The 276,933-nt window shown below is 43.9% G+C and overlaps 1 protein-coding gene across 4 annotated transcripts; it reads right to left on the bottom strand.

Annotated features, from left to right (window-relative positions):
- Positions 1-35,192: 35,192 nt before the first annotated feature.
- Positions 35,193-176,153, bottom strand: LOC140204348 (mastermind-like protein 2). Of its 4 annotated transcripts, none has more exons than XM_072270999.1 (5): positions 175,917-176,153; positions 101,972-103,369; positions 46,890-46,997; positions 40,449-40,557; positions 35,193-37,086 (listed from the first exon to the last, which is right to left on the bottom strand). In XM_072270999.1, exons 1-5 carry the CDS (start codon positions 175,968-175,970, stop codon positions 36,053-36,055), a joined length of 2,703 nt encoding a protein of 900 aa, XP_072127100.1. In that variant the 5' UTR covers positions 175,971-176,153; the 3' UTR covers positions 35,193-36,052. The 4 variants fall into 4 exon arrangements, with proteins under 4 accessions (XP_072127100.1, XP_072127101.1, XP_072127102.1 ...); XM_072271000.1 differs by lacking the exon at positions 175,917-176,153 and adding an exon at positions 167,134-167,160; XM_072271001.1 differs by lacking the exon at positions 175,917-176,153 and adding an exon at positions 147,537-147,863.
- Positions 176,154-276,933: the final 100,780 nt, after the last annotated feature.

Genomic DNA, 276,933 nt, shown 5'->3' with positions numbered 1-276,933 from the left:
CTTCTACAACAGGATAATGATCCTAAACACACCTCAAAATCCACAGTGGACTACCTCAAGAGGTGCAAGATGAAGGATTTGCCATGGCCCTCACAGTCCCCCGACCTAATCATCATCGAGAATCTGTGGATAGACCTCAAAAGAGCAGTGCATGCAAGACGGCCCAAGAATCTCATAGAACTAGAAGCCTTTTGCAAGGAAGAATGGGCAAAAATCCCCCAAACAAGAATTGAAAGACTCTTAGCTGGCTACAAAAAGCGTTTACAAGCCGTGATACTTGCCAAAGGGGGTATTACTAAGTACTGCCATGCAGGGTGCCCAAAACCTTTGCTTTGGGCCCTTTTACTTTTTTGTTATTTTGAAACTGTAAAAGATGGAAATAGAAAAATTTTTCTTACTTAAAAGATTAAAGAAATGTGTCATGTTTATCCTTATGCCTTTTGGAAATCAGTTCATCTTTTACTCGCTTAGCTATTCACAGTAACAGAAATTTTGACCAGGGGTGCCCAAACTTTTGCATGCCACTGTATGTCATGAAATTTTGTTGTTCTGCAGAAGTACAGTGCAATTCATAAAAATGCTATCAGTTATAATAAGAAATATAAAAAATAGATAAGTAGTGTAAAAAGAGAGTAAAATAATGGGGTGGTGTTAATGGGTGCATGGACCGTTCAGAAATCTGATGGCAGAGGGGAAAAGCTGTTTCTAAGGCGTTGAGTGTGTGCCCTCAGACACATGTACTGGTTTAAGATGACGCTGATGAAGCACTGCAATGACTTGTTGGAAGCAACTATTAATTTCTTTATTAATCACACTTTTTCTCAAAAATGATCACTGCAATCAATAGCCTGCAACTTGCCTTTCAGGGTGGAACTTTTGAACCTCCTGCGTGACTGAAGGTCAGGGTGTCGGGACCGGCCAGAGTTCAGATCGCAGCTCCACCTGGTTTACTCGTCCCAGCACTGAGCTGAGGCTTTGACTGAGGTAACTTACAGACTCCTGAATCGGCTGCAGTGATGACTAGCTCCATCATTCTGCGAATTTTAGTTCTGAACGTTATTTGCTTACTTTTACGTTTGCACAATTTGTTCTTTTCCCCCTGCACGTTGGGTGTTTGATGGTCTTCTTTTTAAATGAGTTCTATTGGGTTTCTTTGTTTTGTGACTGCCTGGAAGGAGACGAATCTTGAGGTTGTACATAGTATACTTACTTCGATAATAGATCTACAGTCACTTTGACATTGACTCCTCCCTGAAAATAGTAATGAGAAGAGGCCATATTCTAGATGGTGGGGGTCCTTAATGATGGACACCACCTTTTTGCAATGTCACCTTTTGTAGGTGTCCTTGACAGTGAGGAGCCCAGTTAAAATGTGTGGCCACCGGGAGATCCTGCTTTCTCTGGCGGACAGAGCGTAGGTGCTTTCTCTGGCGAAAGCAGGATCTCCCAGTGGCCACACATTTTAATTCCACATCCCATTCCCATTCTGACATGTCCATCCACGGCCTCCTTTACTGTAAAGATGAAGCCACACTCAGGTTGGAGGAACAACACCTTATATTCCGTCTGGGTAGCCTCCAATCTGATGGCATGAACATTGACTTCTCAAGCTTCCGCTAATGCTCCACCTCCCCCTCATACCCCATCCGTTATTTATTTTTATACACACGTTCTTTCTCTCACTCTCCTTTTTCTCCCTCTGTCCCTCTGACTATACCCCTTGCCCATCCTCTCGGCTCCCCCCCCCCCCCCGCCTTGTCTTTCTCCCTGGGCCTCCTGAACCATGATCCTCTCGTATCCCTTTTGCCAATCACCTGTCCAGCTCTTGGCTCCATCCCTCCCCCTCCTGTCTTCTCCTATCATTTTGGATCTCCCCCTCCCACTTTCAAATCTCTTACTAGCTCTTCCTTCAGTTAGTCCTGATGAAGGGTCTTGGCCTGAAACGTCGACTGTACCTTTTCCTAAAGATGCTGCCTGGCCTGCTGCGTTCACCAGCAACTTTGATGTATGTTGCTTGAATTTCCAGCATCTGCAGAATTCCTGTTGTTTGGATTTTAGGAACAGCTTCTTTGACATCAGAGGTCTGAACTATACACTGAATAGTCACTTTATTAGGTACACCTGTACACTTAATTGTTAATGTACACCTAATTGCTAATCAGCCAACCATGTGTTAGTAACTCAAATGCATGCAGAAAAATGCTTAAAAGCATGCAGACATGGTCAGGAGGTTCAGTTGTTGTTCAGACCAAACTGGAATGGGGAAGAAATGTGATCTAAGTGACTTTGACTGTGGAATGATTGTTGGTGCCAGACGGGGTGGTTTGAGTATCTCAGAAACTGGGGATATCCTGGGATTTTCATGCATAACAGTCTCTAGAGTTTACAGAGAATGGTTCACAAACAAAAAACATGCAGTAGGTGACAGTTCTGTGGGCAAAAATGCCGTATTAATGAGAGAGATCAGAGGAGAATGGCCAGACTGGTTCAAGCTGACAGAAAGGCAACACTAACTGAAACAACCACTACTTACAACAGTGGTGTTCAGAAGAACATCACTGAATGCATAACACATTGGACCTTGAAGTGGATGGGCTACAGCAGAAGACTAGAAACATACATTTAATGGACACTGAGTGTAGTGCCTATGAACCCATGAATGCTACCTTGCTATTCCTCTTTTGCACTATTTAATTATTAATTTTTCATTCTGAACTATAGTAGTTTGTAATACCTGCACTTTACTGCTGACACAAAACTTCACGATTAATATCAGTGACAATAAACCTGATTCTGAATCTGGCTTTTAATCAGATTTTGATTCTGTTTCTGATTCTGATTAAACCTCTGGGTAGAGAATCCCGAAGATTTACTAACCTCTGGGTGAGAAAATAACTTCTTATTTTTGGCTTGAATAAAAACCTCTTTGTTTTGGAACTGAGTCCTAATTCTAGACAGCTACTGCAAGTCACAAGGAAAGCATCAGCCTGTAATATTTTTCTTTAATGTTTTAAATAAGAATCTCTCAATGTCAGGAACACAAGAGTAAAGGCCCAGTCTGTTTAAACACTCCACGTGGGACAGTCCTCCTATCCCAGGAATCAATCTGGTCAAGTTTTAGAGTTTTCCTTTCACACAGCTACGAGGCAAGACCACGCAGGGCTAGTGTTTGATTTATGGTGGATGAATTATTAAAAAATGGTTTTGCACCAGGACACCAGTCAAAGCTGACCAAACTGAATGTGAATTTGGTATAGCTTTTACACCCTCAGCTGGCAAGATTACACAGAAGCGTGATTAACAGTAAAACTAGGTTTTGATGGTGGTTACAGAGCAACTTCATTAAGTAACAAACAAGGTCTTGATTACAGAATAAAATGATTATCCACAAGTCTAATGTAGTTAACAGTAAATCCAATTTTCTATTACAACAATGGATGCACACTGTAAAGTGGAGTTCCTGAAACTTTGGCGTCATCTCTGCTGCATTCCATGACTCTACTTTTAGGCCTTTTCTGCATTTTAATGATATAGTCATAGTCATACTTTATTGATCCTGGGGGAAATTGGTTTTCGTTACAGTTGCACCATAAATAATTAAATAGTAATAAAACCATAAATTGTTAAATAGTAATATGTAAATTATGCCAGTAAATTATGAAATAAGTCCAGGACCAGCCTATTGGCTCAGGGTGTCTGACCCTCCAAGGGAGGAGTTGTAAAGTTTGATGGCCACAGGCAGGAATGACTTCCTATGACGCTCTGTGTTGCATCTCGGTGGAATGAGTCTCTGGCTGAATGTACTCCTGTGCCCAACCAGTACATTATGTAGTGGATGGGAGACATTGTCCAAGATGGCATGCAACTTGGACAGCATCCTCTTTTCAGACACCACCGTCAGAGAGTCCAGTTCCATCCCCACAACATCACTAGCCTTACGAATGAGTTTGTTGATTCTGTTGGTGTCTGCTACCCTCAGCCTGCTGCCCCAGTACACAACAGCAAACATGATCGCACTGGCCACCACAGACTCGTAGAACATCCTCAGCATCGTCCGGCAGATGTTAAAGGACCTCAGTCTCCTCAGGAAATAGAGACGGCTCTGACCCTTCTTGTAGACAGCCTCAGTGTTCTTTGACCAGTCCAGTTTATTGTCAATTTGTATCCCCAGGTATTTGTAATCCTCCATCATGTCCATACTGACCCCTGGATGGAAACAGGGGTCACCGGTACCTTAGCTCTCCTCAGGTCTACCACCAGCTCCTTAGTCTTTTTCACATTAAGCTGCAGATAATTCTGCTCACACCACGTGACAAAGTTTCCTACCATAGCCCTGTACTCAGCCTCATCTCCCTTGCTGATGCATCCAACTATGGCAGAGTCATCCGAAAACTTCTGAAGATGACAAGACTCTGTGCAGTAGTTGAAGTCCGAGGTGTAAATGGTGAAGAGAAAGGGAGACAAGACAGTCCCCTGTGGAGCCCCAATGCTGCTGGTCACTCTGTCGGACACACAGTGTTGCAAGCACACGTACTGTGGTCTGCCAGTCAGGTAATCAAGAATCCATGACACCAGGGAAGCATCCACCTGCATCGCTGTCAGCTTCTCCCCCAGCAGAGCAGGGCGGATGGTGTTGAACGCACTGGAGAAGTCAAAAAACATGACCCTCCCAGTGCTCGCTGGCTTGTCCAGGTGGGCGTAGACACAGTTCAGCAGGTAGACGATATCACATCCCTGTTTACTAGTTATTAGCCCTCACTCTTCTTTCCCCTACAATATAAAGTATATTTGCTTTCAAAGAGACAATGGCTGATTAAGGATAGTAAGGCAACACACATCAAAGTTGCTGGTGAACGCAGCAGGCCAGGCAGCATCTGTAGGAAGAGGTGCAGTCGACGTTTCGGGCCGAGACCCTTCGTCAGGACTAACTAAAGGAAGAGATAGAAAGAGATTTGAAAGTGGGAGGGGGAGGGGGAGATCCAAAATGATAGGAGAAGACAGGAGGGGGAGGGATGGAGCCAAGAGCTGGACAGGTGATTGGCAAAAGGGATATGAGAGGATCATGGGACAGGAGGCCTAGGGAGAAAGATAGGGGGAGGGGGAGAAGCCCAGAGGATGAGCAAGGAGTATAGTGAGAGGGAGAACAAGGAGAGAGAAAGAAATAATAATAAATCAATAAATAACGGATGGGGTACGAGGGGGAGGTGGGGCATTAACGGAAGTTAGAGAAGTCAATATTCACGCCATCAGGTTGGAGGCTACCCAGATGGAATATAAGGTGTTGTTCCTCCAAACTGAGTGTGGCTTCATCTTGACAGTAGAGGAGGCCATGGATAGACGTATCAGAATGGGAATGGGACGTGGAATTAAAATGTGTGGCCACTGGGAGATCCTGCTTTCTCTGGCGGACAGAGCGAGCAAGGACAAGGATAGTCAGCTTGGCTTTGCATTTAGGAAATCATAGTTCATGAAATTAAAGAGGTTCCAAAGAGGATTGACAAGGGCAGGGTAATAGATGTCATCTACATGGATTTTAGCAAGGCCTTTGACAGGATTCTAAATGGTAGGCTGATCTAGATTAGAGCACATGGGGTACAGGGTGAGCTAACAATTGGATACAAAATTAAATTGGTGGTAGGAGGCAGAGGGTAGCAGTAGAGGGTTGTGTTTCAAATTAGGAGCCTGTGACCAGTGCTGTGCTGCATGGATTAGTCTCGAGTCCTCTGCTATTGGTGATATATTGTATATTAATGATTTGAATGAGAATGTAGATTGCATGGTTAGTAAGTAATGGAAGAGAACACTTAAGGAGGAAATCAGGAGGGCTAAAGGAAGGCATGAAGTTGTTCTAGTGGACAAGGTAAAAGAGAACCCCGATGGCTTCTACAGATATAATAAGCGCAGAGGGATAGCAAGGTACAAAATTAGACCTCTAGGAGATCAGATTGGTAATCTTTTCATGGAGATGAAGAAGATGGGGGAGATCTCAAATGGATTTTTTTTGTATCTGTATATACTGTATATACAGTGTCTATCTTTTTGTGTTCATCCATCGTCGTCGAGGAGGACCTCGACACCATTATGATGGTGTCAAGACTAGCGCGTGATTTGCATTTAAGTGAGGGAGAGTTACGCAGCATCTGCCTCACTCTCTCTTCCCAATTCCCACCTGGATCCAGTAGCAAGACAGAGTTGAGATGGCTGGAGATGGGACTAGGCGCAGCGGATGACCAGGATGTCTTCTGTGTCTTGTCCCGCTCTACAGGTTCCACGACGCTTGCAGAGACCGCCTTCTTGACCGTTGGACCTTCCATTAGTCTCATCCGCTCAATCCGCCAGAGTCTGTCCTCACATGCAGGGATAGGCAACTCCCTATCTCACCAAGGGTTTGAGACCCGTCAGCTACCCTCACCTGGTTTAGCCGGTTTGTCCAAGCCGTTGCCCGGGGTGTGGCTGCTGTATTATGCAAACAGCTACGGGGAGCAAAGGGTGAGAGCTGAGTGCCAGGTGGGGACCAAAGGTGGACTGACTGCCTTGAAAAGGACGTGACATGTTCCCCCACCAGAGGTGCTACCCCTCCCTGACACCCCATACACCCCACAGTGTATGGGATGTCCTATACAGTGTCTATAGGAGTGAGGCAAAGCAGCAGTGAGGATATGGACAGTACAGGTTACAGAGGAGGAGGTGTTATCTGTCAAGCCAAATTAGGGTGGATAAATCCCCAGCATCTGTTGAGGGTTTGCCTCGGACCCTGTGGGAGACTAATGCAAAAATTGCAGGAGCTCCAGCAGGGATATTTAAAATATCTTTAGCAATGGTGAGGTGCCAGAGGATTGGAGGATAACTAATGTTGTTCTGTTGTTTAAGAAAGGCTGTAAGAATAAGACAGAAAATGATAGGCCAGTGAGCCTGACATCAGTAGTAGTTGGCTTTTTTCATGGTAGGTCATGTCTAATCAATTTTATAGAGCTTTTCAAAAAAGTTACCGGAAAAGTTGACAAAAGCCAGAAAGCACATAACAACAGGATCACAACTGATGTAATGTGGCAAGTTAAACCAGGGTAAGACATACACATTGAATGTTAGGGCTTTAGGGCATGTTGTATGGAGAGACCCAGAGGTACAAATACATAGTTCCCAAGAAGTGGTTAAAAAAAAGGATGTAGTGTGCTTGCATTTATCAGCTGAGGTACTGAGTACAAGAGTTGAGAATTGAGATGTCATTTTATTGTTTACAAATTATTGGTCAAACTGGAGTACTGTGCACAGCTCTGGTTGCCATAATGCAGGACATATGTGATTAAACTAGAGCGGGTGCAGAAAACATTCACAAGGATATTGGCCAGACTGAAGGTCTTGAGACTCAAGAAGTGGAAAAGTTAAAGGGATGAAGAAGGAGGAACCTGATAGTGGAATATGGGAGAAAGAGATGGAGGAGGGGACCAGAGGGAGGTGAGGAGAAGAGAGGGGTAAGAGGGGAGTCAGAATGGGAAATGGAAAAGGAGAGAAGGGGGAGGGTGTATATAGAATCAGGTCCAGAAAGGTGGGGGGGGGTGGTATGTAGAATTAGCAGCCAGAGGTAGTGGTGTTGAATGAGCAGTGCATAGAGGAACATGGAACTAAAGCAGGCAAGTGGGATTAGTAATGAGGGATTAGAAAAATCCACAGAAATTGGTGCATTCAGCCCAATCCGTCACAGGAAAATCTCTCCCACCATTGAGGACATTTATAAGATGCACCATCCATCATTAGGGACCCCCACCATCCAGGTCATGCTTTCCTCTTGTTGCTGCCATCGGGAAGGAGGTACATTTTCTATATTTATTTTCTATAGATATGGCCCTTGTGGCTAAAGGGATCGGGGGTATGGAGAGAAAGCAGGTACAGGGTTCTGAGTTGGATGATCAGCCGTGATCATACTGAATGGCGGTGCAGGCTCGAAGGGCCGAATGGCCTACTCCTGCACCTATTTTCTATGTTTCTATGTTTCTACAGGAACGAGTCCCACATCACCAGGTTCAGGAACGGTTTTTACCCTTCAGCCATCAGGCTCCTGAACCAGCATGGATAACTTCACTCAACTCAACGCTGAACTGATTCCACAACCTATGGACTCACTTTCAAGCACTCATGTTCTCAGCTTTGTTTCTTTAGCTATCTATCAATCTATCTGTTTATCTGTTTGTTTATTTATTTATTATTGTATTTGAAAAGATTATCTTCTTTTGCACATTGGTTGCTTGTCAGTCCATGTGTAGTTCTTCAATGATTGTACAGCATTTCTTTCTTCTACTGGGAATGCCTGCAAGAAAGGGAATCTCAAGGTAGTATATGGTGACATATATGTATATATGATAATAAATTCACATCAGACTTTGAACTTGATGTTCAGCACAGACACAGTGAGCTCAACAGCTGAGCAACTATGGGCATAGGTAGAGTAAATGCAAGCAGAGCTTTTCCACTGAGGCTGAGTGGGACTACAATCAGAGGTCATGGGTTAAGGATGAAAGGTGAAAGGTTTAAGGGGATCATGAGGAGAAACCTCTTCACTCAGAGGATCATGAGAGTGTGGAATGAGCTGCCAGCACACGTGGTGCATGCAAGCTCGATTTCAACATTTGAGCGAAGTTTGGATAGGTGAATGGATGGTAGGGGTATGGAGGGCTATGATCCATGGGAGTAGGCAATTTAACTAGTTTTAACATGGACTAGATGGACCAAAGGGCCTGTTTCTGTGCTGTACTTTTCTATGACTCTATTCCTCTATAACACTACAACTCTGCCTCAGAGGTTCTATTATCTGTGACTATAGTAAAGTCTCCAGTAGTGTTATAGGTAAGGAATATTCCCTTAAGAAATGTTCTAAGAGGTTTTCTTCCTAGCATTATTTTACTGGCAGAGGCTGCACATAATTCCCAATTCCATAGTCATGTTCCATCGCTGTCGTAGCATTCATACATTGTGTGTTGATTGACTTCATTGTCTCTTGATCTCTGCGTGAGAGCATGTCATACACGTGGAAGAAAGTGTTTGTGCATTGCAGTTAGTTATTGAGATTATATTAACTTGCAAGAAGACAGCGGATCAAAAAAATGGTGTGTTTGATTTGGAAATGAGTTTCTAAGCCAATATTCACAGAATTTTCCCCACAGGATTGAAAAATGAAGTCAAAAATACCAAAATAAAGTCAATGCAAAGGCAAAACCTCAGGGAGAACATACATTTCTCACTGAAATGTGTTCAGTGATTAGAGAAGAGCAGGTTTATTCACAAATTGATGTTGGACACCTGTAGTGAAATGTGATTGGTTGGTTCCATACGAATCACGCTGGGCATGGGTTTGCAGACCAAAGCTGATCGCAATGTAAACTGTACAGTTATATGAAACCATTTACAACATGGAAATGATTACAACATGGAAATTACATTACCTAGCCTGTTCACACCATTGAATTGGAACAGCAGGGATGGAGACCATTCAGCCCTGAGAGTCCATGTTGACTCCTAGAGCAGTCTCATTAGTCTTTTTCCATCCCACTGCAAACTCTTCTTACTTACCTCCTATTCACCTCTCTTTGCAAGGCACTGATTTAGTCTGCTTACATGACTCTTGCCTTTTTCCTACTGGGACCATTCTGTCTTTGTACTCTGTTCCAATCGAGTTTATTGAGGCTATTCCGAAGATTTATAAGGCATTGGTCAGCCTGTACTTGGAGTACTGTGAGCAATTTTGGAGCAATTTTAAGAAGGATGTGCTGGCATTGGAGAGCGCCCAGAAGAGGTTCACAAGAATTATCCCAGGAATGAAAGGGTTAATATACGAGTGCCTGATGCCTTTGGAGTTCAGATGAATGAGGGGGTATCTCAGTGAAACATATCGAATATTGAAAGGCCTAAATAGAGTGGACATAGAGAGGATACTTCCTATAATGGGGGAGTTTAGGACAGAGGACACAGCCTTAGTATAGAAGGATGTCCCTTTAGAACAGAGGTGAGAAGAAGTTTCTTTAGGGGTGATGAATCTGTGGAAGTCACTGGGTGTAACTAAAGTGCAGGTTGCTAGGTTCTTGATTAGAAAGAGCATCAAAAATTGAGGGGAAAAGGCAGGAGAATGGGGTTGAGAGGGATAATAAATTAGCCATGATGGAACGGCAGAGCAGATCTTGATGGGCTGAGTGGCCGAAGTTGCTCCTATGTCATATGGCCTAATACTTCATTCTTTTAATTACAACTCTTACGTCATCTGCTTATCTGTCCCGTTGAAAGAATTGCTTAAGATTGTTATGTTAATGTTGTGGCTTTCTCTTCAAAGTAAAGTTCAAAATAAAATTTACCCTGAGATTCTTCTTCCTGCGGGCATACTTAGCAAATCTAGAGAACGACAATTGTAAACAGGATCTATGGATAACAAACAGTGCAAGTGCAAATATGAATAAATGGAAATAAATAACAAGAACATAAAATAACAGGAGTCTTTAAAGAGAGGCCGTCAGTCTGTAAGGAGGTTGTACATTTTTCCTGTGGCTGTGAAGATTTCCTCTGGGTGCTCCGGTTTCCTCCCACATTCCAAAGATGTGCTGGTTGGGAGGTTAATTGGTCATTGTAAATTGTCCCATGATTAGGATAGGATTAAATTGGGGGATTGCTGGAGGCACGGCAGCAAGGGTCTGTTCCATACTGTATCTCAATAAATAAATAATCGGGTTAAAATGGGAGCATGTCATTATTCAGTAGCTTCCAGAAAATGCTGCTTCTCATTGGACATAAAATTGTTGTTTTCAGAATTATAAAATGTTATGGAGTGTTTGCTTTTCTCTCTCATCTTTGTCTCAGAGATAGACCATGAGCAAATGCCGACCATAAAACGGGAAAGGGTGAAGAAAAGAGAATGTTACTAAGACTAGTGGGCTCGAGTGTAGGAGGACAAGAGCTGTCCTTTTAAAGCAGGAGTTTCCAAACTAGGGTCCATGGAGCCCTTGATTTACTGTTATGGTCCATAACATAAAAAAGATTGGGAACCGCTGTTACAGGGGATGTTAAGTTAATGAGAAGCATAGATGAGGTTTATGGATGGGGCTTGCTGTGGGCAGAGTTTCTGGGTGGAGATTTGGCTGGGTTTGGTGTGGGTAGAGATTCTGAGAGGAATGCTGACAAGGTTTGGTGTGGACGGTGTAACTGGGTGGAGTGTTGGGTCAGGTTTGGTGTGGACAGTGTTTCTGGGTGGAGTGTTGGGTCAGGTTTGGTGTGGACAGTGTTTCTGGGTGGAGTGTTGGGTCAAGGTTTGGTGTGGACAGTGTTTCTGGGTGGAGTATTGGGTCAGGGTTTGGTGTGGACAGTGTTTCTGGGTGGAGTGTTGTGTCAGGGTTTGGTGTGGACAGTGTTTCTGGGTGGAGTGTTGGGTCAGGATTAGGTGTGGACAGTGTTTCTGGGTGGTGTGTTGGGTCAGGGTTTGGTGTGGACAATGTTTCTGGGTGGAGTGATGAGTCAGGGTTTGGTGTGGACAGTATTTCTGGGTGGAGTGTTGGGTCAGGGTTTGGTGTGGACAGTATTTCTGGGTGGAGTGTTGGGTCATGGTTTGGTGTGGACAGTGTTTCTGGGTGGAGTGTTGGGACATGGTTTGGTGTGGACAGTATTTCTGGGTGGAGTGTTGGGTCATGGTTTGGTGTGGACAGTGTTTATGGGTGGAGTGTTGGGTCATGGTTTGGTGTGGACAGTGTTTCTGGGTGCAGTGTTGGGTTAGGGTTTGGTGTGGACAGTGTTTCTGGGTGGAGTGTTGGGTCATGGTTTGGTGTGGACAGTGTTTCTGGGTGGAGTGTTGGGTTAGGGTTTGGTGTGGACAGTGTGTCTGCGTGGAGTGTTGGGACATGGTTTGGTGTGGACACAGTTTCTGGGTGGAGTGTTGGGTCAGGGTTTGGTGTGGACAGTGTTTCTGGGTGGAGTGTTGGGTCATGATTTGGTGTGGACAGTGTTTCTGGGTGGAGTGTTGCGTTAGAGTTTCGTGTGGACAGTGTTTCTGGGTGGAGTGTTGAATCAGAGTTTGGTATGGACGGTGTTTCTGGGTGGAGTGTTGCGTCAGGGTTTGGTGTGGACAATGTTTCTGGGTAGAGTGATGGGTCAGGGGTCGGTGTGGAGAGTGTTTCTGGGTGGAATGTTGGGTCAGGGTTTGGTGTGGACAGTGTTTCTGGGTTGAGTGTTGGATCAGGGTTCGGTTTGGAGAGTGTTTCTGGGTGCAATGTTGGGTCAGGGTTTGGTGTGGCCAGTGTTTCTGGGTGGAATGTTGGGTCAGGGTTTGGTGTTGACAGGGATTCTGGGTGGAGTGTTGGGTCAGGGTTTCTGGGTGGAATGTTGGGCCAGGGTTTGGTGTGGACAGTGTTTCTGGGTGGAGTGATGGGTCAAGGTTCGGTGTGGAGAGTGTTTCTGGGTGGAATGTTGGGTCATGGTTTGGTGTGGACAGTGTTTCTGGGTGGAGTGTTGGGACATGGTTTGGTGTGGACAGCGTTTCTGGGTGGAGTGTTGGGTCAGGGTTCGGTGTGGAGAGTGTTTCTGGGTGGAGTGTTGGATTAGGGTTTGGTGTGGACAGTGTTTCTGAGTGGAGTGTTGGATCAGGGTTTGGTGTGGACAGGGTTTCTGGGTGGAGTGTTGAATCAGGGTTTGGTGTGGACGGTGTTTCTGGGTGGAGTGTTGAATTAGGGTTTGGTGTGGATGGTGTTTCTGGGTGGAGTGTTGCATCAGGGTTTGGTGTGGCCAGTGTTTCTGGGTGGAGTGTTGGATTAGGGTTTGGTGTGGACAGTGTTTCTGAGTGGAGTGTTGGATCAGGGTTTGGTGTGGACAGGGTTTCTGGGTGGAGTGTTGGGTCAGGGTTCGGTGTGGAGAGTGTTTCTGGGTGGAGTGTTGGATTAGGGTTTGGTGTGGACAGTGTTTCTGAGTGGAGTGTTGGATCAGGGTTTGGTGTGGACAGGGTTTCTGGGTGGAGTGTTGAATCAGGGTTTGGTGTGGACGGTGTTTCTGGGTGGAGTGTTGAATTAGGGTTTGGTGTGGATGGTGTTTCTGGGTGGAGTGTTGCATCAGGGTTTGGTGTGGCCAGTGTTTCTGGGTGGAGTGATGGGTCAGGGTTCGGTGTGGAGAGTGTTTCTGGGTGGAATGTTGGGTCAGAGTTTGGTGTGGACAGGGATTCTGGGTGGAGTGTTGAGTCAGGGATTCTGGGTGGAGTGTTGGGTCAGGGTTTCTGGGTGGAATGTTGGGCCAGGGTTTGGTGTGGACAGTGTTTCTGGGTGGAGTGATGGGTCAAGGTTCGGTGTGGAGAGTGTTTCTGGGTGGAATGTTGGGTCATGGTTTGGTGTGGACAGTGTTTCTGGGTGGAGTGTTGGGACATGGTTTGGTGTGGACAGCGTTTCTGGGTGGAGTGTTGGGTCAGGGTTCGGTGTGGAGAGTGTTTCTGGGTGGAGTGTTGAATCAGGGTTTGGTGTGGACGGTGTTTCTGGGTGGAGTGTTGAATTAGGGTTTGGTGTGGATGGTGTTTCTGGGTGGAGTGTTGCATCAGGGTTTGGTGTGGCCAGTGTTTCTGGGTGGAGTGTTGGATTAGGGTTTGGTGTGGACAGTGTTTCTGAGTGGAGTGTTGGATCAGGGTTTGGTGTGGACAGGGTTTCTGGGTGGAGTGTTGGGTCAGGGTTCGGTGTGGAGAGTGTTTCTGGGTGGAGTGTTGGATTAGGGTTTGGTGTGGACAGTGTTTCTGAGTGGAGTGTTGGATCAGGGTTTGGTGTGGACAGGGTTTCTGGGTGGAGTGTTGAATCAGGGTTTGGTGTGGACGGTGTTTCTGGGTGGAGTGTTGAATTAGGGTTTGGTGTGGATGGTGTTTCTGGGTGGAGTGTTGCATCAGGGTTTGGTGTGGCCAGTGTTTCTGGGTGGAGTGATGGGTCAGGGTTCGGTGTGGAGAGTGTTTCTGGGTGGAATGTTGGGTCAGGGTTTGGTGTGGACAGGGATTCTGGGTGGAGTGTTGAGTCAGGGTTTCTGGGTGGAGTGTTGGGTCAGGGTTTGGAGTGGACAGTGTTTCTGGGTGGAGTGTTGGGTCAGGGTTTGGTGTGGACAGTGTTTATGGGTGGAGTGTTGGGTCATGGTTTGGTGTGGACAGTGTTTCTGGGTGCAGTGTTGGGGCATGGTTTGGTGTGGACAGTGTTTCTGGGTGGAGTGTTGGATCAGGGTTTGGTGTGGACAGTGTTTCTGGGTGGAGTGTTGGGTCATGGTTTGGCGTGGACAGTGTTTCTGGGTGAAGTGTTGGATCAGGGTTTGGTGTGGACAGGGTTTCTGGGTGGAGTGTTGGGTCAGGGTTTGGTGTGGACAGTGTGTCTGGGTGGAGTGTTGGGACATGGTTTGGTGTGGACACAGTTTCTGGGTGGAGTGTTGCGTCATGGTTTGGTGTGGACAGTGTTTCTGGGTGGAGTGTTGTGTCATGGTTTGGTGTGGACAGTGTTTCTGGGTGGAGTGTTGGTTAGAGTTTCGTGTGGACAGTGTTTCTGGGTGGAGTGTTAAATCAGGGTTTGGTGTGGACGGTGTTTCTGGGTGGAGTGTTGTGTCAGGGTTTGGTGTGGACAGTGTTTCTGGGTGGAGTGATGGGTCAGGGTTCGGTATGGAGAGTGTTTCTGGGTGGAATGTTGGGTCAGGGTTTGGTGTGGACAGGGATTCTGGGTGAAGTGTTGAGTCAGGGTTTCTGGGTGGAGTGTTGGGTCAGGGTTTGGAGTGGACAGTGTTTCTGGGTGGAGTGTTGGGTCAGAGTTTGGTGTGGACAGTGTTTCTGGGTGGAGTGTTGGGTCAGGGTTTGGTGTTGACAGGGATTCTGGGTGGAGTGTTGGGTCAGGGTTTCTGGGTGGAATGTTGGGCCAGGGTTTGATGTGGACAGTGTTTCTGGGTGGTGTGTTGGGTCCGGGTTTGGTGTGGACATGGTTTCTGGGTGGAATTTTGGGTCAGGGTTTGGTGTGGACAGTGTTTCTGGGTGGAGTGATGAGTCGGGGTTTGGTGTGGACAGTGTTTCTGGGTGGAGTGTTGGGACATGGTTTGGTGTGGACAGCGTTTCTGGGTGGAGTGTTGGGTCAGGGTTCGGTGTGGAGAGTGTTTCTGGGTGGAGTGTTGAATCAGGGTTTGGTGTGGACGGTGTTTCTGGGTGGAGTGTTGAATTAGGGTTTGGTGTGGATGGTGTTTCTGGGTGGAGTGTTGCATCAGGGTTTGGTGTGGCCAGTGTTTCTGGGTGGAGTGTTGGATTAGGGTTTGGTGTGGACAGTGTTTCTGAGTGGAGTGTTGGATCAGGGTTTGGTGTGGACAGGGTTTCTGGGTGGAGTGTTGGGTCAGGGTTCGGTGTGGAGAGTGTTTCTGGGTGGAGTGTTGGATTAGGGTTTGGTGTGGACAGTGTTTCTGAGTGGAGTGTTGGATCAGGGTTTGGTGTGGACAGGGTTTCTGGGTGGAGTGTTGAATCAGGGTTTGGTGTGGACGGTGTTTCTGGGTGGAGTGTTGAATTAGGGTTTGGTGTGGATGGTGTTTCTGGGTGGAGTGTTGCATCAGGGTTTGGTGTGGCCAGTGTTTCTGGGTGGAGTGATGGGTCAGGGTTCGGTGTGGAGAGTGTTTCTGGGTGGAATGTTGGGTCAGGGTTTGGTGTGGACAGGGATTCTGGGTGGAGTGTTGAGTCAGGGTTTCTGGGTGGAGTGTTGGGTCAGGGTTTGGAGTGGACAGTGTTTCTGGGTGGAGTGTTGGGTCAGGGTTTGGTGTGGACAGTGTTTATGGGTGGAGTGTTGGGTCATGGTTTGGTGTGGACAGTGTTTCTGGGTGCAGTGTTGGGGCATGGTTTGGTGTGGACAGTGTTTCTGGGTGGAGTGTTGGATCAGGGTTTGGTGTGGACAGTGTTTCTGGGTGGAGTGTTGGGTCATGGTTTGGCGTGGACAGTGTTTCTGGGTGAAGTGTTGGATCAGGGTTTGGTGTGGACAGGGTTTCTGGGTGGAGTGTTGGGTCAGGGTTTGGTGTGGACAGTGTGTCTGGGTGGAGTGTTGGGACATGGTTTGGTGTGGACACAGTTTCTGGGTGGAGTGTTGCGTCATGGTTTGGTGTGGACAGTGTTTCTGGGTGGAGTGTTGTGTCATGGTTTGGTGTGGACAGTGTTTCTGGGTGGAGTGTTGGTTAGAGTTTCGTGTGGACAGTGTTTCTGGGTGGAGTGTTAAATCAGGGTTTGGTGTGGACGGTGTTTCTGGGTGGAGTGTTGTGTCAGGGTTTGGTGTGGACAGTGTTTCTGGGTGGAGTGATGGGTCAGGGTTCGGTATGGAGAGTGTTTCTGGGTGGAATGTTGGGTCAGGGTTTGGTGTGGACAGGGATTCTGGGTGAAGTGTTGAGTCAGGGTTTCTGGGTGGAGTGTTGGGTCAGGGTTTGGAGTGGACAGTGTTTCTGGGTGGAGTGTTGGGTCAGAGTTTGGTGTGGACAGTGTTTCTGGGTGGAGTGTTGGGTCAGGGTTTGGTGTTGACAGGGATTCTGGGTGGAGTGTTGGGTCAGGGTTTCTGGGTGGAATGTTGGGCCAGGGTTTGATGTGGACAGTGTTTCTGGGTGGTGTGTTGGGTCCGGGTTTGGTGTGGACATGGTTTCTGGGTGGAATTTTGGGTCAGGGTTTGGTGTGGACAGTGTTTCTGGGTGGAGTGATGAGTCGGGGTTTGGTGTGGACAGTGTTTCTGGGTGGAGTGTTGGGTTAGGGTTTGGTGTGGACAGTGTTTCTGAGTGGAGTGTTGGGTCAGGGTTTGGTGTGGACAGTGTGTCTGGGTGGAGTGTTGGGACATGGTTTAGTGTGGACAGTGTTTCTGGGTGGAGTGTTGGGTCATGGTTTGGTGTGGACAGTGTTTCTGGGTGGAGTGTTGGTTAGAGTTTCGTGTGGACAGTGTTTCTGGCTGGAGTGTTGAATCAGGGTTTGGTGTGGACGGCGTTTCTGGGTGGAGTGTTGCGTCAGGGTTTGGTGTGGACAGTGTTTCTGGGTGGAGTGATGGGTCAGGGTTCGGTGTGGAGAGTGTTTCTGGGTGGAATGTTGGGTCAGGGTTTGGTGTGGACAGGGATCCTGGGTGGAGTGTTGGGTCAGGGTTTCTGGGTGGAGTGTTGGGTCAGGGTTTGGAGTGGACAGTGTTTCTGGGTGGAGTGTTGGGTCAGAGTTTGGTGTGGACAGTGTTTCTGGGTGGAGTGTTGGGTCAGGGTTTGGTGTTGACAGGGATTCTGGGTGGAGTGTTGAGTCAGGGTTTCTGGGTGGAATGTTGGGCCAGGATTTGGTGTGGACAGTGTGTCTGGGTGGAGTGTTGGGACATGGTTTGGTGTGGACACAGTTTCTGGGTGGAGTGTTGCGTCATGGTTTGGTGTGGACAGTGTTTCTGGGTGGAGTGTTGTGTCATGGTTTGGTGTAGACAGTGTTTCTGGGTGGAGTGATGGGTCAGGGTTCGGTATGGAGAGTGTTTCTGGGTGGAATGTTGGGTCAGGGTTTGGTGTGGACAGGGATTCTGGGTGGAGTGTCGAGTCAGGGTTTCTGGGTGGAGTGTTGGGTCAGGGTTTGGAGTGGACAGTGTTTCTGGGTGGAGTGTTGGGTCAGAGTTTGGTGTGGACAGTGTTTCTGGGTGGAGTGATGGGTCAGGGTTCGGTATGGAGAGTGTTTCTGGGTGGAATGTTGGGTCAGGGTTTGGTGTGGACAGGGATTCTGGGTGGAGTGTTGAGTCAGGGTTTCTGGGTGGAGTGTTGGGTCAGGGTTTGGAGTGGACAGTGTTTCTGGGTGGAGTGTTGGGTCAGAGTTTGGTGTGGACAGTGTTTCTGGGTGGAGTGTTGGGTCAGGGTTTGGTGTTGACAGGGATTCTGGGTGGAGTGTTGGGTCAGGGTTTCTGGGTGGAATGTTGGGCCAGGGTTTGGTGTGGACAGTGTTTCTGGGTGGGGTGTTGGGTCCGGGTTTGGTGTGGACATGGTTTCTCGGTGGAGTTTTGGGTCAGGGTTTGGTGTGGACAGTGTTTCTGGGTGGAGTGATGAGTCAAGGTTTGGTGTGGACAGTGTTTCTGGGTGGAGTGTTGGGTTAGGGTTTGGTGTGGACAGTGTTTCTGAGTGGAGTGTTGGGTCAGGGTTTGGTGTGGACAGTGTTTCTGGGTGGAGTGTTGGATCAGGGTTTGGTGTGGACAGTGTTTCTGGGTGGAGTGTTGGTTAGAGTTTCGTGTGGACAGTGTTTCTGGCTGGAGTGTTGAATCAGGGTTTGGTGTGGAAGGCGTTTCTGGGTGGAGTGTTGCGTCAGGGTTTGGTGTGGACAGTGTTTCTGGGTGGAGTGATGGGTCAGGGTTCGGTGTGGAGAGTGTTTCTGGGTGGAATGTTGGGTCAGGGTTTGGTGTGGACAGGGATCCTGGGTGGAGTGTTGAGTCAGGGTTTCTGGGTGGAATGTTGGGCCAGGGTTTGGTGTGGACAGTGTTTCTGGGTGGAGTGTTGGGTCATGGTTTGGTGTGGACAGTGTTTCTGTGTGGAGTGTTGGGTTAGGGTTTGGTGTGGACAGTGTTTCTGAGTGGAGTGTTGGATCAGGGTTTGGTGTTGACAGGGTTTCTGGGTGGAGTGTTGGGTCAGGGTTTGGTGTGGACAGTGTGTCTGGGTGGAGTGTTGGGACATGGTTTGGTGTGGACACAGTTTCTGGGTGGAGTGTTGGGTCATGGTTTGGTGTGGACAGTGTTTCTGGGTGGAGTGTTGTGTCATGGTTTGGTGTGGACAGGGTTTCTGGGTGGAGTGTTGGGTCATGGTTTGGTGTGGACGGTGTTTCTGGGTGGAGTGTTGGGTCAGGGTTTGGGGTTGACAGGGATTCTGGGTGGAGTGTTGGGTCAGGGTTTCTGGGTGGAATGTTGGGCCAGGGTTTGGTGTGGACAGTGTTTCTGGGTGGAGTGTTGGGTCAGAGTTTGGTGTGGACAGTGTTTCTGGGTGGAGTGTTGGGTCAGAGTTTGGTGTGGACAGTGTTTCTGGGTGGAGTGTTGGATTAGGGTTTGGTGTGGACAGTGTTTCTGAGTGGAGTGTTGGATCAGGGTTTGGTATGGACAGGGTTTCTGGGTGGAGTGTTGAATCAGGGTTTGGTGTGGACGGTGTTTCTGGGTGGAGTGTTGAATTAGGGTTTGGTGTGGACGGTGTTTCTGGGTGGAGTGTTGCGTCAGGGTTTGGTGTGGCCAGTGTTTCTGGGTGGAGTGATGGGTCAGGGTTCGGTGTGGAGAGTGTTTCTGGGTGGAATGTTGGGTCAGAGTTTGGTGTGGACAGGGATTCTGGGTGGAGTGTTGGGTCAGGGTTTCTGGGTGGAGTGTTGGGTCAGGGTTTCTGGGTGGAGTGTTGGGTCAGAGTTTGGTGTGGACAGTGTTTCAGGGTGGAGTGTTGGGTCAGGGTTTGGTGTTGACAGGGATTCTGGGTGGAGTGTTGGGTCAGGGTTTCTGGGTGGAGTGTTGGGTCAGGGTTTGGAGTGGACAGTGTTTCTGGGTGGAGTGTTGGGTCAGAGTTTGGTGTGGACAGTGTTTCTGGGTGGAGTGTTGGGTCAGGGTTTGGTGTGGACAGTGTTTCTGGGTGGAGTGTTGGGTCAGGGTTTGGTGTTGACAGGGATTCTGGGTGGAGTGTTGAGTCAGGGTTTCTGGGTGGAATGTTGGGCCAGGGTTTGGTGTGGACAGTGTGTCTGGGTGGAGTGTTGGGACATGGTTTGGTGTGGACACAGTTTCTGGGTGGAGTGTTGGGTCAGGGTTTGGTGTTGACAGGGATTCTGGGTGGAGTGTTGGGTCAGGGTTTCTGGGTGGAAAGTGTTTCTGGGTGGAGTGTTGGGTCAGGATTTGGTGTGGACAGTGTTTCTGGGTGGAGTGTTGGGTCAGGGCTTGGTGTTGACAGGGATTCTGGGTGGAGTGTTGGGTCAGGGTTTCTGGGTGGAATATTGTGCCAGGGTTTGGTGTGGACAGTGTTTCTGGGTGCAGTGTTGGGTTAGGGTTTGGTGTGGACAGTGTTTCTGGGTGGAGTGTTGGATTAGGGTTTGGTGTGGACAGTGTTTCTGAGTGGAGTGTTGGATCAGGGTTTGGTGTGGACAGGGTTTCTGGGTGGAGTGTTGAATCAGGGTTTGGTGTGGACGGTGTTTCTGGGTGGAGTGTTGAATTAGGGTTTGGTGTGGACGGTGTTTCTGGGTGGAGTGTTGCGTCAGGGTTTGGTGTGGCCAGTGTTTCTGGGTGGAGTGATGGGTCAGGGTTCGGTGTGGAGAGTGTTTCTGGGTGGAATATTGGGTCAGGGTTTGGTGTGGACAGGGATTCTGGGTGGAGTGTTGGGTCAGGGTTTCTGGGTGGAGTGTTGGGTCAGGGTTTGGAGTGGACAGTGTTTCTGGGTGGAGTGTTGGGTCAGAGTTTGGTGTGGACAGTGTTTCTGGGTGGAGTGTTGGGTCAGGGTTTGGTGTTGACAGGGTTTCTGGGTGGAGTGTTGGGTCAGGGTTTGGAGTGGACAGTGTTTCTGGATGGAGTGTTGGGTCAGAGTTTGGTGTGGACAGTGTTTCTGGGTGGAGTGTTGGGTCAGGGTTTGGTGTTGACAGGGATTCTGGGTGGAGTGTTGGGTCAGGGTTTCTGGGTGGAATGTTGGACGAGGGTTTGGTGTGGACAGTGTTTCTGGGTGGAGTGTTGGGTCAGGATTTGGTGTGGACAGTGTTTCTGGGTGGTGTGTTTGGTCAGGGTTTGGTGTGGACAGTGTTTCTGGGTGGAGTTTTGGGTTAGGGTTTGGTGTGGACAGTGTTTCTGAGTGGAGTGTTGGATCAGGGTTTGGTGTTGACAGGGTTTCTGGGTGGAGTGTTGGCAGGGTTTGGTGTGGGCAGTGTTGTAGACTGTAGGAGAAATGGAGACAGGCTAACCCCTGTTGACATCAATGGATCTGGTTTTTGAGTGGGTGAACAGCTTTAAGTTTCTTGGCATAAACATCACCGAGGATCTCACGTGGTCTGTACATACCGGCTGTGTGGTGAAACAGGAACAACAGTGCCTCTTTCACCTCAGACGGTTGAAGTTTGGTATGGCCCTCAAGTTCTAAGAACTTTCTGCAGGGGCACAATTGAGAGCATCCTGACTGGCTGCGTCACTGCCCGGTATCGGAACAATATTTCCTTCAATCGCAGGACGCTACAGAGAGTGGTGCAGACAGCCCAGCACATCTGTAGTTGTGAACTTCCCATTATTCAGGACATTTACAAAGACAGGTGTGTGAAAAGGGCCCAAAGGATCATTGGGGACCCGAGTCACCCCAACCACAAACTTTTCCAGCTGCCACCTTCCGGGAAACGGTACCGCAGCATAAAAGCCAGGACCAACAGGCTCCAGGACAGGCCATCATACTGATTAATTCATGCTGACAGAACTGTATTTCTATATTATATTGATTGTCCTACTGCACATACTGCTTATTATAAATTACTATAAATTGTACATTGCACATTTAGACGGAAACGTAACATAAAGATTTTTACTCCTCATGTATATGAAGGATGTAAGTAATAAAGTCAATTCAATTCAATTCTATGTTCTGAACAATTAAATACTGTAGACTAGAACTGTGGCATTCAAATCAGGTGAGTCTGACCTTTACAAGAAATCGACATATGACCCTCGCAAAGCTATCAGAGTACAATCCAAAAATCAAGTCCCAGATCAGCTGTCAATTGTGTCAGGGTTTACATACTATAATGAGCCACAAAGTGTTACATATGCGCAGAGCAAGAACGAACACAGAGCAGTAGGACTAAACGTTTTTATTGAGTTGTGTTAGTTATTGAACGTGCTGGACAACTTACATGTACGAGTGACGAACTGGTCCCAACAAGACAAAAACACGCACTCGAGCACCAACACAAAAATAGAGAGCCTCTTGCGCTTAGGAGGCCAAATTGATCACTGCAGAATCAACCAGTTGCACGGGCACTTGACCATTCACGCAATGAATCCAATGTGGTTCACAAAACGAAGCCAGGCAACATCATTGTGACAGAGCACCCCTTCCCAATTAGCTTAGCGCATTCTATACACGTCTTGAATAGAGGGAGATTGGTATGTCACCACCCACCCCGACAACCACCGATGAACCTGAACCCACAGTTGTGGTTGCGTACGTATGATCAGTCTTCCAGAGAGTGAACCCGCAGAAGGCATCTGGTCTGCACGCTATCCCTGGCCACGTCCTTAGATCCTGTGTGGATCAGCTGGTGGGGGTATTTGCAGACATCTTTAGCCTCTCCCTGCTTCAATCTAAGGTTCCTACCTGCTTTAAGAAGATCACTATCATCCTGATACCAAAGAGAAACAGGGTGACGTGCATTAAAGACTTCACCCTGCCACATCTGCTCAGTGACTCTGGCATCCGCCATCATGAAGTGCTTCAAGAGGCTGGTCATGGAAGAAATTAATTCTATCCTCCTAGACCATGACAGCCCACTGCAAATACCTACTATCAAAACAGGTCTACAACTGATGCCATCGTCCCGACCCTATATTCATCTCCCGAGCATCTGGACAGCAAAGATATCTACATTGGACTATTGTTTATTGACTACACTGCCACCTACAGTACAATGATTCTAATTAAACTCATCTCTAAACCCCTAGACCTGGGACTCGACACCTCCCTCTGCAACTGGATCCTTGGCTTCCTGACCAACAGATTGTAATCAGAAAGAACAGGCACCAACAGTACCACCATGATTATTCTCAACACTGGTGCCCCTCCTTAACCCTCTGCTCTGCGCCCTGTACACTCATGACTGAGTGGTTGGATTCTGCTCTAATCCATCCGTAAACCTGCAGGTGATACCACCGTGCTGAGCTGTACCTCAAATAACAATGCGTCAGAATACAGGAGGGAGTCGGAAGCCCAGTGACATGACAAGAACCTTCCCCTCGACGTCAGCAATGCTAAGGAGATGGATGCTAACACCAGGAAGTGTGATGATACTCGTGCTCCTGTTTACATCAGCGGTGCTGAGGTCAGGAGGAGCTGAGAGCTTCAAGTTCCTGGGGGTGAAAATCTCCAATACCCTGTTCTGGCCCAACCACGTAGATGGCACGGCTAAGAAAGCTCTCCAGCATCTCTATTTCCTCGGGAGGTTAAAGAAATTTGGCGTGCTTCCTTTGATCCTCACTAATTTTTATCAATACATCACAGAAAGCACCCTATCTGGATGTACCATGGCTTGGTACAGCACTGCGCGATACAAGATTGCAAGAAACGGCAGGGGTTCAAGTTCAAGTTGATTGTCGTCTGTTACGTATACAACCAAACGAAACAACATTCCTCTAGACCACGGTGCACCACAAAACATGTATCAAACACAGCACGTAAAACAAAATATTATCACAAATAAGGTAATAAAATATAATTCAAAATGCATGTAGCGCACAGCACAGGCAAACAGTAAACAGCTTGCTATCCTGGGGATGAGATATTGGTGGTGGCAGAGTATTCATTAGCCTCACAGCCTGAGTGAAGAAGTTGATGCCCAGTCTGGTAATCCTAGTCTTGATGCTTCTGTACCTCCATCCTGATGGCAGTGGGTCAAAGAGATTGTGAATTTGGGTGGTAGGAATCCTCAACAATACTTTGGACCTTTTGCTCCCGGTAAATGTCACAAATAGGGGTGGGAGGGGAGGAAGATCCTGGTGATCCTCTCAATAATTTTTACTATCCTCCAGGGCCAGGATTCCCAAACTGAGGTCCATGGACCACTCAATAAATGGGAAGGGTCCATGGCATAAGAATGCTGGGGATCCCTGCTTTAAGGTCTTGTTGTCCAATGTCTTGCAATTGTGGACACAGCTCATCACATCGTAGACACCAGTGTCCCCTCCATGGACCCTGTCTATAGTTCTCACTGCCTCAGCAGAATCAGGGACTCCACCCACCCCAGAAATTCTCTCTTCTCCACTCTCTCATCGGGTAGAAGATACAAAGGCCTGAAAGCAAGTATCATCAGGCTCGAGGACAGCTTCTCTCCTGCTGTCATAAGACGACTGAATGGTCCCTTGCAATCGTCCCCCACCCCAAAAACACATTTTGATCCTGTACTGCACAGGGCTGTGAGCCACCATCTTTTCCACATGCAAGGCTGCCCATCCCTTCTCTGGGGATAGGGGAGGGAGACGGTCTGATTGACAAACTGCATTAATCCATCTCCAATTAAAGCTTTTTACAGTCTTTTACTTCGAGTTCCTAATATGCATGAGACAACTTTTGCTGTTTCTATAAATCTGCTTTTTATAGTCCAGTGAAAGACGTTGAGCCCAGGGCAAAGTTGTTATCAGGCAACTGAAAACAAAGTCAATCCCATAAATATCAGCCAAGTGCTCGTGGATGAAATCCAAATCAAACAAAAAATATCGTGGCAGTTTTTTCCTGGTTCTTCACCCAGCTCTACTGGACTCGCAGACACAGCAAATACAGGAAAACTGCATTGGGTGGGGCTCACATTAGTAAAGGAGCCCACCCATGTTTCTGACCCACAGGGGCTTCCGTAGAGCTGTGCACTCTTCCACCCATCACTTTTCCTGTATTTACAATGCTCGGGTCATACAACACACCCAGGCATGGGCACGATCAATTAGCCTATGTAAAAATAGCTCAAAAAAACAGCATCACATTCAGAATAGCTGGAGACCAGTCATTCACTCTCCAGTCAATACAAGCACAAGTTATATCACATATAAAACAAAAACTCACATTTGTAACTCCGGAAAGAAGGCAAATTTAAAGTATCTCGAACTTCCAGTAATTTCTCCACCCTCCCTCTTCTCCCTTTATTAATTCTCCATTCCAGCTCCCCCTCACCCTTTCTTTTCTCTTTATCCACCCATCACCTGCCTCTGATTGACCCTCCTCCTCCCCTTTCTCCCATGGTCCACCCTCCTCACCTATCAAATTCCTTCTTCTTCAGCCCTTCACCTCTTCCACCTATCACCTCCCAGCTTCTTCATTCCTCCCTCCCCCACTGGCTTACCTTTCCCTTCACCTGGTCTCTCCTATCACCTGCCAGCTTGTGCACGTTCCCCTCCCCCACCTCCTTAGTCTGGCTTCTTCACCCTTCCTTTCCAGCCCTGATCAATTTACTCAGCATATCCCTGGAGAGGATAGGGTTGGGAATAAGAGAGAATCCTAAAACTTACAAGGTGAGCCTCTTCTCTGGATTTTCGGTGCTGAATTTTTATTCACTGCTTCAACACTGTTCCTCAGGGGTCAGTATTGGGACCGCTACTTTATACATTGTTTGTCAATGATTTAGATAATGGAATTGATGACTTCGTGGCAAATTTTGCAGATGATATGAAGATAGGTGGAGAGGTAGGTAATGTGATTTCAGCAGGACTTAGACAAGTTGGAAGAATGGGCAAAGTGGCAGATGGAATACGTTGCTGGGAAATGTATGATAATGCATTTTGGTAAAAGGAAAAATAGTGCGGACCGTTATCTAAATGGGGGGAAGGTTCAAACATCGGAGGTGCAGAGGAGTCCTCGTACAAGATTCCCAGAAGGTTAATTTACGGGTTGACTCTGTGGTAAAGACGGGAAATGCAATGTTGACATTTATTTCAAGGAGAACAGAATATAAAAACAAGGAGATAATGCTAAGGCTTTCTTAGACACTAGTCAGGCTGCACTTGGAGTATTGTCAACAGTCTTGGGCCCCAAATCTCAGAAAGGACATGTAGTTCATTGGAGAGGGTCCAGAGGAGGTTCTCGAGGATGATTCTAGGAATGAAGGGGTTAACGTATAAGGAGCATTTGGCAGCTTTGGGCCTGTACTCACTGGAATTTAAAAGAATGCAGGGAGATTTCATTGAAAACTACCGAATGTTGAAAAGACTAGATAAGGTGGATATGGAGAAGATATTTCCTATGGTGGGGGTATCCAGAACTAGAGGGCACAGCCTCAAAATTGAGGGGTAACTCTTTAGAACAGAGGTAAGGAGTAATTATTTTAGCCAGAGAGTAGTGAATCTGTGGAATGCTCTGCCACAGAGAGCTGTGGAAGTCAAGGCCATGGGTATATTTAAAGCGAAAATTGATAGCTTCCTGATTGGTTGGGGCATCAAAGGTTATGGTGAGAATGCAGGGGTATGGGGTTGCATGGGATCCATGATCAGCCATGATGGAATGGCAGAGCAGACTCAATGGGCTGAATGGCCTAATTCTGCTCCTAAGTCTTACGATTTTATGGTCTTAAGTGAAGTCTTCTTGACATTTTATATTGATTAAACCAGGACTAATTTTGAGAGAGATGCAATGCAACACTCTTCAGGGCTGGTGAAGGGTCTTGGTCTGGAACGTCGACTGTTTACTCTTTTCCACAGATGCTGTCTGGTCTGCTGAGTTCCTCCAGCACTTTGTGTGTGTGTATCTCAGACTGCATTGGTCATTAATGCAAAGAGATGCATTTCACTGCATGCTTCAATGTATCAATGTACATGTGACAAATAAATCTAATCTCTTTATTCAGTAAAAGGACATTTACAATCATATTTACAAGCAAAGTAAACTTAGCTGTGATGTTAAATTTTTTACCCTTAATGTTATGCAAAATAAATAATAAAAAACCTCACCCATGCGTGTTGTTTAATTTTTTTTTTGTCTGAATTTGCTCAGCATATCCCTGGGTGAGATGGGGCTGGTAAAGGGTATTAGCAATAAATCACAATCCTAATATTTACAAGGCAAGCCTCTTCCTTGGATTATTGGCACTGAGTTTTTAATTTACTGCTTCATATTTTAACTAGTAATTCCTATCTCCTCATGTGCCTGTTTGGAAAGGCTAACTATCATTCCATCGGTGCAGCTTGGCTTTTTGAGTATTTCTCCATCTTCTACACTGAATGATAATTGAATTGTTTTCAAATTGATGGCCCTTCAATTGCATTCATATCTATTAAAATCCCACCATTTTTATTCATCTGTTCACCTATTTGTTTGAAAGATTTAAGACCATAAGACATCATCATCATTATTATGTGCTGCGTTGTGTGACATGGGCAATCGTGGTCTTTCCATGACCATGATTATTCTTCACAAGTTTCTCCACAGGAGTGATTTGCCATTGCCTTCTTCTAGGCAATGTCTTAACAGGACAGGTGACCCCAGCCATTATCAATACTCTTGAGAAATTGTCTGCCTGGCGTCAGTGGTCGCATAACCAGGACTTGTGATGCACACCAGCTGTTCCTACAACCATCCACCACCTGTTCCCATGGCTTCACGTGACCCTGATCAGGGGGCTAAGCTGGTGCTGCACCTTGTTCAGCAGGGACCTGCAGGCTAGCGGAGGGAAGGAGCACCTCCTTCCATACACCTCCTTTGGTAGAGACGTATCTCCGCCCCAATGTTCCATAAAACAGAATTAAGCCATTTGGCCCATTGAGTCCTCTCCGCCATTCAATATAGACTGATTTATTGTCCCTCTCAATCCCATTCTCCTGCCTTCTCCCCATAGCCTTTGATGCCCTGTCTAACCGAGAACCTAATGGCACATTCATGACACACTGTCCATCACATTTTGCACATTTTGTGAAGGATGCAAAAGGCACAAAAGATATTATTCTGTATTTGAGGAAAATTAGAGAGAGATGTTTAAACCAGCAAAAAAAGAAGACAAATCAAGTGATTTCATCCGGAGAATGTTATTTCAATAATTAGCTTCTGACTGACCTCTGGGCATTGTTAGTCACTCATGGAATATTAAATGGTGAACCAAGTAAACATTAGAAAAATGCAGTTGTGCTCCCGGTCATATCGCCATCACAAAGGGTAATTAAGTTTGTTTGTAGGGTTGTTCGCCAAGCCTAGAGGTTAGTTCGCAAATGTTCCATCATCAGTCGAGGTGACATCATCAGTACATAACTGAGTGTTGTTTCTGCCAAGCGCTCGCGTTCATATTGGTCTGACTCATTGTCCTGATTGGTTGGCTGTCACACTGGCCTCTAGCCTCTGCTGGGTACTGGCCAATCGGATAGCTGAGTGATCTCCCCTGGCCCGTATCCCTGGGTAACAGTTATTGTGAGCGCTGGTTTATCAGGTGTTCGCGGCTGACCCCTTGGTCCTGATCCCAGAGATGCATGGTTTGTAAATTATGTCCAGTTTAATATGCTTGTCAATAGTGTCTTCTGTTGAGAACCAAGCTTTGTAGAATTATCTTGATTTCTTGTTTTGTGGTTCTGCCGTGATTTTTGCAGTTTCCGAGATGAGCTTGTGTCCTTGGTCATCATGTACTGAGATGAGTGACAGGGGAGCATGTCTTCCTACAGCTAGTTGATATCCATGTAGTCCTGTGGATCTTTTTCTCCCCGTCCGTCCTACATAGTGTTTGGGGCAATTTCCGCACTGGAGGGTGAAAAGAATTTTGTTTAATATTACTAGAACAAAAACAATACAAATAACGTGTAACAATATGGCTGAACAAACGAACGACTGGAGGAACTCAGCAGGTCGAGCAGCATCTGTGGGGGAAAGGAATTGTTGATGCTTTGGGTTGAAACACTGCATGAGGACTGAGAGTGGAGAGGGAAGATAGGCAATATAAAAAATGGAGGGGAAATGTTCAGATGGGGAACAGAAGGGGGACCGAGGAGGGGTGAAGGATGATGGGCAGGTGAGGAAGGGAGGGGGGTGGAACTGGCAGATAGAAACAGGTGGGTGGTGGATGGAAGCAGGTGAGGAAGAAAAAGGAAGATGGAGCAAGGTAGGAAGGGGAGGGCAAAGGCAGGAGGGTGATAAGCAGGGAGACATTTGATACCAATGTTGGAATATGGTAAGTAAGGAAGGTGATAAAGGAGGGATGAAGAGCAGATAGAAGAGTTTGAAGAAACCTAGAAGTTTATGAGGATTGGGCACAACATCTAAAACTTTGACTAACTTCTGTGTGGTGGAAAAGATATTGACTGTTGTAGAAACACCAATGCTTTTGAATGGAAAACCCTACGAAAAGTAGTGGGTATGCCCCAGTCCATCACAGGTAAAGCCCTCCCCATCACTGAGCACATCTACGTGGAGCAGTGTTGTAGGAAAGCAGCATCCATCATCAGGGACCCCCACCATCCAGGCCGTACTCTCTTCCCGATGCCATCAGGAAGGAGGTGCAGAAGCCTCAGGTCCCACACCACCAGATTCAGGAACTGTCATTAACCCTCAACCATCAGGCTCTTGAACCAGTGGAGATAACTTCACTTGCCTCATCACAGAACTGTTCCCAGAATTTATGGACTCACTTTCAAGGGCTCTTCATCTCATGTTAGACCATAAGATATAGGAGCAGAAGTAGGCCACTCGGCCCATTGAGTCTGCTCCACCATTCAATCATGGGCTGATCCATGATCCATTCAATCACGTTCTTGATATTATTGATTATTTATTTATTATTATTTATTTTTTTCTTTCTTTTGTTCTTGGACAAGTTTGTTATCTTTTGCACACTGGTTGTCTGCCCTGTTGGGAGAAGTCTTTCATTGATTCTTCTATGGTTATTGGATTTATTGAGGGTGGTCACAAGAAAATGAATCTTGGGGTTGTATATGGTAACATACAGGATACAAACTTTGAAAGTAACTTTACTTTGAACCTTGGAGTGGTGATTATGATGGGTGAAGGATGTAAGTAGACTGTTGAAAGAAACAGCTGGGAAAGGAAGACAAAATGGGTGGGAGGGGGTCAGGGGAACAACAGTGGAAAGACAAGGGAGGGATGAGAGGGGAGAGAGAGGGGGTAAAGGAGACGGGAGGGAAAGGTTACCTGAAAATGGGGCATTCTATGTTGTAGAATACCCATGCAGAATATCAGGGGCTGTTCTTCTAGTTTGCAGTGGGCCTCACACTGGCACCCCCATAACATCTACAATTTCCTCTCACCCCCCCCCCACCCCCCCACGAATGCTGCTGCACCCTCGGAGTTCCTCCAGCAGCCGGTTTGTTGCTCTATTTTTGTCTCTATTGATACAGAATTGGAGCTGGAATTGGTTTATTATTGAGGTACAGTGTAAAGCTTGTCTTGCATGTTGTTCGCACAAATTGATTCATTACACGGTGCATTGAGGCAGAACAAGGTGAAACAATAACAGAACGCAGAGCAAAGTGTAACAGCTTCAGGAAAAGTGCAGCACAGGTAGATTCTGAGGTCAAGAGCCCAACTTATCATACTCGGGAACCATTTAATATTCTTGTGACAGACGCTCAGTTAGTTCACTTTAACCTATCTCTCTCAAATGCTCACCTGATTCTCTTGCCATCCAGACTTGGGAGAATCTTACGGAAGCCAGTTAACGGAACCAAACCAAGCGGGTATTTGAGATGCGTGAGGAAACCAGAGCACCCGCGGGAAGTCATGTCATCACAGGGAGAGAATGTGTAAACTCCACGCAGACTGCACCTGAGGGCACGATCGAACCTGGCTCACTGGAGCATTGTGGCACCCAGTAGAAAGACCAAATGAAACATGCCGGAAGATTAAAACTGCCTATGTTTCTTTTCTTGTTCAACAAAGCCATCTCTAGCCATGAAAAGGTGAAAACACTGTGTGAGTGGTTGTGAGGGAACATAAGCAGGGTACCTACACTCAGTGGCCTTTTTATTAGGTACACCTGTACACCTGTATAATGTAAATATTTAACCAGCCAATCATGTGGCAGCAACTCAATGCATAAAAACAGGCAGACATGGTCAAGAGGTTGGCAGTTGTTCAGATCAAACACCAGAATGGGAAAAAATGTGCTCCAGGTGACTTTGACCGTGGAATAATTGCTGGTGCCAGACAGGGTGATTTGAGTATCTCAGATACGGCAGATCTGGGATGTTCACGCACAACAGTCTCGAGAGTTTACAGAGAATGAGGCGAAACATAAAAAATACCCAGTGAGCGGCAGATCTGTGGGCGAAAACAGCTTGTTAATGAGAGAGGTCAGATAAAAATGGCCAGACTGGTTCAAACTGACAGGAAGGAGACAATGACTCAAATAACCACACATTGCAGCAGTGGTGGGCAGAAGAGCATCTCTGAATGCACAACACATCGAACCGTGAAGTGGATGGGCTACAGCAGCAGAAGACCAGATGAATAAGGCTAAAGAAGGGCCTCAGCCCGAAACATCAGCTGTTTATTCATTTCCATAGATGCTGTCTGACCTGCCGAGTTCCTTTATTTTTTTTTTCGCGTACGTGTTGCTTTGGATTTCCAGCTTCTGCAGACCTCCTCGTGAATAAATCTGGAGATATTTTACTTGTTCGGCGGAATCACCTCTGGGCATGGAAGGTGTTTGGATGAGTATGGTGAAAGAATGGTGGATGAGTGGTAATAAGTAATATATCCAGACATGCAAATCACATTGTTAGGTGAAAGGTTAAATGTCGAAGCCTTTAGCACTTTCACACCAAGCGTTTTGATCTACATAGAACATAGAACAGTACAGCGCAGGAACAGGCCCTTCAGCCCACAATGTTGTGCTGTACCAATTAAATTAGCAACTAAACTGATCCCTTCAGCCTACTCAATGTCCATATAACCCTTCATTTTCCTCACGTTCATGTGCATGTCTAAATGTCTCTTAAAGTCCCTAATGTGCCTGCCTCAGCCACCACCCGAGGCAGCAAAGATCTGCTGCAGATCTTTCAGGCGTTGATATGGGCGTCGTGGTTTTGTAGTGGTTAGCGCTACTCCATTACAGCCCGAGGTGTTCCGGAGTTCAATTCCAGCACCGTTCTGTAAGGAAACTCTGTACGTCCTCCCTGTGGAATGCTTGGGTTTTCCATTGGTGCTCCCGTTTCCTCCCACAGTCCGAATTCATCCAGGGTAGGTTAGTTGGTCATTGTAAATTGTTCTGTGATTGGGTTAGGGTAAAGCAGGTTTGTTGGGGGTCGCTGGGGTGGCGTGCCTACTCTCAAATGCATAAATTCATCGTCAATGTTTTCCATATAAAAGGGATATATTTGAATCTGTTCAAGCCTGGCATAAACTGAGCTAGAAAACTTTAGGTTCATTATTCTTCTCCTGATTGAGTCTTTCATGGGAGCAAATACATTTGTGTACAATTAATGTAATCTATTAACTTTAAGTAGTTGTTGGCACATTATAAATTCAAGGGCATTTATGTTGATTGTGTAAACTACAAAAAAAGGCTGGTTCGAATTAAGCGAGTAATTTTTTTTTCCTCCATGCCTCAGTTCCCTTATCCACACATGTACGCGATTCCTCTCCATCTACCTCATAGCCCAGCGATGGAGAGGAAGGCGTGTTCAGACCTGAATCCAGCACTTTGCCTGTCTGGATTTGATCCTGAGCCTTTGTTAATTCCTCTCCAGAGCCGCAGGAGCCTCAGGTCCTCACGCCAGCAGTTCAGGAACAGTTATTACCCCTCAACCATCAGGCCCCTGAACCAGCGTTCACTCACCTCAACACTAAACTAACTCTACAACCTATAGGTTCACTCTATAACTCATGTTCTCAGCATTATTCAGTTGCATTTTTATTATTTGCATGATTTGTCTTCTTTTGCGCATTTTTTGTCAGTTTTTGTTATTTATAGTTTTTCCTAAATTCTATTGTATTTCTTCATGTTCTTGTAAATGCCTGCAAGAAATTTAATCTCAAGGTAGTACGTGTAGTTATCTAGTTAAAAGCCCATTGCCCCTACTGGGGCATATGCTACATGACATATACAGTACGTTCTTTGATAATAAATTTACTCTAACTGTGAATACTACCACATTAGAGATAAACTTAATCATGGACAGCATTTCTCCTTCTGAATTAATCCCCACATTCCAGGGCAGCTCTCAGTACAGGGGCATCAGAGAAACCGAGAATATAATTCTATGCTCCACTTGCTAGACTTCATTTTGCAATCAGGGTTACAACAGAAAGGAACAGCCCTTCAAAGAAAACATAAAAGCAGACTAATGAAATTATAGTATTGTCTGCCTGCACTGCACTTTCTCTGTCTGTCACAGTTTATTCTGCATTCTGTTATTGTTTTCTCTTGTTCTCCTCAATGCACTGTTGTAATGACCTGTATAAATGGCATGCACAACGAAGCTTTTTCACTGTACTTCAATACAAGCAACAATGTATTGCAAAACTAGGCAAGGTGGAATATCAGCCATTAATGTGATACAGTATTCGGGTGTGTTAGTATGTTAACTCTAACTCCACTATGAATGGCTCCAAGCCCAGCTGTGAAAGGAGGGGGGTTGACATGGGGCTAGCAACCACATCCCTTAAACACCCTGAGCTACAGAAGATCCTAAGACCTCAATCGTGGGAAAGAAAGGATCTTTGAAGATGGGCTATGCCTGGGGGCAACTTGAAATAGTGGCCTTGGACAGAGGACTCTGGCAGGCTGCTGTCGGCAGCTTATGCCCCAGGAGGGGTGATGGGCTTAAGTAAGTTAGTTGGAATGTTTTAATAACAGTGAAACCATCTTCTTCACTAATGCTCTTCAGGGAAAGAAATCTGCCAGTTTTACTTGGTCTGGATGCAAATCAAGGTGCTCCATTGTGTTTGATTATTATCTGCCTTCTGAGCTCTAGGGTAATTACCATGTCTGTGAGTGATGTCCACTTCCTGTGAATAAGTATCTATCAAAAAAAAAGCATACTCAAGGGACTGAAGGCCCTGCTTTTGAGCATTCTTAAAACCGTTTGTACCATTTCCAAAATCACTCTGCCCTTCTCTTTTATAGTACGTTCTACATGCCCTTCAGCCCATCACATCCATGCTGGCCATCAAACACTCATCTTCCTGGGCAACGTGGTTAGCGCATCACTGTACAGTGCCAACGACCGGGGTTCAAATCCCACCACTGTCCGTAAGGAGTCTGTACGTTTTTTCCCATGCCCATGTAGCTGCTCCAATTTCCTACCAAGTTCCAGAGATGAACAGGTTAGAACTTTGGTCATATGAGTATAACTGGGTAGTGTAGTGTGGGCTCATTGGGCCGGAGATGGTGCTCTATCTCTAAATTAAAAAATTAGATTAGACTAATCCAATTTAACAGCAACTGGTTCGTTGCCTTCTATACCTGGGTCTTTGCTTGTACCTCAGTAATGTCCACAACGCCATTGTCTATGTACTCTCAGTGGCCACTTTATTCGGTGCAGGAACGGAGCCTGGTGTGGACTTCTGCTGCTGCAGCCCACCACCACTGACAGTGGTGGCAAATGAACCCAAGTCAGTGGCACTGAAATAGTGTCATGCTAGCCGCTTTGCTACCGTGCTTCCCTGGTGGCACTCACAATAATTTTGCAAAGCAGAACTGAACGCGGTCTCTAGTGACATCAGTAGCAGTCTCCAACTCCTTACACTCTCTGAAATACACACTCAGCGGCCACTTTATTAGATACCCGCTGTACCTAATGAGGTGGCCACTGCGTGCATGTTTGCGATCTTCTGCTCCTGTAGTCCACCCACTTCAACATTCAATGTGTTGTGCATTCAGAGATATTCTTCTGCACACTGTGTTGTAATGTGAGGCTATTCGAATAACTGTCGCCTTCCTGTCAGCTTGAACCAGGTTGGCCATTCTCCTCTGACCTCTCTCTCTTTAACAAGGTGTTTTCACCCACTGAACTGCCACTCACTGGATGTAATACATACAAACTGCTGGAAGAACTCAGCAGACCAGGCAGCATCGATGGAAAAGAGACATATTTTGTTTTTTGCACCATTCTCTGTAAACTCTAGACTGTTGTGCATGAAAAATCCCAGTCTCAAACCACTCTATTTGGCACCTACAATCATTCCACAGTCAAAGTCACTTAGATCACATTCTTCCCCATTCTGATATTTGACCTGAACAACAACTGAACCTCTTGACCATGTCTGCATGCTTTTATGCATTGAGTTGCTGCCATGTGACTGGCTGATTAGATATTTGCATTAACGAGCAGGTTACAAGTGCACATCATAAAGTGGCCACTTAGTCTAATAACTCAGATGCATAATAGTATGTACTGAATGAAGTTTACCCAAAAGAAATATAAATTAATTATGCAAAAATGTAGCGTCCAACTGTTCCAACAAACGAGAAACTTCAAATCTCACAGGCCACGTGGTGAAAGGTTTTGTAACTATGCGGTCAACGCTGCCTCTAGTTCATGCTTGAAGTATGGCAGTCACCAATAATGCAGTCTTGGCACAAGGCAAGTTTATTATGATAATGAAAGAGAAACTTGTCATACTATTTGTGCTCCAAGATGGTATTAAATTAAAAATAAAAGAAACACATTCAAGGCAGGAAAGGAAATGCATATAACAAATAAAACATGAGATCACAAAAAATTTTTTCAGCAAAAAAATACATTATGAAGTTCATAATATCTTGGTAGAATGCACATACAAAATGTACAGATTGTCAACATGAGCTGACAGATTACAAAGAAAGCAATTTCATATTGACAACCATTCCATCAGTTGTTTGCTCACTGTGCTAACGATGAATCTCAAGGTTGTATATGGTATACATACTTTGATAATAAATTTACTTTGAACTTTGAACTTTAAATCAAAATGGGACTGGCGGTGAATGAAAATCCAGGAATAAGTCACCTGTATAACACAAGACTGCACTGCCTAAGTCATGTTAAAAACACAACCTGCATCTTGACATTGTAATACATAGTATTACTGATTGAACAATGTAGTCTGCATATTTTATACCAAATAAAAATAAACAAATTTGCTAATATAAAAACAATGATTTTGCCTATACTGTATTTTATTGACAAATGATCCAACCAAGTATAATTACTCCTTCCTGACATACAATATTTATTAGGAAAACATAATTTACAGAATATTTTGAACAAATACATTAATTTATGTATTGCCACTTTAAAATTCAGTGTTGCAGGCAGTACACTGGGTATATCCAGTGACCTGCACCTGCTCGTAAATGGAAAGTTATAGTGTCCACACCTACACACGTGCTCGATAGTCTCAGTCCAATACTGCAATGTGTAGATGGGCGCTCTCTATGTACAGCAGCCTGGCGGGCAGATAAATCGTACCCAGTGACCAGGCTTTAGGAATGCTGCCCCAAAAAGTCATCGAGCGTTAAGTCATTTATCCAGTCATCGTTACTGCTGCTTCCCTTCATAATGGACTCTATGAAGTCCGGCTCATTCCGAGCTGCCCCCAAGGCATTGCTGTTGTTATGCTGCAGAAAGTCATAGGTGGATACCTCGGTGGTGGGGTTCATTCGGTTATAGGATGCCGACGACTGCCCACTGGATGCGTAGCTGGCGGCAGTGAGACCTGGCACTGGGTGAGTCTGGCTCATACTGGTAATGCCCTGTGGCACAGGTTTCATGCTGCCCATGGCTACGGAGGGTAACCTTGGCTGATTATGCCTCGAGTTCGGGCCGCTTATGGAGACCATGTTTTGTCCAGTCTGGCCCGGGTTCAGTTGCTGCAGTGGCTTCATCTGTCCTCCCGGGGCTATCTGGTTTGGTGGCGCAATGGTCTGGTGGGGAAACGGATGCACGGGCAGATTCGGCCTCATGGTCTGTTTGGGGAACAATGGGTTATTTGGGAAATGTGGCATGCCACCGTCCATTTTGGTCTGATTCTGCATTCCTTGAATCCTTTGCTGCGCCCACATTTGAGGAGCCATGCCAGAGGTGGCTAACGCGGTTGAAATTCCTTGGACGGGCATACTAGCCCCTGCCTGGTTTATGGATTGCCTCACGTGCTGGGGAGGCGCAGCCGGGTTCGGCACAGAACCACTGAACGCCGAGATTGGTGTCCTTTGCTGGATTATAGCCTGGCTCGGCACTGGCTGGCTGGTTGATCTCATTCCCAAAGCGTTCTGGCTTGGCCGGAGAGGCATGTTGAGGCCAGATGGCGGCATGTAAACACTCTGCTGGTTGCCAGTGTTATTTGGGTACATCCCCACGGTCCGGTCGGCCTGACTGGCAGTCACTGCAGGTACCCCGGGCCCAAGATTGTTCTGAGACGTCGCCTGCAGAAGGCCGGGGTTCCGCCGCATACCGCAATGGGCTGACTGTGGTGTCGGCAGAGGCTGCCCAGAGTTTGTAGGCAAAGGTTGTGCCACAGCTGTAAAAAAAAACACAAGCAATTAGTGTTATAGAGTCATAGAGCACTACTGCACAGGTACATGCCATTCAGCCCATCTAATCTGTGCTGAACTACTTTTCTGCCTAGTCCTGGTTTCAATGACCTAGAAGGGTTGAGATGGAGAGAAAGTAACTAGGAAATTAGGGAAACTTTATGAAAGTGATTATTTGGTAAATAATTCATTTTTGTCAGAGAAACTTCTGGTAAAAACAGAATGAGCTTGTGCTTTTGTTTTCCTGTCATTCATCACCTCACAAGATCCAAAACTGCTTCAAAAGGAAGTACTTTTTGAAGAATTGTCATGGTTGTAACCTAAGGAGAATGACAGTCTATGTTTGAACATGGTAGTAACCAGCTAATCTGCTCTGATATGTCATAGGGTCATGGAACACTACAGCCAGGGTCGCCAACTGTCCCGTATTAGCCGGGACATCCTGTATATTGGGCTAAACTGGTTTGTCCCATATGGGACCGCCCTTATCCCGTATTTCCCCCGCCAAGGTAGAGCGTTCCTACGAAACTGTTCGTAATCCGAAATGCCGTAAAGCAAAGAAGCAATTACCATTAATTTATATGGGAAAAATTTTTGAGCATTCCCAGACCCAAAGAATAACCTACCAAATCATTCCAAATAACACATAAAACCTAAAATAACACTAACATATAGTAAAAGCAGGAATGATATGATAAATACACAGACTATATAAAGCAGAAGTAATGTATGTACAGTGAAGTTTCACTCAGACAGAATCAGGAAGATTAAGCCAAAACCGATTTGTGGAAAAAAAAAATCGGCACGTACACGCATGCGCACACAGGTGCCCGCGCAAGGCTTCATGGTCATGGTAGTCTTTCTCGGGGTAAACACAAGTGTCCCGGGATTTGACTGCTACTTTTGTCCCTTATTTGGGAGTGAGAAAGTTGGCAACCCTAACTACAGCAGAAACACAGGCCCTTCAGCCCATCTAGTCTGTGCCAAACTATTAATCTACCTAGTCCCATCGACTCATACTTGGACCATACCCCTCCATACCTCTCCTATCCGTGTATGTAATCAAATTTCTCTTAAATGTAGCAATTGAACACACATCCACCACTTCCACTGGCAGCTCATTCCACATTTTCACCACCCTCTGAGTGAAGAAGCTCTCCCTCAGATCCCCCTTAAATACTTCACCTCACCTTTAACCTACGACCTCTAGTTCTACTCTCACCCAATTTCAGTGGAAAAAGCCTGATTGCATTTACTCTGTCTATACTCTTAATTTTGTATGCCTCTATCAAATCTCTCCTCAATCCTAACGCTCTTGGCATAAAGTCTCAACCATTCCAACCTTTCCCTGGAACTCAGGACCTCGGGGCCCGGCAACATCCTTGTAAACTTTCTCTGCACTCTTTCAATTGTATTGATATCTGTCCTATGTGCTGAGAACACAAGGACAAAAGCAGAAGGAAATTATTTTAAACAGTTGACGTTTTGGGCTGAGACCCTTCGTCAGGAGTCCTAACGAAGGGTTTTAGCCTGAAACGTCGACTGTTTATTTCTCTCCATATATTCTGCCTAACCTGCTGAGTTCCTCCAGCATTGTGTGTGTGTGGGTTGCTCTGGGTTTTCAGCAACTGTAGAATCTTCTGCCCATGTGAAGGATACCATTTGACCCTGGAAACTTACTCCAATGTTCAAAAAGACCATGATTCGACATGAGGAGCTCTCCCTCCAGTGCCTGTTCCTGGCAAAGCACCAGAGCTCCCCCCATTCATGATCAGAACGTGCAACTGCACAGTACGCTGGCCAATTAACTGGAGCACAAAGGTTTTCACAGCTGAGTAAGTGGGCAAGAGGGTAGCTAGTCCTACTTAAAGCAGGGCATGTAAGGTTGTCCAGATTGGTTGTGGGGGGAGGGGACCTTGTCACAGAGCATTGAACAGTACAGCAAAGTACTTCGTTAACATGAGACGCTGGAAATCCAGAGTAACACATACTAAATGCTGGAAGATCCCAGCCAGCACGGTATTATCCATAGAAAGGTTCAAAGATTCATTTATTATCAAAGCGTATATCCGTATACAACTCTGAAATTTGTACTCAGAAAGGAGTACACAGTCAACAAATAAACAGCACAGTATAGGCCCTTTAGCTCAGGAACAACCTGACCCTTCCCTCCCAAATAGCCCTTAACTTTTCTTTCATCTCGATGCTATCTAAGAGTCTCTGAAATGTGCTTCATGTATCTGGCAGCACGCTTGGGCCAAGGCTCTTCTTCAGAACTCATTAGGAGTTGACTCTTCATTCCCTTCCATAGATGCTGCTGAGTTCCTCCAGCATTTTGTGCGTGTTGCTATGTTCTATGTGCACCATCAGCATTAGGGTGAATCATGCCAGGATTTGGCCAGTCTAACACTCAGAGATATGCAAATGGCCATGATTACTTTGCACACTGGAAAAGAACATTTACAGTTGACAGAAGTGAGATGCAATTGAATTTCTGCAAATTGGGGCTTGCAGCTACAGTAGGTTGAGCCGGAATGATAGAATTTATAATATTGCTCTAGTTAAATTCAGTCAAACGACAAGTTTGGACCAGACTCGTAATCTTACGCTGGCTCAATTACCCTCAGATCTTTTGCAATTAAGTAAAATCCTCTGACAGAATCCTGTCACAATCCATCACCTGCAGTCCTCTGTTGCCTCCACCTCTCATCTCGCACCCTCTGTCGCTATTTCCACTCTTCTCTCCTTCATCCCCTCCTTCCACACCTGGATCTACTTGCCACTTGCCCCACTGGCATTCTTCTCTCTACTCTTTCGGTGCCAGTGAAGGTGCATGTCATACGGAAGCTGCCCTGCTTCCTCCAGCAGTTCGTTACTTGCTCCACCTTCCGGCATCTGCGGCTCCACGCGTCTCCAGAATCCCGTGTCACCGGTTCCACTCTGCTCGGCCTCCCCACCACCCCTCCCAGATTCCAATTTATATCTCTGACATGGTTGCAAGTTGTGGGCAGATGATTATGCCGAACTTCCGGCTGTGTAGACTTCCCGGAGCCGGCATAGGAAAAACCCACAAGTTTGTATCAGTGAGATGTTCTGAGATGGGAGGGGTATGCTTTACAAGGAATTAATCAGGAACGTCAGAGACACAAGTGACTACTGTGATGAGACTGGTACGGGTCTTGCTCCCCTCCCTTTTCCTGATGGTGATCACACATGACATCCAGGTGCCATAGGGTCATTGCTTCCCACAATTAAGGGATGCTCTCTGCAGCACCTTCTAGACAAAGTACTTAACTCCTTATTAAAGGCACCTCTTAAATAACTTCGCTTCAGCCCACTGTCATCTTACCTTGAAACTGATTTAATTGCTGAACTCCAAACACGCTCCTCTGCTCCTTATATTCAGGGGATACGCGGATCATGTGACCATTTCTTTGCTCATGTTGTCTTTGTTTTTCCTGTGTGGGGGGGGGCAGGGAGTGAAGTGCATTGTTACTTTAATCAGAATCAGAACCAGGTTTAATATCACCAGCATATTTTGTAAAACTTGTTAACTTTACAGCAGTAGCACAATGAAATACACGATAAATAAATACAGACAAAAAAACTGAGTCAGATTGAGTATATATGTCTATTAAATAGTTAAGGTAAGTAGTGTAAGTAACAGAAATAAAAAAGTAGTGAGGTAGTGTTCATGGGTTCAGTGTCCATTTAGAAATCAGATGGCAGAGGGGAAGAAGCTGTTCCTGAATCACTGAGCATGTGTCTTCAGGCTTCTGTACCTCCTTCCTGACAGTGACAATGAGAGGAGGGCATGTCCTGGGTGATGGGGTCCTTCATAATGGATGCTACCTTTCTGACGCACCATTTCTTGAAGATGTCTTGAATACAATGGTTTAATCAGTTAATGCTTTAACTAAAGCATTATTGACTGATAAGACAATGCAAAGTTGTTAACTTGTCAGATTTTGCAATTTGGATAATTTATTCTTCACAATGTGGATAAGTCTTTCAAACTCAATTTCTGGACCCTGCCTTGACCATTTCCTTCCACACAGCCACATATGCCCACAAGGAAGACGAGGACCTAAAAAAGAAGCAACATTCAGGAGAAAACGCTCTCACAATGATAGGAAGAGCCAACGTCGGAGGATCAAAAAGTGACGTCACAATGAACGCTTGGCCAGCGATCCCTGTGGTAACTATTCTCACACCTCCTGCTTAAAACCCAAAAGGTCAGAAGGATCGTGAGGCCCCGCCTTCGCGGTCTGTATTTGAACTGAAAATCAAGATCAAGTGAGCTTTTGCCCTTTGCTCTACAGGAGGTTTCTGCCCTCTCTGAGCTCACCTTCGGACACCTGCACTATGATGCGACAGGTGACTGCCCCTGTCAAGCTTCCAAACTGCATGACTCTCCTGTGTGGCACCATAGTATTAGTTATCACCTCGTTACTTGTAAGTTAGTTGCAATCAGGTACATATGATTATTCAGAACTCCCAGTGGCTTAACACTAGTTTCCTGTGCTCTGGGACCTCATTTCCAGCAATCCCTTTAAACTCACTAGGCTCTGATTTCCATGCTTTCTTTAAACTCATCTATGTCCCATTACCCACACTCTTTAACCTGATCAGAGCCCTATTTCCTGCACTCCCTTTAAACTCTCTAGGTTCACCAGAAAGTTCTTGCACTCCTAAGAACCCAATGAAAAAGTGAATTAAAGTGCCATGGAAAAATACGGCCTCCAGGAGGACCACAACCTTTGGAAGCTTGTCTGCCTCAGAGACCCGGGGAGCTATGTTGGCTGGAGTTGCAGGGCTTTATGCTTTGGCTCTTGGTAGGGTCACCCATGCCAAACAGGTCAAAGGGTAGAGGCCAGAGCAAAAGTGGCCCACCGGTCCTCCAAGTTCGGTGGGGTTGGGGGAGGGGTTCAGCTCAGGGCTAACAACCCTGACTGGTAAAACAAAGCTGTTATGGAAACAGCAATGAAGAATTCTTCTACATCTATGTTATACAATATAGTTATATTCTGATAATCTGGATGATCTGAGTCTCCACCCAGAGCTTGCATGTTTGATAGTAGTGAAAACTGAGTTGCTGACATGATGAAAGAAACCCTTGAACACTGCCAGAGAGGGAGGACCTTCACTGCCGCCCTAAGCGCCAACAGCGTAATGGGCAGTAGGGGTAATAGGGGGTATCTAGTAGATTTGCTAGACCAGCAATGCCAAAGTCCTGATTATCCAGATTATCAGAATATAACTATATTGTATAACAATGTTGTTAGATTAATCAACTTGGTGTAAGAATTATTTTGTTCAGTGTAAGACCATAAGACACAGAAACAGAATTAGGCTATTCGGTCCAGAAGAATGAGGGGTGACCTCATTGAAACCTATCAAATGGTGAAAGGCCTTGATAGGGTGGATGTGGAGAGGATGATTCCTATAGTGGGAGAGTCTAAGACCAGAGGACAGAGATCAGAATGGAGGATCATCCTTTTGGAGCACAGGTGAGGAGGAATTTCTTTAGCCAGAGAATGGTGAATCTGTGGAATTCTTTGCCACAGGTGGCTGTGGAGGCCAAGTCTTTCTGTATATTTAAGGAAGAGGTTGATAGATTCTTGATAGGTCACAGCATGAAGGGATATGAACATAGAACATAGAACAGTACAGCACAGTACAGGCCCTTCGGCCCACAATGTTGTGCCGACCCTTAAACTCTGCCTCCCTTATAACCCCCCCCCCACCTTAAATTCCTCCATATGGAAGTAAGGCAGGAGATTGGGGCTGAAAGGAAGATTGGATCAGCCATGATGAAATGGTGGAGCAGACCCGATGGGCCAAATGGCCTAATTCTGCTCTTATATCTTATGGTCTTAAGTCTGCTCTGCCATTCCATCCTGTAGATGCCTGCAAGCAAATGAATCTCAAGGCAGTAGACCGTAAGACACTGAAACAGAATTAGGCTATCTGGCCCACCGAGCTTGCTCCACTCTTCCATCATGGCTGTTTTGTTACCCCTCTTCTCCTGCCTTCTCCCCATAACCATTGACGCCTTTACTTATCAAGAACCTATCAACCTCTGCTTTAAATATACCCAATGACTTGGCATCCACAGCGGTCTGCGGCAATGAATTCCTCCTCATCTTGGTTCTAAAGGGGCATCCTTCTATTCTGAGGCTGTGCCCTCTGGTCCTAGACTATTGGGAGCATCCTCTACACGTCCAATCTATCTAGGCCTTTCAACATTCGGTAGGTTTCAATGAAACCCCTCCCCACCCCTCATTTCTCTAAACTCCAGCAAGTACAGCCCCAGAGACATCAAAAATTCCTTGTGCATTAACCCTTTCATTCCTGGGATCATTTTCATAAACCCCTCTTTTCTCCAATGCACACACATCCGTTCTTAGATATAGGGCCCAACATCCTGGGTCATGAACAGGGAGAAGGTGGGTTCAAACACCAGTGCAGGATCTGATACATAGCCAGAGTGATCTCCCACGGCCTCAGTGGTCTGTTGCATTGCCGAAGGTGCCATCCTTTAACTGACACAGGGGCGTGACCTGCAATGCTAACCTACAACCTGGACAAACAACAGTTATTTCCCTGTGAGGGGGAATGCCACTGGGGATGGCAGATAGGTACATTTCATTCTGTATCTGTACTTGTAACTTTATTTTTACCACTGGTAAGTGAGACTTGAACTTGGGAATTTAGCCTCAGGATTTGGGAAAATGCATTTAGGATGGAGATGAGGAGAAACTGCTTCTCCTTGAGAGTAGTGAATCCATGGAATTCTCTGCCAAGGAGGCAGCAGAGGTGAACTCATTAAATATATTATTTTATTTACGTAGAGATGCAGTACCGTAAATGGCCCAACAAGCCCATGCTGTCCAGTTACATCTATGTGACCAATTAAACTATTAACCCATATACCTTTGGAATGTGGAAGGAAACCCACATGTAGACTCCTTATAGACAGCGGTAGGATTGCTGGTGCTGTAATCGCATCACACTCACAGAGATGGTCAGATAGATTTTTGCATAGCAGGGGAATTAACATTTCTGGGGAAAATACAGATAGGTGGAGCCGAGTCCACGTTAGATCAACCATGATCTTATTGAAAGATGGAGCAAGCTCAACAGACCAGATGGCTGACTCCTGCTTCAATTCTATATGTTCTCATCTCCTAAGAGGGACAATAAAAACCCCAAGGGAATCTCTGATTCCCCTACCAGCCTTGGACTTCCTTCCCTGTCACCCTTTGGGCCGGAACCACGTTTCAGAGCCGAACACCTGTACCCTACGGAGCTCAGCACCAGCTTTCAGTTACCAGTCAACCACTCCCCTCTGGCCATTTTGTTGAGGAATTCGGGAAGTGAAATGCTAATGAGAGTTGAATGTTAAAATTCACAGCTGTACATTTTGCAAATGTTTGAAAGCTTGGAATAAAAGACCCTTCTGTTCTAAGGGTTTTTCAAAAATGCCAAAATTGGCTTGTTTCTATTCCAGTGTCTATAGATGGCAAGGCAGAATTTCCTGAATTCATTCCCAGAAATAACCCCTTTAAGAAAGCCCTTGTTGGTTCACCTGCATTCTGCCTGGAAAACACACAGCTCCTGCTCCTTAGCAAACATAACTCAACCAACAAAACGACTCCGGTCAAAGCAAGACATGGAGCTGAGGATAGACACTCAGTCCAAACCTCTCTGGGCAAAAGCTTTTGAATGATTTAATTTTCCCTCCTACATGCTGCAGAACTGTCTGCTATCCTATTGCATCAATTAAAGAAATGCACTAAATAACTGAAAACACATGACAAAATTGTTCGCATTCTACAAGTCCTTTTTTGTTAAAGGAGTTTTTCAAAGACCAGCTATTGAAAGGCCTCCATAGAGTGGACATAGAGAGCATGTTTTCTATAGTGAGGGTGTGGGGTGTCTAGGACCGGAGGGCACAGCTCAGAATATAAGGACGTCCCTTTAGAACAGAGGTGGTGAGGAATTTCTTTAGTCAGTGGGTGGTGAATCTGTCGAATTTGTTGCCACAGACGGTTGCGGAGGTAACTCGTTGGGTATATTTAAAGCAGAGGTTGATAGGTTCCTGATTAGTCAGGGTCTCAAAGGTTATGGGGAGAAGGCAGGAGAATAAGGGTTGAGAGGTAAATTAAATCAGCCATGACAGGCTGAATGGCCTAATTCTGCTCCTATGTCTTACAAAGTTTGCAGATGCTGGAAATCCAAAGCAACACACACAAATGCTGGAGGAACACAGCAGGTCAGGCAGCATCCATGGAAATGAATAGATTGTCAATGTTTCGGGCCGAGACTCTTCTCAGGGCTTATGACTCATGATCGTATGTCTTATGGACTCCTTTCAAGTACCCACTAAAGAGAAGCAGCAGCCAATCCATCCATTCATATTTACTGAGACATTGTCTCAAAGCCAGCACAAGGAGGCCTGCCTGAAGACCCAATTGACCTATTTACTGTTTGTGCAGAGCTTGAAAAAGCCTGCTCTGGAAAATCTATTGTGCACAGGACGGGAAAAAGCTACACAGGGTTGTAAACTCAGTCATCTCCATCATGGCCTCTAGCCTCGTCACCATCATGGGCTCTAGTCTCGCCATCATCATGGGCTCTAGCCTCGTCACCATCGAGAACAATGCCTCAGAAAGGCCGTATCCATCATTTCGGACCGCCATCTCCCAGAGAAGAATCGGACTCAGCGACAGAATTAGGCCATTCAACCCAATGAGTCTGCTCTCCTCTCATTACAGCCTTTACAGAGGAGCTATGGGAGCCTGAAGACACACACTCAACATTTTAGTAACAGTTTCTTCCCATATGTCATCAGATTTCTAAACAAACCCGCGAACATTACCTCACTATTTTTTCTCTCTTTTTGCACGACTTATTGAATTTTACACACTGTATATTTATTTCTTATTGTAATTTGTAGTATATTTGATGTATTGCAATGTACTGCTGCCGTAAAACAGATTTCATGCTGTATATCAGTGATAATAAATCTCTGATTATGAAGAGGTGTACAGAATCAGTCTGTATTGTTCTCCCTATCTCCCTATGAGATGATGCTCCTATCGCTCAGTAACAAGTAGGGATTACACCCTTTGCGTATAACTGCTTCTGTCAGCTATTCAGCTTTCTTTTCTTCTTTTCACTGATACTACCAAACCAGTGGTGTGGTTCTAATACCTGTCTATTTTCACCTTGGATCTCCTACAACCACCCCTGCATGTAGTGCTTTTCCAAAGGGTTTGCACCACGATACAATGTGTTAATTAATTCACAGATGGTGCAGTTCGAATGTTAATTATGTGCTGTATCGTATGATGTAGGCCAGGGGTTCCCAAACTATTTTATGCCACCGACCAATACCGTTAAGCAGGCAGTCAAGTTCTTGGCAAAGTTTTCTACAGAAGTGGTTTGCCACTGCCTTCTTCTGGGCAGTGTCTTTACAAGATGGGTGACCCCAGCCATTATCAATACTCTTCAGAGATTGTCTGCCTGGCGTCAGTGGTCGCATAACCAGGACCTGTGATATGCACCAGCTGCTCATACGACCACCTGCTCCCATGACTTCATGTGACCCTGATCGGGGGGTTAAGCAGGTGCTACACCTTGTCCATGGGTGACCTGCAAGTTCGCAGAGAGAAAGAACGCCTTACACCTCCTTTGGTAGAGACGTAGCTGCACCCCACCACCCAACAGTGATGCGGTGGGGAATTATAATCTCAGGAATGAATTCACGAGCCGAGTCTCTCACCTGGTCAGCCATGAGCTGCTGCTGGAGAAGATTATGTTTCTTCAGAAGCTGGTGCTTGAGGAAGGCGTGCGATGTGGCTTTTATGTAATTATTACCGGGATTGGGATCCTGTATTGAAGAAAGAGAGAAAAAGAAATTACAGAAATGCTTTTATATACATCAGAACACAAAAGATTTAGCAGATTCTGGAAATCTTGAGCAACACACATAAAAAGCTGGAGGAACTCAGCAGGTCAGGCAGCATCTATGGAGAGGAATAAACAGACGTTTAGGACAGCTGAGTGATGTTTGTAGTTTGGTAAGTACCCACATATGATTTCTTGGCCACGGTTCTAAAATAGACTAAAATAACCTCTTTTCTATGTAGTTCTGTTTAGGGATGGTACGGTAGTGTAGCGGTCAGTGTAACGCTTCACAGTGCCATTTGTAAGATTCGGGTTTGATTCGTGCGTCTATCTATAGGGAGTATTTACAGTACTCTGCAGAAGTCGTAGGCACATGTACAGAGCTAGGGTGCCTAAGACTTTTGTACAGTACTGTACATACATACATGTATGTATGTGTATGTATATATGTACGTATCTACACACTCTGTATATACATACAGTAGTGAGCAAAAGTCCTAGGCACACATACAGAGCTGGGGTGCCTATGACTTTGGCACACCACCGTACATAGTCCCTTACAGATAGCCGCATGAATCGAACACTGATCTTACATATTTTATAACGTATGTGTTTAATACCTTACTGTAACTTATAGTTTTATTACATATTGCAAAGTACTGCTGCCTCAAAACGACAATTTTCACGACACATGCCAGTGATATTAAACCTGATTCTGATTGCTCACTGGATTTTTTAGCACAGCCAAGGAAAGAATGACATCAATGCTGGACCCTGCCACATTTTGAAAATATTTTGCACCTGTAATTTTTAAAGTACAAGATGTTAGCTGTTTAGTCTTGGGAACAAAGGAGGCATTCAATGTTACGTTGAAAGGATGTCATGATGAACTGCTTACAGGACTGGTTGCAAAACATAATGCAACAGGGACGTGTACACAAAATACAGAAGAATATAGCATTCCACAATGCCTGCGTGAATTAAACTTCAGCTTGTGTATGATCCACATCCCTTCGCTCCCTGCATTTAATACGGGCTCCCAAACTATTTTATGCTATGGACCAATACCATAAAAGCAAGGGTGCATGAACCCCAAGTTGGGAACCCCTGATCTAATAGACTCTTATACACCATCATCGTATCTGCTGCCTCCACTACCCCTGGCAGCTCATTCCAGGAACCTTTCACTCACTTTCTAATAAACTTCTCCCCCCTCACAAATCTCCTTTAAACTTTCCCTCTCTCACCTTAAATGCATATCTTCTAGTATCTGGCATTTCTACCCCGGGAAAAAGATATTAACTGTCTCCTCTATCCATGCTGTTCATAATTTTTAAAACTTTTATTAGGTGCTGATACTCCAGAGAAAAGAACCCAAGCTTGTCCAACCTCCACAAACAAGAGAAAATCTGCAGATGCTGTAAATCCAAGCAACACACACAAAATTCTGGAGGAATTCAGCAGGCCAGGCAGCATCTATGGAAACGAGTAAACAGTTGAAGTTTTGAGCCAAAACCCTTGAAGTCCTGATGAAGGCTCTCGGCTAGAAACGTCGACTGTTTAGTCTTTCTCATAGATGCTGCCTGGCACGCTGAGTTCCTCCAACTTCTTGCGTGTGTTGCTTGTCCAACCTCCAACTGGAGGTCATGGGTTAAGGGTGAAAGGTGAAATGTTTGAAATGAACATGAGGGAGATTTCCTTCATGCAGAGGGTGGTCAGAACATGGAACGAGCTGCCAGTGGAAGTGGTGGATGTGGGTTCAATTTCAACATTTAGTGGTGGTTCAGGAGCCTGACAGTTTAAGGGCAATAACTGTTCTAAACCTGGTGGTGTGGGTCCTGCCTGATGGTAGCAAAGAGGAGGAAGCATGGTGTGTCCATTTATATTAGGCTTTGCTTGTGTGTCATTTTGAACATCAAAAAAGGGCCCTTTTATTTAATATTTGTCAGCAGCAATCAATTTTCCACGTTAGCTCAAACAAGGAAATTAAACGATCTGGGGAAATACTACTCCTTGCAGTGAAGGAATATCAAAGCAGATGGTTTGTTAAGTTCTTGTTTCCAGGATTGACCAACATCTGCTGGCAATTACCCTCCCCAAGAGGCAGGAGAGAACTTTGAATCCCCCCTCAATCACCTGTACCCACCCAGGGTATGGCGTTTATTGAATGAGCAATCCAATCCAGAGATGTTTAAAAATCCAAGAGAAGTTAATTACAAAAAATGGGAAAAAACAATTAGCAATTAAAGATCTCTCATTAATAATGGTGACTGTAAAAGCACCACATTGGCAAACACTGACACCCCCACCACCCACCAAGCCTTCAAACACCGTTCACACTTAATGTTCTTCAGCAAAGGAAATTTGATGCGCTGAACTGCTCTGACCTTTTTGTGACTTCAGACTGTGGAACAATTTGTATATTTTGTTGGTATTGTAAATAAAGTAATTTCAAAAACAAAAAATAGCACTCAGAAAAAGGGAGAGAAAATGATTCTTAAGGTAGAGTGTGGTAAAATTCGCATACTTGATAATAGATTTACTTTGAACTTATGGTTAACTAAACTGATGATACACATGGGCATCTGGCTAGCATCAAACACTCAGTGGCTGCTTTATTGAGTAGCTTCTGTACCTAATATAGTGGCCACTGAGTGTATATTTATGGTCTTCTGCTGCTGTAGACCAAACATTTCAAGGTTCAATGTATTGCCATTCAGCAATGCTCTTCTGCACACCACTATTGTAACATGTAGTTATTTGAGTTACAGTCGCCATGAACCAGTCTGGCCATTCTCCTCGGACCTCTCTCATTAACAAGGTGTTTTCAGCCACAGAACTGCTACTCACTGGACAATTTTTGTTTTTCACACCATTCTCTGTAAACTCTAGAAACTGTTGTGCATGAAAATTCCAGGAGATCAGTGGTTTTTGAGATACTCAAACCATCCTTTCTGGCACCAATAATCATTCCAATGTCAGTCACTTAGATCACATTTCTTCCCCTTTCTAATGTTTTGCCTGAACAACAACTGAACCTCTTGACCAGGTTTACATCGTTTTATCCATTGAGTTGCTGCCACGTGATTGGCTGATTAGATATTTGCGTTAACGAGCAACGAGTAACTAATAAAGTGGCCACTGAGTGTAGATGTGACCTATTGCCATCCGCAGTCAACTGAAATATTAAAAGAGAACAAAAAGTGAGAGGAAGCAAGAGCAGACAATTATTTTTTAAAAATCTTTTGAGCTCAACTATGTAAAAACTGAAGTATTTTCAAAACATTTATTGTCTCACGCCCTGCATTTGGAAACATGTCTTATCTTGCAGCTATTTTAACAGCCATGAAATAAATTCCAAAATACTGACAAAGGGAATAAGCTAAAGACTACAAATGCTCTCTTTCATTCTTATTTAAGCTCTCGCATCATTGGCTCTCTCTTTGTTCTTTCTTCACCTCCCTTTTCTCTGCCTCTGTAGTGCCATCACTTCTACTGTTGAAAGAGCATCGTCCTGGAATATTAAACCTGCTTCCGTCCCCACAGGTGCTGTCTGGTCTGTTGTGTATTTTCAGCACTTCATTTATACACCAGACAACATATTTGCATAATTAATCAGAGAAATTTTATTTTAAACATGCCTTTAGTTTCTGGAACAGCACCTATCAGCCTCTAATTACGGCTGACGCAAGTGAAATGTGGTCACTCTCCTCACAAAATTAAACTGCAAACGAATGTCTTTGTGAGATTTCATACAGATCCTCCATGAGGAGCTTGACCTTGTCATGGTTTGGAGGCTTGTCTGCCTCAAAGATCCGGAGAGCTATGCTGGCTAGAGTCAGGGCCTTATGCTTTGGCTCTTGGTAGGGTCTCCCAAGCTGAACAGGTCAAAGGGTAGAGGCCAGACTAAGAGTGGTCCACCGGTCCTCCTGGTTCGGGAGTTCAGACCAGGGCCTAACAATGCCACCTGGTCAAACAAAACTGTTACAGAAACAGCAAAGAAGAATCCTTCTACATCTGTGCGCAATTGCATTCCTGAGTCTCCACTCGTGATTCGTGTGGCCGGGTAAAAACCGAGAGGAAGCTACTGGCACAGTGAAGGAAGCCCTGAACACCACCAAGACCAAAATTAGCTTTGGCCAAGCACAGACAGAGATGGAGGACTTTCATTGCTGCCCTAAACACCAGTGGCGTAACGGGCAGTAAGTACGTACGTAAAAGAGAAAGCTGCATCTTTACTAGGCTTGGGAAGCTCCAAGTTATAGATATAGAATCACACAGGATGGTGTTGCAGTTAGACCAACTACAGATGTGTGGAGCAAGGATGACAACGGATTAGTAGGGTTAAACGTTTTATCTGAGTCGTATTAGCCACAGTACAGAGTGGGCAATTTACAGTGCAGGAGCAACAATTATGCACACTCAAAAAACCCTGCACAAAGAGAGAGGACGTCCAATCGATTCACCACACGATTAACTGGCTGCATGTACCCTTGCCACAGTCTTGCAATCTGGTTCAAGAGCTGCTATCTCACTCTACAATGACCCCAGTTCTCTCCTGATCTCCGGTACTGTCTGTGTGGAGTGTTCGTGTTCTCCCTTTGACTATGTGGAATTCCGGCAGTTTCCTCCAGCAACTCGGTGGCTGGTGGTATTATGGATAGTGTGGAGTTTATCGTAGGTTACAACAGGACATTAATAGGATGGTAGTGCTGGGCTGAGAAGGGGCAGTTGGAACTCAACCAGGAAAAATGTGCAGAGATAAACTTTGGGACGATCGAACTTGAAGTCAGAATACAGGGTTAATGGGCAGGATTGTTAACAGTGTGGAGGAACAGAGGTCCAGGTCCACTGATCCCTCAAAAGTTAAGAAGACATATGATGAGTTGGCCTTCATAAGTCATGGGCTCAGTTCAAAAACTATGAGGTGATGTTGCAGAAATGTGATCTAAATGACTTTGATAGTGGAATAACTGTTGGTGCCAGACCGGGTGGTTTGAGTATCTCAGAAACTGCTGATCTGGGATTTTCATGCACACTATTCTTCAGCGTTTACAGAGAATGGTAAGAAAAAACAAAAAAAAAAGTGAGTGGCAGTTCCATGGACAAAAACACTTCATTGATGAAAGCACATAGAAAATCTAGAGCACACAAGCCCTTCAGCCCATGTTGTGCCAACCATGTCATCTACTCTGGAAGCTGCCAAGGATTTCCCTGCTGCATAGCCCCCTATTTTTCTAAGCCCCATGTACCTATCTAGGAGTCTCTTAAAAGACCCAGTTGTATCCGAATAGTCAACGGAGAAGGGCCAGTAAGTCAAATTACATTACATTACAGCAGTGGTGTGCAGAAGAGCACCTCTGAACGTACAACATGTTGACCCGTGGAGTGGATGGGCTACAGCAGCAGAAGACCATGAAGGTCTGCTCAGTGGCCACTTTACTAGACACAGGAGGTGCCCAAGAAAGTGGTACCAAGAGGAGATTAGACCTTAACAACTGTGCTAGAACAGTGCTGCTTCCTTTTGAGTCAACTGTTGCATGTAATAGCTCCTGTCTACTGATGCAAAGGTGTGCATGTGCTTTTTTCAAAAAAAGAAGATACATATTTGGAATAGTTTCAACGATATCTCTAGGGCACATTAAATTTCTCATGGATTTGGTATCTCAGACAAGCAAAGTGGAATAAAGAACCTTTGATGTTTGATTCCTGTGTTTGATTTGGATCCAGATTTACAGTAATTTAATCAGACTTACTGCCAAAAAGAATCCTTTTTATTTTACTGCTCACTTTCTCGGAGGGTGGGAATGGTACCGAAGGAGACAACGGCAAAAAGGAAGGCCACTCACACCAATCCCCATTCCCGGGCTATTACAGCGCTTCGCCACTAGTGGGAGCTTGTCTCCCTCATGAAAATCGCCCTTTGCAAGAGCTCCATTACAAGCAGTTTCTGATTTCTGCACTGCTTATTTTAACGGGTGACTAGAGAGCCAGATAGATGGAATAATTGTGGAATGAAATAATCCCCTTCTTCCCTGGAAACATCCCAGTTAACTTCCTCACCAAGTAAGAACAAGAAAAAAAAAGCTTTTTCAAATCTTCCAGTACTGACCCTACCAATCTTTTTGTATTATGAGATATCCTACATTTAACAGCTCCTGTATGAAAAGCTAATCGATTACTTGAACAATGATTGGAGAGCACAAATGAGCATTCTGTGACAGAGGAACCACTTCACGTATTTTTTCATACAGCTTTAAAATACAACATTGAAATTGGAAGCTGGGAAGAGAATATTTAAATTCCCTAATTAATCAATTATTAACAAGGCCAGTTTCTATAAATCAGACCACATTATATCTTGTTACTTTGTTGACTGGTGGCACAGTATTATTCTAGAACAGGGAGTGAGTGAGTGAGTGAGTGAGTGAGTGTGTGTCTGAGTAAGGGAGAGAGAGAAAGAGGCACCAGGGGTACAGGAGTCAGGTGGGGTGAGGGGGAGGGTGAGAGGGATGGAGGGAGGGAGAGTAGAGAGAGAGGGAGGAGGGGGAGGGGAGGGGGAGGGGGAGGGGGAGGGGGAGGGGAGGGGGAGGGGGGAGGGGGAGGAGAGGGGGAGGGGGAGGGAGGGAAGGGGAGAGGGAGAGTGAGGGAGGGAGAGAGATGAAGTGGGAGAGTGAGAGAGAGGGAGAGGAGGAAGAGGAGAAGGAGGAGAGGGAGAGGAGGAGGAGAGGGAGAGGAGGAGGAGAGGGAGAGGAGGAGGAGAGGGAGAGGAGGAGGAGAGGGAGAGGAGGAGGAGAGGGAGAGGAGGAGGAGAGGGGGAGGAGGAGGAGGGGAGAAGGAGGAGAGAGGGAGGGGAGAAGGAGGAGAGAGAGAGGGGGAGAGGGAGGGGAGAGGGAGAGAGGGAGGGGAGAGGGAGAGAGGGAGGGGAGAGGGAGAGAGGGAGGGGAGAGGGAGAGAGGGAGGGGAGAGGGGGAGAGGGAGGGGAGAGGGGGAGAGGGAGAGAGGGAGGGGAGAGGGAGAGAGGGAGGGGAGAGGGAGAGAGGGAGGGGAGAGGGAGAGAGGGAGGGGAGAGGGGGAGAGGGAGAGAGGGAGGGGAGAGGGGGAGAGGGAGAGGGGGAGGGGAGAGGGGGAGAGGGAGAGGGGGAGGAGAAGGAGGGGAGAGGGAGAGAGATGAAGTGGGAGGGAGAGGGAGGAGGGAAGGGGGAAGGGAGAAGGAGGAGAGGGGGAGAGGGAGGGGAGGGGGAAGGGAAAGGGGAGAGGGAGAGTGAGGGAGGGAGAGAGATGAAGCGGGAGGGAGAGTGAGGGAGGGAGAGAGATGAAGCGGGAGGGAGAGTGAGAGAGAGAGGGAGGGAGTCTGAGAGACAGCCAGTGTTATTGACCATTTTTTCACCTGGAGTACTGGTTCTCAACCACCTGACAGTGATGTAAGGCAGATTGCTGCACCACGTGCTTTAGACGATCAACAATGGCAGGATACAGGAGTAGCCTTTGGGCATTTCTGGGTAACCGTTGGAAGTGCTTAGACAAAGAGCAGATTAGAACAAAGGAGAAGAGAATAAAACAGCCAGTTTAAAAAATAGGACCTATTAAATAAGTAAATAGAAAATGTATGGACATCCTTGGAAAGGAATCTGTATGTCCACTCCTACATAAAGAAAGTCAAATCCCCTTTCAGTCAGTTGACCACTGGTTTGAAATAGGTTTTCACCTGTCTCTAAATGACAGACTAAGCATCAGGTTTACTACCACTGACATATGCTGTGAAATTTGTTGTTTTGTAGCAGCAGTACCAAACAGTTAGAGAAAATCACAGCAAAAAATATGGGTGAAGGGTCCTGCTGAATGGCCTTGGCCTGAAAGGTTTTCTTGTGTTAGCAAAAAATATATCTGTGTTTGCATGTTTGCGTATATGTATATATCCATACACATTCATACGCAAACTCACATATATACACTCAGTGGCCATTTTATGAGGTGCCTCCTGTACCTTATAAAGTGGCCACCGAGTGTATGTTTGTGGTCTTCTGCTGCTGTAGCCCACCCACTTCAATGTTCAACATGTTGTGCATACAGAGATGCTCTTCTGCACATGTTTATTTGAGTTAATGTCACCTACCTGTCAGCTTGAATCGGTCAGGCCATTCTCCCCTGAACTCTCTCATTAACAAGGTGTTTCTCACCCACAGAACTGCCGCTCACTGGATGTTTTTTTGTTTTTCCACACCGTTCTCTGTAAACTCTAGAGACTGCTGTGTGTGAAAATCCCAGGAGATCAACAGTTTCTGAGATACTCAAACTGCCCCGTCTGGCACCAACAATCATTCCACAGTCAAAGTCTTCCTCATTCTGATGTTTGGTCTGAACAACAACTAAACCTCTTGACCATGTCTGCTTGCTTTTATGCATTGAGTTGCTGCCACATGATTGGCTGATTAGATATTGGTGTTAACAAGCAGGTGTACAGATGTACCAAATTCTTTTTCCTCACCCCTTATGGGTGGTGCGTAAGTGTATTTTTCCCTCAATCTTGGGTCCTCTCAGAGGCCTGGGACCTTGTAGGTTTGGTGCAGTATCCTTGTTGTTCCTAGTAGTGTGCTCTTCTGGACCGAGATCTCAGATGTTGATCCCGGGATTTGTTGAAGCTAGTCTCCCAGTCCAGGTGTCACAGCCCCAAACGCTCCTGTTACCACCAGGAATACACTGGCTTTAACCTTCCACATCCTTTCTATCTGTTCTTTCAAGCCCTGGTATTTATCCAGCTTCTCATATTCTTTCTTCCTGATGTTACTGCCAATTGAGATTGCCACATCTATTGCTATAGCTTTCTTCTCCAGTATTCCTTGTCCAGTATTGGTATGTCTGGTTGGTTGGCCAGTACCTGTTTATCAGTCTGTATTTGGAAGTCCCACAGGATCTCAGCTCTGTCACTCTCCACTACCATCTCGGGTGTTTCCCATTTGGACGAGGGAGTGTCCAGTCCACACTCAGAGCAGATGTTGCTGTACACAATTCCTGGAACTTGGTTGTGTCATTCAGTGTATGCTGTCCCTGCCTGCATCTTGCACCCGGCTACCATGTGCCGGATGGTTTCTGTGGATTTCTTGCACAGTCTGCATCTTGGCTCTTGTCTGGTGTGATAGATCCCTGCTTCTATTGCTCCTGTGCTCAGCAATTGTTCTTGTGCAGTCATGTGCTGTCCCTCAGCCTGCCATTTCCAGCCATTGGTAGGACTTCCTTATGTCAACTATCTCTGATACCTGGCAATGGTACATCCTGTTCAGTGGCTTGTCCCATCATGGCCTCTGGTTCTCTAGCTCTGCTTCACCCACTTCCATTTCCATGTCCCCTGCTATTCTGCTAGCAGGTTGTCCCTCAGGCCATATTCCTGACATACTCATGGATCTATCTACATACATACACACACACACACGCACAGTATAAATGTATAGACAATCAACTAATCTCACTATAAAGCAACAGAAATGGAAAATGCAAAAATAAGTCTCTCAGGTAATATAATCACTTTTTAATTGCTCGGGTCACAGTTATCACCCAAAATCGAGTCTGCAACAACATTTGACAGAAACATTCTAATCTTTCCCAGGAAGAAGTGTCGAATCCCACATTGCTAAACCTCGCCTGTCAAGACGAGGAAAGTGGATGGAGGTTCCAGAGCAGGTGGGTATCCGGTCTAATTGCACAAACACCTCCCCACCCCCCCCAAGGAATCATAAATGTGCTAACCAGCAGTGAGTGTGGGGCACCGTGCTCACTGAGGCGAAATGAACTCGCTAGAAGTTCAAGGCTTAGAGTGAAAGGAACAATGAAACCCCTCATGCCACAGTTTGCCAATGGCATTGGCACAGTTTGCCAATGGTGTGGGCACAGTGCAAACAGTTGCCTGAGCATCAGTGAGTTGGCTCTTATCTAAAAAGAAAGCTTTACAACAATGTAATCATTAAACACTGGGCACTGGTGCCTGGAGAAAATGGCACAGAGTCCCGTTAGTAGCAAGGTAAATAGGACATTGGCTGCAGCCACAGATGCTGCATTCAATTCCTCTTTCTTTAAGCAAGATCATAGTTGGCAGTTTCTGCAACGAGGCACAAACAAGCGGAGAGATACCACGTCTTCCCCAACTAAACGACTTGATTTAACTCCTCTCCTATGTAAAAATACCCATGTCAGTGTTCTGACATAGGTATTTTTAAGTCAGTTTTTTTGGATTATAAATAGATGACTGGGTTTTTTTTGTGTAAATTACAAAGGCTGGTGATTGTCAAGTAGAACACGTTGTTGCAATGATCACTGAACCTACAGACTCACTTTTCACGGACTCTACAACTCATTAGATTATGAGGACACTCAGTCCTCGTCTATTGTCATTTAGAAATGCATGCATACATTAGGAAATGATACAATGTTCTTCCAGAGTGATATCACAAAAAAAGGACAAACCAAAGACTATCACTGACAAGACCACATAATTATAACATATAGTTACAGCAGTGCAAAGCAATACCATAATTTGATAAAGTAAAAAAAGTCTCAAAATTCCGATCGACTCCCGATAGTCCCCGATAGCAGGCGGCAGAAGGGGAAACTCTGCCTGCCATAAACCTCCAGGCGCCGACAACTGTCGATGCATTGGAAGCACTCGACCACAGCTGACTCTGAGTCCATCTGAAAACCTCGAGCCTCCGACCAGCCCTTCAACAGCGAGCACCATCTCTGCCGAGCGCTTTGACCCCGTCCAGGCCGCCGAGCAACAAGCAAAGCCAAGGGCTCAGGGCCTTCTCCTCCGGAGATTCTGGGTCACACAATAGCAACAGCAGCGAAACAGGCATTTCAGAAGTTTCTCTGGATGTTCCCTCTGTGCTCTCACGTCCATCTCCATCAAATCAGGATTGTGCACGGCACCCTACTTGACAGATTACAGATACTATTCACTGGAGTGGCCCCGCAAGCTGCGTCGTGCCATCTTCTCCTCCTCCCATGTTCTCAGCATTATTTATTTACTTACTTTTTTTTGTATTTCCAGGGTTTTGTCTTCTTTTTCACATTGGTTACTTGTCACACTTTATGTCTAGTTTTTCACTGATTCTATTTTGTTTCATTGTTCTTCGGTAAAAGCCCACAAGAAAATGAATCTTGGGGTAGTGTTTGGTGACATACAGTACATGTACTATTGGTAATAAATTTACTTCAAACTTGTTTTGTGTGTGTGTGTGTAGCTATGTGTATATGCATCTGTGTATGTCTGCTGGGGTCTGCAAAGGTGTGAAGTGGGTGAACTTGTGTGTGTGTGTGTGTGTGTGTGTGTACACATTTGTGTCTGTCTGCTGGGGAGGGAGCAAAGGTATGGAGTGGGTGAACTTGTGTGTGTGTACATCTGTGTCTGTCTGCTGGGGAGGGAGTGAAGCTGTGGAGAAGGTAGATATGGAATGATGATATTCACAAATTCAGCAAGATTCTGTGAGGATAGGACTGAAGCAGGAAGTATTACCCTTCATTAACTCAAATATTGAAGAATATGAAGGTACAGGAGATCCTGTAAAGGATTTAAATTTATTATTACTTAGAGACACAGCATGGTAACAGGCCCTTCTGGCCCAAAGAGACTATGTCTCCAAATTAACTTCTTTGACCAATTAACCAGCCAACCCATGAGTGTTTTTGTAATACTGCATGGGAAGAAAGCGGAGCATGGTGGGGGGGGGGGGGGGTCACGTGGTCAAAGCTCAAAGTAAATTTATTACACATGTCACCACATACAATGCCGAGATCCATTTTCCTGTGGGCATACTCAATAAATCCATAATAGAGTAATAACCATATCAGAATCAATGAAAGACCCCGTCAATTTGGGCGTTCAACCAGTGTGTAAAAGACGACAATCTGCAAATAGCAAATACAAAAAGAGAGATATCACAATTTAAAAAAAATAAGCAATAAGTATCAAGAACAGGACATGAAGAGTCCTTAAAAGTGAGTCCATGGGTGTGGTCATGGGAAGAGCAATCTCTTTCCACAGGAATTGAACCCGGGTCGCTAGCGCTGTAAAGCGTTACGCTATGGTGCCGTATTGAACGTCCCACTTCAAACTCTGGTATTGGAAGGCAGCAGTTGCTGTGAATAATGTCTGTAACTGTAAACTGTGAGACAAAAACATGGCAGTGGTTAATGAGTTACAGCCCGGATACAGGCAACCCTGGCATTGCAATACTTCTAAATGTAAATTCAAGATAGGCTCAGTTTGTTTTCACATGAGCTCCTTTTGAAGTGCATTTGCACAAAGAACGATCAAGTCTCAAATTACTGTACATGTCACGAGAGTTGTCCATCACACACCAAAAAAGCCTTTTTTTTGATAGCAGTAACTGATCCGTTGGCACAGCGTACCGAGTGAGCCCTTTTAAGTGCATTCTGCCGCTCTGCCCCTGTGGCATTGATAAGTACACACTTGTATAACAAAGCCGAGCCGCACTTTGAAGGGAATCAATGACTCCTGAAGCCACACCTGCCTGACAAGTTTATCGATGGAAGCTGCAACAAAGGAGCTGAAAGGAATACACACTCCGCACGCAGTCGGCTCCGCAAACGGAGCCACCGAGAGAGGCATGTGTGCGGGCAAATCGCTCTGCTGATTCCTATCAGCACGTTTCGACGGGGGAGCGCCGCTTACTCGCTGACCTCCCCCTCTTAACAACGTGAAGGCTTCATACTAGTTGGCATTAAACTGTCATAAGAAAAAAAACAGAAGCGAACATATCAAATAGAGTCTGGAGACTCACAGTTCCTGCACCTCTAACCCACCCAGAGTAATAATCTACACAGCCTAACATCATTCCAGATTCTGCGACAAATACCCCAAAAGTTACGTTCCGCCACCTCGCTTCTATATTTTGAACACAAGAGATTTTGTAGATGCTGGAAAACCGGAGCAACACACACAAAATGCCGGAGGAACTCGGCAGGTCAGGCAGCATCCATGGAGAGGAATAAACAGCCAACATTTCAGTCTTGATGAAGGGTCTGGGCCCGAAACGCTGACTGTTTATTCATTTCCATAGTTGCTTACTGACCTGCTGAGTTCCTCCAGCATTGTGTGTGTGTGTGTGTGTGTGTGTGTGTGTGTGTGTTACTCACTTCTACGTTTTTTTAGGAAAAGATAGAAAAACAATTCCTTTTAAAATAGATTATTTTCAGAGACGCCTTTTTTTCTAGAAATAGACGGTGTTTCTTAAAAGTCCACGTATTCGGGTGGTCAGTTTGAAAATCAAGCAACAGGCAAATCCCTTGCAATTGCAGACGGTGATGTAAATTGCAGTGGAACACGTTACTTCTACATAATGCCTTTCAGCATGAAATCCTCTCCCAGGAGAGAGAGGGCGAAGCATTTCCAAGACGTTTTTATGAACCTCCAGTCTTTAGATAAATGTCCCTTTAAAGTGGAAAAGGCGAAGACGGGTCATTAGTGGGACTTCGAAATGGGTTGATTTGATTTAATAAGAAGTCACTTCAGAAATAAAAGAAACATTTATCTGCAACTTCCACTTTCAAGAACTATAAAGAGACGGTCTCTCGTTGCTCGGTGGCTGCCCGAATTTTGAGTGGGTTTTCCGATCACTCAGACCCCGTCTGTGCTACAGAAGTTATACTCGACTCTTGTCAACTATTCAGCTCTCCCACTACGGGAAGAACAAGCTTAAAACAGTATCAGTGCCGCGGCGGTAAGACTCACACAACGCACAGGAGGCCGTTTAATTAACCTTTCACTTTTTCCCCGGCGCCCATATTTTATTTTGACTTTTTAAAAAAAAACCCTCTCTGATCCGCTACTCAATTTTCTCCAAAAGCGCGCGTTTTATTACTGCTCAATGGCGTGATAGGTAGCCATCTGCAGCCTCATTTCATCAAGCCTTCGGTTTGTCCTTGAAAAGCAAGGTCGCTGCGGGAAAGAAAACAAAATGCTGCTTTGTCCACGCCAGGCGAATCCCAACATGCCTCAGCACTCTCAAGATATTTCCATCACCCCCCCCCCCCCAGCAAACCCATAGCAATCTAGTCACCTACTTACATTAAATGCAGTTGTGTCTGATCAATAGGGCTTTTCTTTTAAACCAACAGGCTATGGTTTAAAGAAAATATACAGTATAAAAAGTGTTTGTATTTATTACTGGATTATTTAAAAAAGGCTTAGCATCTTTTTAAACTGGGGAATCTTCTACAGATTCATGTGACTTGCAGAATATTAGCTATGGGTCAGAAAACAAGGCCCTAGTCGTTATTAGCATAGATTGGCAAGCACCTCGATATTCTGACATGCAGAAACTGCAAACAGAGCATATTTTTTTAAACTAGCAGCACCATGGTTCACCAAAGTACAGTAAATATTTTTTGCGCACAGTGAAAAATCAAGAGAGGAAGGAGATCCAACTTGTTACCCAAAAATTAGATGCTGAGCAAAAACAAAAAAATCCTTAACTACCAGTAGTCAATTAAATCTGCTTTAATCATTAATAATAATTACCTTATCCTGCTCATTAGATTTACGTGATTGGCTTCAGATTATTATCATTTCTCCAGGAACGGAGGAGGTTTTGTGAGGAGTTGCTGCTGGAAGGAAAATTGTCTGGAAGATTTTTTTTGGATAGACCAGGGTGGGTGTAAAAGATCAGGCATTGAGATCTTAGGCTTAATGCTTGTGAACAAGTGGAACAAGAAGTCAGAAGGAGGTTGGAGAAGGGCACTATATCTTTTAAGAACAGTGCAGGAACAATTGAATTATTTGCCTGGACTGGGAGTTTGTACACGCAATTGGAAATTAGATGTCACCAAAGACTCACAAATTTCTACAGATGTACCGTGGAGAGCATTCGGACTGGCTGCATCACCGTCTGGCATGGAGATACCACTGCACAGGATTGGAAAAAGCTGCATGCTCCAGCATGGGCACTGACCTCCTCAGCATCGAACACATCTTCAAAGAGCGATGCCTCTAAAAGGCGGTACCCGTCATTAATGACCCTCATCACCCAGGACATGCCTTCTTCTCATCAGGAAGGAGGTACAGAAGCCTGAAAGCTCACACTCGATGTTTTAGGAACAGCTCCTTTGTTTTCTCTTTCTGCACGACTTGTTTATAATTTAACTTTTTAAATATATATATATTCTTACTGTAATGTATAGTTTTAGTATAATGTATTGTAATATTCTGCTACTGTATAACAACAAATTTCACGACATATGCCGGCGACATTAAACCTGATTCCCATTCTAATTCTTTCCCTCCGCCATCAGGTTTCTAAACAATGAACCACTGCACTGTTTTTCACTCTCTTTTTACATTACTTATTTAATTCTAGATCTAAAAACATTAAATATATGTATATCTTTCTTACTGTAATTAAAAGCTTTTTATGCATTGCACTGCAGTGTTGCCGTAAGACAACACATTTCATGGCATATGTCAGTGATGATAAAGCTGAGTCTGATGCTGATGCTGTACATAGATCCTCCTGAGCAAGATTTTGCTGCTGAGATCACTGAATCTTTACACTTTAAGTCTCTGACACTGGGTAAAGTTGTGTGAACTCCTTGAGGCAAAAGTCAGGGAAACTTTCAGATTTTTTATAAATAACTTTACAATAACTGAACATCTTTTTGGCATTTGCTTCCTTTTAACCTTGTCTACCCTTTAATGTAGAACACTTCACCTTCCACTTTGCTTCTAGTGCCCATGGCTAGATTTATTTATAACTAAATAACATCAAAAAATATTCAGCTGTCATTAAAATGAATGCTTTATTCACGTATTGTATATTCTAGTGGTTCTAACTTCTTCTTTGAGTGTTTATGCCAATTAACAATATTATCGGAATCAAAGGAGCACAGTTCAACTTTCACTGTATTTATGTACATTTATATTGGAAACTATGGATACAAACATGCACAATTGAAACACAGCTTTTTCTATATGTAGAAAAACATTTAACAAAAATGTATAAATCTGGAGCAATTTTGACTTAACCAGATATAATCAGATCCATTTGTGTCTGCAACAGCGAAACATTCTACTTGGTTAACCTAACTCTGATTGCCAAGACTATAAGATATGACAGCAGAATTAATCCATTTGGCCCATCGAGTCTGCTCCACTATTCTATCAAACCCGATTTATTTTCCGTCTCAATCCCATTCTCCTGCCTTCTCCCCATAACCTTTGGTGTCCTTACTAATCAAACACCTATCAACCTCTGTTTTAAATAATCTCAATGACTCGGCCTCCACAGCCGTCTATTGCAATGAATTCCACAGATTCGCCAGCCTCTGGCTAAAGAAATTCCTCTTAATTTCTGCTTTAAAGGGCGTCCTTCTATTCTGAAGCTGTGCCTTCTGGTCCTAGACTTCCCACTATAGGAAATACCCTCTCTATATCCATTCTATCTGGGCCTTTCAATATTCAAAAGGTTCAACTAGATTCCTCTTCTAAACTTCAGCGAATACAGTAAGACACACAAAATGCTGGAGGAACTCAGCAGGCCAGGCAGCATCTATGGAAAAGAGTCGATGATTCGGGCCTTCCAGCAAGTACAGGCTCAGAACTGTCAACACTCATCATATGTTAACCCTTCCATTCTTGGGATCATTCTCATGAATCTCCTCTGGACCGTGCCCCCCCCCCACCCCCAATACCAGCACATCCTTTCTTTCATAAGGGGCCCAAAACTGCTCACAATATTTCAAGTGCAGTCTGACTTAACTGATGCCTTATAAAGCCTCAGTAGTTCTAAGACACAGAACACCTAGTGGTTCAGGAAGCCAAGGAAATGAAGGGAAGAGGAGAGGAAATGTGCACACTGCATGCTAGTTTCATCATTGATGATGTGACTAGCATTTTCATCTCTGAGGCAAAAGTTCTTGAGTTCAAGTGCCACTCTGAGGAGGCTACTTCCACTGAGGTTAGGTGAGACTACAACTGGAGTTCAAAGGCTAAGGGTGAAAGGTGAACTATTTAGTGGGAACCTAGGGGGGAACTTCTTCACTCAGAAAGTGGTGATAGTGTGGAGCGAGCTGCCAGTGGAAGTGGTCAATTTCAACATTTAAAATTAGGTTTGGACAAGTACATGGATGTAAGGGGTATGGAGGGCTATGGTCCAGGAGCAAGTCGATGGATCTAAGCAGAATTAATAGTTTGGCATGGACTAGATGGGCTGAAGGGCCTGATTCTGTGCTGTAATACTCCATGGCTGGCATTTCAGTGTAGTATGAGGGAGCATCGTACCATTTGAGATTAAGCACTTCGTTGGGTGCACGCCGATCATCCTCAAGTTCAGAGAACTTAAAAGGAGCAGAGAAGCTATCTCCTGTAACCCCACGAAAGACAATTACAGTAGATTCTCACCTCCCTCTGCATACTTTCTCGTGCAGAGGGAGGTGAGTATACAGAACGAGTTGCCAGAGGAAGTGGCTGTGGCAGGTACAATAGAATCATTTAAGAAGCACAGATAGGTTCAAGGAGAGATGTGCTGAATGCAGGAAATTGGGACTGGCTGGGTGGGCAGCATGGTGAGCACAGAATTGTTGGGCCGAAGGGCCTGTATCCGTGCTGTATGGCTCAGATTCCGATCTACTTCAAAACATCAGTGAAATACGTCATTTGCGTTCATAACCAACACAACCTAAGGGTGTGCTGGGGACAACCCACAAGTGTTGCCACACATTCCGGCTCTATTACTCAACGACCAAATCTGCACACCTCCACAGGCAGCTTTCCCTCCAAGCTGCACACACCCTGAGCTGGAAGTACATCACTGATCCTTCATTGTCACTGGCTCTACATCCTGGAACTGTATCTTCAGCTGGCAGGCTGCAATGGTTCAAGATGGAGCTCACCACTCCCTTCAGAAGGGCCATTGAGGAGCGGATGATAAATACGTGCCAAAGGGCCTCTTCCCCCAGATGGTCTATTCCAGTACTTACGGTCCATATGAGCTTCCTCCCGTATTCACATCACCCGATCAGCCACTCTTTTTCTTAAACTCACTCTCTCCCAAGAGTACCTGTCGCATTGTTTAAGCTATCCTATATTCTCCTTACTCTCTGCGTAAATAAATAATCTTTGTCTCAGGAAGTTATTATGACCTTTATAGATATATTTTCCCAAGGAGAATCGGACAGTGATTATCTTCAATTATGCAAGTATTTTCTTTTTAAATTCATGTTTTGCATTCCTTTGAATTTGTTTTCTAATCCTTGAACCACTGTCACCGAGCTCTGATTAGTGAATGTATTCTCTTCACTCTGCAAGCTAAAATCAACCATAAAGAGATGTTATTAAAAAAATGCTTTGAAATCCATAAATCTGGCCATTCAAATTTCATTATAGGATCATAGAGCATTACAGCACAGGAACAAGCCCTTTGACCCAACTTGTCCATGCTGAACTGTTTTTCTGCCTGTTCCCACACCTGGGCCACTGCCCTCTATACACCTCCTATCCACGTACTTATCCGAGCTTCTTTTTACAATCAAACCCACATCCACCACTTCTGCTGGCAGCTCATTCCACACTTGCACCACACTCTGAGTGAAGGAATTCCCCCTCAGGTTCCCCTTAAACATTTTATCTTTCACTCTTGACCTATCACCTCTAGCTCTAGTCTCACCCAACTTCAGTGGAAAAGCCTGCTTGCATTAACCCTATCTATGCCACTTGTAATCTTGTCATCATCGTCATTATGTGCCGTGTCGCATGACATCATCATGGTGTGCCACGTCATATGACGTAGGTGATGATCGAAACCATGATTGTTCTTGACAACCTTTTTTTCAGAAGTGGCTTGCCATTGCCTTCTACTGGGCTGTGTCTTTACAAGACGAGTGACCCCAGCCATTATCAATACTCTTCAGAGATTGTCTGCCTGGCATCAGTGGTCGCATAACCAGGACTTGTGATATCCACCAGCTGCTCGTACAACCATCCACCACCTTCTTCCATGGCTTCATGTGACCCTGAATGGTGGGGGGGGGGGGGAGGAGGGGGGGGCTAAGCAGGTGCTACACCTTGCCCAAGGGTGACCTGCAGGCTAGCGGAGGGAAGGAGCGCCTTACATCTCCTTTGATAGAGACGTATCTCCACCCTGCCACCCAATTTTATATACCTTGAAAAAGGTTCAAAATAGCACTATCAGTCTGTACAGTTTTTGTAAAGGAGCTGTTTTTGAAATGGAGATGATGTCATCATCCCACAGAAGTTCCAGGACGAGAATTACACTGTTTAATTCTCATGAGTAAAGTAATTGAGAAAATCTGTTCAGGCTTAGTGACAGATATTCTCTGCTCCTCAAAACTCCAAATGCAGTCCCCTCAACAATAACCTCTGCATTTTTAGTACATCTGCCTAACCATCATATCATTCCAGAAGGTATGACGACAAGGAAGGCAGCAAAGTTATTTTTTGTTCCAGTAAAGCTTGAATGTAGAGTTTAAGCTTAGAGGGCACAGCAATTAGTGCTTCTCTCCCACAGCTCTGGACACTTAAGCTGGGTCCTGACTCCAGGTACAGTCCGTGTAAAATTTGCATATGTGACCACTTAGGTTTCCTCTGGCACCCTTACTAATCAAGAACATATTAACCTCCACTTTAAATATACTCAACGACTTGGCCTCCAGACCTGTTGGTGGCAATGAATTCCACAGATTCTAGCTAAACAAGTTCCTCCTCATCTCTGTTGTAAAGCAGCACCCTTCTATTAAACCACTGTCACCAAGCTCTGATTGGTGAATATATTTTCTTCACTCTGTAACCTGAAAACTAACCATAAGGAGATGTTATTAATTGGCTTGGCCCTGCCCTCTAGTCCCAGGCTCTCCCACTATTGGAACCATCCTCACCACGTCCAATCTATCTTGGCCTTTAAATATCTGGAGGTGGGTTATTGTGATTACTCAACATCTCCAATATTGTCACGGCATTCAACTAATAGGGAAGTAGGACATTTTCAAACTAGATCTTTGAAATAAATACAAATGCTGGAAATACTCAACAGGTTAACAGCTTCTATGAAGAACATCCTTTTTGCCCATGTAATCACATTTACTTGAGGGAATGAACTGGATTGTTGCATTGTGCTATTTCCAAATAATTCCTTTTTCTCAGCCTAATTCCATTCTGCTTGTATTTTATCTGTATTTATTCTGTAACATAGAATATTACAGCACAGTACAGGTCTTCTGGCCCACTGTGATGTGCCAACCTTTTAACCTACTCTGAGCTCAACCTAACCCTTCCCTCCCACGTAGCCCTCCATTTTTCTGTCATTCATGTGCCTATCTAAGAGTTTCTTAACTGCCCATAACATGTCTGCCTCTAACACCACCCCCGGCAGCTTATTCGACACACCATCATTTCATCTTTTGTTTTCATTAACGATTCTTTCAGATGCCGACAAGGCTGATCACGGGGATGGTTTTCTTAGAGTCACGGTCCCTCATTCTCTGGCTTGGGAAAACAGCAGTCTCCTTTGCTCTAAGCTGTTCTATTGAGTGGAATGGATGAGAGCCTCGGAAAATATCCTGAAGAAGATACACAGATTCAATGCTGCCATTCTGTACCTTATCTCGGAGAGAGGCAACAGGTGTGGGAACAGAGTACGAATGACCAAGGTTTCATTGGGAAGGTGTAGATAAGATATTCATCTCCCAAAAACCTATAAACCACTAGGCTGGCATTATCTTTCCAATTTTATTGCATACCACCACTGAGTTGATGTCAATGGACTGGCCCACACTGTAACCGTCTATAATCCCCCACATTTCAAAGGTGCTGCAGAGATATATTAGACTGTTTTTTTAATCCCATTCATCCACCTTCCACATGGGCTTCCCCTTCCTCTGTTTCCTTCCGCATTACCCAGTATATTGTATTCCCTAGTCCATTGTCTGCACATGTTGCCTATCGTGTGCCAACAAACCTATCGAATATTGAAAGGTCTGGAGAGAGTGGATGTGGACCGGATGTTTCCAATAGTAGGAGAGTATAGGACAAGAGGGCACAGCCTCAGAATAGAGGGACGTCCCTTCGATATAGAGATGAGGAGGAATTTCTTTCACCAGAGGGTGGTGAATCCGTGGAATTCCTTGCCACATACGCTGTGGAGGCCAGGTTACTGAGAATATTTAAAGTGGTGGCTGATAGGTTCTTGATTCGAAAGGGTGTCAAAGATTACAGGAGAATGGGGTAAAGTAGGAAAATAGATCAGTCATGATGGAATGTTGCAGCAGACCCGATGGGCCAAATGGTCTAATTTTGCTCCTGTGTCTAATGGTCCACTGGTTTGCTTCTTATGCAAGCCTACAATTAATAACTTTGTACTGAAGTTTGCATTGAATACAACCAGTGTTCCCTCTAAGCTGCACGGGCACACAGCCGCACAGTAACTGAAATGCTCTCGTGCACATAGCCTTTGTTGCCGCGCAGGTGGAATTTTCTTTCATATAATGTTCATATACAGTGCTGCACGGTTTTCAGGCCACGTAAAAATCTGCTGCTCAGGGCAATGGTTGGTCCATGCAGATGTTAAAAAAAAAGAGGGTTTCGTTGAATACAACTGGCTCTCCCTATAGCAAAAGGAGCTCAGTATTTCATTTGGAGCCAGAATTTCTTTGCGCTGCTTTCTGCAAAGCTCTTAGCACCACAAAGGAGTGAGGACAAGATCACACTGTTCAAAATCAAAATGAATTGCTTTGAACTTAATGTCGTAACATTTTATTGCTGTGTTGTTTCAAAGCCAAATTGATGTTCATGATATCAACAAACTGCAGACGAGGGAGTGGAGCCAAAGTACTCTTTTTTTGAACGAGTATAAATCCGTCCATACCAGATCACTCTTGTGAATTGCTGCGGACAACACAGCACCTGGTAAGAACATGTCTATTGATTTTAAAGATTAGCTTTACTTGTACATCGTTATCATACAGTGAAATGCGCTGTTGGTGTCAAGTTGTGCTGGGGCAGCCTGCAAGTGTTGCCACGCTTCCAGCACCAATATAACATGCCCACAACTCACTAACCCTACGTCTAAGGAATGCGGGAGGAAACCCATGTGGTTACAGGGAGAGAGTATAAATTCATTTCAGACAGTGGCGGGAATCTAACCCCGATCTTACAGCTTGCGCTGTAAGGGTTGCGCTGATCGTTACAGCCCTTAGGAGACAGAAACATCATCTGCTAGAACATATTCAACACACTTGCTGAATATGGTTTTTCATCCTTGAACATAGAACTGTACAGCACTGCACAGGCCCTTTGGCCCAAATTGTAGTGCCACCCTTTTAACATACTCCAAGATCAATCTAACCCTTCCCTCCTACATAGCCCTCCCCTTTTCTAAGATTTAAAAAAATATGATTGTTGATTCCAGCATTATAGCCGATGATACAAAGATAGGTGGAGGAGTGGGTAGTGTTGAGGAGACAGAGAGCCTGCAGAGAGACTTAGATAGTTTAGTGGAATAGGCAAACAAGTGGCAAATGAAATACAATGTTGGAAAGTGCATGGTCATGCACTTTGGTGGAAGTAGTAAATGGGCAGACTATTATTCAGATGGGGAGAGAATTCAAAATGCAGAGATGCAAATGGACTTGGGAGTCTTTGTGTAAGATACCCTAAAGGTTAACCTCCAGGTTGAGTCAGTGGTGAAGAAGGCAAATGCAATGTTGGCATTCATTTCTTGAGGTTTAGAATATAAGAGCAGGGATGTGATGTTGAGGCTCTGTAAGGCACTCGTAAGACCACACTTGGAGTATTGTGTGCAATTTTGGGGTCCTTATTTTAGAAAGGATATACTGACATTGGAGAGGGTTCAGAGAAGATTCACAAGAATGATTCCAGGAATGAAAGGGTTACCATATGAGGAGTTCAGGAGAATGAGGGGAGATCTCATAGAAACATTCCAAATGTTAAAAGGCCTGAACAGATTCGATATGGCAAAGTTATTTCCCATGGTAGGGGATTCTAGGACAAGAGGGCACAACTTCAGGATTGAAGGGTGTCCTTTTAGAACAGAGATGTGGAGAAATTACTTTAGTCAGAGGGTGGTAAATCTGTGGAATTTGTTGCCACAAGTGGCTGTGGAGGCCAGGTTATTGGGTGTATTTCACGTAGAGATAGATAGGTTCTTGATTAGCCAGGGCATCAAAGGGTATGGGGTGAAAGCAGGGGAGTGGGGGTGACTGGAAGAATTGGATCAGCTCATGATTGAATGGCAGAGCAGACTCGATGGGCTGAATGGCCCACTTCTGCTCCGATATCTTATGGTCTTACGGTCTAATTTCAAACAATTCTTTTCCAAATGAAAATATTTTCAAACTTTTAGAGTCGTAGAGTCATGGAAAAGTATAGCACAGAAACAGACCCTTTGGCCCATCTAGTCCAGGCCAAAACCATTTAAAGTGCCTACTCCCATAGCCCTGCATCCCCCTACCATCCATGCACCTACCCAAATTTCTCTTCAACGTTGTAATCGTGTTTGCATGCACCACTTGTGCTGGCAGCTCGTTTGACACTCTGAAGAGGATTTCTAATATAAAGTGTGACTTTTACTGAAGACAAAATGTACATGAGAATTATATTTCAAACAATAGAAGACTGATAATGAAACAACATGCTACTTGATTGTATTTTGGATCCACTGCACACGAATGCTTCTTCGCAGAACAGAGTTAAACAATCAGGCATGCATCACATTAGCTGTGTGTTACACATGCTGGAAATCTGAAACAGAACAGAAAATGCTGCCAATTCTCAGTAGGTCAGGCAGCACCTAACAGAGAAACAGGATTAATGTTCATCCATGACCCTTCATCAAATGAGAATTATTATTATATGAAGATGGAAGGAGAAGGACCTGGGACATTATACTTTAAAAAGGCAAGATTTCCTGTGGCTACCCATTTTAATTCTACTTCCCATTCCTATTCGGACATGGCGGTCCACGGCCTCCTCTGCTGTCATGATGAGGCCATTCTCAGGTTGGAAGAGCAACACCTCATATTCCGTCTGGGTAGCCTCTAACCTGATGGCATAAACGTCAAGTAATTTCTCTCCGCTCCCTTTCTCTATTTTTTCTATTCCCCATTCTGGCTCCCCTCTCACCCCCTCTTTTTTCCTCACCTGCCCATCACCTCCCTCTGGTGCCCCTCCTCCTTCCCTTTCTCCCATGGTCCACCTCCTTCTCCTATCAGATTCCTTCTTTTTCAGTCTTTTACCTCGACTACCTCTCAACCTCCAGCTTCTCACTTCATTTCCCCTCCCTCACCCACCCACCCACTTTCCCTCTCAACTGGTCTCACCAGAACTTGCCAACTTCTATTCCTTCCCCTCCCTTCCCCCCACCTCTTATTACACTCCTTCCTTTCTAGTCCTGATAACGGGTCTCAGCCCAAAATGTTGGCTCTTTATTCCTCTCCCTAGATGCTGCCTGACCTGCTGAGTACCTCCAGCATTCTGTGTGAGTTGCTCTGGTCTAAGATGTTGGCTGTTCACCAATAAGATGTCAATGCAACTCTTTTAATTTCTTTGGGCAAAGCACCAAAAGGGTGGAGAGAATCAGTTAGGGTTCTTGTTGCCAATTGCTCTCCTAGACACAGGCAGATTAAATGAGTGGGCAGAAGTGCTTAATGTGGGTAAGTATGAGGTCAATTACTTTGACTACTAGAAAGATAAATAGAAGCACTTTCTAAATGGTGAGAAACCAGGGACCTTAATGGAACAAAGAGATCTTCAGTCCCAAGTACACAAATCATTTAGAATGAGTAGATGATTCCAAAAATCAATCAGGAGAGCTAATGCATGCACTGAGCTTCACCTCAAGAAACCTGAGTTACTACTGGATACTCAAGTTCCGAAGAGGCTTGGACTGATTTCATTGGGCATTGTGTGTTCAGCATTTCAGAAAGGATGGATTGCTTTGGCGATTGTCCAGAAGGATTCAGTCTTGAGGCCAGGTTGCTTAACCTTGGCTTACATTTCCTTAGCTATAGATGATTTAACTTTATAGAAGACTATGTGAGCCGGACTGAAGTACTGTGTCCCTTTCTGGATACTGTCCCCTTTGGAAAGATGTGAAGCCTTGGTGAGGGTGCAGAATAGACCTATCGAAATGACTCCAGAGACTTTAGAAGCTGGTGTTGGATTGGGGTGTAGAATTGTAATTTAATTTTCCTATGCTTGCTTGTATTTTTATATAACCCGCTGGCGAGCCCTGTGCTACGAAGCCTACACTAGTTTTGAAGACAGGCGCTGCCAAAAACTGGTGGAAAACCGTGAGCGGCGTCACAGAACAGCAGCCACAATCGTTACAACAACAGACTTCCAGTGCCCCCATTGTGCTGGACTCTGCGCTTCCAGACTGGAACTGCAGAGCCACCTCCGTGTCCACAGATGAACTGCACAACAGCGTGTCTTCCTCGAATCCGAAGGACTACCAATGTATCAGTACACTTAGTAGGTTATTAGTATCAGTACACTCAGTAACTTATTAGGTTCCTCCTGCACCAACGTACAAAGTCTTTACATACAATGTCAGGATTGAACTCTGAACTGCAGAACGCCCCAAACTGTGTAACAGTGTGACGCTAACCGCTATGCTACTGTGGTGCCCCAGTGTGCGTTACTCTGAATTTCCAGCATCCGCAGAGTCCCTTGTATTTTTGACAAACTGGGATAGGAAGCTTTTAAGACTTGGATAGTTAGACTTCAATTCAGCCAGAAAGGTTAAGGGATAGAGAAGGACAGATAAAGGATTGATGCAAGACAACACATTTCACTGTATGTCTCAATGTAGATGTGACAAACAAAGCTTAGCTTTTAAAAGAAAATCTTTTTTTTAATTCGCTGGATTGAAGGAGAGTGAGAGGTGACCTGAGTGAGGTGTATAAGATCACGGGGAACACAGACAGGGTGAAAGCACAGTCTTTTTCCCAGGGAGGCAATGCTAAAAACAAGAGTGCAAATTTGTTTAAAAGTCATCTCAATAAGGACATGGATAGAGAGATTATGACTAGGGCCTAAAATGGGCAGATGGGACTAGCTCACAGTCAGTATGGATGAATTGGGCCGAAGGGCCTGTTTCTGTGTTGTATGAATACCGCAATCACAGAATGGAGAACACCTTCTATCACTGTGCTGAGAATGATCTGATTAAATTAGCCTGATTGGATTTGTCCTGCTTTTTGTGAACAGAATACCCCTGGCAATTTTCCCATACTGCTGGATAGATGCCAGTGTTGTAGCTGTACTGGAAACCATGGTTAGCTCTGAGCGCAGGTCTACAGATGTTACTGGGTTCCACCGCCTTTGCATATATTGTCTTGGCTGTCATTGCTGGATATCATTGTGTGAGTCAAGTTGGCTGAAGACAGATCCTTTGATGTTGGGCATCTCCAAAGAAGACAAGATGGATCTTGCACTCACACTGAAGATGACTCTAAACATACCACTGTAATGCCATTTTTCTCTCCCAATTTGTTTTGACTGCGATCTCTATTGAAATCATAAATGCCCATTTGTCCCTATAAGAGGATTTCAAATTCATAGAACATAGAACATAAAATACTGCAGCATGATACAGGATATTGAACCCAAAACGTCAGAATCAGAATCAGCAAACAACAGGAATTCTGCAGATGCTGGAAATTCAAGCAACACACATCAAAGTTGCTGGTGAACGCAGCAGGCCAGGCAGCATCTCTAGGAAGAGGTACAGTCAACGTTTCAGGCTGAGACCCTTCGTCAGGACTAACTGAAGGAAGAGTTAGTAAGAGATTTGAAAGTGGGAGGGGGAGGGGGAGATCCAAAATGATAGGAGAAGACAGGAGGGGGAGGGATGGAGCCAAGAGCTGGACAGGTGATTGGCAAAGGGGATATGAGAGGATCATGGGACAGGAGGTCCAGGGAGAAAGATGAGGGGGGGGGGGAACCCAGAGGATGGGCAAGGGGTATAGTCAGAGGGACAGAGGGAAAAAAAGGAGAGTGAGAGAAAGAATGTGTGTATAAAAATAAAAAACAGATGGGGTACGAGGGGGAGGTGGGGCATTAGCGGAAGTTAGAGAAGTCGATGTTCATGCCATCAGGTTGGAGTCTACCCAGACGGAACATAAGGTGTTGTTCCTCCAACCTGAATCAGGTTTAATATCACTGGCATTGTATTGTCATGAAATTTGTAACTTCACGATGTTGTGCCAACCTTTTAACTTACTCTAAGCTCGATCTAACCATTTCCTCCTACATAGCCCTCCATTTTTCTGTCATCCATGTGCCTATCTAAAGTTTCTTAAATACCCCTAAATGTATCTGCCTCTACCACTAACCCCTAGTAGGGTGCTCCATGCAACTGCCAGTCTCTGTGTAAACAATTTACTTCTGATATCTCTCCGCTATACGTTTCTCCAATCAATTTAAAATTAGGCCTCCTGGTATGAGCTCTGCACAATGTCTTAGCTATCCATTCAATCTGTGCCTCTTATCATCTTATAGACCTCCATCAAGCCATCTCTCATCCTCTTTCACTCCAAAGAGAAAAACCCTAGCTCGCTTAACCTAGGACATGCTCTCTAATCCAGGCTGCGTCTTGGTAAATCTCCTCTGCACCCTCTCTAAAGCTTCCACATCCTTCCTGTAATGAGGTGACCAAAACTCCAAGAAGCAAATCGGCCCAATTTCCTTCCCCCAGACTGCAGGGCCTGAGATCTCTTCAGCTGCAGAGATTTTCCCCGAAGATGCTTGACTAAAGGCAGGTTGAACGTTGATCTTTGCAGCGTTTTACAATCAGCAAACTCTCCACTCCAGGGTGCTGAATGGTGCAGGAGTCAAAGCCCACCAATGCAAGCTCACTGCTTCCCTGCTCAGGGTCTTGGCTTGGAGGCAGCAGGTTGGTCTGCGCTACTCTGGATTAATCCCATTTCGAAACAGCACCAGAAATGGGCTACTTTGATTAGCTTCAAATTCCATGAGCTGGGGGCTGGTAATAGTCACAAACACGAGAGACTCTGCAGATGCTAGAAATCCAGAGAAACACACACAAAATGCAGGCCGGGGAGCATCTATGGTGTGGAATAAACAGTCGAAGTTTCAGACGGAGACCCTTTATCAGGACTGGAAAGGAAGGGGGAAGAAGTCTGAGTAAGAAGGGGGAGGGGCGGTGAAGGAGTACAAGCTGACAGGAGAGGGGGAAGAAGTGTGAAGCTGGGGAGTGACAGGTGGAAGAAGTAAAGGGCTGAAGAAGGAATCTGCTAGGAGAAGAGACTGGACCCTGGGAGAAAGGGAAGGAGGAGGGGCACCACAGGGAGGTGACAGGCACGTGAAGGGGTAAGAGGGGAGCCAGAATTGGAAATGGAAAAAGAGTGAAGGGGGAGGGAGGAGAAATTACCAGACGTTAGAGAAATCGAAGTTCACGCCATCAGGTTGGAGGCTACCCAGACGGAAAATGAGGTGTTGCTCCTCCAGCGTGAGATTGGCCACATCGTGGCAGCACAGGAGGCTTTGGACTGACATGTTGGAATGGGAATGGGGAGCAGAATTAAACTGGTTGGCCACTGGGAAATCCTGACTACTGTGTACAGAGTGAAGGTGCTCCGTCCACGGGTCCTAGTCTATGTGGCTATTCAGTAACTGAGGGGAAAGCAGAGGTGACAAAAGAACGCAGCTCTGAGGAGCTGGCTGGGGCGCACTGACTGCAAGTGACTGTAGGGTGCATTTTTTGCTCCTTACTGAAGTTGCAGGGAATGCACTCATGCTCCTCCCTCTACTTTGCTTTGATAGTCCCAACGGGCCGAGTGACCTCCTCCTGTCCAGCCATCTCAAAGAGGTGGACTGCAGTTGTCGCCCCATCAAACGCTTGCACTCCCTCAGCTGCGCTCCACAGCACTGCACGTAACCGGAGTCTGAACAGGGAGCTATAAGGAGGTCTGATTGATGAGCAAGTACATGCTTGGGCAGCCATTCACAGGAACTAGCTGCCTGTAGAGACAATATGCTCTCTGCTTTGTTCCATTCAGCAGTGCCTTCGTTCCGACTCTGATCTGGAGCAGCCCTCTCTCTGCCGTAGCCGCGACTGCTAAGCCAGCTGTAGACTTGTTTTTCTTTTTGAGAGACAGCGCACTGGCTGACTGGTGATTAATGTAAGGGGGCTGACTCACCTGAGGGAACCGACCAGGTTCCAGCTTTGGTGGGCAACGTGCCTCAACAAATTGACTGTCCTGACTGAGGATTCCTGTGGATCAGTAGCTCACTGCATTTCCCGCACTACTAATTCCCCAACAACAATGCAACACAATGTAGTGGGACAAAACAGGTAGATGAGCCCGGTCTGTACATGCTTAGAGCTGTCACGTCCACCAAGATTCAATATTGTTTAATGTCATTTCCACCAGTACGCGAGTGTAAAGGAGAAAGAAATAATTATTACTCCAGATCTGATGCAGCACAAAAATCCACAATAAGATAAAGAATACAATAATAATTATAAAAAAACACCATAAATATAAATATGTACAATAGATTATACAACCATAGAGTGACACTAGGCACAGCAGTGTCTGTACATAAGACGAGTGACAGGAAAAGATAAAGTAGTGGTGGTGGGGAGTGTGGAGGGCTGGAGGTGTTGATCAGCCTTATTGCTTGGGGAAGGTAACTGTTTTTGAGTCTGGTGGTTGGTCCCGGCATGGGTGCTATGCAGCCTCCTCCCCGATGGGATTGGAACAAACAACATTCTACCCTGACACGATCAATGTTTGTCCATGAGCCAATGTGACCCAGCTGTGCCTACTGACATGTCTTTGAAAAGTGTAGACAATTAGGAGATTGTGGTATACGAGGCTCTGTATATAGAGGAATTAAACACGAAAAGTGGAAAATTTGGAGTTTAACCCAAATGCAAAGTGCTGCATCGTGGTAGGTTAAATGTGAAGACGCTTAACAGCATTGATGAGCAAACGGATCCTGGAGTCCAAGTTCACAGTTCCCTGAAAGTGGCTATGAACACGGGTTAATAGGGTGGTTAGGAAGGAATATGGCATGCTTGCCTGTATTGGTTCAAAAGTTAGGAAGTTATGAGGGGTGATTGATAAGTGTGTGGCCTAGGGCAGAAGGAGTCAATTTTAGAAAACCTAACACATTTATTTTTCCTACATTTACACGCTTAGTCTAGCGGTCGTGGAGCATACGGATCCCTTCTTTGTAGAAGTCAGTGTCTTGGACCTCCAGAAGTGGTCCACAGCAGGGGTGATTGATAAGTTCGTAACCTAAGGTAGAAGGAGATGAGTTATTAACTTCAAACTTTCTGCATTTTCACTCAAAGGGTTGAACTGCACGTGCATGTAACAAGAGCAGTATAACTCACCTCTTCTACCTTAGGCCACCAACTTATCAATCACCCCTGCTGTGGACCACCTGGAGGTCCAAGACGCTCTCGTAACATGCACGTGCAGTTCAACTCTTTGAGTGATAATGCAGAAAGTTTGAAGTTAATAACTCATCTCTTTCTACCTTAGGCCACGAACTTACCAATCACCCCTGCTGTGGACCACTTCTACAAAGAAGGGATCCGTATGCTCCATGACTGCTGGACTAAGTGTGTAAATGTAGGAGGGGACTACGTTGAAAAATAAATGTGCTAGGTTTTCTAAAATTGACTCCTCCTACCCTAGGCCACAAACTTATTAATCACACCTCGTACGTTGCAGCTTTATAAAACTAGTTATGTCACATCTGGAGTATTGCATAGAATTCTGGTTGACCCATTACAGGAAGGATGTCTTGGCCTGAAATGTTGACTGTTTATTCTTCCCCATAGACGCTCCCTGATCTGTGGAGTTCCTCCACCATTTTGTGTACGTTCCTCCCAATTCACTGGAAGGATGAATACACCAACATCATCATCCTCTCCTGAGCCAAAGTCCTTGCACTGAAGCCCTTCTTACACTCACTTAGCCACATAGGGCAGACACCAGACTTCCAAAACAGCCACTTCACTCTGAGCTCTTTGTTGTAGGACAAGATTACCAGGCAGAGAGAGACAGAAATTCAAGGGTGTGCGCGAAGCTTCCTTGAAGAAATGCAACATTCCCAGTGGCACTGGGAATCCCTGGATTGTCAAGGAGTACTTGAGGTGGCGTTGATAAATTTAAGTGTATGTATCAGGAGTATGCAGAAACACTATGCAAGTTAAAAACTACCATCAGCCCATCTCAACAGATACCATCTGCTCCAACTGTACAAGAGTCTGTGGTCCCCACACTTGGCTCATTAACCTACAAACCAGAGTGGGAACAAGTTGCCCTCAATCCTGTGCGACAGACTAAGAAGTAGGAAAGTTCAAAGTTCAAAGTAAATTTATTATCCAAGTACATAGATGGCACCATATATAACTTTGAGATTTGTTCTCTTGCGGGCATTCACATGAAATATAATGAAATATGATAGAATCAATGAAAACCACACACATGACGGACAATCAACTGGTGTGCAAAAGACCAAACTGCAAATAAAAAAAGAAAACAAAAAAAAAAGCAATAAAGATCAAGAACATGAAATGAAGAGTCCTTAAATATAAGTCCAGAGGTTGTGGGGACAGTTCAGTGTTGGAGTGATTGAAGTTGAGTGAAGTTATCCCCTTTAGTAAGAGCCTGATGGTTGAGAGGTAGTAACTGTTCCTGAACTTAGTGGTGTAGGTCCCGAGGCTCCTGTACCAGCGAGAAGGAATATATGTGTTTGTACAACCACATGTAAGCATTTCTGTGTGAATAGGTCGATGGGACTAGGCAGAATAACAGTTCAGCACTGACTAGATGGGTCAAAGGGCCTGTTTCTGTGCTGTAGTGTTCTATGACTCCAAATGTGTATGTTTATGTGTTTTGCTTTTTAATCAGTGTGTCTATATGTCTATTTGTATATTTATATATACATAGCAGCGCTTGTGTTTGTTTATTTTTGTGTCTTTATGTGTGTTAATGCTGGTTTATGCATGAATCAATAAAAATTATTAACATGAGCTGACAAGTTCAGCTTCATGTTTCTGCATTATAATTATTAGCCAGAAACCATAGGTCATTTTCCAACTCTCTCCCCTCGGTTGCCCGACACCATGAACAGATCTCTGTGCATCTAGAGTGAATTTTGGCCTCACCTCGTGATGCATGTGGCTCTAACTCTTAGGAGGATTTTTTATTTTTAGTTTTTTTCCAGCCACCTCTGAATGCTACTGCTGTCTCTGACTCAACCCTACAGTCAAGCAGAAACTGCTCTCCTTGCTGCACAGGGACTACATTCAGAATCCAGAGTGCTTCAAAGTTTGAAGTAAATTTATTACCAAAGTACACACTCTATCCTGAGATTCATTCTCTTGCAGGCACTCACAGCAGAACAAAGAAGTGAAAAACGACACACAAAAACAGACAAAAAAACCACAATGTGCAAGTGAAGACAAAGTATGCAATACATGATAAATCAGGGGCTCCCAACCTTTTTCTGCCATAGACCAATACCAGGAAGAAAGGGGTCCATGAATCCCAGGTTGGATTGGGGGGAGAAGAACAGTAAAGCATGGGAACAGGACTTTCAGCCCATGATCTTGTACTGAACTAATTAAACCAGGAATCAAACACCTAACTAAACTTATCCCATCAGCCTACATCACCATCATCATGTGCTGCGTTGTATGACGTGGGCGATCGCAGTCTCTCCACGACCATGATTGTTCTTGGCAAATTGTTCCACAGAAGTGGTTTGCCATTGCCTTCTTCTGGCAGTGTCTTTATGAGACAGGTGACCCCAGCCATTATCAATACTCTACAGAGATTGTCTGCCTGATGTCAGTGAGCGCCATAACTAGGACTTTTGATACGCACCAGCTGCTCATACGACCATCCACCAACTGCTCTCATGGCTTCTCGTAACCCTGATCAGGGGCCAGAGTGGTGCTACACCTTGCCCAAGGGTGACCCACAGGCTAGCGGAGGAAAGGAGCACCTTACACCTCCTTTGGTGGAGACCCATCTCCACCCTGCCACCCTTCACCTACTCAATGTCCATATCCCCATCATTGTCTCCACATTCATGTGCCCATCTAGGATCCTCGTAAGTGCCTCTATAATATTTGCCAGTACTCCCACCCCAGGCAGTGTATTCCAGGCACCCACCACTCTCTGTGGGTGGAAAAAAACGGCCCTGCTCATTTGTCATCATCTTGAATGAATGCCCTCTAGTATTAGATATTTCCACTGTGGGGGGGGGGGGGGAGAGAAAAGATACTGGCTGACAATGCATTTTGCAATCTTATAAAATTCCATCAGGCCCACCCTCACTTCTGCCATTGACAGTCCCAAGCTCGGCTGTGAAAGGACAAGGGGTGGGCATGGCAAGCTGCTGTCGGTGGCCCATACTCCGTAGGGAAGGTCACCCCACAATCTTTGCCACGGCAGAGAAAACTGCCTCACCTTTAGTTTATCGAACCTCTCCTTTAGTACATGTTCTCTCACCCAGACAACATCCTAATGAACTTCTTCCACACCCTCTCCAAAACCTCCACACAATGAGGCGACCAGAACTGAATGCAATTCTCTGGAGGGGGCCTACCCAGTTTTAATAGATCTGCAGCATCCTGTCTCCAGTCCACTCTGCTGCTGTAAACCCTGTGAGATGGGATGGGGAGTGAGGAAAACAAAAACAAATCATACCCTAACAACAGGAATTCTGCAGATGCTGGAAATTCAAGCAACACACATCAAAGTTGCTGGTGAACGCAGCAGGCCAGGCAGCATCTCTAGGAAGAGGTGCAGTCGACGTTTCAGGCCGAGACCCTTCGTCAAGCAGGAGACTGATTAAGTGAACATTATGTTGTCCGGGTTGGGATCTAACCATTGTACCGAATTTGCCTACTAAGCCATCAGGTTAGATAAGCCAGAGTTTATATTTGTCATTGTTAATTGAAATATTATGCTTAATGCTCCAGTTAAAATAAAAATCAATTTGTTTTTTTATACTGTGTAATAAAACCTCCCAAGGCTCTTCACAGGAACTTAATTCGATACCAAGTTTCATGAGTTAGAAGTAGGACAGCTGATCGAAAGCTTTTAAGAGAGAAATTTAAAGGAGAAGGTAGTTCTGGAGAAGCACGGAAGCCGAAAGAAGGAACTGTAGAGATTGGGGTCATAGTTCTTGAAGGTCCTGTGGAAAATTAAGAAAGGGCATGAATCTACACTTAGTGGCCACTTTATTAGGTACACCTCCTTATTAATGCAAATATCTAATCAGTCAATCATGTGGCAGCAACTCAATGCATAAAAGCATGCAGACGCGGTCAAGGGGTTCAGTTGTTGTTCAGACCAAACATCAGAATGGGGAAGAAATGTGATCTAAGTGACCTTGACTGTGGAATAATTGTTGGTGCCAGATGGGGTGGTTTGAGTATCTCAGAAACTGCTCATCTCCTGGGATTTTCATGCGCAATAGTCTCTACAGTTTATAGAGAATGGAGCAAAAAATTTAAAAAAATACATTAAGTGAGTGGCAGTTCTGTGGGTGAAAATGCATTGTTAATGAGAGGTCCAAGGAGAATGGCCAAACTAGTTCAAGCTGACAGGAGGGCGACAAATAACATGTTGCAACAGTGTTGTGCACTGTTGTTCTGAATGTACAACACATCGAACATACAGATAGGACATAGAAATCTGCAGCACATTACCAAAGTGTTGTGCCGACCACGTAACCTACTCTAGAAACTGCCTAGAATTTCCCTACCGCATAGGCCTCTATTTTTCTAAACTCCATGTACCTCTCTAAGAGTCTCTTAAAAGACCCTATTGTATCAACCTCTATCGCCTGCAGTGCATTCCATGCACCCACCACACTCTGTGTGAAAAACTTAGACCCGACATCCCCTCTGTACCTACTTCCAAGCACCTTAAAACTATGAACCTTGAAATGGATGGGCTACAGCAGCAGACCACACGGGGCTCCACTCTAGTGTCCATTGAGTGTAGAGTTCAAGGGTAGTTGAGGGGCTGGAGGTAGGGAGGGCAATGTCCTGAGGGTGACTGGAAACGATTTGCATGAGAAACCCACCTGAAATCTAGTTAAAAGAAGCAAGTTTACTAAGATGGCAGCTTCACATTTATGTACATAGTGTTCCCGCAGCAGTATGTGTGAAATGACATCCAGATAGGAACATTGATTTAATCCAAGTGTTGTTTTAAACTGTTGAATTGGCAGGTAGTAACTGTTCATGGGAAAATGTCATGACAATACAAACCCAAATCAATAGCATGCACAAATAATAGAATCGGGAAAAGGACAGAAAATACCAGCTAAAAAGATTTAAACGCCATATTTCACACTTAATGCTTGGTATTACAGTGGAGCACTGTGATTTAGTCAGCGGAGGCTGGATCAGGGAGCAGTAAACTGCGGGTTTAAATACCAGAGGCATTCAGTCATCTTCCTCAGTGGTTCAGGCAAGAACTAAATTTTCTAATGTGGGAAGGGGTGGTGTGGGCAGAGCAAGAGAGCGTGTGTGCACTGCTTGCCAAGTGGTCACAAGCACTTTTCAGAAACTCCCAGCCATCTGTAACACAAATGGAAATCAGTAGAACCTCATGTTAACCATCTGTCTCTCCCTCTCGCTCCCCTCCTTTCTTCCCTCACTTGCTGTGATGACATTGCAAATATAATTGTTCCACGATATAAAAATAAGAAATTTTTTTAAAAAAACTAGGCGGTGGGAATAATTCACTGAAAACCTTGGAGTCTGGTAATAATAGGATCTCAGCTGAACCAGGAAGGAGATTTCTAGTAAAATTTAATCACACTCCTTAAATTTTACATATCAGTCACCGGCTGTACTTCAAGTGAGTTTGCTCAACGGAGTGTTTAATTGGTAATATCTTGAAACACTACAAGAAATGTCTTGATCACTTTTTCTGTACTCCAGCCTGTTTCTAGTTAATGTACAACTAGTCATCCTATTTAAAACTCTACTTTTCTTCTAACCTGACAGGCAATGAAATATAATGTACAAAAATGCTAATCAGACAGAGATTAGATAATCAGCTGGCTCTGAACCCTCTGAGTATTGGAATGACACTCTGCCACATACATTTAGGTAAGGATTTTAACTCCTGTTCCTCTGAGGGTTGCTTATATGGTTGAGATAATAAGATATGCACAAGAAATGTATGCTTAGTTCACAATTAGTCAATTGACATACGAAAATAAGTAGTGAAAGACAAATAAGACTGAAGATTAAAGTGTGGCTGTGTGAATATTTAATAGTGTGCACCAATATTTTTGTACTTGGCCTTAGGAATTATAATATCAAATTACCAATTGATTACACAAAATAATTAGGACTTTCCTGTAATTGTACAATAATTATTATTCTGGGGTCATCTTTCCTCGCTACTTCAGCCAAACCACATGTGACGTATTTTTTTCAGTGAAGAGGAGATTTAGCCGGCGACCTTTCCCCTTCTAAACCCCACCCCTGAAATCAAACAGAGAATAACTTGAGAGTCGTATGCAGACGCACTTGTAAACACACGCACACACACACACACAATGAATGGCTTCATAGCACAAGTAGGTTGAGTGATACTGTAATACGAAAGCACATAGCATGAATATGGTCAAGAATTTGTGCCATTCACTAGACTCAACATTGTCCTGTTGGGTGGGGGGGGGGGAGGGGGGTATGTCAGCTGTAACCAGGCGTCAGTGCTTTGGGATCATTTAATGGCTGCACACCAATTAGCTCAGCTCACTGACCCGCTGTCCCTGTCCATCACATTAATTCGGCCTGGTGCCGTTCTTCCTCTGTCTGTCTGCTGCCTAGGATACGGGAAGGACCTGTCTCTCTGCCCACTCCATCAAGTCCGGCCGCAACTTCCACAGGAAAGATGGTTTTCTTTTTTTGGCTTTTTTTTTTAAAAAAGATCAGACTTTGCCCGAGCAGACTAACAGTCAGATTCTGACACACTTCCTCAGCAATTTTTAACTAACAGCCAAATATAAGAATCAGAATCTGAACTGACACGTTATGAAATTTGTTGTTTTGTGGCAGCAGTACAGTGCAAGCTTTAAAAAAAATTACTATAAATTACAAGGAGAAATATATTTTAAAAAATTGAGAAAATAGTGCAAAACAGAGGAAAAAGTGCTCATGGGTTCATGGACTGTTCAGAAATCTGATGGTGAGTGGAACAAGCTGTTCCCCCTCATATTAGCCATTTCCCACCCTGGGAAAAGCCTGTCTATCCACTCTATTTAAGCCCCTTATCATCTCTATCAAGTCACTTCTCATCCTTCAAAGAGAAAAGCCCTTGCTCGCTCAACCGTTTTCAACTATTCTCAGTGCCACCTTTAACATCTGAGCAAACACGTGGCAAACATGCAGTGTCTATTTATTAGCCCCAGTAATGCAGAAAACACATGCAGGTCCTCCCAGGTTACATGGGTCCAACTCCTGAACCTATAAACGAGCGTCTGGGGACTTGGTGGGATGGATTTACCGGATGGTGCAAGTCTAGAGGCTTCTTCTGCCAACTGGGATTTCAGACCATAAAAAACATAAGGAATAGGAGCCAAATGAGACCACTCGGCCCATCAAGTTTGTCCACGATTCTACCATGGCTGACTTATTTACCCTCTCAACCTCATTCTCCTGGCTTCTCACCATAACCTTTGTTGCTCTTAGGAATCAAAAGCCAATCATCCCCCCCTCCCACTTTAAATATGCTTTCCACAGTTGTCTGTGGCAATGAATTTCACAGGTTCACCACCACTGCTTAAAGAAATTCCTCCTCATCTCAGTTCTAAAGGGACATCCTTGTATTCTGAGGCTGTGCCTCTGGTCCTAAACTCCCCCACTGTAGGGAATATCCCCTCCATGTCCACTCTACCTGTGTTTTTTAACATTCAGTATGTTTCATTGTCCATTGCAATATCTGAATGACTGAGTTACAAGCAGCTCCCAGGAATGAAACTTGTTGTAACCTGAGAAGGAATTGTACCGAAACAAACAACTACCCCGCTGGAAGGATTATCAACTCAGTGAAAGACGTACTTGTGAAAGACCTACCTGTTGGTCTTCCAATGTAATGAGATGTCCATTAGGGAATGCTGCTGACTGGCCATTCCACGCTGCAGGTGTGCATGCTACAGGCAACACTGCAGCTTGGTGCAGCCAATGCAAAGGCCACACTGACTGGACACAGAGAGACCAAGCCCAGTGTTAACAATCTTCCAAACGCCAGATCACTGCATTGTTCACGCAAGTGGCATTAGTGCTTTGTCAGCAGAATAAATTGGTTTGCTAACACAACAAATGTATTGACTGGATGATGCTACGAATGTAAAAGGAATACATTTATTGATTGTATTATTTATTTTCTGTATATATTCTTATGAATCGTTTATCTTTGAAATATAACAAAAAGACTGGAGATAATAAGAAGCATAGATCGATGCGGACAGCCAAAGACTTTCTCCCAGGTGGAAATGACTATTAAGGGGAGGCTTTATTTTAAGGTGATTGGAGGAAGGTATAGGGGGAATGTCAGAGGTAGTTTTTTTTAAACATAGGTAGGTGCATAGAACGTGCTCCCTGGGGTGGTGGTACAGGAAGATACATTAGGCCCATTTAAGAAACTCTTAGATGATTGAAAAATGGAGGGCTATGTGGAAGGGAAGGTCTCAGGGTAGGTTAAAAGGTCAGCACAACATCATGGGCCGAAAAGCCTGTACTGTTCTGTGCCCCATGTTTCATTGCCATTACAGACCTTCAGCGCAGGCCTGTACCAGCTTATGCACAGCATAAACCGTCCCCCACCCAGGTTCACCTCTCCATAACCTCCTGTTCCTGTCTCGCTCATGTGTGTCTCCAGCCTCCCCTTAGGTACAGACCACAGCTTCCTGTGAGAGCAACGTGCACCGAGAGGGACTCAGGTCCCTGAAATCCAGTTGCGGCTGCTCTTTAACACTGCTTTCACTTCAGCCATAAGCAGAGAAAGTCATCCTGGACAGCAAAGAGCCACTGGGGACGGCAGTCACACTCGACCATGTAATAGCCCCCTACTCATCCCCCAGAGCTGCAAGTGTAAAGTGAGTGGTGTCACTGACACAAATCAGCCTCTTAAACAAAGGGTGTGCCTCATACACTCTGACCCGCTGCACAAACCCCCACTATCTTGCTGAAGACATAGGAGCGAAATTAGGCCATTCAGCCCATTGAGTCTGCTCTGCCAATCTATCGTGGCTGGTTTATTTTCCCTCTCAACTCCATTCTCCTGCCGCCTTCTTGTAACCTTTGGTGCCCTGACTAATCAAGAACCTATCACCCTCTGCTTTAATTATACTCAATGACCTGGCCTCCACAGCTGCCTGTGGCAATGAATTCCACAGATTCACCACCCTCTGGCTAAAGAATTTTCTCTTCATTCCTGTTCTAAAGGGATGTCCTTGTATTCTGAGGCTGTGCCCTCTGGTCCTTGACACCCCCACTACAGGAAACATCCTCTCCACATCCACTCTCTCTAGGCCTTTCAATATTCTGAAGGTTTCAATGAGATCGCCCTGAGATCTCAATGAGATTTAAAACCTGCCTTTGATTTGAAATAAACACAAGTGACTTTGGACATTTTGCTGAACTAATATTGAACTTCCAGGCTCAGGTGCTCTGTGGTAAAAAGGCACTGGGCAATAAATTTTACATCTTATGAGGTGAATTCTCTCACCAGTTTACTAAATGTGGTGTGAGCTTGACCTGTTAATTCAGACCTGTGAACCCAACTGCTGAGGGTTTGCCCCAAACCAAACTGGGGCAATGCTGGGGGAGAAGCCAGGCTGATATTGGAGTAACAAGACACACTGGGGGGAGGGAGGGCGCAACGGGCACTACCAGGCCAACATCGAGGTAGTACTGAGGGAGCATCAAAGCTGACTGTGGGGCAGTGTTGATGGAGTAGTTTCGTTGACGCTGAGGGAGGAGCCAGCCTGACATCAGGAAAGTGCTGAGGGAGTGCCCTTGCTCTTTTGTGGGCTAGAATCCAGCAGTGATGATGTCCTCTGCAGCCGTGCAAAATCCTGTGCCCTAGCTGTTGGGCCAGTGTTGCAGAACCAGCCAGGCTGACTCTAGGACATCACGGAGTGAACCCCTGGGCCAGCAACAAGGCAGCACTGAGAGAGCGGGCCGGCCAATCTCACGTTCACCAGCAGACACCTTCAATTCCCATGTGTGGCACATAACCGAGCATTGACTGGAGTGCAGGATGGAGGTGGCTATGAGTTCGACATTAGGTACTGCTGATCTGAGGAGGGCGGGGAAACAGTGGATGTGAACGTGGGATGGGACAGCGAGGATCTAGTTGGGCAGAACAGGAAGGATTAATAATAAGGTTGGAGTCATCCCACTGTTACAGGAGGATAAGTATAAAACTGGGAGATATCACACTCCTTCACCTTAGCAAGTGTTTAAAGCTGCAGAACCTGCAGAAGGGTAAAGCATTGGGGTGATAATGGAGACATTTTATACCCTTCCAACATCCACAAACACAAGGTGTGCTCATTAGTAAAGTCAGCACAATCCGGGGCTGACACGTTTATTTGTAGGACAGACACAATATATTCTCCCAGGAATCTATCCAGCTCGTTAGATGTGACATCGAAAAGGCATTAAAAGATTGCTGTTAGTGGGTGATAATTGTACCACAGAGTTTTGAGTTTAAGTTTACCCACACAAAATGCTGAGGACTCCTGATAAAATTAGCCCCCTTATCCCTCCAATCTCAAGTTAAAAATCAGACCTGGAAGACAAAATTGGAATGGAGGCTTAAAAAAAATGTTAAAGTACCCAGCTGCACGGTAAAATTAATCGCACTTAAATAGCATTCTTTCCACACTATTGTTTTCATCAGGGCCCCTCCTTTCAGGAAATGAATGCTTTCTGGAACGCTGCTGTGAACCTGTTCTTTCTGCTAAACGCTTCAAGAGGCTGCAATCTCGGCGCAATGTTTCATGTCAAACTTTACAGGACTAAAGCCCCCTCTAACAAGCCCAATTTAGTCAAATGAAGTCGCCGCAAAACTCTACAGGCAGCGACTTCTCTTTGTGCCAGAAATCCTTGTGCCATTGTTCCAGTCGTGAGGACTGAAATACAAAAATATATTTAGGCAGATTCCTTCAGAGGTGGGGAAGTAAACAGCAAGCGAACAAATTCACCATATGCCAGTCGGGGACGAGTCAGAATCAATTAATCGTGATTTATTTATCCTTTGCCCTCATCCTGCTAATAAATTTCTTCCAAACAGTTGCGTCGTGAGGAGCTTTCGATGGGGACATTCTGAATTTTGGGTTGATTCAGTATGAACTGTGCATCTGCCAATGATGTAGTGTCGAATTATAAAGGTCTTTCTCGCAAAGAGAAACAAAGGAGTTTCTATGTGAATTTTGCACAGCTGCAGAGGATATCATCACTGCTTTTCACCGAGGGCGGATTCTGGGCCACAAGGGAGCAAGATCGCTCAGTATAAATGAGAAAGGAGGAGACTGCGTAATTCCAGTTTTAAATATTCTCTGCAGGGAATCGAGGCAGTGAATTGTCTTCAGTTCACAGAGCCTCGACAGTGTTTTACCTATGACCAGCGATGAATGGTTTATATGTACAGGATTAGCTTAACAACCCTGTCCCTTCAGCCACATTTGATGCCCAGAATTCAATAAAAGATCTAAACAGGCAGTGGGCAAAGTAGTGATGGGGAAGGGGGGGGGGGGGGCGCGAATTGCAGCTGTAAACATCTGGAAAATGTTTTTTTCATCACTGCTATAGGTAAAACAGATTGCAAACTCATTTAAAGAGGTGCTTGTTTTTATCTGGGTAAGTACTAATTCTACACATAGTGGACGATTTTCCACTCAGAAGTATTCCCCAAGCTCTTGGGTTTGATTCTGGAAATGTTTGCCTCAGATTCTGCTGTGTTTTGCTGACAGTATCTGCAGAAGTAGCCAGCGTTTCTCAGTGTGAGTGGCAACCAATTTCCAGTACGAGGCTGAACCTGCTCACCAATCCTGGATTAAGCCTGGAACAGGAACAGGAAAACTATTCCTTTCAGGAGGAGTCACAGAACACTACAGCACAGAAACAGGCCTTTTGGCCTATCTAGTCCGTGCTAAATACTGTTCTGCCTAGTCCCACCGAACTGCACTGGGACCATAGCCCTCCCATCCACGTACCTGTCCAAATTTCTCTTAAGTGTTGAAATTGAACCCGCATCCACCACATCCGTTGGCAGCTCGTTCCACACTTCCACCACACTAGTCTGAGTGAAGGAGTTCCCCTTAAACATTTCACCTTTCACCCTTAACCCATGACCTCTAGCTCTAGTCTCACCCAACCTCAGGGGAAGAAGGCTGCTTGCATTAACCTTATCTATTCCCCTCGTAATTTTGTATATTTTTTAATAGAAGGATTGTAGGGCTTCCAGCTATGAGAAGAATAAATGACTCATTTCTCAATCATTTGTATTTTACCTGTGATTGATTTAAAAAAAAATTATTTAGAGATTCAGCTTGATAACAGGCCCTTCTGGCCCAAAAAATCCATGCTGCCCAGTTACGCCTATGTGACCAATTCACCTACTAAACCATATGTTTTTGGACTGTAGGGGGAAAACAGAACATCCAGCAGAACCCCATGTGGTCATGGGGAGAACGTACAGACTCTTTACAGACAGAGACAGAATTGAACCTGGTCGCTGGCTCTGTAATAGCAGTACAATAAATACTACACTACCCGACACCCTAATAGCTTACCTATATCTTCAATGCACTTGGTTTAATTTTATTGAAATTTTAAACTTTATTTCATTTTATACAATTACTAAATGTTTCCTGGCGTGAGAGACAATCAGGAACTTATGACACAGCTGAGAGTCACATTCCACTATGCTGCCAATGTCTTCCCAAGGAATTTTCTGGCTGAAGTCTGCTTTTGCTGCATTCTTACACCACTGGGGTTTACTCTTGCCAATCTATCCCACATTCCTACACCACTGGGGTCTGCTCTTGCCAACCTATGCCATCCCCTACACCACTGGGGTTTATTCTTGCCAATCTATCCCACATTCCTACACCACTGGGGTCTGCTCTTGCCAACCTATCCCATTCTCCTACACCACTAGGGTCTGTTCTTGCCAACCTATGCCATTCCCTTACACCACTGGGGTCTGTTCTTGCTAACCTATGCTATTTTCCTACAGCACTGGGGTCTGTTCTTGCTAACCTATGCTATTTTCCTACAGCACTGGGGTCTGTTCTTGCCAACCTATGCCATTCCCTTACACCACTAAGAGCCCCACAGCCACCTGGTTTAGGACAGTCCACGAAGAGCATCTTAAGGGAAGTCCAAGGAGGAATGGCTAATGTGGGCTAGACTCAGGAAAACTGGGGCTAACACCAAGCCTGATCATTGTTCCATCACATATCACCAGTGAGTCATGTAAAAAAAACTGGAATATATGACAAGAATTCCAAGCAGATGTTTTTGAGTTTAGACTCCCTGCCGAGAATTATGTTACGGAGCTGCTGAGAAGTTGTTTACAAATCTGGGCATGCTTTCACTTGTTTTACGATACGGCCTGTTATAAAAGCAGGGAAGGAAACAGAACGCGGAACATTACTGTGCAGTCCAGACCCTTCAGCCCATCCATTTGGCCCACCCTAAGAATAATCTAACCTCTCCCTCCCACACAGTCCTCCAGTTTTCATTCACATGTGTGCCTAATGCATTTGCCCCTACCACCAGCACTGGCAGTGCATGCCAGGCTCAGCTGTGTTAAAATGTAACCTTTCTCTTACATCCCCCTCTTACACGTTCCTTCAATCACCTTAACATTATGGCCCTCGTGTTAGCCACTGCTGCCCAGAGTAAAAGGCACTGACTGTCCACTCCATCTATGCCCCTTTCATCTTGCACACCTCTATCAAGTCTCCTCACTCTAAAGAAAAAAGCCCCAGCTCACTGTGCCTATCCTCAAGCTCTCCAGTCCAGGCAGTAACGTGGTAAATCTCCTCTGCATCCTCTCTAATGCTTCCACACCCTTCCTACGATGAGGTCACCAGAAACAAACACAATATTCTAATTGTGGTCTAACTAGGGTTTTACAGAGCTACAATATTACCTCGTGGTTCTTGAACTCAATCCTCTGACACACAGTACGCCTTCTTAACAACCCTATCAACCAGCCAGCAAGGTCTATGATACCTTTGATTGGAAAGGGTAATTGCAAAGAACTGAGATTGAAAGGTTTGCTTTCTCACCCTGTACATATTTCCGCACAGTAACAGAATCCACTGATCGTACCCTTGTGTTGGCTCAGCCTTAATTAGCCTCACCAGTTGCGGCAACACTACTGTCCCCAGGCAACCCTTGCTCCTGGTATCTCAAGAGGATGACAGGAACTGATAACTATGTCCTTAGCAAGGGAAAAAAAAAGTCTAGGTCAGCAAAATTAATGGTGCAGTCCATGCGAATTAAACATTTTCTGTTTCAAAATGAAATATATATTGCTATCATAATTTACACAAGAAGGTTTTGCAAACTGAACCAGCTCATATGTGGAGTGTGCAAATGACTTACCATCCCATTAAAAATAGTTAAATACACATCATTTATTGGAAATACAGTTTGACTAAAACATTATTTATTGGCACTATATGGGCAGTTTCTCCACCAACCAGGAGACTCAATAGCATCGACCTATAACTGTAGCTCCATTCCGGAATCATCCACTGAGATCTCCACTAAGGACAGTCCCTCAGGATTTGGGGAGAAATTCTATACTTTCTTTCCCCTCAGCGAACATACTGTGGAGCTTTACTCTTACATACATGACCCGTGTTTTCCAGTCAGTCTTTACTGGCAGCTAGACTGTGCAAATCCATTCTATTTTTAATGCTTACGGCAAATTAATTTTATGATGAGAGTTTGTTTGGCAATTAGGCACTTGTGGATGCCAGGGCACCACAGCAAAATAAATATGATTAAATAGTTTTTTTTTGAGGAAGTGCAAGTGTTGGCGAGTGTAGGGTGTTCACTGAATTAAGAAACAAACCATATCGTAAGGGACGCATTCTGAAACCTTACTGTTCAGCAAAGGGCTGATTACCATAACAATGCTTTTACTTTGCAGACTAAGAATGGAGATTTCTTTTCATTGATTTCTAGTAAACCACTAAAAATTTTCAACCCTGTCCATTTACTAATGAAAATTAGATCATATCATCTGACTTAATGAGGTGAAGTTGGGTCATTAAAACCTCGAGTGATTGATATTTAAACTTTGATTCATTCTCAGTGTTCCGGGTACACAAAGGTCCTATACAGCCTTATGAAACTGTGTCTGCTTTGCATCCTATTCACAAGCTGAGGTTTCATGAGCAAGAGCGGGAGTTCCTGTTTACAATAATCACCATTTCCCCACCCACTATCAACGAATTTCTCCAAAAAGCCCAACTCCAGATTTGACTTCTTCTCCCATTAGCCGAAAACTAGTGTCAGGGAAACTGAAAGTGAACTTTTCACTTTTTCACAGAAGTTTATTTCCATTCCAAGTACCAGTGCCTTTTAGGTTAGTGTTACAAGAAGGGCTGTTTATTTTCAGCCTGCTTTGGTCCTTTCACACGACACTTTCCACCTATAAAACCTTTCTCTTCAGCTCAATAAAACAATCCAGCTACACCATTTTCTTCTGGCTAGAAGAAATGCATTTAGAATAAAAAACTTCTGATTTGTATACTTAGAGTTTGTCAGCTTGCATTTCACTTCACTTTGATGTGGCTTGCCGTGCTGCATGTTACTGTAGTAACACTCTTGTCTTGTTGGAATATCTCTGACGTTTTACCAAAATCAAACAGCAGCTACTAACCTGGGGTTTTGTGACTAGTTTCCAAAATTCCCACTCTTTAGTTGCCTTTCAATTAATTTATTAAGTTGCAACTATTGCATCCCAATGTTTTTAGTTCACTCAAGCAGGGAGAACGGACACTAAGCAGTCTTCTTCAACGTCCTACCCACTAAGCTAAATCAGGATTTCCGGATAGTGTGTCACAAGGATTAATGCAATGGGTGTATTGCTATGAGCAGTACTTCAATCTGAGTGATGCAAACGCCAATTGACTGAACACAATTAAGCTTGCAATGCCTCTTCATTGAGGAATATGACTTCTTGCAGAACACTTGCTAACAAGTTAGATTTGAAAGGATTTCCCCATCACATCTTTGTCTTCCAATTAGTAAACACTCTGCTAACAGTGCTTCCACCATACTTACCACTTGGAACAGAGGGAGACTGGGAATGAGTGAATAACTGACTGGGGCAAACAGAAGATTGTGTGAAAGAGAGTGTGTGAGAGGAAGGCGGGAGTGAATGTGAGAGTGAGTGACAGAGGACGAGGGAGGGAGGGAGGGGGAGAGAGAGAGGGTGAGAGAGTGAGTAAGAGTAAAAGAGAAGGTGAAAGAGGAAGTTACAGGGTGGGAGAGGGAGGGGGGAGAGGGAGGGGGCAGAGGGAGGGGGGAGAGGGAGGGGGGAGAGGGAGAGAATGAAAGGGGATGAGAGAGAGCAAGTGAGGTGTGAGAGAGGGAGGGAGGGTGAGAGAGGGAGGGAGGGAGGGTGAGAGAGGGAAGGAGGGTGAGAGAAAAAATAACAGCAGACAAAGAGAATGAACTGGAGAATGTGAGGAGTGAGAGATCAAGAGGGAGGAGAACAAATTAATAAAAGCAAAATCTAGGGTTTGGAGTGAAAGAGTGAGAAACAGGAAGATTGGGACAGTACAGGGGGGAAAGTCAATAAGTGAGTGAGGGAGTGTGAATGGGAGTGAGTGAGTAAGGAATGAAGGTGCAAATGAGAGATGTAAAGTGTGCAAGGGTGAGAGTAAATGCAAAAAGAAGAGAAAAAAGGGAATGAATAAATTAAAGAATTGGAGGGGCAACAAATAGAATGAAAGTGAAAAGGGGAAAGAAGAAAAAGAACAGGAATTTTGGATGTGTGGGTTGTTATTTTTAACTTTCAATCTCACTGCTGTTCTGTGACAGACAGTAGGAGGCAGCGCAAGCTAGCAGGTTGAAAGATTGGCAGCTCCCTCAACAGCTCACCCCTCCACACCATCAAACACCCCCTTCCCCTGCCAATACCGCCCCCACCCCCTTTCCCCAAACGACCTCATACTAGACACTCAGCAAGATTACTTGGCCATGAGGAGCCACAAGTCATGGCCATCAATATTAAACTGACGCACCACCGGCTCCAAAGATTACTCACCCCCACCCCCCACCCCCACCACCAGACAAGAATAAACCAAAGTTAGGAGAGGCAACACACTCACTTAGAAAAGGATTCAAAGCCTTTGCTTTACATGGGATTTTTCCACCGAGGGGCAGGATATGATTCTTAGAGCAAAACGAGATTCTAGATTCAAGATTGTTTAGTGTCACTTCCAGTACACATGCATAAAGAACAACAAAATTATTGTTACTGGATCTGATGCAGCACAAAAAAAACAGTAAGATAAAGAACACAATAATTAAAACACACACAATAAATACATAAGACAGCACAAACAGTGGGAAAATGGGTAAACTCAAACCAAAAGGTTCGAAGTTTTCCCACACAGCCGAGTGGCAGCCCCTATTTACTCCAAATACACAGGATATAAACGCAGTGCCCTGGGGCCGCGCTGCTGTACACGAGAACCAACTAAATGACCACGAAGCAAGTCACTGCTGAAACATCAGCGAGAAAACAAGGAGCCAAACCTCCAGCTTGCTGCTCAGACAGCCCTGATTCATCATCCTTTATCGGTTTATTCAAAGCCACTCAAATTAGCTGCAGGGGCTACTGCTCTGGTTGAGAAGCTGCACACACCCTCAAAAGCTCACAGTCTGGCAATATCATTGTCACAGCCCTTTGAAATCAAATCCTAAGCTTTTTCTCTCCATCTCTCCCTCTCTGCGCCTGTCTAACCCTCTCTCAGCCACCCCTTCCCCCTCTCCCCGATATGTCTGAGCAGAGGTGCACACCGTAGCTCAACTGTCCCAAATGTCTGGCAGGGCAGGAGATAAGTGGGGGGGGGGAAGAGGGGTAGAGGGGGAAAGGAGAAGGGAGGGCAAAATGGGCAGAGAGGAAAGGGGGTAAAAGGTGGGAATGGGAGCAGGATAGAGGAAGGGAGGTGGGAAGTGTGGAAAGAGAGGGTGGAGGGGAAGGGAGGGTTTAGGGGAAGAGAAGGTGAGGGGAAGGGGTTGGGAGTGGGAAGGAGGAGGGGAAGGGGACGGATGAGGCAGAAGGAGTGAGGGGGAGGGGAGGGGAGGGGAGGGGAGGGGAGGGGAGGGGAGGGGAGGGGGAGGGGAGGGGAGGGGAGGGGAGGGGAGGGGAGGGGAGGGGAGGGGAGGGGAGGGGAGGGGAGGGAAGGGGAGGAGAGGGGAGGGGGAGTGAAGGGGAGGAGAGGGGAGGGGGAGTGAAGGGGAGGAGAGGGGAGGGGGAGTGAAGGGGAGGAGAGGGGAGGGGGAGTGAAGGGGAGGGGAGGGGAGGGGGAGTGAAGGGGAGGGGAGGGGGAGTGAAGGGGAGGGGAGGGGGAGTGAAGGGGAGGGGAGGGGGAGTGAAGGGGAGGGGAGGGGGAGTGAAGGGGAGGGGAGGGGGAGTGAAGGGGAGGGGAGGGGGATGGATAAGGCAGAAGGAGTGAGGGGGAGGGGAGGTGAAAGGGGAGGGGGAGGGAGTGAAGGGGAGGGGGAAGGGGACAGATGAGGCAGGAGTGAGGGGGAGGGGAGGGGACAGATGAGGCAGGAGTGAGGGGAGGGGAAAAGGGAAGGTTTAGGGGAGGGGGAAGGGGAGGGGGAAGGGGAAGGAGTGAAGGGGAAGGGGATAGGGAGAAGCAGAAGGGGATGGGGAAGGAAAGTGGGTAGAGGACCGGTAAGGGGAAGGGGGAAGGTGGAGGGTAAATAGAAGAAGGGTTAGGGGGTGTGGGGGATGGGGAAAGTGGGGAGGGGTGCAAGGAGGTGGGATGGTTGGACTTACTGAGAATGCCCACAAGAAAACAAATCTCAGGGTAGTATATGGTGACGTTTATGTACTTTGATAATAAATTTACTCTGAACTTCGAAATTCCTTTTTAATTCAAGCATTCTCAACACAGTTAGACATTCCTTAAAAGCCTAAAAATGAAGCAAGAATACTTTGACCATAAGCTCACTTAGTTCGACACCGGCAGACAGCACAGTCTCTGCGGCTGAAGAAATGAGCTCTTTATTACCTCACTGCCTCTCCGCATTTTTAAGTGTGTAGGTCGAAACCTAGAGGCCAGATAATGCTGGCACGGCTCTTGTCACGCGCAGAACGAAAAGCATTTCTACAGGCATATTTCTGTTAAAGTAAAAACGTTCATCTTTCCATTAACAGAGCTAACAAGAACACACGCGCACACACACGGGAGAAAAAAAGTTTCGGAGCCCTTACGGCAGCTGCTTGCTGCGTTTCCAGCGCTTGCTATGTAGATCGGATTTCATGCCTTTTTGTTTGCTTCTCCAGCTGGCTAACTTCCACATACCTTCGCCCTCAAAACACTGCTTCGCCGTGAACTCTGACCTCGCTGCTGCTCTGCTCTTATCATCCCCGAAAGGAAGCTTGGAGTGTAAGTGCGGGAAGAGTAGTACCGCACTCTTTCCAGTCCACTTTCTAGGGATCCTCATTAAATTTGGGAATGGTGTTTGGCCTTTTCATTTATTTCCACTTGGGGGAAACCGCTTTTTTTTTATCTGCAGCATGAAGGTTAATATTGCTATAGTGAGCAAACATTGACATTTGTTGGAAAGTAGAGGGTGAGGCTGTCCCTTAAAGTTCAAAGTTATCATTTCAGAGGATCTTTCCTGGATCCAGCACGTCACTGCAATTACAAAAAAAAAGGCACACCTGGCCTTTGGTTTCCAAGAAGCTCGTGCAGGCTTGGCATGCCATCTAAAACTTTGACAAACTTCTGTCGATGTGTGGTGGAGAGTATATTGACTGGTTGCATCACGACCTGGTATGGAAACACCTTGAACGGAAAAGCCTACAAAACATAGCGGATACGGACGGCCCAGTCCATCACAGGTAAAGCCCTCCCCACCATTGAGCACATCTACATGAAATGCTGTTGCAGGAAAGCATATCCATCATCAAGGACCCCCCCCCCCCCCCCCCCCCACCGCCATCAGGAAGCAGGTACAGGAGGCTCAAGATGCACACTACCGGGTTCAGGAACAATTATTACCCCTCAAGCAACAGGTTCTTGAACCAGAGGGGATAACTACACTCACTCTTACACTGAACTGATTCCACAACTTATGGACTCACTTTTAAGAACTCTACAACACACGTTCTGGATCTTTATTGCTTATTTATTAGTATTATTATTTGCATTTGCACAATTTATTGTACATTGGTTGTTATCCATCTTTGTTGTGTGCGTCTTGATCGATTCTATTGTGTTTCTTTGTGTTTACTGTGAATGTCCACAAGAAAATGAATCTCAGGGTAGTACATGGCCGGGGTGGGGGGGGGGTGTCTTTGATCATAGACGCTGCTTTCTCCTGGCAGCGCTCCATGTAAACGTGCTCAGTGCTGGGGAGGGCTCTGCGTGTGATGGGCTAGACGGTATCCACCCTCTTCTGTTCCTGGGCATTGGTGTTTCCATAGCAGACCATGACATGGGTAGCGCCTTCCTAACATTGAAGCAGCGAGCCACAAAGAGCCCATATTGACAGCAGCGTGGATCCTGCAAGGTGCCCCTTCCTTGCAGCCTGGGACCACTCACCTCAAAGTCTGGTGTGGATGCCACTACACCACCAGTTGGCCTAGTTATGTTGCTTGAACATTGTTATTGACCACTGCCTCTAGCAGCCTGTTCCATACAGGCAGTACCCTTTGCCCCTCAGATTCCTTTCAGATCTTTCACCACTCACCTTAAGCCTTTCCCTCCAATTTTTTGCTCTATTTTCTTGGACGGGAGAAGGCCTATGTATGTTCACCCTAGCTGTGGCCCTCATAATTTTATGCACTTTGTCAGGTCACCCCTCAATCTCCTACACTGCAAGGAATAAAGTCTTGGCCTGTACAACCTCACCCTAATAACAAAGACCCTCGAATTCTGGTAAATCTTCCTTTCACTCTCTTGGTTTAACAACAGGGCGATGAAAACTGTACACAGTACCATAAGTGTGGTCTCACCAACTGTGCTTGAAGACATCACAGTAGAACAGAGACACTAATGCCATAATCTGGAACAATAACCAAGATGCTGGAGGAACTCAGCAGGTAGGGCAGCATCTATAAAGGGAAATGGACCATTCACGTTTCGGGTTAAGACCCTTGCTCCAAATGAAGGGTCTTGGCCTAAAATGGCAACTATCCATTCCCCTCCATAGATGCTGCTTGACCTGCCGGATTCCCCCAACATCTTATTTATCACTCTAGAGCAACCTGTGTCCAAATTGAAACTGCCAGAGGGGTCAGGTTCTCTGTACCAACTGTTGAGAAAAATTTAAACAAGTAGATCACAATCTAACCTGTTTATACCTGACATTTGAAGATGTGCACTTTGGCCAAAATGCCAATCAGAATTCTACTCAGAGATCATGTGATGAGGAGTCTCGGGCTGAAGAGGGGCCTCAGTTTGAAAGTGTCATAGAAAGATGGCATTCCCTTCAACATAATTCTGGTGCAAGAAAATGTCCAGATAAAGGGACTTGGCCCAAAACATGGACTATTTACTTCCCTCCATAGATGTTGCCTGCCTTTCTGAGTTCCTCCACCATTTTGTGTGTGTTACTGGAGCACTGGTCTGGGGTTAACCCCTACAATGTCTGTGATGGTTCTCTGCTGTGGCTGCAAGAAGGGAACATCTAGTAGGATCCCTGCCACTGTCGATATCGGTTTTTGAGGCCATCTCACACACCAGCAAACCTCCTCAAGATGAAAGTGTCTGTGAATTTCAGTGTCTGTGAATAAAACAACACTGCCTGATTTTGTCTGGCCTACTTCAAAAACACTATCTGTCAACCAATTAAGGATACTGTTGTCAAGGTTCCCAGATTAGCAAATCAGATTCCAAAACAGGACAGAGGCCGTTATTTGTGTAGACATTCAACAGCATCCTCACACAGGCACACTGTTTAAACACATCAAAAGACTTACTGTTTCCTTGTGCTTTGGATAATGTTGTCATTTAAACTGCTCTAAGCCTTTACTCTATTTTCTTCACCTCAATGAAATTAGTTCTTTAAAAACACGAGAGCAAAGGAGCAAACTAGTATCAGGATGGCTCCAACCACTGGCTGAGACGAGGCCAAAAGGAGATTCATTTATTCATTTAGGAGATCAGCAGTTAGCACGGCACCATTTCAGCTCAGGGCGTCAGAGTTCAGAGTTCGGTCACGGTGTCTTCTATAAGGAGTCTGTATGTTCTCCCTATCGAACGCTTGGGAATCCAGGTGCCCCGTTTCCCTCCCACGGTCCAAAGATATACTGGTGAGTAGCTTCATGGTCATTGTAAATTGTCCCGTGATCAGGTTAGGGCTAAATTGGGGGTTGCTGGGCAGTTTGAAGGGCTGGAAGGGCCTATTCCACGATGTATCTCTAAAATAAAAAAAAATAAAGCAGGCCCCTCCAGTCCAATGAGCTCGTGCCACCCAATTACACCCATGTAACCAATTAACCGATTAACCCACCCGTCTTTGGAATGTGGTTGGAAACCAATGCAGTCACGGGGCGAACACAGAAACTCCTTACAGACAGCGGTGGGAATTGATCCTAGTCGATGCTGCTGTGAAGCACTACACTAACCGCCAAGCTACCTCGCTGGAGATAACCGGTGTTGCACCAAGAAGTACCGCATCAGTTGGGAAAAAAGGGAGATTTCATTAAAAATTCTGCATTATGAAGCAAAGCAGCGACTTAAACCCATTTCATTAAAAAATGCATTTGCAGGAAGTTATTTAAATAGAAAACCAGGAAGTCTTAGCTCTCAAGAGAGGGGAGGGGAAAAAACCTTGTTTTGTTATTGGTGATGGCTCACAATGAAGTTCACGCCTTCTAGTTGCCGGAAAAGGAAGGAAATTTCTTATACCACATGACTTCCAGAGCAGAAATTTGGACTGAAAGCAACGATCACTTTCGTGGTTAACAACAAGAACACATTCCACGCCATTCATTCATGTACATGACGTTTCAATGATTCTATTGACTGTTAAATTAACTTTTATATGAAGGGTGGCAGGGTGGAGATACTTCTCTACTAAAGGAGGTGTGAGGCGCTCCTTCCCTCCGCTAGCCTGCAGGTCACCCTTGGGCAAGGTGTAGCATCTGCTCAGCACTCAGATCAGGGTCATGTGAAGCCATGGGAGCAGGTGGTGGATGGTCATACGAGCAGCTGGTGCATATCACAAGTCCTGGTTACGTGACCACTGACGCCAGGCAGACAGTCTCTGAAGAGTATTGATAATGGCTGGGATCACCCGTCTTGTTTTGACACTACCCAGAAGGAGGCAATGGGAAACCAATTCTTTAGAAAAATTTGCCCAGAACATTCATGGTCAAAAGACCATGACCGCCCATGCTACACGACATGGCACAAATGATGATTTTTTAAAATGTAAAATGTTCTAATTTTTCCAATCATATTTCAAAACAGCTATTGTACTTAATTACATTTAGAAATCACCTTTCAGAATGCACCAGAGCAGTATACAACCAGTGAGGCTGAGGTAAAGTAGCAAGTCTGCGACTGTGACAAGCTGTTCTGCTGACAAGGGAGGAGGGGTAACTCCTGGCCAGTTCACTGACGGATAGGTCTGATCCTACTCACTGGAAGTGTTCCCTGGGAGCGTTCTGACTGTTTGTATCACCACCTAGTGCGGAGGCACCAATGTGCGGGATTGATAAAAAGCTGCAGAAGGTTGTAAACTCAGCCAGCTCCATCACAGGCACAACCCTCCTCCCCATCAAGGACACCTTCAGAAGGCAGTGCCTCAAGGAGATGCATCCATCATTAAGGAACCCCATTACCCAGGAAATGCCCTCTTCTCATTTGTACCATCAGGGAGAAGGGTACAGGAACCCCAAGGTGCACACTCAACATTTTAGGAACAGCTTCTTCCCTTCCGCCATCAGATTCACAATCCCATGAACACTACCACTATTTATTTATTTATTTTTATTTATTTTTTTATATTTCTTATTGAAATTTAATTTTTCATATATTTCAGTGTACGGCCACAGCAGAACAACAAATTTCATGACATGCGTCGGCCATAATAGACCTGACTCTGAACTTTCACACAGACCTAGGTGAACCGACAAAGAGTTTATATTAAAATCTCACTTGAAAGGCTGCACTTCAAACAGTTCAGTACTCTCTACGCAGCACTACAGTGTCAACCTGGGTTGCAATGCTCAACTCTCTGAAGCGGGTCTTCAAATAAAGGGCAAGAATTTGCCTTTAAATTTAGTGTACTGTTCAACCATTGACTAGTTACAAAAGATACTGGAGGATTTCCGGAGGACATCTTTTTAAGATGAGTCAAGGTAAGTTTAGGGGAGATGTCAGAAGTAGGCGCTTTTTTAAAAATAGAATGGTAGGTGCCTGGAATGCACTGCCGGGGTGGTGGTGGAGGCAGATACGTTAGGGAGATCTAAGAGACTCTCAGGTAGATCAATAGATGAAGGGAAAATGGAGGGTTATGTGGGAGGGAAGGGTTGGATTGATCTTGGAGTGGGTTAAAAGGTCACTATAACATCGTGGACCGAAGGACACATATTGTGCTGTACTATACAAACATAATCACAGTTCGCCCGAAGCATTGTATTGAGAAATTGTCTTACCGGCGAATGCTGAATGCTGTTCTGCATTCTCAGCTGCTGCATCCGGAATTTGTTGCGAAACTGCAGCTGCTGACTGGAACCGGACGGCGGAGGCTGCTGCACGGCTGCGGGGGCCTGGTGCATATAATGCACCACAGCCGGTTGGCTCTGCCCGCCGGCAACCGAAGGCATCTTTGGCGCGGGAAGGTCCGGGTCAAAGTGCGACAGCGGCTTGGTGTTGCTGAGCGACAGCTGCTCCGAAGGCAGGCTGCTCTCGTTCATCGGGCCCTGGCTCAGGCCACTCTGCTGCTGGCCCAACATGGCGATGCGGCCGGGCTGGCTAGAGGCCGCTTTGCTGTACAGGTAACTTTGCATTGTGCTGGCGGGATTGCTTGACGGCGGGAGGCTGGGCAGGATGGCGTTGGGAGGGCTGAAGGACTGCTGATGCAGAGAGGGGCTAGGGAGCTTGTCCGGTTGGTAGGGCGGGGACGGCCCAGAGGAGGGAACCGGAGGCCAGCTGGCTGCCTGACCCGGCTGCGGGTGAGACTGCTGCGAGACGGAGCGCTGGTGCTGGCTGGCCGCTATCTTCTTCAGCTGTTGCGCGTGCGACAATTCGTGCCAATTGGCTCCAACTCGGCTGGCCCCGGTGCCAGACAGCAGCGGTGCCTGGCTCTGGCTCGGGACCTGGTTCTGAGATGCCGAGGACATCGGCAATGGCATGTGATTGGGTGGAGCAGGCAACGGGTACGATGTGCCAGCCGAGGAGGGCCTCCTCTGAGGAGAACCACCAGACGCCTGATTGAAATTGGGGGAGAATTCTCGGTTGGGGATGGGGTTCTCCAAGTGCGAAGCTGCTTGCGGAGACGACTTTCGAGTAGTGCTCTGACTTGTCTGCACAAGGCCCAAGTTCAGTGGGTCACTCCTGGTGCTCAAAATATCAAGTTCGTTTAATGGGGAATTTGGTATATTTGTCAATTCCTCCAACAGATCCACCAAGTCGGGATCCATGGTTAAATTGTTGGCCGCTTTGGAGTCAAAAAACATGGTGTGTCCATCGCCCACGTTCGGTTTCATCTCTGCGTTGGATGTCACAGCAAACTGCGAGCTGATGTTGCCACCGTTTGCTTGGTTGCCACTCAGGAGGCCCGTGTTGGTCCCTGGAGTTACACAACCCAAGGACGAGCCCATGGGGGCAGAATTTTGCAGACCCTGCCCGCGGTGCCCAATTGGCAGTGAGGAATTGTGCACATCTGTTCGCAGGACACTGGACACGTCTCCCTGACCCATCGGAAGATTGACATCGTCCAGGCAGATCCTCTTAACCTCGCCCGAGAACGCACCGTCAGAGAGTTCACTGATCTTGTCATGACTGGCAGGTGATCCATTGCTCTCCAACTTCCTCTTTATAGATCCTTGCAACTGAAAAAGAAAAATACAATAAAAAATCATTCTGGATAGGTCAATTTTGGATGATTATAAAATTCAGATTCAGCAACAGTTATTACCCCACCACCACTGTGTATAACTTCATTCATCTCAACACTGAACTGATCACTGAGCACAACCTAAGTACTCACTTTCAAGGGCTCTACAACTCATGTTCTCAGTATTATCTATTTACATATTTTTTCTTGATATTATATTTTAATTTTTTCTCAGCTCAAGCTGGTAAAACCTAGCACACTCATTTCTCAATTGCTAGGAACTTTTGGACTATTCTAGTTGTGTTTAGTATTGAGGCTTTATGGAGATTTAAATCAATATTGCTGTGTAGGCCTAATTGTTTAATGCTATTGTGTAGTGACTTTGGGATGATACCGGTTGTCGATATTACTATTGAGATAATGTATATCCTGTTCATGTTCCATAGTCTTTCAATTTCCTCTTTTAATTCAGCATATTTCTGATGTTTTTCACCTTATTGATTTCTGTCTGTTATCTGTATTTGGAATGGCTACAACTATTGAGTAATTTGTTCTTGCTTTTTTATCCTGTAGTATTATATCTGGACGGTTACTATGGATTGTCCTATCTGTAATAATGGATCAGTCATAATATAATTTGTAGGACTCTGACTCTAAAACTGGATCAGGCTTGTATTTATAGTAAGGTATGGTGTCTTTTCTGAGTTTATGTTTTAAAGGAAGATCTTGGCCACTTGATTGTGCCTGTGTAAGTAAACAGATTGAGTTAAACTGCTGCAGGATCCTGTAGTCTGTTGAATTGTTTCTGGTTTCTCTTGCCATTTTCTGCATTTATTGTCTTGAATTTGTTGTTTTTTTTATTATGTATTTTTGATTTTTTTTTTGAATTTGGCACCTGGTCCTTGCCAGAAGGAACCCCTCTGTTTCTGGGAAGAGGTCTCCAACTCTGGGCCAGGCATTCAACGCTTCCTTGTTGACATCTAGTCCGCTCAGATTGTGGGGATGTCTTCCATGGAGGGGCCATGCTCTTCCATTGGGTAACTTTTTCTTCAATTGTGATAATGTCTTCATTTTTCTGGGTTGTGCCCTCATTTAAGTTTATGGTGTATACTTCTTAGAATTATCAGAATTCCATACGCTCACGTGGAGTGCTGAATCCTGTTTTTGTTAATGGAAATATTTTGTTGTTGTTTTTACCTGACTGTTGAGGAAATTTTTAATACCTGTTATTCCTCTTCTTCCTTCTGTCCTAGGTAATGTTAATCTAAGTGCATTTGTGTGTACATAATGTTTTCTAAAAAATTGTAATATTAATATTACTTTTATTATTTGCAGTTTGTTTTCTTTTGGACATTGGTTGCTTGTCAGTCCTTACGTGTAGTTTTTCAATGATTCTATTGTATTTCTTTGTATCTGCTGTGAGTGCCTGCAACAAAATGAATCTCAGGGCAGCATATAGTGACATATGTGTACCTTGATAATGAACTTACTTTGAAATTTCAAAAACAGGACAAGTAATTGCTATTGAAATAGGTGATAGTTAGCGTCAAAATCAAAGTCAATTAGAATCAGAATCAGAATCACTGATATATGTCATGAAGTTTGTTGTTTTGTAGCAGCAGAACATTGCAATACATAATAATAAAAACTATAAGTTACAATAACTGTACATAAAAAATAAATTAAATAATTAGTGCAAAGAGAGAGAGGTTGGAAATACTGAGGTAATTATTGGCATAAAACCAGGTGATTATATTACTGATAAAGTGGATAACAAAGGAAAGAGCAACAAGAGGCTGAATGTTGCAGAGAGAGTTGTTAGCACATTACAGTTGCCATGGCAACTCATCCTATCTTTTATAGGGAAGACCAGGCCATCTTTTTTGGAGGAAGATGCAAAAGCAGTGTTGGCCAAAGGGATTAGCTTTGGATCGCTTTATGAAGGACTGGCTCAGACCCAGTTATCCGAATGACTACGTCTGCTGAGAGTTTCAGGTTATAGATTAATACAGCATGCAAACCGGCCCTCCGGCCCAACTCATCTGTGTCGACCATGGGATCCTCCCTGCTATCCCCAGCTGTCCGTGTTTGGCTCGTAACCTTCCAAGCCGTTCTCCTCCACGTACCCATCCAAAGGCCTCTGAAATGTTGCAACTGCACTCACCTCGACCGTGTACCCTGGCAGCTCATTCCAAATAATCGCTCCCCTTCTGTAAAGAAGTAACCTTCTGGTCCCTTTTAAATCTCTCCCCTTTTACCTTGTACCTGTGCCCTCTACTTTTACACTCTCCCCTGATTCTGGGGGAAAGGACTTTGAGTGTCTATCTTATCCATACCCCTCATGATTTTATAAACTTCTGTAAGGTCACCCATCATTCTTCTGTGTTTCAGGGAATAAAGATCTGGCATGACAACCGCTCCCTAGAACTCAGGCCTTCTAGACTAGGCAGCATTCTTATAAATTTGTGTTTTGCACCCTCTCCAGCTTAGCAATGTCACTCCTTTAAATGGGTGACCAAAACTGCACACAATACTCTGTGTGCAGCCTCCCAAATGACTTATCTAATTGCAACACAACTCCCCTACATTCAATGTTCTGACTGATGACTTCTACAGATGTATCGTGGATTGCATTCTGACAGACTGCATCAACTGGTATGGGGGGGGAAGGGGTGGTGGGGGCTACTGCACAGGATCGAAAGAAGCTACAGAGAGTGGTAAAATTAGTCAGCTCCATCATGGCACTAGCCTCCGTAATATTCAATACATCTTCAAGCAGCGGTGCCTCAGAAAGGTAGCGTCCATTATTAGGGACCTCCAGCACCCAGGGCATGCCCTTTTCTCACTGTTACCATCAGGCAGGAGGTACAGAAGCCTGAAGGCACACACTCAGTGATTCAGGAACAGCTTCTTCCCCTCTGCCATCCGATTCCTAAATGGACATTGAACCCTTGAACACCACCTCACTTTTTAAAAATTATTTCTGTTCTTGCACTACCATTCTTAATTTAACTCTATAATATACATTTATATACTTGCTGTAATTGATTTACATATTTATTTTTCAATATTATCATGTATTGCATTGTACTGCTGTCGCTAAGTTAACCAATTTCACAACATATGCCGGTGATATTAAACCTGATTCTGAACACCTGCACAGTAAAGGCCTTCGTCACCATGGCCGCTTTCAACAAACTGTATACTGGTACTCTGTTCCATAACACTCGTCAGTACCCTGCCATTTACTGTATAAATCTACTGTATTTACTGGTTTGAAATGACCCAAATGTATCACCTCACATTTATCTAAATTAAAATCCATTTGCTATTCCTCAGCCCATCTCCCAACTGATCAAGATCTCTTTAGAAATGCTTCATTAGTAGTTAGCAGGATCCCTCCAGATACCTGAGGCTTTTGTACTTGATCAGGCTCTCGAATCATAGGACACTACAACTCAGAAGCAGACCATTTGGCTCATCTGGTCCATGCCCCCGGAGTACAGCCCTCCATACTCCTCCCAACCATGTACCTATCCAAATTTCTCTTAAGTGTTCAGATCAAACCCGCATCCCCAGCTCATTCCACACTCTCACCGCCCTCTGAATGAAGAAGTTCCCCCTCATGTTCCCCTTAAGCATTTTACCTTTCACCTTTAAACCATGACCTCTAGTTCTAGTCTCACTCAACCTCACTGGAAAAAGTCTGCTTGCATTTACCCTATCTATACTCCTCATAATTTTGTACAGCTCTAACAAATCTCCCCTCAATCTTCTAGGGATTAAAGTCCTAACGTATTCAACCTTTCCCTCTAACTCAGGTCCTTAGGTCTCGGCAACATCCTTGTAAGTTTCCTCTGTGCTCTTTCAGTCTTACTGATATGTTTCCTGTAGGTAGGTGACAAGAACTGCACACAATACTCCAAATTTGGCTGTTGAGACTAAAAATTTCACATGATGGGGGAAACTGCTTACGGAAAATTCAAGTTACAGGCAGTTCTGTGGAATGGGACTCTTATGTAACCAGGGACCCCCTGTATATCACCTTCATCCAGAGATACAGATGACTGAGAACTTAGGCAAGAGTGACCCTCATTACGAGGATCAGCCATAAGCAACTTGCACCATGAAAACGTAGCCAAAACCGTTTCTCACTAGTTAATAGTGTTTTCTAGCTGCCCTTGCGAACAACTGCTTTGGTAGCCTCTTGTTCATGTTCCATGAAATCACTGACAAAAGTGAATGGTGAAGCATTAAGGAAGCATTTCCAGTTCTGTGCAAAAGTCTCAGACATATATACTGTGTATATATATATATATATATATATATATATGTATGTATATATCTAGGGTCCCTAAGACCTTTGGACAGTACTGTAGAAATTTTATGTATTGCACCGTACTGCTGCCACACAAAGAAAAAATCATGACATACGTGAGTGACGATAATGATATGGGTCTCTATTGTGGATTGACAGTGGGAAGGAGATAGGGAGAGTGGAATCATGGTTTGGAAAAGGGAAAGGAGCAGGAAACACCAGCGAGGCATTCTGTAATGATCAATAAACCAATTGTTTGGAATCAAATGACCTTGCCTGGTGTCTCAGGGCTGGGTGTGTCTGCACCCGCACCACCCACTGCCCCTGGCACTCTTTCTCTGCCACCTTTCTAATACCCCTCCCACAGCACTCTGCACTCACCGTTCTCAGCTCCCGCCAATTCACAAACTCACTCTCCACTTCACGTTGACAATACAGTATTGTGCAAAACACTGAGGCACCCTAGCAACATATATGTGCCGAAGACTTTTGCATAGAACTGTATATAGAGATACAGAGTGTTATTTTCCCCTCTAGCCATGTTAGCTCCCATAGTTGTGTTCGATCCTCAATTAAACATGGGGAAGGCAACTATCATAGTCACTGTTAACTCTGTTTCTCTCTCCGTTGATGCTACCCAACCAGATGAAAGTTTCTAAAATATTCTGACCTCATTTTAGAATTACATCTGCAGTTTATTTTTTGCTTTCCTGTTACTCGCTTCTTTTTCAACGTTCAAATTTCAAAGAAAATTTATTATCGAAGTATTTGTCACTGTATACTACCCTGAGATTCATTTTCTTGCAGGCATTCACAGTAGAACAAAGTAGTACAACAGAATCAATGAAAAACTCCACACAAAGACTGACAAACAACCAATGTGCAAATATAAAATAATTATAATATATACATACATAATAAATAATACTGAGAACATGTTGTATAGTCCTTGAAAGTGAGTTCACAGGTTGTGTTCAGTGATCAGTTCAATGTTTCTTTGTGCTATAACATACTATCTTTAGCAAAGAAAAACACATCAAAGCATTAAAAGACATTTGGTCCTTTTCATGGATGCTGCCTGACTCCCTGAGTTTCTCCAGAATTTTGTGTGTTGCTGAAGAATCCCAGCATCTGCAAAATCACTTGTGTTTAAGACATTAAACGAGTTGCTCACTGTCAGCATCAGTTCAACTGACCTCTAAGCAAAGTCTTGATCAGCTCTCAACTACATCTCCTCCCAACCGATGTCACAGTCCTCTAATCCTAGATCTCTGTTAGCAGCTTCATTTAGGTACTTCCCTGTCAATGAAATTGGAACACTTGAACTATTCTCTTGTGAACTTAAATACTACAACACGATGTGCTACGTGATGCCAAATGATGCTGCTACACGCCTTTCATACATTAATGCACAAGACAATAAACTCCACTTTGGGATTGGAATGGGAATTGGAATTGATTTGTTATTGTCACATACACCCAGATACAGTGAAAAGCTTGTCTTGCACACTGTTCAAATGGATCAGATCATCACACAGTGAACTGAGGTAGAACAAGGCGAAACAATAACAATGCAGAATCAACAGAACTGCTACTTCTCTAGATCTTTTCAGTAAACATGGAGAATGCAGATTATGGAAATTATATTTACTGAACAATACGACTGTGCAAACATCGTGCAAAGATTTCCAGTTTTAGGGTTGAGATGGCTATGCCATTTTCTCATCGAGCAAGCCATAAATTAGAACTATGCATTTGACTCTGCCCTTAAGAAATGGGTAGTCTAAAAATATCCAAAACAGCTAATACACATTATAAAGGACCTTTTACTAGTGTTTTTGCCATTACCAGAAAAACTTAGTTTTCTTCCCTATTTTCCCCACTTTCCCATCCCTGACTCTGCTGTTTCTAACTTCAAAGTTTGAAGTAAATTTATTATCCAAGTACATATATATGACCGTATACAACCCTAGCTATATATCGTATATGTGCCTAAGACTTTTGCACAGTATTGTACACGGTGACATATGTACTTGGATAATAAATTTACTTTGACTTTGGATTCCAGGACACATTTTAAAAGTCCCAGTTTTTATCTCTACTGGAGAAACAAAGAGGAGGGGAAAATCTGTAAAAATCCCTTTATGGATCCAGTCACAAGCTGCTGCTGTGATTTCTCTTCACACTTTACTCAGACTGGGGGAACGATGTACAAACAGCCCAATGTCATTCTGACTCAGTTGACCAATCTGCCAGAAGAGCGAGTCAGCTATCTGGTATGCAGCGTGGAGCGGACTGGCGTGTGCTTCACGTGGCCTGCTAGTTCTGTATGCTGAAGTTTCTTCTTCAGATTAGAGACATCAGCTATAGCAACTGATCACTGGACAGTGTTTAATAAAAGCAATCAAAGGAAGCATGTTGCACGGCACTTAGCCCTGGCCCACAGCAGAAAGTCTGGCACATGTGTATAAAATTAACATAACAAACGTTACAGACACCAGGTCAAACTGAAGTCTTGTCCACGAGGGAAAGCAGGGTTCAGTCCGACCTACAATTCTGGCTTCCAAAAAGTCTGCATTCATTTGTTGTAGATGTTACTATAGCAACCAAATACTCTCTTCACCAGCAATTTTTTAAGTGTTAAAATACGCTCATCTTTTGGTGGTTGCAATAAACCTCAACAAATTCTTGGCTGCATTTATACTTGTACCAGAACTGAGCAACATGCTAGCCTTTGTGAAGTTCCACAGAATGTGTTATTTTAATCACTCTAAGATTTTAATTGGCTTGTTTCAATGAAACCATTATTCTCTGTTTCACCTTGAGATGAGATACAAAAGTGTTATCCCCATCTTATTCTGAATATACACTCAGTGGATACTTTATTAGGTCCACTTGTTCAATTATGCAAATATATAATCAGCCAATCACATGGCAGCAACTCAATGCATAAGAGCATGTAGGCATGGTCAAGAGGTTCAGTTATTGTTCAGACCAAACATGAGAACGGGGAAGAAATGTGATTTTAGTGATTTTGACCGTGGAATGATTGTCGGTGCTAGATGGAGTGGTTTGAGTATCTCAGAAACTGCTGATCTCCTTGGCTTTTCACACACAATAGCCCCTGAAGTTCACAGCCAATGATGTGGAAAACAAAAAAAATACAGTGAGTGGCAGTTCTGTAGCCAAAAATGCCTTGTTAATGAAAGACAAGCGAAAACCTACAGATGCTGGAAATCCAAGCAACACACACAAAACGCTGGAGATGTGCTCTTTTCCAACACATCTATGGAAAAGAGCACAATCGACGTTTCAGGCCGAGACACTTCAGCAGCACTCCATGGATGTTGCCTGGCATGCTGAGTTCCTCCGGCATTTTCTGTGTCTTGCTTGTTAATGAAAGAGATCAGAGAATGGCCAGGCTAGTTCAAGCTGACAGGAAGGCAAAAGTAACTCAAATAACCACAAGTTACAACAATGGAGTGCAGAAGAGCATCTCTGAACGCACGACACATCAAACCTTGAAGTGGATGGGTCATAGCAGCAGAAGATCAGGAACATAAGAACATATATATAGCTAAGGTGCCTAAGACTTCTGCACAGTACTGTATGTTGGTTAAAATAGGAAAGTGGTTGGAAAACAGAAATAGAGATACTTAACTTTCTATTAGCTCAGTAGTATTTGGTACCTGGAAAGACATAATATACAGTACTATGCAAAGGTCTTGGGAATCCTAGCTATATAGTGTATATGTGCCTAAAACTTTTGCACAGAACTGTAAATTCAGCGGCCACTTTATTAGGTACAGGAAGTACCTAATAAAGTGGCCACTGAGTTTATTGTCTTTAGTCAAACAGGCAAGGGATTGGAGTGGGGAAAAGTACTCCACCATTCGATTACCGCAGCCTATTAATAACATTTGTCGCACATAGGTTTACCAGCTATTAATGCTTAGCGTAGTGGCTAGCACAACGCTTTACAGTGCCACCGACCTGGGTTCATTCCTGCCACTGCCTGTAAGGAAGTTGTTCATTGTCCCCGTGACCGCATGGGTTTCCTCCAGATGCTCTGGTTTCCTCCCACAGTCCAAAGATGTACCAGTTGGTAGGTTGATTGGCCAATTAAATTGTCCCCTGATTAGGCTAGGGTTAAATCGGGGGTTGCAGGGTGGTGTGGCTCGAAGGGCTGGAAAGGCCTACTATGTGCTGTATCTCAATAAAATAAAGACCCGGTCTAATCGTATCAATGCCTTGAGACTAAATTGCCCAGCATAGTTTGATTTTACTTTATTGAGATTGTATGGTATATTTTTTCTTTGGTTGCTTCATTTTAAATCCATTTAAGAACCTCTGGGACCATTTTAAACTTATACTTTTGACTTAAGCATTTCCTTAAAAGTTCTGCCAATTGTTTCATAATGATTAAGTACTGACTACATTGGCTGGATAGATTTCCAAAGCCTCAAGCTTACTTAAGCACAAGAGACTCTGCAGATGAGTAACACACAAAAAAATGTTGGAGGGGTCGGGTATCATCTATGGAAGGGAATAAACAGTCGACATTTCAGACTGTTTCCTTTCATCAGGACTCCTTCACCTGTCCTGATGAAGGGTCTTGGCTCAAAGTGTTGACTCTTCTTAGATGCTGCCTGACCTGCTGAGTTCCTCCAACAATCTGTGTGTGTCCCTCAAACTTACTTTCATATTACTTTGGGATATTACTTAACCTATAAGAGAAATACGCCTTTCTTTGAAAAAGTCACTGCCCCAAAGCAAAAGCACTCATCTCCCCCCATGAAGTGTGAGTAAAATCTATTCTATATCTGTACGTTTTTCTCACTTCTGAAGAATTGCCCCTCCCGTCTTTGGTGGCAGTTGGTTGCTGCCTTCTTCGATATCTGCCTCTTTCTTTTCTTCAGCTACAAACTCTCTCATGCTCATGCCATCTGATAGCCTCATCCCCAAAGCTCCTTCCTCCATGCAAGGTAGTATGGTAGTGTAGTTGTTACCGCAACGTTTTACAGAGCCGACAATCACCGTTCGGATTCAATTCCCACTACCGTCTCTACCTACTGCCCACTGACCACATGGGTTTCCTCCGGGTGCTCTGGTTTCCTCCCACAGACCAAAGTCATACAGGTTCGGGTTAGTTGTGGGCATGCTATGTTTGCGCCAGAAGCACAGTGACACTTGCAGGCTGCCCCCAGCACATCCACAGACTGTGTTGATTGTCGATGAACACTTTGCATTTCACTGTACTTTTGATCAACATGTGACAAATAGAGCTAATCTGTAATCGTGACTGCTCTCTTTAGCCACATGTGAGACTGTGGATATGTTATGACACATTCTACTTCCAACAGTATAGCGCCTCAGTGGAAGAGCCAATAATTTAATTGGGATGGTGGTGTCGTGGTTCACGAAACACTATTACAGCCCCAGTGACGCGGGTTCAATTCCCACCGCTGTCTGTAAGGAGTTTGTACATTCTCCCTGTGACCGCGTGGGTTTCCCCCAGGTGCTCTGGGTTCCTCCCACGTTTCAGGTTAGTAAGTTAGTTGATCACATGGGTGTAGTTGGACATCGCAGCCTCATCAGGCCGGGTGGGCCTGCTATCATGCTGTTTCTCTAAATGAAAAATACCATACAGTAAAACTAGATTACTAACAGGACACTATGCTAAAGGAGGCACCTTCCTACATCTCACTTTGGCAAGTTAGGACATAATTAAATCCTTAAAAGTGATGTCCCTTATGTTATGACTAATTTGGTAGGGTTCTTACCTTGTAATAAGAAGAGGAACATGCCCTCATCTTATTACTAACATCAGGGAGGATGTACAGGAGCCTGAAGACACACACTCAGTGTTTTAGGAACAGGTTCTTCCCCTCCAGCATTAGATTTCTGAATTGGCAATGTACCCATAAACACTCACAACACGCTGGAGGAACTCAGCAGGTCGGGCAGCATCCGTGGAAATGATCAGTCAACGTTTCGGGCCGGAACCCTTCGTCAGGACTGAAGAGGGAAGGGGCAGAGGCCCTATTAGGAAGGTGGGGGGAGGGTGGGAAGGAGAAGGCTGGTAGGTTCCAGGTGAAAAACCAGTAAGGGGAAAGATAAAGGGGTGGGGGAGGGGAAGCAGGGAGGTGATAGGCAGGAAAGGTGAAACCCGACGCAGATTGGGTGACCGCTTCATCAAGCACCTCCGCTCCGTCCACCACAACAGACAGGACCTCCCGGCTTCCCCTCCCCCACCCCTTTATCCCCTTCCAGCCTTCTCCTTCCCACCCTCCCCCCATCTTCTTTATAGGGCCTCCGCCCCTTCCCTCTACAGTCCTGACAAAGGGTTCCGGCCCGAAATGTTGACCAATCATTTCCACTGATGCTGCCCGACCTGCTGAGTTCCTCCAGCGTGTTGTGAGTGTTGCTTTGACCCCAGCACCTGCAGAATATTTTGTGTTTACGATGGGCTCTGGTGAAGCCGTGTATTCCAATCCCCTGTATGGTCGATACAATGGATTACAGAAACAATGATGAACTCCAACCATACCATTGACTTTAGATGATGGAGACAGGAGGTCATCATTGGTCTGTACTTCACTGGGAGCTAAAAGCCCAAGAAGAAGAACTTACAGTACTGTACTGCTGGCACAAAACCAATTTCACGGCATACTATAGGTCAACGATTAGGAACATGTAAGAGACTCTTAGATAGACAAATGGATGATAGAAAAATGGAGGGCTATATAGCAGGAAAGGGTTAGATTGATCTTAAGAGTAGGTTCAAAGGTTGGCACAACATTGTGGGCCGGAGGGCTTTACTGGGCTCTTATTTTCTACATTCTACGATATTAGAAACAGTTATGATCCTATTGCCATCAGGATCCTGAACCGGAGTGGATAACTTCATTCCCCACAACTCTGAACTGATTCCACAACCTATGGATTCACTTTCCAGGACTCTACAACTCATGTTCTCAGTATTATTTATTTACTTATTTACTATTATTATTATTACTTGGATTTTTTTGTATTTGCAGTTTGTCTTCTGTTATTCATTGGTTGTTTGTCAGTCTTTGTGTGCAGTTTTTCACTGAATCTGTTGTATTTCTTTGTTCTATTGTGAACACCCTCAAGAAATCTACATATGTTGATAATAAATTTATTCTAAACTTTGACTGTAGTTGAATAGTAGAGGCAAAAGTGATATTAAACTGACTCTCTGTCTGCTTTCTCAGATATTTGTTAAAAAAAAGCTCAAAGTGCTAGCTTTGAAGAGCAGGGGATTTCTCAATAACCTGGCACATTTGATCCCTCAAACAGAGTCAGTGTTCAACTAGCTGACACATTGCTCTCTCTGGGAATTTCCCGTACGCAAGCTGGCGACTGGGATCCATACACTGCATCAGTGATAGTCTGAGTTCTGCGGAGTATCCTACCACAAATACAAGTCTGGTCACTTTCTTTTCCTCTAAAGGACTGGAATCAACAAATAAACAACATAATGGTGGTTAATTTGGAAATAATTATCTTACATTTAGAGAGTAGTCATATCCCAATTAACTGAGGTATACTTAGTTTTTATGTGGTTTCCACACAGCAAGATCCAATGAAAAAATAATTTAAAAAAACAAGGTAACTGAGGTTGGTTAAGGCATAGATATTGACTAGGGCACCAGCCATATTTGTCTGATCTTTCTCCATTATCATCCCGGGGTGTGACAACCATTTAAACATCTTACCCAAAAGGCAGCATACCCTAGCAATGCAGTATTTCCTCAGTGGCACTGTGAAATGTCAGCTTGGATTACGCACTTGCAAACAAGGTGTGGGTCTTGAACCGATGACCTCCTAACATGGTGGCAAACATAAGCCAAGCCAACATAAATTAAACGATCGCCTCTGTGAGCAATGCAACTCAATTCTGTCTGCAGGTTTGAGCATTATTTCCAATGACCTCAATAGATTATTTTTCCCGATCTAAATTCCCCAGCTGAACACATGCCATTGTAACTACTAATAGATTTTAAATCACAACATGGTGTGGAAGCATGTCCTTTTTTTTTTAAAATGTTACAAATTCAACCACTTGCCAACGTAATTTTATTCCTATTCTTAGAGCCCTTGTCAAGTGATTGGATCCATTAGGATTAGAAAACGCAATACTTTCACTGTTTTTTGGGGAGTATTTATTAACTAAACGAAAAAGAAACCAGATGTTCATGGAAAGTTACATGTTCCTTGTTTTCCTGCTAAAATTCCTTCGTCTTAAAACATATGATAACACATCCAAAGCAGACTTTCCAATAATACTGCACTGCTTTGGGGAATACTATCCAAATCCTGTGCGCAGCAACATAACACTAATCATAGTAACAGCGGCAGTTACATATATGTAGATGGAATCACATATTACCTTGGAATCCCATATTACCTTGGTTAAACACTGAGTAGCCAAGTCTCAGGAGAGCTGGGTGGCCAGTTAATCCCCATCCCTCATTAGTTTTCTCAGCTGTCTTCAAAACTACAACATTCCATTAAAAGAAAGATCAGCCATACTGTATGTTTTTAAAATTTATTCGGATATGCAGCACAGCAACTGGTCCTTCTGGCCCAACAAATCCACATCGCCCAATTACACCCACGTGACTAATTAACCAATGAATGAACCCATAAGTCATTGGACTGGTGAACCCAGAGGAAACCCATGCAGTCATGGGGAGAACATACAAACTCCTTACAGCCAGTTGTGGCACTCGAATTCGGGTTGCTGGTGCTGTCATGGTGTTATGCTAACCACCGTGCTTTGACTTTTGCCAGATTAACATTGGCCTCAGCAACTACTCCACAGGCCAGACCTTCTGAATAAAGGGTTTTGCAGGAAATAGCTGTAATCTGTTCTTCTTTGATTGGAGAGACTTAGTGACATTAAGTTGAAAGTTCAAAATAAATTTATTATTAAGGTACATATATGTCACTATATACTACCCTACAATTCATTTCCTTGTGGGCATTCACAATAAATACAAGGAAACGCAGTAGAATCAATGAAAAGCCGCACACAACAAAGACTGACAAACAACCAATGTGCATAAGACAACTGTGCAAACACAATAAAAAGCAAAATAATATTATTAATAAATAAGTATCGAGAACATAAGTTGTAGAGTCCTTGAAAATAAGTCGATAGGTTATGGAATCAGACACCTTCTTAAACTGAGAAGGAGATGAGACTCCCAAAATTCTATCCGGTTTTAGTTTATGTGGGGTCTGGTTTATTCATTGGTTCTTGCAGTGTAAGGCAGTAGATTGATGTAAGATCAGATCTATTTACTGCGTGAAAGCTTTGTTACAGGGCTGCACTCAGAGATTTTTCAGCATTCCATCTCTGTTGATGAAAAAGAATCAAGAACGAAGCAAGCTGTGGAAATTGTTTGGATTTTTATGTTGACGTCTGGAGCCGACGCCATATGGAGATCGTGAAATAATCTCGCAGTTTCAGCATAGGTAGATAGATTGATCACCTCAGTCCTGGCTGAATACAAGACAGTATCATTTTATGTTGGACAGTGGGATAAGGAGACCGATTAAGGTCAGGATTTGTCATCGACACTTGAGTGTGCAAACACTTCCTCCCCTCTATCACATCCGGCAGTGACACAGGGTAGATACAAATCAACACAGAGAATAAAAACACTGTGTATCAGCTTATAATAAGCCACCAAGTATAGAAATGCCTAGTTATCCAGTTCAGGAATAGTATTCCCTGGTAAACATAAGTTGCAGCTTGCTACTGTGGTCTCATTCTTTTAAATCTTCAAATGTGCAAATAACAATTCACTTTAAAAAAATACTTTTTCCTGCTGATAGTATTTGCAATTTTAAGAGCAACAGGGAGGAGGCTACACAGCATCCACACCTGGACCATCAGACTCAAAAACAGTTACTTTCCCCAAGCAGTAAGGCTGATCAACATCTCCACTCACTAATGCAGCTCACCGCTGCTTTATCACTTCCTGTCAAAGTCACCTTACGTACAGACACTCCTGTGCCAAGCGTCACCTTATGGACGTACAATCAGTCTATACATACAAACTATCTTATATTTATATGTATAGTGTTTTTTTCATTATTGTGTTCTTTACCTTATTTTGTTTTTATGTGCTGTATTGGACCCAGAGTAACAATTATTTTGTTCTCCTTTAGACCTGTGTACTGGAAATGACATTAAACTATCTAGAATCCTGAATCCGTGTGCGTGTGCAGCTCAGGAAACCACGGTAACATAGTGTGACGTTATTCCTGTGTCAAGAGCTTGGAGTTCAATTCCAGTGTCTGTACATCCTTCCTGTGGAATGTGTAGGTTTCCTCCGGCTGCTCTGGTTTCCTCCTACAGCCCAAAAACATACCGTTTAGAAGGCTAAGTGGTCATTGTAAACTGCCCCGTGATTAGGCTAGGTTTAAATCAGGGGTTGCTGGACTGTGTCACTCAAAGGGTCAGAAGGGCCTGTTCTTTATCTCTAAATAAAAATAAGATGTAATAGAAATGAAAGAAGTGCTACGAACACAAGGTCTTGACTTCCTTTTTCAAGCATTAATTTGGACTGTTCCACACATCTCTGAACTGCCAGTAATGGCCGGTGTGGACAACAGCAGAGCTTTCAGATTGTGAGATATGGGAAGATGATCTCATCTAAAGTTCTCAGAACATCTGGTGCTTCACAGGAGAACTCCAAAGTAAGCACCCAAAGTCCCCAAACATTAAACAGGTCACTAATCTATTATTAGTGCAAGTTACGATGGGACACAGAAATAAGTAAATAATTGGAGTCCAATTCAAAGTCAATATTTGATTTGCCATCATTGGAATTCGCTTTTAAGCAATTTTTTTTAGACAGGTTAACACTTTGCTGCAATAAATTTTTGTTTAAAGCCACAAATGGTTCGGCACGGACTAGATGGGCTGAAGAGCCTGTTTCTGTGCTGTATTTTTCTATAACTTTATGTCTCTACACAAATAACGGTGAAGCATTGAATATCAGTAGAGCCTTGTGCTCCTAGGAGCTGTAAGTCCCACACCATCACATCAGGATCAGTTATTGCCCCTCAACCATCAGGCTCCTGAACCAGTATGGATAACTTCACTTCACTCAACTCAACTCAACTCTGTACTGATCATTGAAGACAGCCCATGGATGGACAGACAGACTGACTTTCTTTCTTTCTTTCTTTCTCTTCCTTTCATTCCCTATTTATTTATTTGTTTGTTTATTATTTATGTTTATATTCTTTTTCAGTTTGTTCTCTCCTTCCCCATAGGTTACTTGTCAGTCGTTGTTTAGGTGTAGTTTTTCACCAATTCTATTGTTCTATTGTTCTACTGTTGTTCTATTGTTCATTATCCTTTGTTCTACTGTGAATGCCCGCAAGAAAATGAATCTCAGGGTAGTATTTGGTGACATATATGTCCTTTGATAATAAATTTACATCGAAGTTTGACCTCTTAAAATTTATATGTCAGTGAATCTGGTTGGCAGCCTTGTAATGTTTCATAAACTAAAATGGCCGCAATATACTTTCATAATCATAAAAGAATCTGCAGATGCCGTAAAACTTGGGGAACACACAAAATGTTGAAGGAACTCAGTAAGTCAGGCAGCATCTAAGGAGGGAAATAAACAGTTGACATTTCAGGCCAATCCCTTGACTGTTTATTCCTCTCCATAGATGCTGTCTGACCTGCTGAGTTCTTTCAGCACTTTGTGTGTATTCACAATCTACTTTCACACTGAAGGAAAATAATCTTTAATAACCCAGATCTTCACTTCTCCCAGGGTTGGGCCGATGAGTCACATCCTTGTCCGTGCGCCAGCAGGAGGTGTAGTGCAGTGAGTACGAAGGTGAGATGGTAGTTATGGCTTCTCACTTTAGCAAAGCTATAATTTAACCAATAACATACACCCTTACTTAGCGCCAGTGAGGAACACAGAGCTGCTAATATTAAACCTTCTAGAGCAGGAAATGGCAGCATCTAGGGCTTATCTTTTTGGAGTGAAGGAGGATGAGAGGTGACTTGATAGAGATGTATAAGATGATAACAGGCATAGATAGAGTGGATAGCCAGCGACTTCTTCCCAGGATGGAAATGGCTAATATGAGAGACCATTATTTTACGGTGATTGGAGAAAAGTATGGGGGGAGGGGATGTCAGAGGAATTTTTTTTTCTACACAGAGGGTGGTGGGTGTGTGGAACGTGCTGTCAGGGTTGGCGGTAGAGGAGGATTCATTAGGGACACTTAAGAAACTTGTAGATAGGCACATGGTTGATAGAAAAATAGCAGACTACATACAAGGGAAGGGTTAGATTGATCTTAGAGTAGGTTAAAAGGTCAGCACAACACTGTGGGCCAAAGGGCTTGTACTGTGCTGTAGTGTTCTATCTTCTATAATTATGCAGTACATTAGGGAGACTAAAAAAGTCTCTTGGATAGGTACATAGTTGAAAGGGAAGAAATCACTGACTGTCCACTCTATCAATGCCTCTTATTTTATACACCACTATCAAGTCACCTCTCTTCCTCCTTCACTCCATTTGAAACAAAAATGGAGAGCAGTATGGGAGGGGAGGGTTAAATTAATCTCAGGGTAGGTTCAAAGGTGACCGTGACATCGTGGACCGAAGTGTCATACTATGCTAGACTGTTTATTCTGTGTTTTATGTTCTAAGATACACATCCTTTCCCTCTAGTTCCTGGGCGGGACCTGTATAAATTAATACACCCCTCAAGCCTGTTCTGTCATACTAATATCAGGACTGGCCCTATACCTCATCCATTCTCCTGCCTCATTTACACATTAACAGATTCACCTGGTGATCCAAAAGTCAACCCATCTAAACCTTGAACATGGTCAACAAGCAGGCATTCACAGCCTCTCCATCAATAAATTTCTCCAAATCTTTGACCTAAGTGGGTGACTCCCTTAAAGTGGGACCCCAGCCCTTTGTATCAGACTTTGCACCCAATGGAAACCATTGCTCTGCAATTTCTCCACCAGTTCCAACCACAGGATTTACTATGTCTCACGAAAATGTATCCACTCCTGAAGAAGGGTCTTGGCCTGTTTAATCATTTCCATGGATGCTGCCTGACCTGCTGAGCTCCTTCAGCATTTTGTGCATGTTGCTTTAGGTTTCCAGCATCTGCAAAATTTCTCGTTTGTACGTAGCTAGGGTGCACAGTACTGTAGTAATTTTATGTATTGCACTGTACAGCTGCCACAAAAAAAAACAAATTTCCTGACATGCGTGAGAGATGATAAACCTGATTTTGTTATGGGCCTCTACTGCGGACTGAGAGTGGGAAGGGGGCAGGGACAGGGGAATCATGGTTGGGAAAAGGGGAAGGGAGGAAGGGAGGGAATGGGAAGCACCAGTGAAACATTCTGTAACGATCAATTAACCAATTGTTTGGAATCAAATGTCTGCACCTACACCTCCCTACCACCACCCACTGCGACTCTGACATTCCTCCTCTGCCATCTATCCCACACCCCTCCCATGGCACTCCACACTCACCGTTCCCAAATTCCTTTGCTCTCGCCAGATTTACAAACTGGCTCCCCGCCCCACAGTGACAAATACAGTAGTGTGTGATATGTATGGCTGAAGGGTAATAGCTGTTGCTGAACTGGGTGGTGTGGGTACCTGCTGCCCAATGGCGTGGGTGTTCGGGGTCCTTGATGATGGATGGACACAGGAGTTGATATGCTTCACCACAAGCTTCTCAAGTCACTTCATCACAGTAAAGAATTATAGTTTTAAAATTCAAAAATGTTCATTGCTGTTCAAGCCAGGTTTATAAATGTTTGCTTTTGTTATTAAACACCAAAAACTTAGATTTCTTTCTAATATAAAACCCACAAGTGTTTATAAATTATTGACAGATCTAGCCCTTATCTCTTTTGCAGCAAGCTTCTTGCCCTATGCCAAGCCACGCGAGCAAATGCACACGCATAATACAAATCCTGTGTTTAATACTTGCAAGTGTAACCATCACCCCCTCAGTTAATCTTACGTATTCGTAACAGTACTCGAGAGCACACACCAATGCAGATCAGGACTTAGGCATTAATTTGTTGGCCTTAGCCATCCACAATTGTTCCTTGAATCCATTTCGCCTGTTGAATTTGCCAGATTAAGGTGAGGTGGATGATGAGTCCAATGGTAGCAAGGTAGCATATTGGTTAGCGTGTCGCTTTCCAGCGTCAGCGACACGAGTTCAAGTCCCTCCACTACCTGTGAGGATTTTGTATGCTCTCCTGGTGACCGCCATGTGCTCTAGTTTTTCCTCCTACGTTCCAAAGGCGTACAGTTACGGTTACCGGAGTTATGGGCACAATATGCTGGTGCCCGAAGTGCACAATCCTGGCTGATTTGATTTGACGCAAGCAACACGTTTCACTGTACGTTTCGAGGTATATGTGACAAATAAAGCTAATCTTTAAAATCTTTATGAGGAAAACGTGCAGCAGATTTGCAGGGCAGTGAAAAGAAAGATGCTTCATTAAGGTGTAAGGATTGTGACTGAGTCTGCAAAATGCAACACAAGATAAAACACACGTGATCTTTGTTAAATTGATAGTGTGAACATTCGGAGAAAGACACTCGATTCTGGGCTTGTGATGTAAAACTGCTGTTTCATTGGATGTATTGCTAATGCTTCAAATACAGATTGATAGAATTCTCCTATAGGGTCTGTGATGCACTCAGTTGGTAGCTCCCTTGGTAAACTTCTCCTGCGATCCCAGAGTACGTCAAGATATAACAAACTAGAGTGGTCAAGGGCAGAAAAACTAAACAAATAATATTTGTCCCTGGGTTGGGATTTGTTATCTTGTACAGCCTGCAGAATTCATTACCTTCTTATTAAGTTTCAGGAAGGTAATTCCGATCATGGCAGAATGTCAAGACCGACCTTCTAACTATTGGTAAGAGTACAAACTTCACAATCTCAGCCAAAAGTGGAATAACCCGAACAAATTGTTGTGACCTATGGAATATTCGCCACTCGTAGAGGATAAACTTAATGTTAAAAAAATGTCACTGCTAAAGGAAGTAAAGTTTAAACATTTAACACAGCTGTACATGAAACCCCTGTTACCACGGAAACATGGTTCATAGTTCATAGTTCCACTCAACTTACCTTTATTCAACTTAACAGCCATCCTTCAAACAAGATACCTTTCATTTCAATTCCTCAGGCAATTTAATATCAAAACAATTTTTTTAACAAATATGTGCCAGTGTTGGCTCGATGCCACAAAGGCAATTACTAGTCACTCATGTTTCAACAACAGCTTTACCACAATGATAATACTCTCCCGATCTCACATCATCTCGTTGCGTAACGCACTTGCTAACATTTTGATAATCTGACACAAAATACAGCATGATTAGGCATTTATTGAGATACATACATTAGTTTCACTAATTTGGCAGCTTAGTTCATGTGGAAAAATGGCTAAATGCAACTGTGGTCAAATTTACGAGTTATGACTGGATATGTTGCTATTGCCTGTAGGTCTAATTCACCTCCTGTCTTTTATTGATAACTTTTCAAAGAGAATACTACTTAACTTGCTTTTCCTTCCCAAAAGACACGTTTTTTACACCTATATTTATTGTGTTTTTTAAAAATTCTGCTCTTTATACTTATTTTGTGTATTTTTTATGCTGCATCAGATCCAGAGTAGCAATCATTTCATTCTCATGTTTTGAAGAATGATGATAAACAATGTTGAATCTTGAAAAAGATGGTTTATTTGGTCGTTCTTTTTTAAATTCCCCAGTTACACGCTATTAGCTTGTAAAATTAACTTCATTTTAATATTTACCTGCCAACCATGGTTTAGAGATTGCATTCTTGCATACTTTTGCATTCTATTCTGGAAACTCAAGTACGTAAATCTATGCCGACAATCCAATGAAGTTAAGGGAGTGGTGCCCTGTCAACGATCTTTACGTTCAGACAAAGCATCAAAGCAAAGCCCTGCCAGCCTACTCACGCAAATCTAAAGGATGTCTTGATGTTATTCTGAAGAAGGCAGGGGAATTCTCCCTGATGTCCCGGGCAATATCCATCTTTCGGCCTCTAATACGACACATATAGCACAGCTGATAATGGTAACCTTGCTTCCTGCGGAACCACCTTGCTATGGGCAAATTTAGTTTCTACATAGGTGAATTTGGAGTATTGAGCGCAGTTCTACCTACCTACTGGAAAGATATCAATAAGATTGAAAAAGTGCAGAGGAAATTTACAAGGATGTTGCCAGGATGTGAGGACCTGAACTACAGGGAAAGTCTGAACAGGTTCGGACTCGATTCCCTGGAGTGGGAGACAATGAGGGGAGATTTGATAGAGGTATACAAAACTATGAGGAGTATAGATAGGGTGCATACAAGCAGGTTTTTTTCCACCAAGGTTGAGTGAGATTGGGACTAGAGGTCATGAGTTAAGGGTGAAAGGTGAAATGCTTAAGGGGAACCTGAGGGAGAACTTACTCACTCAGAAAGTAGTGAGTCTGTGGAATGAGCTTCCCAGTGGAAGTGGTGGACGTGGAGTTCGATTTCAACATTTATGAGAAATTTGGATAGGTATATGAATGGGAGGGGTACAGAGGGCTGTGGTCTGGGTGCAGGTTGATGGGACTAGGCAGAATAATAGTTCAGCACAGACTAGATGCCCTGTTTCTGTGCTGTGGGGTTCTATAACTATTTCCTAAATTACAATAACAGTTATTAACCTTGTGTTAGCTATAACACATTTTAAAACATCCTTACAGACTCCACATAAGAGTATGTCTTTATTTATTTTTAAAATTTCATGTTAAACAGACACTGCAAGAGCTACAAGAAAAATCTCCCAGGTATACGAACACAGCAAAACAAGGAAATCAAATCCTTCTACATTTTCCATTGTAGGTCGCGTGACATGACTCTACCAGCCTTGTCAATCACACGGCCTGCCTGTGCACTCATGTTCTGTTCTGCCAGTCTGTCGGTATGGCTTTACGTGTCATGCAGGGTGGAATGTTTGGTACAAGATCTGGAGCCGAAGCCACCCAGCATTGTGCAACACTGAGCAGTTAATTATTGAGCAATCAGTCCTGGTGAAGCATACGTCGAACAGAAATCCAAATGAGAATTAGCTGCTTCGAGGTTTGGGAACAAATATTTAAGAGGTGGAACTTCCAGCCAAAGCATTTAGAAGGTGGAATTATAAATATTGTTATCTGAAATGTAAGCAAGTTTCAGTACTCTGGAGGAGTGATGTGATGTAGTCCACCCAAGGGAGCATGAAGGGAGAATGTACACAAGGTTCAGTGATCAAAAAGCACCGTCATTTACAGAGGTGCAGTGTCACCGCAGTCGGAGTGGCTGCTGGAAGCTTCGAGGGTCCAGGTTCCAATTTATGATCAAACTACATACATGTCACCAATGTTCCCTCTAACTTGTAATGACCAGTGTGCACAAGAATCTTGTGCTGTGCTATTTTTTTTTGCCCAGTGACAGCTGCACGTACACACTGAATAATTTCTTCAATAAAAACGTCATAAGTAAGCCAGTTCTAAAATCTGCAGACAAATCATCGCAAACTCCACGTTGCCAACATTGTCCACATCAGAAACCGGAAAAGAAAATGTGATTGTGTACGATCGTGAAATATACTTAACGTGCCAATGAGGTACAGGGTGATGACACGTTGTGCGCAGGTTAAATTCCCTTGTGCTGATTCAGACGGCTTAGCATGGAATGATGACAAAAAGAATCAAGGGGAAGTTAATGGGCTTGTGTAAGAGACAGTGCAAGGTGCTAAGCAGAGGGGCAATGAGACTAATGGCTTTGCTTCTCTGGGAACTAGCATGGACCCGATGTACTGAATGTCTCCTGTATGTTAATAGGTATAAAGTACAGTCCCATATTACTCGTTCATGGATGGTCCTAAGCCCAGCTGCAAAAGGAGGAGGGTTGGGCATCAGCTGGCAACCCATCTCATAAAAACCCAGAGCTACTGAAACGCCAACAGAAGCTCGAAAGACCATACGACCATAAGGCACAGGAGCAGAATTAGGCCATTCAGCCCATTGAATCTGCTCCGCCATTCCATCGTCTCGGATCCCCACTCAATCCCATGCACCTACCTTCTCGCCATATCCTTTGATGCCGTGACCAATCAGGAAACTATCAAATTTTGCTTTAAATAAAACCACAGACTTGGCCTCCACTGCAGTCTGTGGCAGAACATTCCACAGATTCACTACTCTGTATCGATAAAAATTCCCCCTTATCTCTGTTTTAAAAGGTCATCCCTCAATTTTGAGGTTGTGCCCTCTAATTTTGGATACCCCCACCCCAGGAAACATCCTCTCCACATCCACCCTATCCAATCCTTTCAATATTTGGTAGGTTTCAATGAGATCCCCTCGCATTCTTCTAAATTCCAGTGAGTATAGGCCCAAAGGTGCCAAAAGCTCCTCATGTGTTAACCCCTTCATTCCCAGAATAATCCTCGTGAACCTCCTCTGAACTATCTCCAATGACAACATATCCTTTCTGAGATATGGGGCCCAAAACTGTTGACAATACTCCAAGTACGACCTCACTAGTGTCCTATAAAGCCTCAGCATTATCTCCTTGCTTTCATATTCTATTCTTCTTGAAATAAATGCCAGCACTGCATTTGTCTTCTTTAAGCAGAGGGAGAGTGGGACTGATGGTATTGCTTCCCTGGGAGCTGGCATGGACCCGATGACCCGTCGAACTCGATATCCCGAAGACCTCATTCCTTGGAGAGGAAAGACCTCTGGAAAAGATGAGCTACCCCTGGGGAACAACTTGAAAGACTGGCCCAGGACGGAGGGACTCCTTGTCCCCAGTAGGGATGAAGAGCTTAAGCAAGCAAAGCGCAGTAACAAATGGTTCATAACACACACACACACACACACACACACAAAATTCTGGAGGAACTTAATCAGCCAGGCAGAATCTATAGAGAAGTATAAACAGTCGCCGTTCAGGCTGAGACCCTTCATTAGGACAAATGCTTTCTGGAGTACCTGCTGAGGGGAAGAATCCTGATTACACAAGGTGAATCAATCTCTGAGTTTGCAGCAGAATTCACAAGTAGAACAGAGACGAGCAAATTCTAAACACAAGAGACTCTGCAGATGCTGGAAATCCAAAGCAACAGGCACAAAATGGTGAAGGAACTCAGCAGGTCAGGCAGTATCGATAGAGAGGAATAAACATTCGATGTTTTGGGCTGAGATCCTTCATTAATAATGAGTGAAACCATTTCCCCAGTGGTTTTCTATAACAACGCTGTTGTTATCACCACATCTGGCTCTCACTGTAGATAAAAGTTTCTTGACAAAGTCAATGTGGGCCTTTTAGCAGAGCAGATTAGGAGCGTCACTAGAATGCTCCTCATGATGAGATGTTCTGGAAGCCCGGCCCTTCTTAAGGTGGAGCAGGAAGACGTATCAGGAGAACCAAAGAAGAACGAGGGGAGGATGAAAGTGTGCTGGGAAGATGGAAGTGTGCTGGGAGGTTGGCACTTGAAGAAAGATAGAGCGCAACAGAATTACCCTAGCAACAAAACATCCTTCAGAGGAAGAACTTGCATTTACGCAACATCTTTCACAACCTGAAGCACTTTAATTTGAAAGCAATGCAGCCACTGGCTGTACTACAGACACAGGTCTGATGAATCACCACTAAGACCCATATGTGGTGTAGAAATACCATCTCACAGCCAAGGGGTATAAATCTTACTGTTACATGTACCAGATAACAGAAAGCATCCAATCTTGGAGGCCACACATGTTGTGGACTGGCTTTTTGTCACTAAGCAGTAAAATTTGCTTGGTGTAACAGGATCTCTCTCCTATAAAGTCCATGGATCTAGGAATGTACTACTTTGACCAGTTTGCTGCTTTATTTATGCTGGCTAAAAAGGTAGATGAAAAGGAACACACAACTAACTATTGAAGTGCAACACTGAATCAGGAGGCTCTTGAAACAGGAAAACTCTCTCAGATAATGGATTAAACTATTGCCAAGTAAATAGAGTGAAAACCACATTATACCTTGGACATTGTATTCCTGGCCTTGAAAAGCACTTGTTAGTTTCAGAGATTCAAAGTCACCTCACCAATGAATTCAATATTGTCTGGGATGAGTTAAAAGGGCCATCAGATAATTAAATATAGGACTGTGATCTTGTGAGTCAGCTGCAGAACAAAATGTCCACTCTGTACTTCTCTCTTTTTGACATCAATGCACTTCTGTAAACATTCCCTCCCATTCCCTCCCTCCCATTTTGTTTTGGGCATATTATACAAAGATCCAGTTAATTAATTCTAGCAATTATGCTTCAATAATTAATTTTAAAGCAGAACAAGTAAGAGGAAAGGTCAAAATAGCAACTCTCTGGAAAAAAAATGGCTTGTGCATTCTTCAATTATGATTTGAAGACAGGATATCCAAATAAGCAAAAAAGAATTAAAACTTTTGCAGAAATAAAGAGTACATAATGAATTTAATTTACTATGCTTACAAGCTTAATCAAATGATTAATCTTTCAATTGCCAAACATTGATTGTCATCTGTTAGTACCTCGGAGTTATACTGGGTGATAATATCTTCTGGCACTTTGATTTATTGAGAATGTGGCTCTGAACCTAATACATTATTTCAATATGACAGAATGAATTATTATGTAAAGTAAGCTGCTGTTATTCAATCTACAGTGTACTAAATTACAAAGTGGGCACACAGGCAGATACTTACAGGCCTGGGCTGTCAGACTGCGAACTAGTCCCAACAATATCCCCACCCCCACCCTTGCACCACCCGCCCGACTGCACCAATTCTTTCCCCAGTTTCTCTCGTCCCGTGTAACCTGCAGACTATTTGAGATTTCATACTGAAACCGGCATTTTGTTTCATATGGCAAAGTAATTGCTGCATTGTAGCTTAATCGTTGATGAAGAACAGCACGTGTTTACATGCTGCGTTTTTACACACAAATTTCACAACATATGTCAGTGATAATAAATCTGAATCATATCTATTATCACTGACATATGTCGTGAAATTTCTTTTGCTGCAGCGGTATAGTGCAAGACATAAACAATTACTACAAGTTACGATAATAAGGAAATAGTGCAAAATGAGAGTAAAATGAGAAGTTGCAAACAGGATCCAGGACGGTTTAGAAATCTGATGTGGAGGGGAAGAAGCTGTTGATAAACGTTGCGTGTGTGCTTCAGGCTCCTGTACCTCCTCCCTGATCGAAGCGATGAGAAGACAGTATGACCTGGCTGGTGAGAGCCCTGGCTAATGGATGCTGCCTACTTCAGACATCGCCTTTTGAAGATGTCCTCCATGGTGGAAAGGAGGGGATGAAGCCAACGCAACAGGACGGTCGCAGTGGTATTTCCTTTCCTTTCCAGTCCTGAAGAAAGGTCTCGGCCCAAAATGTCGACTGTTTATTCCTCTCCGCAGATGCTGCCTTATCTGATCAGGCGAGTTCCGCCAGCATCTCGTGTGAGTTCCTCACCTTATCACATCACAGCTTCTCACCAGCCACTCACCTTCTCCCTCACCTGCCAGCTTGTACTCCTTTCCCTCCCCCCACAATCCTTTCCTTTTCCAGTCCTGATGAAGGGTCTCAGCCCTCAACATCGACTGTACCTTCCACTCCATAGATGCTGTCTGAACTGCTGTGTTCTTCCATCATTCCGAGTGTGTGTGCGTGTGTGTGTGTAACTCCAAAGATATAAGAGGTCAGTTTCAAGAAACGCCTCAAGCTGGAAAGGATGGGAAGAAGTAGAGAGTTAGAGGAGTTTAGGAAGTGAATTACAGAGCCCAGAGCCTGGAATAATTCCAATCATGGGCATACAGAATGCTACAGTTGGAGAGGAAAAGGATGCATACTGAGTCTAAGAGACCTCGGCTGTATGTAGGTTGATGAGTACAAGGGTACGTAATGACTGAAGATGAATCTCTCAACCTTTGAAAGAGAAAAAATCTGTCCAAAGCTCTGCATGCAAGGTGGGGTGGCCCTCATCTCATTAATGGGAAATGAAGAAATATAATTCTCACACTAAGCAACAATCAGCAGGGAAACAGAATTGCACATCAGTAACCAAGCCGTGCACAGGTTAAAACTATGGGCTTCCGTCCCACACCTTATTACAACATCTACCACCTATGTTGCCTCTTCGAGACACGTTCTTCACGAGACTCACTGAATAGACTGGGTTTTCACAGCAGACGCAATTCATTTATCAGTTCAGTTTGCTTTTGCTGCACTTCCAGCAATGTTTCTTTTCCCCTCACCAGTAACTGTGCTGAAGAAATATGCTGACAAAAGCTGGGAAATCACTGACTTTCTCCTCTGCACAAGTCAATTGTGTAAACACTTGCCTGTGCTCACACTAACTCTGGCATCCCCAAGTCCAGTGGTGTATATCACAGGACACCTCATGGGCCATGAGCACTTGAGATGTTGCTTTTGTGATGTCCATATATGACCTGAAGACATTGGAGCAGAATTAGGCCATTCAGCCCATTGAGTCTGCTCCACCATTCCATCATGGCTGATTATAAACCCCCTTAACTCCTTTCTCTTGCCTTCTCCCCATAACCTTTGACACTCTTACCAAGCAAGAACCTATGTTTTAAATATACCCAATGACTTGGCCTCCGCAGATGTCCACTGCAATGAATTCTACAGATTCACCACACTCTGGCTAAAAAAAATCCCTTCTCATCTCTGTTCTAAAGGGATGTCTTTCTATTCTGAGGCTGTCGCCTCTAGACTGCCCCACTATAGGGAACGTCCTCTCCACATCCACTCTGTCTAGACCTTTCAATATTCAGTAGGGCTTCAGTGAGACCCCCCCCCCAACCATTCTTCTACACTCCAGTGAGTACAGGTACAGAGATATCAAACGCTCCTCACATGTTGATCTTTTCACATACCTGGGATGCTGCTGCGACTGAGCTTTTAATTGCATCTGTGCATACATGTACTTGTGCTTATGATAATAAACCTGACTCTGACTTTGAGTTAAGCAACCTAAAGAGATCAATTAATTCCTGCTCTGGCAAACTGACAATAGAAGCAAATGGCACTGTTGCTTGAAATAGTCTCCCCCTGCTGAGCTGGGAGTGCACATTTCTATCTAATGGTCACCTTTGCACGACCACATACACAGCTTGAAGACGGGCGCTAGATTAAATTGGAAGCAACTGCACCAAAAACAGCAGCTTTAAAATCACTAAGGATATTAATTTCCTGTTTCCAGAAGGATTGTATTGAGACAGACGGACACTACACAGTGATGGTAACGATTACACCCTCCTATCAGTGAGCCTGCAGTGATCTGTGCTCCATCTTCAGCTTAAGGTGCAACAGCAACTTCTCAGCTCCCGAGAAACCGAGTAATTTGGAGTCCGAATGCTAACGCGGGGAGAGGTGGCTTGGTTTCACAATGATCCCTCCTCAAACTAGAACAGCAGTCCGGAAGCAGAGCTTATCAGGAATCTCAGCGATAAGTCGGGTCAGAGTCAGAATTATCATCACTGACATGTCATGAAATTTGTTGTGTCATGGCAGCCGTACAGTGCAAGACACTAAAAAACATTATAAGTTGCAATAAGAAATAGATAGTTAGATAACTAACTGAATGAAGGGACATAGATAAATGAATGAATAGATAGATGAATAATAGAGATAGATAAATGAACAATAGACAGAGATGAATTAATAAGATAGACAGATAGTGCAAAAGAAGAATAGTGAGGTAGTGTTCAAGGTTTCAAGGACTGTTCAGAAATCTGATGGCAGAGTGGGAAAACACGGAGTCTCTTGTACCTCCTGCCTGATGGTAGTAATGAGAAGAGGACATGTGCTGGATGGTGACGGTCCTTAATGACGGAAGCAGCCTTGCTGAGGCACCATTTTTTGAGATGTCCTCGATGGTGCAGGTACTGCCAAGTTAACAACGCTAACAGGTCATGTTACATATTCAATATATGTTCCAGCCACTTAGTCAACTGGACACAAGCTCTTATTTAACCAATATCATAGACAAACATTGCAGCATTTTACTTCACAAACAAATATATTTGCCACTGTGGTGAATTGATTAAACTTTCCACATTGACAGCAAATTATTTTGACTGTGTGGACTGTTTCTAACAAGATGCCGATTTCACATTTGACAGTAATATCTTTTTTTAGCCTCCTTCCTCCCTGAAAGAAAACAATATTCTAATTTTATTACAGTTGCCGATCAAAGGAATTGCTTCTTGTAGCAAAGCAGGTTGTTTTGTCCACATCGGGCTATCATTCCAAAGGTATATAAATCACTTCCTCTGTTCATAAACCGGTGGTTTCTCTAAAAGGATGGATGAACAAAGATTCTTATGTGGGGAGTTCCCTGCATTATCCTGTCTATTTTGTGGCTGATGATAGGAGGAAAAAGGTATAACGCTTCAACCATCAGGCTCTTGAACCGGGATGGTTAATGTCTCTCACCTCCACATTGAACTGAGTCACAGATTGTGAATCACTTTCAAGGACTTTACAAATTTTTTTTAAAAAATTATCTATTTATCTTTCTAGCTATTTATTTATTTGTATTTTCCTCAGTTTGTATTCTTTTGTTTGTTGGTTTCTGTGTATAGGTTTTCATTGATTCTATCGTATTTCTTTGTTTTACTGTGAATGCTTAATTTCTACCTTTGACGTTTCTCTTTTCCCCTTTCAGGGTGGGCAGGATTCTGTCAGAGATGCTGACCTGGAGTCACACTCAAACTTTGGTTCTTTGCAGTGGTGGGACCCACTCCTGGGAGCTCACGACTGGCCACTTTTCAAAATCCTAAGGATGCAGCCTGGAAGGTGAGCGTGCCTTCAGGGTTCCAAGGTGTCACGGCCCTGTAGATGAACCGACTCTATGCCAATGTCCCTGACTGCAGCGACGCAGTAGAAAACAGAACATGGGAAACAGCCGATCAGCCGTTGAGGGCTCTGAACCCGGCGAATCGTGCGCTCTCTCTATCTCATTGGTGGGGGAGAGTTTGTTCAGATTCTTGAGTCAGAGAACTCAGATAAAAGCTACGCAGCACACTTTATCATTGCAAATCAACGAGTTGTTTTTGATATATCTCTTCTCTCACTGTGAAAGGGCAACACCTCTCTGTCCATTTATTGAGAAAGAGAGCCTGTGGTTTGTCGAGTTGTCGAGTGAATGACTATTTTTTGTTGTACTGCAGATCACGGTCTTTATTGGGGGCCTTGCTTGGAGGATAGAGGGTGCAGATGCTTTTTTTGCAGAAGTAAGTGGGGGAGGAGGAGGGGAGGGCTGATGCTTTGCTGCGGCTTGTGCGTGGGAGAGGGAGTAGGAGGGGCTTTGGGGTTCTAATGTTTTTACAGTCACTCATTCTTTGGGGCACTCTCCTGTTTTTGTGGAAGTCTGCAAAGAACAAGAATTTCAGGACGTATATTGTGGACATTTCTCTGATATTAAATAGAACTGTTGAACCTACTGAAAATGAATTTCATGGTAGTATATAGTGACATATACATACTTTGATAACAAGTTTATTTCGAACTTTGTACTTTGAAAGTATAGCAGTTCCAAAGTCCTAAAAAGGTTTTAATAATCCTACTGCACTGAAGAGTTAGAAATGCACCAGATCATTCAAAGTTCATATCCCCAACCTCTGTTTAATTACTAGGCATAAGAAAGTACCAAATGGAATATAAAAATTGACATGAACCAGTTCACTAGAGATGCAACATTGGCCTTTGTGGATTGGAAATTCCCCTTTGATGCATTCAATGGTACAATTTAAGCCTATTGTACAGTGATTGCAATGCACGTTACCTGCAGTACATAGAACAACACCTCACCAAGGTGCCTTTAGTAGCACCTCCCTAACCCACTCCATCCCACCGACCTGGAGGGCAACTGCAGTTGGCAACTAGGAAATCCATCATGTTTAAGATACACACACCCTGACTTGGACACTTAAACTTCTGCAGCTTCCTTAAAGAACAGGGCTGTGGGAGTACAGTACCATTAGCAATTCGGGAGAGCTATAGTTCAAAATGTAGCCACCTTCGGAAGGGAAATTAGGGGTAGCTAATATTATTAGCATTTGCTATTTTTGTACTTGCACAATTTGCCTTCTTCTGCACAGTGGTTGTTCGTCCGTCTTTTTGTGCAGTTTTTCAATGATTTTATTGATTTTCTTTGTTCTCCTGTGAATAAAAGTTAAGTTAAAGTCTGTCCCGAGCCTTGTGGCCCATCAGGCCCGGTGCTTATGCCGGTTTCCCTGGCGTGAAGCAACTGAGAGTATGAGACTCCCCCCCCCCCCTCCCCGATAGGATGCCAGTCTATCACGAGGTTAACCCCCAGCATTTTGCCAATACCCATTTTCAGCTGGGTGGACTGGAACACTGTGTGGTTAAGTGCCTTGCTCAAGGACACAACATGCTGCCTGGGCTGGGGCTTGAACTCACGACCTTCAGATCGCTAGTCCAATGCCTTAACCACTTGGCCACGCGCCACACTCTCCTGTGAATGCCTGCAAGAAAACGAATCTCAGGGTAGTACGTGGTGACATACACTGTTGAGTAATCTTGCATTTACATTGTTTGATTAAGTATGCTTGTTCATTTAAATAATTCATTACAGGCTATATGTAAAAATACGTGGATTGCACATGTCATCACGCTATCACATGACATATGCGCACCTCACTCAAAGTAAACACAAAGTCAGAATTACATTTCAGACTCCTGTGTCTTCCTTTAGTTTGAGATTAATTTAATGTTTTGAAGCTACAAAACATAATACATACATTGATAATAAATTTGCTTTGAACTTTGCTGGGGATATACACCTCTCAAGATTTAAATGTAGACAGCATCCTACACATTAGTCATAGATTCATAGCACATAAACAGGCCCTTCAGCCCATCTAGTCCACACTGAATTATTATTCCTCCTTATCCCATTACCCGCACCTGGACCAAACCCTTCCCATCCGTGTGTTCAACTGAACCTCTCCTAAATTTTTACAGTCAAACCCACATCCCCCATTCCACCGGCAGCTCAGTCCACACTCGCACCACCTCCTGAGTGAAGAATCTCTCCCTCAGGTTCTCCTTAAATATTTCACCTTTCACCCCTGGCCTATGACCTCCAGTTCTAGCCTCGCCCAAGAACTAGAGGGGGGAGAAAAAGAACTGAATGCATTTAAAAGTGTTGTTAAAACAGATTCTCTCCGGCACAAGGGATCAACACGTCAAGACCTATTGTCAACGCATCATTGCACGAGGCCAGCCTCCAAATCATCACCAACTATCTCCTCCACCAGGGACGGCAGCACGACAGTGCTGGCTATGCCAAGCAGTCGTGCAGCTGGATTCTGTCACAGAAAAAAAAACACGGCAGACCTTGGACCAGTGCCCACAGTCCCAATGGATGCAAGTGCAAACACAACAGTACACACAACAATAAATACACAGAGCAGGTGGGATCAGTGTATTGTTAGATTAGAAGCAGACAGTGGGGCTGAGAGTGAGCCAGAAACAATTCAGAAAGCAATGTCTATGAGCACAATATGTTGTACACGGCCATTATCTGAATGAAAAGACAAAGGAAAAGGGATTTAATGATATTTTTAATGGTTTGCCTCTCCTCAAGATGCGATGGGGTAGAAAAAAAAGGCTTTATTTAAAATGAAGGGTTTGAAATGAGCTGCACTGTGTCAGACCCTGTGCACAACGAGGAACAGAAGTTCCCCTGAAGTGGGAGAGGGAGAGTGGAATGTCAATGGATCTAATTATCCTACCTGAAGAACCCTGAAGAGTGCCGTGACCTCAAATGCTTTTTCAAAGGCATGTGTGGATATATAGTGTTTTGGAGGTGAAGTGGAACACACAAAAAAAAACATACACAACTATCTCGAATAGAGAACAATGACCATTTCTAAACTGGGAACATATCACAGGGGCACAGAACAGAATAAGAATATCTATTTGTTCATTACTTATTTAGCAGGCTGTTCTAGACCATCAAGCTGTGCTGCTCAGCACCACACCTGCTTAACCCTAGCCTAATCACAGGACAACTTACAATGACCAATTAGCCTAACTAGTACGTCTTTGAACTGTGGGAGGAACTGGAGTACCCAGGGGAAACTCATGCACTCACGGGAAGGAAGGTACGGACTTGTTTAAAGAGGACACCAAAACTGTGCTCCAAACTCCAACAGCCTGTGCTGTAATCACATCCAGCTAACCGCCATGCACTGTGGCGTATAAGGGTACAGCCAACTGTTTGGTAAACAAGAGTCTCGGAAGGGTCTGTCCTGCAGAAGGGTCTCGTCCCGAAATGTTGACTATCTATTTCTCTCCATAGACGCTGCCTGACCTGCCGAGTACCTCGAGCAGCTCAAGATTTCCAGCATCTGCAAACTTTCTTGTGTTTATGTTTGGCAAAGAGACAGACATTAAGATGTCCTAAACAGAGGGAACACAGGAGGGAACTACAGAGTGTGCAGAAAGTACTGAAGATGAAGGGACTTTGAATTAATGATAGAAAACGTGGGAAATCCTGGCCAAGGTGTTAACGTTTTAACACCTATCAAAACGTTAAATAGGTTAATAGAGAGTCAGGAGAATCGGGCACATCCTATAGAGGTGTACAACATTATGAGGGGTATAGTTAAGGTAAATACTTTCTCCCTGAGGTCAGGTGAGACTGGAACAAGAGGTCGAATTTACAAGGATGTTGTCAGGATTTGAGGATCTGAGTTATAGGGAAAGGTTGGATAGGCTAGGTTGCATAGTGTAGGAGCCTGGAGGTATACAAAATTATGAGGAGTATAGATAGGGTAAATGCAAGCAGGCTTTTTCCACTGAGGGCTGGTGAGACTAGAAATGGAGGTCATAGGTTAAGGGTGAAAGGTAAAATATTTAAAGTGAACATCAGGGGAAACTTCATTCAGAGTGTGGTGAGTGTGTGGAACGAGCTGCCAGCGGAAGTGGTTTGATTGCAACATTTAAGAGAAGTTCGTATAAGTACATGAATGGGAGGGGTATGGAGAGCGATGGTCCAGGTGCAGGTCGGGGTTCAGGCAGAAGACGAAGCCAGCGCAGACTAGATAGGCCGAAGGGACTGTTTCTGTGGTGTTGTATTCTATGACTCTATGACCTTGCATCAAATCTCAGGACCAGGCAGCAAAGGCATGTGGTGTGTAATCGGTGGGAGAGGAATGAAAGACGAGAGTTGTGCAGGAGCCGGGCAGTGCACAGATCTTGAATGGTTATCATTCTGGAGGAGTTTACAGAGCAGACAGTATAATCTGTGTTGATTGATGTGTGTGTTACACTGAGGCCAAATCCTGTGATTCATTTAATGATGTTGCCAATTCAGATGAAAACCAAGTGCATACGCAGTTGAGACCACATCCCACCTATTACCATTCCATCCACCACATCCTCTGAATGATTGTGCATGCTGCATTTTACTGGATGTCACCACCACCCGTTCTTTTAAACACGAGAGAGTCATAGCTGGCACATACATAAATAAATAAATAAGGGGATTCTACCACGGAGAAGAGCCGACTCAGGAAGTAACAAAAACAATGTACCGCAAAAGGGCTTTACCAGACTGCCCACACAGATCGTAAGCAGTGTGTCTGGATTACACCTTCAGTTCTCAGAAAGATAAACACTCCAGCACTGATGTTGCACCCAAACGCTGGTGAAGACACAGCAATTTTTGTCAGGTGGAATTTCGTATTTTGGATCAGCTGAAAAGTGCCACAGGATCTTCTGCTGAGACCCGCAAAGCAGTGCCAGCTTGGAATCAAACTGCTCTCAAGTGCAAGCACTAGCCCAGATTCCTGTCAATGCTACACCATCCACGTGATACATGTACTGGTGGAAGCCTTACACAATTCAACTTGGCAACCCAAATCTCTGCAGATCTCCTGGCTCTTAAACTGAAAAATCTGAACCACACCAACTCCACCTGGAGTACATAATGCATGTGTAATGGCTCCCTTGTAAAGAATGAGACAGTAATTAACACAAGAAATTCTGTGGATGCTGGAAGGCCAAAGTAACTCACACAAAATGCTGGAGGGACATCCTGGCTCCCTCCACCTGTCCATCACCTCCCTTTGGTGCTGCTCTGCTTTCCCTGGGTCACCCTGCTCTGTCAGATTCCTTTTCTTCGCCCTTTTACCTCTTCTATCTATCACCTCCCAGCTCCTCACAGCATCTCCCTTCTCCCACCCACACATCCCCCCACCCTCATCTGGTCTCACCCATCACCTGCCAGCTAGTCTTCGTTCCCCTCCACACAGTCTCTTTTTCTGGCTTCTTCCCCCTTCCTTTCCAGTCCTGAAGAAGGGTCTCAGCCCAAACCATTGACTCTTCACTCCTCTCCACAGATGCTGTCTGACCTGCTGAGTTCCTCCAGCATTTTATGTGTGTTTGATTTAATTAAGTTTGTTAAAATGTTTTTAATCAGGTGAACATGTTGGGGAGAGTGGAATAGGGTGTTCATTTCACTTGTTAAAATTATCTTAAGAAATTATTAAGATTACTTTAAATAGTGAAGGAATTCCCAAGACATTGATTATTTGTGAAAGAACAAGGACTACAGGAAAGATATCAATAAGATTGAACCGAGGTTATGTCAGACTAGAACCAGAGGTCATAGTTTAAGGGTGAAAGGTGAAATATTTAAGGAGAACCTGAGGGGGGGCTTCATCACTCAGTGGGTGGTGAGACTGTGGAACGAGCTGCCAGCAGAAATGATGATGTGGGTTTGTTTTCAAAACTTGAGAGAAATTTGGATAGCTACATAGATGGGAGGCCTATGGTCCAGGTGCAGGTAGATGGGACTAGGCAGAAAAGTAGTTTGGCATGGACTAGATGGGCTGAAGGGCCTATTTCTGTGAGTGTTCTATGACTCTATGAGTTTAAGACAAGATATTCACACTCATCCCACATCAGTGAGAGCACTGGCAGCCTGTGGGTCTAGGGCTATGATATCAAAGCTGTTGTGTAAGTGTACGTCCTGCTCTGTGCTGTCCAGGACACGGAGCTTAACTTCCAGAGAAAGACTGCTGGAAGGAAAACGTGGTCCAGAGGACAAATGACCAGTGACCACAGGCTGCAGTAGATGAACTTCAGGGCAAACAACATGATACAGTTTCAAAGTGACTGCTATCAGTACGTGCAGGAACGCAAAGCAAGTTGGTGACGCATTTATCGAGTGGCAGTTTTTACAGAGGCATCAATCCATTTGTTTTAAGTAGATTAACACCCCCTCTAACACATCAAGTATGCTTTTCAATCTGGTTTATGGTCCCAGCAGTAACTTCTGATTATGGATGAGATGTCAAACTTCAGTCCACTGTTCATTCTGAAGTAGATGTTAAAAAGAATCCCCAGGTACTTCAAGCAAGAGCAAGCAAGCTCTCTCTCTCTGTATCCGTAAGCCTCCCCTACATCATTGAAATAGGGAGAAATGCTAATTTTTTGTGGGATATTGCTCTGTACTGATTGGTTAGCAGATTTCATTTATTTTTTTTTAAGGCATCCGTTAGTCTTGCGAGACCATGGATCTGCACCTGGAAAGTCTTCACTCTCCAGGGCACAGGCCTGGGCAAGGTTGTATGGAAGACCAGCAGTTGCCCATGCTGCAAGTCTCCCCTCTCCATGACACCAATGTTGTCCAAGGGAAGGGCATTAGGACCCATACAGCTTGGCACCAGTGTCGTTGCAGAGCAATGTGTGATTAAGTGCCTTGCTCAAGGACACAACAAGTTGCCTTGGCTGGGGCTCGAACTCACGACCTTCAGGTCACTAGTCCAATGCCTTAACCACATGGCATGTGCCCACGTTTATTTTTACAACGGTAACTACACTCCATTGGCAAATGAAACAGTTTTGACTTCCAGAGATTGTGAAAAATACAACATGAACATCAGTCCATTCTGTATTGGACCCACATGCATTCTTTTTGGCAATGTTGCTATAACTTTGACCACAACTAGCTGCATTAAGAAAACTCTTCCACGGAACTCTACCTCATGAATCAGGACATTGAAAACCACTTTACCATCGCAGAAATTTCAGCTGCGGAATTTTAATGTACGGGCGCAAAGCAGTGGCTCGGCCCCATGGTAGGGTAGTGGTTAGTGTGATGCTACTACATCTTGCGATGTTCCGGAGTTTGGAGTTCAATTCCAGAGCTCTTCTGTAAGGAGTCTGCACGTCCTCCCGTGGAATGCGTGGGTTTTCCCGGCTGCTCCAGTTTACAACTGTAAATTGACCCGTGATTAGGTTTGGGTAAAATGGGGGTTGTGGGGTGGGGTGGCTGGGAGGGCTGGAGGTGCCTACTCTGTGCTGGATGGACAGATGAATAGATAAATATTCTACCCTGATTATTCGGCACAGAAAGGAAAAGTAATGTCACCTTCTGGTATTAAAGCAGCACCATGCTACAAGTTGAACATCTGTACTGATGCAAAGATTCCATTATTAAGTCAACTGCAGAATTTACTGTTGCATAGTTTCCTGCTGGTTATCTAAATTAACCATAGGATCAAACTATTACTCCCACACATTTCCACGAGCAGAATTTAGTCCAGATTTATTTTTTACAAGTTCATTTCAATCTCAAGTGTTTCCTATACTGTTTGATTTCAAACTGAAATATTTTTACAGCAGCTGCAAGTTGCAGATTTAATCACACCTTAAACAAATACAGATTCCCATTCAGGTTTATTGATCACAATCCAATCCAAATGCCAAGCTCAAATTTTCTCACCTAATCAAATTTTCTTTAAGTATTTTTTTTAATCCGAATTTTTATTCGTAAACCTCAATGAATTTACTGAATGTTTTACACAATGTGTTGCTCAGTTTAAAACAAATGAGTCAGTACCTCTTTTAGGATGGTAATACTGAATTTATTGGTTTAATGAAATTAGATTTGACTGGATATTTCTGGGGATTATTACAATATTTAAATGTAAGCCATGAGTAATCTAAATTGTATTGGTACCCAGAATTTATGTGGAGACTCAATACTTGTGTAAGTTGATGGTTTGTTTATTTGATTATGATAACATTCCCACTCTTTATAACAGTGTTTAGTTATCATTACTGTATGTGTAAAAAAATCTGCATTTATATAACACCTTTAATAATCCAAGGTGGTTCACTGGAGCACAATTACATAAAAATTGTCACTTAAAGAAGATAACACTGGGGGAAAAAAATGCTGGAAATCTAGAGTAACACACGTAAAAGGCTGGAGGAACTCAGCAGGTCAGGCAGCATCTATGGAAACGAATAAACGGTCATGTCTTGGCCTGAAATATTAACCGTTCATTCATGTCCATAGATTCTGTCTAACCTGCTGAGTTCCTCCAGTACTTTGTGAGAGATTCCACAGATGCTGGAAATCTTAGGTCAACATCCACAAAATGCAGTAGGTTAGGCAGCATCTATGGAGGAGAATAACTGTTTACCCACACCCCCCACCCCCCACCCACCCATAGATGCTGCTTTACTTACTGAGTTCTGGAACACTTTGTGTGTGTTGAATTAAGATTTAAGTCATGCTTTCAAAAGAGGGGAAGGTACAGTATTTTATAAAAGGAATTCTGGAGTTTTGAGACTAAGACAACTGGAGACACAGGCTCCAACACTGGCATGGCAAATATAAAAGTTAAATATTGAATACGGATCTTAGTGACGTCACCTGGCATCAGATATCCAAAGTCTCTGCAACTTATGATGCCGTGGAATTTTCCATCCAAGTTTGGATTGTGTCCCAGGGACAGTGAACGTTTCAGTGAATATCAATGATAGTATTTCACTTATTCAATCAAAGACCCACCTAAAATTATGGGAAAGACTGTTAAAAATTTCAAAAAGGGCACAGTTTGGGGGCAAGATGATCTTAGAGATAAAACTCTGTAACAGACCCTTCCTTCAGTCCAATTAACCCACTAACTCACGTGTCTTTGGAATGTGGGGGGAAACCGCAGCACCTGGGGGAAACCCACACGGTCACGGGGAAGAACGTACAAGCTCCTTACAGACAGCGGCGGGAATTGAACCTGGGTCGCTGGTGCTGTTATTGTTGTGTTATGCTACTGTGCTGCCCTATTCCATGGGCAAACAATGCAGTTTACTCAGGAAGTTCTTCCAGGAAGCTAAAATTCTATACACTCCGACTGAGTGCATAGCCTAGTATTGGCCACAAAATTAAGCAGAATCACTTGTGGTGTCTCGGGTCTAAGAGGTTAAATATGCAAACTATTGCCAAAGTCGCAGCAATTTTGGATTGTTTTAGATTGAATTGTTTTATGGACTGTTAATAAATCAATGACAGTGTCGTAAAGTTACAGAAATGTTAAAGCATAAAGGGGACTGGACAAAATAAGCTATCCAACTTAACACACACATAATGCGCAGGAACTCGGCAGGGCAGGGGGCATCCGTGGAAAGAAATAAACAGTCGCCATTTTGGGCTGAGACCCTTCTTCGGGATCCAGCCCTCTAGTTCTTGGGCACCAGCCTTACAAGTTGCAATCCATCAGCATTGCACCTTCACTGTCTGCAGGTCCTTTCCGCATTCAGTGAAGGGTTCATCCTCTGCACTCCTATTACAGTAAGTAGGTTCCAGCTGAGTGTGCTGACAAGCAGGTCTCTTCTCTGAAGACCTGCTGAATCAACACTTGTGGTTTTCTCATGTATTTACATCAGAACTGGCAATAAAGGGTTTAGAGAGAGCACTGGTGAAAAAGAAAACAAATCGTAAAATCCCCACCTGAAGTTTGCAAGTTTCATTAAAAAAGAAAGCAAAATTGGGAAGTTCCTTGAGAGTGCAAACGTTTCTATGACACTTTCTTTACAGATTTCTCTCAGATTAGTACTTAATTTGACAGGGTCTTAAAAACAAGTGTAGTCTACTCTCTTCAGTGACACAAGTGCTCTTTGGCTATAGCAAATGCTCGCAAGATAATGGAATCCTGGTAACTTCTGATTCTGATTCCAAAATTACAAACAACTTTACCGTAACACCTCAGCTTACAGAAATTCTGATTAGTTGCTCTTCATGTTAAAGTAAGACATTACAATTAGCTGAAGTGACACACACTGAAGTCTCCAAATTCTGGGAACAGGAAGGAAGATGGCACGCGTGTCTTGATAGCTGTTTCCTTTCCAAGTTACTGGCTCACCACTCCACTCACTGCACAATTTTTAAGTCTTTTCCCACTTACACCCAGTTTTGTTGTTTCTTTGATATTCTAAGAAGTCAGAGGTGGCCCAAACAGGAAAAAAACACTTTTCTGGCATTCAGTTCACAAACTGATTTTCAAAATGAGCTAGTTTTCCATTAAGACAAACTTTTAAAATGAAAGCTGAAAATGGTAAAAACGCTTGAAAATTAATGTGCTGGATACACTCAATACGTTAGTCAGCATCTGTAGAGAGAGAAAGGATTAATGTTTCAGGTCAATCAGTTTTAAACAAAAAGATCGTCAAACTGAAACATTAACTTGGTTTCTCTCCCCACAGCTTCAACATGACTTGCTGAGTATTTCTAGCATTTTCTGTTTTTTATTTCAGACTTTCAGCATCTGTGGTTCATTAAAATAGAAAATCTGCAAACTGCTATCTCCCACTAACTGAGGGTAATGGTCAGATCACCTGTTTTAGCAATATTGACTAAGAAATATATACGGACACTTATGAAAGCAATGGAACTTCCTGATTAGTCAGGGTGTGAAGGGTTATAGGGAGAAGGCAGGGGAATAGGATTGAGAAGGAAATGGATCAACCATGCTCCATTTCAAATGAAGCAGACTGGGGCCAGATGACCTAAATCTGCTCCTATATCTTATGATCTAAAATAACATGCTGTGAGATTCTTCTATTTTCCTGAAAGGGAAGGTGGAATCTTTGTATAGCATCTCATCCAATAAAACACCTCATTGCTCTCTCAATAGGCAAAAGCCTGAAAGCACATACCGTCAGGTTCAAGGACAACTTCTATCTGACACTTGAACAGACCTCTTGCACGATTAAGGTGGACAACCTACCTCGTTATGATCTTGTGCTTTATCATTTACCTGCACTGCACTTTTTCAGCAGCTTTTACACTTTGTTCTGCATTAGTTTACCTATATAGCTCAATGCACTGTGTAATGATATGATCTGTATGAACAGTTACAAGGCAAACTTTTCACTGTATCTTGGTACATGTGACAAGAATAAACAATACTAATCCTAATCCTAATATGACACTGATTTTGGAGGCTGGCTTATGTGCTCAAGTCCCTGGAGTGGGATTTGAACTCACCACCTGCTCATCCAGCGTTGGATTCCTTACTGAAGAACGTCCTGATCATGTACCACATGCAAAAGTCTTTGGCACATACATATATATCACCCCCTCTCTCTCTCTTTCTCTCTCTCTCTATCTACGTATCTCTATCTATCTCTCCAGGGTGCTTAAGACTTTTGCACAGCACTGTAGTAATTTTATGTATTGCACTGTATTACTGCCACGAAAAAAAAACAAAATTCACGACATACGTGAGTGATGATAAACCTGATTCTGATATGGGTCTCTATTGTGGACTGAGAGTGGGAAGGGGGGCAAGGAGAGGGGAATCTTGTTTGGAAAAAGGGGAAAAGGAGAGGGGAGGGAGCGGGAAGCAGCAGAGAAACATTTTGTAATGATCAATTGTTTGGAATCAAATGACCTTGCCTGGTATCTCGGGGCTGGGTGTGTCTGCACCCGTGCAACCCCCTGCCCCTGGCACTACTTCTCTGCCACCTGTCCCACACCCCTCTTGTGGCGCTCCACCCTCACCATTCCCGACATCCTTTGCTCCCACCAGATTTACGAGTTTGCTCTCCGATCTATGTTTTACTGTGCACAGGCCTTAGGCACCCTAGTTAAATACTGTATATGTGCCCAAGACTTTTGCACAGTAATATATGTGTTCAAAGCTTTGAAAAATGCTGTAAATACAACTTACACTGAGACATTTGTAATGATGTACACCTGCCAAATTACTGGAGGCTGTATGTTCAGAGGTAAAATGGATTCAACAACACTGATTTTTGCGAAAGGCAGGAAATGTCACTATCCACTGGTCCCTGTTGAAAAGGACAGTCAACAGACTCCTTGTCCATAACACCTAGGGAGTGAAGAGGAGGTAGAAATGGCCATTGGAAGCCTGTCGTTCCAGCAGGAACTTCCAATAGGTACGCACAGTGGCCACTTTATTAGGTACTGAGTGTTTGTTCATGGTCTTCTGCTGCTGTAGCCCACTCACTTCCAGGTTCAACATGCTGTGCATTCAGAGATGCTCTTCTCTTATAAAGCGAGGTTATTTGAGTTACTGTTGCCTTCCCGTCAGTTTGAACCTGTCTGTGCCATTCTCCTCTGACCTTTCTCCTTAACAAGGCATTTTCGCCCACAGAGCTGTTGCTCACTGGACGTTTTTTTGTTTTTTTTGCACCATTCTCTGTAAACTCTAGAGACTGCTGTGCATGAAAATCCCAGGAGATCAGCAGTTTCTGAGATACTCCAACCATCTTGTTTGGCACCAACAATCATTCCAGGGTCAAAGTCACTTAGACCACACTTTTTCCCCATTCTGATGATTGGACTGAACAACAACTGAACCTCTTGACTGTGCCTGCATGCTTTTAAGCATCGAGTTCCTGCCACATGATTGGCTGATTTGTTACCTGCATTAATGAGCAGGTGTACAGGTGTACCTAATAAAGTGGCTGCTGAGTACATTTCTGACTATTTTAATCAGAATGCTTGTTAGAGGCTTCCTGAATTGACAAAAACTATCCAATTCACATCTCTGAATGTGGTGGTTAACATCAGCAACCCAGATTTCATTCTGTTACTGCCTTTAGCGTGTAGGCACATTCTCTCCTTGATCATGCAGGTTTCCTCTGGGTACTCTGGTTTCCTCCCGCATTCCAAAGACGTACGGGTTAGTTGGTTAATTGGTCAAGTGGGTGTAATTGGATGCACAGGCTCACTGTGTGGAAGGGCCTGTTACTGTGCTATATCTCTAAATCACCAAAAATAAAATAGCAACACACACAAAATACTGGAGGAACTTAGCAGGCCAGGCAGCATCTTCATTTTTCTGTCATCTATGTAATGTAGCGGTTAGCGTAACACTTTGCAGCATGAGCAAAGTGGGTCAAATCCTACAGCTGTCTATGTGCATTTTCTCCGTGACCATGAGGGTTTCTTCCCGGTGCTCTGGTTTCCTCCCACATTCCTTAGACATACGGGTTAGTAGGTTAATGAGTCACATAGTTGTAACTGGGTATTGTAGGCTCATTGGGTCTGTTACCGTGCTGTATCTCTAAATAAATAAACAATGAACTGCTGGGAGTGGCTGAAGATGACGACGGAATACCTTCTCCTCAAAAGAATGTGGCATAGTAGAGTCAATGGTTAGCACCACGCTTTACAGTACCAGCGACCCGGGTTCAATTCCCGTCACTGTCTGTAAGTTTGTATGCTCTCCTCGGGTTTCCTCCAGGTACTCTGGTTTCCTCCCAAAGTCTAAAGACGTACTGGTGGGTAGGTTAATTGGTCATTGTATATTGTCCCATGATTAGGGTACTGTTAAATCAGGGGCTGCTGGGTGACGCAGTTCAAAGTGCTGGAAGAGCCTGTTCTGAACTGTACAGTACCTCAATAAATAGATAAAGCGAGGCAGTTTGAAAAGCTCAGTACCGTATTCAGATTAATTGATTGGTGTTGGTTGAGGAAATTAGAGATCATGCAGTCAATATGAGCATTTGGAAGATAACATTAAGTGCCAGATCGGGCAGGAGGAGCCAATTGGACCAGATCCGTTTTTACGTGAACCTACAGAGCATTTCACCGTCTTTGATTTTGGAGTCTGCAACTATTAATTACAACAGTAAGATTATCGAATTAGAAGGGAGTGACAAAAGAAAAATCAGGAGGACTGAAACAGAATAGGTGGGCACATGTCAGGCCAATAAGATTAAATCATCTGCAGAGTTTTATTTTGTTCTCTTGGGTGAGACTTTAAAGAGAACCAGAGGCCACATCTGCCCTCTTAGATTCCATGGCATCACACTGAAGAGGCAGCGGGGAATTCTCCCTGATATCTTGGCCAACATTTTATCACTCATTTATGTTACTTAAAAAAAATCTCTAGTCATTACCATACTGTTGCTTGTGAGACCTCGCTCTGGGTAAATTATCTACCACATTTCCTTCAGAACAACAGTAGCAACATTTCAGAAGCACTTCAACAATATAACATGCTCTGGAACATTCTGAATGCTTGAAAGGTATTGTATTAATTCCCATCTATTATTTCCTTTGATGGCAGGTAAAATGACAGTGCCTCACAGCGTTTTGGAAGATGTTTTCCTTGTTTATTCACCCATTCCCTTAGACACAAGATGCAGCTATAGACACATTTGAAAGTGAGAATTATTATGCTGGTGGGCTGACTTTATCTCCCTGTTATAGTACTCTCATTGACCTTTAAAGATTCAAATACAAAGGCCCATATTACCACATTACCTGGTGTGTGGAAGCCTTAGGTCCCCCATTATCAGGTTCACTAACAATTATTACCTTCAACCACGAGGCTCCTGAACCAGCATGGTTAACTTCACTCACCTCAGCGCTGAACTGATCACAAATTGGTGCGGATTATGGACTGGACTCGTCTTTAGACGATGCTGCAGTTCATGTTAGATGTGTTTCTGGTTTCTGATTACTCCTTCTTTATTGCTATTTTGCGCGATTTTGTTCAGGGCGGACTGGCTCTGTAGCTGCTGTCAACGAGCGATATAGTGCTAAATTGGACTGAACTGAACTAGACTGCTTCTAGGACTCTGCGGTTTGATGTTTAGTATTCTGTGTGTTATTCGCTTGTTCTTTTTGCGGTTTACGCGATTCGTTCTTTTTTTTTGGCGCATAGGATGTTTGATGGTTTCTTTGAATGTGTTCCATGGTGTTTCTTTGTTTCGTGGCTGTCTGTGGAAAGACAAATGTCAGGCTTGTATACTGCAAACGTACTTTGATAATAAATGTACTTTGAACCTTGAACACAACCTATGGACTCAGTTTCAAGGACTCTACAACTCATTTTGTCAGTATTACTGTATTTGCTCAGTTTCTCTTCTTTTGCACATTGGTTGTTTGTCAATTTTTGTTCATGTGTTTTTCATTGATTTTTCTTTGTTCTACTGTGAAAGCCAACAAGAAATTGAATCTCAGAGTAGTACATGGTATACTGTACACTGTACGCACTTTGATAATAAATTTACTTTGAACTTTGAATTGTAGCCAAGTCTCCTCCAAATAAGATTCCTAAATAAATTAGTGCTTAATAACCAACCCACACAATCACCCCGCCCAATTTCAGGTTTTCACACAGCCAACTTACGAAGCTGGCCTTTTTGGAAGTATAAACGCTACTGGCTGCTGAGAATTCCCACCCTTTTTTTTTTGGCAAATTCTGCTGTTCCAGAACATGTGTTCATGCAAGGTCTGCTGATCTGAACTGATGAGCTGAAGAGGGTGATTTTTCAGGTTTTCATTACGAGGTCTTCATTTTCTTCCCCAAAGTGGAAAATTTTCAGATATGTTGGGCAATATTCTCTGCCACATCTTGGCTGGGTAGGGGGGACCAGATCTCCCCAGTGCTTTCTGACTACAACGGCGTCCAACACCTCCACCCTATCCCCCCTCGATCTCTTAAGCTTTAGATGTTTGCTGCTGTACTAAATCCTACAGTGGTCTTACCACCACAGTATTCCTTACCCCCAACTTATTTTTGTAACATTCTCTAGGCCTGCAACCCTCTGATCTATGCCCCTTACCTTGTACACCTCTCATTTTCCTTCACTCCGAAGAGCCTTAGCTCACTCAACCTTTCTTTAAAAGGCATGCTCTCTAATCCAGACATCATCCTGGTAAATCTCCTCTGCACCCTCTCTAAACCTTCCATATCCTTCCTACAATGAGGCGATCAGAACTGAACACAATACTCCAAGTGTGGCCTAACCACAGCTTTATAAAGCTGCAGCATTACCTTACGGCTCTTGAACTCAGTCCCCTGACTAATAAAGGCCAACACACCATAAGCTTTCCTAACAACCCTATCAACTTAGCTGGAATAAAAACAGAGAATTCTGGAAACAGCAGGTCAGTCAGCGTCTGTGGAAAGAGATACAGAGTCCGGGTAGCAGGGGAGCATAAAGCTATTACAGCACCAACTCCGCCGCTGTCAGCAAGGAGTTTTATACTCTCCCCATGACTATGGGGGCTTTCTGGTTTCCTCCTACATTCTAAAGATGTACGGGCTAGCAGCTTAATTGGTCACATGGGTGTAACTGGGTGGTGTGGGCTCTAGAGGGTCTATTACACTCAATACACACACCTGGAGGAAATCTGTTCAAGAGGAAGCCACGCGACATGACAGCAACCTCTGTTGTGCCACAGAGAACAACTGGAAGCTGCGAAAGGAGGGACTGAACAATCAAAAGACCCAAACACTAACCGCACTGCACCAGAATATGCGGATCCCAGTCAGGCCTCTACAGCCACCACAGGACCCACCAATACGTGACCCCTTAGGAGAATACCATACTCGACTCGAGTGATCGCACCACTATCTCTGCATAAAAAAATAAATAAATAGAATGGGTCAATGCATTCGGGCCAGAAATAGCGAAGGGTCCGTTGTGAAGGAGGACCCGGACTTTAACTGTTTCTCTTTCCACAGATGCCACCTGGTCAGCTGCTTCCAGCATTTTCTGTATTTTCTTTTTTTGTTGTTGTTGATTTTCATGAAATCAGACATGTATTCTGAAATTTCAGCATTTCAGAAACATCAAAACAGCTTTTGATATCCAAGATTTATGGGATGTCTAGGAACAGCCAGAGCATGCTTCAGTATAGCTCTAACAGAAGGATTTGCCTGCACCATGCCCTCCAGACAACTCCACCATGGATGGCCCCAAGCCAGCTGTGAAAGGAGGAGGGGTCGACATGGGGCTACTAAGCCCATTCTGTGAAAACGCAGAGCTACAGAAATGCCAACAGAAGCTCCTAAGACCTCATTGCAGGGAGAGGATCGATCTTTGCCTTGAAATGTCGGCCCAATGAGCTGCTGTTGGCCACCTATGCCACATTAGGGCTGATGGACTTATACAACGCCTTCAAAGTGGTGCTCTGTTCACTGGATACATCACACTGCTGGAAAAAGGCAAACCGTGTACAACCCACCTCAGGCCTATTATCTCCCGAGTCTTAGAAGCAGTTTTGCCCAGACTTTGGTCTCCAGCTCCAGTGCTGGAACCCAATGAAATCATTCAGCAGATCTCAAAGGAACTAATTTTATATCTTTACAAGTGGGGCTGATCAAGATTCCAGACTATTATCACATGTACATTGAAACACACAGTGAAATGCCATCATTTGCAATCAACACACCCGAGGGTGTGCTGGGAGCAGCCTGCAAGGGTCGCCACACATTCTGCCTCCATTCTGGATTAAACTGCCTTTTGAACTGGCCCTCACTAACACTGAGGGCACATTGGTTTATAAACACAAGAGTTTCTGTGGACGCTGGAAATCCAGAGCAACACACACAAAATACCAGAGGAACTCAGCAGGTCAGGCAGCATCTATGGAAAGGAATAGTGTCGACGTTTTAAGCCGAGACCCTTCATCAGGACTCATGATGGATTCTGATGAAGGGAATCTGCCCGAAACATCGACACGTTCCTTCAGCTCCTCCAGCGTTTTGTGTGTGTTAGCCAGGTTTTTATTTGTGTGTGTGTGTGTGTGTGTGTGTGTGTGTGCCTTGAATGAGTTCCGTTAGCACTTAATTACCTTAAGCTTCAAGTGTCAGACCATTCAGTTGGACTACTGGGTTAGTAGCGGGACTTCAGTAATAAACGTCGCCTGGTGCTTGTTCTTAACACTTTGAGGCTGGAAGGTAAAACTGAGATGGGCAGGGATCAGTATAGCCATAGGATGAAAAAGTGTTTGGAGCCTGCTTGTCAAAAGAGGAAGGAAATACTGAGGGAAATGATTTGCACCTCATGATCTGGGTGCTAATGTAGCGATTATCCCTTCCTGCCACTCCATGACTTTATTTCATTAGAGAGTCTTAACAAATAAACTGTCTATTTCGACAGAAAAGAATAAAAAAGGTTTCAAACTTTTGGACCTTAATCTTTGTTTTGCCATTTCCATCTCTCTCAGAGACCCATTGTGATAAAAGGCTCAGCGGTGTCTTGCTGCCCATAAATTTTGTGTTTCATAAACAGAAGCTGGAAATCCAGAGTAACACACATACACACACACAACATGCTGGAGGAACTCAGCAAGTCAGGCAGTGTCTACAGAGAGGAATAAACAGTCAATACTTCTGGGACTCCTCATCAGTGTGGGATAAGAGGTCTCAGCCCAAAACAGCGACAATTTATTCCTCTCCATAGGTGTTGCCTGACCTGCTGAGTTCCCCCAGCATTTTGTGAGTGTTGTTTTTTTTGTATTTCAATGGGTTGAAATTCAGGCCGGCTACACACTCTGTCAAATGTGAGGACTGATGATGAAAGCGGCCACCAAGTGAATTTGGATATCGGTGAAATTCAAGCTAAAATAGCACGTTATGTAATGGGACAAAACATTTAGCTTGTGACATTGTAAGACTAAATATTTAAAGTATTTTTACGCAGGCAATCATTTATACTGTGAAATTTTGTTCTTCAATGCCAACAGTCGTACCATACAAACACTTGTTTTTTCATATACACTTGTCCATGTTATGGTACAAGAATTTAAATGGTTTGGCAGTGAACACATGGAGATGCTGTCCAGAAAGTGGCCTCCTGTAATCTAAATTAAGCATTCACCAGTGCGCCTTTGTAACTTTGTAACTTTGCAGGGATACTGAAGGATAATTATGCATTGTGGGAAACAGAGAAGAGGAGAGGGAGGAGAGAGAGGAGAGAGAGAGGGCAGAGAGAGGGAGGGCACAGAGAGGAGAGAGAGAAACAGACAGGGTCAGAGAGAGAGACACACACACACACACACAGATAAACAAACACAGAGACAGACAGGTAAAAAGATAGTAAGAGAGATAGAAATAGACAGAGAGAGAGACAATCAAGGAAACAAAAGAAACAGAAGAACAGCAGAAACTGTTGGAAGTAAAACAGACAGAGTAATGGATGAGATCAGGTCAGAAACTTTTTTACGTATTCTATCCAAAAGTATAAAAAGCCAAATTTATTTAACTGTTCACATGGCCCCGGTTATTTTTCCATGTAGTTCATACTGCATCATCCAGGGTACTGGTATTACAACAATTACATTTTCCTGGAGTACATTGCCATGACCTTCAATCTAGAATGAGATAAAACATCAGCCATGGTAATGCTAATAAGAATCTGCTAGGCAAGTTACATACTGAAATGTTAGCACTTAGAAAGGATTTATTCACTGAGGGGTATTCAAACACTGACATCTAGACACAGAACAAAAACAGCGAAGCCTGCCACATGTAATAATTCTCTTGATGACATGATAACAGTGGTTTCTATGTTGTTTTGCATAAAGAGAGGGCTATATTGTAATCTGTTCACAATAATTTCAAGTTATGTTTGTAGTGATTAGCCAATAATTTAAATTAAACAACAGAAGTGACACAGCAGAGCAGCGATTTAGTGGAAGGAAATGGTAACCAGAAAATTTGAATTAGGTGACAAATGGGGTTTTATACATCTTCACCAACAACAACTTCTTTAGAATTTTCAAATTGTAAAGTAAAAATTCATATGGGATTGTAATTGGAACATAGATCAAAGTTAAATTCATTTCCTCAATCACGTTACCTGAGCAGCTCAACTTGTAAAGCAACATTTATTTTAAAGGAAGCTATGTGCTATTTTTAAGCAATATTTCTTGGAATTTTACACCTACCATGTGAATATGAACTACCAATTACAGGGAAAAAATATTTTGACAATATAGGATACAAGTAAAAAGGAGGAAAAAAGGAGAGAAAAAAAAGTTGTGTTGCTGTAAGATCCAATTTGTTCTTCTCGATAAATTAACAAGATTAGGTGCTCTGAGTTTTTGTTACCTAGACCCACAGGGTTAGAGCTCATGGTCCGTATCACTTAAACTCAGAAGGAAATTACAACAGATCTTGATTTCTCAGTGGTAGTACCCTCACCTTTTAAGTCAGGAGGTTAAAGGTTCAAGTTCCAATCCAAGCTTTTAAGTATAAAATCTGGAACTGACACACCAGTGAAATACCGAGAGAGCACTGCATCCTTGTAGCTGTAGAAAATTATAACTCTAAGTCTCTGACCCACGGTGTGGCCACACTCTTAACTGGATATAAACCTGCCATGCCATTATTTTAAGGACATCTTCTATGGCCCTCTGAACAGATTACGTGGCCATTATCACATTTAATTTTGTGGGACTCTGTTGTGTATAAATAAGAACTAGGAATGGAAGGGTCTCAACCCGAAACGTCGACTGTTTGTTCATTCCCATGGATGTGGCCTGACCTGTTGAGTTCCTCCAGTATTGTGTGTGTGCTGCCAAGGAATGGGTGTAGCCAATCTAGTCTCTTGAACTTGACCCAGCCACTCAATAAAATCATAGTGGATACATTATTCAAGATAGCCTATTGCCATTCTTCAGTACATGAATGTAAAGGAGAATGAAATGATTGTGATTCTGCATCCAATCCCCAAATGCAGTTGGCACAGCACTATGGTCCAAGAACCTACTTATCTCTATAGTCAGTCCAAGAATCTATTTATTGATGAATGGTTTCAGCCTGAAGTGTCGACTGTTTATTCCCCTCCATAGATGCTACCCGATCTACTGAGCTCCTCTACCATTTCAGAGTTTAAAGTTCAAAGTAAATTTATTACACTAGACAACAAAGATTTTGCTTCCTGAATACCTTTAGGTGTACCTTATGAATTTTGGGCTACTGATCATGAAAATCACCATGAAATTTCCCTATCACGCACCATTTTTTAAATAAACTTATGTTTATTATTTCAAGTCAATTAAAATGTTGCCTACTGTGTAAGCTGGAAAGTTTCCTATCTTGTCCAGGCATGCTTGGGCATGCTTAGGTGGTGCAGCTGCTGCATGGCAGGAAAGGTTTTAGTAATAATTACTGGGTTCAGGACTGTAAGAATGGAATTTGCTATCGCCAGGCTCAAAAATTTCTATGAAGTATTTTGATATTTGAGACAGATGCTTCCCAGAATAACTGATGCCAAGATTAAGGAAAGCACTTTTGTTGGTCCACAAATCAAACAGGTCATCAATGACAGGCAATTTGAAGAATTTCTAGTGGGACTGGAGAAAATCACATGGAAGGCATTCAAGGAAGTTGTTGAAATTTTTCTCGGCACCTACAGAGCCCCAAACTACATGCATGCTTCAAACATATAAAACCATGAAATGCAACATGTCACTAAAAATTCATTTTCTGCATTCCCATTTAGACTTCTTCCCTGCAAATCTTGGTGCTGTTAGTGACGAGCACGGTGAAAGGTTTCACCAGGACATTGCGGTCATGGAGAAAAGATACCAGGGCAACTGGAATCCATCAATGCTGGTGAATTATTGTTGGACACTTAAGCAAGAAGCCTCAGACACAGAGTACAAATGAAAATCATTAACAAAATATTTTTAACTTCGTTGAACTATTGCACATCAGCACCATTATGCAATTAAACACATTATATTCAATAAAAGTTAATTTGTTGTTTTTCCAAATTCCTACATGATACAAGTAGTCTGAAATTATATCTGTGTTCATCTTCAAGCAGTCTATCATAAACAAAAAAAATTCTGAGGAAGCAACACTTTTGAAAAAATTTGTTGTCCAGTGCATCGAAGTACATGTATGTCACCATATACAACTCTTTGTGGGCATAATCAATAAATCCATTAACCAAAATAGAATCAATGAAAGAAAGGAACCAGTGTGCAAAAGATAACAAACTGTGCAAAAACAAAAAGAAAGGAAATAAAAGAAATAATAATAATAAATAATCACTAAATATTGAGAACATGAGATGAAGAGTCCTTGAAAATGAGTCTATAGGTTGTGGGAACAGTTCAGTGATGGGGTGAGTGAAGTTGAGTGGAGTTATCCCCACTGGTTCAAGAGCCTGATGGTTGAGGAGTAATACATGTTCCTGTGTGAGTCCAGAGCCTCCTGTGCCTTCTTCTGGATGGCATCAGCGAGAACAGAGCATGACTGGGAGCATTTTGTGCATGTTGATATAATTTCCGCCTTAAACATCTTCAAGGACTCAGCGCTCTGCAGTAGAAATTTGCAACACCCACAACCCTCTGAGGGGAATATTCCTTTTCATTTCCATCTTCAATAGATGACCCTATTATTCTGATACAATGCTTCCACCTTGTCAGCACCCTTCAGAGCCTTCTTCCTGTCGATAGCAACCTACGTTTCGGAAAGCACTCTGTGTAGAAGTGTTTTGGGACATCCTGAAATTGTGAAAGGCATTGTATACAAGCACAGACAGTCTTACCTTTCACGTCCCTTGTAAAGAAAACAGATTTGTTCTGCTATGTATACACTTGCAGAGTATGTAAACATAGATGTATATATTCATTCAAACTCAGATTCATTTTTTATTTATCACCAGTACATTGAAACATACAGTGAAATGTGTTGTTTGTGTTAACAACCTGCACAACCAAAAGGTGTCCTGGGGGCAGCCTGCAAGTGTTGTCGCAGACTCCAGCACCAACATAGCAAGCCCACAATGTTCAGTGGAACAACAGGGAACACAACAAGCAACAAGACAACAGCAGCAAAACAAGCCAGAGGCTATTGTCCCCAGGGTAGAAATGGCAAATACAAGGGAGTATAATTTTAAGGTAATTGGAAAAAAGTACAGTGAAGATGTTAGAGTTAGGTTTTTTTTTACACAGAGGGAGTTTGGTGTATCGAATGAATGCACTGCTAGAAGTGGCAGTAGAGCCAGATACATTAGAGACTTGTAAGAGATGTTGACACTTGGCTGACAGAAAAATGGATGGCTATGTGGGAGGAATGGGTTAGGTTGATTTTAGAGTAAATTAAAAGGTTGGTACAACATTGTGGGCCGAAAGGCAAGGTCCTAAGCTGTGATAGTATAGAAATATGGAACACTAAAGCACAAAAACAGACCCTTCAGCCATCTAGACCATGCCAAACTACTATTCTGCCTCGTCCCATTGACCCACAACTGGGCCACAGCCTTCCCTGACCTCCCATCCATGAATTTATCCAAACTTCTCTTGAATGTTGAAATTAAATCTGCATCCACCACTTCTTCTGGCAGTCTCATTCCACACTCACTACCCTTTGAGTGAAGAAGTCCTCTCTCATGTTCCTCTTAATCTTTATAGCTTTCACCCTTAACCCATGACCTCTAGTCCTCATCTCACCTGAACTCAATGAATAAAAACCTGCTTGAATTTACCCTCTCTATACCCTTCATAATCTTGTATACTTCTGTCAAATCTCCCTCATTCTCCTACACTTCAGGGAATAAAATCCTAACCTATTCAATCATTTCCCTATAACTCTGGTATTCCAAATCCTGGAAACAGTCTCTGTACACTTTCAATCTTATTGATATCTTTCCTGTAGGTCTTGTATTTCACAAATAATCAAAATGTCTAGGGACTCCCTTCAACATTTAAAATAATGCTAATAACATGTTAAGAATGTTTTAAGATAATCTTAAGTAAAATGAACGCCCTATCCAGCCCTCCCCTGCACACTTGTATACATTTGTCCTACCTATAACCCTCATCATTTTGTATACCAGTGGTCTATGTTCCATGTCTTGGAGCACTTCAACAACAACGAAAGAATGTAAGTGTACAACATCGGAAATGCTACGGGGCTCGACAAACAGCAAGGAGATAAGTGTGCAGATAACTGGGAGATAAGCCACAAATGTCCACAGCTAGGTCCCCCGTGAGTTAATAGTGGCCAAACCTCTCAAACGGCAGCCTAAACGCAGTTCACTGCCCTGGGTCCCAAGTATCGAGGCATAATATTGATAAGCAGTCCCAGTTTAATCCACAATATCCCCTCCCTCCCTCCCTCCCAGGGCTAAAATGCAGATCCCACGGCATTCCAGGAGCGAAAGAAAATGAATGGAGGGTGAAACGAGCCATTTAAAATAGTCTGGTTTTTGAACGATGCCGAAGCAGGAAACAAAGGCACTTTTATTGCAGCTACTACATCACAGAGAAGAGAACCCGGGATAAAAAACAATGACCGCGTTCAGCTTTGTTTGAGTTTGGAAAGAAAGCACCGTTTGTGCCGAGCTAGCTTCAAGACAGAATACCGGTTTAGTCACACACAAAAGGCGCGCGCACAAACACACTGAATCAATACCACAGCCAGCAAAGTCTATAAAATTAAGAGCTAACAATATTTTCATTTCCTTCCTTGGGGGAGCACCTGCTGTACTGAAATTAACCTTTTTTTTTGTGAAAGAACGTTTGAATTGGTGCACGCTATTGGGTCACTTGACATTCTATCAAGCCGTATTTAGTGCAAAACTGAGGCGATTATGGCCCCACTTGTCCCGGCGTGCTCTTTATGCCTCTCCATAGATGCTGCCCGGCCTGCTGAGGCCCTCCAGCACAGAGAGTGCAGTGTGTGCGTGTGTTAACTCTGGGTCCACTTGCCGCTGTCTTTGTGTGGGCAGAATGCCTGTTGAACCTCTCCATAGAGCACAAGGCATAATTAAGGGGCTGGTTGGTTGGAGGAACCATCTGAACCCTTGGGACTAAACCAGAAAGCAGCGACAGACAGTGCAACCCGCTTTGGCGACACAGCGCGGAACAGGCCCTTCCAGGCACGCCGCCCAAAATAAAATACCCCGATTTAATCTGAGTCTGATCACGGGAGACCAATTAACCTACCAACCGGTATGTCTTCGGACAAATGGGAGGAAACCGACGTGGTCGTGGTGAAAGCGTACAAACTTCTTACAGGTAGCAGCAGGATTTGAACCCTGATAGTTGGTACTGTCAAGCACTGTGCTAACCAGTATACTAACGTGCCGCCTCACGTTGTGAGGTAAATAACTAACTAAACGCAGTCGCGTCTATTCTGCCGTACTTGCAAGAAAGCTACAGTAAAATCCTATTGTCTTCATTCGTTAACAGGCATATATAACAGACCAGGGTAACAATATAGATTGTGGGGGTGGGGTGAGAAAGCCAAAGGTAAGCTCAGAAGGCTGAACAAAGCCTTCCTCATCTTGATAGCCCCACAGCTAAACAGGGATCAATTTCCTAGTCGCCAACCATTTTCATCCCAGTCCCCATTCCCATTCTGACATGTCGGTTCACGGTCTCCTCTAGTGCCACGGTGAGGCCTCTCTCAGGTTGGAGGAGTAACACCTCATATTCCGTCTGGGTGGCCTCCAACTTGCTGGTATGAACATAGATTTCTCCAAATTTCGGTAATTTTCCCCCTCCCTTTCCTTCTTCCATTCCCCACTCTGGCTCCTCTCTTTCCTCACCTGCCTATCTTCTTCTCTCCCTGGTGCCCCTCCTCCTTCCCTTTCTCCCATGGTCCACTCTCCTTTTCTATCAGATTCCTTCTTCTACAACCATTTACCCCTTCCACCTTCACCTCCCAGCTTCTTACTTCATTAACCTCCCACCCACTGGGTTTTACCCGTCACCTTTTAACCTGTCCTTGTTCCCCTCCCCCCCACCTTCTTCCCCCTTTCTTTTCTAGTCCTGATGAAGGGTCTCACCCCAAAATGTCGACTTTATTCATTTCAATAGATGCTGCCTGACCTGCTGAGTTCCTCCAACATTTTGTGTGTGTTGCTCTGGATTTCCAGCAACAGCAGATCTCTGTATTTGTGACAGTAGCTAGTTTTTCTGACTACGTGGATTCAACATATTAGCTTGTGGGTGAACTAAGAAATACAAGGGTCACAAATACGTTAACAAGGACACCAGTAGCATTACAAAGGCTTTAATGGGCTGAAGTTAAAAGTTAACCAAACACGTGAAATACTACTAAGTGGCTTGGTTAACTTTTCTTCCTGGTTTGCCAGGAGCTAATTAACCAATGTCTCACTCAAAGCCCAAAGGCAAATTCTGTTTTAATTGTTTACCATGTAAATCTGCTGAAATGATAAAAGATTAGGAAGGTCCATGACTACTGCCAGCATCACACCACCCCTCACTAGAAAGCCACTGATCAGAGCTGACTGGTCATTTCAACTTCCCAGCCAGTCTTCAAGACTGAAAACCAATTCACATTTTGCTATAAGCAAAAGTACCTTCAAAATACAAATTTATTATCCAAGTGCATATATGTCATTAGATACTACCCTGAGATTCATTTTCCTACTGGCATCCACAAATAAATAAAAAAGAAATACAATAAAATCAATGAAAAACTACACAGAAAGACTGACAGGCAACCAATGTGCAAAATAAGGCAAACTGTGCAAATATTAAATTGCAGACATATAAATAATATTGACAACATGGTTCAAATGATCCAGATGGTTCTATCTATTATCAGAGAAAGTATACAACCCTAAATACTTGTCTTCACAGACCTCCACGAAAAACAAAAGAACCTCAAAAGAATGAACGACAAAAAGCATTAGACCCCCAAAGCCCCCTCTTCCCCAAGCAAGCATCAATGCAACAACCTCCCCCCACCCCCGCCGCCCAAGAGTTGCAGAGTCCTTGGAAGTGAGGCCATAGGTTGTGGAATCCATAGTTCAATGTTAAGGTGAGTGAAGTTATCCACAGTGGTTCAGGAGCCCAATGGTTGAAGGGTAATAACTGTTCCTGAACCTGGTGGTGTGGGATCTAAGGCTCCTGGACCTCCTTCCAGCTGCACAAATGATTTTACCAAGGTCTCTCCATGAAGAACCACAGTGAGTGCCAAACATTTTGTAACCTGAGTCACCAGCATGAAAAAGGATATATGTTACAGTGCTAAAATGCTGCACTGTGTAAGATTAATATCATCTAAATCAATTGGTTCTTTGTTCTAGATTGATTTCCACATTCGAAAATAAAAGATCCAAGGATAATTTCATAAACTCAGTCCAACCTGATTCAGCAGTGGGTGGAGGTACTTGCAGACCAGGCTTATTGACAAATTACTCACAATCTCCGAATACAGAGGCAATACTTTGGAGAGACTGTAGCTAAATCCTCAGATTTTCCATTTTCAAGTTAAGAATGTGAGCAATTCAAGGAAAAATATTGCAGCTCTGGCTAAAATATCCTTGCTATTTTCATTGCATGCAATATTTATCAGTGAAACATTTCCATGCTTTCTATTTTTAAGATGGCATAAAGAACAAGCACAGCCCGGGCCTGTTTTGATTGTTTATTTCCACACAATGCACTCTTGCAACAGCCTGCGGGGACAGGACCAAAGTAGGTCAACACAGTCGGCAATCTGCACAAGAAGATCCCATTAGGCATCCTCCTCAGGAGGGTGGAGGGGGGCAGCAGAGATGCAGCGAGCTGACAGTATGACACATAATTAAGTCATACAACTGTCTTCCCCACTTCAATCTTTTTATCCTTGCAGTTGGTACTCAAGTTCACCCAGCAACTAATCAGATTCAGCTCTTTTATCAGATGTAGGCTGAAGCATACAGCGAAATGCCTTTTGCGTTTAAGAACCAACACAACCTAAGGATGTGCTGGGGGCAGCGCGCAAGTGTCGCTACACATTCCGGTGCCAAAAGATATCATGCCCACCATGTCCAGAAAACAACACAAGCAACAACAACAAAATAAAACAAATGTAAACAAGCCCCTTTCCCACACTCGCACCCACACACACACACACACAGACAGCCCTCCTCTGGGCCTACGATCTCCAATCCCTAGACCGGACTCTCAGACATTGGGCCTCTCACCCCACCCCCCGAGTCATGCCAACTTCAAACTACGGCCTCGACCTCCAGGATATCATGGGCAGTGGTTAACGTAATGCTATTACAGCGCTAGTGACCCAGGGTCAATCCCACTGCTATCTATAAAGAGTTTATAAATTCTCCCTGTGACCACGTGGGTTTCCTCCTACATTCCAAAGACGTATGTACGAGTTAGTAGGTTAATTGGTTACATAGGTGTGAATGTTACATGAGCTAGAAGGGCCTTTTGGTGAGCTGCATCTCTAAATAAAAATCTTCCCTACTTTCCCCTTGCTAGGTCAATGAACTTTACCCCATCATTGGTCAGATAACAACAATCCCCGGCCTTGATTACATTTTATAGTCACATCACTTTAACCAGGTTGAAAATCACTGAATCGAACCACCAGTGCTCGGCCTATTCTCTCACTGTTGGACCAAATTGTTAAAATTCTTTGCCGCCCAGTTTAAACCCTGAATGCTCTACGGCAGATTTGATTCCTGTTATCCCAACAGAAGGGCAAGGGGTATAAATCTTTCAGGTACTGGAGAAACACACATAAAATGCTGGATTGATTTCCTGTGCTCCGTCCACCACAAAAGGTGGGCTTTCCCGGTGACACCCACTTTACTTCCATTTCCCATTCCCATATGTCAGTTCATGGCCTTCTCTACTGCCACGATGAGACCACATCTGGGTTGAAGGAGCAACACTTCACATTCAGCCTCATTAGCCACCAACCTGATGGCATGAACATTATTTCTCTACCTTCTGGTAACTTCTCACCCCTCCCCTACTCTCTTTTTCCATTCCCCATTCAGGCCTCCCTCTTACCCCTTCTCTTCTCCTCACCTGCCTTTCATGGTCCACTCTTCTCTCCTATCAGATTCCTTGTCAGTCTTTACCCTTCCGACTATCACCTCTCAGCTTCTTACTTCATCCTGTCCCCTCACCTGGTTTCAACCATCACTTTCTAGCTTGTACTCCTTCCCCTTATTTCAGGCTTCTTCCCCCTTCCTTTCCAGTCCTGGCGAATCATCGACTGTTTACTCCCCTCCCATAGGCGCTGCCTGACCTACTGAGTTTCTGCAGCATTTTTGCATGTTACTCTGGGTTTCCAGCATCCGCAGAATCTCGTGTTCAAATCTTGGGAGTTTCTCTATCAGGTGGAAAGGCAAAGCAGTTGTTTATTGCAAGGAACAGGGTTATTTTCCCTGCACCCTAAACATTGAAAGTATAAATTTAATGAAGGTGCCTAGACATGGTGCAGCACAGCAGCGTAACGCTATTACAGTGCGAGTGACCCTGGTTCAACTCCCGTCGCTGGCTGTTGGGGGAGTTTCAATGTTCTCTGCTTGGTTTTCCTCTGGGTGCTCTGGCTTCCTCTCACATTCCAAAGACATAAGGGTTAGTAGGTCACATGGGTGTAATAGGGCAGCACAGGCTTGTTCAGCAGAAGGGTCTGTTCCCATGCTGTATCACTAGATAAAAAGAAAATGTACTATATGGTGGAGTACTGATGACTTAGATGGGAGGCAGTTGAGTCATTGCTAAGGGTCACCCTCTCCAGATGGTGAACACTTTACTCTTCTGCAAGGAAAGGCATGAATTGTACTTCAACTTTCACTTGTGAAGTGGAAGAGGGTCTGGAACCCTGAAGTCTCACAAGAGACTGGGAGCTGGGACACAGTAGACTATTTTCACGATGATATTACATCAAGTTGCAGATCAGTCAGCTCCACCCATCCCGGGCTCACACAGGCTTGGCCGTAACCTGCTTGCAAATTACTTCAAAGAAATTGATCCTTAAAAGATTTAGCAGATTATCTTCATCCTTGACATCTGATCTCTTTGTACCCATTTCTGACTGGGAAGGAGGGCTTGCAGAATGTAACACAAAACTAATGCCTTTGAGCATCTATTATTTTTGTAAAAGATCAAGGTAGTATTTTTTTAAATCCAACTGGTACTGAAATAATAGTCTCCTGAAGACTGAGTTTTTTTTTTACACAGCGAGTGGTGAGTGCGTGGAATGCCCTACCCGGGTGATGGTAGAGGCAGATACATTAGGGTCATTTAAGAAACTCTTAGATAGGCATATGGAAACCCGACGCAGATTGGGGGACTGCTTCATCGAGCACCTCCGCTCCGTCTGCCACAACAGACAGGATCTCCCAGTAGCCACCCACTTCAACTCTGCTCCCCACTCCCATTCAGATATGTCCATACATGGCCTCCTCTACTGCCATGATGAGGCTAAACTCAGGTTGGAGGAGCAACACCTCATATACTGGCTAGGTAGTCTCCAGCCTCTTGGTATGAACATAGAATTCTCCAGCTTCCGGTAATTCCCTCCCCCTCCCTTCCTCTATCCCTAACCCCCTCCCTCAGCTGCCTATCACCTCCCTCACGGTTCTGCCTCCTTCTACTACCCATTATGTTTTCCCCTATTCCTTCTTCACCTTTCCTGCCTATCACCTCCCTGCTTCCCCTCTCCCACCCCTTTATCTTTCCCCTTACTGGTTTTTCACCTGGAACCTACCAGCCTTCTCCTTCCCACCCTTCCCCCCACCTTCTTTATAGTGCCCCTGCCCCTTCCCTCCACAGTCCTGACGAAGGGTTCCGGCCTGAAATGTTGACCAATCTTTTCCACGGATGCCGCCCGACCTGCTGAGTTCCTCCAGCGTGTTGTGAGTGTTGTTGGAAGAGAGATAAATGGAGGGCTCTGTAGGAGGGAGGGGTTAGCTTGATCTTAGGGTAGGTTAAATTGATCAGACATTCTTACATCACAAGAAGGTCTGGAGCACCTTCTGGTGCAAGAATGTCACAAAGTTAATGCAGCTCCAAAAACTAAGAAGATAGTGGGTTCAAAATGACATGAGGGGGAAAAAAAGTTCTACCCACTGAGTAGTTAAGGTATGGAATGTGATTTCTGGGTTAGTAACGGAGGAAGGTGCAGCTGCTGTATTCTACCAGGTGCTGGGTAAATATCCGAAAGGAAACATCATGGGCAGAAGGGCCTGTACTGTAATGTTGGATGTAAGACGATTTATAGTTCTGCTTCAGTACTTTATTTTTCATTTCAGCAATATACCCCAACTTTGAAATGAATAAGTTGGAACGAAATGAATAAGCCCTTGTTTCAAAAACAATGCCAAATATTTGATACAGCATTTAAACATGATTCTTCCCCCTTCTGGGCCACAGGTGACAGTAAAATTGGAAGAAACTAGAGAGATACCACCGGGACATATCAAGCAACAGTAATGGGCTCTTCGCAGCTGGAGAAACAAACAATGTGGAATGGCAATTTGGATTTATTAGAACCTTATGCTGCTCTTACTGCTGTGGTCCTGTTAGCTAAAAGGCATGGAACAAGTGACTATTAGCCTGGTGCGTGCAATCCCAAATTGCCAGTTTAGATTTTGGTATCCAAGGAGAGCGTTTTTTTTTCCACCACAGATGAGTTGATAAATTAAAAACTTCTGCTGGGCAGATTTAGATTAAGACAATTTTCCTTCCAAACCATAATTAGGCAGCCATGAATATTCCACACAGAGACTGGAACAGGTGGATTTTCAATTTAAACAAGTGGTTTTGCATATATCTGAGATCTCGGGACTAGAAAGAGACAGGAGCAGTCATTGAAAATGCCTGGTCAATTCAGGCAAGTTCCAACACCACCCCACTCGATCACCCTTCATGTCTCATCATACTGTTTGATCTGGTTAATAGAAGGACTTTCACCAAAATTGCTCCCAGCTGTATTTGAATAGGTAATATATTTAACCACACCCCCTCAAAAGGATATTGTTAACTGGTTGAACTCCTAATCAGTTAACAAAAAAGGGAAAATCTGTGAAAGGTCGAAATACACAGACCTGATGAAGGGTTTTGGCCTGAAAAGTCGACTCTTTGTTCGTGTCCATAGATGCTGCCTGACCTGCTGAGTTCCTCCAGCATTTTATGTCTGTTACTCTGGATTCCCAGCATCTGCAGAATTTCTTGTGTTTATACATAGCGACTGACCTAATTCTTTTAACAAGTTGATCAGGGAAGTTAACTCCAGAGGAGGTTTATAAGAAAGATCCCGGGAAGGAAAGAGTCAATGTATGAAGAGTGTTTGATGGCTCAGGGACTGTACTTGCTGGAGTTTAGAAGAATGGGGGGGGGGGGGGGGGTGGAGAATCTCATTGAAACCTATTGAATATTGAAAAGCCTAGTTAGAGTGGATGTGGAGAGGATGTTCCCTATAGTTGGAGGAGTCTGGAACCAAGAGGGTGCAGCCTCAGAATACAAGGACTTCCCTTTACAACAGAGATGAGAAAGAATTTCTTTACTCAGAGAATGGTGAATCTATAAAATTTATTGCCACAGATGGCTGTGGAGGCCAAGTTATTGGGTATATTTAAAGCAGACATTGATAAGTTCTTGATTAGTAAGGGTGTCAAAGGTTATGGGAAGAAGGCAGAAGAATGGGTTTGAGAAGGATAATAAATCAACAATGATGGAATAGTAGAGTAGACTCGATGGGCTGAATGGCCTAATTCTGCTCCTGCTGTATGAATTATGGTCTTTCGGTTTTGGACACGGTCACGAACAGGAAGACTTGCTGCCTCAGGGATATGTGAAGTTACACTTGTCAATGTGTACATTTTTCTTCCTTTCTAACAGTGTGAATTTGTGGGGACCTTCTACAGCGAATGGCCAATGCAAATGAATTAGAAAGCCAAACAAAGTCCATACTTGGCCACCCACAGTCAACATGATCCAGATAGTAACTGGACCTCAAATTAAGGGCGAATTTTAAAATTGCTTCAACTTAATGAAGGAGAATTCAGTAAGGACAGCACGGTTAGCACAGACATCTTACAGTGCCAACAATCACCAACCGGGCTTTTATTCCCACCACTGTCTGTAAGGAGTTTGTACGCTTTCTCCGTGATCATGTGAGTTTCCTCTGGGTGCTCCAATTTCCTTTCATATTCCAAAGACATATATATGCATTAATGTTAGTGAGTTGTGGTCGTGCTATTTTACCACCGGAAGTGTGGCAACATTTGTGGGCTGTCTCCAGCACATCCTCAGACAGCGTTTGTTGCTGACACAGAAAGACACATTTCATGTTTTGATGTATATGTGACAAATAATCTTTAATGAAAATTGTTACATTCTGGAAAACTTGTAGCATATCACTGGGTGAATCTGTGGAATTCATTGCCACAGGCAGCCGCAGAGGCCAAGCCACTGGGTATACTTAAAGTGGAGGCTGATAGGTCCGTGGTTAGTCAGGGCATCATAGGTTACAGGGAGAAGGCAGGAGACTGGGGATTGAGAGGGATAATAAATTAGCCATGATGGATCATTCCATCATGATGGAATGGCGGAACAGACTTAATGGGCCGAATGACCTAATTGTCCATGTCTTACAGCCTTATGGTCAAAGACTTCTGCAGCTGAGAAGCAGAAATGCTCTAAGTAATGCACACAAAATGCTGGAGGAACTCAGCAGGTTAGGCGGCATCTGTATAAAGGAAGAGAGCAGGTGTTCCCAACCTTTTCTATGCCACGGACCCCTACCATTGACAGAAGGGTCCATGGACTCCTGGTTGGGCACCCCTGGAATAAAGAGTCAATGTTTTGAACCCTTAGCTTCATCAGGACTCTAATTTAGGATCTCCCTAACTTCTCAGTTAGAAATTTTCTAACTTGTGATCTAAGAACATCTGAAGTGTTGAGCTGCATTTGCCTGATGCTGGAAATCTACAGTCTCTCTCTCAATATTTAAGAATTTGTACTTTAAGAATAGCAGAAGCATGTTAAAGATAAGGGAGTCTAACGTGGTTCCATCTAGGACAAAGGCGAGTCATTCTTAACCCTTGGCACACGGTGCATCTCTCCATTGTGACATCTTCTGTTATTTAATCAGCGGGCAGTTCCAAGAGTCATTCTCAACTAATTAACTTCAAGAAAAACTAGTGCTCTGAACACACAGCTTGCGTATGGCTGTAATTCAATTAGCAGGCTGTTAATAGAGATACGCCATCAGTAATAGGTTCAAGATAAGTATAGTAACATTATTTGACCTAGAAATGTATCTAGTAGGGATGCATATATAAATGAGAAAATCGCACACAATCGCCAGAAATTATTCAACATCCCTTTTTTTCCAGAAGAGAAGTAAGCTTTAAATTTCTCGTTTCTGCTTCAACTGACAAAATTTAGGGGCAAACTAATGATGACAACAAAGTAATAAATCACTCACTCTTTCACGCATGCGCACTTGTGAGGACAATTTGAACGCAGGCTGCAGACTGGCACCACCTGACCTGTTGGACTGTGGGTTGGATCTCGAATGTAGCTTGGTTCTCGTGAAAAGAAATACAAGTTTGAAAACGGTCTGAAAAGAAAGAGGTCGGTTGAATTTTGCAGAGCACGTTCACATCTGTCAGGAGAATGCTCGCCAAACGGCAGCTAATATATCAGGAGAAGATTTTCAGCAGCTTTTCCCAAAGCAAATTCACCTCCTTGGGATGCAATGTCAGTACTGATTTAACCCTAAATGATAAAAGTAGATTAATCACCTAAATAGCAAAAAAAAGTAGTAGTTTCCAATATTTAAGAGAAATTTAGATAGGTACATGGATGGAAGGGAGCATGGTTCACATGCAGGTCAATTGGACAAGACAGAATAATAGTTCAGCATGGACTAGATGGGCTGAAGGGCCTGTTTCTGGCTGTAGGGGTAAATTAACTATCACGATGGCTTTTTTAATGCATGTGCAGTTGTGAGTACACTTTGAACACAGACTGCTAGCTCCACCTGACCTGTTGGACTATGAGTTTCTGTGCTACGATTCTAGTGAAAGGTTGGGTCAGAGATTCTCGCGGCTGCTGGTTTGCAAGTTAAATTTTAGGATATGCAAGCAAAATCAGCCTGCACATTTGTCGGTCTTGATGGATTCAAAGCTGGCACTTGGAGTCAGAAGCGTCAAGCGAGGTCTGCTCCGACCCGGCAAAATATTAGGTTGTCATTCTGCACCCTCACAAGAAAAGCACCCGCATATCAGCGATGCTGCCAAGGTTACTCTTCAGTGACGGGAGCCGGTTTATTATGGTGATCCACAGAAACCAATCCCTCTTCTTGGATCATTTATCTTTCCAGCAAAGTGACATATGGCTTTGTCTACACGTGCTCCCCGCATTGTATCTGTCCCTGGAAACACCTATCTCTTTCTACTGACACCACGCTATCTTGTAAGTATGCTCAAACATAATTTAAAGGTAAAGAATCACTGTTTAACTTAAATGGTATTGGTTAAACAAAACAAGCTGACTACATGTTTCCTATGGTATATTTCGACAAATTCCTGTCACTACACAATGACTGATTTGCCAGCATTCTAGGGTATATTTATCAGTGTAAGCTGGAAACATTCAGGAAGATGCAAAGCACGGTCTGGCTCTGCGCACATATTTGAAGAGAAAATGAATTGAATGGTTTGTGTCGAACTGTCCAGGAACAGGTGACAAGGATTCGGGCTTAGCGGGCAAGCGTTCTTGCTGGCATCCCTAGGCCAAAGTAATGTAGATGTTGTGAAGTAGAAATAAAAACCAGAAATTGTTGATAATGCTCAGTATGTCAAGATTCATATATTCCCCTTCAATAATTCACCTTTCACCCTTAACCTCTGACCTCTAATGGAGGTCAGCATTTTACACTGCAATGGAAGGTCATTGACCTAAATGGCTGTTTCTCGCCACAGAGCAGTTGCTGACTCTGGCATGGACTAGATGGACTGAAGGGCCTGTTTCTGTGCTGTACTGCTCGATGACTTGCTCAGTATTACCTGTGCTTATTGTTGCTAGCATTGAACATGCAGCACAGAAAACATTCTTCTTAATAGCTTCCAACAAACACTCTTCATCTCACAATCCACTTTTACTTTCCTCCCCAACCTGTACTTCCATCAGTTTATCAGCTTTCCCTGAAATACACCTATGTTATTCATCACAGTCACTCCTTGGTGTAGTTAGCTGCACACTATAAATATTGCCTAGATTAGCTTTATTTCGTCACATGTACACACACATCAAAAGATACAGGTGAAAGGCGTTATTTGCGTCAAATCAAATCAGAGAGGATCGTGTTGGGAGCAGACCACAAGTGTCGCCACGCTTCTGGCACCAACATAGCATGCCCACAACTAACTAACCCTAAATGTACGTCTGTGGAATGATGTTTAGAATAGGGTTTCTTTGGTAAAATTGCTCTGAATTCCCTGGGGGATCTTAATGGCTATTAATGGCTATTTTATATTTATACATTCAGAGATACAGTGCAGAACAGGCTCTTCCAGCCCAATGAGCTGCATCACCCAGCAACCGGTTTGTTTAACCCTAGCCTAATCACAGGACAATTTCCAATGATCCATTAATCAACTAACAGGTACGTTTTTTGGACTGTGGGAGGAAACTGGAGCACCTGGTGGAAACCCATGTGGTTCTCTGGGAGAACTGAGTCTTTACAGATGGTGTTGGATTTGAACTCTGAACTCCAACACCCTAAGCTGTAACAGCACCACGCTAACCACTGCACTACTGTGGCACACCATCGACGAGAGAAGTATGGAGGGCTAAAAGTTTAACTGAAAATTAGTATAATTCTAGTGCAGAACCACCACAGATTGGCAATGTCTTGGCTCACTTTTAATGAGAAAGGCAAATTGAAAAGAATTTTGCAGTAAATTCTCAACCAATTAACCTATTACTCTCCCCTCTTTTGTAACCATAACATTAAGGAAAAGCACTAGACAAACCAAGCTTTATTCTTCAAAGGGTTACAATTGAATCAGTTTTGCTCCATTGCCGCCCTGAAATAATTTCCTGACCAATTTTCCTTTACACAAGTTTCACTATATTTGATAATCAGTCTTGGAGCCTTAGGTCCCACACCAGCAGGGTCAGGAATAGTTATTACCCTTCAGCCATCAGGCTCCTGAATCAACATGGATAACTTCACTCATTTGGACAACAAATTAATTTCACAACCTATGGACTCACTTTCAAGGATTCTACAACTCATGTTCTCAGCACAATGTATGTATGCATTTGCACATTCTCTTCTTTTGCACTTTGGTTGTTTATCTGTTTTTGTGTGTAGTTTTTCATTGGTTTTTTTGTATTTCTTTGTACTACTGTGAAAGTCTGCAAGAAAGTAAATCTCGGGGTAGTATATGATGACATATACATATTTTGATAATAAATCTACCTTGAACGTTGAAGTTCAGAAGCTGAACATGCCAACAGACATCAGAAACTCTGGAAGAACGCTCCGATTCAACCTACAATCGAAATGACTTTTGTAGACCTGTAAACATCTCTACAATTGCAGGGCCAAATTCCCTAATCTGATTTAGCATATACAAAATAACTTGAACTTTGTGATACACATCCAATTTCACATGCTACATGTGAAATCAGTTACATTCATTTCAATTTTAATTCAACTTCCCATTCCCCTTCCAATATGTCGGTCCATGGCCTCCTCTACGGCCACTTGCAGTTTGGATAGCCAACAACCTGATGGTACGATCATCAATTTACTGCTGGTAATTTCTCCACCCCTCTCCATTTTTTCCACTCTTTTCCCACTCCCCATTCTGGCTCTCGCTTACCCCTTCTCTTCACCTATGTATCACTTCCCTTTGTTGCCTCTTCTCCTTCCCTTTCTCCCACGATCCACCATTCTATCAGATTCCTCCTTTTTCAGCCCTCTACCTCTTCCACCTATCACCTCCCAGCTTCCTACTTCATCTCCCCTTCCCCAAATGCCCACCTTCTCCCTCACCTGGTTTCACCCGTCACCTGCCAGCCTGTACTCCTTCTCTTCCCCCCACCTTATTCTGGCTTCCTCCCCCTTCCTTTCCAGTCCTGATGAAGAGTCCCGGCCTGTAACATCAACTGTTTCTTCCTTTCCATAGATGCTGCCTGACCTACCAAGTTCCTCCAGCATTTTGCGCGTGTTGCTCTAACTCCGTTCATTATATTGAATTCAATCTCAAGTGACGACTTGCCAGCGAGGCAGCTCCACCTGATGTAGACTTTGTTTTAATGGGGGTACAGGAGGAAAACATGTGGTAGGTAGCCAGGACTCAGGACCCAATACACAAACAGCCACAAGTCACAGCTGTGCTTGCACGGGCTGCTTTTGGGCATTTCTTCTCATCCTAACTCACGTCATCCTCCAGACAACCAAGCCGTCATGTAAATCACAAAGTGATAATGAGGAACAGTGCTGACGGGTGGACGGATATTCTGTGTCTCTCACATGGTCCCCAAGCCAGAGCCTACAGCAGCAGTTGCAGCGAGGTTCGTTCCAGAGTCCAAATCAAGTTTTGTAGATTTTTTAAAAATTGTGCTTAAAAATGCATATCAAAGGAACTGCATTAATACAGTGCCTTTCACAGCCTCAGGATATCCCAAAGCTGTGAAAGGTGCTCTATAAATTCCGTTCTTTTTATGCTGATTTATAAGCACAAGTTTTGACACTGATAAAGAACTTTGGAAGTACAGCAAATATTTTCTTCCTGTACTTCAGTGCACTTACAGATAATGTGGGAAATGCAGTGACTAAAATTGCCTACAGCAAGCTCCTTCCAACAGCAATGTAATAAACTGCAGAGGACTTGCATCAACCAGATGATTTGATGTTGGTTAACCAAAGCAGGGGAACTTCAGAGCCCTGTCCTTTAAGTATTGCTATTCAGCTCCTCACATCAAACTCAGGTTTAGCACCTCGTCAAGATTGGATCACCACAGGGTGCAGTTTGGGCGGTTAAATTAGATTAGATTAAACTCTTACTTCATTGGACTGAAGCTGGAATGTTTTTGCCAACAGCACCATATTAAATAGATAGTGTACACCGCAGTGAAAAATTTAGTGAACTGCATCTTCTCTGATATAGGCTGTCTTTACAATGTAGATTATAAAACATAGGAGCAGATTAGGCCACTCAGCCATCGAGTCTGCTCCACCATTTCACCATGGCTGATTTATTATCCCTCTCATTCCCAGACAATCTCTGAAGAGTATTGTTAATGGCTCGGGTCACGCGTCTTGTAAAGACACTGCTCGGAAGGCAATGGCAAACCACTTCTGTAGAAAAATTTGCCAAGAACCATCATGGTTATGAGAGACCATGCTCATCCACGTCTTACCACATGGCACATAATGATGATGATCACACACAAAATGCTGGAGGAACTCAACAAGTCAGGCAGCATCTATGGAGAGGAATACAGAGTCAACATTTTGAGCCGACGGCCTCTGCCGATTCACCAAGGTGTCCCAGGGTCCAACTTCAGCAATGTCAGTGATGTGTCTATGGCTATACAATGTGTAAATACCTGGTAAAGATTGGGCTGCTGGATGCCTCTAGTATCCCTAGACAACAGAACTACTTACATCTATATAGCAGCTTCGGTATGGAATATTGTCCCAAGCTGCATCATGGCACAGAACATAGAACAATATAGTACAGACCCTTCGGCCCACAATGTTCTGCTGACGTTTACCTACTCTAGTTTCTGCCATGGGAAAAAGTCTCCGGATATTCACTGTATATTTGCATCTTATCAGCTTGTATATTTCTATTAAGTCATCTCTTATCCTCCTTCACTCCAAAGAGAAAAGCCCTAACTCGCTCAACTCATTTTCATGAGACATGACTATATCATGGGATTCTTTCCACTGGAAAATATTTTAAGAGCCAGAACAAGTCTCAATTACGGTATAGCAAGAACGGCTACGGAAAATAATCGATTGTATGATGCACTTGCAAGTAGCACCCTGTACTTTGCTGGTACCCCGGGAGTCAAAATGGGTAGATCTTTGGGGAAACGGGAGCCAATACCAGAAGAGAAAGGAAAACAAAGCATTGGAACACTTTTTTTTTCAGGCAGGCGCTCGGCCCACAAGATATAGGAACAGAATCAGGCCATTCGGCCCATCCAGTCTGTTCCGCCATTCTATCAGAGCTGATTTACTATCCCTCTCAACCCCATTCTCCTGTCAAGCCTTTCAGCGAGTCGTTCCTTCAACTCCACAGACAGCGCACATCCCACACACTGTCTATGCGACAGGGAAGCCTATTTCTCCAGCAAGCTTGTTTGCGAAACTTCTCAAAACTTAGGCTTGTTGCCGTCAGCACTGATCGGTGAAAGGGGGATAGGATCGGCTAAAGTCATCGTTGAATTTGTGTTGTTAAAATAAACTAGCCAATGTCCTCTCGCACCAGAGGCCAGCGGGAGCGAAAAACAATTGTAATCCGGCAAACGCAAGAAGGCAGACAAACAAGAGGAAATATTGACACTGCTGTCTATTTGTTGATGATAACTAAGCAACAGTGGAAATATACTTCCGCCTAATGCATTTGGATCGATGACGTTTTTGCAACCCACACAGCCCTGCAATCGCCATGCACGTCAGCAGGAAAACATTACATTTTTTTTCATGAAAGAAGAAGTCATGCTTCCTAAATTGGAGTTGTGTGTTCAGTACACGACTGCTTCCCACGCACTCCCCCTGAGTCAGGGGTCCCATCAAACCCTAGGTTCTTCTTCGCTCCCCGGCCCGCCGCCACCTTTCCAGGGTCTCCCGATGCCTTTTTTTTTGGGTAAACTGGCAGAAACCAGCTGATCGCCAGGTTCAAAGTCATCTTGTCTCCTCATCACGGATGGCCTCCCTTGCTGCAGTTAGCAGGTCAGCAATTTCCCTTCAGTTCATGCCAGGCAGAGGAGGGGGCGTGAGGGAAAGAAAGACAGGGGGTGGGAGGGGGAGATAAATAGCGGGGACGGGATTGAGGTAGAGAGGAGAGGGCGGGAGGAAAAGAGAGAGAGAGAGAGAGAGAGAGACAGATAGAGAGAGAAGGGCGGGAGAGAGAGAAAAAAAAACGGCCGACCCCTTTCCTCTTAAATAAAAATATAAAGCACCTTTTTTTTTGTTTTTCTTTCTCCTTTCCTTGCACTGTTTGACCTGCCTGCAGCTTCGAAATCTCTCCATCGATTTCGAGCACGGGTCAAATGAAAAGATTTGTCTACTTTTGAAAAGAATACAATAGAATCTGATGCACAATAAACAAACGATTAGAGCGAATGTTTTGAGTCTTCAGTGTCCTCGTGTTCTAGTCAATTATAGCTCAGTTTTCAACCTCCAGCACACACAAACACGCAGAGTACATTGCAGGCAGTGAGTTTGCTTTAAAACAATAAACCATGTTACAAATTATGTTTTTAAAGCGGACTTCAATGGCTACGAACATCAAAGCGGTAACCACAAGCTCTCAGTCCAAGCCTGTGCCTCAAAACACATCAGCAGCCAACGTCGAGAAGGAAGGCGCGTGTTTTTTTTTCAAACACTGCCTCATTTTTTTCTTTTGTTATTGCACTTTAAATTTCCCATTCAAGGTTCGAGTTGGGCTCCGCGTGGTTTGCTGAGGGCGACGGGCGCTCGGTAGTAAATGTGACGTACGCTCCAAGACATCGCCTCTTGAAAGAGGAAAGCTGCCGTCACATGGTTGAATGGATAAGTAAAAGTGATCAGTTTTCCAACTTGATTCGGTGACTCGCCTTCCGCGGCTCCCCTTCCACCAGCCTTCGGTCCATTTACAAACTTAACCACCATAAACTCGCTCTGCACTGACACCATTAGCTCTCCACCGACCGCTTTCAAATCTTAACCTGTTTTTAATGCAACGAGGGGGTGATTTTCTTCTGCAACCACTCCCCAAATGCACAAGTTCCCGAAGATATAACATGGACCTGTTCTCCTCTTCGCCCGGTTTGTGAAGGAAAATCAATGCCAAATATTGCAATTAAGCCCTAATGAAACACGGCGGTAAACAGACTCTGGAGATTACTAAAACATCTGCAACATTATTATTTTCTCGTCTAGAAATTAACTGCACTGGAGATATCAAACTGAAGTTAATCCCGTCCTCACCTTGGCTAATGATCCCATGGAAACGATCAAACGCCTCAGTGTTAACCAACTTTACAGCCAGGGATTACGTGAACATGAACAAAATGCTTTCTAAATTACGCGCAATCCAGAACAAAAAAAATAAAGCGCCGCTCAGTTTGTCAACAACAAAAAAAATCCCTCGCGCTCGTGTGCGTGTGTGTCAGGAAATTTAAAATTAACTAAAAGACTTAATTTTTTTTTAAATTTAAAAAAGACATTTAAATCTTTTTCATGGGCGGTTCTCGCAGGTAACTCCCCGCCTCTGAATGATACCCCACTGATAACAAGAGACAAAGAGGGGCTTGTTACACGCACCAGGAATCCCGCGACCGTCTTTCCCAAAGTCGTCTACAGTCGAAAAGATCTTTGACAAATACACATCTAAGAACCAGTACTTGACAAATAACGGCTACACTGGGAGGGGGTGGGGGTGGAGGAGAGAGGTAGAACCACGCGAAAAAAATGTTGAGAGAGCAGTTTATTACTAGTTCAGAAAATAAAAAATCCTCTTTAATCCCTGTGCAGTCAATACTAATCCCGGATAAATCAGACTCCTTCTCCGTCTCTCGCTTCACTCGTGAATCGGAAACTGCTTACTGAGTATTAATTACACAGATAACTAAAAGATGCCAGGCGCCCGAGATGGATCACAATAGACAAAAAAAAAAGGAAAAAAATATATATACACACACACATCTTTCGCAATATTTAGCAAATGTCAGCTGGAGCCCCCCGGGGAGAAGGGAGATGGCTAACCGGCTGAGATTTCACTGATTTACGTTTAAATTTAAACACCGTAAATGATTTGTAGGGGTACAAACTTCCTTATCCCGAATTAATTCGGGGGATCCGCAGTCCGACAACGTTGCCCAACCTCGGGTTCTTTCTTTCTCTCCCCAACGTGAGGTTCTCAACTAAAATCAGCTAACCTGTGCCTCCCTCGGTCCTCGGGTCGACCTTACAGCCAGGAAGACTGCGCGAAAGATTTCTATTTTTTAAAAAAAACAAGTTGTGATTTTACGTACCGAGATGTGCTGTTCCATACGAGGTGCCTCGACTCGCTGAGACACAAGTAACATCGTGCAAAGATCGCTCAGGTTTAAAATCCACTTTGGATAAAAAGTAACGCGATATAACGGCCGCCGACTTCCCCTCTAAATCTCACACAAGTTCATCCCACGGCGTGTTATGCAGCCGCTGATAATTCTGTGTCTCTCTTGAATGTTGCCAAGTACATTAGCATCAGCCTACGGCTTCCCGGGCAGCGGGCGGGGCTGCTCTCCCAGACCGGTATGGATAGGGCAGCTCCAACACAGCGTCAAGGAGGGGTGGGAGGGAGGGAGCACAAAGTACGCCAGCGACTTGCGCAAGCCGCGCTCTAAAAGGCATTCTGGTCATCGTAGTTCGCCCCGTGACGGGAGGCGGGAGGTGGGGAGGACGCGAAAGTCGCCAGTGAATCCGGTCCTCGCTATCCAAGAGAAACTTCTTCGCCTAAGGAGTAGGCGAAGCGATTAGCACCAGACTTGGTTCCATTTTTCGCTCCGCATGACCTCAACACCCCCCGAAGCATTTCTCAGCCGGTGAAATACTTCTCAAATGTATTCGTATGAAATGTGTTTACGTACAGCAGTCTTTTGCAAGTGATAACGGTGCGATGACCCTTGAAGCAGTTCACATTGTTTGACTGAGGGAGACTCTCACCCTCCCGGTGACCTTATTCTTAAACGATAAATGCGACACCGGCTGGATGAAGAAATATTGTGCTGGTGCATCACCCGAGGGGGTCACAGGAGTGGCAACAGTCCACATGGTTTTAAATGAATTTAGTAGAACACTACTGAAAGCATTGAATATGAATGCAAGAATGAAAATGTTTATACTTGTAAATTATTCTTATTATAAATAAGGTTTATTTTGATAGAAAAGAGGTAAATGTGAGGAGGGTGTTTTCTCCCCTGGTTAAGGCCCATGAGATCTAGGAGCAGAACCAGGCCATTCGGCCCATCGAGTTTGCTTCACCATTCAATCACGGCTGACTTTTCCCTAACTTCTCTCCGTAACTCTTCACCCTCTTAAAAAAAATCAAGAACCTTATCAGTCTCTGGCTTAAATATATACAGAAGGTCATCAGATTCACCTCTACCCAGTTTTAGAGGGGCGTCGCTTTATTCTGAGGCTGTGTCCTCATATTCTAGGTTGTTTTATAGATGGAAATATCCTCTCCAGGTACGCTCTGTTCAGGCCCTTCTATATACAGTAGGTTCCACTGAGATTCTGCCCCCCCCCCCCAATCCTTCTGAACTCTGTCGAATACAGCCTCGGAGACACCAAATGCTCCTCGCGTTTCAGCCTTTCATTCTTGTGAATCTACTCTGGGCTCTGTCCTTCCTGAGATACAGGGCAGCAACTTACAAATGCATCTGACGTTATACCTGTAAAGCTAAAGCAGTACATTCTTAAAAACAAGAGATTCTGCACATGTTGGAAATATTGCGCAATACACATAAAGTGCTGGAGGAACTCGGCAAGTTAGGCAATATTTGGCATAGACATGTATTTCTTTAACTTCCAGTAATTTCTCACCCTTCCCCTTCTCTCTCTTTCCATTCCCCATGGCAGTCCCCCCCCTCACCCTTTCCCTCTACTCAGCTGTCCATCACCTCCCTTTGGTGCCCTCTTCCTTTCCTGCATGGTCACCGTCCTCTCCTATCAGACACCTATTAGTCAGCCCTCTACCTCTCCCACCTATTACCTCCAAGCTGTTCACTTCATCCCCCTCCCTCACGCACTCCCCTTCATCCCCTTCCCCATCCACCTGGTCTCACTCCGGGGGGGGGGGGGGGAGGGGGGGAGGTATCGCCTGCCACCTTGTACTCCTCTCCCTCTCCCAGCTTTTTATTCTGTCTTCTGTCCCCTTCATTTCCAGCCCTAATGAAGGGTCTTGGCCTGAAATGTCAACTGTTTGTTCCCCTCCATGGATGTTGCCTGCTTTGCTGAGTTCCTCCAGCACTCTGTGTGTGTTGCAGGACGTTCTTGATTTTATACCCTAGTCTTCCTGATATGAATGTTACCATAAGAAAATCATGAACTCGGACTCCCAAGTCCCCTTGCACCTCCAATTCCTGAATTCTTTCCTCATTTATAAAATAGTGTACACTTTTACTCTTCCTACTAAATTTGCATAACCCACACTTTCTGATGTTGCATTCCAAGTACCAGTTCTCTGCTCACACTCCCAACCTGGCCAAATGCTTCTGCAGACTCCCTGTCTCTGCAACATTACTTGTCTCTCCACCGACAGTCGTATCATCTGCAAACTTGGCATCAAAACCATCGGTTCCCTCATCCACATCATTAACATATGAAGCAAAACAAGTGTAGAACTAAGGGCAATGGTCATGGAGTCATCCCAAGTCATAGAGTAATACAACACGGAAACAAGTCTTTCAGCACAACTTACACGTGGTTTCTACCAAGCTAGTCCCACTTGCCCACATTTGGCCCGTATCCCTATAAACCTCTTCGATCCATGTACTTTCAATGGTTCCATTTAATATCAGAGAACGTACACAGTGTACAACCTGAAATTCTTACTCTACGTAGACATCCACGAAACAGAAGAAAAGTCCCAAAGAATGAATGACAGAAGTCGTTAGAACCCCAAAACGCCCTCCCACGCACAAGCAGCAGTAGAAGCGCTATCCCTCTCTCCACTTGCTCCAGCAAAATATAAGCATCAACCCCCATCGCCCACCGTGTGAGCGACAGCAAATTCCTCAGAGACCATCAAAAACCACTGTCCATCCCAATACTTTGACAGCGCAGGCAGGCTCTTTGTCTCGGTAATGAGGGAGAGAGAGGTATCATTCCTGTCACAGTTAGAGGGAGGCCAACAGCTAACTGTTCTGATGTTTCAATCTGCCATGTCTTTTGGCAGTTTAACAGTCTCTTCACAAGGAGTGTATACTTTAAACCATAAGATATGGGAACAGAAATAGGCCATTCATCCCATCTAGTCTGCTCTGCCATTTGATCATGGCTGATTTATCTTCCCTCAGAACCCCCTTCTCCTGCCTTCTCCTCATAACCTTTGATCAAGAACTTATCAATCTCCACTTTAAATACACACAAGTGTAGCCTCCACGGCTGCCTGTGGCAATGAATTCCACAGACTCACCACCCTCTGGCGAAAGAAATTCCTCCTCATCTCTGTTCTAAAGGGACATCCTTGTCTTTAAGTCTGATATGGGGAGGTATTCCTTCACTGAAAAGGTGGTAAATGTTTGGAATTCTCTCTCCTTGAGGGCTGTAGAAACTCTGCTATTGATGCTAATCGAAACAGGGATCAACAGACAATCTGCGGGAGGAATTTAGCAGATTGAGCAGCATCTGTTGGGGGAAGGAATTGTCAAAGCTTCAGGTAGAAACCTTCTATCAGGATGAAATGTCCTTGTATGAGACAATTTGTTCTCCTCCCTCCACCCCACCCCTTCAGTTGGTACTAGACCTGCTGGGTTCCTCCAGCAGACCGTTTGTCGCTCCAGATTCCAGCATCTGCATTCTCCTGTGTCTCCCTGGCAAGCTGGTGTAGGAACATACTGTGACACAGGCCATCAGCCACTGTTGAATGGTGGAACAAAATGGGGGTGAGTAAGGGAGTGGAAGAGAAAGGCAAAAAGCCTGCTCTTGCTCCTTATGTTCTTATCTAAATAATGTCATGGCGTCTTTCTCAACCAAATCTTACATTGTCTTCAGAAAACAGGTAAGTTTCATCTGAAACATGGCACCTTCCAAGGTACTACACTTCCTCCATACTCCACCAAATGTCCATCTGCATTCAAAAAAAAATGCTGCAGATGCTGGGCATCTGAAATTAAAACAGAACATCAAAAAGAAATACCTGCAGATAATGGACATTTATTTATTGATTGAGATACAACACAGAATAGGCCCTTCCAGCCTTCCAAGCCATGCTGCCCAACAAACCACAATTTAACCCTAGCCTAATCACATCGACCAATTAGCCAGTACGTCTTTGGACTGTGGAAGAAACTGGAGCACCCAGGGGAAACATCTGAAATAAAAACAGAAGCTCGTGGATCAGGCCGCATCTGTGAAAAGAGAAACAGGGTTGAAGTTTTAGGTGCCCAATTCCTTTGATGAGGGTCTTCAGTCTGAAACCTTAACTCTGTCATCTTGGATTAGTCCAGTCTCAGAATCTGATTTGGAATCTAAATCGTATTTTAACAAGATGGAATAAATATCCTGAAATACCAGGGGTGATTGATAAGTTCATGGCCTAGGGTAGAAGGAGTCAATTTTAGAAAATTTAGCACATTTATTTTTCAACATAGTGTCCTGCTACATGTACACACTTAGTCCAGCGGTCGTGGAGCATACAGATCCCTCCTTTGTAGAAGTCGGCATCTTGGACCTCCAGAAAGTGGTCCACAGCAGGGGTGGCCTGAGGTAGAAGGAGATGAGTTATACAGCTGTCATTACATGCACATGCAGTTCAACTCTTTGAGTGAAAATGCAGAAAGTTTGAAGTTAATAATATATCCTTCTACCTTAGGCCACAAACTTATCAATCGCCCCCTGTGGACCACTTTCTGGAGGTCCAAGACGCCGACTTCTACAAAGAAGGGATCCGTTTGCTCCATGACAGTTGGACTAAGTGTGTAAATGTAGGAAAAATAAATGTGCTAGGTTTTCTAAAATTGACTCCTTCTACCTAGGCCACGAACTTATCAATCACCCCTCAGAATATGGTGCTTGGAGATTGTCGTGGAGCATTAATACTAATTGTTCAGAAGGTGTTGTCTCTGGGACCCCTTATTTTATTAGTTATAAGGGGAAGAAGATTATGATAGAATAAAGTTAGGTTGACCAGAAGTTAATTACTGTGTGCAGGTCTGATCATCACATTACGGGATCATTTTGTGACTGCACTGGCAAGGGTGCAGATAGGGGTTTTGAGGATGCTGAAGCCACTGGAAAATTGTAGCATTAAGGAAAGATTGGACTAACTGGAACTGTCTTCTTTGGAATACAGGAAACTAAGGGCAGATTTAATTGAAGTGTATACAATTGTGAGGAGCTGAGATGGTGTAAATAGGATTCATTTCCTTTTGCTGTTGTGTCAAAAACCAGGGAGAATAGACTTAAAGTAATCAGAAAAGAAATAGAGGGGGGATGAAGAATTTATTTGTTACCCAGGGTGTGGCCATGGTTTTAGACATTGCTACCTGAAAGAGTAAAAGTGTACTGGAAGAATTATGAGCTACAGAACACTTGATCGAGGGCTGTGAAGCTGTTTAGACTGGGTAGCCTCTCCTGTTGGATGGCAGGGTGGAGATACATCTCTTCCAAAGGAGGTGTGAGGTGCTCTTTCCCTACGCCAGCCTGCAAGTCACCCTTGGGCAAGGTGTAGCGCCTGCTTAGCCCCCCGATCAGGGTCACATGAAACCAAGGGGAGCAGGTAGTGGTTGATTGTATGAGCAGCTGGTGCCTATCACAAAACCTGGTTATGTGACCACTGATGCCAGGCAGACAATCTCTGAAGAGGATTGATAATGGTTAGGGTCACCCAAAATGTAAAGGCACTGCCCAGAAGAAGGCAATGGCAAATCACTTCTGTAGAAACGTTTGCCAAGCACAATCATTGCCATGGACCATGATCGCCCATGTCATACGACATGGACCGTGATCACCCATGTCATAGTCATGGTCATACTTTATTGATCCCAGGGGAAATTAGTTTTTGTTACAGTTGCACCATAAATAATTAAATAGTAATATGTAAATTATGCCAGGAAATAAGTCCAGGACCAGCCTATTGGCTTAGGGTGTCTAACCCTCCAAGGGAGGAGGTGTAAAGTTTGATGGTCACAGGCAGGAATGACTTCCTATGACGCTCTGTGTTGCATCTCGGTGGAATGAGTCTCTGGCTGAATGTACTCCTGTGTCCACCCAGTCCATTATGTAGTGGATGGGAGACATTGTCCAAGATGGCATGCAACTTGGATAGCATTATCTTTTCAGACACCACTGTCAGAGAGTCCAGTTCCATCCCCACAACATCACTGGCCTTACAAATGAGTTTGTTGATTCTGTTGGTGTCTGCTACCCTCAGCCTGCTGCCCCAGCACACAACAGCAAACATGATAGCACTGGCCACCACAGACTCGTAGGACATCCTCAGCATCGTCCGGCAGATGTTAAAGGACCTCAGTCTCCTCAGGAAATAGAGACGGCTCTGACCCTTCTTGTAGACAGCCTCAGTGTTCTTTGACCAGTCCAGTTTATTGTCAATTTGTATCCCCAGGTATTTGTAATCCTCCACCATGTCCACACTGACCCCCTGGATGGTCACACGACATGGACCATGATCGCCCATGTCATACGACAAGGACCGTGATCGCCCATGTCACACGACATGGACCATGATCGCCCATGTCATACGACATGGACCGTGATCACCCATGTCACACAACATGGACCATGATCGCCCATGTCATAGGACATGGACCATGATCGCCCATGTCATAGGACATGGACCGTGATCACCCATGTCATACGACAAGGACCGTGATCACCCATGTCACAGGACATGGGCCGTGATCACCCATGTCACACGACATGGGCCGTGATTGCCCATGTCATAGGACATGGACCATGATCGCCCATGTCATACGATATGGCACATAACGATAATGAGCTTCTTCTCAACCAGCACAGACTCTTTGGGTCAAATGGCCTTTATCTGCATCATAAATTTTCCAGTTTCCACAATTCTGTGCTATGAATCCTACAGAATTTGCTCTTCCAATCTGAATGTTCGGGAGGCAGTGGCTTGTGCAGGACTTGGTTATTGTTCACCCTGAGGCAGCACAATGGTGTGGCTGGCTGAGCAACCACCTCACAGTTCTGACCCAGCTTCAATTCTGACCTCCACTTCTCCCAACTTCACTCACTTCTCTTTCTTAGAATTCGACATATCTCCTAAAACTTTGACAAATTTCTATAGGTGCACAGTGGGGAGTATCCTATCTGGCTATATCATGACCTGTTAAGGAAGCGCTAGCGCCCAGGAATGGAAAAGACTAAAAAGTGGCGAATACAGCCCAGTCCATCATAGGAAACCCCTCCCCACCATTGAGCATATCTACATGGGACACTACCAAAAAAAGCTGCCTCCATCAAGGATCCCCACCCTCCAGGCCATGCTCTTCTCACTTCTACCGTCAGGCAAGAGGTACAGAAACCTTAGGTCCCACACTACCAGCACAGACACTTTAGGGAATAGTTGTTACCCTGCAACCATCAGGTTCGTGAACCAGCGTGCATAACTTCACTCACTGCAACACTGAACTGATTCCACAACCTACGGAATCACTTTCAAGGACTGTGTAGCTCATCTTCTCAGTATTATTTATTTTATTTGCACAATTTATCTTCTCTTATATATTGATTTTTATTGGCAGTTTTTCATAAATTCTGTTGTATTTCTTTAGTCTCCTGCAAGTGCCTGCAAGAAAATGAATCTCAAGGTAATACAGTGGATTTTGGTTCATTGGGGCTGTCACACATTTGGACCAACTGTTAAAGAACAAAAACAAATCGAGAAAATAGCCAGGATTCTGTTCATTTATTTGGGACACTATACCGCTTAATTGAGACAGGACTGTTGCCAAACAGTTTCTAACTAGTGTCCATTGGGCACACTTGTATGGCTGTTAAGCTCTACACGCTGCCAAGAGCAAATAGTTTTTTTTAGATTATGAGAACACTCAGTCCTCATTTATTGTCATTTAGAAATGCATGCATGCATTAAGAAATGATACAATGTTCCTCCAGAGTGATATCACAGAAAAACAGGACAAACCAAAGACTAACACTGACAGAACCACATAATTATAACATATAGTTACAGCAGTGCAAAACAATACCGTAATTTGATGAAGAGCAGACTATGGGCACGGTAAAAAAAGTCTCAAAGTCCCAATCGACTCCCGAGTCCCCGATAGCGGGCGGAAAAGGGAGAAACTCTCTGCCATAAACCTCCAGGCACCAATAACTGCTGATACATTGGAAGCACCCGACCACAGCCGACACTGCTCCGTCCGTCCGAAAACTTTGAGCCTCTGACCAGCCCCTCCGATACAGCCTCCTGAGCGCCATCCTCTGCTGAGTGCCTTCGACCTTGCCCGGCCGCCGAAACAAGCAAAGCCGAGGATTCGGGGCCTTCTCCTCCGGAGATTCCGGACCACACAGTAACAGCGGCAGTGAAGCGGGCATTTTAGAAGTTTCTCCAGATGTTCCTCCGTACTCTCACGTCTGTCTCCATCAAATCAGAATTGTGTACGGTCCCCTACTTGACAAATAACAGACATCACCACCGAAGTGGCCACGTGCGCTGCGTCATGCCACCATCTCCTCCTCCTCCTTTTTATAATCAGCATTGGCTGCATGTGTTTGTGTTCAAAAAGTAGTGAGTTTTGTCACTGATAGTAAGTGAGAACTAAGCAGTAAGATAATTCAGAACTGTTTTGCTCACTGTAATTTCAAGCATTCAGCCTTGGGGATGCCAGAAACGACCAGCAGTGAAATGGAAACAATTTCACTGCCTCAACAGTTAGGAACTATGAAGGATTTGAAGCTTTCGACGATCATTTTGAATCTTACAATGAAAATGAAGATTTGGAGAACGCAATAGTCAAAAGGATTGTATGAAGGCAGTCCATTATCTGCACTAGGTGTCTGCGCTGATTTTGTTCACTTACAGTGCATTAAAAGAACACGGCAGTGTACACTGGATGAATTCCTCTGTTGGTAACTATTAGGAATTAATACACAGATTTATAGAATTGTAGTAACATTGAGAGTGTTCTAATTAGTTCTGCATTTCACTTAAGTACATAATTTTTTACTCAGTTTAATGGTAATTTAACTATTTCTACAAAACTTCCACTAATTGGGGCAGCTGCTTAATGGGGCCAAAATGTACTGGCTCCAAGGTGTCCCAGTTAACCTGAATCAAATTTACTTTGACCTCGACCTCTGGTGCTGTTTGTGTGCGGTTTGCACGTTCTCCCTGTAACCGTGTGCATGTCCTCTGGTTGCTCGGGTTTCCTCCCACATCCCAAAGAGGTGTGAGTTGATAGGCTCACCGGCCACTGTAAATTGCTCAGAGTGTGCAGGTAAGTGGTAGAACATGCTGGGAAGTAAATTGAAATGCGGACAAACTGAAATGGGATGAGCATGAATGGGTAATTGCGGTCAGCGTGGAATCAGTGGGGTGGAGAAACAATTTCCATACTGAGATTCTATCATGTGTGTCTTTCAGTTATGGGGAGAATGTATGCATGCATGTTCACTGTATTTTTAGTTGATTATTGGGGAGGAAGGTTGGTTGTGTTCCTACTTCTCACATCTCACCCAGTGTACACTTCCGGCTTAAGGTCTTTCCTAACTGATGGCACCACCGGAGGATACAACGTGTCTTATAAACGCCGTTAAAACATTAAGATTCATTCATTTTTGCTCGGACTTTTAGTTTATGTTTTAGTTTGATTCATTTATATGTTTATGGTACTTCTAAAGTGGAGGAAGCTGTGCTGTCTCTTGTTCGGTGACTCTGAGGCAAGACATACTGGGCCAATGAAACACACCTAAATCTCCAGTCTAGAAGGGAACCAGATAGATCATTAGCACAGAGGCCAAGAGCCAAGCCTTTAGTAATCTGTATCTCTCTGCTTTCAGATGACTTGGAATTCAGCCACTAATCTGATTGGCTGGCCATCAGAGCCTAATTTTCCAGAAAAGGGCTTGCGTTCCCGCAAGTTAACTATTTGAGGTTTAAGAGGAGTTCAGCTTCATATTCAGACACGGTGGTCTGACATGGTCGTGTCTAAGTACGAGCTTGTGTTCTCTTGTGCTGCTTTCACTTGAGAGCAGAGAATGGAATTGCATTTATGTATAAGAGGACGTCTCAGAAACTGCTGATCTCCTCGGATTTTCATGCACAACCGTCTCTAGAGTTTACTGAGAATGGTGTGAAAAGCCAAAAGACATCCAGTGAGTGGTAGCTCTGCGGGCAAAAACACCTCATTAATAAGAGGGAATGGCCAGACTGCTTAAGCTGACAGGAAGGCAACAGTAACTCAAATAGCAGTGGTGTGCAGAAGAGTAGCTTTGAATGTACAACATGTTGAAGTCCATGGGCTACAGCAGCAAAAGACCACACTCCTGTACCTAATAATGTGGCCACTTGTGTGCATATTTACCAAGATACAGTAACAGATATAACTTTCTTGATCTCCTTTAAAACAGAGTTGTGGAATCTTTTAAGGGCTAAACTCATTCAAAAGTTGGCACTTCTCTGAGTGCAATCTCCTCTCAGTGCAGCACTGAAGCATCAGCCTAGATCTTATCTTCAAAATCTTGGGGCTGGGCTGAAACCCACTACCTGCTGACCCAGGTAAGAATAGTACCTATTTGATTGGCGGTTAACAGAAATAAGTAGTATCCAAAGATCAGAAAATCATCCAGTTTGGAAACAGTCAATTTGGGCTAACCTGTCCGTGCAATAGGTACCCTTCCCATGCAGTGGGTACCCCTCCATAGCCCTCTATGCCAAAGAGATTCAAGTGAACCTCACTTTTTTAATATATATTATTTCTGTTTTTTGCAGGATTTTGAATCTAGTCGATATATGTATACTGTAATTGATTTTTATTATTATTTTCTTTCTTCTTCTATATTATGTATTGCATTGAACTGCTGCTGCTAAGTTAACACATTACATGACACATGCCAGTGATAATAAACCTGATTCTGATTAAATGCTGTCAGTGAATTAGGTTCAGCCACTCTCTCAGGCAAAGCATTCTGGATACTCACCATTCTCAGGATGAAGAAAGTCCCTCACATATTTCTTCTGGCTCCCTTCCCTCTTACCCTGATCCCTTGTCTTCAAGTTTCTCCTAAACTTTCTTCTTTCGAATGGTTTCTTGCAGTCTACCCTCTTTATACCCTTTATTATTTTATATTCTTCAATTAATTCCACTCTGAACCTTCTGTGATCTGGGAGCAATCAGCCTATCTTCTTGATGTCTCTCCTTATAAAGGAACTTCTCCATCCCAACGCTTTGAGAAATCGCATTCTGGAGCACTACTACATCATATACTATGCAAGATAGATCCAAAATATATACTTTCCTACCCCACCCATCAAGTTCTTAATTCACTCTCTTGGAAGGTAGAGCATTCTTTTGAAGAGTTAAAAATAACTAAAGCCTTAGGCAAAGCCCACTAATCTCAGGAAACAAGAACAACTTGCAATTATATAGCTTCATTAACATTGTTAAATCTCCCAAACTGGTTCACAGGAGTATTATTAAACTACAGTATGTTTGACAAGTCAGATAAGTCATGGATGTTGAAGTTGTTTGTATACAACATTGGTGAAACCTAATTTGGAGTATTGTGTGTACTTATGGTTATCTACCTACAGGAAACAGATCAATAAGATTGAAAGAATACTGAGAAAACTCATAAGGACATTGCCGGGACTTGAGAACCGGCGTTATGGAGAAAGATTGAATAGGTTGGGACTTTATTCCTTGAAGCGCAAGAGAGTGAGAGGAGATTTGATAGAAGTATACAAAATTACAAAAGGTATAAATAGGGTAAATGCAAGCAGGCTTTTTCCACTGAGGTTGTGTGAGACTACAACCAGAGGTTATAGGTTAAGGGTGAAAGATGAAATATTTAAGGGAAACATGAGGGGGAACTTCTTCACTCAGGGTGGTGAGAGTGTGGAACGAGCGGCCAGCAGAAGTGGTGGGTGTGGGTTCGAATTCAACATTTAAGAGAAGTTTGAATAGGTACATGGATGGGAGGGATATGGAGGGCTAAGGTCTGGGTGCAGGTCAATGGGAACAGGCGGAATAATAGTTTGGCATGGACTAGATGGGCTGAAGGGCCTAACTCTATGTCATAGTGTTCTATGATTCTATGACTCTACAATGTGAGTATAGAACAAGCTGCCAGCAGAAACGGTGGATTCAGATTTGTTTGCAACATTTAAGAAAAGCTTATGTAACAACATGGATGAGAGTGGTATTTTTTCCCCTCATTACCTGTTCAACCTTTCCCTCTAACTCAGGTCCTCAAGTCCTGGCAACATCCTTGTAAATTTTCTCTGTACCCTTTCAATCTGATTGATATCTCATTCTTAAGGTGCTTTAAGGTTGATACGATCCCTGCTTTGAATGCAGCTTCTATTCTCCATATGCATTATTTTATGCAGTAATGCAGTCACTCCAGAAGCATGATTTCTCACTCGCAGTTTTGGAGATACCATCTTTCACATGAAATCTGAAGCTAAGCCAGGCTAGTGGGTGTGATAGATTGCAGGAACAGGGATTGGGTGCAAAGTGGTGGAGGCTGCAGGGTGTTTTACAAATTATCTGGTCATCTATCTTGTTGCTATTTGAGCGAAGTAGGCAAATGGAGTATTTCCCTAAGTTACAACAGTGATTGTACTTCAGAATTTCTCCAACAAACTTGAGTAGGGGCTTGAGAACACATCTTGGATGTGAAAAACACTTCATGAGTGCATGCTTTCCAAAAACTTGGACGCCTCATCATTAAAACGCTACATTTTGCAGTGTCTTTTTCCATCCTGGACTGAATGCACCTCACCTCATTGTTGTGGGTGGCAAGCTGGAGTGGCAGTTAATGCAACACTTTCTCGTGCCAGCTCTAAGATTGGAGTTCAATTTCCACTGCTGTCTGTAAGAAGTTTCTACGTTCTCCCCATAACCATGTGGGTTTCCTCAGGGGGCTCTGGTTTCTTCTCACATTCCAAAACATATGAGTTATAGAGTCATGGTGTCACACAGCACACAAACAGGCCCTTCAGCCCATCTAGTCTGTGCTGAGCCATCTAACCTGCCTAGTCCCATCGACCTGTACCAGGACCATAGCCCTCCATACCCCTACCATCCATGTACCCATCCAACTTCTCTTAGACATTGAAATGGAGCTCACATACACCACTTGTTCTGGCTGCTTGCTGCACACCCTCATGACCCTCTGAGTGAAGAAGTTTCCTCTCATGTCCCTCTTAAACCATTCACCTTTCACCCTTAACCAATGACCTCTAGTTGTAGTCTCACTCAATCTCAGTAGAAAAATCCTGCCTGCATTTACCCTAACTATACCCCTCATAATTTTGTATACCTCCATCATGGATAGTTACGGATAATAAATTGTGAACTTGCTATGTTGACATTGGAGGAAACTAGCACACCCTCAGACGGTGTTGGTCATTGACGCTAACAATGCACTTAACTGTATGTTTTGATTTTTCAATATACCGTACATGTGACAAATTGAGCTAATCTCTACCCTGAACAACGGTCAGACACATTCATTGAAGGACCAATTTGGTCCTGCGATTCTAAACAGCTAAATGAAACTGTGTTAAGGAGGTGCTCGCGGAGAAAACAAATGCAAACTTGTTAAAGATTTTAAAGATTAGGTTTATTTGTCACATGTACATTGAAACATCAACGCATTCAGTGAAGTGCGTTGTTTGCGTCAAATCAAATCAGTAAGGATGGGCTGGAGCAGCCCGCAAGTGTTGCCCTGCTTTTGGCGCCAACATAGCATGCCCACAATTTACTGACCCTAACGTTAATCTGTTAGTCTTTGGCATGCGGGAGGAAGCTGGAGCACATGAAGGAACCAGTGCTGTTATGGGGAGAATGTATAAACTCCTTACAGACAGTGGTGGGAATTGAACCTCCCCTCCTCCTCTCGCTGATCACTGGTGCCGTGAACCGAATGCACTAACTGCTACAATATTGTACCATCCCAATACTAAATATATATTAAATTTATTGTGGGCACGTGACCAAGTGGTTAAGGCATTGGACTAGCAACCTGAAGGTCATGAGTTCAAGCCCCAGCTGAGGGAACATGTTGTGTCCTTGAGCAAGGCACTTAATCACACATTTCTCTGCGACGACACTGGTGCCAAGCTGTATGGGTCCTAATGCCCTTCCCTTGGACAACATTGATGTCGTGGAGAGGGGAGACTTGCAGCATGGGCAACTGCTGGTCTTCCATACAACCTTGCCCAGGCCTGCGACCTGGAGAGTGAAAATTTTCCAGGCGCAGATCCATGGTCTCACAAGACTAACGGATGCCTTTAAATTAAAATTATATAGTCTTCGTGATCTTCTATTGCTCTAGCCCATCCACTTCACGGTTCAATGTGTTGTGCATTTAGAGATGCTCTTCTGCACACCACTGTTGTAACATGTGATTATTTGAGTTACTGTCACCTTCCTGTCAGCTTGAACCAGTCCGGCCATTCTCCTCTGACCTCTTTCATTAACAAGAAATTTTCGCCCATAGAACTGCCACTCACTGTGAACTCATTGTTCAGTGATTTTCTTTGTTTATCACACCACTCTCTGTGAACTCTAGATTGTTATGTCTGTAAATCCCAGAAGATCAGCAGATGCTGAGATACTCAAACCACCCCCTCTGGCACCAACATATTCCATGGTCAAAGTTACTTAGATTACTTTCCTTCCCTATTCTGATGTTTGGTCTGAACAACAACTGAACCTTTTGATCATGTCTGCATGCTTTTATACATCGAGTTGCTGCCACATGATTGGATAATTAGATATTTGCAATAACAAGCTGATGTACAGGTGTACCTAATAAATTGGCCGCTGAATGGCAAAAGAAGTACAAGGGAGCCAAAGCTAGTGGGAAGATAGAGGATTGGGAAGCTTTTAGAAGCTTGCAGAAGGAAACTAAGAAGGTCATTAGGAAGGAAAAGATGAATTATGAAAGGAAGCTGGCGACTAACATCAAAGAAGATACTAAAAGCTTTTTTAAGTATGTAAAGGGTACAAGAGAATTGAAGGCAGGCAAAGGACCAATGATGCTGGAGATATTGTAATGAGAGACGCAGAGGTGGCAGAGGAACTGGATACATATTTTGCATCAGTCTTCACAGTGGAAGACACCTGCAGTATACCGCACATTCAAGAGTGTCAGGGAAGTGAAGTACGTGCAGTGAAAATTGCGACTGGGAAGGTGCTCAGAAAGCTTAATGGTCTGAGGGTGGATAAATCTCCTTGACCTGATGGAATGCACCCTTAGGTTCTGAAGTAAGTAACTGGAGAGATTGCAGAGGCATTAACAATGATCTTTCAAGAATCAATAGATTCTGGCATTGTACCAGACGACGAGAAAATTGTAAATGTTACTCCGCTATTTAAGAAGGGTGGGAGGCAGCAGAAAGGAAACTATAGACCTGTTAGACTGATATCAGTGGTTAGGAAGTTGTTGGAATCGATTGTTAGGGATGAGATTACGGAGCACCTGGAGGCACATGACAAGATAGGCCAAAGCCAGCATGGTTTCCTGAAAGGAAAATACTGCCTGACAAACCTACCACAATTTTTTGAGGAAATTACAAGCAGGGTAGACAAAAGAGATGCAGTAGATGTGGTGTACTTAGATTATCAGAAGGCCTTTGACAATGTGCCGCACATGAGGCTGCTTAGCAGGGTAAGAGCCCATGGAATTGCAGGGAAGTTACTGGCATGGGTGGAGCATTGGCTGATCCGCAGAAAACAGAAAATGGGAATAAAAGGATCTTATTCTGGTTGGCTGCCAGTTACCGGTGGAGTTCCACAGGGGTTGATGTTGGGACCGCTGCTTTTTACGATGTATGTCAATGATTTGGACTATGGGATTAATGGATTTCTGGCTAAATTTACAAAGAAGTGGCAAATGAAATATAATGTTGGAAAGTGTATGTTCATGCACTTTGGTGGAAGAAATAAATGGGCAGACTATTATTTAGATGGGGAAAGAATTCAAAATACAGGCATGCAAAGGGATTTGGGAGTCCTTGGGCAGGATACCCTAAAGGTTAACTTCCAGGTTGAGTCGTTTGTGAAGAAGATGAATGCAATGTTGGCATTCATTTCTACAGGTATAGAATATAAGAGCAGAGACGTGATGTTGAGGCTCTATAAGGCAATCGTGAGACCACACTTGGAGTATTGTGTGCAGTTTTAGGAAGGATATACTGACATTGGAGAGGGTTCAGAGAAGATTCACGAGAATGATTCCAGGAATGAAAGGGTTACCGTATGAGGAAAGTCTGGCAGCTCTTGGGCTGTATTCCCTGGAGTTCAGGAGAATGAGGGGGGATCTCATAGAAACATTCTGAATGTTAAAAGGCATGAACAGATTAGATATGGCAAAGTTATTTCCCATGGTAGGGGATTCTAGGATAAGAGGACATGACTTCAGGATTGAAGGATGTCTATTTAGAACAGAATGTGAAGAAATTACTTTAGTCACAGGATGGTAAATCTGTGGAAATTGTTGCCATGAGCGGCTGTGGAGGATAAGTCATTGGGTGCATTTAAGGCAGAGATAGATAGGTTCTTGATTAGCCAGGGCATCAAAGGGTATGGGGTGAAAGCAGGGGAGTGAGGATGACTGGAAAAATGGGATCAGCCCATGATTGAATGGCAGAGACGACTCAGTGGGCCAGATGACCTACCTCTGCTCCTATATCTTGTGGTTTTATGATCTTATGAATGTGTGTTCATGGTTTCCTGCTGCTGTAGCCCATCCACGTCAAAGGTTCAACATGTTGTACATCCAGAACTGCTCCTCTGCATACCACTTTTGTAACGTGAGGTTATTTCAGTTACTGCCACCTTCCTGTCAGCTTGAACCAGTCTGGCCATTCTCCTCTGACCTCTCTCATTAACAAGGTATTTTGCCCACAGAACTGCCACTCAATGGATGTGTTTTTTGCACCATTCTCTGTAAATCCTAAAGACTGTGTGCGAAAATCTCAAAAGATCAGCAGTTTCAGAGATACTTAAAATACCCTGCCTGGCACCAAAAATTATACCATGGTCAAAGTCATAAATCACAGTTCTTTCCCGTTCTGATATTTGGTCTGAACAACAACTGAACCTCTTGACCATGTCTGCACGTTTATATGTATTGAGTTGCTACCAAATGATTAGCTGATTAGATATTTGCATTATTGAGGGCTGCTGTATAGGTGTACCTAATAATATGGACACTGAGTGTATGTTAGTATAATAACTTGTAAGGCCAGCATTATAACCCATTCATTAGTTCAAAATAAATTTTTTGATTGAACAGATTTAGATCCGATGTTTCCTGATTCTTTTGTCTTATTTTCACCCTGAATGCAGATGATTGCTGCAACTTCAACTGATTTTCTGACCTAAATTCAGAAAATTAAAACTGAAAATTAGAAGAACTGCACATTAGCATTGTGATTTATAATTATTGTTGTTATTTTAAGCTGTTCTCCCACTCGCAATGAACTGTGAATTTTATTTTTAGCTGGTTAAAAGAGATTTTTATCAGAGAAAAAATCTGTGGAATAGGTACCTGTTTACTTTTAGTTACGCCTATTAGTGTAATGGCTCTTTGCATTGATATGTTTGGCCCCTGACCTGCTCACTGTCACTGGCTGAGCACCCAGACTGTGAAATGTGCCTACACATACAAAATACTGGAGGAACTCAGCAGTATTTTGAAACGTCAAAACACTGACTGTACTTTTTCCATAGATGCTGCCTGGCCTGCTGAGTTCCTCCAGCATTTTGTGTGTGTTGCTTGGACTTCCAGCATCTGCAGATTTCCTCTTGTTTGTGATCTGAAATGTGCCTATTTTGCAGATATAAACAAGTGCATTAAAATCCATCACATGTTAAATTAGTGCCAGACACTCAGTGGCCACTTTATTAGGTACACCTGTACACCTGTTGGTTAATGCAAATATCTAATCAGCCAATCACATGGCAGCAACTCAGTGCATAAAAGCATGCAGATGTGGTCATGAGGTTCAGTTGTTGTTCAGACCAAAAATCAAAATGAGGACAAAATGTGATCTAAGGGACTTTGACCATGAAGTGACTGGTTAGTGCCAGATAGGGTAGTTAGAGTATCTCAGAAACTACCGATCTCCTGGGATTTTCACACACAATAGTCTCCGGAGTTTACAGGGAATGGTGCAAAAACAAAAAAATCCAGTGAGTGGCAGTTCTCATCTTGTTGATGAGAGAGATCAGAGGAGAATGGCCGGATGGGTTCAAGCCGACAGGAAGATGACAGTAACTCAAATAACCACGTGTACAGTAGAGCATCTCTGGATGCACAACATTGGAGTGGATTGACTACAGCTGCAGAGGTCCATAAACATACTCACTGGGCCACTTTGTTAGGCACAGGAGGCATCCAATTCAGTGTATGCTCACCAGCCACCATGTTTATGCAAAGGAGTCATAGACTCTTAGAGAACTACAGCACAGAAGGCCCTTTGGTCCATCTAGTGCATGCCAAACGATTAACCTGCCTAGTCCCATCACACACGGAGCATAGCTCACCCCCTCCCCCATAATAGTCATAGAACAAGCGGAGGAAAGAGATCAATCACCAATCTAGCTGATGATAGGACTCCAAGCTCCAGACCTCGATTTCTGGGCTTGCCAACTTACCAGCCCTCGTGCCTCCTGCTTGCACAAACACTTGATCCCAGCACCCACAGACTAGGGACAGTCTGACATTGACAGATGTCCTTCATCACATGTCCAAGTCACTGCCAATTGAACATGGAGAGGAGGTTGGGTCTTCAAAAGTTCTTCATCACTAGTCTTCTCATGCAGAGCAGAGGCCTAGACCTCTAATTCCTCCAGATCTCTGACCCTAAGCCCTAATTTGACCTCTACATTTCCCTCACCCCTGTCCCTAAAACCTAACCTGACTCCCCACTCCCATCTTTGTCCCCAAAACCATCCCTACAAACTTTAAAAACAAATACAGTGCCATGCAAAAGTTTGGGCACCGCGGTCATAATTTCTGTTACTGTGAATAGCTAAGCGAGTAAAAGATGACCTGATTTCCAAAAGGCATAAAGTTAAAGATGACACATTTCTTTAATATGTTAAGCAAGATTACTTTTTTATTTCCATCTTCTACAGTTCCAAAATAACAAAAAAGGAAAAGAGCCAGAAGCAAAAGTTTGGGCACCCTGCATGGTCAGTACTTAGTAACACCCCCTTTGGCAAGTATCACAGCTTGTAAACGGTTTCTGTAGCCAGCTAAGAGTCTTTCAATTCCTGTTTGGGGGACTTTCACCCATTCTTCCTTGCAAAGGGCTTCTAGTTCTGTGAGATTCTTGTGCTGTCTTGAATGCACTGCTCTTTTGAAGTCTATCTACAGATTTTCGATGATGTTTAGGTCAGGGGGACTGTGAGGGCCATGGCAAAACCTTCAGCTTGCGCCTCTTGAGGTAGTCCACTGTGGATTTTGAGGTGTTTAAGATCATTATCCTGTTGTAGAAGCCATCCTCTTTTCATCTTCAGCTTTTTTACGGACGGTGTGATGTTTGCTTCCAGAATTTGCAGGTATTTAATTGAATTCATTCTTCCCTCTACCAGTGAAATGTTCCCCGTGCCACTGGCTGCAACACAAGCCCAAAGCATAATCGATCCACCCCCATGCTTAACAGTTAGAGAGGTGTTCTTTTCACGAAATTCTGCACCCTTTTTTCTCCAAACATACCGTTGCTCATTGCGGCCAAAAAGTTCTATTTTAACTTCATCAGTCCACAGGACTTGTTTCCAAAATGCATCAGGCTTGTTTAGATATTCCTTTGCAAACTTCTGACGCTGAGTTTTGTGGTCAGGATGTAGGAAAGGTTTTCTTCTGATGACTCTTCCATGAAGGTCATATTTGTGCAGGTGCTGCTGCACATTTGAACAGTGCACCACCACTGTTATCTGCTAAATCTTCCTGAAGGTCTTTTGCAGTCAAACGGGTGTTTTGATTTGCCTTTCTAGCAATCCTACGAGCAGTTCTCTTGGAAAGTTTTCTTGGTCTTCCACAAATCAACTTGACCTCCACCATTCCTGTTAACTGCCATTTCTTAATTACATTACGAACTGAGGAAACGGCTACCTGAAAACACTTTGCAATCTTCTTATAGCCTTCTCCTGCTTTGTGGGCATTATTTATTTTAATTTCAGAGTGCAAGGTAGCTGCTTAGAGGAGCCCATGGCTGCTGATTGTTGGGACAAGGTTTGAGGAGTCAGGGTATTTATAAAGCTTTGAAATTTGCATCACCTGGCCTTTCCTAACGATGATTGTGAACAAGCTATAGCCCTAACAAGCTAATTAAGGTCTGAGACCTTGGTAAAAGTTATCTAAGCGCTCAAATCTCTTGGGGTCCCCAAACTTTTGCATGGTGCTCCTTTCCTTTTTTTCCACTCTAAAATTGTACGGAACAAAAATAATACACTAATCTTGCTTAAAATGTTGAAAAGAATGTTTCATCTTTAACTTTATGATTTTTGGAGATCAGTTCATCTTCTACTCACTTAACTATTCACAGTAACAAAAATTTTGACCAGGAGTGCCCAAACGTTTGCATGCCACTGTATTGGTTTCAATAGATAATGTCTCAAGAAGGTGGTGTCCATCATTAAGGACCCTCAGCATACAGTACATTCTCATTACTACCATCAGGGAGGAGATAGGAACCTGAGGACACACATTTTTAGTAACAGCTTCTTCCCCTCCACCATCAGATTTCTGAACGGATAGTGAACCCATGAACACTACCTCACTATTTTTCCTCTTTCTTTGTACTACTTTTAAAAGTATTTCTTATTGTAATTATAATGGTATTTTAAAATATTGCACTATACAGCTGCCATAAGACAACTTTCAATGCATATGTCCGTGATAAATAACCTGATTCCAATTCCAATTTTATTCTGTGTGGCCAAAGCAAGGAGGTTACAGGTTACATCAAGTCCTACTGAAATGAATTCCAAAGCAACCAACTGAAAGAGAAAGCAGAGCAGGAGAAGCTCAGTAACCATCCAAATGGGGCATGGGGAGAGGAGGAGAATGAGACCCGGAGAGACAGGTAGAAAACAGAGGATGGAGCAGCATTGAGATGGACACAGGAGGTCAGGACGAGCAAGAGAGCAAGAACAGCAAAGATTTGGCTGTGGGGGTAGATACCTTCGACTAAAGCAACACACAAAATGCTGGAGGAACTCAACAGTCAGGCAGCATCTATGGAGGGGAATAAACAGGTGACATTTTGGGCCAAAGTCCAACATCAGGACTAGAAAGGAAGGGAGAAGGAACCACAATAAGAAAGTATGGGAGGGGTGATTGGGAAGAAGCACAAGCTGGCAGGTGAGAGGTGAAACCACCAACTAAGTAAGAGGAAGATATACTTCAGAAGTTTTTTTTCCAACAGATAATTCAAGCAGACCCATGTATTTTGTCAAATTAGATTATCTTTGATTTTAACATATATCAGTATAAATATGAACAGTTTAAATGTTATAATCATATTTAAAACAATGTTTACTAATTAAAAAATTTGACATAATCCTTAACTGCAACTGTGAATATATTATCATGCTTAGTAAGTTGATGAATGCAAATTAGTTACCTGTGTTGACTTATCAGTATAAATAAGCTTCTGGTATAATTATGTTTACTTTTTGTATAGCATTCTTCATCCTTTTTTTTTAAAGGGTGAAGTACTGTGGTGTTAGTTGATTTTCTGCTAAAGAATATTCAGTTGAGATTGGTAGATTGCTAAAACCATAAGAGACTGTGTCTCATGATTTTATCACAGAACATTGTTGTGTTATGATTGCGATTCAGTTGAAGTCCTGCTGTCACAAATAAGGGTTTTGTTTTCTTCATGCTTCATATCTTAGTGAGTAGATGATTAATTGTGATCAGCCCTAGAAATTATTTCAAGAAGAACCCATGATACACTGCAACCACCGCGCAGATCTTCTGATAGTTGTCCTTCAAATCAGAGAATCAGGCAATATCAGCAGCAACCAACTATATTCTGAGGATTTAATAAAGCAAAGTCTAGGAATTACAAAATACTTTAAATTCCAAGTGTGTTTAATAAATGAAATTGCTTTGGAAAGAAAACGTGTCGAACATATCAAGATCAAAGTCAAAGTAATTTTATGATCAAAGTTTGTGTTTGTCACCATATGCTACCTTGAGATTCATTTTCTTGCAGACATTCACAGGAAAATTCAGAAAAGCAATAGAATTTCTGAAAAACCTATACGCGAGCAAAGACTGACAACCAGCCAACATAGTAAAGAAGAAAAATTGTTCAAATTTTTAAAAAATAGTGAGAACCTGAGCTGTATTTAACTGATGGACAATAATACTTGTCTTACAAAGCATAAAATCGACTTGAATTTCCAGATGTGTCTTCAGAACTGGCTGACTCACAGGACAATTGTCCTGTTATTTCTATTGGACAGTCTCCTCACTTGGCGTGTTTTTGTATTTATTCAGAAACAGCACAGAATGGGCCCTTCCAGCCCTTTGAGCCATGCCACCCAGCAATCCCACGATTTAATCCTAGCCTCATCACAGGACAACTTACTTACAATGACCAACTACGCTACCAAGTTGGACTGTGGGAGGAAACCCACATGATCACAGGGAGAACGTACAAACTCCTTACAGACAGCTGTGGGAAATGAACCCTCATGAAGTTCCTTAGGATGCTTTCTGATATTAAAGGCAAGATATTTTATTGTGTAGTACATGTGTTGGGATAATACAACATACTGTACATTCATAATACTTTGTGTGGTACTCTATGAATTATTTTAGAGGCACTAAAATCATTAGCTATGTGGGGTTGGGTTGGTGGGAATTGAATGGGGTCAGATGGTTATTGACGCACAGGGGGATTAATGATGTCAATAGAGAAATGTATCTCTTTCTGGAGAAAACAAAAATCAAGATATGTCCACTCTCCTTGGATGAGGGCTGCCATCTTGTTTTCAAACAATTGTTCAAGATTAGGAAAGACGTGGCTCTCTACACACTGCTGGATCAGTTGATGTATAAGCCAAGTAGGAAAGGTTGAATAGGTTGAATTTTATTCCCTAGGTAGGAGAATGAGGGGAGATTTGATAGAAGTATACAAAATTATGAAGGGTATAGATATGGTAAATGCAAGCAGGCTTTTTCCACTGAGGTTTGGTGAGACTGGAACTAGAGGTCATAGTTTAAGGGTGAAAGGTGAAATATTTAAGGGGAACTTGAGATGGAGTTTCTTCACTTAAAGCAGGGGTTCCCAACCTGGGGTCCATGAACCCCTTACTTAATGTTATTGGTCCATGGCATAAACAGATTTGGGAACCCCTGAGTTAGAGGGTGGTGGGAGAGTGGAACGAGCTGCCTATGGAATGGTAGATGCTGGTTCCACTTCAACATTTAAGAGAAGTTTGGACGGGAGGGATGTGGAGGGCTACAGTCCAGGTGCAGGTTGATGGGACTGGGCAGAATAATAGTTTGGCATGGACTAGATTGTCCAAAGGGCCTGTTTCTGTACTGTAATGTTCTATGGCTCTGTGGCAGTAAGTTACAAAGTCTTACAAGTGCAAATACTCAGCATAATGGATAACATCTGAGGGAGGAGAGTGTTAACATTTCAGGGTGGCGACCCATATCAAACCTGAAACATTAACTCTTTTTTCACAGTTGCTGTCTGACCCAATGAGTATTTCCATTAGACCATAAGACATAGGAACAAAATCAGGCCATACAGCCCATAGACTCTGCTTCGCAATTCCATCATGGATAATTTATTATCCTTCTCAACCCCATTCTCCTGTCTTCTTCCCGTAACATTTAATGGCCTGAATAACCGAGAATCTATCAACCGCCACTCAATGACTTCGCCTGCACAGCATCTGTGGCAATGAATTCCACAGAGTCTCAAGCCTCTGGCTACAGGAGTTTTTCCTCATCTCTGTTCTAAATGTAAGTGCCTCTATTCTGAGGCTGTGCCCTCTGGTCCTAGACTCCTCCATTACAGGAAACATCCTCTCCACATCCACTCAATTTAGGCCTTCATTATTCATTAGGTTTCAGTGAGTTCCACCCCCCAGCCAAACAAGTACAAGCCCAGAGCCACCAAACGCTCCTCATATGTTAACTCTTTCATTTACGGGATCATTCTTGTGAACCTCCTCTGGGCCTTCTCCAATGCCAGCATATCTTTTCTTAGATAAGGGGCCCAAACCTGCTCACAATACTCTAATCGATGCCTTATAAAGCCTCAGCATTGTATCCTTGCTTTTGTAGTCTCGTCCTCTAGAAATGAATGCAAGCATTCAGAGGGCCCCTCTGCATCTCTGAATGTTGTTCCCATTTGGAAAATAGCCCATGCCTTTATTCCTTCTACCAAAGTACATGGCCATAGATTTCCCTACATTGTATTCCATCTGCCACTTCTTTGCTCATTCTCCAACCTATCTAAGTCCTTCTGCAGATACCCTGCTTCCTCAACACTACCTGCCCCCCAACTGTCTTCATATCATCTGCAAACTTGGCCTCAAAGCTATCAATTATGTCATCCAGATTATTGACAGATAACGAGAGAAGAAGCAGTTCCGACGCTGACCCCCATGGAATGCCACTTGTCACCGGCAACCATCCAGGAAATACCCCATTTATTCCCACTCTTTGCCGTCAGCCAGTCAGCGAATCTTTCCTGTAATACCATGGGCTCTTATCTTGTTAAGCAGCCTCATGTGCAGCACCATGACAAGGGCCTTCTGAAAATCAAAACAAACACCATCCATGTCTTTGTCTATCGTGCCTGTTATTTCCTCAAATAATTCCAACAGATTTGTCAGGCAAGATTTCACTTTAAAGAAACCATCCTGACTTTGGCCTATTTTATCATGTGCCTCCAAGTACCCCAAAACCTCCATGTACATGGAGCTTAGAAAAATAGAGGGTTATGGGTAACCCTAGGTAATTTCTAAGGTAAGGACATGTTCGGCACAGCATTGTGGACCGAAGGGCCTGTATTATGCTGTAGGTTTTCTATGATGCTAGTTTTAATAATAGACTCCAACACCATTCCAACCACTGAAGTCAGGCTAAATTCCTTTCTTCTGCCTCCCTCCCTTCTTAAAGAGTGGAGTGGCATTTGTAACTTTCCAATCCTCAGGAACCAATCCACGATCTAGTGATTCCTGAAAGATCATTAATAATGCCTCCACTATCTCTTCAACTATCTGTTTCAGAACGCTGGGGTGTACACCATCTGAACCAGGTGAACTATCTACCTTCAGATCTTTCAACTCCCCAAGCACCTTCTCCTTAGTAACAGCAATGGCCCTCACTTCTGCCCCCTGACACCCTCATAATTCCGGCATTCTGCTAGTGTCTTTCACAGTGAGGACTGATGTAAAATACTTATATTACTATTATATTCCTTCATTACTAATGCCAGTGGTTACCAGTATTTTCTCGTGGTTTCTGTTTTCGTTTCGTATTTCCAGCAGTTCTATGTTTGATTTTCAGGGCTGAGATCATAGCAATAGGCACAGCATCCTCTAAAGAGATTGATACTGCACATCGAAGAATTATTATTTGCACTTTCTTCAAGGAGAATAGCAAATATAACTTATCATTGGCGTGTCACTCCCTGTCAATGCCATATACATTATTATTTTCCTATTGTGCTGTTATCAGCTAAAGTGCACTTTTGCCCATTGTGTGTGACAAGTATATGTCTATACAATTGTTCACTGACTGGAAATTTAAAAAAAATGGCTGGATAACATCATTACTTTGGAACCTACGACAGATGCCCTGACAGCCTAGTAGTCCACGGTGTTCCAGAATCAAAATTAATCAGTGGTAGAACAACATAAAACCACACAGCATCAGAATCACCACATGCACACAAGATGCTGGAGGAACTCATGACTCAGAAGGGTCTTTGACTCAAAACATCGACTCTTTGTTCATTTCCATGGATGCTGCCCGACTTCCTGAGATCCTCCAGCATTTTATGTGTGTTGCTCTGGGTTTCCAGCGTCTGCAGAATCCTCTTGTGTTTACGGTATTAGAATGAAACTTTTGTTTTTATTGCGATTTCACATTTGCAGAACAGATTCAAAGCCCAGTCAGTGGTAATAAAATGGCTGAGTGATTTCATTTTAGAATGGTGATGTTCTGACTGCTTTCACCAGTATTCTGCTCTATGCAAATTAGCATCCACGTCTCCAACTTTGCAAAAGTTAACATTAAAGATTAGGTAAGCTTTATTTGTCATTTGTACATTGAAACATTGAAACATAGAATGAAATGCATCATTTGCATCAACTATCAACACAATCTGAAGTGCCGCCACACCATCACAGCACGCTTACTAACGCTAACCCCTATGTCTTTGGCACCCAGAGGATATCCACCTGGTCACAAGGAGAATGTACAAACTCCTTAGAGGCAGCTGTGGGAATTGAACCCCAGTTGCTAGCACTGTAAGTTGTTATGCTAACCGCTACACTGAGGACAATCCAGAATAGTGAAAGGTGCTGGGCAAGGTGAAGTCATGGCTGGCAGGGGATGCTCAATCCAATCACACAGTTGTTCAGAGTTTCAGATATGTAACCATATTACAATTACAGCACAGAAGCAGACCATCTCGGCCCTTCTAGTCCATGCCGAACTCTTACTCTCACCTGGTCCCACTGACCTGCACTCAGCCCATAACCCTCCATTCCTTTCCTGTCCATATAGCTGTCCAATTTAACTCTAAACTACAACATCGAACCTGCCTCAACCACTTCTGCTGGAAGCCTGTTCCACACAGTTACCACTCTCTGAGTAAAGAAGTTCCCCCTCAAGTTACCCCTAAATTTTGCCCTTTAACTCTCAACTCATGTCCTCTTGTTTGAATCTCCCCCACTCTCAATGGAATAAGCCTATCCATGTCATCTATATCTATCCCCCTCATAATTTTAAATACCTCTATCAAGTCCCCCCTCAACCTTCTACATTCCAAAGAATAAAGACCCATCTTGTTCAACCTTTCTCTGTAACTTAGGTGATGAAACCCAGGTAACGTTCTCGTAAATCTTCTCTGTACTCTCCCTATTTTGTTGACATCTTTCCTATAATTTGGTGACAGAACTGTACACAATACTCCAAATTTGGCCTCACCAATGCCTTGTACAATTTCAATATTACATCCCAACTCCTACACTCAATGCTCTGATTAATAAAGCCCAGCATACCAAAAGCTTTCTTCACCACCCTATCCACATGAGATTCCACCTTCAGGGAACTATGCACCATTATTCCTAGATCCCTCTGTTCTACGGCATTCTTCAATGCCCTACCATTTACCATGTATCACAGATAAAAGTTGCTGGTGAGCCATGTATGTCCTATTTTGATTAGTCATATAACCAAACCCAATTAACCCCATATAACCATCCCCAATTATCGATTCTTCTCCTTCACCCATGATCCATGAGAAACATCTTGATCTACTCCTTCAATTTGTATTGATCGATGTATTACTTAACTCTTTGTTTGAGTAACTTTTTTGAGGAATAAACTTTTCTTGAGTTTCCAGCCGGGTACAAATACGTTAATATAACTGTAAAATACCCTGAAGTTAATTATGTGTTAATGAATATAATCCATAAGTTTTCTAAATCATAAATGTACCACAGCCTTTACTTTGAAACATTTTAGAGCTTCAGTGTATTTACACTGTTAAGCGTTTCAAGTTTTAGCACTGTTACAAATTGTAACAATAAACACAGAATGGAAGTCAGTAGCTCATTGTTAATGAACCATTGGCCCACTGAATGCCGATACCATCTCTCATCAAAACATTTTACTTTCGCCATTATGCCTGTCAGTTGTTTTGACTGCCTGACATTGTTTCCTTGCGTTGTGAGTTGTGGCTTGTGTTTGCTTGTTCTGTATATCACAAAGTGTTACCGCATGGCCAAGTGGTTAAGGCATTCATCTAGTGATTTGAAGGTCGCTAGTTCGAGCCTTGGCTGAGGCAGTGTGTGTGTCCTTGAGCAAGGCACTTAACTACACATTGATCTGCAACGACACCGATGCCAAGCTGTATGGGTCCTAATGCACTTCCCTTAGACAACATCGGTGGCGTGGAGAGGGGAGACGCAGCATGAGCAACTGCTGGTCTTCCATACAACCTTGCCCAGGCCTGCGCCCTGGAAACTTTCCAAGGCGCAAATCCATGGTCTCATGAGACTAACGGATGCATATTAAATATTACAAAAAAAAGTAAACATTTCCTGCTCTGACCAATAGTTGGTCCGCGCAGCTATATATATATATATATATAAAAAATTTGAAGAAACTTTGCCTAGAACCAATAACAATTTTTCTGCCTATGCCTTTTGTGGGTTGTTGGTTTGACTTTCAGAATAACATTCCCTATGCTTTGGAGTAGAGACCCATTAATTTGTGGATCTAACACTTTGAACTATGAAAAATGGGCTAAATTATCCAAGTGATGAGGGGTTTTCAATAGCATGGGGAAGTCCTGGGGATGTTGTAACATTTCCAACAAATCTTAGTAAGGGTCCAACAGCCCCCAACAAAATTTAATTACAGTATATCTATTTTTATTCATTTAGAGATACAGCACGGAACAGGCCCTCTGGCCCAATGAGCCATGCCCCCCAGCAGCCCCTCCCCATTTTAACCTAAGTCTAATCCCAGGACAATTTCATCAGGACTGGAGAAAAACTGCTGTGGAGTAGATTTCTCCAGTCCTGATGAAGAGACTCGGCCTGAAACGTCGACTGTTAACTCTTTTCCATAGATGCTGCCTGGCCTGCTGAGTTCCTCCAGCATTTTGTGTGTGCTGCCTGGATTTCCAGCTCCTGCAGAATTTCTCTTGTCTGTGACTCCTTACAGAGGATGCTGGGAGTGAACTCTGAACTCTGACGCCCTGAGCTGTGATAGCATCAAGCTAACTGCTGTTCTATTGTAGTGTAGTGAGGAAATTTTGAAAAATATTTCTTTATAAATTCATAGAGCACCCAAGGTACATGCATGTGCACTATTCAAACATTTTCATGTGATATGTTGAGATTAAGATAATCCCCCAAAACTTCTCACTTCGAAGTTGAAACAAGGGGACCCTGAAGGGAAACTTCTTTACTCAGAAGTTGCTGCAAGTGTGAAATTAGTTGCCAGTGGAAGTGCAGCATTTGAGAGAGGTTTGGATAACTATGTTGGACGGGAGGGTTATGGAAGGTGATAATCCATATGCAGGTCGATGGGACTAGGCAGAATAACAGTTCAGCATGGACTAGATAGGCTGAAGGTCTGGTTTCAGTGATGCAGTGTTTTATGACTATTTAAGATGTAGAGGGGAAGGAACAATTGCTTTTGTTTCTATTTAATGTCTAACTAAAATTTTTTTAAAGGTAGATTCATTTCTCTACAAAAAGCAAATTGAATTAGTTGTTAATTTCAAGCGGCCATTAATTGAATACAAGCTGTATAAGTGAATTAGAAGTAAGATATTAATGTATGTATTGTTGAAGAACACTGACATATCATTTTATTCTGATGGTGACAATTAAGATCATAAGACATAGGAACAGGCTCTTGAACCAAAGGGGTCGACTTCACTGGCCTTGTCATTGAAATGTTCCCACAACCAATGGACTCACTTTCAAGGACCTTTCATCTCATTTTCTTGATATTTATTGATTATTTATTATTATTGCTTTCTTTTTGCATTTGCACATTTTGTTGTCTTCTGCACTCTGGTTGAATGTCCAAGCTGGGTGGTCTTTAATTGATTCTGTTATGGATATTGTCCTGTAGATTTACTATGCCTGCAAGAAAATGAATCTCAGGGTTGTATATGGTGACATAAATGTATTTTGATAAGAAATTTACTTTGAACTTTGAACTTTACAATTTGGCCAATCAGCCCATCAAGTTTGCTCTGCCATCCGATCATTTTCTCTCTTCACCCCATTCTTCTGCCTTCCCCCTGTAACCTTTGACAACCCTCACCAGTCGAGAAGCTATCAACCTCTGCCTTAAATATACCCAATGGTATGGCTTCCACGGCTGTCTGTGGCGATGAATTCCACACATTCACCACCCACTGGCTAAAGAAATTCCTCCTCATCTTTGTTCTAAAGAAATGTTTTTTGATTCTGGGTCTGAGTCCTCTGGTCCTAGACTCTCCCAAATTTCTGCAGGTTCTGATTTAATTTCTGGAGTTAAATATTTAGAGCACAATAAAAATGATATAATTTTCCCCCACTAATGAGGAAAACAGAGTGCTTGGCCTCATTACAAACTCAATATGAGATGTTAGCTATATCCGAGGCTCATGTTCTTGCCTCAGATGTGCGTGTTTTCTTTCTCTGACATTTGCCTGGTTTACTTTTGTTCTCTACTGTCCCAATACACTTCTGTATATTTCCATTTTCAACTTGTGTGCCTCTCTGAGCTGAGCTGTTAGGACTGGGCCTTTGTTAACCAAACAGATCTTATCTTTGAGAAGCAGTCTTTGTGTTGCTGGCACCATTGCTCCAGCTCTCATTAACAGTGCAGGCAGTTATTGATCACATCCTCTTTTGGCGAAGACGGAATAAAAGCACTGTTCTCAGCAGCTCACTCCATCGAGAGGGCAGGCTGCTCTATCGAATGGATCTGGGAAGATCTTCCTCCACCTCGCTATTGCAGAAGTTTACGCTCTGTGACCACTTTATTAGCTATACCTACACATCTGTTAACTATTAATGCAAATATCTCATCAGCTAATCAAGTGGCAGCAACTCAATGCATAAAAGCATGCAGACATGGTCAAGAGGTTCAGTTGTTGTCCAGACCAAACATCAGAATGGGGGAAGAAATGTAATCTAAGGGACTTTGACCGTGAAATGATTGTTGGTGCCAGACAAGGTGGCTTGAGTATCTCAGAAACTGCTGATCTCCTGGGATTTTCACGTACAACAGTCTCTAGAGTTTACAGAGTATGGTGCAAAAAATAAAATACATCCAGTCAGTGGCAGTTCTGTGGGCGAAAATGTTTTGTTAATGAGAGAGGTATTCTTACCTCTACATCTGTCATCTGAATGTGCAAAGGGGAAATGGGAAAAATCCAGAGCAGGGGTGGCCAATTTTTTACATTCCATGTGTCAATTTTTTCACTCACGAGTTCAGATGCGCCATACAACTCTTGTACCCCACAATTCTTGTAAAAATATGTTAATATAGAACTCATGCATGAAAAAATCGCATCTGAACTCGTGCATGAAAAAATGTGATGCATGGAATGTAAAGGTTGGCCACCCCTGATCTAGACCATGGATTCCCAGCAGAAAGGATAAATCAAGAATCAAGAGCTGCATAGTGTTAACTATTTAAATAAGGTGTTCCAAGTTGATAATGTTCCTATCTATTTAAAAGTGGCAGTGTGCCAGGTCACAACCATCCAATAAGCCAAGCAAACTGACTTACTAACTGCAACCAGACTGATGTAGGCCTCTTGGAAGCTGACGAGAGCACCTCAGGCACTTAACCCCTCTGTTGTAGGTAGCTAGTGGAGCACGTTGAATGGGAACAAGGAAAGCTTACCACAATGAGCTAAGATCTGATCTGTAGAGACAAAAAATAACCCATGTTGTGGTACAGAGAAAGTATTTTAGAGACATTCCTTCTTGTTCATACTTGTTAGATATTCACATACTTCAATAGAGATTTGAATTTTGGAATTGTGGGAGGTAGACTCGTCTGTTAATTTAGGAGTGGTTAATATCATTGCAAAAGAAAGAATTACTCAAAGGCAACATCAAAGGTACAACATTTAATGACCTGATAGATAGGCAGGAATTCTTAACTGATTGAGATCAAGCTTCCCGTTGCAGAGATTAATATAAAGATTTCCAAGAACATGGAGTCATTGAGAACTGCAACACAGAAGCTGGCCCTTCAGCCCATTATCAACTCCATACTAGCCCAGTCTTCTACCCAGTCCCATCTCCCTGCACCCAGGCCGTAGCCCTCCATACCCCTTCCATCCACATACCTAACGAAACTTTCCTCAAATGTTACAACTGAACCCTCATCTTCCACCTCTGCTGGCAGCTTGGTACTGTAGCGTAGTGGTTACTGTAATTCCTTACAGCACCAACTGAGAGACTTGGGTTCAATTCCTGCAACCGTCTGCAAGGAATTTGTATGTTCTCCCCTTAACTGTGTGGATTTCCTCCAGGTGCTCCAGTTTCCTCCATTCCGAAGACATACGGGTTAGGGTTAGTAGGCTGTGGGTATACGATGTGGGCACGGAAGCATGGTGATGCTTACGGGCACATCCTGGACTGTACCGGTCGTTGATGTAAATGATGCATTTCACTGTAAATTTTCATATGCAGTTCATGTGACATAGAAAGCTAAACTTTTTATCTTTAAGCTCATTCCACAATCGCACCTTCCTGGAGGGATTATTTTTGATACACTTTTTGGATGGAGTTTACAATACAGCATCAGGTCATTCTGACCAACTGATCTGTGATAGTATTAATATTCCATTTAATCCCTCAGTAGAAGAATGGGGGGGGGAATATCACATTGAAATCTATCGAATGTTGAAAGGACTAGATAAAATGGACATGGAGTGGATGGTTACTATAGTGTGGGAGTCTAGGGCCAGAGGGCATCGCCTCAGAATAGAGGGATGTCCATTTAGAACAGAGATGAGATGGAATTTCTTTAGCCAGAGGGTGGTGAATCTCTGGAATTCATTGACACAGATGGATGTGGAGGCCAGGTCATTGGGTACATTTAAAGCAAAGGTTGACAGGTTCACTTTTAGTCAGGGGATCAAAGGTTAAGGGGAGAAGGCAGGAGAATGAAGTTGAAAAGAATAATAAATTAGGCATAATGAAGTGGTGAAACAGACTTGATGGGCTGAATGGCCTAATTATGTTCCTACGTATTCTGGTCAGCACACCATCCTATTTGTTTTCCCTTGGGCAGGGACAGAGAAGGAGGTGGGCCCAATAATAAAGCTGGTCACCCATTTAGTTTTGCATTAAATGTGCATCGGCGATCGTCAAAAAAAAAGTCTGCCATGCTAAAGGTGGCATAAAATTGCAAGTTGCCTTTGTTCTAGAAATATGCAGTGAAATCTGGTGATTATTGTGAAAGAGATATGAGCTCACAAAACACAGACTGCTTCAGGACTAATTGAATACTTAGCTTTATCAGTAGGCTTTGTGTTCACTTTTGTTCTGTGAGATATTCTATTTACCTTAGATATTTTAAATCTGTTAAACTGGAATAAAATGTGTAAAAGCCACTTTTGAAGGAATTTGTTTTCTTGTTCCACTAAGTGCTGTTAACACATAACTCATCTGGTTGCCAAGGTAACAGGTCAAAGGTTAGTCTCCTTCAAGACAAAGATGGCTAAAGCAAATAAAATGCTCAGAAAATGTTTCAGAAGTTTATTTTTTCAAGTAATTAGGTATTTAATAAAATATAACTCAATCTAGGTGGCAAACATAATATGAAATCATATCAAGACCATCATGATATTCTTTGTACACTGTAATTTCCACAATCTAGCCACAGGCCAAACTAGAAATGGCAAGAAATGCAAGTACTGTACAATAAATTAAGGTCACATGATACTTCCATCTGTTTGTATTTCTGTCAGTTATTTCTCCATGATATTAAGATGAGGTATGAATTACCACTGCCTGAGACAATTGCAAGCCAGATTTCAATGTGTCAATAGCTTTCAGTGAGATTTCATGTAAGAAATACCAGGGCCTGTTTTGTAGAGCAAACACTGACACAGAAAGTGACAAAATCGTTACGTTATCAGCAAAAGATTAAAGATCTTTAAGATTAACTTTATCTGTCACATGTACAGCGAAACATCAAAACACAGAATGAAACGGGCCGTTTGCATCGATGACTAAAGCAGCCTGAGGATGTACTGGGGACCTCCCGCAAATGTTACCACACTTCCGGTGCCGACGAGGCACACCCACCGCTTACTGACCCTAACCCCTGCGTCTTTGGAGTGTGGAGGGAAACAGAGAGTCACGGAGAGAATGTACAAACTCCTCACAGATCATGGAAGGAACTGAACCCTGATCTTCTGATTGCTGATGCTGTAATGCGTTATGCTAATCACCATGCTGCCATGTTGCTCTTACTTGCAAACATTATTGTAAAAGGAATTCTGCTGAAATATCATCACTCCGAAACACCTTTTCTGGTTATCTCTCTGAAACATTAATTCTGGCTATCTCTCCACAGGTGCTGCTTGGCCTGCTGTGCAATTTATAGCACTTTTATTTTGTATTATCAGCACTCAGTGTTACTTTTTTTCATATTACTTTATAATTATTATCCTCTGGCAGCATTATCCAGGCATTGTAACAAGAGCCACTTTTATGCTGCTTATGTTACCAATCAAACATGATACTGGACCCAAAATATGGAGGAGCTCAGCAGGTCAGGCAGCTTCTATGGAGAGGAACAAAGAGTTGATGTTTCGGGCCGAGACCTTTCATCGGATCTTGGCCTAAAATGGTGACTCTTTATTCCTTTACGTAGATGCTGCCTGACCTGCTGAGTTCCTCCATCATTTTCTGCATGTTACTCTGGGTTTCCAGCATCTGCAGAATCTCTCGTGTTTGCAAAGTGAGTTTGACAAGTGAGTTATAGACCATCAGCCATGGTGTTGTGCTAAAGATCTAGAATACAGATGGACAGAGGAGATCGAAGTATAAAGTAAATGTGCTCTCATTAAATGCTGGACCAAATCTGAGGGCTCTCTGTGTAAAAGACCTGTCTCTGACATCCCACCCATACTTTCCTCCAATACTTTAGAAATATGCTTCCTTATATTAGTCATTTCCACCTCCGGCCATCCACTCAAACAATGTCTCTTGTTATCTTGTACAGCTCTGTCAAGTTATCTCTCATCTTCCTTCACTCCAAAGAGAAAAGCCCTAGCTCGCTCAACCTCTCCCCACAAGACATGATCTCCAATTCAGGCAGCATCCTGGTAAATCTCCTCTGCATCCTCTCCAAAGCTTCCGCATCTTTTCTGTAATATGGTGAGTAGAAATGAACACAATGTTGTGAGTTGGTTTAATCAGGGTCTTAGAGAGCTGCAACAAGTGTCAAATAGCGGTTAGTGTAATGCGGATACAGCTCAGGGCATTCCAGAGTCCAGCACCCTTGACTTCCAGTTAAGCAATGCCATCATACTAAGATCTTCAAAACTTTTCCATGGACTGCCTTTTCCACTCCTCAGTCATTTTTTTTGCCGTTAAAAAACCTCTGTGATTGACTTGCACCTTGAACTCTGACCTCTAAGATACCAATTGAGAATAATTAGAAGACATGATTGGAAGTGAGCAATGAGCAACATTTCAAAAATTAATACATGATTTAAAAGTCAAACATTATATATCCCTATAAGAAAAGCCGACCATTCATGGTTTTAAAGAGAGATAGCATTAGATCAAAGAGAAAGACTTAGAAAACGCAGGAAAAGCAGACAGCATGAAAACTGGGATTTTTTCAGAGTTCAGCAAAAATGTACGCAAGTATTAATCATGAAAAAGAAAACAAAAATGAGAATAATCTAGTGAGGAACATAAAAGTTAAAGCAGAACGTGAACATTTACCCAATACATATGGATAAAGGAAATGATTAGCTAAAGTTAATGAGGGTTCCTTAAAGATTGACACATATACTCAAAGGCCACTTTATTAGCTATGTCCCATACCTAATAAAGTGGTCACTGAGTGTATGTTTTGATCTTTTGCTGCTGTAGCCCATCCACTTCAAGGTTTGACAGCAACGTGTTCAGAGATGCTCTTCTGCACACCACTGTTGTAATGTATCATTTGAGTTACACTCACCTTCCTGTCAGCTTGAACTAGTCCAGCCATTCTCCTCTGAGCTCGCTCATGAACAAGGCATATCTGCTCACAGAACGGCTGATTACTGAACTTTCTTTTTGCTTTCACACCGTTCCTTGTAAACTCTAGAGACTGCTGTGTGTGTGAAAATCCCAGGAGATCAGCAGCTTCTGAAATACTGAAGCCACCCTGTCTGGCACCAACAATCATTCCGCGGTCAAAGTCACTTAGATCACATTTCTTCTCCATTCTGATGTTTGGTCTGAAAACAACTGAACCCCTTGACCATGCGTTGAGTTGCTGCTACATGGTTGGCTGATTAGGTATTTGTATTATCGAGCAGTTGTACGGGTGTACCTAATAAAGTGGCCACTGTGTGTAGAACATAGAACAATACAGCTCTAGAACAGATCCAACGGCCCAGCATTTCTGAGCCAAAATAATACCAAAATAAACTTGTCCTTTCTGCCTGCTCATGATCTATATCCCTCCATTCCCTGCTTATTCAGACCCTTGAGCACCACTGTTTCCACCATTACCCCTGGCAGCACGTTCCAGGCAGGTATGATACTCTGTGTAAATCATCTGCCCTGTACATCTCTTTTAATCTTTCTCCCTCTCACCCGATAGCCATGCTCTCAAGTATTTACCGTCTCCACCCTGGGAAAAAGATTCTGACTGTCAAGACCCATCTATATGTTTCATAACTCTGGATACTCCTATCAGCCTCCAACATTCCGGGCACAAGAGAATGAGAAAGTGGCAGAGGAAATATCATACATTTTGTATTTACCTTTAAGGAAGGACTTACAAGTAATTTATAAACACAGGAGAGAAGGGTCTCAGCCTGAAACATTGACTGTTTATTCATTTCCATGGATGCTACCTGATCTTGAGTCCCTCCAGCATTTTGTGTATCTTACAAGAAACTGTTGGGCTATTGAGAAGAGCTACAGATCTGTTGTGAATAAGAAGTTGTAAGAAATTAGCATTATATGTAAAAAAAACTGTAGAAGAATGTACAAAAAACTGAGTATGTAGAATAAAACTGTAGAAAATACGTAAAACTGTATGAAGATCCATAAATCTCCAACACCCGATATCCAAGGATTTTGAAGGAGGTGGTTAAGAAGGTGGCTGAATCACTGATTTTCATTTTCCATAACTTAGTGCACGATAGAATGGCTCCCACAGATTAGAAAGGAACATATTTATACCTTTCATTTCAGAGAGTGGGTGAGGGAGAGGGGGATGGAGAGAAAACAGTGATCTTTAAACTACTCTGCTTGATATCACTAGAAGTGAAAATGGTGAAATCTTTTATAATCCTCTCAGTTAGCTTCCTAAGTAACTCCAATATTTTGGCAGGATTGCTTCTTGTTCTTCTGAACGCTCGTAAGTAGAACCACAATCTGTTCAGATTACTCATTGGGCAATTTCTCCACATTTGGGATGATCCTGATGAACTTTCTCCAAACAAAATATCTTTTCTTAAATGGGGGGGTCCAAAGTTGCTCCTAATGCTCCAGATGAGGTATTGCAGCAAGAATGCCCTATGTGAGTACTCCAAATCATATGAAACAATGTTCTATTTGTCCCTATGGAAACACAGTAAAACGTTCCCACCATCACTACTTTGTCATTTCCTGTCAGAGTCACCTTATGTGTATAAGCTATTCTTATGTATTTATACTTATTGTGTTTTTTTATTCTGTTCTTTACTGTGTTTTTTTATTCTGTTCTGTCGCATTGTTTACTCCAGGGACCAGCTGATTGTGCTTATGCTGGCCGGTTTAGCGAAAAGAGCGGCGGACACCCCTGCTGAAATTTGGAGGAAAACACACAGAGGATGCAGAGGGGGATCAAAAAGGCGAGGGAAGAGGACCGGGTCGAGACAACAGAGACTTATGGAGAAGAGGAGTTATAAGCTGTGTCGCCCCTCTCTCATCATGGGCAAAGTGAGATCGCTGGGTAATAAAATGGACGAGCTGATGGCGCTAACCAGGAGTCAGAGAACATTTTGGGAGTGCAGTGTTTTACTGAAACATGGCTGCACGAGGACATACCTGACCAAAACGTTTCCATAAAGGGCTTCCAGACTGTTCGGGCTGACTGGAAGTGCACTGAGAGTGGTAAGCGTAAACGAGGGGGGCTTGCTGTTCTGGTTAACAACAGATGGTGCAATCCTGGTCATATTATGATCAAGGAATGTGTTTGTAGTCCGGATATTGAACTTTTTGCGGTTGGACTCCGGCCATATTATTTGCCAAGGGAAATCTCACATGCAATTGTGGTTGTTGTGTACATCCCCACCCCACTCTGCCAACCCAACGTCGGCGTGTAACATCATTTACACCGTTGGGCGCAGGAGTACATTCAGCCAAAGACTCATTCCACCGAGATGCAGCACTGAGCGTCATGGGAAGTCATTCCTGCCTCTGGCCATCAAACTTTGCAGCTCCTCCGTTGGAGGGTCGGACACCCTATGCCAATGGGCTGGTCCTGGACTTATTTCCGTCTGGCATGGTTTACATATTAGTATTTGATTGTTTGTGGTTTTGTATTGCTATGTTTGTACTCTGTTCTTGGTTGGTGCAACTGTAACGAAACCCAATTTCCCTTGGGATCAGTAAAGTGTGTCTATCTATCTATCTATACTTATTGTGTTATACTTATGCTGCATCAGATCTGGAGTAACAATACTTTTGTTCTCCTTGACACTTGTGTACCGACGAATGACAATATTGAATCTTTATTGAATCTTGAATCTTTACTCTCGTCCTCAAGCCATCTCATAATAAATACAACTTTCCTTCACACTTGCATGTTGGCAAATTATGAGCAACGACATTCAAGCCACAAATGACAAATTATCAAGGTGCAGCCTGAAATCTTTCAGCAGTGTCGTGCCTTCACACAAATGATACTTCAAGGTGATTGCACTTTTATTGGGGAGCATCTCTGGAAAACAATCAGATTCAAGTTGAAGCTTATTGTCATCTGACTGCACATGAATACAACAAAACGAAACAACGATCCTCTGGAGCATGGTACACTCACACAAAATATATCACAGCACTTAAAACAAAATACTACCACAAATAAGGTAATAAAATATAATTCAAAATGCAGGTGAGATGCATAGCACTGGCAAACTGTACACAGTAAACAGTTTGCTCTTCTGGTGACGAGATTTCAGTGGTCTCAGGGTATTCATTAGTCTCACAGTCTGAGGGAAGAAGTTGTTAACCAGTCTGTAAGTCCTAGTCCTGATGCTCCTGTACCTCCTTCCTGATGACAGTGGGTCAAAGAGAATAAGGGATGGGTGGTAGGGAGTCATAATGCTTCATCCCCTTTGTATACAATGTCACAAATAGGGGAGGGGGGACCCCGGTGATTCATAGAAACATAGAAAACCTACAGCACAATACAGGCCCTTTGGCCCACAAAGCTGTGCCGAACACGATCTTACCTCAGAAACTACCTAGGGTTACCTATAGCCCTCTATTTTTCTGAGCTCCATGTACCTGTCCAGGAGTCTCTTAAAAGACCCTATCGTATCCGCCTCCACCATTGTTGCCAGCAGCCCATTCCACGCACTCACCACTCTCTGCGTAAAAAACTTACCCTTGACATCTCCTCTGTTCCTACTTCCAAGCACCTTAAAACTGTGTCCTCTCGTGTTAGCCATTTCAGCCCTGGGAAAAAGCCTCTGACTATGATCAATGCCTCTCTACACCTCTATCAAGTCACCTCTCATCCTCGACATCACATAGGAATGTTGTAAAATTATACAATACTGTGCAAAAGTTATATATATATATATTTAGAGATAGGGTGTTTAAGATTTTTGCATAGTACCATAGTATTTTATGTATTGTATTGTAGTGTTGCAAAAAAAAAACAAATTTCAATGACATGCGAGTGATTCTGATATGGGTCTCTATTGTAGACTGACAGTGGGAAGAGGGCAGGGAGAGGGGACTCACGGTTGGGAAATGGGAAAGGGAGAGGGGAGATAGCGGAAAGCACCAGAGAGAGATTCGCTCAGCAGTTTTTACTATCCTAGAAGTACTAGAACTATCAAGCTGGTTAGCAGTCCCAGCCACAAACAGGCTATGACAGGTTCAACACCAGAGCCTATCCAGCCAAGAAGAATGACGTATCTTCTACCACCCTTCAAGCAATGCAATTAATCATTAAAAAGGTCAAAGTTCTCTCTAAATCATCACCTTCTTAAGTGCAGCAATTCGGCTCTACAAGCATTTGCTGCTCCCAATTTGTTTGCGATCATAACAGCTAATAATTAGATATCTAATTAGAAAGTCTACCACATGTGTCCTGGGAAAAATAGACATGGCTTCCTAGATGCACTATATCAGAATAATAATCAACAGATTATCAATAACGAGGTGGTGCCTTGGTGAGGGCAAGCTCTTTCTTTTATACTGTGTGAAATAAGACGTCATACTTAGAGACGGATGAAGCAGCAAGTGTATTTGTTGATTGACTGAGGGCTGCAACACTGGCAGTGTTTACTCTGGGGTGGTCAGAGATTAGGATATCTCCAATTGACTTCACTGGGGAAAGGATTATTCTTTTTCTGCTTTAACATAAAAGTTCATTTTAACTGGAAAGGAAGTACTCTGGAGTGAAGCAGGAGTCATCCTGGAGTGAATGTCAATTTGGAGACACTCTAGGATGTGTGTTAAAAAAGTAAAATAAAGAACCACCCCTGGGTGGTGGGGTGCTAGGGTGGAGATACACCTCTACCAAAGGAGGTGTAAGGTGCTCCTTCCCTCCACTAGCCGGCAGGTCACCCTTGGGCAAGGTGTAGCACCTGCTTAGCCCCCCAGATCAGGGTCATGTGAAGCCATGGGAGCAGATGGTGGATGGTCATAAGAGCAACTGGTTATACGACTATTGACGCCAGGCAGACAGTCTCTGGGGCATTGATAGTGACTGGGGTGACCAGTCTTGTAAAGACACTGCCCAGAAGAAGGCAATAGCAAACCACTTCTGTAGAAAAATTTACCAAGAACAATCATGCTCATGGAAAGACCATGATCTCCTACATCATAAGACACAGCACATAATGATGATGATGATTAAATAAAGAAAGTTCTTGGTTTGGAAATTGATTTGAGGGAACATAATCAAAAATCTGAACCTCTCGACCCAAGACTGCAAGAAACTGCTGAGCTGTGGACACAGCTCAGCACGTCATAGGGACCAGGGCTTCCTTTGAGGCTTGATGTGTAGTTCAATTGCATATCAAGCTTTTCCTCAGCTAACTGGGACACTCTTTACCACCCAAGTCCTTGCCTCTCACTCTTCTTCCAAAGCCATTTCTTCCACCCACCCCCACCCCCACCTTGCTGACACGTTATGACATGATTTGGGCCCCAATCCTTGCATATAAATGAATCTCTATCCCACCCTCTCCAATCCCTAAAACTCTCTTAGTCATGTTCTATAACCCATCCATGAGCCAGATCCTGAGTTCGTATGGTTCATGTCCATAATTCCAAATCCATATGAGTTATGAGCTATAATTGCCAGTCCACTCATGACATCCTGAGTTCAGATGTGATCCATGATTCTAAGTTCACACATAACCCATTATCCACAACCCAGAGTAAATATGTGATACACACAGCATGCTAGAGGAACTCAGCAGACCAGGCAGCGTTTATGGAACAGAGTAAACAGTTGACACTTCGGGCCGAGACCCTTCATCGGGACTGGAAAAAAGATGAGAAGTCAGAGTAAGAAGGTGGGGGGAGGGGAGGAAGAAGTACAAGATGGTAGGTGACAGGTGAAATCAGGAGAGGGGAAAGAATGAAGTAACGAGCTGGGAATTCAATTGTCCAAAGAGATAATGGGCTGGAGAAAGGGGAATTTGATAGGAAAGGACAGAAGGCCATGGAAAAAAGGGAAGGTGGAGGAGCACCAGAGGGAGATTATGGGCAGGTAAGGAGAGAGAGAAATGGGAATGGGGAATGACAAAGAAGTGGGTGGCAATTACCGGAATTTCGAGAAATTGATGTTCATGTCATCAGGTTGGAGGCTACCCAGACAGAATATGAGGTGTTGCTCCTCCAACCTGAGTGTGGCCTCATCGCGGCAGTAGAGTAGGCCATGGACTGACGTGTCAGAATGGGAATGGGAAGTAAAACTGAAATGGGTATATGTGATCCCCGAGCCATGATTTTGAATCCCCCATGTGAACCATGAGAAATGATCTCCTACCTGCACGTGACTGCCAATCCACAATTCTCAATTCTGGCAATGATGGGACCAGTGGAGAAGGATCCCTTGCTCAGAGGAAGGCTGATTGCACAATATCTCAGAGTTCACAAGCTACCTGCTCTGCTCTTTGGGCCATGGAACAAAGTTAAGGTCAACCGTTTATTTTGCTCTGATTACAGTTTCAGCACAACCCAACAGATATGCCCTCTTCTCATTCCTACATCAGAGAGGAGCGACAGAAGCCTGAAGACACACGCTCTACCTTTTAGGACAACATTTTTCCCTTCTGGCATCGGATTTCTGAACAGTCCATGAACCCGTGAACAGTACCTCACTAATTTTGCTCTCTCTTTGCACTAATTTATTTATACATATATATTTCTTATTGCAATTTCAAAGCTCAACATTCATTTATTATCGAAGTATGTAGACATTATATGTCCTTGAGATTAGTGTCCTTACAGGCAGCCACAAAACAAAGAAACCCCAAAGGAAGCCATTAAAGAAAAGACCATCAGACACCCAATACAATCAATAAAAGTAAGCAAATAGCATTCAGAACTGAGGTTTTATGAAGGACATGAAACCAGGCTTGCACTGTACAATTTTGTGACACGTGTCAGTGACATAGACCTGATTCTGACAGAGTCCACAGCCATGAATTATTTATAGTGTAGTCACTACAGTAAGGTAGGGAAGACAGTTGTCTATTAAAATATAGTCAGCATCATCAAACAATGATAGGGAAAATGAACAGGCTTTATATGGTTTCTGGTTGAGACATAATTAATAATCAGGACTTGGGGGAAATGCTTTGCGTTTCTTTGAATGAAACTGTATTTGACTAACTTGATTCAGTTTCAGATTCAGATTGATTTATTTATCATGAGTAATTGAAACATACAGTGAAACACATTAACAACCAGTACTACCTAAGGATGTGCTGGGGTAGTAAAGCAGCATTCAGTCAGTGCTGCTCTGGTGTGTCTCTGGGATAAGGTACCATTTATTTGGGGTTTGAACCTTCACAGCTTCTCACTCAGAGACACAGGAAGACAACGGGAACTTACTGGTGTCTCAGCACTGTTCATCCTTCATAATTCTCACCATTCAGTCAATGGTGAGAATTATCCCAAGCCGAAAACTGGGAATTCATCCTGATGCATAGTGAAATGGATAAACTTTAACCCATTGCTCTGCTTCTTTACCAACATTTCCCAAATTCATAATGTTTCCTCAATAATACCTCCCCCAACAGAGTCATGGAAATGCAGGGGCAAAATTGCTCTATAAAACTCTGGTTAGACTAAACTTGAAGTATTGCATTCAATTCCGGTTGCCTCATTATCAGAAGGATGGGGAAGCTTTAGAGAGGGGACAGAGGTGATTTATCAGGATGCTGCCTAGATTAGGGAGTATGTTTCACGAGGACAGGATAAGTGAGTTAGGGGTTTTCTCTTTGCAGCAAAGGAAGATGACAGGTGACTTGATACGAAACGACACAATGCTAAATTGAACTGAACTGAACTAAACTAAACATTTCTAGTCAAGGACTCTGTGATTTGCTCATTTTTTTGCTTTGTGTGATTTATTTTTTCTGCATTGCGTGTCTGATTTTTTTTTGGAGCGGGTTCCATGTTGTTTCTTTGCTTTGCGGCTGTCTTTGTTTCTTTGTTTTGTTTTGTGGCAGACGAATCTCAGGGCTGTATACTGCATACATACTTTGTTAATAAATGTACTTTGAACAAGATCACAAGAGGCATAGATGGAGTGGACAGCCAGAGCAATAAAAAACTACTTTTTAAAAATTTCTCTTTCCAAAATCTGACAAGGAGTCTTCAACCCAAAGTTTTAACTCTACTTCTCTTTCCACAGATGCTGCCTGACCTGCTAAGTGTTCCAGAAGTTTCAGGTTTTATTTCACACTTCTAATGCCTACTTATTTTAAATATTAATTTTCTGCCAACAGAACATAGCTAACGAGGAAAAGCTCTGAGGGAAGTGCCCATTTCGAAGGAACCACTCATCAAGAACTAGTGAGCAGATCTGCCACACAAAAAAAGACTAATACTTCCATTTTGCCTTCCAGCATCTTGGTACATAGAGCTGTTTATCAAGTATATAATAAATATAATATAAGCTGTTTATCAAGTATATAATAAATCTCTTTCCATTAGTCCGTAATGGACCCTGCCATGACACAAAGGAAGCCCCTGCACAGGAGAGCTTTGAGGAACATTGGCTTGGAGCTACCTGCTCTTTCCAAGGATGCAGTATTTACCACATACTGCGCCTGACATCTTTCCTTACCCCAAAAGTTATTTTCTGAAAGAAATCTTGCTAATTTGCTTTTTACTGGGTCAATACTAATTGCTTCCTCCATCTCCTAAGGGAGGAACTATAGATTCGTCCCTTGCACACTGAAAGACACACAGTGGCCACGTTATTAGGTATCCCCTGCACCTAATAAAAAGGCCACTGAGTATATGCTTGTGGTCATCTGCTGCTGTTCAACACGTGCATTCAGAGAGGCTCCTCTGCACGCCACTGTTGTAATCTCCATCCTCCTTCGCTCCAAAGAGAAAAGACCAAGCTCAATCAAATAGAATCCTAATCCATTGGAAAATGGGCAGAAAAACTTTAGAAAGATGTCCTGAATAAAGTGGATCACGACATTGCTGAGGTTCCCCTGTTGTTATCGAGGTGATGTTTAGTGAATTAGTCAGACTTGCCTGGAACACAAGTGTGGGAGGTGCTTTTTCTCTCTCTCTGTACTTCTCCAATTGCAAATGTGTTTCCTAGCTGCAGGGAACGCACAGTTGAGAAGCTGACAGAAAAGCTGAGAGCAGAGAACTGTGAACAGCCTTGTTAGCATGGCATCCATTGCAAACTTCATAATGCCCGGTATGTTAACTTGTTATGTGCTGAACTTCTGTCACAGTACCGAATCTATGGCCCCTCTTGTAATCTGCAATTTTTAATGGAGATTTTGATTTTCTTTAATGAAAATAAAAAAATCTGGAAATTTGCAAGATCGGGATCAGTTTCCAAGTTTTGAAGTTGAAGTTATTGTCGTAGGCACAAGTACTCAGGTAAATAGGGACATAAGCATTGGCCTTCATAAATCAATATATTGAGTACAAGAGAAGGAATGTTGGGTTGAAGTTGTACAAGACATTGGTGAGGCCTGATTTGGAGTATTGTTTGTAGTTTTGGTCACCTACCTACAGGAAAGATGTAAACAAGGTTAAAGGAGTGCAGAGAAAATTTACAAGGAGGACCTGAGTGATTAGAAAAAATTGAATAGGTTAGGACTGTATTCCTTACAGCATAGAAGATTGACAGGAGATTTGATACAGGTATACAAAATTATGAGGGATATCGATAGTGTCAATGGAAACAGGCTTTTTCCACTGAGGTTGGGTGGAACTACAACCAGAGGTCATGGGTGAAGGGTGAAAAGCAAGAAGTTTAAGGGAACATGATGGTAAACCTCTTCATTCAGAGGGTTGTGAGAGTGTGGAACGAGCTGCCAGCACAAGTGGTGCATGTGAGATTGACTTCTATGTTTAGGAGAAGATTGGATAGGTACATGGATAGTAGGAGTACGGAGGCCGTGGTCCCAATGCAGGTCGATGGGAGTAGACAGTTTAAATGCCTTTGGCATGGACTAGATGGGCTGAAGGGCCTGTTTCTGAGCTGTACTTCTCTATGACTCTACCTGTACACACAGGAGCAATGGAGAACTTGCAGCAGCATAGCACAGAGCATCAAGTAACCAGCATTCACAAGAAAAGCAAAAATTATACACAGCTTTTACAAAAAGACAATTAAAACAAAAAAGGTCTATTTTAGTGTAAAGTGATCAAAACGGTCATAGCATTGTTAAACTGTCGTGATAAGGATTGTGCAGCTTCGTTCAAAAATCACAAACAAGAGAAAATTTGAAGATGCTGGAAATCCAAAGCAACACACACAAAATGCTGGAGGAACTCAGCAGGACAGGCAGCATCTATGGAAAAGAGTAAACTGTTGATGTTTCAGGCCGAGACCCTTCATCAGGACTGGAGAAGAAAATCGAAGTCAAACTAGGAAGTTGGGGGGAGGGGAGGAATAAATTCAAGGTAGTACAGTATATGATAGGTGAAACCAGGAGAGAGGTAGGTGTGAAGTAAAGAGCCAGAAAATTGATTGGTGGAAGAGATAAAGGGCTGGAGAAGGTGAATCTGATCGGCAAGGACAGAAAACCATGGAGAAAAGGGAAGGGAGAGAAGCAACAGAGGGAGGTGATGGGCAGTTAAGAAGATAAGGTGAGAGAGGGAAATGGAAATGAGGAACAGTGAGAGAGAGGGGAGGGGGCAAAACTGGAAGTTTGAGAAATCATTGCTCATTCCTTCTGGTTGGAAGATATCCAGACAGAATTTAAGGTGTTTCCTTCTCACACCTTCTCTTCTTAACTACCTATCACCTTCCTCTGGTGCTCCTCTCCCTTCCCATTCTTCCATGGCTTTCTACCCTTTCCTGTCAGATTCCACCTTCTCCAGCCCTTTATCTCTTTCACCAATTGACTTCCCAGCTGTCTACTTCACCCTCCCCCCTCCTGAATTCAACTACCTCCTACCACCTTGTACTTCTTCCTCCCCTCCCCCCACCTTCTCACTCCAGCTTCTCATCTTTTCTCAGCTGTCCTGATGAAGGGTCTCGGCCTGAAATGGTGACTCTTCACTCTTTTCCCTAGGTGCTGCCCGGTGTGGTGAGTTCCTCCAGCATTTTGACTGTGTTGCTCTGCCCAAAAATCAAATGGTTGAAGGGAAGTAGCTGTTCTTAAACCTGGTGGTGTGGGACTTTAGGCTTCTGAATTTCCTGCCTGATGGTAGCTCCAGGAAAATGGCATGGCCAGCATGGTCAGGGTCTTTGATGTTGCCTTCCCGAGACAGTGCCCCCTATGGGTACTGCCAATGGTGGGAAGGAATGTACCCATGATATATTAGATGGTATCCATTACTCTCTGCTATGTCCTTCAAAGAGTCAGTACACACGGGCAGTAGCTGGCACAGTAGCGCAATTAGTAAAGTCGCTGTCTTGCAGCGCTAGAGACGTGGGTTCAATCCTGACTGAGTCTGCACGTTCTGTCTGTGACTATGTCGGTTTCCCTTGGGTGCTCCACTTCTCTCCCACGTGCCAAACCAGTGCAGGTTGTGAGTTAATTGGTCTCCTAGTGTGATAGGATCTGGAGGGGTGGGAGCATAAAATATGGCAACACCAGAACCATCAGGATCCTGAACCAGCAGAGATAACCTTACTCATCTCAACGTTAAACTATTCCACAACCTTTGGACTCACTCTCAAGGACTCTACAACCCGTGTTCTCAACATTTTCAGTGCCTATAAAAAGTATTCACACCTTTTGGACGTGCTCATGTTTTATTGTTTTACAACATTGAATCACAATGGGTTTAATTTGGCTTTTTTGACATGGTCCAACAGAAACTACTCTTTCGTGTCAAAGTGAAAACAAATTTCTACAAATTGGTCTAACTTTATTACAATTATTAAACACAAAATAATTGATTGCATTATTACTTATCCCCTTCAAGTCAGTATTTAGTAGACACATCTTTGGCAGCAATTACAGCCTTGAGTCTGTGTGGATAGGTCTCTATCAGCTTTGTACATCTGGACTCTGCAATTTTTCCTCATTTTTCTTTACAAAACTGTTCAAGCTCTGCCAGATTGTATGGGGATTGTGAGAGAACAGCCCTGTTCAAGTCCAGCCACAAATTCTCAATTTGATTGAGGTCTAGACTGACTTGGCCACTCCAGGACATTAACTTTGTTGTTTTTTAATCCATTCCTGTGCAGTTTTGGCTTTATGCTTAGGGTCATTGTCTTGCTGGAGGTCAAATCTTCTCCCAAGTTGTAGTTCTCTTACAGAGTGCATCAGGTCCTCCAGGATTTCCCTGTATTTTGCTGCATTAATTTTACCCTCTACTTTCACAAGCCTTCCAGGGCCTGCTGCAGTGAAGCATTCCCACAGCATGATGCAGCCACCACAATGCTTCACAACAGAGATGGTGTGTTTTTAATGATGTGTGGTGTTCAGCTTATGCCAAACAGCATTTATTCTGATGGCCAAAAAGCTCAACTTTGGTTTCATCAGACCATAGAACCTTCTTCCAGCTGACTTCAGAGTCTCCCACATGCCTTCTGGCAAACTCTAGCTGAGATTTAATGTGAGTTTTTTCAATAGCGGATTCCTCTTTGCCACTCTCCCATAAAGCTGTGACTAGTGAGGCACCTAGGCAACAGTTGTTGTATGCGCAGTCTCTCCCATCTCAGCCACTGAAGCTTGTAACTTCTCCAGAACTGAAATATGTCACTTGGTGATCTCCCTCGCTCAGCTTTTGGGGACGGCCTGCTCAACATCTGTGCCATGTTCTTTCCATTTCTTGATGATTGATATAACTGTACTCCAAGAGATATCCAGTGGCTTGGAAATTTTCTTGTACCCATCTCCTGACTTGTGCTTTTCAATAACCTTTTCACGGAGTTGCTTAGAGTGTCCTTTTATCTTCAAGGTGTAGTTTTTGCCAGGATACGGACTCACCAGCAGTTGAACCTTCTAGAAACAGGTGTACTTTTACTACAATCAATTGAAACACCTTGATTGTACACAGGTTTATATATATAGCTAGGACACCTTAACTAATTATATGACCTCTAAAACCAATTGGCTGCACCAGTGATGATTTGGTGTATCATATTAAAGAGGATGAATACTTATGCAATCGATTATTTTGTGTTTTATATTTGTAATTAATTAGATCACTTTGTAGAGATCTGATTTCACTTTGACACTAAAGAGTTTTTTTCTGTTGATCCGTGTCAAAAAAAAGCCAAATTAAACCCACTGTGATCCAATATTGTAAAGCAATAAATCATGAGAAGTTCCGGGGGTGGGGGGGGGTGATTACTTTTTATTGGCACTGTATTTATTTATTTGTTTGTTTGCTTTTTAACAGTTTGTCTTCTTATGCACATTAGTTGTTTGTTAGCCTGTGTAAATTTCCGTGGACTCTATTGTATTTCTTTGTATCTACTATGAAGGCCCGCAAGAAAATGAATCTCAGAGTGGTATGTGTTGACATAAGGGCCATAAGTTATAGGAGCAGGATTAGGCCAGTTGTCCCATCGAGTCTGGTCTGTCACTTCATCACAGCTGATCCACTTTTCCTCTCAGAGCCAATCTTTTGCCTTCTCCCCGCATCCCTTCAGCTCTGTCCAATCAAGAATCTTCCAACCTCTGCCTTAAATATTCAAAAAGACTTGGTCTCTGCAGCTGCATCACTCTCTGGCTCAAGAAATTCTTCCTCATCTCCATTCTAAAAGGACACCACTCTATTCTGAGGTTGTGCCCTCTGGTCCTGGACTCTCCCAACATAGGAAACATCCTCTCCACATCCACTCTATCAAGACCTTTCACCATTCGATTGGGTTACCTCTCATTCTTCTGAATGCTAGTGAATACAGGCCCAGAGCCATCAGACGTTCTTCATATGACAAGCCTTTCGACCTGGAATCATTTTTGTGAACCTCCTTTGAACCCTCTCCAGTGTCAGCACATCCTTTCTAAGATAAGGGGCCAAAAACTGCTCACAATACTCCAAGTGAGGTATAAGTACATGCTTTGATAATGTATTTCTTTTGGGGTTTAATATAGGATTAGTATAAATGCGTGGCTGGTGGTCAGCACAGACTGGATGGGCTGCAAGGCCCGCTCCTGAGCTGAATTGTTCTGACTCCATGGCAACCACGATGGGCTGAAAGGTCTACCCTCCACAGTACAAAGTAACTGCCTGGGGAAATGTATTAAAGATGTCTTCATCCTCCCTCTTGTTACAAAATGTAATTATGTAGATCACTGTCATTCATGATTCAAATCAGTTAACAATAGACCTCCTTTGGATGGGGGTAACGCATCACGGCCAGGAGAGTTAATGCTAGCTTTACCACACATCCACCGCTCTTAATCTGGCTCTAGCGATGGGGCAAATGTCAAGCAGAGGCCAGGCACATCATTAAAGGAGAGAGCTGGGGGGGGGGGTTGGTGGGGGGATTAATGCCAGAGAGCTTTTCTGGGCTCAAGTCACTCAACTCTCAGGGATCGTCACACAGCGCAAGGCAGAATTGTGGGATCAAGTGTTTGTGCACGCCCTCTCACCCAGACACTAACACTTGGCTTGGGGGAGGTCAGGGGAAAGGATAAAGAAATAAATTCCAAACATGTGCTGTTGCCTTTCGCTTCTGACTACATTTTTATGAGAACCCTCCTGCTGTAATTATCTGGTCTGAATGTCAATTAAGAAGCTTTCGCTTTCATTATTCCACACAGGAATTGTTTATGTAACCTTCTCAGCGAGGTACCTCAATTAACAGTCCTCAGAGCAGACACGTTGTGCTACAGATCCTGAATGCTAAATCTATGTTGTGACATAAAGATGCATTATCATGAAGGAGTGGAGTGGAGATCTCCGGCAAATAAAGAGACTTGCAAATCTATTGTAATTTGCATGACCCATTCAGGATATTCCAAAAAGCTTTCTGTCCAGGGAGTAACGCACACAAAGTGCTGGAGGAACTCAGCAGGTCAGGCAGCATCTACGGAGAGGAATAAACAGTCGACGTTTCAGGCTGGGACCTTTCAGGACTGGAAAGGAAGGTGGGGGGGGGGTGGGAATAGGCTCATGAGATCTTTTGTGTGTGTGTTACTCTGGATTTCCAGCATGTGCAGAATCTCTTGTGAACACATAATCGATGTCTGCTGAATGGAACAAGTGCTTCATTTTACGGAAATAAGTGGAGTTACTTGTTGCCAATTCCGGTGGACGCCATGGGCCGTCCCAAGCCCAGCTGTGAAATGGGGAGGGTTGGCTAGCAAATCCATCCGGTAAAATTCCAGTGTGATAGAAACGCCAGTGGAAGCTCCAAAGCCTTCATCCCTGGGAGAGGAAGGATAGAAGAAAGGCAACACCTGGGGACAACTTGAAAGACTGGCCCAGGACAGAGGGCTCTGGTGAGCTGCTCTTGGCGGCCAATGCCCCAGTAGGGGTGAATGAGTTTAAATGAGTAAGTATTCAGGTGTGATTGCACATGTCCCAATGAACCTGCATCTCAGTAACAAAGTACGTTCCCTTCCCTTTATTGGGGTGACAGGGTGGGATAGTGGTTAGAAGGTGCGGGGGAGGAGAACGGAATCCAAGCTGTCAGTTGATAGGTGAAGCAAGGTGAGGAGGAAGATAGGTGGCTGGGGGACGGAGATAAAGAAAGAAACTGGCAGGTGATAGGTGGAAAAGGTAAAGGGCTAAAGAAGAAGGAACCTGATAGGAGAGCAGAGTGTTAGTTACATTTGAAATAGTGCTCATGCAAAAAAAATCCAAGGTTTAATTCCTGATTGAATTTGGAGTTTGCCCTGTTGAGAAATGCAAAGGGAGGGACAGGCACGGGTTCAGCAGTGATGCTCGCCCTGGTCAAATAGCTCATCAACTCTCACTGCACTGCTTTGCACAAGGAATGACTGACAGCAGTTTGAAATAATTGGGAGCAACACGCACAAAATGCTGGAGGAACTGATGCACCTATGGAGGGGAATAAGCAGTCAACGTTTTGGGCCAGGACCCTTCTTCAGGAGTGGAAAGGAAGGGGGAAGAAGCCAGGAATAAGAAGGTGGGGGAGGGGGAAGAGTACAACTTGGCAGGTGATTGGTGAAGCCGGGCAGGGGGTAAGTTGGGAGGGTTGGGGAGGGGAGGATGAAGTAAGGAGCTGGAAGGTGATAGGTGGAAAAGGTAAAGGGCTGAAGAAGAAGGAATCTGATAGGAGAGGAGAGTGGACCATTGGAGAAAGAGGAGGAGGAACGGCACTAGAGGGAGGTGATGGGCTGCTGAGGAGATGGGAGGGGGTACGAGGAGAGCCAGAATGGGAAATGGAAAATAGAGAGAAGGGAGAGAGGATGGATAAATTACAGCATGTGAGAGAAATTAATGTTCAATCCATCAGGTTGGAAGCTAATCTCTCTCCCAGTTTGAAATAATTGTCATTCAAGGGGCAGTAAGTGAATACTTCCTTCTTCACCACTGGGTATGTATGTGATCACAGAGCCTTGAAATTCACAGTGTGATTATAAACAGACTATATAAAACTTTGTTCAGTTCATGTTTGGAGTACCGTGTACAGTTCTGGTCATTACATCATAGGAAGGAGAGATTCACGAGGAGTTGTCTGAGACTGTTAGATATAAGAAGAGGTTGAATAAACTTGCCGAAGGGTCTCGGCTCAAAACATCGACTGTACTCTTTTCCATAGATGCTGCCTGGCCTGCTGAGTTCCTCCAGTATTTTGTGTGTGTTACTTTGGATTTCCAGCATCTGTAGATTTTCTCTTGTCTGTGATTTGAATAAGCCTGGATTGTTTTGGCTGGATTGAGGAGGCTGAGGGGAGACTCGATCATGATAATACAAAACGATGAGCGGCATAGACGGGATAGATAGTCGGTCTTTTTCGCAGATGTGGTGTGGGGGGAGGATATATAGGTTTAAAGAGAGAAGAGGAAAATTGAAAGGAATGTGCAAGGTAAATTGCAAACAGTTTTGGGCCCCTTACCTAAGAAAGGATGTGCCGGCATTGGAGAAGGTCCAGAGGAGGTTTGTGAAAATTATCCCAGGAATGAAAGGGTTAACACATGGGGAGTGTTTGAAGGCTCTTTAGGTTGGTTGATGGTTGAAAGATCGAGGGGGGGATCTCATTGAAACATACTGACATTTGAAAGGTGGTGATAGAGTGGACGTGGAGAGGATGATTCCAACAGTGAAAGACTCTGGGACCAGAGGGCACCGCCTCAGAATAGAAGGATGTCCCTTTAGAACAGAGATGAAGAGGAATTTGTTTAGCCAGAGGATGGTTAATCTGTGGAATTTATTACCACAGGCAACTGTGCAGTTGAAGTCATTGGGTGCAGTTAAATCAGAGGTCGATATTTTCTTGATTCGGAAGGCTGTCAAAGGTTACTGGGAAAAGAAAAGAAAATGGGTTCAGAAAAAATAAATCAGCTGTGATAGAATGGTGGAGCAGATTCAATGGGCGGAATGGCCTAATTCTGCTACTGTCTTATGGTCTAAGTATTTTTTATACATAGAGTGGTAGACACCTGGAACTCGCTGCTTGGGGAGGAGGTACAATGACAATGTTTAAGAGCCATTTACACAGGGACATGAACAGGCAGGAATGGAGGGATGTGGATCAAGCATAGGTAGATTGCAGCTGAAATTGGCATTGTGTTCAACACAGACACTGCAGGCTGAAGGGCCTGTTCCTGTGCTGTGATGTTCTACTGTCTGTTCTAGACCACCTCCATTTTGCTTAGGGAGTGCCCTGAGATACTAAAAGCTTTTATTTTAAGTATATAGAGGGTAAAAGAGTTGAGGGTAGATATAGGACCAATAGAAAATGATGCTGGAGATATTGTAATGAGAGACACAGAGATGGCAGAGTAACTGAATGCGTATTTTGTATCAGTCTTCACAGTGGAAGACATCTGCAGTATACCGGACATTCAAGAGTGTCAGAGTAGTGAAGTATGTGCAGTGAAAATTACAACTGAGAAGGTGCTCAGGAAGCTTAATGGTCTGATGGTGGATAAAACTTTTGGACCTGATGGAATGCTCCCTTGGGTTCTGAAGGAAGTAGCTAGGGAGACTGTGGAGGCATAAACAGTAATCTTTCAAAAATCAATAGATTCTGGCATTGTACCAGATGAGTGGAAAATTGCAAATGTTACTCTGCTATTTAAGAAGGGTGGGAGGCAGCAGAAAGGAAACTGTAGACCTGTTAGCCTGACATCAGTGGTTGGGAAGTTGTTGGAATCGATTATTAGGGATGAGATTATGAAGTACCTGGAAGCACATGACAAGATAGGCCAAAGACAGCATGGTTTCCTGAAAGGAAAATCCTGCCTGACAAACCTACTGCAATTCTTTGAGGAAATTACAAGCAGGGTAGACCAAGGAGATGTAGTAGATGTGGTGTACTTGGATTTTCAGAAGGCCTTTGACAAGGTGCCGCACATGAGGCTGCTTAGCAGGATAAGAGCCCATAGAATCACAGGGAAGTTACTAGCATGGGTGGAGCACTGGCTGGTTGGCAGAAAACAGAGAGTGGGAATAAAAGGATCCTATTCTGGCTGGCTGCTGGTTATCAGTGGAGTTCCACAGGGGTTGGTGTTGGGACCACTGCTTTTTATGATGTATGTCAATGACTTGGACTATGGGATTATTGGATTTGTGGCTAAATTTGCTGATGATACAAAGATAGGTGGAGGAGCGGGTAGTGTTGAGGAAACAGAGAGCCTGCAGAAATACTTGGATTGTTTAGGGGAATGGGCAAAGAAGTGGCAAATGAAATACAATGTCGGAAAGTGTCTGGTCATGCACTTTGGTGGAAGAAATAAAGAGGCAGACTATTATTTAGATGGGGGGAGTATTCAAAATGCAGAGATGCAAAGGGACTTGGGAGTCCTTGTGCAGGATACTCTAAAGCTTAACCTGCAGGTTGAGTCAGTGGTGAAGAAGGCGAATGCAACATTGGCATTCGTTTCTACAGGTATAGAATATAAGAGCAGGGATGTGATGTTGAGGCTCTATAAGGCACTCGTGAGACCACACTTGGAGTATTGTGTGCAGTTTTGGGCTCCTTATTTTAGAAAGGATATACTGACATTGGAGAGGGTTCAGAGAAAATTCACGAGAATGATTCCAGGAATGAAAGGGTTACCGTATGAGGAACGTCTGGCAGCTCCTGGGCTGTATTCCCTGGAGTTCAGGAGAATGAGGGGGGATCTCATAGAAACATTCCGAATGTTAAAAGGCCTGAACAGATTAGATATGGCAAAGTTATTTCCCATGGTAGGGGAGTCTAGGACAAGAGGCCACAACTTCAGGATTGAAGGACGTCCTTTAAGAACTGAGATGTGGAGAAATTACTTTAGTCAGGGTGGTAAATCTGTGGAATTTATTGCCATGAGCGGCTGTGGAGGCCAAGTCATTGGGTGTATTTAAGGCAGAGATAGATAGGTTCTTGATTAGCCAGGACATCAGAAGACATAGGGAGAAGGCAGGGGAGTGGGGATGACTGAAAGAATTGGATCAGCTCATGATTGAATAGTGGAGCAGACTCGATGGGCTGAATGGCCTACTTCTGCTCCTATATCTCATGGTCTTATGGCCTTAACACAGATTCCCACTGGATGCCTTGTCCTTAAATCATTTAGGACTCTGTTGCTAATTTCAAAGACTCCTACTCACCTTTCACTTTTCATTCCGTAGGTGAAGGGTGAAAGGTCAAATACGTAAGGGGAAGCTGATGGAGGACTCCTTCACTCAGAGGGTGGTGGAAGTGTGGATCAAATGGCCACTGAGAGAATGTTGCAAAGCTAAACAGGGCAGGGTTCTTCTGCCCATCCCTTTTATTCATCAAATGATCTGTTGCCCATTTATACTCATCTAACACAGGATTATATTCACCTAAAACCCAGCCATGAAGTGATTCACTTTTATGTGTTTTACTGTGATCTCCCTCCTGGACTCTGTACCAGTACCTCTGTGTCACATTCAAAAGTTCTGCCTTTATGGACTTCTTTTTGTTGAAGGAAATGATTTTTGTTTTGCAAATCAGCTCTCTCCACTCAGTGACAGTCATCACCTCTGCCCTACATTTTTTCCATGAGCTTTTGGCCATTTCCCAAGTTTGTATGGTAAGGCTTCAACACTGCCTCCATACAAAACTGCGAACATAAACAGACGCCACATATTCTCCTAGAGTGAAAGCTTACCACTGAATTTTAACTTTCACAGTATCGTGGGCAGGGAGGGGAAGGCTATTGAAAGAATCATGGAAAATCAGAGCAATAAATTTCATGAATCCTCTAATTCCTTCTCTTTTTCCTTGATCCCCCACATCTATCCTTGCCCTCTTCCTCCTTCACCTCTTACCCTTTTCCCCACCCCTCCCATAAACTGTGCAGGATTTCTTCCCCCCTGTTCGCTCACCTCAACACTGAACTGATTTCATAACCTACAGACTCACTTTCAAGGATCCTACAGCTCGTCTTCTTAGTATTATATAATTTTATTTGCAAAATCTGTCTTTTATTTTGCACAGTGGTTGTTTGTCAGTCTTTATTGACATATAGTTTTTCATAAATTCTACTGTATTTCTTTGTTTTCCTGTAAATGCTCCAAGAAAATGAATCTCAAGAAAATAGACCATAAGACGTTGGAGCAGAATTAGGCCATTCAGCCCATCAAGTCTGCTCCACCATTCCATCATGGCAGATTTATTATCCCTCTCAACCCCATTCTCCTGCCTTTCCCCTGTAACCTTTGACACTCTGACTAATCAAGAACCCATCAACCTCTGCTTTAAATGTATCCAATGACCTTGCCTCCACAACCATCCATGGCAATGAATTCCACAGATTCCCCACCTTCTGGCTAAGTAAAATTTTCCTCATCTCTACTCTAAAGAGATTATTTCTATTCTGAGTCTGTGCCCTCTGCTCCTAAACTCCCCCACTGCAGGAAACATCCTATAAACATCAGCATCCTGATGAAGGGTCTCGACCCAAAACATCGACTGTTTACTCTTTTTGATAAGTGCTGCCTGGCCTGCTCAGTTTCTCCATTATTTTGTGTGTATTGCTTGGATTTCCAGCACCTGTAGATTTTCTTGTGTAAAGGAAACATCCTCTCCATATCCACTCTATTCAGGTCTTTCAATATTTGATAGGTTTCAATAAGACTCCCCTTCACTCTTCTGAACTCCAGTGAATAGAGACCCAGAGGCATCAAATGTCCTTCTTGTGTTCATCCTTTCATTCCAGGAATCATTCTCAATACTCTTGTCTGGACCAGCAAATGCCAGCAAATCTTTTCTTAAATGAGGGGCCCAAAACTGCTACAATACCCCAGGTGCAGTCTGACCAGTGCCTCATAAAACCTTAGCATTACATCCTTATCCTTATATTCTCATCCTTGAAATGAATGCTAACTGCTTTTGCTTTCCTTACCAATGACTCAACCTGCAAAATCACCTTTAAAGAATCCTGCACAAGTCCCTTTGCACCTCTGATTTCTGAATTTTCTCCCCACTGAGAAGATAGTCTATGCCTTATTCCTCCTGCCAAAGTGCATGACCATACACTGTCCTGCACTATATTCCATTTGCATTTCTTTGTCCATTCTCCCAATCTGCTCAAGTCCTTCTGCAGGCTCATTACTTCCTCAACACCACCTGCCCCTCCTCCAATTATCTTTGTATTGTCCGCAAATGTGGCCATCATCCAAATCATTGATATATAATGTGAAAGAAGAATTAATTTCAGAGACGTATACAGAGGCGTGTTCTTTGAATATTTGAAAAGGAGTTATCCCGACACCGACCCCTGTGGAACACAGTTAGTCACCAGCAGCCAATCACAAAAAGCCACTTTCATTCCCACTTTTTGCCTCCTGCTAGTCAACCAATCTTCTCTATGTACTTTGATAGTAAATGTTATTGTGCCTCTGCCTCCCCTCTTCACCATCGTTTCCCCTCACCATCCCATCTATCGTCTCTCCCTCCTTACTTCCTTCCCTCACCCAGTTCCTCCTCTTCCCCCTCCCACCACAGCCTCATTAAATCCCCACAGATTCCAACTCTCCCTGACACAGTAGTGGACAATATACAGAGGCCAGTTAACCTAACATCGCTGAGATGTGCAAGGAAGCTGGAGGGAAACCCATGCGGTGGTGGAGAAAGCAAGCAAACTCCACACAGACAGCAACAGAGGCCAACATTAAACGCAGTCTCTGCGATGTGAGGCAGCAACCCTGATAGATTTACCAGAATCTCGGGGGGGGGGTGGTGAGCTAATGAAAATGTGGGAAATGTGGGGTTAATGTAGCATTAGTGTTATGGGGTGGTGGATAGTCAGCATGAATTTAATGGGCCAAAGGGTCTGTTACTACACTGTACACATTTGCAGTCCCATCTTACTTTCCTTTTATCTTCTCGTCATTCCTACTCTTCCCAATACCCCTCCCCTGTCCTTGCATGCCATTCCCACATCCTACTTTTCCTGTATCCTCTCACTGCACCCAGACACTGAAACTGCACAGGATCACGAGAGGCTGCAGACGGTTGTGGACTCACCCAGCTTCACCACAGGCATGTGTCTCCCCACCATAAAGGACATCGTCAAAAGGCAGCACCTCCAGAAGCCTGCATCCACCACTAATGACACGCACCACTCGGGACATTTTCTTTTATCATTACTACCATCAGAGAGGGGTACAGGAGCCTGATGACACTCAACGTTTGGGAACAGCTTCTTTCCCTCCATCATCAGAATTCTGAGTGGTCTGTGCTATTGCTCTTATGCACTTGGAGTCTGCTCACCCCATTGGACATGGAGTATTGTGTGTAATCTCGTCACCCCATTGGAGATGGAGTATTGTGTGTAATCTCGTCACCCCATTGGACATGGTGTATTGTGTGTAATCTCGTCACCCCATTGGACGTGGTGTATTGTGTGTAATCTCGTCACCCCATTGGACGTGGAGTATTGTGTGTAATCTCGTCATCCCATTGGACATGGAGTATTGTGTTTAATCTCGTCACCCCATTGGACATGGTGTATTGTGTGTAATCTCGTCACCCCATTGGACATGGAGTATTGTGTGTAATCTCGTCACCCCATTGGACATGGTGTATTGTGTGTAATCTCGTCACCCCATTGGACGTGGAGTATTGTGTGTAATCTCGTCACCCCATTGGACATGGAGTATTGTGTGTAATCTCGTCACCCCTTTGGACATGGTGTATTGTGTGTAATCTCGTCACCCCTTTGGACATGGTGTATTGTGTGTAATCTGGTCACCCCATTGGACATGGAGTATTGTGTGTAATCTCGTCACCCCTTTGGACATGGTGTATTGTGTGTAATCTCGTCACCCCTTTGGACATGGAGTATTGTGTGTAATCTCGTCACCCCATTGGACATGGAGTATTGTGTGTAATCTCGTCACCCCATTGGACATGGAGTATTGTGTGTAATCTCGTCATTCCGTTGGACGTGGAGTATTGTGTGTAATCTCGTCACCCCATTGGACGTGGTGTATTGTGTGTAATCTCGTCACCCCATTGGACATGGAGTATTGTGTGTAATCTCGTCACCCCATTGGGCATGAAGTATTGTGTGTAATCTCGTCACCCCTTTGGACATGGTGTATTGTGTGTAATCTCATCACCCCATTGGACATGGAGTATTGTGTGTAATCTCATCACCCCATTGGACATGGAGTATTGTGTGTAATCTCGTCACCCCATTGGACATGGAGTATTGTGTGTAATCTCGTCACCCCATTGGACGTGGTGTATTGTGTGTAATCTCGTCACCCCATTGGACATGGAGTATTGTGTGTAATCTCGTCACCCCATTGGGCATGGAGTATTGTGTGTAATCTCGTCACCCCATTGGACGTGGTGTATTGTGTGTAATCTCGTCACCCCATTGGACATGGAGTATTGTGTGTAATCTCGTCACCCCATTGGACATGGAGTATTGTGTGTAATCTGGTCATCCCATCGGATGTGGAGTTCTGTGTGTAATCTGGTCATCCCATCGGATGTGGAGTTCTGTGTGTAATCTGGTCATCCCATCGGATGTGGAGTTCTGTGTGTAATCTGGTCATCCCATTGGATGTGGAGTTCTGTGTGTAATCTGGTCACCCCGTTGGATGTGGTGTATTGAGTGTAATCTTGTCAACCCATTGGACGTGGAGTATTGTGCGTAATCTGGTCATCCCATTACAGGAAGGACATGGAGGATTTGGAGAGGATGCTGTCAGATTAGAGGTTATGAGCTATTAGGTAAACTAGATAAATTTGCATTGTTTTCTCTGGAGCTGCAGAGGCTGAGGGGAGACCTGATAGAAGTTTATAAAATTATGAGAGGCAGAGATGGGGTGGACAGTCAGAATCTTTTTCCCAGGTCAGAAATGTCAGACACCAGAGGACGTAGTTTTCAGGTGAGAGTGGGAAAGTTTAAGGGAGGTGTGTGGACTAAGTTTTATGTGAAATGAGTGGTGGGTGCTTGGAATGTGCTGCTACGGTGGTGGTGGAAGCACATACAGTAGTGATTATTGTGTCGATCCAGAGGCTTTTGGGTAGATATGGGGAATGGAGTGATAATGGTCGTGTTCAGGTATAAGAGATCAGTCTGAAGGTACTGTGGTCAACATTGTGCACTGAAGGGGCTGTCTCTGAGCTGCACTCTTCCATGTCCTATGAGGAGATTTTCAGCATCATGTGGGGAGAAGTTAAAATGATGAAATAATACAGTACCGATGAATCAGACATGGAACTGAGTTTACAAATAGTCTTGTTCAGTTTCCTGCAGTGGTCGGGGAGAGACCTGTAGCTTGTGAAGAAGGAAGAAAGATCTTAGACAAACCAATGAGCATCTATGCTCATCACTACTGAGTGTGGTACACAAGGCCAAAACTTCAGTGGTGATCGACGGCACAAGATAGGGACTCGCTCTTAAGGACACTTTACAACTCATGTTCTCAGTATTTTTTTTTTGCACAATTTTTCTTCCTTTGCACATTGGTTGTCTGTCAGTTTTTGTTTATGTACAAGTTTTCATAAATTCTGTTGTATTTCTTTATTTTCCTGTAAATCCCTTGAAGAAAATGTATCTTAAGGTAGTAGGTGGTGAGATGATCAGCATTCTGATGGGCATTATTCAGAGTATGGATCCAAATTCCTGAAGGAAAGGGGTGAGGTGGGGAGGTGGTTAGCAATGCAAACATCAGATTTGGAAGAACAATATTTATGGGGGGGGGTGTTTTCAGGCTGGGGGAGGTTACAGATATAAAGTGGGATAAGATTGTGAAAAGATTTAAATAAGTTTGAGCATTTTTAAAATTTGGGGAATTTTTGCAACATCTGTCCTGCCCCCTTCAGAATGTGCAAAATCACCTTACAGTCAACTAAGTGCCTGTGAAGGATAGCTTGTATCGTTTCATCAGAATCAGATTTAATATCACCGGCATATGTCATGAAATTTATTAATGGAAAATGCCACAGCCAATCTGCGCATAGCAAGCTTCCTTACACAGTTATAAGATAATGGCCAAATAATCTGATTTCCATTGGTATTGCTTGAGAGATAATATTGGAAAAAGCAACAGTGGCAACTGTTCATGGATGTCAGCACACTCAAGGGAGCAGGCAGTGTTCAAATCTCACCTAAGTGCTGAACCTCTAGGCTCCTCTCAGCATTGCACTGGATTGTCTTTTTGTGCTCAAGATCTGCCCTACGATTCTCTGACTTAAAGACAAGAGTGCAAGAGACTGAGACTGTGCTGGCGAGAACAGAGAGTCAATGTTAGTGCTAGACACAGGGACAAGGCCAGGAATGGTACTTTGGCAAAACCTGCTCTCTGTTCTCTGTCAAAGTGGATTTCATTGTCTTGTGCCCAAGTACTGATGCAATGAAAACTTGCAGCAGCATCACAGGCAAAGAGCATCATCTAAGCAGCATTCACATGAAAAAGAACAGAAATCAAACAAATGAAAACGATTAAAACCAAAATAATCCATTATTGAGCGGAGTGGTCACGTGTTGCTATACTGAGGTAGTGATTCGTTTTGTGCCAGATGGTTCCAGAACCGAATCATTATATTTACACCGTTCGTGGTCGCAGCCAATCTGTGACTTTAAACGGTACAGGGACAGAGAGCATGCATCTGTTAGAACATTTCTTTATTGAGATACAGTGCAGAATAGGCCCTTAAAGCCACACCACCTGGCAATCCCCTAATTTAACCATTGGCTAACAACGGGGCAATTTAACCTACCAATTGGTACGTCTTTGGACTGTGGGAGGAAACCGGAGCGCCCGGAGGAAACCCACGCGGTCACAGGAGAATGTACAAACTGCTTACAGGCAGCGGCGGGAATTGAGCGCAGGTCGCCTGTGCTATACAGTGTTGAGTTAACCACTATGCACCTGTGCCACCCCATAGAACAGTGAGGCCCTTTGGCCTATCATGTTGTGCTGACCTTTTAACCTACTCTAGGAGCAAGCTAACCCTTCCCTCCAATATAACCCTTCATTTCCCATCATCCATGTGCCTTTCTAAGAGTTTCTTCAATGTATCTGCCCCCACCACCTCCCCTGGCAGGGCATTCCATGCCTCCTCCAGTCTCTGTGTAAAGAACTTACCTCTGACATCCCCCCCCCCCCCACCCTGTACCTTCCTCCAATTACCTTATAATTATCCTCCCTATTGCAGAAGCATTTCAGAATTTAGGGTGAACGGACGTTTAGATCAATGTGAATCAGGTGCTGGACATTCGGAAGGCCTGAGGATGGCCGGGTGACCATAGGGATGGTTCTCTAGAGGGACCAAAGTGAAGAATGAGAGTCTCCCCCCATGGCTGAGGTGGTGGGGGTTGAGGGGATTTGTGGGGGTGTGGACATTCCTGATGCTCACGAGGTTGCCTTGGAAGTGGGGCTGGAAACTCGGAAGCTCAGCTCTGGCTCAAATAGGATGCTGGGAATAGTCTGGCTCATCCGCAGAGTGGGGGGGGGGCAGGAATTGGCAGAAAAAGGGATGGAATCAGTGTAGAAGTCGTTCAGAGTTGAATTCAAGAGGATAAAAGGCATTTTCAAGTTTGAATCATACGGCCATAGAACACTACAGTGCAGATACAGGCCCATCGGCCCATCTAGCCAGTGCTGAAATATTGACCTGCCTAGTCCTATCAGGATGCATCTGGACCATACCTCTCCCATCCATGTACTTAACCCAATTTCTCTTACCTGTTGAACCTTGTGGTTCCTTAAGGTTGTTATAGCCAGGGTGGTACTGGGACAAGTTCCCACTACCTATTAAATGCTCCCAATGGCATGCACCTGAAATAGCCTCTGACAGCCAAGTCCAGCTCCAGATCTTTGCATATGGCTAGGTTACTAAGTCCAGCAGACCTGTTTCTACTGACAGGAGACGGGGCAGAGACAGGTCACTGGCACCTTTAAACCAGTCACTTCCGGCAGATGGGGCTTGTTAGTCATGGCTGGCAGCTCACCGAGGAGAAGGAAGACTCTAACCTCAAACCCCACTGCCTTGGAGCTATACCCACTCAAGGGTGACGGCTTTGGGAGTAAATCCCGAGGGAAAAATCCGGAGCTGGAGTCCCTAAGGCAGACTACATTGAGTTCAATGCTGACTGTCAACTCCCTCGACACTGCTGGTAACAAATTGTATTGGTCTTTGCTGTTTCTTTGGGTTGATCAGATGCCTGGAGAGAGGGAAACTGCAACATGGATAACAGCTTGCTCTCCGTATCGTACTGCCAAGGCTTGCGTGCCTCGCCAGCCCGGGCACAACATCAATGGTCGACCCTGACTCATTCATTCACTCTTAAATGTTGAGACCATAAGACCAGAAGGTACAGGAGCTGAATTAGGCCATTTGGCCCATTGAGCCTGCTCTGCCATTTCATCATGGCTGATCCATTTTCCCTCTCAGGCCCAATTTTCTGCCTTCTCCCCATATCTGTTCATGCCCTGATCAATCAAGAATTTAGTCCTCTTGAAATGAATACTAACGTTGCATTTGCCTTGCTCAACACAGACTTAACCTGCAAATTAGCCTTAAGGGAATCCTGCGCAAAGACCCCCAAATCAGAATTTTGTATTTTCTCTCCATTTTGAAAATAGTCAACACCTCCATTTCTTCTACCATTGTGCATGACCTTACTCTACCCGACACTGTATTCCATCTGCCCCTTATTTCCCCATTCTCCTAATCTGTCTATATCCTTATGTAGCCTCCCTATTTCGTCAGAGCTACCAGCCTCTCCACCTATCTTTGTATCATCTGCAAACTTTGCATCAGAGCTGTCAATTCCATCAACCAAATCATTGACATATAACACTAAAAAGAATCGCTCCCAACGCAGACCCCCTGTCGAGCACCACTAGTCACCAGCAGCCTGTTGGCTCCCTTTTTCATTCCCACTCTTTGCCTCCTGCAATCAGCCATTGCTTTATCCATGATAGAATGTTCCATGTAATACCATGGGCTTGTAGCTTTTTAAGCAGCCTTGTGTGTGGCATCTTGTCAAGGCGTCCTGAAAATCCAAGTACACAGCATCAACCGATTCTCCTTTGTCTATCCTGCTTGTTAATTCTTCAAAGAATTCCAACAGATTTGTCAGGCAGGATTTTCCCTTGAGGAAATCATGCTGACTATGGCCTATTTTATCATGTGCCTCCAAGTACCCCAAAACCACATCCTTAACCATCGACTCCATCATTTTCCCAACCACTGAGGTCAGACAAATCGGCCTATAATTTCCTATCTTCTGCCTCTCTCCCTTCTTGAAGAGCGGAGTGACATTTGCAATTTTCCAGTCTTCCAGAATCATTCCAGAATCTGGTGATCCTTGAAAGACCATTATGGATGCCTCCATAATCTCTTCAGCCACCCCTTTCAGTACGCCATCTGGTCCAAGTGACTGACTTATCTACCACCAAACCTTTCAGTTTCCCAAGAACCTTCTCTCTAGAAAGGGTAACTTCACACACTGCATGACCCCTGACACCTGGAACTTACAACATACTGCTAGTGTCTTCCACAGTGAAGGCTGATTCAAAAATACTTATTCAGTTCATCCACCATTTCCTTGTCCCCTTTTACTACTTCTCCAGCATCGTTTTCCAGTGGTCCGATATTCACTCTTGCCTCTCCTGAACCCACATTCACCACTTCTGCTGGCAGCCTATTCCACACTCTCACCGCCCTCGTGATTGAAGAAGTTACCCCCACGTTCCCACTAAACATTTCACCTTTCACCCTTAACCTATGACATCTAGTTTTAGTCTCATCCAACCTCAGTGGAAAAAGCCTGCTTGCAATTACCCTATCTACATCCCTCATAATTTTTTGTACCAATTATGATGGGTAATGATAGAATAAATGCAAGAAGTTGCTTTAATTTCTTTTTCTCAAGTTCAAAGTAAATTTATTATCTAAGTATGTATATGTCTCCATATATTACTCTGGGATTAATTTTCTTGCAGGTATCCAAAGTAGATACAAAGAAATACAACAGGAGCAATGAAAAGCTACACATAAATAGTCATAACGACTAATGGTCAAAAAAAGACAAACTGTGCAAAGACAAATAAAAACTAGTCTTAATAATAATAATATTGCGATTGTGTGTTGTGGAGTCCTTGAAAATGAGTCTGTAGGTTGTGGAATCAGCTCCGTGTTGAGGTGAGTGAAGTTATCTATACTGGTTCAGGAGCCTGATGGATGTAGGGGAATAACTGTTCTTGAACCTGGTGGTGTGGGACCTAAGACTACTGTAGTCAGGTTCCTTGCTGATGACAACATCTCCTTTTCTGCCGGGAATCCCAAGAGAGGACACACTGCACCAACTACTTACAAACCGTTAAATTTGGTAGTGGAGCCTGTTTGGTCAGACCTGTTCCTGCTCACAGGATGGGTAGCCTGCTGAGTGCAGAATGACTGAGCAGCCAATGCAGCCAGCATCCTATAAACACTTATATTTACACTGAGGGGCCAAGGGTTCGGGAACATACTTATGTCAACAAGGAGCACAACTTCGAACTGCTAAGGAGGAGGGTGATAAGTTACAAAGCACTTAGCAATTTTTGCCTGAGCTCTGACAGTAACGTGTCTTGTCAGGATATTTCTCTTGGTGTAGTCTGCTGCAAGTGGACAGATGTCTTCTTCTAGGGTAGGCATTCAAAGTGGAATGAACACTGGAGCTCAGGGTCAAGTGGGTGTGACTTTACTGCACAAGAGCTACTCGCACTTTGGCATGCTTGGCCTTAAAATGGGGGCCACAGGAATGTTTAGTGGGAGATGAAAAATTGCACACGGCTGCAGTTGGAACCGTAGTCAGGGTGATGAGATAATAGTGGGAGTACAATTAGGCAGGGCGGACTTGTTGGAGGGCCTGTTACCGTGCTGTATCTCCAAATAAAAAAATGATAAAAATAAATAAAAATGTCAAAAGAATAAAAGATGATATCAAACTTTTTTTCCCCTAAACTCTGATCAGCTGAAGCTTTTGAGGGCAGCATGGTGCCATAGCAGAGAGCGTGACGCTATTACGGCGCCACCAATTACCCGATCAGGGTTTGATTCCTGCCATTGTCTCCCCATGATCGCATGTTTCCTCCAGGTGCTCCAGTTTCCTCCCACATTCCAAAGACGTACGTACATGTTAGGGTTAGTAAGTTGTGCGCATGCTATGTTGGGGCTGGACATGCGATAACGCTTACAGACTACCCAGCGCAAGTCTTGCTCATTTAATTTGACACAAAGAACACATTTCATTGTATGTTTCGATGCACAAGTGACAAATAAAGCTTCTCTTTAATATTGGCCGCAGGTACTGTGACTGACTGGGCAGTATTTGGTGTAATCCCTGCTCTTGGATCCTAGACCTCTTGAAATGAATGCTAACATTGCATTTGCCTTCCTCACCACCAACTCTACGTGCAAGTTAACCTTTAGGTGTTCTGCACAAGGACTCCCAATCCCTTTGCATCTCAGATTTTTGGATTTTCTCACCATTTAGAAAATAGTCTGCACATTTATTTCTACCATCAAAGTGCATGACCATGCATTTTCCAACATTGTATTTCATTTGCCACTCTCTTGCCCATTCTCCAAATCTAAGTCCTTCTGCAGCCTACCTGTTTATTCAACACTGCCTGCCCTTCCACCAGTCTTCGTATCATCTGCAAACTTGGCAACAAAGCCATTTATTCCATCATCTAAATCATTGACATACAGCATAAAAGGACGTGGTTCCACCACTGACCCCTGCGGAACACCACTAGTCACAGGCAGCCAATCAGAAAAGGATCCTTTATTCCCACTCGCTGCCTTCTACCGATCAGCCAATGCTCTAACCATGTCAGTAACTTGCCTATAATACCATGGGCTCTTAACTTGGTAAGCAGCCTCATGTGTGGCACTTTGTCAAAGGCCTTCTGAAAGTCCAAAATTACAACATCCACTGCATCCCCTTTATCTATTATACGTGTAAACTCCTCAAAGAATCCCAACAGGTTTACCAAGCAATATTGTTGTATCCTCTCTCTTTTGATTTTACATTGGCTTTCACTTCCCTTGTCAGCCATGGTTGTACCATTTTGCCATTTGAATATTTCTTCGTTTTTGGAATACGTCTATCCTACACCTTCCTCATTTTTCCCAGAGACTCATGCCATTGCTTCTCAGCTGAAATCCCTGTCTGCATCTCCTTCCAATTTACTTTGGCCAACTCCTCTCTCATACCACTGTAATTTCCTTTACTTCAGTGAAATATTGCTACCTCAGACTTCCACCCTATCAAATTTCAAGCTGAACTCAATCATCTTGAGTTCAAGGTGAGTTCCTGAGTTCAAGACTACCTCCTGAGGGTTATTTTAGCTGAAGCTCCCTAATCATCCCCGGTTCGTTACATAAACCAGGTTGGATGTGTCTAGAACCTTCAGTGGGGCTAAGCTTTGAAAGGGTTAGTCAAATGCAGCTTTGCACTGACGTTTTGGTGATCTGGCTTTGTGCCTCTCTCTCTATGCTGTAGTTGACAGCTCATTCTGTGAATCTTTCTGCTCACTCAGAGATCCCAAAGGCTCCATCATCTCTCCCATTGTGTGTCTTCCCCACGTCAATCACCTCCTCCACTTATCACCCAAGTGTCTTCATTGCTTTGCTGATGATCTCACTCCATGTTCATTATCTTCCCTTAGATCACAAATCCTTAGTGTACGCACCCTCCAGACTTCCTGCACTGCAGTGACTGAATCACTACATCTTTACTTTTCCTTGGCCATTCAACAAGGCAATGCATCCCTTGTTCTTTTCAATCATTCATCCTTTCAGCATGTGTCATGCGAGTGTATGAATAGCCATCAGATTTCAGCTCTTAATGATCCCACCTTTAAATCTTCATCTTCATTCAGTGGCCATGTTATTAGTTCCTCATGTACTTAATAAGGTGGCCGTTGAGTTCATGACCCTCTGCTGCTGCAGGCTACCCACCTTAAGGTTCGATGTGTTTTGCATCCTGCACCCTTGTGAATATTTGCGTTACTATCACCCTCCTGTCAGTTTAGACCAGTCTAACCTCTGACCTCTCTCATTAACAAGGCGAGTTTTTCTCCCCACAGAGTTGCCACTCACTGGATTTTTGTTTTGTTTTTCACACCTTTCTTTGTAAACTCTGGAGACTGTTGTGTGTGAAGATCCCAGGAGATTGGCCGTTCCTGAGATACTCAAACCACCCTTTCTGGCACCAGCAATCATTCCACAGTCAAAGACATTTGATCACATTTCCTCCCCTTTCTGATGTTTAGTCTGAACAACAACCGAACCTCTTGACCAAATCTCCATGCTTTTATGCATTGAATTGCTGTCACATGATTGCCTGAGTAGATATTTGCTTTAATGAGCAGGAGGACAACTGTACCTAATACAGTGGCCACTAAGTGTATTGTATATTATATAAATCCTCCAACTACTTAATCATCTTAAACTCATCATCTTCATGACTGAACTACCTTCAAAATGTTCTCATTCATTTTCCTGTCGAACACTTGGAAAGGCAAGAATTGATCTGGGATATTCAGCACTGATATATTGTTGAGAGAACCTGTCCAATTTAAATGAATTTTTAAAGAGATGATGTCGCAACAATAACCTTGCACTCGACATTAGTAAGACCAAGGAATTAATTGCAGGCGTCAGGAAGGGAAGTGAAGGGAACCCACACCAGACCTCATTTGGGGTCAGTAGTGAAGAGGGCAATACGGCTGATGAGGTTTACATGGACATCAGTAAGGTCTTTATCAAGGTCCTATATGGAAGGCAGGTCTATAAGTTTAGTGCTCCTGTGATCTAAGGCAAAACTAGCTTGGTTGTAAAAGTGTGGATAGCAGCTATTGTGAGTGTGAACAGTGGTGCACTGCAGCGGGTGGTGCCTAGATTTTGCTTTTTGTTTTATACAATAACAACATAGTTAAGAATGTAGGTGGTACGACCTCTAAGTTTGCGATAGCTTAAAAATTAGTGCTGCTTTTGGAAGTAAAGAGGGTAGTCTTGAGCTAGAGGTATTTTTGATTTTACTGGGAACGTTGTATACAAAGGGCCCAAAGTATTGTTGAGGACTCCTACCAACCATCCTACAATCTCTTTGACACACTATCATCAGGAGGAAGGTACAGGAGCATCAGGACTAGGACTGCCTGACTGGATAACAGCTTCTTCCCTCAGACCATGAGACTAATGAATTTCCTGCCACCACTGAGATCTCTGCACTAGAACAGTGAGCTGCTTACTGTTTTTTTTGCCTGTTACACTGTTGGCATTTAGGGCAGCGATGAAGGTCTTTCATCTCTGGCAGCGTTCACAGTTTCATTTATTGTGTCAGTAGCTTCCTCTCGATTTAGTTAGTCATGCAAGTCCCAGGCGGAGACTCAGGAATACCGTCACACGCCGATGTAGAAGGGTTCTTCATTGCTGTTTCTGTCATAGTTTTGTTTGACCAGTTGGGGTTGTTAGCCGTTAGCTGAAACCCCAAAACCTGGAGGACTGGCAGACCACTTTAAGTCTGGCCTCTACCCTTTGACCTGTTTGGCATGGGTGACCCTACCAAGAGCCAAAGTGTGAAGCCCTGACGCCAGCCAACATAGCTCTCCGGGTCATTGAAGCACGCAAGCCTCCGAACCATGACAAGATTGTCGTCCTCTTGGGTGAGTTTACTGTTGACTGTTAACCTGTGCTGTGTGTTACACACAATTCTGAATTATATTTTGTTAAATTTTTATGGTAATATTTTGATTTATGTGCTGTATGTGATTATATATTTTGTGGGTGCACTGTGTTCTGTAGGAACATTGTTTTGTTTGGTTATATATATGTACAGTCAGACGATAATAAACGAACAATAAGTTGTGCAAGGCGATGGCAATTGACTTGAATGCTGGTATGTGAGCTGACACATTTTGGGGCTATAATAAGGGCATATACTTTGAACAGTAGGTCCAAGGCAGGAGTTCCCAATCTGGAGTCCACAGACCCCTCGGTTAATGGTAGGGGTCCGTGGCATAAGAAGGGTTGGGAACACCTGGTCCAAGGGAATATAAAGGAACAGGGAGGGCTTGATAAGTGAGTACAGATCTCTGAAGGTGGCAGCGCAGATAGACAGGGTGCTGAAGCAGGCATACAAATTACTTGCTTCATTAGCTGGGGCATAGAGTATAAGACAAGGAAGTCTTGGTACTACATTATAAAGCCTTGGCTAGTCCACCGCTAGAGTACTGTGCAGTTCTGGCCATCGCATGATGGGAAGGATGTGGTTGCCCTGGAGGGGGTGCAGAAGGGATTCGCCAGGACATTGCCTGGGTTGGAACATTGCAGTGCAATAAAGTTGCAGTGAAATTAAGGCAAAAAGTATCAAATACTGGTCTTAAGGTGTTGTACTTAAATGCGTGCAGCATAAGGAATAAGGTGGATGATCTTGTTGTACAGCTACAGATTGGCAGGTATGATATTGTGGCCATCACTGAGACCTGGCTAAAGGATGCATGCCTCTGGGAGCTGAACGTCCAAGGATACACGGTGTATCGGAAGGATAGGAAGGTAGGCAGAGGGGGAGGTGTGGCTTTATTGGTAAGAAATGATATTAAATCATTAGAAAGAGGTGATACAGGATCGGAAGGTGCAGAATCTTTATGGGTTGAGCTAAGAAATAGCAGGGGTAAAAGGACCCTGATGGCATTTATTTATAGGCCTCCAAACAGCTGCAGGGATGTGGACTACAAATTACAACAGGAAATAGAAAAGGCTTGTCAGAAGGGCAGTGTTATGATAATTGTGGGGGATTTTAACATGCCAGTAGATTGGGAAAATCAGGTCAGCACTGGATCTCAAGAGAGAGAATTTGTAGAATGTCTGCGAGATGGCTTTTTAGAACAGCTTGTTGTTGAGCCTACGAGGGGATCAGCTGTACTGGATTGGGTATTGTGTAATGAACTGGAGGTGACTGGAGAGATTGAGGTGAAGGAACCCTTAGGAGGCAGTGATCATAACATGATTGAGTTCACTGTGAAATTAGAAAAAGAGAAGCCGAAATCTGATGTGTTGGTATTTCAGTGGAGTAAAGGAAATTACAGTGGCATGAGAGAGGAACTGGCCAAAGTTGACTGGAAAGAGACACTGGTGGGAAAGACAGCAGAGCAGCAGTGGCTGGAGTTTATGCGAGAAATGAGGAATGTACAAGACAGGTATATTCCAAAAAAGAAGAAATTTTCGAGTGGAAAAAGGATGCAACCGTGGTTGACAAGAGAAGTCAAAGCCAAAGTTAAAGCAAAAGAGAGGGTATACAAGGAAGCAAAAATTAGTGGAAAGAGAGAGGATTGGGAAGTTTTTAAAACCTTACAAAAGGAAACCAAGAAGGTCATTAAGAGAGAAAAGATTAACTATGAAAGGAAGCTAGCAAATAATATCGAAGAGGATACTAAAAGCTTTTTCAAGTATATAAAGAGTAAAAGACAGGTGAGAGTAGATATAGGACTGATAGAAAATGATGCTGGAGAAATTGTAATGGGAGATGAGGAGATGGCAGAGGAACTGAACAAGTATTTTGCATCAGTCTTCACTGAGGAAGACAGCAGTATACCGGACACTCAAGGGTGGCAGGGAAGAGAAGTGTGTGCAGTCACAATTATGACAGAGAAAGTACTCAGGAAGCTGAATAGTCTAAAGGTCGATAAATCTCCTGGACCAGATGGAATGCACCCTCGTGTTCTGAAGGAAGTAGCTGTGGAGACTGCAGAGGCATTAGCGATGATCTTTCAAAAGTTGATAGATTCTGGCATGGTTCCGGAGGACTGGAAGATTGCAAATGTCACTCTGCTATTTAAGAAGGGGGCAAGGAAGCAAAAAGGAAATTATAGACCTGTTAGCTTGACATCCGTGGTTGGGAAGTTGTTGGAGTCGATTGTCAAGGATGAGGTTACAGAGTACCTGGAGGCATATGACAAGATAGGCAGAACTCAGCATGGATTCCTTAAAGGAAAATCCTGCCTGACAAACCTATTACAATTTTTTGAGGAAATTACCAGTAGGCTAGACAAGGGAGATGCAGTGGGTGTTGTATATTTGGATTTTCAGAAGGCCTTTGACAAGGTGCCACACATGAGGCTACTTAACAAGATAAGAGCCCATGGAATTACGGGAAAGTTACATACGTGGATAGAGCGTTGGCTGATTGGCAGGAAACAGAGAGTGGGAATAAAGGGATCCTATTCTGGTTGGCTGCCGGTTACCAGTGGTGTTCCGCAGGGATCAGTGTTGGGGCCGCTTCTTTTTACATTGTACATCAACGATTTGGATTATGGAATAGATGGCTTTGTGGCTAAGTTTGCTGACGATACGAAGATAGGTGGAGGGGCCGGTAGTGCTGAGGAAACGGAGAGTCTGCAGAGAGACTTGGATAGATTGGAAGAATGGGCAGAGAAGTGGCAAATGAAGTACAATGTTGGAAAGTGTATGGTTATGCACTTTGGCAGAAAAAATAAAAGGAAAGAATTCAAAGTTCTGAGATGCAACGGGACTTGGGAGTCCTCGTACAGGATACCCTTAAAGTTAACCTCCAGGTTGAGTCAGTAGTGAAGAAGGCGAATGCAATGTTGACATTCATTTCTAGAGGAATAGAGTATAGGAGCAGGGATGTGATGTTGAGGCTCTATAAGGCGCTGGTGAGACCTCACGTGGAGTACTGTGGGTATTTTTGGTCTCCTTATTTAAGAAAGGATGTGCTGACGTTGGAGAGAGTACAGAGAAGATTCACTAGAATGATTCCGGGAATGAGAGGGTTAACATATGAGGAACGTTTGTCCGCTCTTGGACTGTATTCCTTGGAGTTTAGAAGAATGAGGGGAGACCTCATAGTAACACTTCGAATGTTAAACGGCATGGACAGAGTGGATGTGGCAAAGTTGTTTCCCATGATGGGGGAGTCTAGTACGAGAGTGCATGACTTAAGGATTGAAGGGCGCCCTTTCAGAACAGAAATGCGAAGAAATTTTTTTAGTCAGAGGGTGGTGAATCTATGGAATTTGTTGCCACGGGCAGCAGTGGAGGCCAAGTCATTGGGTGTATTTAAGGCAGAGATTGATAGGTATCTGAGTAGCCAGGGCATCAAAGGTTATGGTGAGAAGGCAGGGAAGTGGGACTAAATAGGAGAAAATGGATCAGCTCATGATAAAATGGCGGAGCAGACTCGATGGGCCGAATGGCCTACTTCTGCTCCTTTGTCTTATGGTCTTATGGTCTATTTCAGCTGTGAGGGGAGAATGGGTGGACTGGGTTTGCTTTCCAAGGTGCAGGGGAGGCTGAGTGATACTTGATAGATGTGTACAGAATTATACAAAGCATAGCTAGACCAGATAATACTAAAGTTTCTCCCAAGGCAGGGGGGTAAAGATCAGAGGGCATAGGTTTAAACCTTAGGGGGGATCTGAGAAGAGGGTGCCTGTAATGCAGAACACTGTGCCTGTGAAGAAGATGGGGGCATATGCTCTCACAACTTTGAAGATAAATATAGATCAGCATTTGAACTGCCAAGGGATAATTGACAATGGAGTAAATGGTGGATGAGTGATGATGGGCATCTGCAGTCCAGGCCTTGCTCTGTTCTTAAAGGGCGGTGACTTGGGCAGGTGGTGAAGAATGGCCACAATCCAGGCCTCTGGTCCTTGCTTGAAGGCCAGTGACCAAGAATTTGTTCAAGCAAGAAGCATGAGGAGGCGTGAAGGCTAGTGAGTCAACATGCCCAGGGTTTGGGGTCTCATCATTGGCTAGTCTGGGCATCGATAGCAAAGATCGGATCCCGAAGTTTAATCGGTAGTCCAAAAGCTGAAGCCTAATGCCAAGGCTAGGAGTCTGGAGGCTGAGGCCTGTTGGTGTGTGTGTGGATGGGTAGGAGAAAAGTGGGGTACTTTGCCTTTGTTGTTTTGTTGCTTGTTGTGTTCTGTGTTGTCCTGCCGATCATTGTAAACATGCTATATTGGTGCTGGAATGAGTGGTGCTACTTGCGGGCTTCCCCCAGCACATCCCTAGGTTGTGTTGGTTGTTAGTGCAAATGATGCATTTCACCATATATTTTGATGTGATAAACAGGTCTGAATCTGAATCTGAAAATGCTGGCAAATGGGATTGGTATAGATGGGAGCCGGGGTGGAGATACGTCTCAACCAAAGGAGGTGTAAGGCACTCCTTCCCTCCACTAGCCTACAGGTCACCCTTGGGAAAGGTGTAGCACCTGCTTAGCCCTCCTGATAAGGGTTACATGAAGCCATGGGAACAGGTGGTGGATGGTCGTACAAGCAGCTTGTGCCTATCGCAAGTCCTGGTTATGCGACTACTGACCCCAGGTAGACCATCTCTGAAGAGTATTGATAATGGCTTGGGTCACTCATCTTGTGAAGACACTGGCCAGAAGTTATCAATGGGAAACCAATTCTGTAGAAAAATTTACCAAGAAAAATCAAGGTCATGGCTAGACCATGAGCCCTACGTGTAATGACATGGCACATAATGATGATGATGACAGAGTGGTACTTGCTGGTCAGGATTGACAGGATGGGCTGAAAGGCCTGTTCCTCTCATGTCTAACAACAAGACTCTATAACCCCTGTAAAGTTAATGTTCATTCATGGATAAGCTTGCTTATGTGTCTGCAGATGTTTTCAACACTTAGTCTGCACAAGATAACAGAATGGAGCAAGAACTGAAAACGAGGGAAAGTCTCAGTAGGTCAGGCAGCAACTGCAGGGTTCATTTCATACAGAGTTCATTTCATGCCCAAGTCCTATCCATAAGACCAGAGATATAGGAGCAGATTTAGGCAATGTGCCCCATCAGGTCTGTTCCAACAATTTATCATGGCTGATTTAATTTTCTTCTCAGCTCCAATCTCCTGCCTTTGGCCGCATATCACTTCATGCTCTGACCTATCAAGAATCTATCAACCTCTGCCTTTAATATACATCAAGACTTGGCCTCCACAGCTGTCTGCGGCAAAGAATTCCATAGATTCACCACTCTCTGTTTAAAGAAATTCCTCCTCATCTCCATTCTAAAAGGACACCCTCTATTTTGAGGCTGTGTCCTCTGGCCTTAGACCCTCCCACCATAGGAAACATTCTCTCCACATCCACTCTACCAAGGCCTTTCACCTTTCAATAGGTTTCAACTGGGTCACCCCTCTTTCTTCTGAATTCCAGTGAATACAGGCCCAGAGCCATCAAACGGTCTTCATATGACAAGCCATTCAATCCTGGAATCACTTTCGTGAACCTTCCTTGAACCCTCTCCAGTTTCAGCACATCCTTTCTCAGATAAGGGGCCCAAAACTGTTCACAATATTCCAAGTGAGGCCTCACCAGAGCTTTATAAGTCTCAAAATTACAGCCTTGTTCTAATAGTCCTCTTGAAATGAGTGCTAACAGTGCATTTGGCTTCCTCACCACAGACTCAACCTGCAAATTAGCCTTTAGGGAATCCTGCACAAGGACTCCCAAGTCCCTTTAAACCTCAGTTTTTTTGTTTTTTTCTCTCCATTTAGAAAATAGTCTACCCTTTCATTTCTTCCACCAAAGTGCATGATCATCCAAGTACCGACACTATATTCCATCTCCCATTTCTTTGCCCATTCTCCTAACTGTCTGTCCTTCTGTACTTCCTCAAAAGTACTGACCCTCCACCTATCTTCATATTGTCTTCAAATTTTGCAATGTAGAAAGAATTGGTCCCTACACAGTCTCCTGTGGAGCACCACTAGTCACCGGCAGCCAGCCAGAAAAGGCTCCCTTTATTCCCACTCCTTGCCTTCTGCTAATCAGCCACTGCCTTTTCTATGTTAGAATCTTTCCTGTAATACCATGGGCTCGTAGCTTGTTAAGCATCCTCATGTGTGGCACCTTGCCAAAGACCTTCTTAAAATCCAAGTACATAACATTAATTGATACTCCTTTGTCTATCCTGCTTGTTATTTCTTCCAAGAATTCCAACAGATTTGTCAGACAAGATTTTCCCTTGAGGAAACCATGCAGGCTACAGCCTATTTTGTCATGTGCCTCCAATTACCCTGAGACCTCATCCTTAATAATCGACTCTAACATCTTCCCAACCACTGAGAGAAGACTAACTGGTCTATAGTTTCCTTTCTTCTTTCTCTCTCCCTTCTTGAAGAGTGGAGTGACGTTTGCAATTGGACGTTGGGTTTTGACAGAAGGTCTTTGACCTGAAATGTAATTTTCTTTATCTTTCCCTGTCGAGTTTACCAGTATTTTCTAGTTTTTGTTTCAGGTTTCGAGCATCTGCAATTTTTCTGCTAACTGACCTCTCAGTCACATTCAGCTTCTCCCTCAACAAACTAAATGCATACAGCAATCAACCAAAACAATATGCAAATAATGAAGGAGTTTCTCAATACTTCTGTGAGCGTGGCTTAATAGAACAAAGTCCAGCCAGCATATGTAGGGATTTAGCCAAGCCTAACCCGGAATCAGAGAAGAGTTGGGAACAAGGAAGGAGAGTTTGAGTATGACAGAGAGACCAGGAAATAAACCTCCCTCTGGGTGTCATCACTCCTGCAAGAAATCTACCTCTATGCCAACCGGCTGTCAATTCAAGATAGCACTCAAGGTTACGGTCAGAGTACTGCGAGAGGTAGCTCCTGCAGAGCTAGCAAGAATCTGAACTCTTTCATCAGAGTGTGAGGTTAAATAATGTGGATTATCACCTAAAAACCCCAACATCGTCAGCACCATACCTCTTTGCTCCTATCTCTCTGATTCTTTTATCACCTTGTCTTATGCCTCTCCTGCCACTACTGGAAAGAGTCTTTGATTAGCATAGAACATAAACCACTATGGTACCTTTGGCCATGATGTTGTGCCTACTTTTTAACCTGCTCTAGAATCAAGCTAACCCTTCCCTCCTACAAAGCTGTCCATTTTTCTATCATCCATGTGCCTATTAAAGAGTTTCTTTACTGTCCCTGATGCATCTGCCTCTACCAGCACCCCTGGCAGGGCATTTCATGCACCTACTATCCTCTTTGTAAAGAACGTTTCCCTGACATCCTCCCTATATTTTCCTCCAATTACCGGAAAGTTAGCTGTTTCTGGTATTAGCTGTTTCCACCCTGGGAGAAAGTCTCTAGCTATCCACTCAATCTATGCCTCATCACATTAAACACATTATCAAGTTGTCTGTCATCATCTTTGCCCTAGCTCGCTCAAACTATCTTCATAAGACATGCTCTGTAATCCTGGTAGCATCCTGGTAAATCTCCTCTGCACCCTCTCTAAGTCCTTTACATCCTTGCTATAATGAGCCGACCAGAAATAAAAACAGGATATTCCACGTGTGGTCTATCTGATCAAACCACTCAAGAGTCGGAAACACCTTGCTTGCTGCATAGTGAAGCCCCATTCAATCATGGTATTGGTCTCATAATCTCTCATGGGTACTTCTCTATTTCACTCTTCCCTCACAGTGCCTAGGACTATACTGGCAAAAGCGGCCAGTATTATTTATTTACTTTATTATCATTGTCATTATTATTATTTGTACTTTTTTATCTTTTGCACATTGGTTATTGGTCAGTCTTTGTGTGTAGTTTTTCATTGATTCCATTGTATTTCTTCGTTCTACTGTCAATGCCAATTAACAAAATTAATCTTAGGGTAGTATATGGTGACACATATAGTACTTTGACAATAATTTACTTTGAACCTTTGAATTTCTCAAACGATTTGCCGCTTAATAGAATGTGGTACGGTGCAAACTCTTAAGGCAGCCCATTTCAAATATCTCAATGATATTCTTGAAAGTGTTGTTGAGTTGCCTTGCCTAACGGCACAAAGGTTGTTGTGATGTACAGCCTATCAATTGTCTTTCAATGACCTGTGACTTCCCCTTCTGGAGTTGAGCTTTGAAACCGCTTGTGCGACCTGGCATTTTTGCGGTGTGAACTGAAGCCTTGAAGGTGCAGGACAATTGTGGCAAAGCATGTATGAGGTGAATCGAGGTGGCAGGGCCCGTGCCCGGGAATGAGCCAATTGCTGGAGCGGATTTGGAGCTGATTTGAAGCAGCAGATCTGAGGTGAGGCGAGGCAGAGTGGAAGCGCCAGGGCTCAGGACTGAAAGTGAAGAACGACTGAGGTTTGATCGATGTAAGCGCCGGGCTGAATTGGAAAGGTCAGGTACAGGCCGAATCAAGGTGGCGGGGCCCAGGCCCGAGAGCATATCGAAGCAGCAGGGCCCGAATCCGAGAGTGAGGAATGAACTGATTCAAGCACCAGGCAAAATGGAAGAGGTCAGGGTGTTGGGACCAGAGGCAAAGGACGGACTTATATTCAACTCGCGGCTTGTTGAGGTTTACTCATTTCTGCACTGGACTGAGCCTTTGGCCTGCAACTAACAGGATCCTGGACCATCTGCAATGATAACTGGCTTTGTGGCTTTGAACTCACTTTAGTGAACTTTAGTTCTGAGTGTGATTTGCTTACTTTTATCGTTTGTACAACTTGTTCTTTTTTTTTACACATTGGGTGTTTGATGATCTTCTTTAATAATGGGTTCTGTTGGCTTTCTGTGTTTTGTGACTGCCTGCAGGGAGACTAATCTCAAGGCTGTATATAGTATACATACTTCGACAATAAATTTACTTTGAACTTTGAAAATGTCATTTTGTTGCCACTATAACAATGCTTCAATCCAGGTTCTCTTTGCTCTATGACTTGGCTGGTGGCAATTATAATTCCAGTCAAGTTGTTGTTGTGCTTTTCCGCGCCTTGTGGCGCATCGGGCAGCAATTTTGCTGATTCTTTAACACGAGGATATCTGCAGATGCTGGGATTTCAAGCAACACACATAAAAGTTGCTGGTGAACGCAGCAGGCCCGGCAGCATCTCTTGCACCTGTCTGCCAGAGAAAGCAGTATCTCCCAGTGGCCACACATTTTAATTCCATATCCCATTCCCATTCTGATATGTCTATCCACGACCTCCTCTACTGTCAAGATGAAACCACACTCAGGCTGGAGGAACAACACCTTATATTCCATCTGGGTAGCCTCCAACCTGATGGCATGAACATTGACTTCTCAAACTTTCCTAATGCCCCACCTCCCCCTCGTACCCCATCCGTTATTTATTTATTTATTTATTTATTTATTATTATATATATTCTTTCTCTCTTCCTCTCCTTTTTCTCCCTCTGTCCCTCTCACTATACTCCTTGCCCATCCTCTGGGCTTCCCCCCTTCCCCTTTCCTTCTCCCTGGGCCTCCTGTCCCATGATCCTCTCATATCCCTTTTGCCTATCACCTGTCCAGCTCTTGGCTCCATCCCTCCCCCTCCTGTCTTCTCCTATCATTTTGGATCTCCCCCTCCCCCTCCCACTTTCAAATCTCTTACTAGCTCTTCCTTCAGTTAGTCCTGACGAAGGGTCTCGGCCCAAAATGTCGACTGTACCTCTTCCTAGAGATGCTGCCTGGCCTGCTGCGTTCAGCAGCAACTTTGATGTGTGTTGCTGATTCTTTATCATTTTTGTCTTTTTTTTACGAGGCCGAGTTGCCAGCTTGACGCACAGTCCAGCACGGATGGAAAGCGTGCAAGGAGCTGGCTGGATTCGAACCTGGGACCCCTCACCTCAAAGTCCAGTGCATATGCCACTACACCACCGGCTGCCGCCTTTATATTTAAGCAATACTTAAGTAACGTTTGAGTAATCTTGTGTATAGATTGGATGATTAAGCATTCTTTTTCGCTTAAGTAAGTCATTACGGGTTATATGTATCAATACATGATTGCATACGTCATCATGCCACCATGTGATACGTGTGCGCTTCACTTCAAGTGAACTGGAAGTTGGACCCGCATTTCGGACTCTTATGTTTTCCTTTGAATCAGTTTAATGTTTTGAGGTTGCAAGCGTAAAACTTTCCTTTTCAGACTGAACAGAGCTTCAGGAATGATCGGTGGAGTGCCAGTACCCAGAAGAAGAGAACGGTATATAAATGGGTGGATTTTGTAAATCGTGCTTCACACATGCCCCAGAGCCACTCAGACGCACGACAAGAGGCCTAACATCAGGTTATTTACTCTATTTCCTGCATCTAGAGTTGCTTGTGTGGACAGGGGAAAAAGGATAGGGTGCAAAAGAGGTACCCAAGGAAACTCAAGGCAGGCTACCAGTCGGCTGAAAAACAAAATATTAAGTGTGCAATCTGAGTTAATTAAGTGACAGTTCAAGCTGTGGGTCTGTGGGTCGCTCTCCTGCCAGTGGTTCAGAAGGCTGTGGTTTCAACACCCACTCTAGAGAATTGAGCACATAATCAGAACTTGTCCACACGTTCACCCAAGAGAAATGGCCACAGGTCAGACTGGAACGTAAATCTGTTTTTGTAAATGTACCTTGTGTTTCATGAAGTCTGCACCACTGGCTAGGTGATAAATCAGGGCAATGAGTGTTTGCTAGATTAGTGGTATGTTTTTTACTGAATTAGGTGAATTGATAATAAAATCAAAATGTCAAAAACTGCATACTGGAGAAGTGCCTTGTGCATTAAACATATTGTTTAGAGGTCACTGTTTCCCTCCTGGAGAATCATGATCCTTAATAAGTATTACCCAAGCATCATGACAGGTCTATAACAGTGGAATAGAATGAGAGCCTCCAACCTGACTGCATGAACATCGATTTCTCTAATTTGTCCTCCTCCCCCTACTCTCTTCTTCCATTCTCCGTGCTGGCTCCCCTCTCACCTCTTCTCTTCTCCTTACCTGCCCATTACCTCCCTTTGGTGCCCCTCTTCCTTCCCTTTATCCCAAGGTCCATTTTCCTCTCCTATCAGATTCCTTCTTCAATCCTTTGCCTTTTCCACCTATCACCTCCTAGCATCTTGCTTCACCCTCCTCTTCTCCGCCCACCTACCTTCCCCCTCACATGGCCTCAGCTCCTAGCTCTTCCCTCCACCTTCTTATTCTGCCTTCTTCCCCCTTTCTTTCAAGGCTTGAAGAAGATCTTGGCCTGAAACATCCCTCTCCATAGATTCTGCCTGACATGTATTTTGTGTGTGTTTCTCAGGATTTTCAGCATATGCAGGATCTCCTGTGCTTAGGAACAGAATGGGAAACAGTGGGAAGGCCTTTTGTTAGAACTCTGAGGAAGGGCTTACAAAATGAAATGTTAACCCTGACTCTTCTTTCACAGATGCTGTCTGACCTGCTGTGTGTTTCCACCACTTTATACTTTTATGTGAGATTTCCAACATCTGAAGTTGGGTTTTGACTTTCAACCAGAATAGAATATAGAACATTATAGCTTAGTACCAGCACTTCAGCCCATGATGTCGTGTCAACCTTTTAGTGTTCTCTGAGATCAATCAGACCCTTCCCTCTTACAGAACCCTCCATTTTTCTATCATCCATGTGCCTATCTAAGGGTCTTTTAAATGTCTCTAATGTATCTGCCTCTACCACCATCCCTGGCAGGGCATTCCACGCATCCACCACTCTCTGTGTGAAAAACCTACTCTGACATCTCCCAACACACATCAAAGTTGCTAGTGAACGCAGCAGGCCAGGCAGCATCTCTAGGAAGAGGTACAGTCGACGTTTCGGGCCGAGACTCTTCGTCAGGACTGGCATCCCCCTATATGTTTCTCAACTTACCTTAAATTATGCCATTTTGCATTATCCATTGCTGCCTTGGGTAAAGGCACTGGCTGTCCACTTTCTCTATGAGCCTTATCATCCCATACACCTCTATCAAGTTGCCTCACGCCCTCCTTCGTTCCAAAGAGAAAAAGGCCTAGCTCGCTCAGCCTATCCTCATAAGACATGCTGTCTAATTCAGGCAGCTTCCTGGTAAATATCCTCTGCACCTTCTCTAAAGTTTCCACATCCTTCCTATAATGAGGCAAGCAGAACTGAGTGTCGTCTGACCAAAGATTTATAGAGCTGCAGCGTTACCTCAATCACCTTAAACTCTATCCCCCAGCTAATGAAAGCCAACACACCATACAACACAAACGTGAGAAAATCTGCAGGTGCTGGAAATGCAAAGCAACACGCACAAAATATTGGAGGAACTCAGCAGGCCAGACATCGTCAATGGAAAAGAGTAAACAGTCGACATTTTGGGACAAGACCCTTCATCAGGGCTGGAAAGGAAGGGGAGAAGACAGAGTAAGACGGTGAGGGAGGGGAGTATGAGCCCTTTATCTCTTTCATCAATCAACTTCACAACTCTTTACATCACCCCTTCCCCTCCTCCAGTGTCACCTATTATCTACTACCTTGTACTTCTTCCTCCCCCCACCTTCTAAGTCTGACTTCTCCCCTTCCGTTCCAGTCCCAGTGAAAGGTCTCAGCCCAAAACATTGACTGTTCACTCTACACCATACACCAACTTGCTAATTTGCACAGCAGCTTTGAAGGATCTATGCATCTGGATCCAAAGATCCTTCTGTTCTCCACACTGCTAAAAATCTTGTTATTAACCTTGTACTCCCTCTTCAAGTTCAACCTTCCAAAGTGAATCACTTCCCACTTCTCTGTATCGAACTCTTTCTGCCACTTCTCAGCCCAGCTCTAATCAAAATTGAGCTGTTGCAAATTGGCTAAAATTTAGAGAGGGCAATTATGCATGCATTTTGGAGTGTTTTATCACATAATGGGTAAATTGTCTCCTCATTTTTGGCAAATCATTTTCTCCCCCAAGCAATGTTTTGTTTGTGTAAAATCCCCCAAAGTGACATGAAGATTAGCATGACATTGAATATATAAAATTTGTTTTTGCTGAGATTTTCAAAGACGGCTTTCCTTTAGTCACAGAACAGCCAACAACGCTTCTACAAAACCATTCTATTTAAAGGGCCAGCATTCAAACCTTCATGCCCTCACTAAGACCATAAGACATAGGAGCAGAATTAGGCCATTTTGACGCATCCAGTTTGCTCTGCCATTCTGTTATGGCTGATTTATTATCCATTCTCCTGCCTTCTTCCCATAACCTTTGACACACTCACTAATACAGTATCTATGACCTCACCCAATGCCAACTGCAGCAGCATAAATGGCCTTGACTGCTTTGCCAATGAAGGACAGGATTAAGGTCATGAAGTCTTCCCTTTCTACCACTGACCTCTGCAACATCACGCATTTTGCTGAATTTGGAAGATCATCAAGACTCGCTGCTCAAATGGAGAACAGGGTGTCCCGATGAAGAGTCCCTGCCTGAAACATCAACCATTTATTCCTCTCCATAGATGCTGCCTGACCTGCTGGGTTTCTCCAACATTTTGTGTGTGTTACTCTGGATCTCCAGCATCTGCAGAATCTCTTGTGTTTAAGATTTCATCTATATACTGTATTTTAGCACCACAGGAGAAAGCGTTTGCAGTTATTCACACACTGAATGCACGCAGATCCCTCCCCGGCAACTTCTTGCCAGGAATACTTGACTTCTGTAGGCCCCTTACATTTTAAGACAAGACTCCCCAGGTACTATTCTTCACTAGTCCTTCCAAAACCACTGGATCACTCTTCCATTATCCCTCTCCTTCCCATCCCCGAGGCACCCAATTATTCTGTGTCAACACAAACAAGAGAAAATCTGCAATGCTGGAAATCCAAGCAACACACACAAAATGTTGGAGGAACTCAGCAGGCCAGGCAGCATCTATGGAAAAGAATATACTCAATGTTTCAGTCCATGATTCTCCATCAGGACTCCATCAGCATCAACACTTTTCCACAGCCGGAAGAGTGTAACTGAAATTGCAGCATACTCCTTTAAGAGTAGGCTGCAAGATTGCACCTGTTGGGCTACACACTGCCAACTGTGAGAACTTGCAACATATAATTAGAGGACGCCAGGCTGAAAATGACATCAGTTTCAGCATGCTGTTACACAGTGAAAGCTGGCAACACTGTTCTGTGAACCTTGAAATTGAACTCTCTCTGCTACTTTCACAAGAGGTTCCCACAATGCTATTAGGACATCCATCAATTCACATCAATTTCTGGGCCTGGTTTCCAATAACTCTGATGAAGAATATTAAAAAACATGGCTAAAGATTCTGCACTGACATCGCAGGCAAACAAAAAATGAAAATAGAACAAAGATTGAACAGGACAACACAGGAACAGACCTTTTAGCCCGCAATGTTGTGCCGAGCCAATTAAATTAGTAGTCTAATGGCCAACTAGACTGATCCCTTCTGCCTGCACAATGTCCAGATCCTTCCATTTTCATCACATTTGTGTGCCTTTCTAAAAATCTGTTAAAGGTCCCAAATGCATCTGCCTCCACCACCAGCATTAGACCACAAATCCCAGGCACCCACCACTCTCTGTGTAAAGAAAACTTGCCTCTCACATCTTCTTTGAAAATACTCCCTCTCTCCTTAAAAGCATAGCCTCTGCTATTGGACATTTCAACCCTGGGAAAAAGATACTGCTTCTCATAATTTTACAACCCTCCATCAAATCTCCCCTCAGCCTCTACTGTTCCACAGAAAACAACCCAAGTTTCTCCAAACTCTCAACATAGCACAGGCCGTCTAATCCAGATAATATCCTTATAAACCTCTTCCTTTAATAAAATAGTAATGAAATAAGGAAGTCCATTATGTAGGCTTGCTCTGTCCGTTACACTGTATAAATGTATTTATTTATTTAGAGATATAACAGGGAACAGGCCCTTCCATCCCTACAAGACGCACTGGCCAGCAACCCGTCTAGTTAACCCTCGCCCAATCACAGGACAATTTACAATGACCAACTGACTTACTAACCGTTAAGTATTTGGACTGTGGGAGGAAACCGGAGCACCAAGAGGAAATCTATGCGGTCATGGGGAGAACGTACAACTGCTTACCAAATGCACCAGAATTGAACTCTGAACTCCGATGCCCTGAGCTGTAATAGCGTTGTGCTAACTGCTACACTACACTACTGTGGCGTTATGGAGAGTAGGGTTATCACTGCATGTTTGAATAAGTTGGTAATTTAACTTTGCAGTGAGGAAGTAAGTCTGACTTATCTTTGCAAAGTGACCATTTTGTTCCCTTACCCCTGCATCACCACTTATTGTTGTGCACTAAGACACTTCTTAGTCTGGTATAGTTATGTTTGAACTTTGGTCTTGGTCATTATCTAACAAGGCATATTGCCCTGTTGAAAAGGTGGCTGACTGAATCTGATGCAGTTCCTAGTAGCAACTACATTGGGTAATACATCAGGGATCACAGTTGGGATGTTTTTTGAGTTATATCAAATCTGTGAATCCTTCAATAGAAATTCCTCCGGAAAACATTTAATGTACTAAAGAGTGCATTACAAGGATATTGCAGGACTTGAGTGTTGAGTTATAGGAAAAAGTTGAATAGGTTAGGACTTTATTCTGTGGAGCGTAGGAGAATGAGGGGAGATTTGATAGAGGTATACCAAGTTATGAGGTGTATCTACCATCATCATCATTTTGTGCCGTATCATATGATGTGGGCGATTATGGCCTTTTGATCATGATTTTTCTTGGCAAATGTTTCTACAGAAGTGGTTTGCCATTGCCTTCTTCTGGGCAGTGCCTTTACAAGACGGGTGACCCCAACCATTATCAACACTCTTCAGAGATTGTCTGTCTGTTGTCAGTGGTTGCATAACCAGGACTTGTGATATGTACTGGCTGCTCATACGACCATCCACCACTTGCTCCCATGGCTTCACGTGACCCTGACTGGGGGGCTAAGCAGGTGCTACATCTTGCCCAAGGGTGACCTGTAGGCTAGCGGAGGGAAGCAGCACCTTACACCTCCTTTGGTAGAGTCATATTTCTACTTTGCCACTGGTATGAGTAGTATGGATAGGGTAAAGGCAAACAGCCTTTTTTCGACTGAGTTAGGGTGAGACTAGAACTAGAGGTTATGGGCTAAAGGTCAAAGGTGAAATATTGAAGGGGAATGCGGGGGGAGCTTCATTCAGAGGGTGGTGAGAGTGTGGAACAAGCAGCTGGTGAAAGTGATGGATATGGGCTCAAATGCAACTTTAAAGAAAAGTTTGGATAGGTACATGGAAGGGAGGAGTATAGATTTGACCTGGCTTTGGTTCAGGTGCAGGTCAATGAGACTAGGCAAAATACCAATTCGACACAGACTAGAAGGGCTGAAGGGCTTGTTTTGTGCCGTAGCACTCTATGATTATGACTCTATGACTATGCGGCCATGCGCTATTCCCTTGAGGTTTGTGAGGATACAAAGGCAGACAGACAACTCTCTTAAAACCTTACCAAGGCAGAATCAGACTGATACCATCTGGATTTAAGTGATGGGGAGAGTTTTGAATGACAAACATTTGCATCTGTAATGTTGACCGTAGTTTGTTACCATAGTGAAAGCAGTAAGTGGAGTCTCTGGAACGGTGCTGGGGTTTGGCACAAATCAGAACTCCCTTTCCCTTAAAACAGAAACTTTGACATCAACGCACCTGTGAAGAGCTCCATTTCTTCAAGTGCCATTACAGATGTTTGTGAGACACATTGCAAGACTCACCACTGCGGGAGCTCAGGGATGGGTGGGAGGGCAGATTTTAACCCTTGAGTGACCAAATGAATGGTTGATCTTTTCAGCTGTGGTATCACGGAACCATATTGAGGCCTTGGCCATCCGTCACCTTCCTGACTGACGTACAATGCTAACACGAGGAAATCTGCAGATGCTGGAAATTCAAGCAACACACACAAAATGCTGTTGGAATGCAGCAGGCCAGGCAGCATCTATGGGAAGAGGTACAGGTGACGTTTCAGGCCAAGACCCTTCGTCAGGACTAACTGAAAGAAGTTCAGTTAGTCCTGACGAAGGGTCTCGGCCTGAAACGTCACCTGTACCTCTTCCTATAGATGCTGCCTGGCCTGCTGCGTTCCACCAGCATTTTGTGTGTGTTACTTGACGTACAATGCTGACAGGCTGGGACTTCCTGAGGCACACAATTGGGCAGTTAGTAGAACTGCTGCCTCACGGATCTGGTAACCTTGGTTCAATCCATCAGACTCCATCATGCTGAGCACCGGCACTCCCCAGGGCTGTGTGTTCAGCCCACTGCTGATGCAGGACTGCATGGCTAGATCCAGTTCATAAACCAATCATCAGGTTTGCTGATGACACACAATGGTTGGCTTCATCAACGACGATGATGAAATGGCGTACAGACAGGAGGTAGAATGGCCGGGAGAATAATGTGAGCACAAACAACTTGAGTCTCAACATGGACAAGACCAAAGGGATGATTGTGGACTTTAGGAGGGTGTAGACTGACCACTCCTCACGCCACAAATGCGGCTCCTCCATGGAAAGAGTTAGGAGCATCAAGTTTCTGGGAGTGTGCAAATCAGATGATCTAACCTGGTCCCTCAACACCACCTCTTTGGTCAAACAAAGCCCAGCAGCTTCCTGAGGAGATTGAGGTGACTCAAGCTCCCCCGACAATTTTAACCAACTTTTACAGGAGCACAATCGAGAGTGTCCTGACCAGCTGCATCACTGTCTGGTACAGGAATTGAAAGGCATCTCTTCGCAAGTCCTGACAAAAGATTGAGAGGACTGCTGAGAAGATCATCGGGGTCTATCTTCCACAAATTAGAGATATTTATCAGGAGTGCTACATACCTGAGTCCTTGATTTTATCAGTGATCCCTCCCATCCACCCAACAATCTCTTTCACCCCCTACCATCTGGCAGGAGGTTCCGTAGCATTAGGGCAAGAGTTGTTGGAAAGGGAAACAGCTACCTCCTCCAAGCCATAAGACTGTTCAACTCCCAGGTCTCATCATGTTTGAAGCACCAGTAGTGTTATACTGTTTTTTTAAAAACTTGCATCATATTATCACCTTGTTTCACCTTATTATTTGTTAATTCGTTTGTGGTAATATTACTTCATGTGGTATGTGTGAGTTAAGGTACCATGTTGTGCACCTCGGTCCAGAGGAACGTTGTTTTGTTTGGCAGTATGCGTGTGTGTACAGTCGAATAACAATAAATTGAACTTGAACTGTCCGTGTGGAGTTTGCATGTCCTCTCCTGGCCTCACAGGTTTGCCCACGGGTCCTTGGATTTCCTCCACCATCACAAAGATGTGATGGCAGTTTAGTTGGCCAATGTAAGTTGCTCCTGGAGTGAAGGTGAGGGGTAGAATGAGGGGACAGTTGATGGGAAGGTCGGAAGAATAAAACAGGATGAGTGTAGGAATATCGTAAATGGGTGCTCGATGGCTAGTCCAGACCCAGTGAGCTGAAAGGCCTGTTTCTGACTCCAATGCATATGAAAGGGCATCTTTAACCTCCCCAAGATTCAGCAGTCCAAACGTTTTGACTTGTGTCACAGTCCTTTTTACCTACAGTAAAATCTGGTTAATTGGGACACATCAGGACTTGTACATTTTGAGCCAATTAAGCAGATGCCCCAGTTAGCCGAAATAGTTTTTTAAAAAGTATAAAAAGACAAACTGAGTAACAAATTATGCATTATATGAAATACAGAACAAATTAAAACACTAGGAATCATACCATAGTACTATAAAGCAGTTTAGTAGTTTCTAATAGTTCTAATTCTGACAGAGGAAGTCATCCAGCGTATGTAATCAAAAAAATCAGCACTGACACCTAGTGTAGATAATGGTCTCCCTTCATACAATGCTATTGGTGACTACATCCTCCAAATCTTCATTTTCATTGTAACATTCAAGATAATTGTCAATACCTTCAAATTTTTTCATCATTCCTTATTTGTTGAAATAGTAAAGTTGTTTCATTTTCACTTTTAGCCATTTCTGGTATTTCCAAGCCTGAATGCTTGAAACTGCAGTGAACAAAACAGTTCAGAATTGACATACTGCTCATTTCTCACCAACTACAGTGACAAAAACCACCGCTTTTTGAACACAAACACATGCAACTGATGCTAGTTAAAAACTGTTCGCTCTAAACACAGTGGAGCATCAAAGGCCATACAAATGCATGCAACTGAGGCTAGTTAGAACTTGTTTGGCAACAGTCTCCTGCCCCAATTAAGTGGCATTGTGTCCTAAATAAACAAAGGGAATCCTGGCAATTTTCTCAATTAATTTTCAGTCTTTAAAAGTTGTCCCAAATAAGCAGCTGCCCTGAATAACAGATGACCCAATTACCTGGAATCCATTGTATTTCTATATTTCTATATTTATAAATTTAGAGATACAGCACAGAACAGGCCCTTCCAGTGCAACGAACCCACGGCGCCCAGCAACCCACCTATTTAATCCTAGCCTAATCACAGGGCAATTTAAGGTGACTAATTAACATTCTGACCAGTATATCTTTGGAATTTGGGAGGAATTGAGCTCCAAACTCCAATGAATCCAAGCTATAATAGTGTTGTGCTAACCGCTACTTGTAGAAGCAGGCCCTTCAGCTCATCCCACTCATGCTGCTACAATAATATTTAAGCTAGTATTTGGCCTATCCATTTGCATACATTTGTCTCACATCCCTCTAACCCAAACCTTTACCATCCATGTACATTACTGGGCAAAGTCTTAGGCACATAAATACATAGCTAGGGTGCCTAAGATTTTTGCACAGTACTACAGTAATTTTATATATTGCACTGTACTGCTGCAAAAAACAACTAATTTCTTGATGGATGTGAGTGATGATAAACCTGACTCTGATACGGATCTCTATGTGGACTGAAAGTAGGAAGGGGCAGGGGGAGGGGAATCTTGGTTGGGAAAAGGAGACAGGCGAGGGGAGGGAGTGGGAAGCACCAGAGAGACATTCTGTAGTGATCAATAATCCAATTGTTTGGGATCAGATGACCTTGCCTGGTGTCTCAGGGTTGGATGTGTCTGCACCCACGCCACTTCCTGCTCCTTCTCTGTTACCTGTCCTACACCCCTCTCTCGCCGCTCCACCTGGGCCAATCCCACCATCCTTTGCTCCCGCCAGCTTTACAAACTTACTCTCCACTCCATGTTGGCAAATACAGTACTGTGCCAACATCTTTTAAATGCTGTTAATTATACCTGCCCCAACCACTTCCCATGGATATTTGTTCCATATACTGGCCACTCTATGGGAAAAAGTTGCCCCTGAAGTCGCATTAAAATTTTCACCTCTCACCTTAAATCCATGTCCATCGCTCTTGACTCCCAGCCCAGGGAAAAAGGACTGTATGCATTCACTCTGCCTGTGGCCCTCATGATTTTATACAACTCTATAGAAAACCTCTCAGTACCCTCAGAAACAAGAGAAGATCTGCAGGTGTTGGAAATCCGAGCAACACACCAAAGTGCTGCAGGGACTCAGCAAGCCAGGTACCATCTATGGAAAAAAAGTACAGATGACGCTTTGGGTCGGGTCCTGCCGAAGGGTCTCGGCCCGAAACATCAACTGTACTTTTTTCCGTCGATGCTGCCTGACCTGCTGAGTTCCTCCAGCCTCTTGTGTGTATTGTTCTCGGTCCCCTACCCTCACAAGAAATACAGTCTGAACAGATGGGTGGCACAATAGCATACCGGTTAATGTAATGGTATTACAATGCCAGTGACCGGGGTTCAATCCCACCACCAGTCTATCACATGATGTAATGGGCTTGTTGGGCCGGAAGGGCCTGTTTTTGTGTTGTACCAAGTGGCCCAACAGCAATTACTACTCCTCAGCCATCGGGCTCCTGAATAAAAGGCGATAACAACACTCAATGTCACTTCCCCATCACTGAAATGTTCCTACAACCAAGGATCTCATTTTCAAAGACTCTTGGTCTCATTGTCTCATATTTTCGCTATTTATTGCTATTTATTTATATTTGCATTTGCACAGTTTGTTGTCTTCTGCATTCTTGTTGATCTTTCACTGATCCTGCTATATGTAGTTACTATCCTATAGATTTGCTGAGTATGCTTATGAGAAGATGAATCTCAGGGTTGTATATGGTGACATCTATGTACTTTGATAATAAAATTTACTTTGAACTTTGAACTTTAAATTAAAAAATGCCCAATCTCTCCCTATAGCCCAGTCCCTTGAGTCCTGGCAACATCCTCATAAATCTTTTCTGCATCTTAATGGCATCTTTGCTCCAGCAGGGTGACCTAAACCGTACACCGTACTCCAAGTGCGGCCTCACTAATGACTTGGTAAAACCTTCTTTCTCCTATTACAGTTTCAGGTGAGGTGTAACAGTTTTAGCACATTAAATCAGTAGAACCTGATAAGAAAATTCAAAGAAGGACCCCCTATAGATTCTTATCACCTGCAGCTTAGGTCAGCGTGAGAAGGGGTGTGTTGGCAAATTCCCTGCTCCAAAATGGAGCAAAAATTTCAAATTAGGACTGAAGAGCAATCCTGTTCACTCTAAATGGCTACTAGAACATGGTTCTCTTTCTAGGTGGTTTAGGGACAGGGATGAAGGGGAATTAGAGGTCAGGCCAGAGTCTAAGTCTTCACTCTGCATTCGAAGGCCACATGGACATAGTTGGAATTCGGGCCAGCAGATCAGAGAAGACAGGGAAGCCCTAGGTATGCGAACCAATGAGGCTGGAGTTCCAGGCCTAGTGCTTAGGGTCGAGTCATCAGTGAGTCCAGAGCTCGAGGCCCAGAACATAGATAGAACATAGAATATAGAATAGTACAGCACATTACAGGCCCTTCGGCCCACAATGTTGTGCCGACCCTCAAACCCTGCCTCCCATATAAACCCCCACCTTAAATTCCTCCATATACCTGTCTAGTAGTCTCTTAAACTTCACTAGTGTATCTGCCTCCACCACTGACTCAGGCCTCATTTGCCTCTTCACTTGTTGTCTTTGGTCGATACTGAAGGTCAAAGCCCCGAGGTGGATTGGAAGTCCAGAAGTCGAATCCCGATGGGCAAAACCCCAAGCCTGCAAATATCTCCGACTCTGCTGGGGGAGTTGGAAGCCTCATGCCTGCGATTCGACGAGTCTGCCTATGACGGCAGTATACATCTGCGTGACAGGGAGGAACGGGACTTGTTTTGCTGTTGTTGCTTTGTCACTCAGTAGGTGAATTTTGTGGTGTTCTCCGTTGTTTTGCCGAGCATGGTAGGCATATCATATTGGCACCGGTTGTGTCCTCAGCACATCCTAGGGTGTGTTGGTTGTTAACGCAAACAACACATTCCATTGTATGTTTCAATGTACACATGATAAATAATTGAATCTGAAATTTGAATGACCAGGGATGATTTCATGACTGGGAGAGTATGAACTTTGACAACCTACTCAGCTTCCCAACATCCATCTGCCATCTTTAAAGTCAGGTGGAGAGTGCCCGTTCAGAAGCCTCTGACAAAAGATTGGAGCAGAAGCTGAAGAGAGAAACCTGGGCTTAAACAAATTTAAACTGCTTGCAAGTGTGAAATATGTATTTATAGATGTTCCTTTGCTTGGTAACTCTCTTATTTTATTCAGCCAATAGGAAAGCTGTGTGCCCCATCAGAAAAGCTTTGAGCTGTCCCTGGAAGAATGAGTTATCCAGACCAAAAAGACAAGAAAAGAAAATTAAATTAACTTATAATGTTGTAATTCAAGTCCAGAAAAGAATCAATGTCTTGCAGTGTCCAATAGTTGTACACTCTTCAGAAATGTCAATATTTATGACAATTATATGAGCAGTTTAGGGTCCAGCCAGGGTATTGAAGATCGAATTCTTTTATCTGAATGGTGATCTGATACTGTTAGTTATGTTTTTCTGTCATTTTTAGTTTTCCCTTTACATTTAATCTTTGGGGCAAAGGAATTACAAAAGAAGTAAATCGTTCAATTTTTTTTAAACTGAGAAAGATAAAGGGCATGTCATTCCTCGTTTGTCTTGAGACCTTCCAGAAAACTGAAAAGTGTATAAACTCTTTGTAGCAATGGATGACGTAAAGAGAAAAAAGTAGAACAATGGACAAAGCAGCTCAGTTTACAGTGTTTATCAGAAGAGCCAATTATTTTATTTTCTTCATTTTTAAGAGATTTCAGATTCAGATTTATTTATCACATGTGCATTGGAACGTACAGTGAAATAGAAACACAAGAGATTCTGCAGATGCTGGAAAAACAACACACACAAAATGCTGGAGGAATTCCGCAGACCAGGCAGCATTTGTGGAGATGAACAAGCGGTCGACGTTTTGGGCCGGGACCCTTCTTCAGGACTGGAAAAGGAAGGGGGAAGACGCCAGAATAAAAAGGTGAGGTGAGGAGAAGGAGGAGAGCTAGAAGGTGATAGGTGAGGCCAGGTGTTTGGGAAAGGTAAATGGCTGGAGAGGAAGGAATTTGAAGGGAGAGGAGAGTGGACAGTGGGAGAAAGGGCACCAGGGGAAGGGGAATGGGAGATGAGGAGAAGAGGTAAGAGGCCAGAATGGAGAATCAAAGAGGAGTGGAGGGGGAGGAATTTTATTTTCAGTGGAAGGAGAAGTCAATGTTCATGCCATCAGGTTTGAGGCTACCCAGACGCTGCTCCTCCACCCTCACAGTGGCCTCATCATGGCACAAGAAGATGCCATGGACCGACATGTCAGAATGGGAATGGGAATTGGAATTAAAATGTTTGTCCACTGGGAAGTTCTGCTTTTTGTGGATGGAGTGGAGGTGCTCAACGAAGCCGTCCCTAATTTACAACAGGTCTCGCCAATGCTGAGGAGGCTGAATCTGCAGCACCGGATACAATAGATGACCCCAGCAGATTTGCAGGTGATATGTTGCCTCACCTGCGAGGGCTCCTGAATGGAGATGAATGGGCAGGTGTAGCACTTGGCCACTTGCAGGGATGAGTGCTGGGTGGGAGATTAATGGGGAGGGATGAATGGACAAGGGAAGATTGAATGAGCGCAGGTGTCTGAGTAATGGAGGAGATGCAGAAGTGGGCAGCATCAATGGTGGAGGAAGGGAACCCCCATACTTCAAAGAAAGAAGGACATCTCTGAGATCTTGGAAAGGGAAGCCTCATCCTGGGAACAGATGAGATGGAGACAAAGGAGCTGAAAAAAGGAAATGGCATTTTTACAGGAGACAAGGTGGGAAGAGGTACCGTCGAGATGGCCATCGGAATCGGTAGGTTTATAAAAGATGTCGGTCGACAGTTTGTCTCCAGTGATGAAGACAGAGAGATCAAGAAAGGGGAGGGAGGTGTCAGAAATGGACCGAATGAATTTAAGGGCAGGGTGGAAGTTGGAGGCAAAGTTGATAAAGTTGACCAGCTCACGTGGGTGCATGAAGCAGCACCAATGCAGTCGTCGATGAAGAGAAGGAAGAGTTGAAGAGCATTATTGGGGAAGGCTTGGAACATGGACTGTTCTGTCTAGCTAATGAAAAGGCAGGTATACCTGGGGCCCATGGCTTCCCCTCGAGCCTGGAGAAAGCGGGAGGAGCCAAAGGAGAAATGGTTGAGTGTGAGAACCATTTCTGCCAGAAATGAGGGTGGTGGTGGAGGGGATTTGTTTGGTTCTTTCATTAAGAAAGAAGCAGAGAGATTTAAAGCCTTCTTGATGGGGGATAGAAGTGAAAAGAGACTAGACATCCATGTTGAAAATGAGGCGGTCAGAGCCAGGGAATTGAAAGTCAGTGAGGAGATCGAGGGCATGAGAAATGTTGTGGATGTAGGTGGGAAAGGACTGAACCAAGGGGGACAGAATGGAGTCGAGGTACAAGGACACGGGTTCAGAGGGGCAGGAGCAGGCAGGGACAATAGGCTGGCCTGGACAGTCCAGTTTGTGGATCTTGGGTAGGGGGTAGAAATGAGCAGTGAGGGGTAAAGGAACTATGAGCTCGATGGCAGTTCTCCAGAGTTTCTGAGGTCAGTGATGGTGTTGGAGACATTTTTCTGATGGCCTGGAATATTGTCCTCTTTAAGGGGCAGGTATGAGGAGACGTCTGAGAGTTTCCACCTGGCCTCAGCAAGGTAGAGGTCAGTGCGCCACATTACAGTAGCACCCCCTTTTTCCAGCAGGTTTGGTGATAAGGCTGGGACTGGTGCAGAGAGAGTGAAGGACAGTGCATTCTGAGAGTGATAAGGATTGAGGAGGAGAGAGGAGTGCTGAACTTGAGCCTGTTGATGTCTCATCGGCAACCAGAGATATACAGATCCAGGGAGGCAGAGAAACAGAGCGGGGTCTCCAAGGAGAGGAGGAGGGTTGGAGAGTTATAGTGGAATACATCGCTTGCCTTAACAATCAACACAACCTAACGACGTGATGGGGGCAGCCCGCAAGTGTCGTCACACATTCCGACACCCCCGTAGCATGTTGTACCTCTAAACTAAATAAATAAATATATAAAACAGCAGGCTCACAACGCTCGGCAGAACAACACAGACACAACACAACAAGCAACAAAAACAACAACAGCAGAACAAGTCTTGTTCCACCCGCCCACCCATGCACATGCACAGAGCCCTCTCATCCCAGGGCAGGCCAGCTTCAGCCTCCCGCAGACTCGTGGATTCATAGACCCTGGGCTTCAGTTCGCCCAGTGGACTCACAGAGACTTGCAGACCCAGGCTTTCACAGAGTTCCGAGCAACCTTCAGGCTTCAATCCTCAGTAACGACCCCAGGACTCACTGAGGACATCGTATTGATACTAAATCAAAGTATTGTGTACAGTGGTTGGGATGTTACGTTGAAATTGTGTACAATGTTTGTGAGGCCTAATATGAGTCCTGCACGCAGTCCTGATCACCTAACTACAGGAAAGATATCAATAAGAATGAAAGAGTACAGAGAAAATTTACAAGGATGTTGCTGGGGCTCAAGGACCTGAGTTACAGGGAAAGGTTGAATAGGTTGGGATTTTATTTCTTGGAGCATAGGAGAATGAGGGGAGACTTGATAGAGGAATACAAAATTATGAAGAGTATAGATAGGACAAGCATGCTTTCTCTACTGGATTTGGGTGAGACTAGAACCAGAGGTTATGGGTTAAGGGGGAAAGGTGAAATGTTTAAGGGGAACAGGAAGGGGATCCTCTTCACTCAGAGGGTGGTGAGAGTGTGGAACGAGCTGCCAGTGGAACTGGTGGATGTGGGTTCAATTTCAACATTTAAGGGATGTTTGGATAAGTTCCTGGATAGGAGTGGTATGGAGGGCAATGGTCCATGTGCAGGTCAATTGGACTAGGCAGAATAATAGTTTGGCATGGACAAGAATCAGAAAAAGGTTTAATTTCACTATGTTGTGAAATTTGTTGTTTTGTGGCAACAGTACAGAGCAATCCATGATAAAAGGAACTATAAATTACCATAAAAAATATATATAGTGGACTCTGGTTAATTGGGCCATTGGTTAATCAGGGCAGCTGCTTATTTGGGATAACGCTTAAAGAACAAAAATCGAGAAAATAGCTGGGATTCCCTTTGCTTATTTGGGACACTTCCAACTTAAATGGGACAGGAGACTGTTTCTTGTACTTGTGTGGCCATTGGAAAGTATACCGTACTTGGAGTGAACAGTTTTAATAGTGTCAGCTGTGCGTGTTTGTGTTAGCAATCTGTGCTGAAAGACACTGATTCAAAAAGCAGTGATTTTTGATCATTTTGTGCCAGGACATTTATTCTTGCATTATGACACTACTTCATGCAGGAAGGCAATGAAGGCAGTTCATTATCTGCTCTAGGTGTCTGCGGTGATTTTGTTCATTTACGGTCAATCAAAGGAACACAACAGCGTACACTGGATGAATTCCTCTGTCAATAACTATAACAAACTAAAACACTGTTTTGTGGTACTGTAGTAGTATTGGCCCTTACAGATGGGACTTGTTAGCTGTGGTTGTAAATTTACCTAGGAGAAGAAGAATTCTAATCTCAAACCACTGCTGCCTTGTGGCCATACCCACACATGGGGAAGGCTTTGGGAGTAAGCCACAAGGAAAGATCCAGAGCTGGAGTTTCTAAGGCAGTTCTATGTTAAGTTCAACGCTGACTGCAACTCCTACACGGCTGCTGGTGCCATTAGTCTCTGTTGCTCCTTTGTGTTCATCAGCTGCGTGGACAGGGGAACCTGCTGCTTGGGCAACATCTTGTTCTCCATGTCATACTGTCCCGACTTGTGCCTACAACTCGGATGCAATATCCATGGTCGACCCCGAACATTGGAAGGACTCCGAGCACGATTGGTAGTATTTTAATTTGTTCTGAATGTCATTTCGTACTCAGTTAAATGGTAGTTTTTAACTATTTCCATGAAACTTCGGCTAATTGGGGCAGCCGCTTACTTGGGCCAAAATATACTGTTCCTGGTGCGTCCCAATTAACCGGAATTCACTATATTGGATTAGGTTAAATTAAGTAAGTAGTGCAAAAGAAGAGCATTAATGAACAGTGAGGTAGTGTACACGGGTTCATTGTCTTTCACAAATCTGATGGTGGAGACTGACATCCCACCCTGCAAAAACTCACTTCAGGGAGGTAGTACCATCAATTTTCAGGAGACTCCTAGAACTTCCGGGAGAGGTGGGATGTCTGCAATAGAGTAGCTCCTTAACAGCTAGCCAGCTAGTTTATATAATGTTAGCTACACCAATGAATGAATGACACCTGTTAAACTCACCTTAACATGTCTTTTACAGTCTTAACCCACCATGGGCAATAGAAAAGTCACTGTTGCAAACAGTGCAGCGAGCAACACTGTCATTATTTTTGACCTCTATTAGGCAGGGGTACACGTTAGTGTAGTCTGGGGTGACATACGTTTTATATTTTTTTGGAACACTCTGCCATGGCACGCTCTCTTTCTCTCTCTCTCGTGGTCGCTCTCACGCTCTCTCTCTCTCTCTCTCTCTCTCTCTCTCTCTCACTCGCGTGCTGTTGCTTGCTTGCTCTCTCTCTCTCTCTCTCACGGTCGCTCTTGCTTTCTCTCGCTCGCTCGTTCTCAAAAAAATTGATTTCTGTGATATTGTATATAATTTGCAGGCATCAGGGAGCCACTATTAATATGTGGGAGACTCCCGGAACTTCCGGGAGAGGTGGGATGTCTGGGTGGAGGGGAGGAAACAGCTCCTACAACGTTAGCCGAAGGCCCAGTTTCGGTGCTTTGCTGCTCCATGAAACCATTGCTGACATATTTATCAGCCTGAACACAGCAAATTTCAGAACTTAGACAATCATTCCAGCCCCTTCTCTGACTCCATCTTCTGTCATTGAATCTGGAACTTGCAAAATGTAACAAGGGAGTGATAGTTATACGAAACTCAGACCCAGAAAAAAATTGTTTTGCTCCTTTTGCCGTCCTACTGTTACAGGGAAATGATTTTTTTTTCCATGCAAACAAATCTCCCTCTAGCCTCTTTGTCCCAAGGGGGAGTCTTGCTGATTCCCTTAACCAGCTGGTTGTCAGGGAGCTCGGGCCTGCAGATTTTTGTTCAGCCTCTTCTCTGAGGTGAAGTCTCTGACTCATCCAGATCCTTTCCTGTGCCAAAGAGGGATGGATGGGAGACAGGATCCCATCTGTTTAAAAAATCCTATAAGCCCTCCTCAAATTCTTTAGCAGATGTGTTCCTCTTGGGTGTCCTGTGCCTCAAGTCTCCTGCTGTGAGAGTTTATTTGGTGCCATTGAAGTTAATAGAGGACTTTCTGTTATTCAAATGAGGTCAGATAAGGTATATCCCCTGTAGTGTTGGGCCAGCTCAATACATCATAGCAGGTGGTAGAGAACCAGGGTCAAATGACACACAGCACCTCAGTGAGTTACAACTGTCCAAGAATGATCTAAACAGGATCCTTAGCATGATAGCCATGTGTATTCTTCGCCGAGGATTGCCACATCGTCGCGGTGGAGAGTTTCTGCAATCCCGAGGGCACTGCTGTCTGGAGCTTGGCTCCTGTCAGAGTCGCCCGTGGCAGTAAGGTCAAGGCGAAGGTTCCTGACAAAGAGCAATCCAGCCAAGACCTCAATGGTAGAGCCGGCAGAAGATGGTGACACATCACAATGGTGGTGAAGGTGGAGGAAGGCTGTAGCAGCGACGGTTACCAAGTCATCTTGCACTCCGTGCCACTGGACCCGGACCCGGACCCGAATCGGTCAAGGACGTGTGGTGGCTGTCCGTGCTTGACCTTCCCCACATTAAACAAACGTCATGCACAGGCGTTCTCCATTGAACAGCCCCTTGGGAGAACATCATATGCGACTCGAGTGATCGCATTACATTAGATAGAACAAATACTTTCTTAGGGTATAAAAACTTCCATGGGTTAGGCCGAGAAAAAAGAATATTTCCTTTTTACCATCTAATCTGCATATAGGAGGGAGACTGAAAATCTGGTTGAATGGAAGCAGAACACAACCTGTCACTCAAGGTCAGCAAAACTGAAGAGCTGATAATTGACAACAGGAGGAAGAAATCAAAGGCCCATGAGCCAGTCCTGATTTGGCGATTGGAGATGGAGAGCATTGTTAACTTTCCTTCTCATTACCATTGGACTTTGAACTTTTATTGTTTGACTTTAGAATACTCTAAAGTGCTTCAATCACTTTTCTATTAATGGTGCATTAGGAAATGGTCTGTGGTTGGTCGTGAGAAAGATATTGATGGGCTGGTCAAGTGGACAGTAATGTCGTCAATGTAATTCAACCCGGACAAACAAGAGGAGGTCCATTTGCGAAGAGCAATCAGGATGAGACAAGACACACTAATGTTAGGACATTGAGAAGTGCAAGGAAAAAGAGGGACAGCGTGCCCTTACACAAGTCAGTGAAGGCAGTAGGCCAGGTACATAAGTTAGGGTAACAAAATGCATGAAATACTTGATCAACACATACACAATGCTACAGGAACTCTGCAGGTCAGCCAGCATCTATGGAGAGGAATAAACAGTTAACGTTTCGGGCTGAGGCCCTTCATCAAGACTGTAAAGGAATGAAGCAGGATACAGAATAGGAGGTGGAGGAAGGGGAAGTGGTACAAGCTGGTAGGCGATAGGTGAGACCAGGAAAGGGGGAAGGTGGATGGGTAGGGTGGGGTTAGAGGGACGGGAGTAAGAAGCTGGGAGAGATAAAGGGCTGAAGATGGTGGATTCTGAAAGGAGAGGACAGTGGACTGTGGAAGAAAGGGAAGGAGGAAAAGAACCAAAGGGAGGTGACGGGCAGGTGAGGAGAAGAGAGGGTAACCAGAATGAGAAATGGAAGAAGCGAGGGAGGGGGGAGAAAATACTGGGAGTTAGAGAAATTGATGTTCATGCCAACAGGCTGGAGGCTATGGAACATGAGGTGTTGTTGCTCCAAACTGAGTTTGGCCTCATCGTGACAGTCGAGGAGGCCGTGGACTGACATGTCAGAATGGGAATGGGAAGTCAAATTGAAATGGAATGCTCACCATTATTCACCTAAAATATAAGAGCAGGGAAATAGTGAAATCATAGAAATATCAGAAAATTTCTGAAACTGTCGGATGTCATCCATACCATTGGGTCTGTGTGGTTAGGAAATTGCTCCCCAAGTAAATTCCATTTTCCAGCACTAGCTCCATGATCCTACAGGACTATGCATCCAAGTCCATTTTACATGTGATGAGTGATTGAGAGTTCTAGTCTCCTGTCACTCAGTGGGTGAAAATTTTATTCCTCATCTCTCTCCTAATCGTGCTTCGCTTCAATTTAAAACCGTGCCTTTTGATTTTTGACCCGTTGTTATGGGATAC

Source organism: Mobula birostris, chromosome 10 (genome assembly GCF_030028105.1).
Source record: "Mobula birostris isolate sMobBir1 chromosome 10, sMobBir1.hap1, whole genome shotgun sequence".
In the NCBI taxonomy this organism is placed as follows: Eukaryota; Metazoa; Chordata; class Chondrichthyes; order Myliobatiformes; family Myliobatidae; genus Mobula; species Mobula birostris.
This window is presented reverse-complemented; position numbering and strand designations above follow the sequence as displayed.

Excerpts from the sequence above, each read along its gene's own strand:
- LOC140204348 (XM_072270999.1), bottom strand. The coding sequence starts at position 175,970 with ATGTTACTTGTGTCTCAGCGAGTCGAGGCACCTCGTATGGAACAGCAC. Across the intron at positions 46,998-101,971 it reads ACAGCATTCAGCATTCGCCG|GATCCCAATCCCGGTAATAA; the intron begins GTAAGACAATTT and ends TCTTCAATACAG. Across the intron at positions 40,558-46,889 it reads AGCAGCTCATGGCTGACCAG|GAAAAACAAAGACAACATGA; the intron begins GTGAGAGACTCG and ends CCCCCCACACAG.